Genomic DNA, 288,358 nt, shown 5'->3' with positions numbered 1-288,358 from the left:
GCTGGCTACAAGACGGACCCACTGCTGGCCAAGGCCAAGCCCAACAGAGATGGTGGTAGCACCTCTCTGATAACATATTTAAGAAAGGGGAAAAAAAATGCTGCACAATAGCAGCTGGGGGAGATGAGTGAGAATATGTGAGAGAAACAACCCTGCAGGCACCAAGGTCAATGAAGAAGGAGGGGGTGGAGGTGCTCCAGGCACCAGAACAGAGATTCCCCTGCAGCCTGTGGTGAAGACCATGGTGAGGCAGGCTGTCCCCCTGCAGCCCATGAAGGCTAATGGTGAAGCAAATATGCACCTGCAGCCCAGGAAGAACCCCATGCCGGAGCAGGTGGATGTGCCCGAAAGAGGCTGTGACCCCATAAGAAGCCCACACTTGAGCAGGCTCCTGGCAGGACCTGTGGCCCCATGGAGAGAGAAGCCCACACTGGAGCAGGTTTGCTGGCAGGACTTGTGACCCCGTGGGGGACCCACACTCGAGCAGTCTGTTCCTGAAGGACTGCTCCCCATAGAAAGGACCCACGCTGGAGCAGTTCATGAAGAACTGTAGCCCATAGGAAGGACTCACGTTGGAGAAGTTCGTGGAGGACTGTCTCCTGTGGGAGGGACCCCACGCTGGAGCAGGGGAAGAGTGTGAGGAGTCCTCCCCCTGAGGAGGAAGGAATGGCAGAGACAACGTATGATGCACTGACCACAATGCCCATTCTCCGTCCCCCTGCGCCGCTCTGGGGGAGAAAGTAGAGAGATCGAGAGTGAAGCTGAGCCCTGGAAGAAGGGAGAGGTGGGGCGAAGGTGTTTTAAGATTTAATTTTTATTTCTCATTACCCTACTCTGATTTGATTTGCAATAAATTAAATTAATTTTCCCCACATGGAGTCTGTTTTGCCATTGACAGTAACTGGTGAGTGATCTCTCCTTTCTTTATCTCGACCCATGAGCCTTTTGTTATATTTTCTCTCCCCTGTCCAGCTGAGGAGGGAGAATGATATAACAGCTTTGGTGGGTACCTGGTGTCCAGCCAGGGTTAACCACAACAGGGAATATAGGCAGTAACTTTTTCACTGCATCCAATGTTACTATGGCTCTAACAAAGAAGAAATAGTTGCAGACAAAACAAAAAATATGTAAATAATTTAAATAATTATTAAATTTTGCATTTTCTGTTTGCAAATGAAAATCAGTTCATCTACTGTTGTTTGCTCTGAGATATTTGCTCATACAGCCTTCTATATGGAGAACCTTTTATTGTGCAGGATGTTGGTCAGGTACAGACTTGATTTTTTCTGTTTTCAGAATTATTTTTTACCTCCTGAATATTCAAAAGCTATGACCCACATTCTGGATATCTTATCACAAGGGTAACACTTCTAGCAGTACACGTAATACTACCATGTTGGGCTGCTCTAGGAGTTGAACCTGCTGTGAAACTGAGGCAGGATACCACTGACACAGTGAAAACTCTGACTGACAGTGACACTAAGGCTTCTACTTAATTGAGGTCAGCTCACACACTTGATACTATTAGATAAAGCCATTCCAATTTAATGAGGAATATGAGCTGAATTAATCAAAGGGATAAGAGCAAGTTAATTTTCTTTTATTTTGTTTCAAACAGTAATGATAATTGCTGAATTTTTTTATGGACAAATAGGGACAAAAAGAGGTACCTGTATATGTGGATAATAACATTTCTTTTGTGTGAATGTGTTCTAAAAAATTATTTCCATAGAAATAATTGAGGAGTCATAACGATAATTTTAGATCAATTTTCCACTAATTTTACTTGCTTGAATAGATTTATGTTAAGAGTATATCTGAGGAAAAAAGATTATCCTTTTTCACAAGCAATAAAAATGCCTTTCACTCTTTTTAGGTGACTGAGAAATAGAGGTTAGGAAAAGGAAAACTGATGTATGACATTTATGTGTAGTAGCATGTTTGTGGCATAATTGACAATCCTGAAAATGTCTTCTTAGCAACAGAAATGAGATAAACAAATTCCTGGCCACAGAATTGTTGCAGTGCTGCCTGTTATTTTAAGCTTGACATGAGTCCAATGTATTTCTTAGAGATTCAGTTTTGGATCCTGCGATAAGATGCATTTCACCTTTCTTTTTACGTTCTTTGGGAAAGAATTAAAAACTTATAATTGGGATTTGTGAAGATTCAAACACCAGAATAAAAAAAAGTCAAAGGCAACTAGGAATTAAAAGTGTGGTGATTTTAAGTTGGTCTCATGACCTTCCAAGGAATGATCCTTGTATTTTCAGTCTTTCATGTTGGCAATATTTTTCTCTGCCAGAATAATTCATAATAAATAGTATAATCAAAGCTCAGATATTTCCCTCAGAAGCAACACAAGGTGTGTTATTCCCCTTCATAAAATGCCAGAAAATTGTAACACATTACTGAAAAGAGTTACTAGTAGTTCTGTTACCTAAACTGATATTACAGAAAATTATTTTTACATTAAACAAATTAAGTAAAATCAGATGCCCACTAAGGCATTAATAATGATATAAAGTGTTGTTTAATTTGGACTTTTTCCAGCTCTGCATAATGAGAAGAGGTTTGTTGCTAGTTGATTAACAGGATGGACAATTAGTCTGCTCTTTAGTGTAATTAATCCTTCGTATCCATCTGCCCCAAATCACAGAAGATCCTTGAGATCTGTTTCATTTCAGCAGATTCTTGCCTTCCACAAAACCTTTAGAGGCATGTTCTGAAGATTAAATCTTGCTTTTTACTCACTCTCTGCTGTCCTCCTTGTGTGTTTGGGGAAGTAGGAGCACAAGGTGTGGGAGTAACTGAGAGTCTCTTAAGGCAGGAGAATGCTCTGACTTCTTAGCTTAGTTGCCACTTTGGAGGCTATATCTCACCATGTATCTGCTGAATATCCTTTCCTGAGTAACTAAAGAGTCGCTGTCCTCGTCCAAAGCTAATGTTACAGTCACAGTTGCTTCTGACTCTGTCACCTAGTTGATTGCCAGGTGAAAGCTGCTCATGGCAGTGGTTCCTCAGGACATTATCCAAATTCTCTGCCCAGCAGCAGAAAATAAAGCATTTGAGATAGTGTGACCAGAGAATTGGTCTCCCATGTGAGGTATCACAACTCCTGGAAGCTCACTGGTTACAATGCATATACTGTGAGTGTGATATTCCTATCGGTGGCTGCAGACACTGGCCCTAAGGACTTTTTTGCAAAGGAGATGCACTGCTGGATCCCTGCTAAGACTATTCTTGCCATACAGGCTTGCAGGTGCAGCCAGACCACAGATGGGGCCATGTATCCCATCTGCCCTACGGAGTTTATGAACTCCAGAAAAAGGGAGAAAATTTTTGTCTTGAACTTCACAATCCGTAGACTGTTTTGAATTTGTTGAATTCACACGGGGAATATTTACTCCTCAGATAACACTGCCCTGGAGCCTATCATCATGGATAAAACTGAATTACGCCTCTAAGATCAAAGGACGCATCATCTGCTGACACCACCACAACAGCAACTGTAAGGGAGGTTGGGGAAGCCTGCCTTATGGGTCCTAAATTATAATTGGCACATTTTAAAATGCACATGCACTGTCTGGCTACTAATTTCTTTTCCCTATATAAGCTAGAATAATTGATGAGTAGTTGTTTAGGAAGTTTCATCTACGAATTGTTTAAGAAAACCTCCAGGCTCTCACAAATGCGAAACTTCTTTAAGTCATCATAAATTTAAATAAATAAATGATTTAGATTCCCTGTCCTAGTGTGTGAGAAGTTCTACAGACAATTTGACAAAATTAATTATTTAAATTCTCATAACAGGTAGATAACTTTGAGATAACTTTGTATGCTACATTTTCTATATTCAGCTCAAAAAGAAACACTAGGAAACAGGCCTACAAGGTACAAGCTCCTGATAAGATCCTTTTCTATACTAGAAGTTCAACCATATAATCTTATTTTAAAACAGATCTTTATAGCGCATAAATAAACAATAAATACATACCATTGTTTTTCAGTCAAATTGTAACCAGTTTTCAGTGCTTCTAATACTATAAAATCTCTCTATAAATTTTGTGTGCACAGGATATATTAAGTTAATTTAAATAGGGTGCAGAAGCAGCTGGTGTTGAAAGGCAAAGCAGGAGACAAATAAACTTGAAAGCTGTGCTAAAGCTCTGCTAAAATTGTGATTTTTTTTAAGAACAAATAGATTTGACTGCACTCTATGAAACATTTTGCTCTTGCAAAATGTTGCTGTGATCGAAATGAAATTGTTATTAATAGAAACACCTCTGTGCCACAAAATATCATTTAAAAAATAGAAAATACCCCAAAAGATCAAAAATGAACAATGGAAATACAGACATATGAAATATTCTCAGAATAGGATGTTTCACTTTTCATTGCAAAATTACTTTTTATTTCTATTTTCTTTTAGCTATTACACATCATAATAAAGATAATAATAAGAAAAGATAAATTTGGCACATCAGACAATCCTTAAAGACCAGAAGACAAATTAAATACAGGACAATACAGTATGGAAAATAGAAACTAGGAAAAGTGTTCTTGAGTAAATACAAAATAATATAACCAGTACTACAAAGGTTAAGAGCACAATAACTCACAATTAATAACACACGTAAAAGGACAATGTTAGGAAGAGTTTTGAAACAGGTTTAAAAATGCAGTAATTAAAAGTTCTTTGGTGTTTTGTTTTAGTCTTCATAAAAATCATTGCAATCAGATGCTTAACACAGACTGTCAACAAAGTGGTAGAAATATAAGGCACAGTAGGAAATCAGTAGGGCAAATAAAACATTAACAGGCTAGATGCAGTAAGATATAGTTATGATTAAATTTATTCTTGAAGCTTTATGGGACCAAAAAAAAAATGTTACTGTCATTGGTGAATTCCACAGAGGCCTTTCCTGAGTCTGATATTATTCAATATCTTTATTAATAGAGTAAATTACACCTAAAATTTGCCTTGTGATTCAGGGACTGGAATCCGAAAAAAACAATAAAATGATAAATGAGTCTAAAACACAGAAAAGGAAATTCAATGGAGATGTTTACAAAGGGTCTACACTGAGGAAGAAACAATCAAACATCCTTATAAAAAAGGATATTTGAAAAATGGAATGCACTAATGGGGAAATATTGCTAGGCACTAGCAAAATGTAAATGGGAATTTTAGCAAAATTTGTCGATGCAATGGTGCTTTTGTAAATTTAAGTAAACAAAACACAAATGTTATTTTGTAATAGAGGAGTGAAAGTGTAGTAAGTCTGTCATCTACCACATATAATTATCTTTCTCTTTTCAGATCAAGCGAGGCCTCAGTTACAATATTATTTCCAGCATTGGGCTCTTCACCTGAAGCAAAAATATAGAAAAATTTAAAAAAAAAGAGCAGTTTAAGAATTTAGAAAACATGATATCTTAGGAAAAAAAAAAAAATTGACAGATGTATTTTCTTAGTCGAGAAAGAAACACTTACACTGAGATAATACTTGAAACCGTAACATATTATTATACAAAAGGTAGTAGTCAATCATTATCCATGGTTACCACAGTAGGACAAGAAAAGTAATCAACATAATTTTCAGGAAGAAAGATTTAGGCTGCATATTAAGAAAGCTAGAATGTATATGAAGAAAGCTCTCACTTTCACCATAGCTAAGTGCTGGACTAACAGAGGACTGACAAATCTTGATAAGGGGAACTTTAAAAGCAGGACAGATAAAATGTGGCCAAAAATAGTGTAGAAATAATTGAACCTACCTCAGATAAGAGGAGTGGCATATCTGACATCATAGGATCCTTCCATTCTAATATTTCTATGATAGTAAAGATAAGATATATTATTATTACTATATTACGTCTAATCTTGAGCACCAGAATGGAGCTTTATGATTTTATCAAGCAACGAATTTTGAATAATGTTCTTGGTGGATAAATGGATGCAGGAAGAAATTTTATTTATTTATTTAATTTCAGGAAGAAGAAAAGAAATCACAGAATTATTGATTAGGGAGCAATATATTTTCTGGCATTTTAATGCAGACAATAGGAAGCTGTACAAGACATTACTGTATTTGTAAAGCAGAAGGAAGCACAAATAATTCTCAGAAAAAATGACAAATACATATGGATACTTCTGAACAACCCACTAATCTTCTTCCCTTGAATATTACCTTAAAGCGTTAAAGAAAGGAAAGTTTATCTTTTTTATTCCTCTCTGTTTATTTTCTGTCCCATATCTCCCATCTGCTGAGACTGACTTGTAGGAATTTGCAATATAGAGCATTTTGTAAAAATATGGACTCCACAAGTGCAGCAGAGAAGCACAAGCAGGGATTTTGCTTCCCTTACTCTTCCACATCAAGGCTTTCTGGTACTGTTCCAGCTACCTGTCCTCCCTCATACATAATGTCATTTTTGATACTGTGTAGGAGGAGCTGAAAAAAGATAGGTGCTGTTGAGAGTTGAGGTACCCTTAATGTTTCATTCACTGTTACTGCCAGTGGAGTTTAAGGAATTAGTTTTCCAGTGATAAATCTAATTTTTTCCTGGCCCTGTATCGTTGGTGTGGTGGAAAAATATACTCTGAGTACTCACATTTCACTTCTCCACTTCCTGTAACCCTTCCCAATATTCTGACAACGAAACGTGTTGGCTACTACACGCTGTGGTTGCACTTGAACTGGCAGCTGGGTGGAATTCCTCCTTGTAAGGTATCCATCTCTTCATCACTGGACTCAGACTTCCAGTGAGATGTGTGATGTATTAAGAACTGACACATGAGAGTTTCTCAACCATTTGTACTTGTAAACCTCCAGGACATGTGTAAATGAACTTTATTATTCAGACTAGTGATGCTGATGCATTAGTATCATATATGAAATGTGCAATAAGAATTTGAAAAACTTAAGTAGAACAACCCTTCAGCTCCTTCAGCATGTATAATGATAATAACTGTAAAATGGAGACAGCATTCATCTGTCTCATGATTAGAACAGAGGAATGGTGATGTGATTTTTTTAATTTTGTTTGTCACTTAGTCATTTATTTGAAGTGTGACTTGGACACTTTGCTTAATTTGTTCTCAGGTTCCTTTCTACTCCTACTTACCAGAAACTTATTTTATTGTAAAGATGGGTTTCATTTACTAAACACTAACCAGTAGGAAACTTCTGAGTCTAGATTTTTGGTTTATCTAAGTTTATTCTAAAAGGAAGGGCATTTACAAAACTCTAGTTCCAAATTCTGAATATACCCAAAGTTAGGGACCTTTGGGTCTATGGATTTGATTTAGGCCAATTTATAATTTTATCTATTATCTATCTAGAAATATCATCTGTAACATACTAAACACAATACAACTTGACTTCCTCTTGATGTTAAAGTATCTCTTCTCCTTTTTCTGTTATTTCTGTATCTGCAGTTGCTCTGGAGGTGAAGCTCTTGACTGTATCACACAAAGGCTCAAAATACACTTACCAAATATCTTGAGATCTAGGAACAACAGAAATTATGCATGCATATTGTCTTCAGGAGTACCAGGTGAAGGGCCAGTGAGCTGCATGCAGATACAAATATCTCATTTATCTTTGGATTTGTTCACATCTGAATCCAGTAAACACAACCGATAAAAGGCAGTGGGACCAGACAGGTAGTACTGTGAAAAATAATGTAGCGAGGTGGGTGTCAGTCTCTTCTTCCAGGTAACAAGTGATAGGATGAGAGGAAATGGCCTCAAGTTGCACCAGGGGAGGTTTAGATTCAATATTAGGAAAAATTTCTTCACCAAAAGGGTTGTCAAGCATTGGAACAGGCTGCCCGGGGAAGTGGTTGAGTCACTATCCCTGGAGGTATTAAAAAGATGTGTAGATGTGGTGTTTAAGACATGGTTTAGTGGTGGATTTGGCGATGCTAGGTTAATGGCCGGAACTGACCTTAAAGGTCTTTTCCAACCAAAACGATTCTATGATTCTATGATTCTATTCTAAGTTCAAAATCAGTATTGCTATTTTCTTCACATGTTGTGAAGCTCATTGTCATAAGCCCAATGCCAGATGAACATAACTATATTGCTTCTAAACTGGAGCTGCCCTGTATGAGGTCAGTAGTAAGAACTGCCAAACACTGGGCTGCAGTAAGATAGCTAAAAATCTGCATCTAATATCAAAAGGGCTTTAATTTAAGTATATATATCTATTTTAGTAACTCTTGCTGAATATGTCTTGCATCAAGTGACAGGATATTGAATCAGCACTCCACATAAAATGAGATATGACACATCATAAAAAAAATATTTCAACATAAAGAAAAAATCATATGGGTAAGATGGGGTTTTCAAAAGCACGAAGTGTAGGTCTCCAATTGCCCTGAAATCACTATTAAAACATTCAATGACTTCTACAGGAACAGACTGAGTACAGTGCTGTTCACATTTTTAATTCCCACTCATAAGTATTTTTTATATATTCGAGAATAAAGAAACATAATATGATAATGACTATTCAGTTACTCCAGGATTTTCTTAGATTTCATTTACAAAGTATATGAGTACATGCGACTACAAAATATTTGCTGCATCCAATCTATTTGACTGCTGCTTGATAGCAGTGTAATTGAAATGATGGCCAAGTAGATAATTAAACTCTTTCAAATTCCTGAGGTGCTTTTTAATAAATTTCTGTTCTAGTTGAAAAATGCATTTTTAATAAAATATTTCTAGCTTTAAACTTGCTTTAAAATCCTTTAGGAGTAAATATTGCTGAACTACACAGTGATTTTCTAGGGCAGACAGGCAGACAGGTATGTTTACATATCCCTCCCTGACAAAACTATAATTTTTCAAGGGCAAAAAACGTTTAAAGCAACAATTATAAGAAAGGTGCAAAAAAAAAATAATCAAACTCTACAAATGAGGCCATGTAAATCTGTATATTTTCAGCTTCATTGCCTGCAGCATAGACAACTGTCTAAAAGATGTTTATTGACATAGCTGGCAGGCCAGTGTTAATAACAATAATAACTTCTATAGTACTATTGTTCAAAATGTGTTAGTTAGTTAATTACATGGTATGGGTGTGAGTGTAGATACAGTCCCTGAGATTTTAGCTTTCGTTATACTGAATGGCAATCTGAGATTTAACAGAGCGAAATAGGACAAAAGGTAGTTTGGATATGATGTGAGGTGACAGGGAAGTACCACAAGAAGAATGTTTTTCAGGAAGGAAATGGAGTGATGCAAGTGATGATGCCTTCTGCCTCCATGGAAACAGAGCTGATGTATTGCATGCTCTTTCCAAGATACCTGTGTAATAGACTTACATTATATCAAGTTAATTAATCCCATGTGAGAATAATTTATCTTATCATATGAGAGGCAGAAATGAATTAGCAGGAGGACAAACTGTTGTACCTCCGGCTTATGCCTGTGGAATATGGGTCACGAAACCAATCACATCCCAGGCAGAGAAAATTGCGATCATAAATAATAATCCATTCAATGCTCCTCACACAGGAAATATGAAAGTCTCAAAGAATGTCAATAAGCTAATTGAGTTTAAACAAAAACAGGGTGAAATTTCAACAGAAAACTGCAGACAGAATTAGACAGGATCTAATTATAAGGTTTTAATGGGAATTTGAATCTGATTAACTACAGTGTAACAAATATTAAGCACAAAGTATCAACTATAATTGTCTTTTGAAACATTTTTTAGTGATTGCAAAGTTAGAGAGCAAACAAGGAGAAATTTAACAAAAAGAATAGAAGAATGACAAAAGTCAAAACAGAACAAGCAAATTATTCCCTTGGACTAGACTGACACTGCACCTATGCTATTCTCCTGACCCTACAGAACACATAGGATATTCCTTTTTTCACAGAATCACAGAATCACAGAATGTTAGGGATTGGAAGGGACCTCGAAAGATCATCTAGTCCAATCCCCCTGCCGGGGCAGGATTGCCTAGACCATATCACACAGGAACGCGTCCAGGCGGGTTTTGAATGTCTCCAGAGAAGGAGACTCCACAACCTCTCTGGGCAGCCTGTTCCAGTGTTCGGTCACCCTCATCGTAAAGAAGATTTTCCCTCATATTTAATGGAACCTCCTGTGTTCCAGCTTGCACCCATTGCCCCTTGTCCTGTCAAGGGATGTCACTGAGAAGAGCCTGGCTCCATCCTCGTGACACTTGCCCTTTACATATTTATAAACATTAATGAGGTCACCCCTCAGTCTCCTCTTCTCCAAGCTAAAGAGACCCAGCTCCCTCAGCCTCTCCTCATAAGGGAGATGTTCCACTCCCTTAATCATCTTTGTGGCTCTGCGCTGGACTCTCTCTAGCAGTTCCCTGTCCTTCTTGAACTGAGGGGCCCACAACTGGACACAATACTCCAGATGCGGCCTCACCAGGGCAGAGTAGAGGGGGAGGAGAACCTCTCTCGACCTGCTAACCACACCCCTTCTAATACACCCCAGGATGCCATTGGCCTTCTTGGCCACAAGGGCACACTGCTGGCTCATGGTCATCCTGCTGTCCACTAGGACCCCCAGGTCCCTTTCCCCTACGCTGGTCTCCAACAGCTCTGCCCCCAACTTGTACTGGTACATGGGGTTGTTCTTGCCCAGATGCAGGACTCTACACTTGCCCTTGTTATATTTCATTAAGTTTCTCCCCGCCCAACTCTCCAGCCTGTCCAGGTCCCTCTGAACGGCTGCGCAGCCTTCCGGCGCATCAGCCACTCCTCCCAGTTTTGTGTCATCAGCGAACTTGCTGACAGCGCACTCTAATCCCTCATCCAAGTCATTAATGAATATATTGAATAGAACTGGTCCCAGTACCGACCCTTGCGGGACTCTGATAGACACAGGCCTCCAACTGGACTCTGTCCCATTGACCACCACTCTCTGGCTTCTTTCCTTCAGCCAGTTCACAATCCACCTCACTACCCGATCATCCAGACCACACTTCCTCAGTTTAGCTGCGAGGATGCTGTGGGAGACCGTGTCAAACGCTTTACTGAAATCAAGATAGACCACATCCACAGCTTTACCATCATCTATCCACCGGGTAACATCCTCATAAACGGCTATCAAGTTGGTTGAGCATGACTTCCCCTTGGTGAAGCCATGTTGACTGCCCCTAATGATCCCCCTATCCTTGATGTGCCTAGAGACAGCACCAAGAACAAGTTGTTCCATCACCTTTCCGGGGATGGAGGGGAGGCTGACCGGTCTATAGTTACTCGGGTCCTCCTTCTTGCCCTTTTTGAAGACTGGAGTGACATTCGCTTTCCTCCAGTCCTCAGGCACCTCTCCCGTTGCCCACGACTTAGCAACGATGATGGAGAGTGGCCTAGCAATGACTTCCGCCAGCTCCCTCAGCACCCGCGGGTGCATCCCATCAGGGCCCATGGATTTATGGACGTCCAGGTTGCTTAATTGGTCCCTGACCCAGCCTTCATCAACCAAGACAGATTCCTCCTCTATCCTGACTTCTTCTGGGGCCTCAGGGGTCCGGGGCTCCTCAGGACAGCCTCCAACAGTATAGACAGAGGCAAAGAAGGCATTCAGTAACTCCGCCTTCTTTTTATCCTCTGTCTCCAGGACCCCCACCTCATTCATCAGTGGGCCTACATTGCCTCTAGTGTTGGCTTTACCTGCAATGTATTTGAAGAAGCCCTTTCTGTTGTCCTTGACCTCTCTTGCAAGGTTTAATTCCAAGGAGGCCTTAGCTTTCCTAGTTGCCTCCCTACATCCTCTGACAACAGACTTATATTCCTCCCAAGTGGCCAGCCCCTCCTTCCACGATCTGTACACCCTCTTCTTCCACTTGAGTTTGCCGAGCAGTTCCCTGTTCAACCATGCAGGTCTCCTGCTACCTTTCCTTGACTTCCTACCTGTTGGGATGCTCTGATCTTGAGCTCGGAAGAAGCAGTCCTTGAATGCTAACCAACTATCTTGGGCCCCCTTACCTTCTAGTACCCTGACCCATGGGATTTCCCCTAGCAATTGCTTGAAAAGGCCAAAGTTGGCCCTCCTGAAGTCCAGGGTTGTGATTCTGCTAGCTATTCTGTTCCTGCCACATGAGATCCTGAACTCTACCATCTCATGGTCACTACAACCAAGGCTGCCCTCAACCTTCTCCTCTTCAACCAGACCCTCCTTGTTAGTAAGGATAAGATCCAGCAGCGCTCCTCTCCTAGTTGGCTCATCCACCATTTGCATCAGAAAGTTATCATCAATGCACTGGAGGAACCTCCTGGACTGAGGATGGCTGGCTGAGTAGGCCTCCCAGCAAATATCAGGGTAGTTGAAATCCCCTACGACAACCAGGCCCTGTAATTGAGAGACTGCTCTCAGCTGCCTGTAGAAGGCCTCATCACCCTCCTCATCCTGATCCAGTGGCCTGTAATAGACACCCACAACAGTATCACCCCTGCCAGCCTGCCCCTTAATTCGCACCCACAAACTCTCAACTCGCTCCTGATCCGCCCCTGGACAGAACTCAATACATTCTAGCTGCTCACTCACATAAAGAGCAACTCCACCACCTCTCCTTAGCGGCCTGTCTTTCCTGAACAGGACATAGCCATCCATGACCACATTCCAGTCATGCGAGGCATCCCACCAAGTCTCTGTAATTGGCACTAGATCATAGCCCCCCGACCGAACACGGATTTCTAACTCCTCCTGTTTATTCCCCATGCTGCGTGCATTGGTGTACAGGCATTTCAGGGAGCGAGCTGAGCACACCGATTTCACCCCAGGGGGATGGGAGGCCTCCTGGTCTACCTCAACACTAGAGCGTTGCCCCAGTGGTGCAAGCTCAGCTACTACCCCATCCCCCTCCGAATCTAGTTTAAAGCTCTCCGAATGAGCCCTGCTAATTTTTTCTCAGATCTAATTTTGGTCTGCAGAGGATGCCTTTCTGCAAAGGCCAAAAGCACACAGAAAATGTGGACTGCACAAGTCAATGAAAAATTGCACAGGCAAAGCGTTAGGACCAGCTCAACTTGCAGTTTGGTCAATACCCTGCAACGTAATCAGCTTCTACTGAGCTGATCTAGAGCTGCATCATCTGTAGGAGTCTCTTACAGGAGGTCTGCAAAGAATCTGCTGATGCTGCAATCTAATATCAAAGGATTTTGGGGTCTCTCCTGTAGTTCTGCGTCATGATACAGGAATACAGCTTTTCCCAACACAACAATTGACGTGCCTTTTTTACCCCAGTCCTACTTCTGCACATAAAAAGATCCGTTAGAAGAATATTTTTAATACCTCTGTATTTTTCCATAGAGTTTTTTTTCCAAATATGGTGGCACACTGAACAAATGTTTGGCGTTTCCACTCGTATAAATCCACTACATCTATATCAAAAATATGGATTTTTTTTTACACTTAAATACAATATATAGAAATTTTAAAAAATAAAATAAATATAGACTCACACTGGAGAGGTTTAATTGATCTTAATCCTGTCAATATAAAATTTGCCCTGTAATAATACCAATTTACCTTGTTATTCTCATAGATTTTTTTAATTTATCAAAATGCATATCCATAAAGTATTGAAAATGAGAAGACCAAGGGCATCTATGTTCAACTGGAACCACGTCAAATTATTTGACATTCAGTGTCTATTTTGACATCAATATTGAACAAAGTGTTTCAAGATTGTTCTCTCTTGTTACTATGCTGCAGTTATAAGGCAAGAAAGCTTTGACCCCAGGTATTATTTCTACAAAATTAGGCAACATTTGTTAAAAGAAAATCTGTTATTATTAGAAGTAGTAATGGTTGTATCTTCCCCATGTTTCAGATTGACTTATAATCACATTCTTTTATCTGAGAGATTACTTTTAAAGTCTTGTTCAAAAATTCTGTAGATTTGTTCACCATTGTATAGTTGTTTCATTGATAGATGAGGTAACTCCTGTTATCAGTTTGGTAAGCAGTTTGAGAAAAAAGCTGTTGAATAAAGATACTATTGATATACTTATTTTGAAAAGTCATGTAATACAGCTTCATAAAGTCATATAAATTTGACGTGAATAGCTATTAGGTCATCTGGTTTAGTTCAGCCACAAATAACTCAAATGAGTTTTGCATTATTTCTATTGGTTCCCCTGGGAAATTTTTCTGCAGACATAAATTTCAATTATAGAAATTGTATCCTGATAGTCAAACTAAATTTTCCTTCACTCAATTTCATCTCACTCCCCCCTCTTATGTTCTGGGGTCTAAACAAGGTACTTAATGTCCTTTTGCAAAACAATAAACCCTTAATTATCTTTTCATTTTTTATTCCAGAAAGACAAAGGTAAGACTAGAGCCCTTCTTAGTAAGGATGAAAAATGAATAGAGAAGGGGAGATAACCAACGCACCAACGACCTCAGCAATTGTTTTGAAAAGAAGCAATAAAACATTGTGAAACATTAAGCAAAGAGTGGACGTAGGCAACTTTAAAAACGAAGGATTACAGTTAAGTTTTGTTGAGTCAGTGACAGCAATCTGAAAGGCAAAAATACTTCTACCTAATTATCCTTCATCTACATGTCACTGATTACTGGACTTTGAGCTGTATTTCCAGAAGCCAGCTATGAAGAATTTAGGATATAAGAAACAAGAATTTATCCCAATTTTTTGTATTCTCCAATCATTGTTTAACAAGACTACTTGTGTCTAAAGTAATTTTCCATGCATCTTCTAATAAATTATCTTGATTTGCTAGGGAATCATCTGGTTCTCTCTTTCTCTCTTTTATCTGTCTAGTTCATCAGCCCTTACTTTTTACCAGTTTAAAATTGTGAACTTCTCTCTATCATGGTAAACAGTGCAGCTCTGATTTCATCAAAAAGTTAGAGGTATATGTAAGGGCTTCAGGGCTTTGTCAGTCAGGCACAGCATTACGACTGCTATTCAGAGCCCTAAGTGCTTTTCCGGGTGAGATGGTTTATAAATAGAGTGTAATTATTATTTAAAAATATTGTAGGAGGGTCTACAACATATCATGCTTCTGTAAAATGCCTCAGATTTCCCTGTTTTTTTCAGCCTCCATAGAGCATTACAAGCATTAATTTTTATTCCTGTCCCCACTACCTAGATCTCCTCAGGCTTTTCTCCTTGCAAGATTGCACTCATATTGAATATCTAAGTTTTGTCTTGTTTCTCTTTAAGTGTATTACACTGCATTTTTCCAGGATGAGAGAAGTATCTTAATTCAATTAAGCAGTTCCCCTGCTCATATTTTTCAAATATGAAATTATTATAGTAAATAAATCTGACTCCAAACTGATTCTTTAGTCTTTCTTCTTAACATTACACATTCTAACTTACACATTACCACTTATTCCCTACTTTTGGTTATGGTGCTGTGGCTCATGTTCAATGCAAGGCTAAAGCAGCTCAATCCAGTTGGCTGCAAGTCCTTTTTAACTTCAGTCCATCTAATACCAACTGCTACTACAGTTTCCTAAATATCTCACTATTTCCTTAATGCTCATCATATCTTAAATTAGTATTTATACCAGCCACCCAAAAGGAAGCATCAAGAGCTTGCAGACAAAACCCATCTCAGGATGCACCTGCTCCTAATGATGTTATTTTATATCAAATAAAGGAATCTGATAAGACTGGATCCAGATCCTGGCGTATTTCATTTGATTCACATGATTATTTGCACAATGTTTCTTTTTAAAAATCAGTTATGGCTAATTATAATTTAGGAAGCAGAGGCAGTTGCTTTTAGGTTTAAAGAAATAAAGCACTTGGCTGTTAAATTTCAGTGGCTGCTCACTGTGAACTTTGTGTTGATCTGTCAATATATTATTCCAGGGGCTTTTCCTGAAGTCGTAGCAAAGGGATTTTATGTAACAGTGTAACAGTGCAACAAAAAACTAAACAACGTTGATCGAGTTGGCGTTGTGAAAGAGCTTGAGTTCAGATAGTTCAGCTTCAGTGAAGCCAAATATTTGCTGTGATGTTACACTGAAACAAAGCACAGAAACTTCGTGATGTAAATGTCACTAAGTAGTTACAAGGAATGTCAGTCACTTTTCTGAAGCCGGAATCAAAATGCTCAGTGGTTCCACAGACAAAGGACTTGGGATTTGTGTTCTGCCAAATCTTCTCTGGAGCACAGAGGCCAAAACAGGTTTGTGCTGGGAAACACACCAGCAAGAAACCTGTGTTTAAAGATCCAGATTCTTCGGAATTGTGGTTGGCCAGGACAGATTCTCCAAGTCACTATAGCTGAGGGAGAGAAATTCAGTGTAATTTGTCATGGTTCATCTGCTTCATTCAAAATCTTTACACCTTCAAAATGGGAAAAATAATTGTCCTAGCATCTTGTGTAACATTGTGGCACAGTATTTATCAAGTTCTACTGCAACTCAGGTGACTTAAGTTCCCATTTTAAAATGTGACCACCTAAGAATCCTTGTGTGCTTGAGTTTAAGCCTTGATCTACACCTGTATTATAAGCTATGTCCAGTTTGCTCATCTACAAATAGATTTTGTGTTATCTGAGCTGGGAAGCCAAAGACGGTCAGAAGGTCAGAAAATGAAGAAACCCACATCACTCTCTTGGGTACTTTTGGTAAGAGAACGTAGGATGCTGTATGGCTTTCTAAACACAGCATCATGAAAGTAACATTTTTCTATAATTTACAGATTCTCCCTAGTTAGTTGCACATGAAGCCAAACAAGGTCTCAAGATCAGAATTCCAAAGTGCACACAAGAAACAGAAAGCATCTGACATATGAATTCTACTTGCATATTTATTTGACCTTGTAAATGACTCTGGCCATTTAAATGGCTTAAACTTCAAGGCAATAGTAATATGCCTTGACTGATTATAGCTGTGGATATGTAAAGGGTTAACTTAGAAATGCAGTAAATTGTATCAATCCTTCATTGTGATGTTAAATAATACAGCAGACAAGAATCAATGCATATCAATATATTATAATGCATTTTTATAGTGAAATCATTTATTTTTCTTCTAACAGGGACAATTTCATTTTGGCAAGACAGCCAAGAATCTTCAGAAGAATATATGCAGAGGATAACCAGTCGAGGCAATGACACTTTATTATTCTCCCCCTTCATCTAACTTAGTGTATCTAAATGCAAGATATGTCTGTTACCATTTAGCATTGCTCAAAGCCCTGGAAATTTTGTGTAGTGATTTTGAACAGAGATACCCTCTAGTGGTTACATTTTCAATACAAAATGGATATCATTTGCTCCTCAGAATGGAGCATTTACTTAAGAACTAAAGAGATGAAAAGAGCATTCTCTCTTTTTCTTTGCCTCTGTATCAGCAAAGGGAAATAACCTTGGGTTTCTCTGATCTCTGACAAGTTAATTGCATTCCTTCCTTTATCACTTCAAGTACAGCACTGGGAGGCTTCATAGTCTTTTGGCCTTGTTCTGGACAGATATGACAAAATTTAGTCTCCTGAAATAGATGTACAATCACCTTTTGGCCTATTTTCAGTGAAAATATTTCTGTCTTCATTTCCTTCAATGTCGATACAGAGTGGATTGGATATAAATTATTGCAGAAATGTTTTCTACAGTTGGAGCAAAGGGCTCACATCCAGGGCTGGATATGACCAGCTGGAAGGTGACTTCATTTATTGTTGATTCAGAGTAAGAATCTCATACACTTAATCTGTGAGTAGTCCCAGAAGTCAAAATATAGGGAGTTTAGGTATAGCAAAGATTTCCAAAGAAACATAATCCCGGAATACATTGGCCCTGATTCTTATTTACATAAAAGCCCCTTTACACATTCTGGCAGCATAAAGGAACCCTAAAGTGTACTTAAATAAAATTTATGCCCACTCTAAGATTTTTTATGCTGCCAGAACAGTGTAAACGAAAATCAGCTCCATTACATCAGAGGTGGTGGTTTTTTTTTCTTTCAACTGTTGCACTGTATACATGAAAAAACATTTCTTTGTATCCTTGTAACTCCTACACTATCCTGTCCAAAGACGTTAATGAATGCCAACACAAATCTAGAGTTTAAAAGGAAAATAATTTTTGGAGTTAGAATAGGGAAGAAAAGTTAGGATTATTCTGTTTTAAATGTAATAAAAGATAGATGTATTTTATGAAATGCAATCAATTAAAAAATGCCTTGCTTGGTTTGCCTTTTAGTATTCTGAGGAGCTGTGATGGCGCATGCTAAACACCAGAGAGATTGGTTTTGGAGTGGGTTGCAAAAGGGATCACCTGAAAGATGGTTGTCAGAAAACCAAACCTGTCACCATTCTTAACAGTAGAGCAGTTGTAGCTGTTTCACAATGAAAAATTAAAAACCGAATGAGTCATGTTAAGTATCGTGTAGGATGGGTGTTCATTTCTCTTGAAGAAAATGTGTTATGGAGGCAAATTTTTAAGGACTCTTTTAGATTTGCTCTGATAGCACACGCTTGAAAATACGTTGAAGGGAGATGTCCAGTGAATTGCTTTCAAACTGTAGTACCTCTGGCCTTTAGAGTTAATTGAAGACAAATGATGACATTTCTGTTTGATTACAGCCCAGTTCCTGGGCAAGTAGCACATAGCCCAAGTTGAAGTATTTGTATTGTCTCCCTGAGAGTCCTTTCTCTAGACCTCTTACCTGCAGTTCTGGCCTTGGCCTTGCCCTGTTTTAAATTTGTTTTTCCTTACTTTTATGCCAAGATTCCAAAGGATTTCAGTCTTTCCCTCTGCAGTAAAACCCTCTTGTTTTCATTCCCAGTGGAACCTGAAGCCGTACAAAACAGAAGACAGCTTGTATCTTTAAGGGGAAACATTTTTTTTTCCTGAATTAATTTGTCATTAAATGCAGTAGGTTCGAAGTCCGCATTGTCTTGAAATTTCCCTGCTCTTTTTTGAAACCTACAGGAACTGTCTTCAGTGTTCCTTGGCAGTGTGCTCATACTTTGGGTTTACTTCAGTCCACTTCCCAAGCATTGGCAGTAAAGCGGTGGGTCCTGTTGGTAACCTTGATTTGTACCTCTGTTGGAAAGTGCTTAAAATCCTGACTCTACCCTGTCTCCTTTTTTTACCCACTCTTCCTGTCCTAACTTTTGCTTTTCCCCGATTGCTTGTTACTCCTAAAATGCTGTGGAGGCACTACATAGCTAACAGACTGCTCTGGCAAGGACTCTTTTGGGACAATTAAATGCCCATGAACATCAGCCAAGTTTGGACAAAACCGGAAAGTTTTGTCCAGCCACTGAAGTGGACAACATAGTTCCCTGGATTCAGGTATAATGAAAATGAGTACCTGGGCTTTTAACGTGTTGGTGGCTTGTGTTCATCTATTTGATCATCTAAGGATGCAGTAAAACTTAGATTCTTTATCCCATTATCCTACTTGAATTTTCTTCTGACATTTTTATTAGAGGTCTCACAGCACTGTGAAAAATAGGTGCTGCCGATTATCGTGAAAAATAGGTGCTGCCGATTATCATGAAAAGAATGTGGAAGCCTTGCCTCAATACAAATGATTTTTATCTTCACAGACAGACTCACAGAGAAAAATGCTGAAATGTCTTGGAGGAAAGCCACGTGGCAGTGTGAGTTAGAAGAAAATTATTAATAGTCAGACCAAGAGCAAAATATTCAGACATAGTTAAAAAAAGAAGTAGTTTTATGCATACATGTAAATCAGAAATATCTAAAATGTAGAAACATCTCCCTCTATCATACAAGATGCTTAGTTTAATATGAGTCTATTTTTTTTTCTGTCTCCTTTGATCATTTGTACAAAAGATTTCTTTACTCTGCTTGACCTCTAAATATTTATTTAGTTTGCTTGAACTTTATTCAATTTTAATCACCAACTTGATTCAAACCCACAATAACTTAAAAGCCATTTAACATGTGATACAGTTGTTGCAAATGAGTGAATAGTTCTCAGATGTTGGCTGAAAGTTCACAAGCCGTATCCACCATTGCAATTCTCCCTTTATCTGACAGAACTGATAAAGATCTAGGATTGAGTGGCTGAGGAGCCTGGGTTCCCATGCTGTTTAATGTGGTTTGCAAAGTTTCTGAAACATAGTGAAATGTTTTAGATAAGCTGGTACTGCTCTTACTATACCTTTTTCTAGAAGAAAAGTGTTCTGATAGACTTCCTTAAACTTTATTTTAGTTGTTTTGGAAATCATTCAGCAAAACATGACTAGTTTATTAAATATTACATAAGTAGGCTCTGTGTACCTAAGAATTTTGACTGATGGGTAGAAATGGGATTTTTACTATTAATCAGACCAAAAAATGTCCCTAGGATTCCTGACTCTTTTTTTGTTTTCAGTGAACTTTGGAATGCTTTTCTGAATTAAATTATTCTCACTTTTGCATGGGCAAAACTGAGGCACATATAAGATAATTCATTGCACTCTCAGTCCCTTGAGATCTTTTAAGATCTGCTCATTGGCACACTGTTGTGCTAAGCACATCTCAGAGTAGAAGTGAAAGACACAGCCACAGAGACAACGAATAGATTCAGCCAGACTAAGGAGAATGAAGAAACAGTGAGACTGTTGATTAACGTGGTGGGTGCTTTTTCATGATGGCGGCAGCTTGAGCTTTAAAGTTTCTTGTAGGTATCATGGTGCAAAATAGTTTCAAGTGTGCTATAAGTGGGAGCATGCTGAAGTCATTTTGTGAATCTTTATGCAGAATACTTTCTAAATATGAAGAAAAGATGAAAGCACCTAAATGACATGTGAAGAGGGGACACTGAAGGTGGACCCGATGTCATCCAGGTGGATAGTCACAAACCCACAGATGGCCAGGTCTGCAGATTCTCTCCTTGCTTCAAACTAATCAGGCCACATTGCAGAACTCTCCCTTGACATTCACACAAGAAAACAGAAATAGCCAACAGACCTACCAGAACAATGTTTAGATGATTAAGGATTTCTTCTGTTTCAGTGACATAACAGATGCCACAGCTAATACAGCATGAGCTATGGAAGTCTGGAAGAAGAGTGAAAATCAGAGTACTGAAGACTGTGAACCTAAAGCAGCCTGCCTTATTCTTCAGGGTTACTTATCGTCAGTAATTTTCTAGGAAGATATTAAAAAATAGAGCTTAAAGACAGACATATTGTACTGTATCCACTGCATAAGTACAGGACTGTAAGCACTATATAAAGCAAACAAACAAACAAAGCCCACCAAAACCAAAATCTTCTTCAAAGGCACTAAGGTAATTAATTGGTATAACAGCTTTACTGTTAGAAGGAAACATACCTTCTTAGCACCATAAGTGAACTCAGCCCAAATCATACCACAGTTTTGGTAGGTTACCTTGTTTGCAGTGTGTTTGTTCTGATACTAAAACTGAATTGTTATCACTTTATGGCAAGATAATATTCCTTGAAAGCATACATAGGTTACAGTAGAGCAAAATTTTTTCCTTGCCGTTAGAGGACAATGAAGACAATGTCAAAATACTTGAGAACACAAGACTTTACAAGTAAAGGTAAAATAATAAGGATCTTATCTGAACTAAACAGCAGTGGATAGAGAGACTAGATAGCAGTTTAGACCCTAAGTCCCTCACTGTTTTGTCATCTCTATCTGGCTAGATCTCTGCAAACCAGACTTGCATTCATATGTAGCAGTTGCAGAAGGGAGGGCCTGGGAATTCATACAGACAGGAGATGAATGAGGGGGGACTTCTGAGTGCAGGATCAAAAATTGCTAATCTGGTTCACTATGCCAAACTGCTGAAACTCTGATGGATTCAGAGCCCTTTCAGCATGGTTTTGGAGACCTGAATGCTTATTACCTCCTACTACAAACACACCATTTTACTGGGGCAAAGATCTTTTGTGATATTAAGCAGAACCAGAAATCAGATCCTTTATGACAATGTTTATATATTTCCTACAAGGCTTGTTTCCCCTTGTAAAATGCACATCTCATTTTCCCTGATGAATGACATCACAGACTTTCATAAACATCTTTCTTTTACTATAGTCCAGGTGTAGTCATTCACCTGAGTCAATATATCTAACACAATTAATTGAAATAAACCTATAAATCTTGAACAGCTGAAGCTTTTGGGGAAAAAAATACTTTATGGACACAGTTCTATTGTCACCCCCCGCACAGTCACATTTTCACCTGCACACATAAACACACAGACACTCATCATATACGACTCTGTAGCCATTCTCAATAGCATTCATTCCACTTTAAACCACCTGTCAAAACATCCATTTAATTAGGTTAAGCTGTCTGGTTTTGTGAAAAGGTTTTACTGTACTCTGTTGTCCTTGCTATAAAATTAATAGTTGACCAACTTCTGAGGGGACAGGTTTTTGCACTTGTGAAACTCAAATTAAAGCCACCTTTGCCAAACAGGGTAAAAATAAAAAAAAGATCTTGGTGTCTGAAACTTTGAAAGAACACTTCATTTATTATAATCTTTTTCTAGTGCCAAAGTACAAATTCTGTAAAGAAATGGAACTGCAGCTGAAAAGAAGCCAACACTGTAACATGTAGCACATGTCACCCTTGCAGCTGGTGGAGCAGTTGCAAGATGGTGAAACCATCAAAGGACTTGCGCTTTACTCCGCACAATCTGTTTGTTGTCCAAGTCACTGAGGAAGGAGATTCTCTTCACTTTATTGTGATCACTCTTACACTGGGGTAAGTCTCATTCCTTTGGCTCTGAAGGTAACTTTGTGCTGGCCTTGTGAAACAGAAGCTCCCTGACTACCAGCTTAGCTGGGAGTTGAAAATACTCTGGTGATACTGATCTGTCAGAATAATTTTTTTTGTCAAGTGACAGCACTCAAACAAAGAGGATGTCTGAGAAAAATGGAGTGTTGTCAGGCTGTAGTTACATCCAGGTAGCTCCTAAGGAACACAGGATCTTGCCTGCAGAAGTATGATTATTTCAGTGGGAACAAAAATCTCCAGATTCCTATATCATTGATTTTACCTTGATCTTTCTGATTTCCTTCAGGCTTGTGAAGTTCTTAAATATAATAGGAGAAAAGCTTCCATTTATTATAGTAGTTAATACTGATGTCACTTGCTAATACTCTTATTACAGTACTATGCCAAAGGTCTATTTAGTATGCGGGCCAGGTTCTATAGACTTATTAAAAAATTAACACGATCCTTGAGGCTCTAACAATGTAATTAAGACACAGTTATGAAAAAGATGGTCAAGTAAAGCTTACCTGACAATGCATATGCAAGCTTTTAAATTTTATTTTAGTTTTGTACTAGCTGGTTGCATATATGCATTAACTGGTAAGATTTTTGGTAATTTTTTTATTTTTATAGTAACTGTATGGTAAGAAATTTATTTTATCTGTATGATAGCAGACTTCAAAATAAAAAGAAGAAGATATTATAACAATAATTCATCTTCTAATAGCTACTCATGGGTTTCTTTTAACTGTTGTTTTTGTTTGACTGCTCACAGCAGAGTGGGCCACTTGGGATAAAACAAATTAACTAGGTTTTATCAACAACAAATTTCAAACATACAGTGCTCTCAAATACTCAAGTATGCACATAGAAAGACTATCCTAAGGTGTACCTATCCTACAGCTACAATAATGTATAAGTCAGGTCAGGCTCCAAATCTGCCTGAAAAGCTTAGTATATGAAAGCTTGAAAGTGTAACTTCTACTTAAACTCAAATATTGTCCATCTTTTGTGCAGCTGTGAAATAAGCTATTTCCAATCAAACTTCTCCTGATTCTCTGGATGCACATTCACTGAGACCCTTAATTTTTTATTCTTCAGTGCAAGCCAGTCTCAATCAGCAGTTTGCAATCTACCTTCTAAAGTCAACAGAAACTAGTTTTGAATAAGCCAATAAGCCACACACATTTTATTCTTTCTTTTTAAAAAATAATATGCAACATTTTTTATTTCTGTTAGCTTTTCCTCCAAGCTTCCTTCTCTTTATTATTTCGCTGTTATTGCTGTTTTCTGTAAATTTGTATGAGATAAGTGAAGTATGTCTTTATTTTCCGGGCTCATATTACACTTCCACATGTGGCTTTCTTAAAGCATTTCTGGCTCTACGATGCTACTCTAGCTGAGCACAAGCTGTGGTTTATCAAGAATGCTCTCTGGAATGTACAATCAGTGATAACTCTGCAGTTTCTATATACCTACCAGTTATTTTTCCAATAAGCAGAAAATGGCATGCAAATAATTTATTTTTTATTTTATGCAATATTCTACTTAATTGATATCAATTTTCTGGACTCAAGTGGAGCTTTACTGCACCAAGTTGATCTCATTGCTTTTAAGCCTTTACTTGTTTGTTTTATTTGTTGCAGAATGGCTGAACTCTTTCTGCTTTGCAGAGTATCGTTTATAGACTGCTATGCTAGGACTTCTCACTTGCTGTTTTTTTTTTTTATTTCTAGGATGTTAATTTTATTCAGTTTGATACAATATCTAATACGGACTTGCAGAAAAAAAGTTCACACTCCCCGCCATGCTCCTAACTGTATACTACTGCGGTTTACCTTTGTGTCAGGTCTGATGATCATGCAGCTACAGGGCAAGTTGGTTAGTGAGCTGATTTAATAGAAAGATAAGTACCAAAAATGTTCTGGTACTTCTGAGGAGCAACATACCATCAATGGCTTTGGTTCCTCTAAGTATTTCTAAAATTTCATAACAATCTGTAGAGTTTTTGTGTGGAAGAGATTTTCTGCAGATTTTCCTGCAGCATCATTTCCTGACAGCTCAATGAAAGCGCCAGCTGTGGCTCTCCTTGACCTGACCTGCCAGCACGATGTACACTGAACATACTGGCCACAGTGGAGATGTCCTTCACTTGGCCACTTGTTCTGCCTTGTTCTTTAGTATTCATGTGTGCAGCACCCAAGATTTCATTCCAAGACCCTCAAATTGCTAGCCTGGATTCTCCAGGTAGAAAGCTTTTGGATTCCCATTCTCAGGTCATATATCTCTTTTTTTACTGTTGGAAATCGGAAAACTAGGGCTGAACTTCTATTTTCCTGCTACGCTTTTGCTGCACTCTGGTTTCCAATTAACCAACATATTTCTAACATTGTCTTACGTGAGAGGTTTAATAAGTTCATCTTGCTTTTAGATAAACATTGGATTTTGGTTAGATTCCCCTCAAAAACTGAGAAATCTGCTGGAAAGAATAAACAAGACATGGATTTGTTAGGATGATTTTCTAGTATACTCTTCTCAGCAGCTCAACTCATCACACAGAGTGAGTGACTGAGAACCCATGTCCTAGGGGCATTTTCTGTTCTGGATTCTGATAGGGACAATGCACTACTTACTTAACAGTGCATGAATATAAGATAGGAATTAGATTTAATACAGCTGAATTTACGAGAGCAAGCAATCTAGCCTGTACTTAATCTACAGACTGAAACTCAGTTTCCTTGCATCCCCTCTTCACTTGCCCAGTCAGCCCAGTGGTTCATAACTTCTTTTATTTTGTAAAAATTTTGTGCTGGGTGGTGTGATGACTCAATATCTTATTCTCACTATTTTCTATATCCTGGCAGCTGTTGCACTATTGCAGCTAAAATTTTAATTTCGTACTGGCTCATGGTGTGATTGTTAATGCTTGTTCTTCATCAAAAGTGTAATGGATGTGAACAGTAATTGCATAGAGTTAAAAGGGGTTAATTGGGCATGCAGGCTTCTCTGCAGGTTGTCCTCTTTGCTGTAAAATTCAGTAACACTGCAAGAAAGCATCTTAACAACATCTCTATATAACACACAAAGCACATTCGCATCATTCTGACAGAGTACTATGCTAAGCCATTATTGCCATGCAGAATTTTTTATAAATATTTACAAAGTACTTAATTAATTTTGTTAGTGGACCTTTTTACCAGAGTGAAAGACAAAGAGAAAGGAAAAGTTTGCTTTCAGAGCATATGTCATTTATTTTATAATTCAGTGAATGAAATAAAAAAAACCCCTCTATGTGTCTGCGTGCTCATATAACAAAAAGATGGGAGAGGCAGAGAGAGTTTCTATGAATTTGTTTGATTATCTGTAGATTTTTTTCTCAATCACATTTCATTCACCTCATTTTCACTTTATAGCTTTTCAGGAAAACAATGATCAGTGTCTGAAATTCACAAAGCACTGAATAAGCACTAGGCACAATCCTATATATATTTATATATATACCTGTAGCTGCTGCTAACTGAAATGTTTGTGTGGGTATTCAGACTATAAAGGCTCCATGTCTTGATAAGTCTCAAGTACTGTGACTGATGGCAAAGAGGCAGATGCCAACAATCCTCCTTCCAGTGTGAAAAGCATTGTGCTACAAAAGCATCTGACATTAATGGAGCTTTTGTGGCACCCCTGTGAGTGAACTACTCTAAAATGAGAGTGTAAGACTCAGATTCTGACCGATATATACTAAAATAAAGTTCCATCTTCTGTGTCTCTCAGAAAAAAAAGGATATATTATCTAATGATGCTTACGGGTTGGAGTGAATTTAAGGCATAATAATACTTCCACTTTTTAGTTGTACAGGAAGTATGACTATTTTATTAAGCTTATAAATAACAGTATATATGGTTCTTTGGGGAAGGGACTGATTTCTATATGCATATGGGTAAGCAGCTGAGCCCTGTTTGTTTATTCACACATTCATTTTGCCACCTGACAGCTAACCAGATGAAAAAGGTACAGATAATATTCACAATATCTGTATATACAATATGACTTTGAGCAACCTGGTCTAGTGGAAAGGTGTCCTTGTCCATGGCAGGGGGGGGTGGAATTAGATGATCTTTAAGGTCCCTTCCAACCCAAACCATTCTATGACTCAAGCCGATGGATGTACACAGGAGACAGCACTGCACCCTCTGTATGTGTTAAAAAGGCTTGTAATATAGTTACAAAAGCTCTGTCTTTGCTAATGAATTCTGTACTAGTGTAACGTATCTACCCACTGCAAACTTCTACTGTTGATGCTCTTCAGAGGGATAAAACAAGGTGATGATCCTGTTTTAATCACATTTTCCACCATGTGTTCTCATAAAAGTGTCCATCTCTGTTTTGATAAAAAACATCTGCAGAAGGATTTTGAAGCAGAATATTCACATTGAAAAGTTTTGTTGATGCAAATTTCTTTAATATAGACAAAACCTTAGTAACTTAGTATATTTAGTTCCATCCAAGGTAAAGTCAGTCAACGTTCTTTTCGTAAAGTAATTTAAAATATTTTGAAACAAAAAAAAGCTGGGCACATTAACATTACCCACTCATATCTTGTATATATTTTTTGCTTGAGTAAATCATGAAATAAACAATAATTCATTTGAGGAATCCCTTCTTGCTTCACTGTATGTTAGATTTTATGTTAGCAGGATTTGGTACATGCATCAGCAGGGAGATACAACTCATAATAGCAGCCAGTGCCATTTTACCTGCTTCCTTCAAGCCAGTACTTTCTGAATATTTTACAAATGATGATTAAAACTCACAGCCTCTTTGGGTTCATAATAAAGTATTACCTACCTATCATGCAGATGAATAGAATCATTTTTTACAGAAGAGTGCAGAGACTGGTCTCTCAAGCCTCGCTGTAAATAAGGCATCCCAAAATAGCTCCAAAGAAATGTTTCAACAGTCCTATCAGGTATAGCTCCTATTGTATCAGAGATGCAAGCCAATGGTTAATAAAGTAGTTCATAAATCTGCAGTCTCTTACCTGGCTGAAGAAATGATGCAGCTCCTTAAAAGTACATAGAATGTGGTTGTACTGAATGAAAGTAAAGGGACACAGTCAATCTGATATCTAACCGATTACTAAATATGAACTAAAAGTGGTTTTACAGACATTTACAAGAACCTCGCTACTTCCTAGAACTTGCAGGAGGATTATTTGTAGGTTAATCAGATATTTCCGGCTAATTTCTGGCAGGTCATAATCCCATTTTTTTTTCTGCTCTGACTACTTTGAGGTTCAAAGATCCTAGATATAGAAACTTTCCTTCCCTACAGAGAACAGCCATTCCATCTGGACTTACACAAGTTTAAAAGAGTAAAAGGATTCCTTGTGTCTTCCTCTCAAGCTGCATGCACACACAAAGAACTGGTGCTATCTGGCTGCAGGTAATTATTGTGCTTGGAGGAAGAGGGGAAGTAAAAAAAAAAAAGGATGTTTAGAAGTATTTTCAGTTCTGTTCACTTACCAGAAGAAATCTGCAGGGCTGGTCCCCTGACAATGCAAACAGGGAACTCTTCCTTAGTAGTGTTGTGAATATATAGACACATTGCACCTATCTGAATGTGGAAGCTGAGCTTCTGCTGTGGGTGAAAAACTTCCAAGTAATTTATACTTTTTTGGGTGGTATTGTGAGGAAAGTAAAAGACTCTTTCCTTGAAGTAAAGTTACAGTTTTAAATAAAATAATTACTTAGCACTGTTTTTTAATGATCAGGTGGTAGTGACAGAGAAAATGTCAATTCTCACTGAGGTGAGTAGGGGTGAAGAAGAGCAGCTACTGTTCCCTTAAAGTCTCCACTTCATCCATATCTGATTTTTTTTTTAATTATGAATTCCCAGGGGATTTACATAGTCCACTCTGAGCTGTATATGTAGTGATGTTGACTTGGGCTGTTTACACAGTTAGGTACACAGTGAAACTTGTCCTAAGTCCTACCCTGGAGAACTAGAAGATGTGCTGCTTTGCAGAGATGTTGTTTAAGTAAAGGTCAACTAAAATCCTACTAGAAACCTTGGGGATCCTTTAAAGTAGTTCCTTAAGAGAGTGAGCTGTTTACTGGACATGGGATTCTTTGTGAAACTTTCACTGCTTTCCATAAAAGTCAAGGATTCAGTGAGGTGAACTTTCATGTGCAGCAAAGCAGATTTCCCTAAATGATTATTCTATCCTCAGAGGTGCCTTGAGCCAGTAACTACTTAATGGTACAGGATGGGGGGGGATTGGTGGGGGGAGCTATTAGGCTCAAGCACAAGCTTATTTTCAGATTTAAAAAAGCAGAGGGTCTGAATAAAAGTAAAACTAAAGCTCTCATCACCAGCACAAAAGCAGGAGTATAAGAGAATAAAGGGACAATTCTTGGAGTTATTCTATGTGCAATATGCAGACATAATTGCGCATCAGCAGCAGAATGCTGCCACTGATGCATAAAGGTCTGCCTCATGCAGACTTCTAGACTTCTGGCTGCGGAGTGTCTCAGGTGGCAATACGTCTGTGCACATCCTCCTGTAATGTAGAACTCCTAATAATACATCCTAATGGAGCATCCTAATAGTATTTCTCACCTGGACTTATAAGTGAGCATCTTTCTTTGTATTTATGTGAGCCTTATTTCCAGGCTCGAGTAGAGTTGCAAAGCTCTTCAGAGCCAGGGATAACAGCTCAATGTGACATTTAAGCAAACTCTGTACCATGCTTTCTTGTACCCTGAGTGGCCAGAGACTAGCCTTTATGCCATTTGTACATTCTGAGTCACTTTTGTCTGCCTTTGCAACCAGTGTCCATAAAATGAAAGATTAATGAGATCATCTACAGCCATCCCTCACGCAAATAGCATTCATCCCCTCATCACTCTGCCTCTACAGAAATGACATTTAGCCTGCTTCACACAATGCTGTCTGATATTACAGGTTGTGCAGGGTCACTTCCTCCAGCCTCTCTATCCTAAAACTCATGCGCCTGGACAAAACTAAGCTTTCCTGGTAACCTATTAAAACACACTCTTCAACAAGCCACAACAGATCAACAAAATAATTACTCTAAGCAGACTAGGTTTCCAAAATTATTTCCTGACTTTTTAACTCCTTCTTTTCTTATTTTTTCTGAAGAATGATACAAAATATAATTTCTACATTGGGCATAATAGGAGGTTTTACAGAAGAAAGAAAGAGAGTGAGAGAGATAAGGCGGGGGGGAGAGGAAAAAAGAAGGAAGGAAGGGAGGAAGGAAAGGAGGGAGAAAAGGAGGGACTGAAGGAAAATTATGGACAGAGACAATGAGAAAAAGAGAGAAAGAGGAAGGAAGGGAGGGAATGGGTATTGTCTAACTTGCATCTGCATACAAAGTGCATTCTGTAAAGTACAGGAAAAAGTTTCCTATGTACCCAGCAAACTCATGTATTAAGTGATTTACGTTAAAGAAGAAGTTTCACCCACATATATATTCTCATAGACTGGTTATGAAGGAAAATACGAGTCTGTAATTCATAACTCATATAGCTCCTTTTTCCTTAATTAACTATTTAACAAAACCATCTGGTAACCTGCCATATGCAATCAGCTCATTCTTCAGAGTTTCATTGCAAATTCCTTGTCATTATGATATCCAAAATACCCTTGTTATAGGGGGAAAGGAAATTAATCCATGTCCCATTGTTTCTTGCTGCATAAAACTAAATCCTGTGCTTCTTCCTCCTTCCTCTGGGAATTTCTGTAGTGCAAGACAGAGCATGCATTAAAGCAGAGATGTTTTAATGGATCTTTAGCTTTCTTACTGGAGGCTTCAGCAAAGGGAATATTTTGCTGTGGTCACTGGTGAGCACAAAATGTATTAAGGGATATGACACAGATGTTTTTACATCCAAGTTATTCTGTACCTCTACAAAATCCAATGACGAGAAGCTTAAACTGAGAAACTAAAAAGCGACTAACTTAAGGGATCTGGCATTTAGAGCTTTTGCCTTGGTTAAGGACAGCAGGAAGCTCAGGTCCTAGCCTTAATTCAGACCATAAAAGTGACTTAGGGTCCCCTATGGTTACCAGGTGCTCTTCTACAGTAACTGTCCTCTGTTTTTCGCACGTGCTCTCTCTCTCTTTCTCTCCATTCTTTGAAAACAGAGCAAATAAAAATGGCTTTTCTAAATGAATAATTTGCAATATTCCAAAACAGTTACCTTCATACAACAGTAAAGTCATATCTCATCCACCACTACCCATATGACCCTCATCATCAGTACCATCATACTGAGTCATTGTCATCATTGGACTGAGGTAGGGAAATACCATATTTACTATACCAGACATGGGACTAACCAGTGTAACTTGCCTAAAAGTATTTAAGAAGGAATAGGAATCAAAAGCATCTTGAATCAATTTCTGGAGATACAATTATCAGGGATGTTCTTGATAAAAGATAACCCCAGCTAAAAGAAAACAGAGGATGAAAATAATCCTCTTTGTTTATTTGTTCATTTGTTTCTAGATAGAATTTTTAGCTATTTTGTACACTGAATGCAGGGATTGAACACTGCATCTCTTGGCAAGTCTGTAGAGCTCTATTTTCTTTCTTCTGCACTTACGTTCCTTTGCCCTATTTGAAGGAAGCAGTCTGACATACTGCATCAAATAAAAATCCCTAGATAGCCATTCTAGGCAAAATAGACAAATAAGAGAAGCGAGGAGGGGAGACCATAACAAACAGAAAAACAACCTAAATCTAAGAGTATTTGGATTTGAAACCTTATTTATCTCTCTGCATATGCATGTGACAGAGAATAAAGCAAACGTAAAGAAGGGACAGTAGTGAGAAAATAATCTGCAAATTTGCAAGTCAGAAGACTGGATAGAAAGTAATGACAAAACTTTGGGTGGGGCACTTCTCTTTCATCTCAGCTCCTGTTATAAAACCCAGTGAAAAGGTTTTTGGAAATTGTTAAGCCAGCTGCTGAAATGGTTTGGAGAAGATGGATACTGTTGTTATTGCTGCTCACTCTCACTCTCCCATACTGTCTTGCTCACTCTCTGAGTCTGTATTTGGAACGCAAGGAAAACATTCTCAGCTAGCACGAGATTATATTTTTTACTAGTATTTGATGTTTCCATGGCCTGTGATCACAGTGGAATTTTCTCCATAAAGTGATATCATCTCCACATGACTAAACCAGAGCTGAAAATCAGGCTCAGGAAGAAAACAAGCTAAACATACCTGACTACAGCCTTGTATCAGGAATGGAGGTGACCTTAGGCTGCCAAGCAAGGGGAGCAGGTGGAAGGGGAAAAGTCTCCCAACTGGAGTACAAATGACTTGGTTTATATTATTTTAAATAGTTTGTGTGACCTCTAGTGGCCTTTGCTGCCTTCTGTGTCCCTGCGCCTTCGATTTGTGGAAGTCACCTGGACCTGAAGATGCAGCAGCATATTTACATGGACGTTAGACACTGCTAGGTTTCTGTTGCGGAAGCACAAGTCAGACAGGGGTTAGGGATAGATATGCCCACACATTTTCCTTAAATAAACACAGGGGAAAAAATATTTTTAATTGAAATAAGCATAGCAACTTCCCCCCAGACAACATCCCCTAAGACAGAATCACATAATGGTTAAGGCTGGCCTAGTCCAACACTCTGGTCAAAGCAAGGTCACCTAGGGCAGGTTGCTCAGGTGTGTGTCCAGTTGGGTTTTGAATATCTCAAAGGATGGAGACCCCACAGTCTCTCTGGACAATCTGTTAACCGTTCAGTCACTCTCATAGGAAAAAACCTCTCTTTTAAAAATGTTAAAATGTTTCTTTTTTAATTTAAATTTGTGTTGATTGTTTCTTGTTCTCTCACTGAATCCCACTGACAAGACCTAATGCATATATTTTTTTAAGAATGTGAAGAACATAAGATATGCACTGTAGAGACAGATTAAAAGAAAAGATTTAAAAACTCCACACACGCACACATATTTTTCCTCCTTTCTCTCTCTCACTCCAGCAATTTCCAGGGCCTCTGAGCTGTAGCACACTCCACACAGTCCTTGCTCTGTGTTTGACTTGGCTGTGTATTTTCTTCCTACTGCTCTCAGGAGCCTCCTCATCTCTACTCCTGCTGCATGCTCCCGGCTTGCCCCTTCTCTCAGTCCCTGCTGACCCCTCTCAGACTCTGTAGCATTGCTCACTTCCACAGGCACTCCTACTCTTAAAAAGGCATAATCTCCACCTCCAAAAGGGATCCAGAATTTTGCAGTAAGGAGAAGTCAAACAGGTGATCTTCTTCCCTGCTGTTCAGTCACATTTTTTAATGGAATATAATATAAATAATGTACTGGGGAGAAGAACAAATAAACCAGATAGATACCTTCCATCACTTCTGTGTTTGTTGACTGTTAGGTACAGTGGGTAAACATTACTGCCTGCTTTCCAGTATGCTGGTGTGCTTAGATTAAGCTGGGATTTTTTCCAAAACTCCCAGTGAAAAAGATTTATTATTCCAAATCAGAACAGTTTCTTTTACAGGGTTAGTATTGCATTATGCTGCGAGCAGCAGACGGTGGGAGTACTTATACAGTAAGGTATACACAGACAGATGATGTAATGAAGGTATATCCTTCATTGCTTGTCCTTAAATAATTTTATGTTATCATTTAGGTGTTAATAGATTTAGCTTTGTAGCTCTTTTACATTGCATGTCACAGTCTTGTCTCTATTTTGCAGACAAGGAAACCAGTCAAAGACAATAATAAAGATCATTATACATTATCACATCAATACATTATCATACACACTATTGCTAGATTTTATACTACAGTAACAGTTTGAGTGACTTGGCTAAACCAACACAGGAAATATGTCAGAGAAACAGGATGATATTCCAGCTTTTTTTTTTCAGCTTTTTATGTTGTTTTTAACCATAGGGTCTGCCTCTGCTAATGAAAAAATGAAAGATTTAATCCCCCAATGTACCTCACTATGTCACCAACCTTGATTGACTTTAAATAATGAGGATGATGATGAGAGTAGGATCACACTAAAACATCATCAGAAAAGCTTAGGTGAATTTGGTTTTCTCATATGTGTGAGTAGGAGCGTTTCCTGTACCCAATAGCATATCGGAAAGTAGGAAATCTTTTGCAATCACAGAAAAGTTGCATTAGAACAAAAAAAAAAAAGAAAAAGCAACCCAACATTCATCCTAATAATCAAAATATATTTCAAGTCACCAGCTGTTGAGCTAGCCTGGACATTTTTCAGCCTCAAGGGATATTAGTTTTGACCCTTTTGGCCTTTTGATTTAATAATTTGCAGTGCGATTGAATTCTAATATTCAGGTGTCTGTGAAGAGATGGCTGGTGCTGAGCTGATACTTCAGGCTCAGCAGATGGGATATATTGTGTCTGGGAAGAAGATGATATTCTTGTTAGTTGATGTTTGCACTGTGTTGCAATTAAATAAACAGTAAATATGCACACCTAGTTTTTTTGTTTTCTGGGTTTGCTTTTAAAGAATGAGCTGATTCCTCACCTGTTTGTGAGAGATAAGCTATAATGTACTGCTAACATACAATTTTTATCTCTGCTCAGCAATAAAGATGGTTTATAAATTATATCTCTGCCATAAGGTAAGCAAAGATAATAGACCTGATTTGTACGCAGCATATGGGCCCTTGTATCCAATTTATTTCCTTTTTTATTTCTTGGATTTGCATAAGACCTCTGTTCTATTTGTTCGGGGTTTAATCCAAAAATGAATCTTAAAGACATCTCTTCAAATTGTGCATTACCCCTGTTATTAACAAAGTCTAATTCAGACATCTGCTAAACTGTGCCCCAATACCACTTATGATGTGGAACTTTAGCATCTGCATTTAATAGAAATGTGTTATTAATGAAAATACGTGGTTTAAAAACAGCTTCTGAAATGTATTCACTTATCTAGAGGAGGAGCATTTTTTGTTGCTATATAAGCATTAAGCATATATTTTGGATCATGCTGTGTTTTTTTAAATGGCATTCTTTAAGACAGAAGAATAAAGTTAAATTAGTATAGTTCAAAGAAAGCTACAAAATAGCTTAGTGAGTCTACTTTCTGCCTAATTGCTGTGAGACTTGCTAACATCCAAACCCTTCACCAAGCTGTTTCTAACCCGGGAAGAACCAAAAGTCTGTCTCAGGAAGGAGCCTGACCAATATGTTTTCGGAAGTTAGAACACAATCTCCTGTGAGACAGCTGTACTTCAAAGAATTAGAATCATAGAATTAGAATCACAGAATCATAGATGGTTAACAGTTGGACTCAATGATCTTAAAGGTCGCTTCCAACCAAAATGATTCTTTAAAGAATTAGCCCTTCCTTAGTTTCTATATCAAAGAACTTTGGCACATGGCACATTGTAAACGGATACAATTCTCTGTTGGATTTCATTTGAGTCTTAGTCCTAACATGACTAGCAAAAACTCAGAAATATCTCTTATGTGCTACTGCATCCATAACTACCATAACAGTTTAAGATGCTGCAGTCATGGTCCACATGGATATTATGTCTCTAATGGAGGTTAAAACTGAGTGGTGGTAATCACTCAGATAATGTGTCCACTTGAATCCTACCTCAGACTAAAAGACAATGAGTTAAACTATTTTCAAGATTATTCTGATTAAAGTAGCTTTGCATTTGAAAGGATTCATACAAAAATTCCAACAACAGAGAAGAGCAGCTCAGTTCTAGAAAGAATAACTGCATTTTATTCTCTTTATGAAATCTTAGTTCTACTGAAGTCCATTAGGACTTAAGAAAAGATTTCTTTGTGTGAAGTTCTTGTTGACTTCCAAGGGGTGAGGATTTCTCTTCAGCTTTTTACAGTGTCACAACTTACATTATCTTTCCTTTTCTTCCGTGTAAAATAAGCCAACTTCCTGCTTTCACACTTCCGGTTTGGAACTGCTCCAGAAATTGAAGGCTGAATAAAGACTGTGGCTTTTGCCACAAATAAGGCAACACATCCCCAAAACTGCTTTTTCCCCCTTCAGATCACTAGATATGAATAACAACCCCCTTACCATGCCTGTAGAAAAACCTGTTATGATACTTTACCCAAGTGGCAGATTTTGCCCTTCTATTTTTAGGTGCCAGTTAACTAAATGAAATAAGAGCCAGAGTTGGGTTATGAAGGAAAAAAAAATACTCAGAATCCTTTACATTTTGATCCTACTTCCAGAAAGCAGTGACTGAACAAGAGAGCATCACCTTACATGTCCATTTTTAATGAGTGTTATGAAGAAGCCATGTTCTGTTAACTCATTAGAAGATTTAAAAAGAGACAGCTGAAGGTGCACAAGGTGCTCACATCCTATATGTTCTGTGTCTCCACAGGCAATGGTGCCACTTTGGTATACATTTCCTGTAGGTAGCTCACAGTAGAGAGCAATGAAGCTTTGCTAAAGGTGTAGTTGGCAATATTCTCTGAAATGGGGAAAACATGGTGATGAATATTGGCCAACTTTGACTGTCAAGCACAAACTATAACAAGGCAATCTGATTTCTGTCTATGATGTTGTAACAGTCGATACAGATGAAAAAAGAGTAGGTCATACAGTTTGCTTGCTGTGAAGCTTTGTCTCACATGGCATTTTCATCAACAAATTAGGGAAAAATAATAGGACCACTGTAGGGGTGATGCAAAACTGGTTCCACACCCAGAGTTATCAACACCTCACAGAGCGCAAAGCGGGATGAAGTGGCAGAACAGGAACTTACATGAACCTAGTAATGTTTCATATTAATATTCATGACACGCAGACAAGAAGATAGTTTAGATGAGTCAGAACATGTGAGTTCAGAAGCTTCTTACAAAACATGGAACTTTTTTGAACTGAACATCAAATTGAGTTTTTAGAATAAACGCATGAAATGAATATTAATAAATAGCCAACCCATACAATATTAACCTATGAGTTCTACAGTGACTCAGAAATGAGATTTCTGAAGTGTAGTAAGAAATCTAATCATTTAGAAATGTGCTTCAAGAAATCTAATCAATTCAAATTGTGCTTCGCAGAAATTAATACAAATTGTTTATAAACATGCTGTTACGGAGTGACACAGCTAAGGACCAACACATTTGACTTCCATGCTGGAAGACAAAGAATAAAAATAAATAGAACTAATAGTGAATATAATATACAAGAGAAGGTCAGTATAATTTCTGAAAATGAAATTTTGCGTCTGTCACGGTTTAAAGCTGGACTGGCTATTAACCAGGTGGCAGATGCTCTCTGTTAACCCTCTCCCCCCCCTAAGGGAAAGGGAAAGGGAAAAGGGAGAGAGACTTATGGGTTGGAAAGTTAACACAGTTTTAATAAACTATAATAATGAAAAAGAGTATAATAACAATAATAATAGAAATAATCAAATATATACAAATATATACAAAACCAAGACTGAGAGCTTGGAAATCCTCCTCAGGCAGAGTTGCTCCCCCCAGCATGGGCAGAGGGGAAAATGCAGTAGCTCCCCTGCCATCACACCTGCAGGCTTTTAACTGGAGAATTGGCAAAGCTGGTACCAATCAGTGGGAGACAGGAGGGCCCCTCCCTCCTGGGCCCCACCTCCAGGAGGCAGTGGGTTAGTGATAAATAGGAAAGTGAGAATGACATGTGTGGGATGGAATACCTCGTTGGTCAGTCTTGGGTCACCTGCCCTGTCTGCTCCTCCCTGCAGGTGCAACCCCCCTTCAGCTCTTCACTCGTAAGCAGTGAGGAATTTAGCAGTGACCTTGGTTTCTCTAAGACTAATTGGCCTGGTTTGGGCCAAACCAGGACATTCCCCCCCTTATTCCATACCATTCACGTCATACTCAGATCACCACTACCTTTTCATTTTCTAATATATATATACATATCACTAGTTTATGATTCTTCTCTATACAAAAAGTTCATTAAGTTCATTTGGTTCAGGATTGTGGGTTTCCATCTGGCTAGCAGCCTCTCAGCAGTCTCTCTGGCTAGCAGTCTCTCTTTCGTCATGGTTTGTGCCCACGGGTTGCAGGTTAAAGATGTCAGACTCGAGGAGGTTACTGGACGCCACTTGATGAAGCTAGCTCCGGTCTCATCACCACTGTCTTAACCTGAAAGACACTTATGCAGCAACAACATACAGTTCAGAATTAAGTAGTCTCACCCAGAATCAGATCACCTTCAGGGACACATCGGACTTCACCATCTTGCAACATCACCCACCAAGTACATCCAGGTCCCTGAGCAAAAGCAATCCCACGAATGGGTTTACCTTTGCCTGTTGCAGGAAGAATCCAGACAGTTTTTCCCAACAGATTCCTTTCATGCACCACAGGGACTTTATCTCCTTCTACTGTATGTAGAAGGTCTGACTGAGCAGGGCCAGCTCGATTGATAGATCCCCTGGTGTTAACTAACCAGGTAGCTTGTGCCAGATGTTTATCCCAGTTTTTAAAGGTTCCACCCCGCATTGCTTTCAGGGTAGTTTTTAACAGCCTATTATACCGTACAATTTTCCCAGAGGCTGGTGCATGATAGGGGATGTGATATACCCATTCGATGCCATGCTCTTTGGCCCAGTTGTCTATGAGACTCTTTTTGAAATGAGTCCCATTGTCCGACTCAATTCTCTCTGGCGTGCCGTGTCGCCACAAGATTTGCTTTTCAAGGCCCAGAATAGTGTTCCGGGCAGTGGCATGGGGCACAGAGTATGTTTCCAGCCATCCGGTGGTCGCCTCCACCATGGTAAGCACATAGCGTTTACCCTGGCGGGTTTGAGGGAGTGTGATATAGTCAATTTGCCAGGCCTCCCCATATTTATATTTCAACCACCGCCCCCCATACCACAAAGGTTTTAACTGTTTGGCTTGCTTAATTGCGGCGCATGTTTCACAATCATGGATAACCTGTGCAATAGAGTCCATGGTTAAGTCCACCCCTCGGTCACGAGCCCATCTGTATGTTGCATCTCTCCCTTGATGACCTGAAGTGTCATGAGCCCACCAAGCTAAAAATAGTTCACCTTTATGTTCCCAGTCCAAATCTATTTGGAACACTTTAGCAGCTTGATCCACTTGTTGGTTGTTTCGATGTTCCTCAGTTGCCCGACTTTTAGGTACGTGAGCATCTACATGACGTACCTTCACGACTAGTTTCTCTAGCCGAGCAGCAACATCTTGCCACAATTCAGCAGCCCAAATAGGTTTACCTTTGCGCTGCCAGTTGCTTCGCTTCCACTGCTTTAACCACCCCCACAAGGCATTTGCTACCATCCATGAGTCAGTATAAAGATACAGCCTTGGCCACTTTTCTCGCTCAGCAATGTCTAAAGCCAGCTGGATGGCTTTTACCTCTGCAAATTGACTTGATTCACCTTGTCCTTCTGTGGCTTCTGTGACTCGTCGTATGGGACTCCATACAGCAGCTTTCCACTTCCGATGCTTTCCTACAAGACGGCAGGATCCATCGGTGAACAGGGCATACTGCTTCTCATCCTCTGGTAATTCATTATATGGTGGGGCTTCTTCAGCACGTGTCACCTCCTTTTCTGGTGGCATTCCGAAGTCTTTGCCTTCTGGCCAGTCCATGATCACTTCTAAGATTCCTGGGCGATTAGGGTTTCCTATTCGAGCCCTCTGTGTAATTAATGCAATCCATTTACTCCATGTAGCATCAGTTGCATGATGGGTAGTGGGAACCTTACCCTTGAACATCCAGCCTAGTACTGGTAATCGAGGTGCCAGGAGAAGTTGTGCTTCAGTACCAATTACCTCTGAAGCAGCTCTAACTCCTTCATATGCTGCCAGTATCTCTTTTTCAGTTGGAGTGTAATTGGCCTCGGAGCCCTTGTATCCTCGACTCCAAAATCCTAGGGGTCGACCTCGAGTCTCCCCTGGTACTTTCTGCCAGAGGCTCCAGGTAGGACCATTGTCCCCAGATGAGGTGTAGAGCACATTTTTAACATCTTGTCCCGTACGGACTGGTCCAAGGGCTACTGCATGCACAATCTCTTGTTTAATCTGTTCAAAAGCCTGTCGTTGTTCAGGGCCCCACTGAAAATCATTCTTCTTCCTGGTCACTTGATAAAGAGGCCGTACAATCTGGCTGTAATCTGGAATATGCATTCTCCAGAAACCCACAACGCCTAAGAAGGCTTGTGTTTCCTTTTTGTTAGTTGGTGGGGACATAGCTGTTATTTTGTTGATCACCTCTATCGGGATCTGGCGACGCCCATCTTGCCATTTAATCCCTAAAAACTGGATCTCCCGGGCAGGTCCCTTGACCTTGCCTCTTTTTATGGCAAAACCAGCTTTCAGAAGAATTTGGATGATTTTCTCCCCTTTGTCAAAAACTTCTGCTGCTGTATCACCCCACACAATGATGTCATCAATGTATTGCAAATGTTCTGGAGCTCCACCCTTTTCTAGTGCAGTCTGGATCAGTCCATGGCAAATAGTAGGACTGTGTTTCCACCCCTGGGGCAGTCGATTCCAGGTATACTGGATACCTCTCCAGGTAAAAGCAAACTGTGGCCTGCACTTTGGTGCCAAGGGAATAGAGAAAAATGCATTAGCTATGTCTATGGTGGCATACCACTTGGCTGCCTTTGACTTCAGTTCGTATTGAAGTTCTAGCATGTCAGGCACAGCAGTACTCAGCGGTGGTGTAACTTCATTTAGGCCACGATAGTCCACAGTTAATCTCCATTCTCCATCAGACTTTCGCACTGGCCACATAGGACTATTAAAGGGTGAGCGAGTCTTGCCAATCACTCCTTGGTTTTCCAATTGTCTAACCAGTTTATGAATGGGGATCAGGGAGTCTCAATTGGTACGATATTGTCGTCGGTGCACCGTGGTAGTAGCAATTGGCACCTGTTGTTCTTCCACCTTCAGCAACCCCACAACAGAAGGATCTTCTGAGAGGCCAGGCAAGGTAAACAGCTGTTTAATGTCCTCAGTCTCTACAGCTGCTATACCAAAGGCCCATCTATACCCTTTTGGGTCCTTAAAATACCCTCTCTTGAGGTAGTCTATGCCAAGGATGCACGGAGCATCTGGGCCAGTCACAATGGGGTGCTTTTTCCATTCATTTTTAGTTAGGCTCACTTCGGCCTCCAATACAGATAACACTTGAGATCCTCCTGTTACTCCTGAAATACTGATAGAATCTGCCCCTTTATGATCCGATGGCATTAGGGTGCACTGTGCACCAGTGTCTACCAAGGCTCGATACCTTTGTGGTTTTCATGTGCCAGGCCATCGAATCCACACAGTCCAATAAACTCGGTTGTCCCTCTCCTCCACCTGGCTGGAGGCAGGGCCCCCCTAATTAAGAAATGGATTCGTGCTGCTCACAGGGACTGGACCTTCATTTCTCCTATTCACACTTGGGAAAAAGGGATATGAGGCCTATCTACCCTGACTGGGGTCCTGCTCACTGGTAACTGGAGCAGCCATCCTCCTAGAAAAATTCTCTCTGGTATTTCTTTTAGCTTGCAACTCACGTACTCGTGCCTGTAGGGTACTGGTAGGTTGACCATGCCATCTGCTCATGTCCTCCCCATAACCACGCAGGGCAAACCACAGGATACCTCGTGATGTGTTCCGTTTCCTTTGAGCTGGTCCTGTAGGAGAGCGTTTTCTCCTAACAGCTGCAACGCGCACCTGTGTAGGTAGAGAGTCAAGTTTATTCTCGATCCTGGACAGTTTGTCTGACAGTTGTTTAAATGAGTCCTTGTTTTCCTTAGTCAGTTTTTCCACAGCAGAGATGCGTGCCTGCAGTGGGGAAGAAATACTATCTTCATACTGTCGCATACAGTTAGCCATTTCGCCCACAGTAGAACGTGCCATATCATCTTCTCCCCATACTAATATTGACAATGTATGGGTATATGTCGGTGGAGCATTCTTCACAACCTTCCGGAACATGGATCGGTTGCATTCCACTTCATCAGGATCTACAGGATCTACAACTTCCCGTGGGTGTCTATAAATGATCTCTTGCACAGCCAGTTCTCTAAGGTAGTTAATACCTTTTTCTATAGTGGTCCATTTGCTTAGGTGACTCATAACATCATCTTTATAGGGATACCTGCTCTTTACAGCTGAGCAGAGTCGCCTCCAGAGACTGATAGTGTTTGACTTTCTTGCGAGCGCCTTATCAATACCACCATCTCTGGACAGGGATCCCAACTGTCTGGCTTCTCTGCCATCTAATTGCATGCTATCTGCCCCATTATCCCAGCATCGGAGCAACCAGGTAATAATAGGCTCACCGCCATAACGGCTGAAGTCTTTCCTTATATTTCTCAGGTCCTTCAGGGATAAGGAGTGGTAGGTTATCTCTACGTCCGAGTCCTCTTGTGATAGTTCTGCTTTAGAAGGACCTTTATTCTGTGATGGGTCTGCTTTAAAAGGACGATCGAGGAAACCCCCATCTGTGTCAGGCCCTAACTCTGCCTGAGAAGGGCCCTCACCTGGGTCATATGATAGCTCTGCCTTAGAAGGCTCCGAGTCATCATCCTTCTCTTCATGAGCTGATTTCTTTTGGTATTTCTTCCTGGTTACAGGAGCAATTGGTACAGATTTGGTAGATGCTGGGGTCTGAGTAGATGCAGTGATTGTCTTGGGAGTGCTGAGAGTCTGAGTAGCTGCAGTGGCCATCTTGGGGGGTGTAGCAGCTGTGGTGCAGGCTGCCGAGGCTTCAGTGGATTTAGTGGCTGTAGCGGCAGTACACACTGTAGGATCTGAGGTGGCTGCATAACACCTACAACTGTCCCTGCACCGATATTTAATCTTATCCCACATCAGAAACATATTCAGGACAACCGAAAATAAAAACATGCCACCTAGACAGCACCATCCGAATTTCACAAAATCTAGAGGAATCAGCTTGGCAGAAAAGGAGAAGGTACTATTTCCCGAAGTAAAACTGGAAGTGTAATCATTAACAGAATCAGCTAAAGGACGCCTGGAGCGTGCAGATGAAGTCGCTGCTACTGATTCGCAATTAAAGCTACCCATCATTGTGTCATAGAGATAAGAGATCGGAATATTAACTACCCAGTTTATCACAGCATAAATCAGTATCAAACCCCATACCAAAACAATACATTTTGACCAGCGCCCACTGCTAAACTGCATGTAAACATTCATAAGAAGCAAGCAATAACACAGTGCCCACGGCAGGTAAGGCATCATTGCAATACTCAACTGTGAAAGAAACTCCATAAAAAGATGAGATAACACAGCATTCAAAAATGACATCACCATCTTCACTATCTGTTTTAATTTCCAACCCCTCGTAAATCTCAAAGGAAGAAATCTGATATTCTCTCAGCTGAGCTCTCCGGGTCTCCTCCCACCAGAGCCAGGATTCAACTTATCAGAGCAACCTGTTGGAGCTTCTCTCGAGCCCCACGTTGGGCTCCAATAAAATCTGTCACGGTTTAAAGCTGGACTGGCTATTAACCAGGTGGCAGATGCTCTCTGTTAACCCTCTCCCCCCCCTAAGGGAAAGGGAAAGGGAGAGAGACTTATGGGTTGGAAAGTTAAAACAGTTTTAATAAACTATAATAATGAAAAAGAGTATAATAACAATAATAATAGAAATAATCAAATATATACAAATATATACAAAACCAAGACTGAGAGCTTGGAAATCCTCCTCAGGCAGAGTTGCTCCCCCCAGCACGGGCAGAGGGGAAAATGCAATAGCTCCCCCTGCCATCACACCTGCAGGCTTTTAACTGGAGAATTGGCAAAGCTGGTACCAATCAGTGGGAGACAGGAGGGCCCCTCCCTCCTGGGCCCCACCTCCAGGAGGCAGTGGGTTAGTGATAAATAGGAAAGTGAGAATGACGTGTGTGGGATGGAATACCTCGTTGGTCAATCTTGGGTCCCCTCCCCTCCCCTCCCCTCCCCCCCGCCCCACAGCTGTGACCCCCCGTTAGCAGTGACCTTGGTTTCTCTAAGACTAATTGGCCTGGTTTGTGCCAAACCAGGACAGCGTCTTACAAAGCTACCAGAGGTTTTTCGAGGACCACTTAACACATGGATAAAGCATGAGGAGAGGATGTTATCACAAGCTGAACAGGAGTCAACAGTGTAATGCTGTGTTGTGAAAAGGAAAATGTCAAACTTGAGCAACAGCTGCAAGAGTGATATAACTCTGATTTCCTTAGTACTGGTAGCATCTCAATATTATATGTAGTTTTGTTGTGATGCACATGAAAAACCAAGCAAACTGCTTGGACAGAGTCATCAGGAAAGAAAAGAAGTGAAAAAAAAAGGGTCTTAGAAGCACGAATGACAAGAAATGACTGAAGGATCTGACTTTGCTTAGTCAAGAAAGACATGGCAGAGATTAGAAAAACTAGTAGTTCTTAAAATCAGAAAGATCATGTACAAGCAAATAATAAATGTTATTTCATTCTCCGTGTCCAGGGCTAGTAGGATAAGTAATAATGGATTTAAATTTCAGCAAGGGTTTAGACAAAGTCTTGGGAAACTTTAACTAAACTCCAGATGCAATTCCCTGGGACACAGTATTTATCACTAAATATAAAGCATTGAACAGACACCTATCTGGAATGTCATGAGATAGAAGAGAGGGAAGGATTAGAGGTCTTAGAACATCCTTCACAGACTAACTTTCTATGATATCTATTTTCTATTATATCTACACGTTTCAAGTTCTGTTTCAGGAATTTTAATCTAAGCACCTAATCTCAATTGTACAATAGTTCAGTTATGACTTTAATTATAACATATCCAACAAAATAGCTTTGTTTGTTTTCTCATCGGAAAGCACGTATCCAATGCTTGTCAGGAATTGCTACAGTATTCTTCAAAGACTAGTTTGAGCAACATTTATCCCAGGCCATTATCATTCCAAAGTGCTGATTAATGTCATGCCTGGTCTCAGCTAAGAGCTAGTAATGAATGGCAGGCATTTTTTCCATCTATAACCTTGAATTAAGTATGTTTTTCAGTTTACAGGTTGGTTTCAAATTTAAGGCTTTTTATGTGGAGACATTTTACATTGGAATGTACAGATTTAGTAGTCAAATGGGGAAGAGAGCACTTTACTACCAAAAGAGTTCAAGAGATGTTAATAGGCAATTAGAGAACAGGTGACTTTGCATTTCCAAAGAAAAAAAAAAAACAGCCTATTAGAAAGCATGTCAAAATTATCTCTAGATCATTACAGGTGAAAAGACTTTGTGAAGAGAAAATTATTTGGGAAGGGAAGCCCTAGAGGATCCTGAGAAAAAATTACTGGCCTGAAACATTCCTAGGAAAAGATTTGCACTGACAAAAACAAAACAAACAAGCAAAGCTCAATGTGGCTTAGAAAGAATATTTGATTGTCCAGAGGGAAGCCCTCAGAAAATAGTTATGCAATAAGATAGAGAGTCATCTTGAATGAGAGAGTCTCCAGCTGAATACTGACAATAGACAGAATAATATGACATTAGTATAATTCAATAAAATGCTGTCTTTTTGTTACCTGTCCTTTACAAGCATCTATAACATTATTGTATATTTAAAGGTTTAAATACTTCTTATTTGCCTTTTACCATAATCTGTTTCAGATTTTGGCCATTAAAATACATATGGTTTACAGCAAGGTGTTCTACATCAACAGATGTGGTGATCCTTAAAATTGGGTTCTTATCAAGTTCAAAGCCTCCCTAAATATTGATGCAAGAAATTCAAAAGGTAAAAAAAATCTATTTTTCCATGTAAGCACATGGACAAGAGACTATATCATGAGATTAAGTGAGAAAGAAATATTTTTCAGTAGTAACTGTGTGGCACTGTATTGAGCAGGACAACTGAAGCCTAAAGGTTCCAAAGGAATTGTTCAAGAGTGCTGTAGCCAAGGTAGTTTGTGTTCCTACTGCCCAGCTACTTGAATCTCAGTCTATTAAACAAGTAAGAATAAGTGTTTTGAAGTTTCTATCAAGGAGAGGGGCTCACTTTACTGAAAAGGTAAGAGAAAAAGAGTGAGGTTCAACCAGTAGGTTTCTGCTGGAGATTAAAAGACAAGATAGCACAGGGAATTTGTAGAATAAAAGATCCTCTGCCTGACAAAGGACTGCTTTGCCCAAGAGAAGAGTCACAGCCAGAGCTGTAACTGCAAACAGAGAAACAACTGGTTGCTTTTGACAGCAGTTAAGCAAGACATAATGTGTCTGTTCAGAACACACACAAAGTGTAAAATATAGGACTGTGAGGGGAAAAAAGCTGGAATATTCAGAAGCTTTTATAGTCCTGGAATACGCCGTGAAGGATGGGGAGTGTTATTAAAACAATACACTTGGAGAAATCAGCTGGGGAAAAGCAGAAATTTATCCTTGAGTGGGAAAGTGTAGGGAGCCTCTCACTGGTGGGAGTTTGCTCACTTGCAGGCACACTGCCTGAAATTAAGGCTCTTCTTCCATAAATGTAGAATGGCTAAAACCAGAGAAGTTGTGGATGATAGCACAGATAGAGCTGCCACTGCCAGCAAGCCAGAGGTAGCTAAGGACTAGGATCCACTCACTGACACAAATACTGGAAAGTCAGAGGATTTATGGGGTGAGGATCAACCCTGCTGAATGAACCATTGGCACCACAAGATTTTATGTGTCAGAAAAGAAACTCTGTGTAGAAGACCTTGTCTTAATGTGCCTTTGCAGACATAAAATAAAAAATAAATGCCTCATGGAAAACTGCATCTATACAGAGAAGTACTTCAAAGATGAGGGGCCTTGTCTGATGGAGACCTGTAGACTGTTAGATACATGCTATACTTTTACAGCTAGCACATTGCTGTTCTCATTTAGGGTCAAGAATGTTCCTGAGGTGCTCAAGAAATTATTCCTCTTCATACTAGCAGGCAGTAAGTAAGGACTGCTGCAGCTTCTGTGACCAGACCTCAAAAGCTGAGAATAATATTTGCTTTCAGAAAAGTCCCACTAAGTTTCTCTCTCAGATGATTGAACAGCCATTTTGAATGGTCTTCATCGTGATTATGAGTGCACTTATGGATCAGGCTACATGGAGAAAAATACCCTGCCTCTAATCCTAGCAAGAAATTTTGCTACCTAATATCTTAAAGTAAGTGCTTTGTCCTTTCAAATAACAACTGAAACGACTACTTTCATGGTCTTTTAAAGAATTATAAAATGATGACATTTGTCTGCTATTAATCCAGAAATAAATTGTCTAATACACATTTTCATCAAAGTGCTTAAGACTAAATTGAAAATACATGCAACTAAAAAAATTGCGATGGCAGCATACTATTACCTCATTTACTCTCTGGCTACTACAAGGTACTTCAGGAATCTGCGTGGTTCATCAGTTTATATACCCATACAGAAAGAAAAAAGATAAATCTTCAGATCTCAATGGATATTTTTTGTAAAGCAGCGCTAGATTGAAAGAGGAACTTCTTATATTCACAGTATTATGTAGTGATTTAAAATCCACATTATATTTGATGCAACGAAATATGACCTAAGGCCAAAGGACCTGGAAGAAGTGGTACAGCCAGAACAGGTGCAAGAATTGCTTTAAAGTGGAGGACTTAGTGTTACCCTTAATTCTTGAAAACTACTTTAAGATGCAAAATTCTTGGGAGAGAAGACTTTAAGGTAATGAACAGGTTAATGAAGCTACTTACAATGTCAGGAAATGACACAGTCAGGCTATACCATAAACTGTATACATTAATAGTTTGAAAGCCTGTTACAGATGTAAAGAGGTTATAAACATGGTTTGTAGAAAAGAGAAGGGATTCCAAACCCCTCTTCTGTCTGATATACTCACCAACAAAGAAAGGAAACTCATTCAAGAACGTAAGTCTGCCCTGGGAGTTTGCTCTTTCTACAAAGGCAGAGCCACATTTTGCAAAATCAATAGAAAAACATTTTTGATAAAATAGCAGGCCTTGATGAAGATCCTGTCAGACAAAGTTGCAGCCAGGAATATGAGGTCAGGGAGGTTTGAGTATTGTAATTAAGGACTGAGGCAAAATTAAGTAGCCCTTGAGACATGGTAAGAACATTTTGAAATGCATTTTCTATATGACTTTACACAGAATCACAGAATCACAGAATCACAGAATGTTAGGAATTGGAAGGGACCTCGAAAGATCATCTAGTCCAATCCCCCTGCCGGAGCAGGATTACCTAGATCATACCACACAGGAACGCGTCCAGGCGGGTTTTGAATGTCTCCAGAGAAGGAGACTCCACAACCTCTCTGGGCAGCCTGTTCCAGTGTTCGGTTACCCTCATCGTAAAGAAGTTTTTTCTCATATTTATGTGGAACCTCCTGTGTTCCAGCTTGCACCCATTGCCCCTTGTCCTGTCAATGGATGTCACTGAGAAGAGCCTGGCTCCATCCTCATGACACTTGCCTTTACAAGGGCTGAGCACAGTGACAATATTTCATTTATTTATTTTTTTCAGGGTAAATAATTTACTAGAAACTTTGAACTGATTCATCCATCTCAAGCAAACTTCCATTGGGTTTGATTGGTTTATGTTGTCAGATTCCGCTCAAGCTGTTCAAATCTGCATTTACCATAGATAGTTTGGGAGATCAAGATAGTGCCTCCTGGACTATTCCATGCAGAATTTACTTTTCAAAAACCAACCAAACAAGAGATGCCAGGACTCCATTATTTTGCCCATTATTATCTTGGTGGCAATCACTTATAGAAGCAGCTGCAAGGAATACACAGAATAGGTTGGAATTGTCTTTCAAAAACTGGATCCTGTTTATTAGAAGAACATCTGATGCATTCACAGTTAATCACTTGGGCCTTCAGCTTGAGGACGGGATACCTTCCTAGTCCCTAAGTGAAAGCCACAATGGACTAGATAACTGAAAGCCAAAAATCAATGACTAAGAAAATTCTTTGGACCGTGGAACCATGGTGAGGAGTATGAATCTTGGAGGCATGACATAGGAACTTATTCTTGTTTCTCATTTTTTATAGGACTTTATGCAACAATGTTCTTAGCAAAAATAAATGTGGAATTCACCTTACATAACTGTAGGAATGAATAAAGATGTGAAAGTAGGACACTGAGGTAAGGTCAGAATCAAAATTTGTTGTTAGGGGATTGACTTTTTTTAAAAAACACTTTCTTAGATATTTCTGTGGATTGATGTAAACTATGAAATTTTCAGCATCCTATCTTCATTTAAGATGCATCAAAATATTGAAATTCAGCTATGTCCTTTGAGGCCAGAATTTATTTTTTCTCCACATTTCTAGGCTTTTCTTCAGTTGAATGATTTCTGATTAACAAGGAAATCAATATTGTATCCTCTTCTGGAAATTATTTGGTTTTATAAGTCTCTTGATTTTATCACCAGTGGCATTACTGACAGTTTTGGTGTTTTGCCATCTTTTTAAATTAGAATCAAGCAGAAGTATGTAATTGACATAATATTTTCTTTTTCTAAATTTAAAATTATCTGTGCAAAAATGTTTGAAAATCTGTCTGATTGCCAAATATTCCATAGCAAAAGCAAAATAAGGATCAGGCAAAATGTACATTTTTAAAATTTTCATTATTTTTTTACTTAATTTAAATATTTGATGGCTTCATTCATAGCCTTTGTAATCCATAGACTTGGTAACATTTCATTGAATCAGCTCATTCCATCCCAGATCAAGACACTCCAAGTCTCCTAATGCAGTACAGCAGATATAAACTGCAATTTTGTTCCTTAGGAGATATGTGAAATTTTAAAAATTTAACATAATGATTTGTTTGTGTTTCTCTACTAGTGCTGTTATTAGTTTGAAGTTTAAATAATTAAAAAACACAAATGTAAGCATATTCTGAAGTACAGAAAATGGCCTTGCATTCAATGCAGTATTACAGAATATACTATAATAAAGAGGCTTTCAGCAAAGCCTCAAATCAAGTCTTCTGTTGAGAGGCCACTCAAAGCAAGCGTTAATTAAAACCTACATTTAAATCTTACCATTTTGGGCACAACTGTTTTGCTTAACTTATGCAAAGTATAGTCTATAATGTTTCTTTGCAAAGGCATCCTTTTAAATGCAAAGAGGCTTTCATAAATACTGTCCATCTCTTAATGTTTTACCAGAAGAACAAGGTGATACCCTGGGTGAATTACATCGTCTGATACTGTTTCCTCCTTTTATTCTTCTTATCCTTTCCGGTTTTCAAATCTTCAGACTTTGTCCTTAAGCGAGGCTCATGCAATCACCCTGTTTTTTCTAATATGTGGCACTGCTGTTAACACAACTGTAAATGCAACTTGTTTGATTTTCTTGCTCTTTTATCATAGCAATACCCTGTTGTTCCCTATCCAGCTTGGTCTAGTACAATTCCTTAGATTATTTTCTTGCAGCATCATTTCATCATTTTTGGATAGCTTTATTTAGAAAACAAATGTGTGTCCTGCATCTGCCTGTCAGATTGTCAATTACACCTGTTTGGGTTGTTTTGTTGCTCTTCTTTTTTTTTTTTTTTAATCTGTTGGTTGTTTTTAAGCAAGTAGGAGAATAAAAGGTCTCAGAGACAGCCAGATGCTCAAAAATGTGTGAAAATTGGAGACTGGGTAGATTGCAAAGACTCTGTAAATACTGGTTCTCAGGGAAAGCTAGATAGAGCTCAACCAGCTGGGCAATCCACAGCCCTGCACTGGCTTATCATTACATCACTGCATCACTACTCTCTGTCACCTACAGCATCTCTTGGCTGCTACCCAGCTAGTTCCATATTTAAATGGTGGACAGGTAATGTGGAAGGAGCTGAAAGTGCTGTGCAGGCACAACAGAGATATTGTACTAGAGGTGGGCCCTAAACCAAAAGAAGGGACACAGTAGAAATGGGCATGAAAACAGAGGGGAGAGAAGAATGGAGAAGGATATGGGACACATGAAATAAATTCACAGCAGGTCAGCTTCATTACTTGCTCATGCAATAATTTTATTGTGGAGGGAGAACCCTGGCTGGGAACTTGCATTTTTCAGCAGCTTGCAGTACATTTTGGGGAAGAATTATGTGTAATGTTCACTTAAAGATTCTACAGAGTTAGAGTTAATTAAAAGAAGCAACAAAGAACAAAGAGGAAGAGGAAAGAACAGAAGTATGAAGAGAAACAGATACAGACTTGTAATACTTCTCTATACTTGGACTACCACATCTTCCACATAAGAACTGTATGAACACTAAGCAGAAGGGAAATTACAGAAGTATCAAAAGGAAAAGGTTGCTAATAAACAGACTTTTACTTTGAGAAAAGCAAAACAGTTAAGATAGCTAACATTCAGATGCAGTAACATGGCTGAGAAATATTTAAGACTAAGCAAAGCTTTAGAAAATAAACTGTAAAAAATCCTCGCCAGACAAATTAACAAAATGATATAATGCTGTTTACAGTCACATTTGGATGGATGGGAAGGGTGCAGAGGTGTGACTAGAACACATTCTTCCACTAGTTAAAAACAGAATTCTCACAGCTTAAGATACCTATTTTTGTATCATATCTGGTCTGGAAAAACAAGTCACATTCAAGAATAAAAGAGAAAAGGCATATGGAGGACGTCCAGCTGAGCAATGATCAGAGACAAAATAGCATGTTCAGGAGTTTGTCCTTGCTATACTAAAAATCTGTTTTGAAAACAACTTCAAATTGTTTCATTTGATCATTGGGGGAAGGAAAGCAACACTGGTAGGCTTTTCTATCAAATTGTATTGGCATTTTTTTTCCTTTATTTTTTTTTAAAATTCAACATACAGAATTTTAGAGCTGAAGTACAAATACAACAGTTATGTTAGCTGTTTGAAAATTCAGCAGAAAACAGTTATTATGGAGGTTTATTCATTTCAGCACTATCTATTCAGTGATGTTTTATTTAACAGAAGGAAGTCCGAACAATAAGTAGCAACGATGAAATAATAATATAGAAAAAGCTTTATTTTGAGACTATGGGTTTTCCTCCTTTAAGAGAGGAAGGTTTTTCATTGTTCTAAAGGCTAGTTGTTTTTAACCACCTGACAGCTCTTAATTAGACTAAAACAAAGCCCATTATCCCACTATAAATTTATAAATACATCAAGCAGCCACACTTGACACTGTAAGAGAGACAAGGTATAATTAGATGTCTTTCTTTTGAAAGAGATAAGGGAAAGACTGCCTTTCAAACAAGAAGAAAAGAAGAAACCTTGTCATTGAGGATGTCCTTGATTTATGTAATGGGAATCAGGCTGTATCATTTTAGGAAACCTACTAAGGATTCTATTTAAGTAATAAAAATATGGAAGGTGCCCTATACAACAGAGATGCACTAAAGCATTCCATTTAAATATGATATAACTTTCTTTAATATCTGTTTAGTATTGTACTTGACTGCCAGCTGGATTTCAGATCCTTGTGACTTTGCCTGAGTGAGGAATTGGCATATAAATTACAATCACATGAAACTATGCTTCTTAGAAAAGTATTGAGTGATCTGGAATATCTAGCCTCTTAAGAATAAGCAATGATCCACTAAATTTTTCACTTAGAGGGCAATATCTCAACACAAGACTTAATTAATCAAGGACTAAGTGTTGGTAAAGTTAAAGATTCAGAATCTGTTTAGAAAAAAAAAAGCCAGAGTGTGAGAATAAAACTTTAGGAAAGTCTTACGAGAAATGAAATCTCATTAGAGAAGCCAACTGTCCTGGTTTGGCCTAAACCAGGCCGATTTTCCTTTCAGTGATTTTTACTTTCAGCTAAGTCTCCTCTAAGTAACTGCACTTTCTGAAACTAACTGCATGTTTTTGCAGACAGTGTCTGCTTCCAGGACTGATAACGCTCAAAGTTTGTAGTTATCACTGAGGCACCAGTAGGGATGTTATGCAGAAAGGCTCTTGCTGTACTTATTCTTGAGAGAAACCAAGGTCACTGCTGAATTCCTCACTGCTTACAAGTGAAGAGCCGAAGGGGGGTCGCAGCTGCAGGGGGGAGTGGACAGGGCAGGTGACCCAAAATTGACCAACGAGGGTATTCCATCCCATACACGTCATTCTCAGTATAAAGCAGGGGGATCACGAGGGTCTCGCTCTCTTTCTGCTATGGCCGGTGTCCAAGGAGGACTCCGTCTGTTTTCCTGCTGCCCCCGATCCCGATCCGTGCATCCCTGAATCCAGCTCTCGACCGTCGCTAGGCCCAGCCTGGGCCTTCCCGGAGCCTGCCCTGCAGTGCCGGTGGTGACGTGGCTGACTTCAGGGGAGCTCAGTCTTGGTTTTGTATATATATTTGTATATATTTGATTATTTCTATTATTGTTATTATACTCTTTTTCATTATTATAGTTTATTAAAACTGTTTTAACTTTCCAACCCATAAGTCTCTCTCCCTTTTCCCTTTCCCTTTCCCTCTGGGGGGAGGGGGGGGGATAACAGAGAGCATCTGCCGCAGGTTTAATAGCTGGCCCAGCTTTAAACCGTGACACCAACCATCACACTGAGAAGGATAGTGTCTTCTAAAGTGGAACTGACAGCTTGTAAAGATTTCTCAGAAACAGATTTTCCTTACGTTAAGGTTGCTGAATCACTGCAGAAACTATTACCTACTTTGGGATGGGTTTCCACAGTACATTCTCTTCCAGAAGGCTTTATTTAAATCATAAAACTTAAATTGTAGAGAGGTAGTAGTAGAAAACTAAAAAAAACAGGTTTTTTAAACCACATTCTTAATTATAGCTTTAAACACTTTAGGCCATTTTATAGGTACTCCTACAACTAAGACAATACTTTTAATTCTTAAATAGGTTCTCTCCTATAGTATTCCAAATACTAGTCTCTAAACTAGCTTAGAGAGGATGTACAGGGACTCTATTACAGCATTTTTAACACACGTACTATCTCGCCTAGCCTGTAATACAGCATTTCCATTGCTAGCAATAGACCACTGGATTTGTACTGAGTTTACGAGGCCTCAGGACTATGGCTTGTCAGGCTTACTTTGTCTGACCTTGTCTCAATCTGCCTGAAACTTTGCTTTGACCTGGTTTAGCTGTTACTGTATTTTTCTCTCACAACCAGATGACCCTGCTTAATTGGTTTTAATATGGCTTGTCTTCTTATGGTATAACATAGTTTTATATATAGTTGCAATAAGTAGTTGTTCTGTATAGAATGAGATATTTATTACTTTAATATAATGAAGGAGTGTAGAGAAATACAGGCCCAGTATGACAGCAGAGGCCTTGAGAAGAGGAAGCACAGGATGCAGTATAGAGGAATACAGGCATAAGATGATAGGAGATGGGGCACAGGCTGGCACTGGAGAGCCTGTGGCTATAAACAACTCATCAAAGATTAGTTAAAGAAATACAGACCTGGACAAAACTGGTTTTAGGGTTTATCACAAGTGCACCCTATGTAGTAAATTTGGATGTAATGTGGACTTGCAGACCAATGAAGAAAAAGCAAGGTATAAAAGAGCATTAGCAAACAAAAAAAAATTACACCAGCAGATCCTAAAGTGAAGAAGAAACCAACAATGTCAACATCATAGTCTTCCCAGTGAAGGAATTGCGGTGCTAGTGGTTCACCATATGCTACCCTAACAGATGGATCCCAGCGGGTAGCGGAAGCGTAAACACAACACCAGAAAGAGGGTTAGCAGCTAACAAATGTATGATATAATTCTAAATATTATCATAGGCTGAAGGCTTTGCTTCCATTCAGTGAGACCTGGACAGGCTAGAGAGGTGGGTGGAGAGGAACCTCATGAAGTTCAACAAAGGCAAGTGTAGAGTCCTGCACCTAGGGAGGAATAACCCCATGCACCAGTACAGGTTGGGGATTGACCTGATGGAAAGCAGCTCTGCGAAGGACCTGGGAGTTCTGGCGGACAACCAATTCACCATGAGCCAACAGTGTGCCTTTGTGGCCAAGAAGGCCAATGGTATCTTGGGGTGCATTAGGAAGAGTGTGGCCAGCTGGTCAAGGGAGGTTATCCTTCCCCTCTATCCTGCCCTAGTGAGGCCACACCTGGAGTACTGTGTCCAGTTCTGGGCCCCCCAGTTCAAGAAAGACAAGGAACTACTGGAGAGAGTCCAGTGGAGAGCTAGAGAGATGATCAGAGGACTGGAGCATCTCTCTTATGAGAAGAGGCTGAGAGAGCTGGGTCCATTTAGTCTGGAGAAGAGAAGACCGAGGGGGGATCATACCAATACTTACAAATACCTTAGGGTCAGGTGTTAAGGGGTTGGGGCCAGAGTCTTCTCAGTGGTGCCCAGCAACAGTACAAGGGGCAACGGACACAAACTGAAACATGGGAAGTTCCATCTGAATATGAGGAAAAACTTCTTTACTTTGAGGATGACAGAGCACTGGAACAGGCTGCCCAGGGATGTTGTGGAGTCTCCTTCTCTGAAGATATTTAAAATCTGCCTTGACACAACCCTGTGCAACATCCTTCAGGTGAACCTGCTTTGGCAGGGGGTTGGGCTAGTTGATCTCTAGAGGTCTCTTCCAACCCTAACCATTCTGTGTTTCTGTGATCATTGAGGGTTTTTTGTTGTTGGTTTGGTTTGGGTTTTTTGGTGTGCTGGTATCCTTTTCTTTATGTTCCTTAGTTTCTTCCTTTTCTGTTATAGTTAGATGTTGCCTAAATCTCTAATTTGACTGTTAAGATTTCAGTTATACTAATAATGAACTCCTAGCTTTAGATATAAACATTGTCTCCTTTTTACCCCCAATGTTTTTAAGCAGAAGTGTGGATATTGTGACAATATAATTCCATTATAGTCTGTATATCTTGATTGAAATCCTGTGGAGTCCATATATTAGATTAAAGAAATCTCTTTGCTAAAATGGTAAAACAGGTTCTTATCTCCTACTAAGACGCCTCTAGGTGAATCTACTGTTTTTCAGCATAGGTCATCTAGCTGCATATGGTGAAATAATAAAACTGCCTGGCTTTTACATCGCGCTTATCCCAAGTAGGTCAGTAAAGGATATATATTTTATCCCACTATAAGTAAGAATCAGCAGGCATGCAGACTCAGGATCATTAGCATTTTGGTGTCAGAATTTCTATTTTCTATGCACTAGATGACACTGAAGGTTAGAACTGTGGATCTACAGAAGAAATCATAACTGACCTAAGTGACCTTCTACATAAATTATTCTAATCTGACAGTGGATTTAGCATGTTTTTGGCTAAAGATATGCTTCAGGACTGAGGATTCAGTCCAAAACTTGTTGAAGCTGTTAGAATAATTCCCTCTGAAGAAGTCCATAATGTGATCTACAGACCATCCCAGCCCTTTTAAACTCCCATGCAATCCCCATTTTACTAATAATTTTTTAACAAAGAGATGCATTCAAGCACTCTTAAAGGATGTGAATCTCCTATTAAAAATATGATTATAAATCATTATATAATATTTAAAAGCTAGAGCCTTTACTATTAACTCTGAATTCATCGTAATTTCCAAAAGGTTTGGCATTTGTTAGTCTAATTCATGGTCCTAACTTTTTTTAATATCTTTTTTTTACATGTAGCTAGTGAATAGAAACTGGAGAATACGGAGCTAAACTCACAAACCAGGTTTAAGTTCCCTCTATGCCATTCATGTTGCCCAAAAGGCTCATAAAAACACTACAGGTCGTTCAGCAGGGATTCATTTGCTGATATATGTGCATCAGATTGAATGCTGGGGACACATGTGGTAGGTAGCATGACACCAAGGTGAGGTGACAGACATGTGATTGTCCATCATGCTGTTGCAATCCTCCCCCTTCAGAGCACCTGCTGAGGGCTCTGCATTAGCTGTGCAGGTGGAGCCGCCTGGCAAACTGCTCTTGGGTCACCATCAGAGGACTGAAAGGATCTGTCCTATTTTGCCTCTTCCCTCTTGCCCAGCTACCCTGAGAAAAACCTACACATGGAAAAATATGTTGTATACTCCACATGATCTGCTCCAACCAGAGTAGTCAAGCAGGAAAAACAAAAGGAAAAAACCTGCGAGCAAATCCAAGAGATCATTATCAAAGACCTGTCGGGGCTGAAAGCAGTTAATAGAATAAGGGACTGGTATTTAGCGTGACTAAAAGATCTTTCTGAAGTGGATTTTTTCGGAAACACAATTTTAAAATAATTATGAGAAATATCCTGTGAATAAAATTGTGATGACCGTAATGTTCATGAGAAAATACAAAAGTGTTTTACAGCAAGCATTAAATTCTAACATAAGAAAATTCATGTTATTTCAGGCATATAATACTCTCAACAGAGTAATGCTGTTAGCATTTTACTCATAACTTTTCTATACGCTAAGGTTATTTCACTCTCAATTCATCAGCTGTCAAAAGCTAAATCCAGATGAGTACATGTCACCTTTTAGAATCAATGCAGCGAAGGCATTCATCTGACAGTGCATTTGTCTACAATTTCAAATTAAGATCAGCCTTTGAAACACAGATAAATCTTGTCTCCTGATCACACTCTGTTTGCTGGATTATTGGGACTTGCAGAAATTTATCTCTAAACAATTTATCTTCTATAACAAGGCAGAGGAACATTTGCCATGAAATCTTATTTTGTTTTGTTTTGTTTTAACTGACAAACATGCAGCTATCCAAAGCCGCTGCAACTCAGCATACACTAGTACCCTTGGGAAAAAATGCAAAAAGAAATTGGAGTGATCAAATTAAAAAAATAAATAGTTGGCAAATGTGTGTAACAATATTTTTTCTCAACCCAGGCAAAAACTTATCAATGATCTATTAACTCAAGCACTTAAAATAAGCAGCAATCTAAATAAATTTCACATATAGAGAACACATATGCACACATTGCTCCAGTAAGGAACTTTTGTATCTTTATATTTACCAAAATTATATCTATCTGCCCCAGATCTGAAGAGAATTTGTATGTTTTGGCCCACATTTATTTAAAATACATTTTGTACTGGCACAGTTTCTGTCTTTCAAATCACTATTTCTTTCTCCCCTCTACCCCGGCCCCAAATATTACATTAGCTTTGAAGTTCAGAGTAGTCTGTTACAGAAACTTCAGAAACTAGAAAGAACTTCATTAGTTGTATTATTTCATTTACTAGCAGGGATGATCTCTGGCTGGAAAACAATGAACTTCACTAACAAAGTCTAGGATAATATGCAGTCTTTATGCTTTTGTATTTCTGAGTATGACACACACATATATGCAGTAATATGTATGCAATATTATGGTTTAAAAAGAAACCCTGAAAACCCATAATCAAATATGTTTTAAATTCCAAAGGCAGGTATTTAAAAAAGGGGAATATCAGGTTCACAACTCGGCATGAAATACACTGCCGTGCTTTGTTTCCACCTTGAGCAATGAGTAAGGCAGGAGTCCTATCAAAAACAGAGTATGTAAACTAACAACTAAAAATTACAGTAAAATACAGAGTTTCTGAATCTTCAGAACTATAGCATAAGCATGGACAGGAGTAATTTTAACTAGAGATAACATATTTGGCAGAAGGAGAGTAGCTGGGGGTACTAGAAAGCATGGAGCCTGGTTAGCACAAGGAAACAGTGTACACTCAGTGAGGGAACCAGTTCTTAGATCATTCCATGATCTTGCCCTTCTTCTTCAAAGTGAGTGGAGACCCCATCTCTCATCATTTCTTCCTCACCTTGAGAGAAATAATACTTATATTACAATTTATGACCTCAGGAAGGGATTTAGGTTTGTAGAACTAAAAGGAAATTATTTTATTTTTACACCAGAGTTGTCTCAGAAAGGGACAGTATAGGTGATTGGAGCCATGTATGGAGCACAGAGGACTTGGTTTGTAGGCTACCACATGTCTATGCACTCAGTCAGTGCCCCAAGCCCCACAGCTCCTGCTCCCAGTCCTTGAATTTGACATATGATTATTTATGTCTTTTAATTATGGAATCAGGATACCTAAGCTGTGTATGAACAACAGAAGCAAACTGGGCTTTTCATATTTCAAGTCAGCAGCCAGATGCTAATGGAATGCCAGAGAGCAAAGGAAAAGGTGCTGCTGCAGCTCTGTTGGTGCAGCAGAGAAGGCTGTTGCTGCATGCAAATTTCCTTGCACGTTTGCTGCAAATAGAGATCCTCTAAAAGGGAACACTGAAGAATAAGAATATTTCATAGCAAATTTCTAAGTCTTCCTGTAATAGCACACTAGGTGTGTGGCTCATCTCAGCAAGATCTTTTTGGAACAGTTAGATAAATGAATTGAGGAGGATGGGTGGCAATAAACACTGCCCACTCGGGCTGCTACATGCAAATGCATCCCCTCATGTATAGGAGAGTCCCTCATTTGGGCCATCCCACAAAAATCCCATATAACAAAGGGTTCTTCATGAAGCAGAAGGTGAAGAGTGAGTTAAAAGACAGTTTACATGAGAATCACAGAATCAGAGAATGAAAAACTGTCAAATACAGGGAAAGAAATACAGGCTGCAGAGAAGAAAATGACGTAGAAAAAGTCAACTGTAGTGCTAATGATGTAGAAACATCTGCATTTTTCCCTTCTTATTCATACTAGGTTTTAATTACATACTGTCTTTTCCCACATTCTCCTCTGTCTACAGTTTATTTAGCAACCACACAGAACAATCCTGCTATAAACTGACTCCTCAGATGTGCTTCGTCCATTGTATTTCAGAAGGTGTGTAGTATCCACTTTCAGAACCTATATTAATCTTCTCTGTAATATTCACGTTTTAGTGCACAGGCTGCCAAAGCACATACATTATTGAAAAGATGCTCTCACCAATACTGACAATACAGTTCCTCAAAAAAAATTCATACTATTCTACATCCATCTAGATCCTCTACTTCTCTTTCAGAAGCTTAAGTGGAACTGAAATGATGCCTAAATCCAGAGCAAAATATCAGTATGGGGCTCAACCTAGACCAATCCATATTTATACATATACACAGCACATATCTATATATATGCTTTTGTGTATGTTTGAGTATCTAAATATATATATATATAAAAGACGTATAAATACAGTGTGCTTGTGTGTATGTTCATGTGTATGTATCTTAAGTGTGTGTAAAAGTGGTGAGAGACAAATAGTGCAGTAGACAGATACAGAGCAAATTACTACTACAGCAGCCCAAAAATGGAGACAATCAGGAAACAGCTTTGTTTTCCTTGTTTTCATCTTAAATGTGAACACTTACATATGTGACATTATCATGTGAGGCAGCAGGCAGCAATCTGTCCTCAAAGCCAATCATACTGGAGAAGGTTGATGTGGCATAGAAGAAATGATGCAAATGCAAAGGAAATTGTGAGATTGGTGCCTCTGGATTTTTCATAGTCTGAGTATAAACTGAACTGATATCGCAGTAGAAGATCATTACCTCATGACAAATGGTTGACCATACCACCAGCATTTCTGTAGCTTAGCTTTGCTGGATAATCTTCATCACAGTTTGCAGGTATAATGGTTCTGTAGAAACTTTTTCCTTGTATTGTGACAAATAAGCAATAGTACTAGCTACTTAGTTTCAAATGCTAAGAAAACAATTAAATGGACAAGGAATAACAGAGAAAAGTAATAGACATCTAAACTGAAAGTAGGAATGTCTGATCTGACCACTGACGCAATGATCACATCTGCTGTGGTTTGGAATTTTGTCTGTAAGCATCTTACTAATATTTGCATTGATAAAAGGAGAGTCATCAAAAATGTGACCTTCCAAAGTTGCCTTGTTACAAACTCCTTTTTGAACATAGTTATGGACCTGGAACTCCAGAACTTACAGGAAATGGTAATTAAAGGCCCACAAAGCAAAATAAAACTAAGATCCTTCCCTGCTTTTATAGGCATGGGTTGTACCTTTTCTTACAGACCTCCAAAAGGATGCACCTCAGTGAAGGTATCTATCTTAGTAGGGTCCTGTACAAACCAAAGCTCCTATATAATGCTGCAGAGCACCTGTAATTTGCTGCATCCCTCATAAAATGGTCCAGCTCTGCACCTGCCAGCTTCTGTAGTCAGCAAAGAGAAATGCCATGACTCCAGTTATTTTCCCTCTGCTCTGGACACCTTGCTTTTTGAGGAAGATCTCTGTGAAGTAGCTGTCTTCCTCCTTGATCACTACAGAAGTGAGTCTGATGTACCTGAGTAAGGAAGAAGAAACATTTGTCCCCTTCTCTTTGTGCAGCTACTAGTACTAATCTGTAAAACTGAACCTATAAACACAAAGTTCCTATAATTTGCTCTACTTTTAATTTGCTCCATTTTCCACTTGTTCATAATGTTAAATTATAAAAAGGAAAGCCAAAACCAAAGCATAGAGGACTATAGTTAACTCTAAATTTCTCATGAAGGCAAGTATTACACGTAAAGCAGCCTATCCCTCAAACTTTTCGTAGATGACAAAGTAAATCCATGCATGGACAGACTTCTAAATGAACATCATGACCAATTAGATCTGAGAAGACCATGAACCTGATGCTGCTCCCTGTAATCAGGCCAAAAAAATAAAATGTTGACTTCAAAACTAACCTACAGTGCAGATGTAAGTGAAAAGCTGCCTAAACTCATTTCTTGTGAATGGGAAATAGAATACAGGCTTGCTAGGGACATTTAATATGAAAAGCTTCAATACTTTTATGAGATTTTTTTTAATTGCTTGAACTACTCAACTGAATATTATTAGAATAACTATAATAATTTGGAATATCTTCCCTTTCCCAGTTTTCCATTTGTTTATTTTTCTAAGTCATACATGTTTGGTAAGTCATAAGTGCTTTTTGTCAGCTAGGGGTAGTGTCTAGTACTGGTGAGAAAGGTTTTCTTGAAAATGACAAGAGTTAATGTGCATGCATTGCTTATGTAGTCCTCACTTACAGAGACATGCTAATGCCCTGCTTGAATAAATGAAATTGTTCACATTAGCATATACTGCAGTACTTGACTTCACACCAACTCTCAAATTTTCTTAACATGTTTTTTTAATGAGGGAAAATTCTTAACATTCGCATTGTAACTCAGATAGATAGCAATGAATTGTGTATTGGTTCCTGAACTGTGAATGCACAAAACAGTTTGTGAAGGTATATGAGGTCAGGCTTACAACACTGTCATTTAAATCATTTGACTTTCAAGTCAACCCAAAATTTAACATTCAAGTCAGTGTGTTAGAAATTTGGAAGGACTTATCACCTAAATAGAAATACAAAGCTATTCTAGTTTAAGAGTCATCTTCTTTTTCTTTCTTCTTTCTTTTTACCACAGCTAAAGCTTTGAGAAAGTACTGTTCACTTTCAGTAAATACTCATTCTGTCACATATTCTTGATTCCATTAATTGAAAGGGATTGCAGTCATTTCTGAGGATTTGAATGTTTTGGAATATTGTGCAAGTGTTAGAAGTGGATCTTATCTGAAGAGTCTGAAAACTGTAAAGGAAATTTAAAATTATGTCACAAGTGTGTGCATAGACCATACGCATGCATCCTTTTTAATGTCCATAAAATGTCAGTGAAGAGGTGTATCTCTATATTCTGTTCATCATTATTACTATATTTCATCGTCACAGAACAAAATCTGCCTTTTCTTCATCACAAGCAGACAGTTTCAAAGTATGTAAATTACAGCATTCTATCTGTAGACACATTGTTCCAATCCTCATCACAGAGAATTTTATTTATCTGTGTGATCAGCTGCTCAAAGCCTATAGGAGTGGAAATACTGATTTCACTCAAGAAATACACCATTTTAACAGAATCTTTCTGGCAACTGTGCTTTTCAAGAATGGTTGTGTTCAGCTTAGCACTCTGACTAGTATTCATCATGAAGACATCTCACTTTTGCACAGAGCATGTTAAAGTTGTAAACACACACATGTATTTAAGTTGGATTGTCCATAATAGTTTATACACTGTCTTAATTCTTTAAGGCATTCTGTGCTTAGAAAAAGAGGAGAGTGTAATCCGCATGACTTTTGTTCTTCTGTCACTTTCATATATGAATCCTCTCTATACAGAGGAAGGTAAATAATAGACCCAGTGTACAGGGTCAAGATTCTTCTTATTCTATATAAGATGCCCCCACCTAAGTGTAACTGTACTATAAACTCTTAATATTCATACATGCATTCTTGCAGTCACATATGTTAGCCATAGTATGAAATTGTAGGTAGAAAATGTGTGTGTTTACATGTAAAAGAATGTTCTTGCTATGCTCAGCAGCCTGTTTGTGGCTTTAAATGTTCATATCTCATGTGGCTTTACATCAGGCAATGTTGCTCAGTACATATTTCTCTCTCCCCTCATTTTCTGTAAAGTGTATTTCAGTGCTCCCCTAGCTTTTCAAAAGAGATACATAGGCCTACTGCCTTACTCAGTTGATGCATTTCATTTGGGGGTACATAGTGTGACATACTATACAATGTGTCATACTGGATGTTTTTAATAATCCTTCTGATATACATATTATTCCTATAAATATTCTGATTTATAGTTGAAAGCAGTGGGGCCAGAATTTCACCATAAGAGTGTACTGATTTGGTTTAGGAATGCAAATTACTGTTAAAAAATTCACCAAGTCTCTACCTGTGTAATAGAAGTATTTTAGCGCTTTTTAGTTTAAGCCTTCACTGACAGTGGCACTTCAAGTAGGATTAAAATATTTGTTTCATACTTTAATGACTGAATGTAGTTTCTCCACGTGGCACCATAACTCTTCTTAGATAGAAGTCTCTGTAAAGTGAAATATTGAAAAGCGTTGACTGAACAGTTAAGAAAAATACTCCTCCATGCGCTTGCTTTGGGGGTTCCTTGTAGCTAAACCCTCTTTACACAACCCCAGGAATTTATACACACACGCACATGTGTGTGAACAGCTTCAGATAACTGAATTTAGAACTATAAAAAGTAAATATAATGGTTGATCTCTACTAAGATAAATCATTTTGGGCTATTAAAAGATTATTTGATGAAGTAGTTACTGTTTGTCAACTTTTTTTTTGAGAGAAAACAAAATCATTGAGTGAAAATTATGATGCCATTATTTTTGCCAGAAATACATAAATGATCCCAAGGATTTATCATTTACTTTACCACTATTGTCCACCCTCCTGTGGTAAGGCAAGGATGTTCAGTTACCAGGGTCTAATCTGGCTCAGAAGAAACGTCAAGTTCAGGGAAGCATATGAGGTGGGGGGGACTAGATGTGGATGTATTGCACAGCAGCTCCTGGTAGTTTTGGTTGATACTCAGTGTTAAGACAGAGAATAAGACAGTTTATAGAGGAATTGTGACACTCAGCAATAGTAAATTTCTACGCTTTGAAACAACACAGCTTGTAATATTCAATATTTCAGGTTCTGTCAAAGCCAAAAATTAGTTCTTGTACATGTAACTAGAAGAGGGATAATTTTAATTTCTAAGTAGCTAAAGCATCTCTTTATGTATACTGTATATATTACCATATATGTTAGGTATAAGATATACAAAAAATTTATTAAGGCCTATGTCTGAATGTTGTGCATTGTGAAAATTCAAGAACAATTTTGAAGGGAGAATTGGAAAAAAAATCACATTTCATTTCAAGGAAACAGATTAAATAGATAATAATAGGTAAAAGGCAGGTTTAAGATTGTCAATGATGAAGGTCAAATGTATTTATCAAATGACTATGCATATAATGTGTCACAGCTTCCACATATATATATTTGTTATTAACATGTGTATTTGTTTAAATGTACCTGTTAATTGCAAAGACTGGAATACAATCTGTTCTTGTTTTACAGTGCTTTCCTATATGCATATCACAATGTGATAATCTTATAAAGAAAAAATTAAATCTGATAAATTGAAGTAACAAATGGTTTAACTCTTTGAAAGACAGAAGATTAAAATATTTGTCTTTTAGAATCTGAAGAGAGGGTGGACGTACAGTACAACATTTGAAAATATTTCCAGGAATCAAAGTACAGAAGTTTGATATTTTTGTTTTTCTGTTTTCCCTTTCAGATATTCACATCCTTATTTTAATTAACTGGCTCATATAAATACAGTAGGAATGTTGTATTTTTTTAAATAACTCTTTACTGAATATGTCAACAAGATAATATATAGTGTATAGTGAGGTTTTGAAGTTAACAATGCGTGCAACATGGCAGATTGCAGAAAACAGGTAATGCAGACTTCAAACCACCTATTTTTCCATGTTAAAGACAGAAAGTATAGCAAACAGAACAGAATCAAGTGTGCATGTCTCAGTTAAAATCAATTTTATGAAAGATCACCTTCAGATATTTGGGACCAAGTGATGATAACAATTTGTTTAGTAGCTTATCTGTTTCTGAGAGGATCAGAATTCAGCTCTCACGAGGCACATTTCCACAGAGCCCCAGTATAAAAGCTTGCCAAATCTCTTTTGTACTAGTTTTCCAGATGGACTACTAGCCAGTGTCCTTTTAAAGAGCAAGACATTCTATGCTGTACAAAAGTTTAATGCCAAATGCTTCAATATTGCCTGTAGTATCATCTGGGATACAAAGTGCCCTGTTCAGCAGAGCTCAGGCAAGGAGTGATCATCAGCTTCCTAGGATTATCTCCATGTTTAGAAGAGAGCATCAGGCAGGATTTGATGAGGCTCAGAGCCAGTAACTTTTGGTTTTGGCACTCATTTCTGTTTTGTTTTTCCACTGAGCTGGAAAGATAAATCATGAGTAAAACCATCATTCTCATGCTCTGAAGAAAAATCTTTAATATCTCCATGTTATAATTTAAGGTGAAGAATTACTATAAATGGAGAATTCAATGAGAATTAACCACTTCACTGTCAAAAGCTGAGATTGAACTTTCACTTCAGTATCGTTAATAAAGTGCCTTATGGAGACCCTTAAAACCATAGCAACAATACAATATGCATAAAGTTCTTTTGCTTACAAAATTAAAACAGGTACATTTTTAAGGGGGAGAAATTTTATCTCATGAAATGAGAAAATGGTTGAGAGAAAAATATTTGAAATACTCTAGTAGCAAATAACATAAGCTATTTCATTTTTCTGTTTGACGTGACATTCATCATAGTCCTTTATTGGCTTACAGGGAAAACTGCTAATATTTCTTCAGTCCAAAGTAACCCAATCACTAAACATTCTTATGATGAAATTCAACACTAATGTCTCCAGTAAGAACCTGTTAACACAAAGTCCATGCATTCATGAGGTGTTTGTTTCTGCCAGCAAGCTACACACAAGGAACACGCTTGTTATAGTGACAGTCTGTGAAAATGAGGACTTGTTTGCAAATAAATAAGTCTTCAGAAGGAACCCAAGCACTGGACACAGCAGTGTTGTGATACTGCTTTAACATAATTTCATTTAAAACTCTTACTTTATTCCACTCACCAATATTTTCTGTACATTTATGTCAGCTATTAGCAGTATACAATGGAAGATGGGCGAGATTTTGTCTGTAAACCACTCATTTGCCCCCAGGTCCAACTAACCTGTTCAGATCAGGACCTGGAAGTGAACATTTTGGCTGAGTTGCATATGCACACATCTGGGACTTCTGCTCTACAGCTTTTAGTTAGTATCTGTGGTCAGATATTTGCACTAAGGGAGGATGACCCCATTTTTGTGAAGCCCAAGGAAAAAGCTGCTAATCTTAAACTTTACATCGCCAAAAGATCATTGTCCATTTTTAATGCTGACTTTTACCTAGTGAAAATTGCCTGTTATGTACTTATCCAGATGTGACCTGAAATGAAGCCTCAGCTGTTTGTGTGACTGACATTTTGAAGCATCCCAAACTCTCTTGTAGGTTGAAATATGTTAACTCTTTCACAGCTGGATGGCAATTAGAACTGGGAGAAACATTCTTCAAGTGAAACATAGGACCTTTTGGTTGACTACAATTGTGAATTTGTTTAGATAATACTCCCAGCTCTACCCACAAATTTTTATATAAGTGGCTTGCTACTTTTTTTCAGAAGTGTATTTATAGAAAAGAAACTTTGTCAGTATCTCATATCAATATATATAACCTTCTTTATACTGAACAGAAGCATAAACAATGCTATCTTTAATATCATTTTGATCTTTGATCTAGGTAAAAGAGTAATCATCCACAGATATATATATACATTTCATCATCCAAGATCAAAATGCACACTTTGTGAATGCCTTCTGTTTTCACTCTATTAGGACAGCAACCACATTTGTTTTCTTCAGTTTGGGCTTCTGGATCATTCACCTGCAGTAAGGCTAAACTCCCTGAATAAGTCACTTGCTACAAATAAGACGCCTAGTTCATCTTGAAACTATGGTATCCTAAGGCCTAGAACAGAAGACGTTCATCAAGGAGGACAAAGATTCCTCCAGCATCAGTCATTGAAGTATGAAATTCTAGTAAGCATGTACTTTCAAAGGATGCCTTTTGAAATCAAACGCGCAGCTAGCTATTTCAGTGAAATTAAATACTACATCCATACCCAATGGGAATCTCTGGCTCTACTTAATTTAAACAAACTCCAGCATGCAATGGAAGAGTGCAGAAGCACAACTATTTGCTGCTTGTCTTGTGGGCTTTGGCAGCTGAAACATATTAAACGAACAAAGCAAAAGTACTAACCTTCTCATCATGCTCTTCACCAAATAGGTCACAGAAAAAAACACTTTGCATAGACATTTCTACCTAGAATTAAACCATTTGAAATCATACGGCAGCCTTTTATTCAGAAAAATTTCAGTGACTTTACTATTACAGTAGCCACACAGGTTGCCTAAAATACCTGTTATAGCTGGAGAAAATAGCAAATATACAGAATATAGAGTGGAATTTCAAAACATGATTATAGAAGGTGTTGGGGTGAGTACAGTACTACACAATGATTGTACTTTGCCATCAATCATAACTGGATTCATTTTGCCGTTGCAGAAAATGAGTGTTATCATGCGATTTGAATTTGGAAAACTGAACACTCATAGACTGCTGGGTTTCAAGAATGGGTTGAGTGAAATGAGCAAAAGAAAGGATTAAAACCCCCTCTCCCAACATAAGCAGTCTCATAAAGGGAAAAGTCCAAGCATTCCACAGTGAAAGTGCTTCAGCCTTTACTTCCAATCCACTTCTAACAACTTCTCCTTGTCCCTAGTTGGTCACTGTAAAAAGTTTTCTCTTTGGTTCCCTACTCCCTTAGGGAAGTTTTGTCTCTCTTTTTTTTTCTCTTTGTTGTGAATTTCAGCTTGTCCCCAAGCTGAGGAGAAAGTGAGCCGCATTAACAAACAAACAAACTGAAAGAAAGGAAGAATTAGATTCCACCACTGAGCTGGCAAGAAATCTAGAATTCTTGGCAGTCACAGAGTCAATGGAGTGGCTGGAACATTATATAATTTTGAGAGCAGCAGCATGGTTTTAATACAAGCATGATGTTTCACATAGTGCATGTAAAGCTCAAGGACTCAGAAGGTAGTCCAGCTAAAGGATTTGAGGGAATAAAAAAACAAATTCTAAGCCTACCTACTGCTTATAAAGCACAGATCATTGTGGAAAAGTTCCAAAAGCTTAAGATAAAAGAAGGGTAATTCAGAGGGACAGTGTGTACTTGTGTTCTCAAAATTCCTCAGCTAATCAAATGCTTAATGTCCTTCTCTGTATACTTGAACAGGAAAAAAAAAAAAGAAAAAAAAACCAAACAGGATTTATACACTATTTTCCCTGCTGAACATATTTCAGTTCATAATATATCTGGAGGCCTTTCCAATAATAAATAAATTTTTTAAATACCCTTCTTACTTGTTTTCTCTGTTTGTCTTTTTTTTTTCCTGCTTCTCCACACTGAACATAACTCAGACCCCTAAATCAAATAGGACTTGAACTATAAAAGTCAGTAGCAACCTTTCCATGGGCATCATATTTTGCATCATGTTTTCACCAATTTACACTTTTAGATTCCAAATTCTACATGAATACTGCAGAGCTGGGAGCACTCAGAATTTCCCTCATTCAGGCTTTACCTGAACATGCTGTGTCAACAAATGCTGCTCTATTAAAGAGAGGTGCAACTTAATGACAGCTATCCGTTACATACTGATAACCTTCGTCTCCCACTGAGAAGGGTCAGAGAATGCCTAAAGCTTCTTCATCATAATGAAAAGCAGAAACAGTTTCTATCATAAAAGTATATAGTATTGGGGGGCATTTTTAGAGTAACTTTTGCAAATAGGAATCAAGGTCACTTTGACTTTGACACTTAGCTCTGTCTACCTTTCCTATTTCAAATATATTGGGAGAAAACAAATCAAATAAGAAAGTAACCTTTTTGGCAGCACTCAGAACTCCAGCTTTCAGTTGGAGGTAGGAAATGCAGAACTGACAAAGGGGAACAAAAGTATTTCCAATTGTTCAAGTCAGAAGGGTTGTACCCGTTTTATCTGAATTGCTTTTGTCCGTTCCTAGTGACTCTGTTTTAATATGCACTTATTTTCCTGTACTACAAGACAGCTAGAAACTTAACATCCCTCAGACAGCTTCGACAGCAAAGTGGTTAATGTTTGAAGAATGAGTCATTCTTTCCTTTGCCATGACATTGGGTTCTTATTGTACAACCCTGTACAGTACTTAGCAATATTTTTTAAAGATTTAAAAAGCAAAGAGTTACAAAACCATTTGCAATTAAGTTGAAATAGAAAAGATAGCACTTTTTTTAAATCCCATTATATAGTACACCGTATAAATTACAGAGTATTCAAATGCATAAATGCATCTGGGTAACATTTATCAAATGTAATTTTTTCATTCTTGTTGGGGGGTTACTTTTTCCAGAGTTTTTTCTCTTTGTCCTAGACACCCCCATCTCCCCTCACTATCACGTATGACAGTGCTCCAGGTCTGAGACATTGCTGTTGCAGTATCGCATGTTGTTGGGGATGTGGCAGTCTGTGTAGTTAATGCCCCCGTTTGGGGTATAAATGGGCTGCAGTCTGAAATCTCCTTTAAGGAGCTGATCATTATTTAAGGAGACAATCTGGAAGCTGGTTTCCGTCATCTCCAGGATGGAGTTGTCCTTCTTGGTCCCTGCCTCGCAGTAGTCATCTTTCCGACGGCCCCGGTTATATTTCCACTTCTGGGAGGTGTAACGCCCTTTTTTGTGCATGTGCCAGCAAAAAATGCTGAGCAGGACCACGAGGACAAATATCACTGCACCCCCAATCAACCCTGCAAGCAGAAATGGAGAGCCCAGGTTCTGAGAAGTCGTCTGCTCATGGCTGGAGGGGATGTTGCTGCCATTGCTCAAAAAGGAAGCCTCGGTTGTGGCTTCTGAACAGACAGTGTCTTCTCCAGTTCGGTAATTGTTATAAGTATCCAGTGGAACCAAACAAATCCGATAGGTGGATTTGGGTTCCAGATTTACCAAGCTTAAGTGTTGCTTCTCACCACTAACTATTTGTTCCTGAACAATTCCTCCTACCAGACTATGGCCCATTTTAACCCATGTGAGTTTATATGCCATCACGGTAAAAAGAGACATCCAGTTAACTTGGATGCAAGTGTCATTCACAAAATGGATGGAGAGTTGAATCCGATCGGATATAGGAGGTGTCACCCTTTCTCTGTCCTCCCTGTCAGGCACAGTGGGGAGTGTGGCTATGGAGGGAGTGAGAGGATTATATTTGCTACTTGAGGGAGTAACTGATGAGGTGGGAACTGATGTAGTTGGCATGGCTGTTGCTGGGACTGGGGTGATGGTAAGTGGCAGGCCAGGGGTGGTGGTGGGGCATGACAACATATTCATACTGAGCTCCCTGACCGCCATACCTCGGACCTGTTCTGGTCCCTGGCACATAAAACCCCGTACGTTGATTGAAGCAGGAATAAATTTGAGCCATTCAGTGACCCACCTAATACTGCAGTCACACAACCAAGGATTATTCCTTACAGTGAGTTGTCTCAGGTTGTGGAGATTATCAAACACCCCCTTTACCAACATCCGAAGTTGATTGTTGGAAATATCAAGACGTTCCAGCTTGTGGAGGTTTGAAAAGGCTGTAAGTGGTATATGAGTTATCTGGTTGTCCTGCAAGTAGAGCCTTAGAAGATGTGTACCCGGAAGATCAGGAGGAGGGTAGGTCAGTGAATTCCGCACTATTGAGAACTCCTTGAGCTTGGAGAGGTGGCTGAAGGTGCCTTCAGCTATGCCTTTATTAGTAAGGAGATTGCCATCCACAATCAGACGCTCCAGACTTGTAAGATTCTGGAAGGCCAGGTCTGAAATGACAGCAATTCGGTTTTCGTCTACTCGAAGTTCTTGTAAGTCCACTGGAAGGCCTACTGGTACACTGCTCAAGTGATTCTTGGACAAGAACAGAAGCTTGAGGCTGATGGCTTCCCGGAATGCCCCATCCTCAACGCCAACAGTGGAAATGGAGTTGTCATCCAGATGCAGCTCCTCCAGCTTCAAAAGTTGAGCAAGGGCAGCCCGAGAAATAGTCTGAATGTTGTTTTCCTGCAGGTGGAGAACCCTGACATTCTTGGGCAGGTTCATGGGGAATTCATCTAATTGGTTGCCATACAGGTAGACCGTGTGCACAGACTGGACATTGTGCAACTCTGCAGGAAATCCAGCATTATTAATTTGGTTATTATGGAGGTAGAGCACGGTTACACCCTCCGGTATACCAAGAGGCACTGAGGTCAAGCTTCGCTCATTACAGTAGACAAAGTTTCGGTCACAGCGGCACACTTTTGGGCAGGCCAAAGTTTTGGAGACCTGCATGTACAGCCCCAGGGAAAAGACAAGCCATGATTTCATGAGAACAACCCAATCTGTGGGCCACATTCTAGTCCATGAACCCATTTCTAATTTAAAGAAATAAAGTACCAAAGTGTTAAAGAACTGATAACAATAATAAAGAACAGGTAGCAAAATCTCAGGTCATTAAAATTGGCTTCTATTTACATCCAGTGTTCAGGCCAGAGTTAAAGTCCTGGAGGCTAAGTATAAAACAATCTTTTTTATAATTGGCCTACCTCCTACTTTTGATAAGAAAGCCACAGTCTTATTAGCCAGGGTTACAAAGTTTGTTGCCTTCCTCCATGTGTGCTGAAAGAAACAATAGCCGTGTCCTTGCAGGTGAGCAACAGGTTAATTTAAAGCTACCAAAAGTCGTCTGTGTATGAGTTGCTTGGAGGGATAGTATTTCCTTTCACTGAAGTCTGTCGGTGTTACCCTCAGCTTACTGAAGTCAGCAAAGTCCTCATATCAGCTATCATCTGCTGCATCTGGCCTGCCTGTGAAAGAGAAGAGAAAAGAAAAAGCTGAATAGTGTGAAATGTTTAATAGGGAAGATCAAGCCCATTGGAAGACTACTCTAAGGCCATGCTCTTTATGGCTTTCTGGAAAAAAAAGGCATTAATATTAAACTTTGCTTAATATTACTGTTAAATAGTCTTGAAATAGATTTGATGCAAAGTCATTGCAGTGATGGAAAGACTTTCAGTGACTTCAGTGAAGGCTAGATCTGTCACTTGTGTTTGCATATTGTATCTCCAGTCTTTGTTCTCTCACAGTCTGTTTCAAATCCTAAAACTAAAACATTTTACAAATTTAAAACTAAACCATTTAACTGGAAATTTTTACTGAGGTATTTTTTTTCTTTTGCAGAACCACTGACTTCAATGAATGATATTTGCTGATGCCTGACAGACTAGGCTCTGGGCTGTATTATTTAATCACACTCTATGTTTTTTTTCATTTCCTACTGGACTCTGGAATGTTCTGCTTCTATTTCTGCAATGCCATTATATATATTCTCCAGCTTAATGCACACCGCCAGATTATTGCACCTCACTACTGTGAATTAGCTACTTATGAGGAGAGTCTTTTAAATAAGTATGGTAATCCACAAATACAGGATACCCTGCTGTAAGGCACATATTTGCTAAAACTATCATCTTGATAACGTTTCTGATGTGAACTGTGATGTCAACAGACTTCAGAATTAGCTCTCTGCTAAATGGAACAGTCTCACATCTGCTAAGTTATTTTTAGGATATCAGCTTAAACTACAGTGGTTTTGCAGGAGAGCACTTTCTTTGAAACCATAAAGGTTAGATACTTCTTTTAATTCTACTACACAGTTGTCTGTGAATGGCTACATAAACAAATCTGTTCGCTTTAGTGTAGACAAGTCCTTTAATGTATATTTTCAGGTTTTAAGTGTACTTTTTAACTTTAGCCTTCCTAGCTACTATGTTTTATTCAGATCTACCACAATGAACAATTCAACTCTATAAAGCATGCAATGACAGATACTGTATTGTATGATATTATCTAGTTTTATGTTGTTTTCAATGACTAAAAAAAAATGCTGCATTTTACATACTTGAACCTAATGAAGGCTATAAACCTTGACAAGTACCAGGCATGTGTAGATCTCAGTGTCTTGAATTGCAGTTACATAACCACAGTATTTTGACTCAGATCAAAACTCATCGGCTGGGGTTTCAGGAAAACAGAATTTCAGTGAACAGAAATCATGTTTTAAAATCTTTTTTCATTTAGTTAAGCAGTTTAAGCACCATCCAGGTAATTCAGAAAGAAATGTAATTCAACAGTATGTGAAAGCTTGTTCTTCTGCTACAGCTGTGCAGTTTATAACACGTCCCAGATGCTGCTTTTGGGAACCCCATGGACTGACAGTGTAGAAAGCCTTTCTAGGAGTCAAACTGTTACAACCCTGAAACTTTGCACTTGTAGATTACTATATTTATTTGGAGCATCATCAGGTATCAGTCTCAAGACAAGAACAGCTGGAGATCAAAAGTGAGATCCTGAAAAGTCCTGTGGCTTATCATTATGAATTCAAATGGTAAATGTATCTATACTGTAATGCAGCCGATACTGTGTGTTGTCCTTTTCTAGAAACAATAAGATTAGCTCCCCCACTGTTCAAGGTTTTCTCTCTCACAGGCATATTTCAGTTAAGAGTGGCTTCTTTTCAATTATGTAAGATGACGTGATACTGTAGAGAAACTCTAACAGGATTACATTCTAACATGAGCCTAAGTGTGACAGTTTATCCGCCTTTAATATGGCCTGGCTCCCATCTAGATCATACTGCTCTGATCTGTCATGACACTGTCTTTTTAAAATAAGAAAGGATGTGCAGAGCCTCCTGTAAGATGCTTGGGACCACACAGAATAATAGCGGTTCTCTCACTCCCTTTCCATCATCACAAAGAGACAGTCTATACCTCCTAACAGGGCCAATACCCTGCACTGAGCTCTCTTTTGATTGTAAGTCAGATTGCCGATTAGGTTTTATTTGACTCCCGGGTATGACAGAAAGCCCAGTTGAGGATGTGCAGCCACAGGCAGCTGCAGCTCCTGATTTGCTGGGAATCTCCTAAGGAGGCAATGTCATATTAAAACTGATTTACGCATTTACCTTATTCTAGGACTCTGCCCAGAGTGCCTCTCACCTAGGTAAATGTGACTTCTGAATAAAAGATTTCAGTAATGATTCTAGCAAATTGGGTCAAATACACAGCCCTTCTCATTAGATATTACAAGTAAAGGAGCTTTGACTGGAAAGTCACTTAAGCATGTCAGCATTTTGGAAGTTAGCACTCTGGAGTTTATCTGTCTCCTTTTTATTGTTGCATGGATTTTGCCCGTAGAAATCTGTTAAAATTTTCCTATTGTTTTCTTCCCTTATGATGGGAGTCCTTTTATTAATTCCAGTATCCTAATCTCCAGCTATCAGTCCTTAACAAACCAGTACTATAAAACTCAGTACAGAAAATATGCATTGGAAACTACCATTGATTGTATTAAGCAAGAGGATCGAGCACAAGGACAAATCTAGATATTTATGGTTTCAGGGTTGACTGTGGTGTGACAGAGGGAAGGAATGAGGAAACAACGATACAACTGAATGTGTTTAAATAAATTATTTGGGAAAAGCTTTACCTCAGTAGTCTTTTACAACTGTTTAATAATAACTGATAGTAGTGGTCTTAGTTGCAGTATTTTTCAGCAAATCTCAGGGACCCTAATGGAAAACTGAGTTGTGTCCCTGTGTTAGAAATCTCTAGCCCAAAGACATTAAAAAGATTGAAGAGCTGAATAACCTGTTTGATTTAAAAAAGAAACTGTGTGAAGGAAAAACATCCTCAGCAAATTCCAGAAGGCTGGAAAAGTTGAAACAGTCTGTTCTTAGCAAATTGCCAAAACCGAAGGCAGGTAGACTAAATGAGCTTTCTCCCCATCCCTGACATGCTGGCTTCCTAAAGCAAGCTCTCTGTTTTCAATATCCTTACAAGAAGTGAACTGAGTCTCTCTGCGAATGAACTTATCATTTGCAGAAGTAGAATTTTGGAAGTGGAGGAACTAAGGGCACTCAATGGGCACTCAATATCCTTAGTTTTCATGATTGTAAATCTTGAGAATCGACTCATAAACTATAGATGTCAGTGACTTTGCTTATTGTGAAGCCAGAAAGTTCTAAAAACCAATCTAGGAAGAGAGGATGAGGGTAAGGGAATCTGTCATGGTTAACAAAATTAAAGAAATCAACAAGCAAATACCTTAATAATAACACATCTGCCCATCATCACCTTGTTAAGTTTTGTTTCTATTTCCTTACCCTGTACACTTGATTTCTATTATTTCTCACTATATCCTCCTTGGAGCACAAGCCATGTCTTCCAAGTGTCTAGGACATTTCCTGTCTTACTGCAGCCAGGATATTAAATCCCATTAGGATTTAGGGAATGATATAATAAAGTTGAGAAAAGCACATTGAAATAGATGAGAACATAAGCACACGTTTTAGGTGGCCATATCTGAAAATTTGGCTTAGTGGCCTGAGTTCCTGATATCAATGGAATCATTCCCTTTCATATCTTAACAGGAGTTTCTGATCAACATTTTTATCTCATTGTCTTTTTTCAAACCTGTCTTATTTAAATTCCCTTTTGGCACGACTAATGTTAGCTGGAGAAGAACAATTCTGTCTTTGTGTACTGGATAAATATTTCAAGTTTGCTTTTGTTCAACACTGTAACTGAACAGCTCCTTTCAGATATTTTGATTAAAGTTATTTAAAAGCTGAAATATCTGGCTGCAGGTTGGGAAAGTGAAGGTTTTGTTAGTCCCCCCTTCACTGGTCAGAAGCATCCACACAACTTCAAGCTTTAGCCACCTTGCTGTGCATAACCATGAAATAATTTAGTTTCAATAAACAAACATGTTTCAATAATTAATATATTCCTGAAAATGCTTCTCAATCATAAATTTGTGGTATCTAGGGAAAACCCCAACAACCCACTAGCAGCCTTCTTATGGAATGCCTCCCTACCTCACTGACCAGTATTGCCTCAGTGGCTGTGACTATGGTGTCTAAAGAAGCTGCAAAGCTGCCCTCAGGGTCATCCTCGCACCTTTCATGATGCAGTTTTCCAAACATGCAGTCCAAGGTGTAGCAGTCAAGATCCCTGTAGCTGCCTGAGAACATGCTGACATTCAGGGTAGATGATAACAGAGAATCAAGGGAGGAGATAGCATACGGAGCACAGCCTGCATAACAATACTTACATCCCTATGTTATAAGCACAGGAGTTTTGTTGTGCTCCTGAAGCCAGGCTGTCTGTCTTCATTAGTCTTCCCATATTTTATATTAAGGCTATTAATTTTTTAGAACAAATAAAAATGCTTGGCTATTCTTTCCTTCAAGGAATCCTGAAAGTAATCAAAAATAGGTCTTAGGGATCCAAGTTTTTTTCTCTGATATTCTAATCACTCAGCACCACTTTTCCTAGCAGTTCATTCATTTATCTGAACGTGAGTGCCATGCAACATTAATCGAAAGGCAAGCAAAACCAAAACTAAATGGTCATATCTACTCTTTTCACTACTACCAGTCAGTGACTCTCATTTAGCACAAAACCATTCGGAATAAATTTTCTTGGCTTTACTGCAGACCAAGGTCATAATCAAGTCATAAGCCTACTCTACATAATTATAATATACAGTAAGTACAAGGCTATTACGTCTGGGATGAATGACAACCAGAAAACAAATCTAATTCCATTCTTCCTAAACCTAGTACAGAGTTCCTAGTGCTTAAGAAAAATGCCCCTGTATTTCTATCATCTGGTAACAAAAATAATTATGGAATAATACTTGACAAATCCCTTTTTTCCACATAAATAGAGTTCACATCTACACATGAATGAATATCCTGCTTTTTTTTTAACTGATTAGGAGACTAAGGTGATGGTTTACTGTATATGTTTCTCTGTGAGTTACTTGGGTTTGAACTTTGTGTTGAAAATTTAATATAAGACTATAATCTCTGCATCAAAGGCACAGAGAAAATGACCCAAAGGAACTAAAATGCTTTTACAGGAAACCCTTTTGCGTGCTTGCTGCTGCAACTGCTTCATAGTTATGGGTGTGTCTTACGTAAAAAGAAGAGATAAGGAGGAAGAAAAAGAGGTGAAGAGGAAAAGGAGAAACCATCTTTGGCACCCTCTTCCAAAGTGAATATTGATGTCAGGATAATGATCAGTAGCTAGTACTGGAAGGAAACCTTAAAGTGTCTCTGTACACTGTTACAGACACTATGAAGTCTACATGGACAGATTTTGGCAGAGAAAGACATTATTGCATTTGCAATACTGTTAGCAAAATGATTCAGCAAATGTACACAAATGAGCTCTTCCCTCATGTATTCTTTTCTGCTCTGATCAGGATATTTCTGGTTTTGCCTCTCCATTTGCACTTATAATTATTCTCAAAAGCTTAAATCAGGCAGCCTGCTGAAGGCAAGTGAAATCGATTTGGATCTGCCTTGGTGGAGGCAGGAGAAAGTTTAGAGTGGTACATCTTGCAACAATGGGTGTAAAGACGTCATTCACCATCCTCCTCCCTCTTGCTCTTCTCTAATCTTCCGCTCCTCCAAGATCTCTTTCCAGCTACATTCCTGCAAATTATTAAGCAGACACATTTCCTAGAAGGATGCAAGCTTCATGAAAACCACTTTTAAAAGACACGGTATTATAATCAACAAAAGCTTTGTCTTTGGAAATTTGAGTTGTGTACAGGTTCTTGTCAATCAACAGGAATCTGGCAGAGTCCAATTCCTGAGCGCCAGGAGGGGGAGCTAAGACAGCAGGAAACTTTCTCTCCCCTGAATAAACAAATAAATTAATAAATGTGGGACTCGTTTTCTTCCCACCTTGTCCATCCCTACACACATGCACACATTTCTCCTTCCTCACAGATGTCTGGGATTGCCAGTGATTGCTGGCTTGTTTGACAGCGCCTCTGTTACATGCCTGACAAATTCTTGGAGCAGTATAGCACTTTGTTTCTGGGAAAATTAACATTTCTATATTCTAATAATGAGCATTATTCACAGTTTGAATTTTATGTGCTTCATGGCTCAAGACTGTTTTTTACTTCTGGGTTACTACAGAGTGCAATTATTGCGTATGTATGAGGAGGCATGCAAGGAGGGGGGAAGAGAGTTAGCAATGGAAAAAAAGAAAGATAGGTTTGTGAAGGATACAGCTCAGTTACAGCAGATTTTTCTCCTTTTACGGATTAGTAGGAACCAGTGGCAAGTCAAAAGAGATAACTACAGGACATAGTCACTAGAGTGACCACTGTACTCCAGGAAGCAAGGCTGAAATAGCTACAAGAGCAATGGCATTAATGCTTCAGGTGGAGCCATGAATTCAAGGCTGCCATTCATCCAGTCAGGCACTGTGCTGTGCCACACATCCTACTCAGCTTCTCAGACTTGTCTGTAAGTGGTCGTTGAAGTGCCAAAGTTCAGCTGTGGAGAACAGAGCCTGCCCAGACTAACATATCTTCATTCCTGCGTTTACTTTAACAGTTATTTATTTATGACAGAAGGAAGTTATTCTCAAAACTTGGTGTTGCATAACTTCATCAAGATCTGTGATAATTAATAAACCTCTAGCCCAGAAACATCTGTGTTTCCAGTCTGTGACAAAAAAATTCATCCCTGCTCGTGCATACAGATGCCCTATAGGTCAAAACAATTTTTGTCATAGTCAACGTATGTCAGGGAATATGATTATTTTTAGTAACAAAAAACAGAAATGAAAGACTCTAGAACATCTAATGGAAAACATCAAATAAATAGTGTATATCCTGCTGCAGTCTGCCTTAGTGGACACTCCTGTGCTATGCATCCAAATTTATCTTTTGGTTTGTCATACCACCCAGTCCAACCTGAATGCCTGTCTGCACAGATTAATCTTGCATAGACTTTTGCTTCTGATCATTTCAGCTTCTGGTAGAACAAGGAGGAGAGTTCTAGAAATGGAAAACTGCCACTAAGGATTTCCTGCCTGTGGAGTCCTGAATTCTAATGTAGGAATTGTCAAAAGCAGCTATTATTTCAGCTAATTGTAGCTGTCAGAGTAAAATGTAATGAGGACACACATGGCAAATTAAAAAGCAAAATCTTCAATTTCCTGTGTACAAGCAGGTAGGACTCCCTCATAGAACACAAGGGAGGAGGAAATATGCAGAACTACAGTTTTTTTAATGTGAGCTTCTGAGTTGTGTAGAACTTCAAGGCAGCCCAAAGTCATTGATAGTCCAAGCATCTATTTATAAGGAAATATCCCTGCTTTCATTATAAAATTGCTGATTATTGAAAATTTACTCCAGATGGTGACCATCATGATATTTTCACTCCAGTGGGCAAAGAGGAACAGATGATCACCTTGAGGACTCATATTAAATGGAGTGTTGCACCTACTAGCAAAGGGCTATTGGTGTCTTTATTAACCTTCCCCCAAGGCCTAGTGTAATTTTTCACCAGTCTAATGCTGCACTGTTCAAAACTTAACAAATTTTCAAAAAGTGAGAACGATCTATTTAGTATGGTGGTGAACTAATTCCCTAGTCTTTCATCCCCAAAGAACTGATTTCATCTTAGGTGAAATAGTTTTGATGGATCTCATCTAGGACTCCATAAACTCAGCAATGTATTATGTGATATTGTAAAGCTAGATTGAGAAAGTTGGAAATGGCAGATGAAAAGAATCTTACATGAGGAGCTATCTGGAACATTTCAAGAAAACGCATTTTCATTAAATATATGATTACACTGAAGCCAAACAATTTCATGGAGATTTGTCAGTTTTGATTATGTTTTCAATAGGAAATATACCTGAGGTCCAATGCTTTCTGATCATTTATGACTAGAACAGAAAGAGAAAAAAAGGATAGAGGAAGAGTAGAAACTTGACCTTTTTACCCAAAAAGGTAAGTTTTGACACAATTTCATTTCATGAAAGCATTCATAAAATCATGTTTAGATTCCACATTTTAAAACCATGAAAGTTGTTGTGGAATTATATGCCTCTGGACAGCTGCACTTAACACGGTAAAAGGAAAAGAAACATATTCTTTGTTTGCTTTCTTGACCCTTTTCCAGAGGGCTTACAGCTTTCTGTGACCAAAACTAGACATGTCTGAGAAAAACTTACAACACTAAACTAATTTAAAATAATTCCCCTTTCAGAACACAAATGTTCTGTACTGTGTTTAGCATCACGCATTTTGTACTAAGAAAAAATGAAGGCAACCTCCTGTTTCTTTGCAAGAAAATTGGTCCCTACCTATAAATTATTCTACACTGTGAAGCAAACAGTTTGCTTTTATCCAGAGATATGTGGGCAGCCTGGCAAAACGTCTGTGGATAATTTGAAAAAGTTGCTTTTAGTGACCTAAGTGACTAAACATTGCTTCTGTGGAGACAACATCTTGACACATTTTAAATGTGTTGCATGGTGCTACATCATTGATGAGATTCTGCATGGTGTCACATATTACCTTGTGGGGTATCATTCATTTAGGGTCTTAGGCAAATGAGTGTGGGCTGCCGTGTTCTTATCTTCCCTTTGTAGCATATGGCCCAGGGAGAAAATATGGCACTAGCTGCCCCTTAACCTCTTAGGCACCTTGATATAAATAAAGCTGAAAGTATACGTTCGTCTTTCCAGCAAAGCCAGATGGAGATCTCTCCTTCCCCTTTTATTATTACTTAGCAGGCTGCTCCTTCACAGTGCTAAGAACTACTCCATAAACACTGCTAAGGAGCTATCAAGAAAGATTAATATAAAGTTGTTTGCACCCTAACAGCTTCAGAGAACCTGTCATGGATGGTGTAGTCACTTATGGGACCACTGAACAAAAGATGTTGCCCAGCTAGAGAACAAATCTGGCTTGTATGACACAGCCTCTGTAACAGGCAAACAGAAGGTTATCAAACAAATTTTTTAAATCATTGCCATCAGATATTCGGTTAACAGAATAGGGGAAAGATATTAAAATTATGGATGAAGAATGTACAGCTAAGCCTCTGAAATCCCTGTTCAGCTAAATAGCCAAGTTATTTATCAACTGTACAGTATCTCATCATCAATAGTGCCTGACGAGGGTCTGGGGATACGGATTTGTTATCTTTTCCCAGAGATCCAATTATACTTTTCTGTATGCACAGGTGGAGAAAGTGAAATATTCTCACTACTCCAGGAAATTACACTAGAGCACTTCGTGTAGGAAACACCTTGTGCTCCCATGTATCATCAGAATCAAAAATTTTATTTTACAGCAAAATAAAACACTGAAGGTATAGCAGTAACTATTCTATCGCAGTACAAAAACATCCAACATGTGATGGCATTCTTTCAAAATCCACTGTTTAGCTGGACACCAGTAAAAACAGTGACTTCTCTTATAGTACAGAGAGGAAATCACCACCAGAGGCAGTAAGGGAGAGTAGTTTACCCAGCATATGGACCATTTATGGATTTTTTTCTTTTTTTCAGATCATTTTGTTTGGGTTCGCCATTTATTTTTTTGCTCATTTTCATTCAGGATCCCAGTAACTCTGTATGGTAAAATAACTGTTTTCAGTGAGAGGGTCCTGTTGTCCCTTTTCAGTATTGATGGCCAAGCACACATCCTAAGAATGTACACATCTGAGGAATAAAAGGATTGAGAAAAATATGATAGGTGGTGGGATTAAAGAATTTGCTTGGTGCAATGGGGATGTCAATCCCCAAGTCCTGATTCTGATGGAGAGCAAACTTTTTCAGTACTTTGCTCTGGTTTGGTTCTCCTTTGGTAAGAGGATACAACACTACCTTTCCCCAGCAGTCATTCAGACTTCCAATTTAACTTCAAAGTTCTTTGAGAAAGGGAGGCTGCATGGGACTACACCGAACTTAACACAGGGCAGTTTCAGTTTTAGGTACAAGTAGGACTAAGAACAAGCTAGAAATAGTAAATAGACATTTCTAACTCAGTTATTCTCAGCCATGGAATTAAAACCAAGATCATGAGAGGTCTTCAGGGATCACAAAGTAATAAATAAATGCAGTGTCAGCCAGTAAGAGCACTGCTTCTGCAGGATGAAGGAGCACAGATTATGTGTTTAAACACTGGCTGCAACAGTTTACATCAACCAAGGAACTACTAGCCGCCTTTAATTTCTGGCAGCAGCTAAGTTCCCTGGGGAGGAAAAGACAGAGCAGCAGAAGAAATTGTGTTTACATTTGCAGTGATGCTTAAAGTAACTTCTCAGTCTTCTTCCTGCTCTACTCTTTCCTTGAAGGAGCAGAGATGCTGCCAACACAGGGGGTGCACAAAGACAAAGCAGAGCCAAATGAACATCATATTTCCAGAAGCTGGAAATGTGCTGCTTCAGCCAATTTTTCTTCTGCCCCATGCTGATGGCTGCAGGATAGAATATTCTGTGTGAATAGTTTCACATGCTATACAGCATCGCAAGTTTTCTGACCATGAACAGAGGAAAGAGGATACAGGAATGGCAATAAGCCTAATTTTCTCCACAATATACTATGTGTGTTTATGGAGAAGCAGCTCACAGCAAAATAAATCCCTGGTACTCTGTCCTAAAGCTTTTGTCATCATATTTTCTCAATAACTGCTCTAAAACTTTTTCTTAAAACACTCTCCTAAGCTTATTTCACTTAGGAAGTTCAAAGCCTTCATGTTGAATGAATCCTGATAAAGACAGACAAGCGCACAGAAAGCAATTCAGCTTTGTTTTTCCACTTCTCCCCATTGCCTTTTAGGTCTATGTGTGGTTGCATCAGTGAGATCGAAATTGCCAGCAGGCCCACGAATGACACCTACCAGCAGCAGAGCCAAAACCATAGTCCTCTACCATTAACGCTTCATAGTGGGTGATCTTTAGCCCTGTGCAGACAGCCAACAAGAGACTTGTGCACCACTTAAACTCTCCTAATAGCTTTTAAGTGGGTCCTAAGAGGTGCACAAGCCTGGAGTTGGCCTTCAGCCCAAAAGAAAATTCCATCTGACATGTGCCAAAGCATTTCAGGCAACAGACTCCTTATCAATATGTGTCCTTGTGCTACTTTTCAGCACAGTCGTTATTGCAAGGAGTCACAGCAGTATTCTTATCAGCATTTTGTGCTTATACAACACTAGGCAACTCGAATGAGTTCACAAAGGCAGAGAGGCAGCGCACAATAAAACTTGAGAGAGGGCCAGAGGGAGAAATATTAAAAAAAAAGAAGTGAGATAGAGATTTAAGCTATTCTACAGGCAGCAAAATATGCCTACTCAAAAATACAATTACTGTTTTCTTCTGTTTGCAGAGCACTCTATATATTCAGGTCACTGCATGAATCAAATAAGAAGACACTCTTTTATGTTTTCTGCATAGACCTCTGAGTACTTTAAATAGACCTCATATGAAGATCTGTTAAGGGATTTGGGGGTTTGCTGATGGCTTTTTTGCTTGGACTAAAGACTGAGGTAGGTCCCTAATACAAGTATCTTTGTAAGCCTGGGAAATCTTGGATCTTGACCTATATCTACACCAAAATTTTACATACTGGAGGCACAGGTTCTTTGCTTACTTACATTTTTGATAATAAGATATATAATTACTGTAGCCCATTGATGTAGGGTATAAAGCCAGTGTTAACTTTACATCCAATCCATGGTATTTTCAGCAATTTTACTTCTGCTACTCTGTTCTGACCTCTACACAATCCTTTTGTGTAGGGGCTATAAGACAAGGGAACTGAAAAACAAAACAGCTTTGTCACCCAAGGAAATATTCCTATTGCATAAATGCATAACAGCAGGCATAGGCTTGCACCTTCCTGTTTCATTTCATATTGAATACATACATGCAGGTGTGGAAGGATACCTATGGAGCAGATGGAAAAAAAATGCAAAATCCTCTGCTTTATGGATAGATGAATGGCAGCAGAGCTTATAAACAGCCTGGAAAAGGGATTCTGAGAATTCGAGTAGCTATAGATGTTGATTTGATTACACAAAGAAAAATTTCTTATAGCACAAATCCCTCTTTACTCCACCTCTGTCTTTGAGCTACTGTGTCTGTGTTGCGGTACTCAGGACATACAGCCTAGACAACAGACGCGGCACTGAGGATTAGAATAAACATGAAAGGGGGCGCACACACACACACCCACACACCCCGCCCCCACTTCAGTTTGGATTTGGCAGGAATTTATCAGACGTTTCACTACAGATCTATCTAGACCTCTCTGACCCATTATAATAAATAGCTGACCTTAATTCAAAAAGTGGTGTGAAATAATAAAGGACAAAAATTGAAATGGTTTCAGCTATTCCAGAGGATAACAGACTTACTGACACCTAAAAGCTTGAATGAGCTCAGGCCACAGCAGTGGAGTTTGTTTACTGTATAATATTATTTTAGAAAACCTTTCTTTGCTAGTTCTAGAAAAATGAACTGCATTTCCCAATACCATACATCCTGAGAGATACTGCCACATGTTCTATCCAAACACAGGCTTAAACGAACCCACCCTGGCAGCAATTATCTTCAAGGCTTTAGAGCTTCTTGGGAGATATTGCCCTCCTCTGCTCCAGTGAAGCAGAAAACCATCTTGTATTCAAGAGAAAAAAAAAAAAAAATCTGTTTCCACATTCACTGAAAATATTTTAAGCATTAACCCTGCTCCCCCTCCCCAACCTTACTCAAATCTTCTGTGTAGAGCTTACATGAAGGAGGAAGGCTTGCCAAAGCAATAGTGTTCATTATTATTACTAATAACCAACTACTTTCGAAGCACAGATAGGACTGACTAAGCATTGAATGCTTAAACACATTCACTGTGGCTGTTCTGGTCACTTTCTGAGTTCACTTCCCACAAAACGTTGAGCTACACTATAACAAAAGAAAATTTAAGGTGATTTGCATAGGTACTTTTGCAAATTAACTGTAAATTCACAGGCACCAGTCTTCACTTTGGAAGCTCCTGACTCCTGCTGCCTGACAACAAGCACTGAATTAGGAAAATTCCTATATGAAAATCGTATTTTTAATACCAAGAGCCACTGACATTAGTAAGATATTTCTTTAAACAGATAATACAAAGTACTCCTTTACACAGCAGATAGAGAAGTGAAATTTTGCTACCACAGGTGCCTGGGGAGCAGACAGTTTTGGCAGGTTCAAAAAAGGATTCCACAATTTCATGGTCTTTAAACAGGTTCCCTTAAATAGAAGAGGAAGGGATACGCCCTCTAATATGCCTAGTTCCACTGTTTCAGGCACTGCTGGGGGCATGTAGGGGGAAAAGGGATGGCAAAAAGCAACTCCAACAATTTCTCGTCTTTGTCGGGGACACAACTCTGAGCTAGATGGACTGCTGATCTGTCTCAGTTGGGAATTTCTTCTGGTTTAGTAAGTCACATTTTAAGGTCAGAACTAGGGACTGAGCACAACAGTGGAAATGTAGCATGCATGGACCTGTCCATTACACTTGCAGAGTATTTGAATCAGAAATTAAATACGGTGCCATCCTGTAACATATCTGATAACTTAAAAGTCATTGACACAGCTCAAATTTTGCATTTTGAAACTGTGGATAGCTGCTAAAAACCATAAATATAATATTAAACCTAAACTGACGAAATAATGTAATCTCAAGCAGTTGTTATTTACTCCTGAACATTCCAGATACAATAAAAAGGGAAAGGGAGACTTGACTGCTCTATTCTACTTCTGAGATCATGAGGTTTTAAAGTGAGAAAAAAATAAAATGGTAAAATGATTATGCAAAAATGTGCTTCCAGGGCTACAGTAAGTTCTAGTTCCCTAAATAGCTATGTCCTGCTTTAGCTTCAGAGGACTGGAAACTTCATAGAGTGAAGTAGTGACTACAGAAGGAACTGAAACATATCATCATGTTTTGGACTCTTTTCTGCAATGACCTCTGAACCTTTCCTGTAGAGAAAAACCCAAGCCACAATGTCTATATATAGAACTGCACAGCCTTGAAGCTCAGACTGTTTTGAATCTAGGGTTTCAGTTTGAACACATCTGTAATTTGCATTTCTCTAAGCTTTGCAGAAACATCATTAAATTATTTTTTCAATTTCATTTGTATTCCTTGTATGATATAGATGGGATCTTTCTTCTCAGACTCCTGCCCAAATTTCGGTGAAAGAGGTTATTAGACCAGCTGCTATATAAAGTCTGTGAACTTGCTAGGTTATGTCTTTTCCTTTTTGACTGCTGGGACGATTGTCAAACAGAGTCCTTTGTAAGAAGGACTTGCTCACTAGCTCACTTCACCTCCTTTGAGGTAAGATATTTTGAAAGAGACTCATCTTTCACTAACCTATAGAATCCATAACTTTGGTTGTGCTTCAATGTAAAGCAAGTTTAGCAAAACTGTTAACTCTTTCTAAATTTGACACTTTTCACAAATAAAATTTCAGAATAAATATAGTGATTAAAAAGAATCAAAAGCAGAGGATATCCACACCTATGCTGCTTCTGATCCTGCACTCAGTTTCATTCCATCACCACCAGTAATACCTCAGCACTCATCCTGATCAATCCCTCCCCCTTTTTGGTGGATGAAGACTTCAGAAACTTCCACTCCTCTGCCATTGTTAACCTAAGTAATAACAATCATATTTTCTAATCAGTCACTATTTTTCTGCTGTTTATTTGAATGTTCTAAAGTAAATAAAGTAAGTTCCAGAGATGGTCTCTTGACAGCTATGGTATGTCAGTAAATACCTGATAACAGCAAACAAGGCTTGCTTATTTTCTCCTCTAAAAAATGCAGCTACAAATTTGTGATCACAAATGAGAAATTCCTTTCCATGCTGCATTTGCAGTCTCTGAGAGAGTCAGCTCAGCTTTTGCAGCTACTGTAGGACATAGTGAACATGATCTTACAGTGTTAACACTGCCATGAAGGTTCAAGCACTGCCTCATTGCTAAAAGATAATTATATCCCGCAATCTACTGGGCACAGTCATACTTGTCATTGTACACATCATTATTCACTTTCTGATTGTCCTTTCTAATCCATACTAAGTCAGTATTGTCCAGCCATCAGTCATTAGAATGGATGACGAGTATGGTGAAAAATGAGGTAGCAGCTTAAGGCTATTCCTTAGGAGAAGTAGTCTGAAATGGTGTCAAGAGGAGGCAGTTGTATGTATGAAGATATTCATATTTCTCTTTCCTGACTCTAGCACCAAACCTTTGATTAATTATTGAGCCAGGAGCAGTCAGGCATACCTCTGAAAGGGGTGCTTGGAGAGACTAGTGTCACTCCACTAATAGAAAAAACTTACTGTTCCGGCTCTCTTCTTTGTGGACGCTGCTTTTCCTCTGACAAGCTCTTAGGGTGAAAACCACCTTACTGTCAGAAGCAGTACATGAAGATAGGATTGAAAATGAGACCATCCTCCTAATGTATGGCAAGTAGAATACCCCTGCACCCAGAGAAGCTCTAAATGGTGGTGTTTAACTGCTGAAACAATTTACTTTTCTAAGAAATGCTGTGGTGGCCTGGACAGCCATTAACATACACATTTGCAAGCACTATTGACATCCCTATAATCACAAAGTCTTGCATCTCAGGCAAATAAAGCTCAAGTTCTTCTGGACCCACAGGTTCCAGGAGAAGGAGACATAAAAGAAATGCCAAGTATCTTAAGATTCAGAATAAAATCAGTACTGGTAAGCCTGAAAGTCAGAACCTAAAATCAGACATAAAACCAGTGGATGTGTTTCTTAAACTCAACGTGAGCAATAAGTAAATACGACTGATAAATTCAATTATCCCATCTGGCTTCACACTTGAATATTTATGACAACTCTATCTCTCCTGAGCATAATAGAAGGTAAAATGAAGCCAAGCACCTAAAACCAGCATTTTCCATCAAGCTGTGTGGGTAGTCTGTCCCATAGGCTCATACAAAAGTGATGAAAATTAACAAGATAAAGTGTACTCTGCTGGCTTGTGCTCAACAGGCAACGAAACAGGGTTTGTGGCAATACCACAGGCTTCATTGAGCCAGTGTCATGGAAGAAACAAAGGAAATTTTCCTATTCTGATACTCTTTTTTTCAACTTGTCAGGTTTTAGATTTCCATCCTCAAAATAAGGAGTCAAAAGGCCAAGCCTCATACGTTCATGTGCTGGCTTTGTGAAAGTATTTTTTGGTAACAGAAGATACAGTTAATTGTTTCACCCCAGTGTTCATTTACATGTGTCAGTTTGGGGTTTGAGAGTTCTGCCCTGGAACAGCAACATTGACGGTGTTTCTGACCAGATGGCTGCCGGCAGGAGATGGAAGAATTCCCTGGTTCATTTGTGTGTTATGGGAATGCAGGACTGGGACTGACCTCCTGGGTCACAAAGTCCAGACCCCTGCTATCACAGGCAGCCCTGTCACTGAAAGGTAATATGCTAGCTAGGAGTTGATGTATGGTTTATTCTTCCTGCTATGGATCCTTTCATGGCCCTTCCAGTTTTCTCCTGGGAGATAAGGCTTTACGCTTCACCTGCTTTTGTTCCCAGGGCTAGCTAACAATCCCTCGCAAAATCACGGCATGACAAGCATTATTAGCCTCTTCCTGGAACTCAAAAGTGATTTTTATTTTTCAGTTTAGATTGATAAACTGAGACACTGTGGCTGTGTGGTTTGGGTTCAGCTGTGGACTGCATACAGTGTTGTGGTAGAATGCAAGAACTACAGAAAACCTTTAGTCTTCTCAGAGGTAACTGCTCTGGCTGGCACAGCCAATATCAAAGCAGCTGAGACTTTTCCAAGAAATTCAGGATAAGACCCAGTATATGAGATATAAGGGAGTAAGGCTGAGGACTTTAGGATCTTATATACGTGTACTACATCGGGAGGTTATTCCGAGCTTCCTTCAGGAGGCCTTCTTGCACCCTTGGAGCAACCTAGAATAAGGACAACTCAAAGTGTGTCTTAAGTCTCCCTTGGCCTTTGGGATTGGTGTTGAAACTCTAAAAAAGGCAACGCTAGATCTTCCTCAGAGTTAAATAAAGTTGCTTAAGGGTTGCAAAGTGAGATGGGAGCACAAGTAAAATTAAAAGTTACAATTTCCTGTCTCCTAGTCTGCATTCAGTCAATGAAACTGCATGTTCTCTCTGCTTAGACATGCAGGTTTGAAGTGGCCCTTAATGGCCTGAGGTTTGACTGCTCCAGCTTTGTTATTTTGGTTTGTTTTTTTTTTCCCTTCAGCCTTTACTACCAACCTCACACAGAGTCATTCAGTGCAAGCATAGGGAAGAAGACTGGTGTCACAGTGGGGAACTCAATTTAATGAAAACACTTGCAGAAATTCTTTTGTTTATTGAAAGTATGTAAATGGACAGTATGATTTACAAGGAAACAAGTACACAGCTTCCCCTGATGCTGTGGTTAAGACAGCTTGAAAACTATTGTGCTGTGCGACAGAACAGCACAAACACACACTGCCGAAAGCCACAGCAACTACTCAAATTCATCTTTAAGTACCAACTATTAAAGTGACCATGCTGGTTTTACCTTGTCTCTCTGACAGTGGGTGACAAAAGTCCTTTAAATGCTGAGAAGTTGCAAGTCTGCCTTTTCTGAATTGCAGAGGGAATTTGTCTTTGTGGTTTTCAAATGGCACTGCGGAGCCAAAGCCAAAAAGAATAGCTGCATATACTCTGTCAACTATGCACAGTAGAAAGCAACTATAAACCTGGAATATGGACATCCACATGAATTAAAGCGCCTAGATTTTATGGCATCCAGGTTTTCATGTAGTCTGAATGAGACATGGTAGAACTCATGGCAGTTATTTTACTTCATGAGCAAAAAATATACCTCATGTTGGTAATGCCAAGATACTCCATGTAGGCAGATTATCCCAATCTCTTGATTCAACAATATCACGTGGACAACTTTGTGCCAAAATTAAATAATCTTTGTGTCTTCCACCACTTCTTGCACTTCTATTGATATAGGGTTGAATGAGACATCTTAATCTTCAAACTGAGACAAAAAAAATGCAACAGCTAACTGAAAATATCACCTCTTATTCTGTTCCTGGAATGCTCTTGATTCAAATATAATGATTTTCTGAAATATATTAACTATTTGGTATTATACAATAAAATATTCTGCAAATTACAGCAATGAGATGGTTTATTATTGAAAGTGTCATTATTTGCAGTTGGTCACATTAGTCATATGGAGAGCTTCTGGTTTCATGTTCAGTGCTCATGATTCCTATGATTGATTTTCTGGTGGAAATGTTCATAGAAATATATGTAAGACAAACTCAACACAACAGCTTACAATTCACTTTTCAAAGCCTTCTCAAAGCTCACGCAAATGTGCCCAAACACCAAGAAAAAAAGGGATGCAAATGCATCTCTCCAGTTTTCAGGAATTTCTGCTTCCAGGGCCAAATTCTCTGTTGATGAAAACAAGCCATTTTATTGTGCTTGTCCATCAGAGAACATACTGTACAATATTTTGACATTTCAAGCCAAAGTCTGACTAAGGGATTATACGGACATTTTAAGAAACAAGTAAAAAGGAGCTACATAATTCTTAGCACCTTACAAAGTTTTTTTCAGGTTTGGCTCTAAACGTACCTAAGATTTGTGGAGAAATATTTAGTTTTTAAAACTGATGCGACAATCTGGTAATGAAATTTGAGAATGTGAATGTTATTCCTCTCTTAAAAACCAACCAAACAAAAAAACCCCATTCTGACCTTCTTTCCAATGTTGTATGCTAATATGTTGTAACAACATCTAGTCCTGTGTGCTTTCTCAACAACACTAGTATTGGTATTGTTAGTAGAGTACAAAACAGACTTTACTGTGAATGATAGTTATTTTATTGCTTAATTTTAAATATTCAAGTTCTATAATACTTTGCTTCTCATATTTATTTTTAGGGGGAGATAGGTTTATTTGCACTAGGCTGCAAGACTGTGCTTTATTTCAAGAGAAGACAGAAATTATTAAAATTTGTAAAAGAAGGTGGTCTGTAATGAAAGTACAATTTTGAGAAACTAGTACAAAATCATAGTCACGGATTCCTTTCCCATGTATGAAGCTTCATAGCTCTGATTCTATTCTACTGCCTTTGAAGTCAATGGAAAATTTCCCATTAGTTTCATTTGTCCCTTTGTTTTATTTTCAGAAGTATTTTTTAAAGTTACCCATTTCCAAGTTCCCATGATTTAACCTTGGGTGTGATCTTGAAAGAATTTTTATGCACACGAGTAGACAGAGTTACTGAAGTCAATGAGCCTGGAGGGCTGGACCCAACATCACCACTTACAGTGCTATGTTCTGTTAACTGTATGGAAAGGCAATCACATCACTTGATTTCTCCATCCCACTTTATAATTCAAGAAATACATCTCTGCAGCTTATGCAATAGTTATATTGCTAACAATGGCAGCTCACTAGAAAAACACAGTTAATACTTTGTGGAATGACAAGGACATAAAATTGCAAGAGAGTACTTTCAGTACATTAGGAAAAAAAAGCAAAAAGGCTATTTTCTCCAAGTTTCTTGAGACTGTTCTGAATGACATTAAGTGTAATAGGCTTGAGAGCAATATTTTGAATAAAGTATCTGAAACTTTGTTTTACATAGTCAGTTGATTCAGGCATGCAATTATTGCTGCATCAAGGGATTTTTTAAAGACCTGAATAACAAACAAGATAATGGGCTCCATCAGTTTCATAGGATATTTAAGTGTCTAATTCACTTTCCAAAATGAAAATTTATCCCAAAGTTTCATCTGGTGATGCAATGCTCCATCACGCACTGTGTAAAATCTAGCTGCCATGGTTTGATTTAATTTGAAGTAAAGATAAAAACACCACTGCATGTTACAGCAGCTTTGCTAATGATTGTCAGCCAAAACTTTAACTTATTCCAGGTACTGTTCTTTTACACTTTTGTCCTCACATCTTTCTACAAAATCAACGTCATTTTGTTCTTGTCAGTTAAATTTTCTAAAGTGCTCTTTCTTCTTATTCTCCCCCTCTGTCTTAATGAAGATATCATTGGTACCAGTGAAATGCCAAGGAAGAACCCAACTGGAACCATGTACTGGATATTCTTTCCTCTATTCTGTAAAAATAAACTCAGTTCTCATACACAGACACAGACACACACATGTCTGCATTTCCACCATTTCTTTCCCTTTCTCACTTCTGGGCGTTTGTTCTACATTCTCCCTCACCTCCCCACTCCACAGCGTGAAGCACAGTCCACTCCAGGAGGTTTCTGTGGATTTCAGCAAGGGTGGACTGGCTTCTGACTGCTGTTCTCTCCCTCCTGTGACTTACATGAATTAAATGGTATCCAGATTTTTGAAAGGACTGTATTTGGTTGGAAACCAAATACTTCTTTGAGTGTTAATTGTTCAAAACAGAATTTCTAAGGACTTTTTTCCTCCCTCTTAAATATCAAAGTAATGGAGTCTCCAGCAGAGACTTTTTGTTTCCCTTAGTGTGCTGATACTTTTCCAAATGGCATCAATGAAAAGGGCACAGAAAATAAATCCATTTTTCTTGCAAGAGGTCTTCTGTGATAAATAAATGGATTTAAGGATGTCCAGGCTCTGCCCATAGGAGATAATAAGAACATTTAGCACTTACAGTAAATGTACTTTTCTGCTAAATGACTTTTTATCTCTCAAGTATAGTAGAAACAATAACTAATGAAACTACAGTCCAATAGAAAAACAGCAAATGGGTAATTAAGAAAACAATGAACTTCAGAAAACCTATAAAAACCCAGACATGCAGCTAGGCCAGTTCATTAAGTTCAGTCTAACTTGATTTCAGTTGTAACTATAATAATATCCAGCAGACACCTCCCTGCTGAGAGCCAAACATGCAAAGAATCCCTTGACCTACTGATTTTAATAAAACACTTGTTTCACATGCTTCTTTCTAATTAAATGTGTGGGTTTGGGGATGCTAGGTACCAAAGAAGGAGTACTGGATACCCAGGAAGCAGGCACTACATAACTGAATATATTTGCTTATAATAACTTGAACAAAGAAATTATCAACATTACTATTAAACATTGGTAAGTCATAATTTATTGGAAAAAGATTGCAGAAGAGGAGTTAAGGAATCAGGAATGAAAAAGTGGTCAAGAACTCAAAAAGTATAGAAAGAGCACATCGTGAAACATCTCCCATGGTTAAAAGTAAAATAACTACAAGTAGACTTCCCCACACAACCATGATTCGGACCATTGCAAAAATATGTAAAACAGAGAAAACTAATTGTACATCAATAAGGCCTCCAACCAGAAAAGACAAATTCTGGCTATAAACACCATAAACTTGTGATAAAAGTCCTGGATTACCTAGTACATTACTACCTCCAGGGGCTCAAAGAGATTAAATAAATTTCTTGATTGCACCATATTTGTTTCAGGGCTTTGTTGGTATTCTATGGGAGAGGAAAATATATTTGCCTTGATGAATAATTTATGGTTTGGGACATTTTCCTCCATTGGCTGCTGGACAACACTTGCAAAGGAGAGAGGGAGTGGATGCACCTTGCCCTGTTTTCCCTGGCACTGTTCTCCTGTGTTCCTAGCAGCAGCACAATCTGTCAAATGCATACTTGGTATGACTGAAAAACATGCTTTGAGTTAAATCAGTTGTCAAGCTTAGGTTTAAAAGCAAATGTTTTCTCACTCCAAATTGTTTCTGGACAGAGGGCATTATTTGTTGTCCTACCTAGTGGGGGTAGTGTTCCACTTTCTACGCTCACAGAGGAGTTCCCTTTAATAAATTCACAAGTAAGATGTTGCTCTTACTTGTGAATCATGTGTTATTCCTACTGCCAGAATTGTTTTGACTTTTCATCTTACACTGGGCTTTAAATTGTATTTTCTGGCTTGTAGCATATGATAGTAGACAAAGCAAATTACGTGAACTAAATATTCAATGTTTGCAAGGCTCCTTCCAATATTTTTCTACCAGTACTAAGGATACTACTGCAGAATCAGTATTCTCCTCACATCTCTACTGAACATACCAGGCATACAATGCTGCCACAAAGGATTTGCAAATCCCAGGTTCTCAGATGATCTACGCTTAGATGATCTCTGCTCAATGATGATGCCTGCTCTGTTGCTTTAAGGTAGCTCTGGTACTTGCAGAATCTAGAGGCACTTCAGATGATTGCTCTAAACCCTTCCGGATGGTAGCAGCCTCTGCACAGCCATTTGCCATCTGAGAGCAATTGTAAGCAGATGCCAGGTGGTTGTCTCTGGTAAAAGGTTGTCTCTGGCCCATCTGACCCCCAGGGTAACCCATTTTTTGTGGTCAAGCTAGTGATGGAATTGTCAGCTGGGAATAAGCAGTACTACTTATTCTTCTACTTTGTTCTGCCAGAGCAAAGCTGGGTTGCAAGCCAAGTTCTGAATTGTTCTATAGGGTAGGCAACATATGCATCAAAAATTGTTGAAGTATTTAGTGTTTTGCATATGAAGAACTGCTCAAAGGAGGCTAGGTGTCTAGAAATTAATCTTGATGACCATGCAGACTGTTTCCCCATTGACAATGAAGAGGGAGATTTCTTTTTCTCCACTCTTTTTTCCCATAAGAACAGGTGATGGGACTAGTGATGAGGGTACTTGGGCTCTGGTTCATGTGAGTCCCCTAGGAGGCATGATGCACTACTGACAGCTTCTTCCTAGCCCATGAAGATTGCTGAGTGAGATTTACTCTCACCTCTTGGCTGCTGAGACTCTTTAGCTGTTCCATCGTTAGAGCCGTGCAGGAGCTCCCACCTCACTCGCTTCACTGACAGTGTCAGCAGAACAGGATGAGGCCACACATCAGATGGGGGGGGTTTATGGGGAGAGTTCAAGTACACCCCCCAGTCCCCGTGACGGGGTGTTCAGCACACCTGCCTCCTCTTGGACTAATGGGAGGAAAGGATGTAATATGTGAAGACTCTGGCCTTCATCCCCACCCCAACTACTGTGGCCAGTGTCAAAAATGAAGGATGTTCTTAGAACATTACCAGCAGCTTCTGATAGATTGGAAAATGCGTAGTCTGTACTTTGTCTGAGAATAGTGATTATAGACTTATAAGCAAGAGAACAGAAATTATGATGTTTAACACTTTGCATTACAAGCAAATCAGAAATTGAATTGTTTGGGACAAAGCCATGGGGCTATCTCTTGACTAATATCAGATGTCTGCTGTAAATAAGACAGATGTGGAAGTTTCTGAAAGAGCTCACAGTAATCCTTTGTAAAGGAACTGCTAGGTAGCCTAAGTATAGAATTTGCAATTAGCTCACACCGTAATTATTGAGTCAAAACCCAGATGCAAATAATAGACATGAAAAATAAAATTCTCTAATTCTGTTTAACAAAAAGGTAGAGGCAACTACATTCCAAAAACAACAGTTTGAATACTTAAATAATGTTCCCCATTTTCAGTCATGTAATCATAACAATGTTAACATCTGAGTGTTCTCTAAATGCCAAATTATTATTCCTAGCATTTAGAGACTGTGATTATACAAAGAAAAAAATATTTTAATCTCAGGAAGGACTGTCAAAAATTAATGAAACTTAGAGGTATGGCAGTCAAGCCCTGAGTGACATCAGAAAGTTTTTCAGACTAAGTGCTGTTAGCAGTGCATGCATCACAGTGACACTTGATTTACATGCCTTTTTACATTTAAAAGCACGTTGTAAACATGAACAAGCCACCAAAATATTCTGTAGGGTAGATAAATACTGTAGGGAAACTAGTTGAAGAAGAAAACTGAAGAACTCTATTTTGGAGATTCTGAGCAACCATGGGTAGCTTGACTTCTAAAAGGATTTTAGATGCTTAGTACTAGACTGGTATTTATTTTTCAGTAGTGCCTATTTTCTGGTGGAAAATCCTTAATCATTGACATTGAAAAGTTTTTTACTGTATTGCTATCATTAGATTTTTAATTATACATTGAATTTAAAAACTACTCAGACATGGCTGGTATTTTCATTGTTCATACAAACCAGCCTCTTCCTACTGCTGACCCGGGACCAGATGACTCTGAGTGTTGATTCCAACCAGTCGCACACTTTTCGCACAGGGAACATATAATCACCTACTGCACCTCCTCTTGGCCAGGTTCCCATAGCCCACCCTGGCTCTCTGGAGCCAGGAAGGAAGAAAAGGTGGATCTGGATGTACACAGATGTGGATTCTGTCTTCTTTCCAGGCATATATTCTGGCAACAAGATGCCATAGCCACATTCACATAGCCAGATCCAGGTCTCACAGTTACCAGTGACAGATAAACTAATTTTAACTAACTAATAAGTCTTGAAAAAAAAAATTATTAAGGCTGAAGTGAGATGCCTTGGAAAATCTCAAGAGTTCCATTTGTTGTAAATATTAAAGAAGAAAACATGTCTTAAAATTATAAAATTCAACATAGTTCTAATTTTCACAGGTTTTTTTTGGAGAGACAAATAGAAAATAATCAGGATTTAGACCTAGGACATTGCAGATTTGCTCGAAAGCTGTAGGGGTCAAATGCAATTAGCTTTAGCTTCCACATCAAAGTCAGACAGATCTATAATAGTTTCTGCATGACCTGCTCCTAGTTTCAGCCTATAAAAGTTTTGATTGAAAATACTGTCCTGAAAAGAACACAGATTGTAGACATGGTATTAGATTAATGTAATTATGAGGAATTATCTGGTTGTAAAACTTGAAAAGAGAATACAAGATCCCTCAAACTTTGTCATATTATTTCAAATCAATCTCAGATGGACCCAACAGTTGCTGCCAGTTGATGGCAGTTCTGTATGAAGAAAGTCAGTAGCTTCCAGCACAGTTATCACTGGGCAGGTGTGCACAGCAAAAATCACAGTTCCCATTTGCAATAACTGGCCCCCTGTGAGGCCAAAAAAACAAATAGGCATGGAGATGAAACCATCCACTTATTCACTAAAAGGTCCCTTTGGGCTAAGTTGAGGGATAGAGTGAGACAATATGCATGTGTGAAAGGAGGATAAAAGCGTGGCTTATGCTTCCATAGTGCTTATGCTGTATTTCTTCTATGAATAATTGGAGACTTTCATTGTTCAAGGCTTTCAGTCTGATAAACCAGCACTACAAAATCATTGAAAATGGCGAAAATAAATTTTTTCTACTCACTAAAATAACAAGATGGGTAAATACAGAACAATGTATAGGCGTCAGTATATTTTCTACTCTGTATTAAAATGATAACCTATTTAAAAGTCTTTATTCTTATTCTTCTTGATATGGTATCAAAGAAAAATAATCACACTCATATCACCCTACACCAAAAAAATGAAGGGAATGATTTCTCTATGCTGCACACAGATTTATATATGATCTCCATTAACATTAATGGCAGCCTTCAGCTAAATCCCTAGGCCCTGCAGCAGACATCTACCCTTTATAATTTAGGGAAGAACTGAAAAGATGGTGAAGTAAGACTTAACAAACATGAAAAAAAAAAAATAAGGGGAAATCAAATAGTAACTGAAACTGCAAAAGGAAGGAATGGGGTTTTTGGATTCTGATAGGGTCCTGAAAAGGTAAAAATAGAGCTGGTGTGAAAAGGAGCGACAGAAGTCCAAACAGCTTATAAGCTCAGTAGCCTATCATCACCTCCAGAAATAGTGGCATACGCCTCCATGATGCTGCAGAATGGAAGATATGGCGTTATTTTCCAGGGATGAATCAAAGTGATACTTTCCGTCTGTATACCATGCTCTGCTAGTGGGTAATTGGCTTCTTGGAAAGAAATTTATCTGTTCTTGTTTCAGCAAAGGAAACATGGAAGAAGATATATATATGAACAACTCTGTGCTTTTCCAAGCAAACAAAAATCAAAATAATATTTTAAACCAGATGAGCTCTTGTTATAGCTGGCTGTATATTAAATACAATTTTGCAGCATAAAAGTTCATTCTTTCAGTTTTCCTCTCTCTTCACACTGCATGTGCACTGAAAGAAAATGAGATACATTCAGGGGTGAATATGTCAGTCTTGGCATCTAAACTACTGTATCTTGTAACAACTTCTGTTCTCTTATCCCACATCTTGTAAATTAAAGCCCATATCAAGTCAGACCTCCTACATGAGAGAAGAATTTGATGTAAACAGAAAGCAAGATTTAATGAAATTATGCCAAGAATACTTTGGGGCCAAATGGTATAGAATAGAATTTCTGCCAGTGGATTGGGTGACAGGAGCAGAAAAAATAATAAACTTTTTTACTGTGTTATTACCTTTGAATTTAACTATAGACAAACAAATGTCAGAATGTATCATTTCCATGCTATGGGGGGACTGCAAAAATATATGTATTAAATGAAATAGCCATTTGAAAGGCAGAAAAGGTTAACTTAAAGCAGTCTGACCCAACATGGCTGGGGATCTCCAGTATATGGTGTGAGAAAGTATTTTTTACACCTGGAAGAGCTGTGCTGCAGAGCAGGGTACTTATGCAGGGCAAAGACGAGATGAATGAAAGGATGAAAGGTTTCATTTACCATGTGCTGTAGAAAAAGCACAGCTTCTTAAGGAGTTGAACAGAAAAAATTAAATTCAAGTATTGATTTAACATGTAAGAGACTGTTCTCTAAGTTGTGACTAGCGTTGTAATTGTAGGTTAAGAAACTCAGATTTGGTTAACATTTGTGTGATAGATTATCTGTATTACCTCTTTCCAACAAATGTGCAAGACCCTTCTACAGTCATTCAAGTCACTAACTACCGCTTGTTCTTCACTTGCCTTTCAGCTGTAGTGAAGGTCAGAAATGTATCCATAACTTGTAAATTGACACTACAAACAGTTTGGCCCTCTTGCAAACCAAGAAGCCTCGGCTTACTCTGTGTCCAGCCTAGCTGTCTTCTTACTTTGCATTCAGTCATATCTATACTTAGATGCATTTCTTCATGAATCAAGAATCAGCAGAGTAAAATGGCTGCAAAAAATTACAAAGACTGGGTTCTACAGTAACAGATGTAACCTAAAAGTTGCATAGAATTAAATAGAGAAGAACTGTGATTTAGGATCGATATAGGGAAAGGAGTTACAGTAACAAAAATAAAAGAAAACTCTACTGGAAGAGATAAAGAGTGCTTTTGCCTCTTCCCCACTAAACTCTGTTATTACTGAAATTAATACATTGATGTAGACAGACTTTATCAGGAAATTCTAAGGGATGACATTTTAAATATCTGTGATCTAATTTCTCTTTTGCTTATAAATGAAAAGTAAAGAACTATCATCATTAATGCCATCCTTTTGAAAAAGTGATGAGAGTTCTTAAGAAAATCTGGTCTGTGTTCTGAAATTTATCTGCAAGAAATACAGTGCGTGTGTGTATGTGTGCACATATGTATATTTCCTGTGAAGTTTTTTCCCTTCCTTGTAAATCCAATACAGGTTTACCCAGAGAAATGGTATCGAAGGGGTTAAAGATATAATATTAATGCTATACCACACTGATGCCAGCAATTTATGATGGGATGGTGGGTTCCAGTGCCAGAAGCTATGGCACAGGAGAAAATGTTATTTTAACAGCATGATTCTCTATGAAAGCCTGTCATCTTCTGTTCTTGAACCTTTGCTAATGCCCAGATAGAAAAGGAATGTTTTTCAGCTGTTATGTGGTGGCTATTAATATAGTTACTGCTATACAATAAATACGCTGCTACTGCTTGCCATCATTTTAAATTGGCAAAGACATAGGAGTCTCTTGGGACACCATTGTTTCCAAGGGGCCACATCCTTCATTCCTTATTCAGAGGAAACTCTTAATAACTTAGCTCAGGTGAAATTTTCTTTTTAAGAATGTTAAGCCCTTGAGATCATCTGGGTACAAATACCATGCTGTGTCAGACCACATTCACTGTGACTGACAGGGCATAATGCAACACACAAGTTTGAATTTTTCTGCATTGCTGCTCTAATACTCCTTTGATATTTTTCTAACATGCCTGACAATACCACAGCCAGATCCAGCACATGCTCAGCAGCAGGAAGTCAGAGATGAAAATCTGAACATTATGACTGATTTACCATTATGTCTTACTAATAGCCCTCACAACTCACAGGGGATGAATGTTTAACTCTTCCCAGAATTTCCTTTCTTTCTGCTACCACTTTCCTAAATCACTCACCTGTATTCCAAAGATTTCCTTACTGCTTTTTCAAAACAAAATGAAAGGCAAAGAGAAACTTTCTGTCTAGTAAAGAGGAGATTTTTTATGTATGGCGTTTGACCAGTTGCACGTGGTTTTCTTTTGCCTAACAGGTTCTTGCAACATCATGGCCAAGGACTACAAAGATAATTCTTCAAGGCCCAATGGACAGTTTTACACAGTTGTTCATAGTTAACGCACGTGTCCTTCTAGGCAAATTACCAACAATACCTGTTCTTGAAAAGGTAATTCTTTCTACCCCATTCATCATGAAAGAAATCTAAGTCACCAAGATGAGCAGATGCACCTTGATCATCCCAGTCCCCTGAGTCCATTAGGTCACCTGAGCCAGTCTGGCACTTTGAGGCATCAGGTCGCTCACAGCATCAGCTCAGTGAGCTGAGACAGCAAGAAAATTCTGTGGAATCAGCAGAATTTATACAAAAAACACCTACAGAGAAAAATTTACATCTCTGTATTTGAATTTCCTATATGTCTGTAAAAAATAAAATACTTCTTTAATGTTAAATCAAAGTAAATGTTAATTCCTTTTATACCAAAATTAAAATGTAATACGCGTGTATACATTACTGCTCATATTTGAAGTAGTGCTACAGTAGCTGTAAAACTAGTTGTTGTTCATACCTACTCACATATAATTCCTGGTCACAAAGTTTACCACGTACCTTTCATGTACTTTGTTGCCTTCACTCACCCTGGTCTATTTTTCTGCCAAAAATACATGAAGTAAAACTTGAAATTCACTGCAAAATGCAGAAGTGTAGCATTATTTCCCTTATACATAAAATACACAGAGAAAAGAGGAGAAAAAAGAAAAAAAGAAACAAATCCAAAACTGTCTCACTGAGTGCATCACTGCTGGAAATGAAAATTGAAGAGACTTTAGACAATGTTGAACAAGATCTCAGCATAGGAAGCAACTAATCACAGAAACAGGTGATCTACTGGTCTGAGCACGGAACTGCAATTTGTATGAGCACATGCTCTAGAACTAGAGGAGGCATCCTGGGTCAGTGAATTCAATTCCCTGCTATCATAAGTAATCATATCATATAATCCCATTCATCTCATTTGAGCTCCATCTTAAAACCCTTTTTATGAATTTGCAGAATGAATGCATTCATAGCTAGTTTATATTCATTTGTTCTTGTGTAACCTTGTCCTTCAGCAAAAATAGCTCATCATCCTCCTGCCCCCCATTTATTTATAGAAAGCAATCATACTTTTTCTCAGCTATTATTTTGCTAGGCTAAGTCCAGCTCTTTCAGCCCCCTCATGTAAAATAGGTTCTTCATTCCTCGAATTATCAAAGAACCTGGTCTGTGTATCTGCTCCAGTTCAAATGTCTTTTTTTTGAATACTCTCTACAATGTTCCAAATCGTTTTAACCATTCCTACTATTAACCATCAAGTTTTCATTACCTACTAGAAATACTTCATGTTGTAGATGTTTTCCTTCTCTCATTCTCTCATTCTCTCTCCCCTTCTTTCTTTTCTTTCCTATCTCTCTCTTTCTCTCTCTGTCATGGCCAAGTCACACAAGTGTTTTTTGACTGACTCATACAGCCAAGTCTCCCTTCCCATGTGTTGTTTGCCTAGCCTGCAAGTTACACTTTTTGTTAATTAACAAAATACATGTATCAATACCTAATATCTTTGCTTGTTTTGCTTGATTTCATCATAAATCTGTTATTTCTGTGTCTTAGAACTGTCAAAGACTTCTCACGTATTATTGCAGTACTCTAATGAGAATTTATCTAAAATGTGTTTCATTGATTGATTTTATTCATAATATAAACTAAATTCCTAAATGAAAATGGTAACAATTGTCAGCGCCAAAGATAATGCTAGAGGAATTCTGATAATAATATCTCTGAAGACAAATTACTCCTTTTTTTAGCTTTCGTCCCTTTAGTTGTTTTACACCTAGAAAAATAATTCTTTCTAAATCTTGTAAGTCTCTAAGTCTCTTCCTCAGTTTAAATAATTTCACCATATCAGATGCTCCCTTAAAGGCCAGATAGAAAATGTGCACTATCATTTTCTTCTAGAAAAACAGTTATCTTGTTAAATACAGCTATCAGGCTAGTCTACCTTGACTCCTCCCTCTATCTTGGGCTAATGCAATTGCATTCCATTCCATTTTTCACAGATATTTTTGTTCTTAAATATTTGTCTCAAAATGTGTTTTAAATCTTTGATTATGACAAAGGCAAAGAACCACTAGCCACCATAACAAAGATGTTCACTTCCTTCTTTTCTTCGTCCTTTTCATTTGTTCCTTGTGTCATATACTCCAATTATGAAGGATGCTTCAGGAATTACTGTTTCAAATCTTCCAGATTTCCAGGGTGAAATTTATGTGTCCTTAACTCCTGCTGCGTTCTCAGATGAAGGAACATCACTTTTTAAATATGTGTTTCTATTAGCCTTTCTGCCTTTGCATTTTTCAGTGTCATCTTCACTGAAAACTCCGTAACAGAGCTCTAATCCTGATACTGGGACTAATTTAACTTACTTGGAAGGAGTTATAAAAACCTCTCTCTACATCTGTTTCGCTACAATAGGGATAACAAAATACATGTCGCTCAAAGCAGGGTTAGAAGGTTCAATTTGCTTATATTTACGTGATGCTTTGGAAATAAAAAGCACTGTCTATGGCATCATCGTATCAACAGTAAATGACACTGTGATCTCATAACCTAAGCATCCAAACGCTAACCCTCTTGGGTCTCTCGCAAGTTCTACTGGATGAAAAACTCTCATATATTTAGGTATTTTCTAGGAGTGCATCTAGATTAAATCATTATAGTCTATCATTTTCCTTTTGTGCTATGATAATAAGTTATACTATTACCATTGTTACAGACTAATCCTACTGTGGCAAAAATTGCTATAGTTTTATTGCAATAGCTTCATAATTCATGAAAGCAAATGAGAAACAGAAAATGCTACATAGGCTGAAAATTCTAGTAAGAAATGTATGCAGCATAGATTATGTGCAGGTGCATATATATATGCATAAAAAATCTTCATGAAATGTAGCTCAATAATGTAGACTAGTAGCTCAGATAAATGCACTTTAATCAGTACTAAACCTAGTAAGTAGAAGCTGAAAAGGCTACATGGTGTTAGACAGAATGAGAGGATTAGTGCTAAAAATATACGAAAAGGAATATAGTATGGTTTAAACAATATGGTAAGTGGTAAGATCCTGACTAGAAAAAAATTTTGTATTGAAAATATATGCTATACATCACAGAAGGGAGAAGAAAGGCAAGCCAGACCAGTCAAAAGCAGTGGCCATCACAAGATGCTTCATAAAGTCCTAAAGACTAAAACACTAAAGAGATCCTAAACTCTAATTGTTCACCTATTTTTAAACAACTTTCTAAGCTTCTACCTAGCTCCTGAATGATTATCAGCTGTCTTATTCACTCCCTTACAAGGGCACATATCCTCATATCCATAAAATACTTTTATTTTGTAACTAAGAATGTCCTGTTATCCATATAAATAGCTAATACTTGTCCTGACCATAACTTTTTGACTTTATAGATATCCTGTGCAATGAGTTCAGCAGGATAGCTCCTAACTATAGAGAAGACAATCACTTTAGCAAGTATTTGTCTATTTTTATAATATTCTTTATCTGATAGACAATATTCTTTATTCTATAATATCCTTTACCTGTTATAATGAAAAAGACACTTTGGAATATTCTATGTTTCCCTACCTACATAACAGCTTTTGTATTACAATATCAGCTCCTTTTCAGCATCTCCCCCTCTTCTGAGCTAAATGTTTCTACTTTGTGTAGCGTCTCCTTACAATAGTAACAATTTTTGTGGTGAAAAATGCATATTTCCTTTGAAAAAAAAAAACACAACACAGAAAACCAAAACAAAACACAGGAAACTCTCTTTTGCTGTTGACTTCAATTTTGAAGAAATTGAGATGTCTAGATTTTTATGGGACATTTCATATAAAGACCACCTTTCAATGCATCATCTTTAAGTGTTCTGCAGACAATAGATGATCCACCAACACAGCTTTGAACAAACTTTCTGGGATAGGTCACTATTTTTAACCAGATAGGACCAAAGGTTAAATGACTTGACCAAGTAAGCTCAGTGAGTCAGCAGCAGAGTTAGAAGGAGTAAGACCAAGGAGTGAAATCTCGACTTTTTGAAGCCAACATAAATGTCCCAACATTTTCTGCAGAGACAGAATTTCACTTCAGTTTCTGTAATATGCCTCTCCCTTCTCTAATCACTAAAGCACAATTGCACTAAGTGGCTCTTTAGTTACTAAACTTTTAAAGGCCGTTTTGTTGGTGGCGCTGATGATAGTTTTTGATGACTAATTTACTTGATTTCACATGATTTCACAAAAGTGCTCATCATGCATTTCTTTCAATAAGCTTACGCAAGTAGCATAATTTAAAATTTACCAACACCATAATCCCTTTAAATAGTTCCAGCATAACATTAACTTATTCCAGGGAATAAAAATGACAGGATAATACCAAAATTGAATTGACGAAACTGTAAATAAAATTTCTGTAGAAAGACAGATATCATTTCAGGTTATTTGCACCAAAGAACATGATGATAATTACACTATTTATGTGCTTGATCTAGAAATGCTTTAACAATTTTGTTTATTTGTAAGGGACTCATACTAATAACAATGATAATATTTTCTGTCCTAAATCTTTGGAAAGTGTGAAATAAAGTAAATGAAATAAAACAGTTGTATTTTTATTCAGTCTGAAGAAACTTGAATTGTTCAGCAGAATTAAATCTTCCCTCTTTTGATAGCAACAAAGCTGTTCAGTATTTGCTTAAAGTAACTTTTTTTCATTCTTTCTTGTTTATTACTACTATACTTGATAAGCTTATCACAAAATTTTGCAAGCACCAAATCTCTTTGCATGTTTTTGCAGCAACACTTAAAAATTAGTGGAATCTTACCTTGGACATCTTCAATACTTTCTTGATAATCCTAATAATTTTCTGATTATAGTAACTCTCCAGAATTTTGCTCAAAATGCCTGAGAAATATTTGAAATGGAAGGAGTGATTCTTTGATTTAATACTTATGTTTTTAACCAATACAGACTGGCATATTTTCCAATGCAGTTTTACCAGTGACATTCAATCTGGACAGCTACAGTTCTCACATTACTGAGATAATGTTATTGCTATTAATAATCTCAAAGAACCTCTGAGTTTGAAGGTATTGCATAGAGCTGCAGATGGCTGCATAAAGGTCATTATTTTTATAGCTATAATATTAAAAATACTGGAACTCCATACACATGGCTTTGTTCTGCTGTATGTTTACCTTCAAAAAGCCAGAAATGAATGTGACAGGAAGAATACTTTCAGGAAAATTCTGTGATTCTGTGATTCTGTGAAACATAACACTATGTAAACAACACTCTAGCGCAAGCTAAGCTTATGGCAATATAAATATTGGTGTTATTAATGCACCTAAAGTACCCCAAGTATAAAATATACCTCCCTATCTTGTGTGCAACATAGCAGTTTATGTCAGCAAGGTATTACTTCTGTATTTTAAAATGATTTATTGCATTGAAGTCCATCAGGAAGGAAGAGGAGCTTGAGGAGGTGCAGAATGTGAGTAAGAGAGGACCTAGGAAAGAAAGGAGAACCGGACTCCCACAGAGTTCAATAACACAAATGACCACAGTATCTTTCCAGAGGTTTCTACAGCACACAATTTTAACTGTTGGCTGCAACGTATGTACTTCTCTTATGTGAATGTGGTTTCCTGAAGTGAATGGAAATTTGGACATTTGTAAGGGTTTAGCAAATTTGCCCTATGCATATAAGATCTGGAATATATACATAACAGATTGTATGAATAGGCACCTGGACAAAAACTCTTGACAGTGTTCAGCAGACTCCTGCTGTTATTTCAGTGCCACGTGTTCCCATTATCTTCTTTATTACTCACCCACAGCTCCAATTGAAGACAATGATGTTGCAGTCAGTGCATTCTTTGTCAAAGAAGAAGATATGGATCCTATGGTAAGATTCAGCCCTGGTTATTCCTTTCTGCTATTCCAAATGACCAAACTCGATTAATCAATTTATCTTAAGTGACAAGAAAGTTTCCTGATGCCAACTGTACCAGCCCCAGCACTGCAGGCATATTTTCAACACTAATACATGGGTGCTTTTCAAAGCTAATTTTATCTGTGCCTAGAAATGAGGCTTCCATAATTTCTTGGAGACTGTGGAATAGGTTTTGCTCTTAGAAAAATATCCTGATGTTCTGCTTAGTCCAAACAATGGCTAAAAGTAAAGATGGCATTCCAGCTGCTGAGACAGTATCATAATTTTCAGTTTCCAAGAGAATACTCAGCATCTCTCAATGATTTTTACCTGATTATCTAGAGACAAACACTTTATGAAAGGCAATTTATTAGGGTCTGTGAAGAATTCAAGCCTGAATGTTAGAAGTAGTCTATATGTCAAAATATACATACAAATTCTGGCACCTTGCTTTACAGACTTTCTTTAGATTTTGCTGACAGACGCTAACATGCAGTACTGAGTCTGAATTACACACAGAAATCGTATGTATTGTCTTAGATTCCAGGTGTCTGCATAATACTTTTTTTTGTCTGGCTTTGGTGTGCATGCTTGTCTCACTACCCATGTTCCATCAGTGCACTGAGCAGGAAGAAAAGGAATAGAAAAGGAATATATCCCTTTCCAGGTGGCTTGTAGGACTTTATAGTAGAGTTAAAACTAGCAATCAGATCACAAGTTAAGCATTTATATATGGCCTTTTTGTTGGATGGATGCTCTTTTGCATGAGAGAGGAAATATAAAGAGCTCAAAAGCGTGTTAAAAAATTTAGCGACTACCCAATGATGTGCTTGAATGAAGTCCTAATTAGCCATAAGGGTAATTGGAAAGGGTAGCCAGAAGTAACCCCACTCCTTTGATGTCAGTGGGAATTATTTCTATTGATTTTACTGAGGGCCAAAACATCACCTAGGTCTTTGGCTCCAGGAACTTTAATCACTTATATTAAATGGAGGCTCACACGGTTACTCTTAGCTATTTTGGTGCTATTAGATATGCAAGTGCTGACTGTATTCAAATTAATCAATTACATATAACAATGGGCTGGTATTAAATTTCTGGTGTATATGCTAATCAAAATATTACTTGGGAAAACAAATAAGTAATTCTGCATCCTGTTTCACCAAACATATCCTGTTTCACCAAATCAGAATATTCTATTCAAAATCTATTTAAATATTCTAAAATTATCAGCCAATTCTGAGCATAATGTCAAAGAGAAAGTTCATTACTTTGTGTTAAATTTAAGAGGAATGGCTTCATCATTAATACCTGATATTCTCTTTAATTTTTTGCTACTCTGGATAGCTAATCTAGAGATCAGATCATCTAGTTGACCATTAATTCCTTGGTTCAAATCCTAAACTAACATAACTCGTCTAATGATGAGATAATTAAAGCCAAGAAAATTACATCAGTACAGACCAACTAAGCAGCAGACCTGCATTTCCAAATTACAGAGTATATATTCTAGCATCATCGGATATGCTAAATATCAAATCAGCAACTGGATGACATACTTTCAGCCCACTGGAATCACATCTACTACAATATTACAATATTTTCTCTCCAGGAAACACTTCAGAAGGAAAAGTTCAGATATATATGAGAAATTGCTTAGGTGAGCTTCACATTGTGGAAATTATTCCAATAAACATTCTTTATTTGGGAAACTAATTTGGGAATTTTTAGTACAGAGACAAGTTGCACAATTCAAGCAAACTAAGATGTGAAGACACACCGAAAAGCTTTCTTTTGAAATAAATTTTAATTTCTTCCATGTCTCTAGAAATAAAATGCTTTTGACAGACTATATTTTGCCATTGTTTCATTTAATAATTCATATCAACATTTACCAAGGGAGATTGGTCTTTGCTTTAATTCTCATTGTATGCTAGCCAACCTGATGCGTATTCTTATGACTTTTATTACTTATTGCTGTTATTTTGGGGACTTTGCAGGTGATACTGCTACAATTAAACAAAAAACATCAGCATGAGAAAATCTGATGTTCAGAAAGGGCTTTTATTTCAAACTGTCTCAGATTTATATTTTAGGTCATACTGTATTTTGAAATGAAATCTTTCTCACTCAGAAATCTAACAATGTAATAGGTGATGCTTCTTGTTCCTTCAAATGGAGAGAGCTGCAAGACATTTCTGTCTTTAAATATATGTGGAGACCCTGCGAGACAGTTCTTATGTTCAAAACCTATTGAGTTGGACTGGAATTGAAAGTATGCAGAATTTTGCAGAACATGGCCTCAGCTGTGGAAAGGGGACTGCTTCCCAAATTTATTTTTGGTCAAGCTGGAAATAGAAGGAGCCTATGTCATATATAGAATAAAATGGAGACCTGCATTTCACAGCAATAATACCTTACTCACTTTGGGACAGGGCGGGGGAGATACGGGAGAAATCAAAGCAGCTTCTATTGTTTTGGCATGGAAAGACTGTAAAAACGAGTACAGCTGCATCATTCTTAAGCTTTGGGGTGGAAAAAAAAAAGTCTTAGATATTGCTAAATTCAAGTAATGTGGAGTCAGTTCTCCTCAGGAGCAATACTCTATATGCACTGAAATAACCGTGAGAAAATATTCCTGACTTACATTGCTACAATGGAGTACAAACCCCTTAGAAATCAACCATAGCTGCCTACAGCTCTTTGTAACAAGTGATCTATACATAAACTGTAATAGTAACAGTCACTTTGTTACAGTATTCTTCAGATTTTTGCTGTGCTTTCCGACCAGCCTTACAACGTCCTTCCCCTATTTACTCCAAATTCTATTTGTATGTGGAAATAATAATTAATAATAAGGAGAATCTTCCTAATGGAAATTGCCCAAAAAGCAAGCAATACACTGGACTGATGAATTCAACTTGTATAATCACCCGGGAGAAAGGAACCAGAGTGAAGGAAGGGGAGATTTGCTTCTTGTCAAATCGGCTCTAATCTCATTGCCACACAGTCTAAAATGACAGTTTTGTACCTATATTTATTAGAGAACCTGTAGACTCCTTCCTAAAGTAGCTCTCTCAGATAAGAGATGTTAAAATAGATAGAATCATAGGACCATGAAAGTACAACCCTTTAATCTTGGAGGGAAGACCTAGGTTTCAATATATCTAGAGTTTTAAGCATTGGAGGTTAAGATAGCAGTTAGAAAGAGAGAGAGAACACAAAGGTGAGAGAGAGATGCTGTATATTACATTTCCAAAAGAACGATCCATTGGGAGTCACTTTTGCAACACTGTTATTTGCAGTTGGAATATGCAGCACAATTGATGTCATTGTGCTAATTACTTACCTAGATTGTTCATATGTGTAAAGTCAATGGAGTTATGATCCATGCACTCATAAATAATCACAGGCGCAAACCACTGCTCTGAATTTCATGTTCAGAAGGGAATTTAAAGCTTTGCAATGCTGACTGACCAGGTCTCATGTTTGCATATTAATAATTCTCTGCATGAAATAAAGTAATTTGATATTATCAAACACTGCAGAATTCTTTTGTAACAACACCTTTCACTAAAGTTTTACAGATTGGTGTTAGGCTACTACAGCGACGAGCAGAATATAAAATCAAATAGAACAGAACAGAATGTAGCTTATTATCATTCAGAGTGTTTTATATCTGGTTGCAAAACACTATACTAGTTTCTACAAAGGAAACAATGACTAACAAAATGGATGCATTTATTCTTAGACGTTAACTGCCCCGGGGTACTACTGAAATTTGTACTGGAAAAAGGCCACTAAATCACGTATTTAAAAACACCACCGGTTACCAGCTAGCAAAGCTTTGCACACTTTGCTGCCTGTTTCTGTTTGGAGACAACAGTGTAAAGTCTCACTGTAGATTCAGGAGGTAAACATTCACCTGCAAAGCAGCAGGACTCAATTATCTCCAGTAACATTAAAGCAATTTCCTCATACTGTTCTTACCCTTCTTAGACAACACCATCATCAGAATATGCACAACTATAGGCTTAATTGAAATAAAAAAAATGGCAAATTGATAGAGAACATCTGTCATTATTCTCCCCACTCCTCCAGTAGAGAGTTCCCGTAGCAAGAGAAACTATTTATTTCACTAAAACCGATTAGCTTGAAATTTAATGCAAGTGCCAAAAGTCTACAGTTGCATTGATAAAACCATTATGTCTGTAGTCCTCTGGCAAAAGGAGATGAAGGTCAGGCTGGTAAATTGTTTAGAGCCATTCTACATGCCCACAATGGTCACACGCATGTGAAAATCAAGCTTTATTTGATACAGCAATGGTGGAATGCATGAAAAATGTCACAGAAAATAAGTCAGTCACAACAGGTACAGCAATTGCTATGAGACGGAGATAGGAAACGTAACTGAAGTATAAATAGATGCCTCGATAAATTACATAACCATGTCCACATATGAATCTGAAACTCCAAACTATGCAGCAAGTAACTAGAGCAGTGCTGTAAACCTGACCTTAGACAATTGTATGCGCAAGCATTTCCTTAAATCATCAGTTAAATCAAGAAAAAAAATATTTACTTTGTGTGAGAGATTTGAAGAGCAGGGTCCTCTATTGATTCAGAGCCAACTGGGGCACAAACAGCACAGTGTCATCTCCCAGACTACAACCCTTTTCCCTTATTGCTAAAGAAGGAAGGCTGGCCTACAGTCATGGCTCTAACAAGGAACTCAATAGAGAAGTTTTCTGTTTTATGTTGTGGACATTCAGCTGCTGGAAACTGGTCCAGCCCCAATTTACACGAGCGCTACACAACTAATATCAAGCAGCTTTCTGAATTCGCTTGTGCGTCAGCGCTCCTTTGATCAAATGCTGTTATTAACTCTTCCTTCTATCTTTCATCTGCATTGTCTCTTTTTATGACAGGAAAAATATTGCAGAGTTTGTTTCTGACTACATGCTTTTTACAAGGACTTGTACAATGTGACTTAGGCTCAGTTCTGCTTTGTAAGAACAAAGAAAGAAGAGGACGTGGAGGTGAAAGAGCAGTTCATTCTCCTTACCCCATAAATCTTTTCACTTCTGACAGGGACTGGAAAAAATGAGGCTCAGTTAATAGTGGTGGGTTTACCTGAGTCCACCTTTCGTTTCATATAGTTCACTGCAGACTATGTCTGGATTTCAAACAGAAACAGAAAGATTTTGTATTCAGCAGGAGAAACCCTGCGTCATTCTGTCCCCTCTTGAGCTTTAAAAATATTGCACTTTTTTGTTATTTGTCTTAGACTGTTAGGAAAGATGGGTTGGAAGCTGTAATATTGTTCCTGTTCTCAGGAACAAAATGGTGGCTAGTAAGAAATAATTCAGGGTATTTTAATTTTCACTTGTACTCTATTTCTTTGAAATGTCTAATAAAAGACTTGCAAATCTGACAAAAAACGAGTTTTCTCCAACTCCTTAAAAACAATTACTTAAAAAACATGTTTGGCTGAATTTTAGTGCTCATGAAAAGGGAAGACAGATACCACTGAGTGAAGCATTGCACACAAGTTCCCCAGAGCAGTTCTGCCAATGCTGTTCAGTCCCACACCTGTCCTGGAACTATTCACAGAGCTAATCTATGCGGTAGTTATTCCCATGTGGGCAACTATCCATGAGAGGCTTGACTGAAACCAGCCAAATTCATCTGACTTGTGTTTTATTACTCACAGGAAGCCTGATCTGAAAGAATGAAGGGCTAACACATTAACTCATACAGTGCCATCTTTCCACTGAGTTTTTTATTCTCTTTCACAGTTACAGTAACTGGATACTAGTCAGATCCTTTACTAGACTTTCTGCAAGATTACAAGTAAGCATATAAGTAGAGTTACATATTGTCCCAAATATTATTACCACCAGAACACTTGTGGAGAACGCTGGAATCATAAAAAAAAATTGCATACCCTCTCTAACAAAGCAAGGGCATATACCTTTAGTATAACCTTCCCCATAAATTATTTCCTTCCGTCATATTAAGCACCCAGACTTGGTAGTGCTGCTGATTGTGAGCATTTATCATGACTGGGGAAAGAGAAATGCCAGCCCTCCCGTATGCACACACATTCAGGGTGCTTCTGTGACCGTTGCTGGTTCAATCCTCAGTGTACACCACTTCTTGTCCCCTTGCTGTTTTTAGAATTGAGTGTTGAATTCTGCCTTGCCTTCAGCTGCAAGGGGAAAGAGCATACTGCAAGCTCAGACCTTAATGTAGAGTTTGATTAATGTTTGACCTAGCCGGTGATTTAATCAACAGGACAGCACGAATGCACTAATGACGCAGGAGCAACATCACAATTCTGTATGTTGCAGTGCACAATGATCATTTTCTTCAGCATGTTTCCTATAAGCAAGAATAATAAAGACCCACTTCAGTGCCATTTGCTCCCACTATATTGTCCCCAGTGTTCCCCTAATTCAGTCTTTTTTGTTATATAATGGATTTCTAAGCTTTCAGATGAGAGATCTAATGGCAAGACAAAACTAAACAATACAAAAGTTGACAGGATCTATATTATATTTTTAAAATAAAAAATAATATTTATTATTCCCCTTTGATTTATCTATTCAAAGTGAACTTTCTGTGTATGCCTGAGAGGAAACTTTGAGACTAGTTACTCACTAATTGCTTTATCCATCCCATCTTTACTCTGTATCCGTTTTTTCTTATGGTTAACATGCACAGTTTCTAAGGTGACAAAAATGAGAACATGGAATAATATTAAGAGGGAATACACCAAAGCTCCCCAAACCAGACTCACCAAACCAGTAAGGGTTCTGCTCTAGAGCTAACATGGTCTGAGGTAGCATTAACTCTGCCTGATGATTCTCGTGTATTATTCCCACCACAGAAAGGGGTGGGAATCTATGAGGAGACTTCACAGATCCTTTTCTCCCCTCCCAGCTCCTCCTGCATTGTGCATTGCCCTACCTCTCCCTCTCATGGCAGTGAACAGTTGTCTTCTCAGATGAATAACAGCTTAGGTGGTTAAAACTATAATCGTTAGGAAACTCTGATTTCCTGCTGCACTGAAAGTTGATTGTTTATCTCTGCACTTCATTCAGTCTGGAAAATTTTGATCACTCGCTTTCATCCTGTTTTTCCCTCAGTTTTTTTCTAGTCACTTTCCCTTTCCTGCTTTTACCCCCTCTGCACAATACTGCAATACTTAACCAGCAAAAACAATATGGGAAATATTTAAATGATAATAAAAGCTTCCACCAGCATTATTGCTCATTTTAGTTTTGATAGTATCTTCAGGATACTTTGTGTCCTCAATGCATCTGACGTGACAGACATAATAGAATGAACTCCAGCTTAAGAGAGATCCTTCTTAGCTGAAGAGCTAACTAAAAATTCTGATTCAGCCTGTGCTGCTGTATGTATTTTAAAAATATAGAGTGAGAGAGAGAAACAGCAGAGAAGTATGCTGCTACCAGAATATAAATATATGTCAATAAAAGTACCCCAGATGGTGGAAGGGAGTATAAATTTCGTAGCAAGGCTACAGGTCTTTGCATTTTTCTGCTTCTAATAAGTAAGATATACTCTTTTAGCATAGTATTGAAGGAGTTAAAAAGAATGTCTTTCTGCCAAACATGGTTATCATTCAACACAAACACCCCTTCCCAGGATCACCAAATATTTCTTCACAAGACCTAAATAGCTTGTGAACTGATACTGATGTTATCTGAAATTTAAAGGTGTTTATTCTCCTAGTTCTTAGAGGATCATCTTTCTGCAGCTGGTTGGCTAGACTGTAGGATGTCTTCTCTCGGTCAGCACATGTGTAACCAGACAACCATTCAGCAGCTTGTAAAATATGATTGCATACGAGATATTGATGGCCTAAGGGAAGTTCTGAATATCAGAAGTTCATTATTAGAATACCTATGCATTTCATCCAATAGAGTTTCCATCAATGTCACAGAGATGAGTGGTGATGAATTTCAGAGTCATCTCTGCTCATACAGACTGATTTATGCACTTCCAAATTTGGACAAATGAAGGGCGAAGAATTAAAGCCAAACCCTTCTACCTAGAGGGCTCCTTATCCTCAGGGGGTTTCTGAAATTTATAATCACCCCTCACGGAGCTCAGGATCAAGCTCTGCAGTTGATAACTCATGACCTATTTATGCTCATGTCATCCATCTGCTTTCAGTCATTCTGTCCTCTTATCTGTAAATCTACAGTCACACCATGTCGGATGTGTGGATCTGCTGATAAGAAATTTTTGCAGGAAAGAGAATCTGGGCAGATCAACAGTTCTGTTGCCAGAGCTGCTGGCAGCAACTCTAACATCTCATTTATTCCAGATTTATAAAGATCCACTGTGCTGATCTAAGGATAGAGCTGACTGTTTGACTTTTGTGATAATAGACTATCTAGTTGAAACCTGTATTTGATACTAAATATTAAGTTAAATAGATAGTGATAAGATTATCCAGTGTGGGACAGAAAACAACCATCTTGTTAGCACTGAGATTTCCATAGCTCACAGGCTATGGGTTTGGGTTTCCTTTGGTTTTGCTTTTGGGTTTCTTTGGTTTGGTTTGTTTTTTTTTTCATTTTTCTTTAATTTTAAATCACTGCATTTTACTGGAATTATATGTAACTAAAAACTAAGGCACTAGTGTGAAGACAGGGACTTAGCACCCTGCAGCCAGCACTCAAAAAAACCCCCAGAAATCCAATTGCATGGTTCTTTTAAAAACTGTATTAAACAGAGTACTACTTGTGAAACAGCTCTCTGTTAACTATGAGTGAAAAGCACTAGAGGAGTGAAGCAAGCAAACTAGAAAAACTCATATACAGATTCTATTTCAAAATTCTACAGGATCACTGATTACCCTGCTCTCTAGTTAAATAATAATAATAAAAAAGGAACATGCTAACTAGGCTTCAGAAGGAAATAGATTTTGCTAAATGATCTTTTGCAACTCTTATTTGTCTCAGAAATCTCTTTTTTTTTTACACTTTCTTTGTGTGTGTGTGTCCCTGCATGTGTGTAGATACATTTATCATTCTCAATACACAATACCACATTAATAAAAAAGAGATTTTGATAGGACACAACATGGATAAAGCAATTAGAGTAACGTTATGTCAGATGCTCTGCCACAGAGGCTTAGGCATCTCTGGGCAATGATAAGGCACTTGTCTCTGTCTGTGGCGTTCAAAGTGCATATTAAAAAAAAAAAAAAAAAAAGAGACGTCCATTGTGCTTCTTTCTTGCCTAAGTATTTTCGAAGTTATAATGGTGGACACTTCTCTCTGAGTAAAGACTGTTACTCTGTTGCACAGCTGCTAAAGAAAAGGTTTCTGAAATTAATTTTGTCAAAGAGTGAAAGTAATTTCTCAAATAAAAAAAAGACTTTTACTGGCAAAAAGCATTTTACAATTTACTGCTGAACTACTGCAACAAGAAGCTCTTCACTGAGCAGCATGGCACAGGGCCAGAACAAGGTATTTCAAAAATCACTGTTGGGCATATACCAATTTGATGCACAGGATTTTGCAATAGAGTTGGGAATGACTCTGTGTGTGTGTGTATATGTTCATGTTCTGTTAAATTTTAGCAGCCTCTAACTGTATACTCATCTTCAGTATGAGGAAATTTGTTGTTAGACTCCTAAATTTTTAAAGAAGGAGAAAACTATCAGGCTGGATAGCATTTTTTACTTTTTTATTTACTTTTTTTTTGTTGGAAATTAATTTTCTACGGGCAGTTCAAAGGACAGAATGTATCAGATGAATCTTTGAAAACATTTAAATCAAGAATGAAAATTTTATTAGTGTACTAGAGAGATAACTGTGAACTGTTGGTTAGCTTTGTATATCTTTTCCACCTCCAGATACTCTTGTTCAATTAATAGTGTGGGGGCTTACAGTAATGGATCAGTACAATATGATGCAATATGCATTTCGAGCATTAACATATTAAATTGGACTCCCCCAAACACCTGATACAGGTTTATACTGGTTCAGGTATCAAAGTGGTATTTTTTTTTAGATAATTATAATAAATTATAAAATAAACAGCAAGTTTTCAACTGATATGGCTCAAGAAATATTGTTTAGTCTAGGAGCATTTGCGACTAACTCCAAAGCTAAGTGGTTGAAGATAAGAATAAGGTTAAGCCTAGATCAGTCAATGAGGTGTCCTGTGAAACCAGATGAACAAGATTGTCAATGGGGTACATCTAGCTGGATGCAAATCTCAATTACACAAGAGGCATCACCTAGGAAAAACTTCCTAGATCACAAATTAAATTATAAGGTAATACAAAGTAACTACTAACAAATATTCCTTCATGTAGAGACACCTCATGTGGTTTCAGACAGCATTCCAGGCATGCAACAGGATTACTAAAACCACCTCACTTACCAAAATCATAATTCATTAAATGACATGCACACCCGATGCCTAGTCTACAGATGATAGTTTTTATAGAAGTATACCTATGTAGACTGTGTCTGTGACAAACATATGCTGCTACAATCCTAATACGGATGCAATTCTAGTCATTTAAATGACTTGTACCTGCATAGCTTGTTTTCCCATACACACATGAAGAAGCTACTAATGAAAGCATATATACATTAGTATAACCAGACACACACTATTGGGGTTGTATCGTCTTCAATTACAGCTAAATGCCATCACTTTGGGGTATTCAAATTATTACTCACATGAGTAATCTCTAATCATGAGAAGAGAGTCTGTGAAATTAACTTGCCACTAAAAGAGAGAAGGATTGAGTCTGGAATCAAATAAATTAATTTAAAAAGCAGTCTTTCAGATGTGAAGTTCTATTTCATAAGCACAGGTAAGTTTGTCACAGACTTTTTCCATTGACCTTGGGAGCAATACCTCTTGGTAGCACCTAGTTTTTTTACCCAGTTTAGAAATTTCCAGCACACTGGAAGAAAAATACGAATTTTTCTTCTTGTTTAATTTGATTTTTAATTCACCAACAAAACTAATTTTGAATGAAAATTAATTATATATGCTTTGAAGGGTGTGAGGGAGACCTCTGTGATTACAAAGTCAGTTACTTATATATGTAACACATACATACACAAATTATATATATATGAATGTGTATATACACATAAAGCCTGCATTTCTTCTTCAGAACTGTGTATTAAATCTCTTGTTCTGTAAGATGTTGGTGTAAAATAATATTTATTTTTTGCTGCATTCATTTACAATGACATTGTGAATGTCACACCCATTTTAAAACAGTTCTAATATTGCATTTCTTTTTCTCTGTAGGAAAAGCATGCAGGAAAACTCAAGAGATAGATAGAAATATTTGTAACTCTAAACCTACAAGCCTGTGGCTGATGATCCTGTGACTACAGCTTGACCGTGGTTTGATCCTCTGCAACCTGCGTGAAGATTGAGGACTGTGTATGAGCGTCACCAAAGGTTCCCAGCAGTGCTAGGACACACTGTGGGAGCGCTGCGTCCTTTCCCCACACGGGCAACCCTTTTCCACATGATGTCTCTTGGCTAACTCTTATGGAACGGCTCAGCAAGGTATGAGCTACTCGTGTGGCTACGTGGTGCAGGACTGGAAGTACCACTGAGAAAAGCTTTTCTCTTTAGTCTAATTTTCCCTGTTGGTTTTGATGAAGGAGTGACAAAAGCTGCCAGCAGGCACTGGGACTGACAGAGCCGCACACCAATTTCAGTTCTCAGATGGTGCTGACGAAGATTTTCATTCAGACCTCTGACCTTTCCTGCTCTTAATGGGTCATGTAGTGCTTCCGTACAGTTTACACTATTTACTGTGAGAGAAGTGTCTAGCATCAGCCTTCCCAGACCTTGCTGAACACAGAAGTGCATGCCAGTGAACGGCTAATGAATTAGCGAGATGGAATTCCAAAATCTTTTGCCTGTAATTCTCCCTCAAGATCCCTGACATGAAAAATTTGTGTGAGTTTTGTCTGAATAAACATTGTGGAATAGTTTCAGATGAATTCAATCACAGCTAGTGTGTTTTCAGGAAGGAACTGATTTGATGACTATATGATTTTGCATTTTTAAGATAATTAGATTACCCATGACAACTTGGCCGCATTAAAGAACTTTGAACAAAGAGCAGAACTTCTGCCCCTTCATCCAAACATTTTCACTGTGATATATTCACAAATAAATGATGATAAAAGAAACTAAATGCCCTCTTCGGTATGCTGTGGCTCAAGATATGTCCCCACCTGGGCTGGGATTTGTAAAACCAGACTGCAGACCATTACAGTAATCTACAGATTATTGTCCAAATTACCTTTCAAAATGATTCTTTTTCTTCAAAATTTTTTTACTAGTCTTTAATTCGTAACTGTCACAGAAAATTACAATGATAATTTGCCTTGTGAATAGTTAGCTGGTGATTAAGTGTTATGAAAGTGGCCTATTGACTTGAAGGCCAAGCCAGAATATTATCTGTGACCTTTAATACTCTGCTTTGTAACAGGCGATCCTACAAAATAGTGATGAAGGCTTGTTGGAAGCAAGTCACCTCTCAGCTGGGACCAAAGTAAAATTATCACATTGCAGGACCAAGTCTAGCAATGATCTGATCCTGTATATCAAAAGCCTATTGAGTTTGGTCTGCAAGGACTGAAGGATCAGTTTCAATGACAGCGTACCTTTGAATGATCAACAATTCTCTGTGTCGTATGCTTTTATAAATATATCCTCGCATTAAACTAGGCTAAAAAATGGTTTCTTTCACAACAAATTAATAAATGAAGCAGTTATAGCTTAAAGTAAAATATACAGGAGATTGTTTCCAGGTAGAGCTGATAGATAGCACAAGATTTCTTTTTAGAAGGGATATTTTACAGACCTCTTTATGCATCATTAAGTTTTTGGAAATGCTGAACAGAGCATGACGGATTTGTTTTAAAATGTTGCTAGTATTTAATTTTGATTCAGTTCAAAGGACCATGTCAAAAGAAGGAACTGAAGAGTGAAAAAAACCCCACTGTTGGCTGGGTGAAGGTATAAGAAGGTCCCAAAACCTTTGACCAGTGGCTGAAAATATCAGATTAAATTGCACTATTCCTGGGACATATTGTTTGATGTGACTAGAATATAATTTGCTAAACAGAGAATAGTTTTTATCTCAAACGCTTCTTTCCTGAGTATCACCTATGGATTAAGGTTTGGGTTTGTTTTAAATAAATGAATAAAACATGCTTGTCAAGAAACATATTTTAATGATGATTTTTTTGTGGTTGTTTTCTTTAAAAGAAGTCAATTACTTGAAAGGTGTAGGTTACGTATAGCTGTAGGGGAACTAAAGCTCGTATCTTCAGTGTATGTTGGATTAGCCTTCTTTACAATAATAACTATATATTATTCTTTTCTATTGTTTTTTACAAAAGACAAATAAAATACAAATATTTGTTTTACCAAAAGGAAAGCAAAAGCAATTTTTATACCTCTGGGGCAAGTTCCAGCTCTTTTGGTTTCTTGAGGAAATAAATAAAAAGCATTGACAGAAAGACTCCTAAAAAGGCTGCCCAAGGGGGAGGGAAGGAAACACCTAAAAACATCATATTACCAAGCGCTGAGGTAATCAACTACAATCTGGGAAATGTCAAACAATGGCATTCACCGACCCAAAGATATTGCTAATCAAGTCCTCAACTGCCATTTACAATCACTAACTAAAACATGGAATATCGCTGTGGATATAAACAAGAGACAAATTAGTATTGGGAAGCTGGGTTTAATAATCCCCTAAAAGAGACCATCTGTTTATAAAGACCCCTTTTTCCTTGATCTCTGTCTCTGACTTGTATTCCTAATATAGACACAGCTGGATATTTATTTTTTTTTACATTTTTTAAACACCCTGCTACTATAAAGTCTACTTATAGTATATCTGGTCTGAGTGTTTGTCTCAAGTTTCAGTTATTATGTAAGCACTCAGGGGCAATAAAATTTCACATAGTCAGCCTGCTTTAGAGTAAGTACTAATCCATCAGAAGAACATAAATGCAATTCCTTTATTATTTATGTTCAATACCACTGGATATTTTTTATTTTTCTGATTTTTGCAAATGTTCATCATTTTATCACTGGAATAGCTTGAATAGACTTAGCAGTCTTTTCAAGTACTTGATACATGTTTGGAACTGGAGTTTAGTTTTCTTGTTTTCCTGTTTAAAACACTAGGAAATCACGTTGTCTGTAATGGATACGACATTGATAACCTGACAAGCCAGGCGATTTGCAGGTATAAAAGACCAAAACAATTTATAGCCTGTGCTTTCAGTTCACTACGGTGAAGAAAAAGGGAAAAAAACACCACTTACTACACACGTCTCACAGATAGAGGTCACTAATGGACTGGATTTGAATTCGTCTAGTAAAAGCCTGAAAGTTTCATGAAAGTAATCTAGTGAAAAATTAACTCATTTTGAGATTAAAGAGGCAGCAGAAAAGATTAAGAAGTAAAGCTCTCACCTTCCTGGAAACAATATTAAGTGTGCCTTCTTTCTAGTCCTTCAAATAGAAAGCACAGAACAGGAAAATCCTGATAGAGACGCTTGTTTGAACTCCTTTTTGTTTTCTTGACTTGGTAAAACTATGTCTCTCCTTCTTTTCTGCGGGAAGGGTAGGGAAGTCAGCCCTAATAACATCCTACATTTTAGATACTGCTATTTTAAGCAGTTAAAGGCAAGCATATTCTTGATGCTCGAAGGAAACCATAGCCTATGTAATGCAGATTCCAACTGGGAGGGTGTAGGGTTGCGCAAAGGAGATACGTCTGCATCCTAAATCAAACTATCCAGCAGGCCAGGATATAAATGTGACTTGTAACAGTGGCTCAAATTAGATCCAGACTCTCAAAGCCAAACACAGATAACATCACCTTATATAAAATAAAGGGTGTATGCGTATGCAAGGAGTGACTCTTTTAAGAACACTGGGTGCATTCCAGCACCACTTCTTGCTACAGCCTTGGACTTTGGAAGACTGTTCTAGTCACAGGTAGTTTTACAGACACTGTATTTACACAGTGCTGTGACTTGCTTTACTTATGGTACTCCAGGCCTGCACTCTCTTACTGTTAACTGTCTTGCTACCATTATCAGGATAGAGAGCAACAGTTTAAATAGCAAACCTCCTACAAATAGTAATGATGTTTGAAATCTCTCCTCTCACATAATTTCAGGAACAAGATCAACACTAACACTAAAACAAAGTTTTAACAACACTTTTGTCACTCAGAAATGGTGACTTTTAAATAACTTCTGTTTTATCTTTGTGATTATGCAAAGATTATGTCTCAGTGATAACATTGCATCCACTGACTCTTTAAAGGAATAAAGCAAAGAAAGGTGGATAGGCATATAGGTACGGTACTTTTTAAGTGTTTTGAAAATATGCCATGATGGATTTTTCTCCTTCCAAAAATACATATATCTGAAACCAATTCATTAATTTCTTTTGCAAGTACAAATATATAAAGGTGCTCTTGGAGATAGACCATGTCAGTGAATGAAGCAAGGAATTAAGTCCATGGAAATTTGTGGGAGTTTTTTGTCTGGTTGGTTGGGTTTTTTAAACCCAAGTAGTGATCAGTCTTGGCCTCTAAACTGGTTTAATTTCCCTGTAAACACTATAAAGTTAGATGCAGTAAATAAACCTCTCTTTAACACACACCCTGTCTTTCTGTGCGCCCATGTGCGTGATGTATGTGTCTGTGTGTGCACATCTGTGTGTGCAAGAGGTCTGACTGGCTTTAGAATCTTTTCCTGCTCCTCATGCAAGGAACCTCTCCCTTTCTATTTAGCGGAGCTAAATAGATAGGTTGCAAAAAGCACCATCTGAAGAAATCTAATCAGTACCTTCCACTCACAGTACAGGAATTTACACGGATTTGTGCCTTGGATTTATTAGCTTATTGTAAGCCTTAAAACAGATTTCCTCCATTAAAATTAATTAAAAGTTCCTGTTGACTGATTCCCACTCCGAAAAGAAGGTTGAGAGTCTTACTATCTTACTTTGCTGCTGATTTCTTTATCTGTTACGGGGTTTTATCTCATGCTCCACAGAGATCTTTTCAGCTGTTTGACTTTTTTTTGGCGGTCTGATTTTTTTTGTTCACACCCTCCCTCCCCCGCAGTATTTGTTATTATTTTGCCAGAGATCACCATCTAACTCAGCAGGTCTGTGAGGGGCACCTGTGTATTCCGAAGTCCTGATCCAATTCTCTTAACCTCGCCCCCACCCACTCATCACTAGCCCGCTCTCCGGAGGCTGTTGATGGGGATCTGATGGATACTCCTGCCGGGCACAGGTCTCTGCTCTCCCCGTCCTTCAGGTCTCTTAAAGCTTGCCAGCGCCGAGCTAAGCCGGCTGCCTCTTCCGAGCAAGGATCACCTTTAAAGGTCCCGTTTCCCAAATAGTGATAATGGTGGTTGCTAATACAGGCGCTGTGCTGGTTCCCTTGCAGCAAGGGCAGCTCTCGGCTCCCCCTTCGCCGTCCGGCGCGGTGCGGGGGCCACGGGGTGGGGGCCGGCTTCGACACCCGCCCGCTCGGCACTGAGATGCGACCGGGGATCCGGGACCCCACTGCAGCTGCCACCTCCGAGTCCCGCTCCTAACCCACACGCTGGCGTAAAATCACCCGGGGACCCTCCTAACGCTTGCCGCCGGCCATTCGTAATTCCTGTGTGTGCCCGGTGCCGCACACTGGCAGACACGGAGCTCTAACGAGGCGGAGGCGATATTTCTGACACACAACCTGACCCCGGCTCCCTAACTTTACCTTCTCGGAGAAGGCAAAGGGCACCGGGGCTTTAAACCGCCGGGGGCTACACTTACCAGGAAGGGAAATAGAAATGAAATCCCAACTGTACCTGGCGGTGTCTGGGAATCCCTCGCCGGCACCGATCATAATCTCCCTCCGCGCCTCTGGCCCCCCACACCAAAACTTTTCCGCCGCCGCTCCTCGGTGGCGGCCGCCGCCCGCCGCGCCGCGCAGCACGGCCGCCCAGCGCCGCTCCCGGCCGGCCCCGCGGGCCCGCTCCCTGCCGGCTGCCGCCGCCGCTCCGGAGCGACCCCCGCGCCTCCCGCTCCTTCCTCCGCCCTTACGAGGCAGCGGCATCGTCCTCCCTCCTTCTCCGCCACCTCCTCCTCCGACGCGCAGCCCGCGGCTCTGGCATCTCCAACGCACTTTCTCTCCTCGATTCGCTCGCTCTTCCCCCCGCCGCTCCTCCTTCTCCGGTAAAAAAAATAAGCGAGAAGGGACTGCGGGTACCCCTGGTCTTGGGGTTTCTTTCTTTCTTTTTTTTCTCTCTTTCTGTCCTCTGGAAATGAGGAAAGGATCACATGAGGAGCAGGCACGGAGACTCAGGACCCTTGGAAGTCGGAGAAGGCATCGGATACGTATGTAAGTATATGTCTGAGTGTGTGTGTCTGGCTCTCTCCAAGTCCTGCGCCTGCTTTCAGCCGGGATTGCAGGTTGATCTTAGCAGTAATGATGCCTCAGATCTGACTATTTCCTGATACTGCAAGTCGTGCCTTTTTTTCCTCCCTGCCTGACACCCCAGGGAGATGTTTACAGTAATGAATTCAGTTGATAGCCATCTCTCTCTCTCTCTCCTGGAGTCCCTCCCACATTTCTAGTTTAAAGAATGCTTGGAAGGCAGGGCTGCAACCTAAAGCTTTCCAAGAGGCAAAGTCAGGCTAGGTTTTATCTTTTTCTTTCTTTCTTCCTTTTTTTCTTTCCTCCAGCTTTTAACCCGTTGCTTGCTGAGGGCATTTTAGCGAGCTCCCTCCCTTTGGACTCGCCCCCCCGCCTCCGCCTCGCAGCTAGGGGAACCAAGCGGGCGGCGCTGCCCGGAGGGGTGTGGGCTGCGCAGCCCCCAGACCCCCGCCCCGCCTCGCCGCGGAGACCGCCGGGCCGGGGCTGCGGGAAGGGGAGGTGCGGGTATCGCCGCCCCTCGCGGAGCGGCTGCGTCGGCTCCGCTGCTCTGGAGACTCTCGGGGTATATCGGAAGGGAAGCTGGGGAGTGAGATGAAAAACTCCCCGAGCCGCGGTCCTAACTGGGAGATGCCCTCGCTGGCAATAATTACAGCCGTGCTGTCCACCAACATGGCGATATTTCATGTGCAGCCACCGACAGGCCCGCCTCCGCCACCCCCTTCTTTCCCTCTCCTTCTCCCCTGCGAACTTTTAGGTAGGCAATAACAGTATGCAATAAATATAATACAGAATAAAAGAAAGTCCAACCCTCAGGGAAGAGGCGGACCTCCTTTAGTATTCCGTCTGATTTCCATCATCAGTCAGACTTTAAAACCTCTGGAGAAACCGCCTTTTGCCCTATAGCGCTAAACACACCCCCCCCCCCCCCCCCCCCCGCAATGTCTCCTGTGCACAGTCAGTGCGTGTGCGTGTTCATGTGTGTGTGTACATGCATTCCGAGCTGTCTGCGCCTGTTTCGGGGTAACCCTTCCCCCGCCGCCCATTTCCCTAGTAAGCTACTGCCTTGTCCTGACAAGTCCACTTAAAGGCAAGACTATTTAATACCGAGAAGCACTTGAGCGATAGGATACAGCCGTCAAGGTAGGACGTGGGGTGTGCAAAGAGAATTTGCCTCAAACTCCTCCATTAGTAAAGAAAATGCACAATACTGCTTTTGCTGCGACTTACTGTAAGAGACGGGCTGGGGAGGGGTGGAGGAGAGAAGAGGGGAGTTGATCAATGCCATGTGTCGAGGAAACAGAAAAGGCAACTGAAACGCCTCGGGGTTTGCTTCCCCCTCACCCCTGGCTGCTCACTAGCTTGCATTTTCTGCTCAGCCGTACCTCAAAAGCTGAATCACTTGCCATTGTCTCGGCACCTCCTTCGCCCTTTCCTGGGGCGGGGGGGTAAATTATTCACGACTTCAAAGGCCGTACCGAGGAGCCCGTCGCGGAGCCCCGGCGAGGCTCAGCCCAGCTGCGGTGTTCTCGGAGCGGCTTCTGCCCCCCGCACCCGCCCTGCCCTCCACCCCGTGCCCTCCAAGGGGTCCTTAGGAGAGCCCCCGCGTACTGATAGCCCCGAACCGAGCCGCGCTGCCTGCCCGCTCGGAGGAGAGGTTGTGCTCTCACCTACGCGGATGTGCGGAGCGATGGGGGGAGGGGGGTCGCAGAAGGGGGAGCGCAGGTAGGCCGGAATTTCTCAGGGGACTCGGCGAAAGGGAAGGAGTTGAGGACAAGATTCCTCTCCCCTCCGAGCACCGCTGCTTCGGGGCCGGGGTCTGCTCTAGACCCCCGGGATGGAGGGGAGGGAGCCCGGGACCCTTCGCAGGGCTCAGCCGGCCGGGAAGGAGCAGGTCTGGAACGGGTCAGACCCGCGGGGAGAGCCGGTATCCCCGGCTCAGAGACGGGGCTGCTCTGAAGGCGAGTCTCTGCCTGCAGCTCCCAGCTGGTCCCGAGGGATGAAAGGATCAGGAGCCCCGCGGGGTCCAAAGGCGAACGAACAACCTTTTTCAGAGGCTGTTCTGGGTCCTTTTTGACTTTTTAAGACCTATCTTTTTATTTTCTTTCATTCTTTCTTTTAAGGCTCTGCATACTTTTCAGAGCGCTTGCTTGCGTATGACTTAGATCTCTTTCCCGAAGCTGATGGACAACCGGTACATTTCTCGTGGGAAAAAAAAAAAAAACAACAAAACCCTTCTAAGTCTTTCTCATTCTCTGTCCACCCGTCCCTTCTTTCTCCACGTCCCCGATAATAGCAACCTGTCGACAACACACACGGCAAAACAGACTTCTGTCGATCACAGGCATTTCTGCCTGGTATGCCCTCAGTCACGGAAGAAAGTAGAAATGCTAAAAACTTCTGCAGGGCTGCAGGCTGCTGCCCTTGCCCCACAGGCTCAGAGAGGTTAGGCGGAATTATGCCTGTCCCCCTCCCTGGCCTCTCAACCAGGCCACACTTCAAATCGGAGAAGATACTCAGGACACAGTTTGGTCAAATCAAGATCATGTCAATCCAGAGAATGACTTAACCAGCCGTTACCTGCTCCTGCGAGGTGGGTCCTCCTCGATAGGTCACCCAAAGCCCACCGGATCCGGCAGGTTGAAAGGGGAGAAAATGGCAGAACAGCTGGGCTCCGGCATGGTATTATTTTAAGGATCACCACCCAGGTCTCTGTTTTCCATAGCTGCCAATGGTCACCATCACCCAAGGTTTCTCTCAAGGAAAAGAGGAAGGAAATTTTCTTTCCAAGCTGCTGTCCAGCCGGTCATTTGACCCTGACACCCACCGATGACACCGAAGAACAGCCTGCTAAAGCGGTTAAACGCCTCGTAATTTCCTTTCTTTTCTTTCCCCCGGCGGCGCCGGCGCAACGCCACGGAGCGATCTTATCGCCGTGTGATCATTATTCACCGGTGACAACCAGAGATGCAGAGCTCCTAAGTGGGGGTGACAGATTTCAAGCGCGGGGCTGCAGCGTACTCAGCCTCAGACATATTCTTCCTCAAACTTTGCCTAGCAAGCAAGTCACCGGCTTAACCCTTTGCAGCTCTTTCTCTTGCCAGGGCACCGAGACCTCAGCCCATGGGGGAGCGCTTATTTGAGAGGAACGGCAGCGCACACGGCTGCTTGGCTGGGGTCTTTTAATTACGTGTCATTTTCTGTTCTTGGCTATTTTCAGTTGAAACAAATCAGAACCGCCAGCTCTGGGGAGCAGTTGGAGAGCGGAATACTTCTCCTGTAGTTAGGGGATGGAAAAATCCTCTCGGCAAAGCAGATCTCCTGGGAACTCACCTGTGGTCCCTACTTTGTCACCGAGTCTGGTATGCAAACTGTCATTCGCATGGCATGAATCCCTCTCACTCATAAATAGAGCTTCTGCACTTTCCTCAGCGTCGTGTAGCTGAAAGTACAGATCCGAAAGCGCTATTTCATTCAGACCTCCGGATTCAACTCGTTTACAGGTTATAACAGCAGAGAAAGGAGCAAGCGAGAAAGAAACATATTTCCATGAAAAAAAAGCCGTTTTCACACATGCACTTTGTAGTCAAAGGAAATATTTACCGCCAGCAAACTCCAGCATGTCAGAACATGTTTTCTCCGAAGCAGAAGAGAGTCTTAAAAATGAGAGAAAAAGCCTGTACAATTCAAAGATGAAATGAAGTGCATGAAAGCTTTCCAAACTCAGTACCACCAGCTCGGAGCCTGATGTCAAGACAACGCTGTAGCACTGTAACACGAAGACGTAGAAAGGGAAACAAGGAAATCAGCAAACTCCACTGGTTTTCTAATAGTCATTTATATATATTTTCAGTAAATTATGATGTTTCTGTCACCCTTCTCTGCCCCCCAGCCCCCACCCAGAAAAAAAAAAGAGGGGACCTCTAACAGCAGCTTAACGATGCTGAGAGGCTAGGCATGGGATGGACTGCTGGGAGCTCCTTCCAGAGCCCCACTGGTCACGCAGTAAGAAGGACATGGAGGCAGGTCGGTGCGTGTGAGGGAGAATCTGAGTGCTCTCTTCATTAAATGTATAAGATAAGGCTGACCAAGGAAGGAGAAGAATCTTACAATAAGCAAATTGGCAGAAAAAATAAAAAACATATTCTCCTCCCACTCATGTTTCTTAAGTTTCGAATTTAAGCACAACAGGCAAATAAACCTCCTTTGAGGAACACCCCCGAGCCGCTCTCCAAAAAAAAAGCGGAGCCTTCAGACATTGCATATATCCTTGTCCTGTTATAACAGCGGGTGAGGTAAGTGGAGAGCGTGATTAGAGCTGACCGGCGGAGGTCTGGCAGGCAGGAGGGCAGCTGCCGCAGGTGCGCAGCGGGAGCAGGGCGGGCGCGGAGCGGGGCCCCTGCACGTCCCGCGGCGCGGCCAAGGTGGCAGCAGAGCACAGCGCTAGGATGCTCGGCGGCCGGCGCCGGGGCCGGAGCCGCAGCGCGGCGAAACGTCCCCCGTTTTCTCCCTCCAAGAGACGGTTTAAACTGGTAACACCTTCCCCCGCCCCTTTTAATCTTGGTTATAGTCTAATTACTTGGACTTTAAACAATTCCCCCCAACCCCCATGGGTGAAGCATGTATTTACTTATTATCAAACTGCTTTGCGTGGTTGGAAGGCTGTAAACTGAAAGGAGAATGTAGAAATGTATTCTCTTGCCTGTGACCATGCAAGATGGCTAGTCTGGAGTGACGGTCCACTGGTCCATAATACAGCCTCACTTATTTTAAAGCGAATGTGAAATGGGGTAACATGAAGAAAGATTATAAAAATAAAAGTGTCTTTTAAAAATGAAAGTGTCTTTTTTGTAAAAGTCTTTTTGTTTTTTTTCAGCTGTGTTGTTAGAATGACTTCTACAGCTTGGAAGAGAGAGGGTAAAAGGAGCTGAAAGTAGTTCTGTAATGAGAGGTTGGTCTAAAACATACTGCGTAATCTCAGTTGTTGTCAATAATGTCAAATTTTGCACCAGGCCTTAAATTCATGCAGCTGTCAGAAGATAAATATCACAAAGTGAATTCTTAATCAACTTTTGGCAAAATCAGTTTCTTTTTTTTTTTTTTTTAAGTATTTTGAGGAAGGGGAGGGAAAGTAAGGCAAGGCAAGGCAAGGCAAATCAAGGCAAGTTTAGAATAGCAGACCAATGAGTTATTAAGATATTGTTATATCAAATTCTAGACAAGATGAAAGTGTGAATGTGTTCCTTTCCACTTTAATGAAACAACTGAAGCACTTTAACTAGAACTACATTAGACTGTGAAAAACCCACAAGCAACCTGTATTTTCTCTGAGCTCTCACTTCTATGGTGAGCTTAAACTGAAAAGACCATACTGGTTCTGAAAAAAACTTTGGCAGAGTTTGTGATATGACTCAAATGGTAAATTTCTACCATTTTGGAGTATAGTGATTGTATTTAGTTTCCAAATAAAATTAATAATAAAACTTAAGTATGCCTTTAGACTGTCATTGTTTGTCATGTTTCTCATCAGCTCTTTCCTCCCTCCCGCTTTTCCTTCAGCCCACTGTTACTTTCTTTTTTTTTTTACTTGTATATGTTGTTAGGTATCACCTTGTAATAGTATGCATAATGCCTTGGGTTGCTGTACTTCATAGCCCTGGCCTAGTACAGGCTCTCCCTTCTTTCCTCCAAGGGATTTCTGCATTTAGCTTTTGACAGTATCATGATAAACTATTTCTATGGATTGCCTTTGACCATTCTTCACTGTCTTGTCCCAGGAGATGCAGGAATCTGGGAGTCTTATAGATCTTTTTTTTTTTTTTACATTTAATACTGATGTTCCAAGGTTTTCTGTTTGCAGCCTCTTTTCAAGTCGATTTCCAATAAAAACAGGAAATAATCTGTTCAATATCTGTTTAAAATCTTAGTTGTGTTTTTTTTCCCTTCTGAATACTTTAGAGATTCATGTCAAATTTTGTTCAAAATAGATCCACTCAGATGCCATCTGATAGACACGTTGGAAAGAGACAGATAAATAGGTAAGGCAGGAAGCCATGTTATTATATTTGAAACAATGAAAAGTATATTTTTCTGACCACAGTTTGTGACCAAAGTAAACTATGACAAATTGCATCGCATCTTGTGCCACCTCATTTTAAGCAAAAAGTCTGTAGGGAAGACAAAATTCTATGTATACGTTACTGGGTGCTCATCTTAATGTTCATGCTGAAAACAGTTGCACAAATATAGACTAATCCAGCCAACAATTAATTGCATCTGATGAAATTCAGGTAATTGAAATGGCTAAATCATAACAGACATAAGAATCTGGCAGTCATTAAACATTGTTATGCATTGGTTCTTCGTTTTTTCATATATGCAAAATGCAAGGGAAAATAGAACGAAGAGAAAAGCAAGTGGCTGAAATCAACACACATAAGAAAAAAACATGTTCATTTATGATTGACCCATCTACTTACCTTGGTGGGAGTGGAAGGCATAAGTAGAACATTGTGAATAGCATACAAATGGCCCATGTAAATTGTTTCTTTAACAGTTTTTAAGTAAAGTCATTATGGTCCTTCTCATTGTCACAGCCAGCCTGTAAAATAAAGGAAATTTTTCCATCTCTGGTGATGTCACTGAACCTTTACCTTTCTGGAAAAAAAATCCACACACTTACATCAGACGTATTCTAGCTGCACTATATAGAACTGAAACACCACCTCAGTGAAAGTCACACAGCATTTATTAGTTGCCCCTTATGCATTCATTACTCTTCTTTTATTCTAAGTGGAGAAGGCTAGAAGGCAGACTATCAATCTACTCTAGAAAAAGCATCACTTTCTGATTGCAAGGCCATCTGCCCTATCTCCCAAGGGACCTCAAGAGCTCACTCATTCTAATTTTCTACTGATTAAAAACCCAGATTCATTTGTACTTTCTTATCCACAGGTTCAGCAAGCTAAAATCGTCCTTTCAGTTTTGTCTCTGTCAAGTCCATTTCGGTAACTTTTTTTATTTTCAAGGGGATGGTTACAATTATGGAAGAGTCCCTCTAAATGATCTAAGAGGATCCAATTTCTTTCAGCTTTAGAATTACGAGGATTTATAAAAGTTGGACAGGAGAAAACTATTTTAAAACAATTAGCCTGGTCAAAGTCTCTCAATGTTATTTAAAGATATAACATGAAAAAATCGCTGTATAATATATGTATAATGTATAATATAGACCCCAGGGCTCATAGCATAGTTCTTATAGCTTTATAGTTGCTCAATTTCCATGCAGTTCTTTAGGCAAGACTAGCAAACTTTGTTCTACAATGTTTTAAAAAACCTTGAACTCTGTCTGACAACTGTTGTTAAACCCTCTTTCAATTTCAGTATAAGCTAATTATGTGTAATAGGACACAAAGGAGAATGGAGATTTTCTATTGAAATGTATTGATTTTTCCTTTTTCTGGATTAATCTCTTGATTATAATAAAGTAGTAATGACATTTTGTGAAGCCTTTTATAATCCTTCCTGTTTGTTTATTTATTTTAGAACATACTGTTTTAAAAGGAATAGGTGAAAAGGAAAATTGGTTTCAATTACCTAAAGAAGAAGGTGTAAAGACATTACCCTGACCATCAAGGTCAAGAATCAGAGGCCACATGGTTACACCTTCAAACTCAAAAATGAATGAACAGAAGTCTTAGCATGTTGCTGTGCCAGAAGGTCCTCTTTCCAGGCACTATTACTAGAGGGCAGAAAAGCATGTCACCGTGGTACAGACTGATCACCTGAAAGCAAAAAAAAAAAAAAAATCCAGGCAAGATGACTAGGCAGATGGTATCTGTTTTGAATCCTGATAAATTTGCAGTAAGCTTTCAGGTCCTTGAGAGGATTTTGAGACAGTGAAAATATCTTGTGAAACCATTTGTCTTGCTCTTCAGCAGTGCAAAGCACCCACGTCACAGATGTGTGACTGAGGGGAATAGGAAGGTTGTCACATCAGTCAACAGCTCTTCATTAGTTTCGAAACAGGGCACCAGCTTCATTTTGTTCAGTCCTAAACTTTTTCTAGTAAAAGAGAGCTTATGCTGCTTCAATAATCTCGTTATGAACAGGAAGGCATTGCCTTTTAGACTTAGGGGAAATGTTAGAAGGAACAAGGATCTCTGATTTGATCTACTGAACCAGTGGAAGGTTCAGTATCCATCCAAGTAACCATGGCCTGCTGGCAGAGAAATGGAAGGGTTGTGCTTTAATGAGGGATGTGTGCTGTGTGAAGGCAGAAATACACTGCTGAAAGGTATGGGGCTACTTACTACATTGATGCTATGAAGAATATTTAGTCACTAGTACCAACAGATTTTTTCTTAATTTCATTCCCATACTGTAGCAGAACTGGGAAAGGTACTAGATTTATTTCACTAATGGGATACTGAAGGAACTTGTCTAGTGAGAAAACCCACCTGCAGTATTGCACCAGGACTGCAAATTTAGAGTGAGTTTAATTCATCTAGGGGTAGTTGTTAGGAAATTCCACTCCTCTTGGGTTTCCGTTTTGCAGTCTTTGCAATTCTCAAGACCGTGAACAGTCCCTGGGGAATGACTTATATCAGCTTTGTATGTACTATATTCGTTCAGCCTGTGAGAGACTTCTGATCATTTTGTATAAAGAAAACAGCTATATGCAAAGGCAACAGCACATGGGAAGGTTTTTCTGGATCATCTGTGATTATTCTTATTATTAATTATTATTATTATGCTGAATTAATAATTAAGAAATTACAGTCTGCTTCTTTGCTTTTGACTCAAACAGAGCCTTCTCCAATTCATGATGAGTTTTCTCTTCAGTTACTTCTGCTTACTTGGTGGTGATAAATTTCATTTGACATCAACCATGGGCTTATTTAGTTAAACACACCACACATACAATGTCTTAGGTGGAGTAGTTATGAAGAAGAGACAGGAATATACCCCCAAGACAAATCGAACTTTTTACTTGCGTCAGAAAATTATCTTCCTTTCTATGTCTCAGGCAAGAAGAACGCTAAGAAGTTAAGCTATTCTTTTGATAGGGTTAGAGAAGGCAGTGATATCCTCCCTGAAGAGAATGAAGCAGCTTGAGTGAGTAATAGTTTATTGGTGACTTTTAGTGAGTCCAAACAAAATGAGTTAGGGAGAGGACAGTTTTCAGGAATTGACTCATTCATTTTATTTTTGAAGCACATGCATGGTTGTCAGCATTTGTTCAGCAGAAGGATAGAATTCTGCAAGCTCAGAGACAAGCTGGATTTTTACTACAGGAACATCTTTGGAGTTTGTTTTGTGCATTTGCTCAACACAATTTGCCTTAACCACTATAAAACAAAGTAGGGTAATTACATACTTCCATTGTCATTGTTCTTGGATTTCTCATTGGCTATTGAATATTGTTATGGCCAGTCTTGGCATCCTCACGATTACTGGCTTATTGCTGGACTTACTGTCAGGGAGCAGCAAGAGCAAGGCTGCTCCATGAGGGAGGACCAGCTGGGAGCCAAAGGTGACCCCAGGCAGAGGCAGTGCCCTCAGCCAGTCCTGCAGCAGGGAGGTAGGGTGGGCAGAGCAGAGTGCCGGGAAGAGGGTCCATTGACAGTCCCAGAGAGGGCAGGGTGGAGAATCAGGCTCAGCATCCACCCAGGATCCAAGACAGGACTGGAGAGAAAGCTATCACATATGTCAAAGATCCATCCAGAAGACAGGACTGGAGACCTGCACACCTCCAGCAGTGCTCAGGACAGGTCTGGGTGCCAGCCCCAAGCTGACATGGAGCCCCTGCACTGAGGTGGAGGATGTGTGTGGAGTCCCAGGGAGGATGGACTCAGTCCGGACCTATGAGTGCCCCCAGGACTCTGACACTTACGATATTAACCACCCGCAACTGCATACTTTATTTACTAAAAACACATAATGCTTCATTAGACCAATATATAACATCAGCTCTCTGAAGGGTGGTTTTATAAGCTCACAAACAAGCTTCAGCTCTTCTCTCAGACTGTGATGGTTTTACCAATCCATACTGTATAGTCAAATGCAGCAAATATTTGAAAGATGTGATAATTCATCTACATGTGAGAAAGCTTTTAAGCTCATTGAAGATAGTTTCCATGCTTCGCTTTTCTTAGCCTTTTTCATTGCTGTACGTGAGATTGGACAGTGTCACAGGGGAGATGCAGTATTACCATTTTGAACAGTTGTATTATGATTTTCCTTATGATTGATGATAATTTGACAGAGCTAATTTCTAGACTAAGGTGATTGCTTGAGACACTCAGACTTCTGCAGTTGCTTAAATTAAGGTGATTTAAGCAATTATTGCTCAAAGCTCTTTGCTGTGCTCCTGCAGGCACTTTTTGCCCAGCAGGTATTACTGAGATGTATTCTTGAACCTCTGCAGTTGACAGTAAAAGATGTACTAGCACTGACCAGGGTCAATTTCCAGCTTCCTTTTTTATGCTAGGCTGTAAACTGGTAGCTATCAGGAGTTGAGGCCAGTCTAAGAAAGTTCTTCCTCTTGAGGGAAAATGAGGAAAGAGATGGGTGAACAGTTGGGGAAGGTAGCAACTTTAACCAGCCCTGATTGATCGCCCGCTGCAAAAGAGTGAATAGTCACAGCTCTAATTCAAATGAGAAAAAAAAGTGTCTAGCTTTCAAGAACACAAATTCTCAAACTGTAAAAAGAGCCAAAAAAACAACAAACCCATCAACTAACCAATACAAAGTAAGTGAATAAGATAATTACTGGAAAAAAGAAATTACTAATCAATGTTGGTTTAGATTTCCACATAATATTGTAGATTGACATCATGATTTCCACTAGAAATGCAGGGTTTGAATCTTTTGATTTGCAATTGTGTGACTGCGAAAGGATTTGCCTTAGTAGTTCTTTTGCTTTTTTTTCCTTATTTTTTTTTCCTTTCCATATTCTAAACTGTCTAGAAATGTTGAATCATGTTTGTGCCATGTGATATCTGAGCTAAGGAGTGTGTTGCAGTACCTGTGTACTCTTCGTTGCCAATGTTCTTAGGGTCTGGTCTACTGTCACTTACCTTGTGTTCTCATAGAATTGATCTGACTTAGCTAGGCTTATTCTAGATTGGCAGGGGATAATATTAAGTAATTTATCTTCTCTTAGGATATCTGTCCTTGGAGACATGAGAGTAGATCCTTTGGGAATATCTCTTCTGTATTTGTACTAGAAGAGAGGGCATGAAATTTCTTCCTATGGATTTGGTTACTCTTACAAATCTATAGTTCTATACTTCTGAGAGACAAACGGACAAAAAGAGTCTTCTGCTTTTGCAGGGCAAACTCTATTCTGAGTCAGATCACACTGACTGCACAAATTTTGATGCCATGAATCAAAGAATTGGTATAGCTATGCCAACACCCTGCTACTTCTGGCCATGCCATTGTTTGACACTTCGGAGAAATGTGCAAAAAATCTATAAACCACCTGGCCAATTGTTCAAGTTACATATCTTGATTAAAAAAGTTGTGGGTGAAGAAGCAGAAGTCAGGGAAACTGATTATCTTTTTCTAGCTGACTGCTCAGATAGACACCTTGTATTTAACAGTACATGAAGAAGCTCCCTTTTGTTTCTCACAATTTTTCTAAATGTTCATATTTTATGAAGCATGTGCATACTAATCCACGGACATACATGGCTGGACTATTAAGACTCATTAAATGCATTGATTTGTCTTTCTTCTTTCTGTTTTTTATCAGTTATTAATGACACACAATGACTTGTCTCACAATTTTTTCATCTGTTTTCATCTATATTCCTCATATTTTATCTCGAACAAAGAGTAGTCTTGTGTCATGAAGGCTCATCAAAGTCATAATTACATTTCATTCATCTGCATTGAACTGTCTGTCGTCTGTTAGCATTTTGAATGCTCTATATGTCTTTCTTCACTTGTCTGCATTCTTCCTCATTGTTTATTCCTCCTCGACCACCCATTACTGATTGCTAACTGCTTTCTGCTTTTAATTTTTTTAATTACCAGCTGTTTTTGTAACCTTCTAGCAGTTTCAACCCAGAAATATTGGTAATGCTTTTTTTCCACATTTAGCAAGTGCTTATACTCTTAACACTAATGTTTTTCTACAAGACCAATGTGCCAAAGCAAGGCAGGATAAATCTCAGGATTGGGGATCTGTTATATCCCACATCTGTCTACAAACTTTTTCCTAGTCTATCTTTTATGCTCTGGATGCTGTCCTTGACATAGCCTAAAACTCACAAGCACTCCAAATTCCTTGTTATAAGTAATTTCTTTTGTGATGTAGAATTGTCAGCTGATAATGACTAGATTGGTGGCCAGGAGGGGGTAAGGACTGTTACTGATGGTTTTCATTCCTTCTTGGTTTTATTATGCATCATGTTTTATTTTTATTTCATTAAAATATTTCCTTAGGATTTTCTTCTCATGTAACTGCTGACGCTTGTCTTTAAGATCTTTTTCCTCCTAGTTACCTGTTTCATCATCCATTATATCTTATTTTAAAAAAAAGTGCATGTTATCAGCAAAGCTGTCTTTTCACATATATGCAATACCTGGCAAAGTTAGGTCCCAAAAGATGATTTGCAGCTTAGATGAACTCAAATTTCAAAGACCTGCTTTGAAAGAAATAAATGTAAAAAACATTAATTATGCTTTGTACATATACTGTATTCCTTATCTGTAAAATGGGATGAATGAGCATCATTTCCTTCACAGGAAATCCTTCTCATGAGTGGTGGTTATCAGACAGAAAGTTGCTGTAGAAGGGTAAAATAGTATACACTTTATGGTTCGCATTCTTAACTGATGTGCATTGGTATAACTTAAATGGAGGCAGTGAAACTATGGTGGTTTATATAAAAGGAAAACATGAATGTGCATGGGTTTGTTTATTTGTTTTTGCTTTCAACAGAGATTCGGACAGATCTAACTGTGGTACTATTACATCACGCAGGCTGATTTCAGAGGCCTAGGAACTTCATATAGTTGGGTTCATGTGAACAAAGCACTGTTTAGTGCTTAGTAATTCTTTAGACTAGAAATAGTAACAGGCCACAAGAAATCTGCTGAGGCTCAGTTTACTTTCATATCTCTCTGTAATTTATTTTTCTACTTTCACTAAAGCAGAAATTTCTGATAGTGTGTACAAGCTGTTAAATAGCATTAAAAAGAGCAAAAGCCATCACAAAAGTGAAAAATACTTCACCAGCCTTCTTAACTTTTCATATACTGCTTAAAATTCAATTAATTTTGTAAATAGCAGAAATACTTTATATCTTTATACACTCTGTACTATGAAATTAAGCAAAACAATCTTTAACAGGTGTTACATTTTTAAAGTAGCAATGTAATCATCTAAGGGGTATATGTAGCATTGCTAGAGTACGCCTAATTTGATTTAAAAGTGTTTGTATTAAGCTAGTAAGTTTTAACTGAGAAAGAACATATAGCTTAGAAAAATAACCAAACTCTTGGTAATTGTCTTCAATGCTAATTATACATTTGAGTTTGTCCATCTTGAATTTTCAGCCATTGGTCCATACTACTGATTATACATCATTTTCTTCATGCAACTACTTATAAATGATGATCAACTGACTATGAACCTTCTCTTCACAAGCAAAATGGATTCAGCTCCTTAACTTTGACTTATTTATTGCTTCAAAGAATGTAACTCTTCTCATTATGCCTGTTTTTCTCTTCTTGTACTCCTTTTCTCTCCTTCTTTCCCCTACCCTTTGATTTCTTAACTACCCCTTATCTTACCCCAGAAGCTCAAGCCCTAAATCACTAAATGCAATGTAACAAGCACAAGTGACTGTGCTGTTATAACTTACAAAAGAAAATGAAAAAGGGTCAGGGAAAATGCCCGAGTTAATGTCTGCTTCTGTATTTTATACAGCCATTTTTTGCCCCTGCAGGACAGATAGCAAATGCTAGCAACTTTCAACTCTGCCCCAACTTGCCTACAGGCAAAGACAATGTGAAGTGGAAGACGAAATGGCCATGCCCCATAGGTATGCGTATCTTCTAGAAATTACATGTTCTTGCTTTTTTTTTTTTCTTTTCCTCCTCACAAAATACATCTTCCCTTAAAATTTTCTCCTCCTGTGTTATCACTGGTGCTTTGTTGTATCTAAACACAGCATATGGTATACCAGGGGCAACCACAGTCTTCATTCTCAGTTCTGCTTAACAATGGCAGGTGAAAATGAAAACTCCATTCCAGTTTATATAGCTGACAGCATCATTTAGAGCTACTGTCCATTCGACTGGTTATTGCTACAGCCTCTCCACCTAACAGTAAGTGCTCAAATTCAGTCTTTTTTGGCTCTCCTACTCGTGTCACACTACTGCCAGGGAAGTTTATGAGAGGAACCAGCCTGAGACAGCGGTAAGCTTAAGCGATATTCAGACAGAGGCAGAGTCTTACTATATTCAGGACCATGTGGCAAAATTCCTGATCAAGAAGAGGGTCTCCCACTCTATGGAGTTGCCATTGAGAGTCTTCATGAACCAAATTGAGGAGAAAGAACTTTTGACTAGAACGGGTCCAGCAGTGTTTTAGGCCATATATCCCAAGTCCTTCCCCATCTTTTGATAACAATAAGTCTATTCTGTGACTGAAACTTAATAGATACCTTCTGGTCATGCACCAGAGCTCAAAAGCATTTTGGAAAAAGGATGGATGGGACCTGTTCTACATTTTGGGAATGCAGTGGTCATATTTTTGTCATGTGTTGAGGGGGGATTATGACAACCTTCTAAAATGAAGCAACCCTTACTGCCTTCATCCAAATAGTTCATCTGGCTTATATTGTATTTTCTGCATGATTCTGACCTCTCTCTACTCATCATCTCCTCCCTCCAGGGCGAAAGAGTGACAAGATGGCTGGTGGCACCACACTTGATTTGAAAGCTGTTAACAAAATTAATTCCCTAAAGAAAAAGATGCAGGCAACAGTCTATAATTTACACTATTTGTGCAACCTTCAGTGGAAGTATGAAAGGAAGGCTGGAAGGAATATCAAAGATATGAAAACTAAAAAGCATGAGGTAGAGATGGAGGAAAGTTTGGGAGCAGTGAATATCTGAAAGCTGTTTCATATTTATTTTGATTCAGTGTATTGTTAATCAGCAGCCTGCCATATTTTTTTTTGTTTCATTTGGATGTACTTCTCAAACCATGAAACAGGATAAACCAATCACTTTTCAGTGTTAAATGCAAATTAAGGTTGTTTGCTTTATTACCTTCTGTAATACAATGTTTTGTGAAAATAATTTTTCATTTGTTCTTTCTAGCATAAGCAGGGATCTTCATCCATACATATGCATAGTGTAAAAATGCATGTATACACAAATAAGTATATTTGTATAGCCAGGGATCTGCCTATACTGGAACAATCCTTAAGCCAAATTCAACATTTATACAACTTGTCTCTCCATATTATCCTAGTGTGATTGGATTAAGCAAGTCTGCAGCTTTCTAATAAAAGATCAGACACTCTTTCTTTCTACCCTGTACAGCCTGTACATCTGGGAGATGATTTTGGAAGTGCTAAGAAGAGGAAAGATCGTTTCCTGGCATGTGTCCTACTTAAGCTGAATGTGGCAGCAGGCTCTTTTCCATTGCTTACCTGGTGTTGGTGCTCTGCGAAGGGATCCCCTCACCGCAGGACTGTCTCCTGCTCAGGTTAGTGGAAATTGTCAAATCATATATCAGCCCTTTACCAATCCCAAATTCAGCTGGACAGTGGTGAAAGAACAATGCCCTTTTTGAGCCAGTGTGAATCACAGAGCATCTACTCTGGATGTCTTGCTCAGTGGCAAATCACTGAATGCTGGGCGGGGAAGGAGTCTCTTGGTGTTGTCAGGATGGAAAATCCCCCTCTCCTGTCTTCTCGGAAGACAATGATTAGCCGAAGGTAAACACTCATGGACTCCAGTCTTTCAAAAGAACCCATACAAGTCACAAACAATCATGGCTAGCAGTAAATGCTTTGCTATGTTGAAACCTCAAAAACTTCAGGTTTTCTTGCAGGCTCTGAACTCTCAAGTCATAAAAATGACATCAGTCTGATTACCTGCTTGCTTTTCCCCTGTGTCTTGTTTCTAACTTAAGAGCAGTAGTTCTTTTCACAGTAATTGATGATATCATTCCTTGAAAGCTGGAAAAGACTTATAAATGATGTTGCAAAGGTTTAATATCTTCTCAGGGATGGCCAAACCTGTGCTGTTTCCTTCACCCTCCCATTCTGGATTTCTGTAAAGTAGGCAGGAGTTGTTCTCACTAATTTAATCCTCAGTTTCAGTTATACCTGTTACAAAGTAGATGGCAGATGTTCTGTATCCTTCAGATCTCAGAAAAGGGTTTACATTGATAGCAACTGTATCAGTTTTTAGAACTGATAAAAACATGCATATGAGTGCAGCATGCCAATATTTTTGGCACTGGTAAGTGAGAAGTTGAATTATGAACAAGTTGCTGCTGTGATCTCAGCAGATTCAGTGATTAATTGTGTACCTACTGGAAGTTTGTGCACATTTCTAGAGGTTTGTAGCGATATTCAGGTTTAGCATTGTTTTTCATAGGTATGCTTGACTTGCAGCTGAAGAGTCAACAGAATTTTAAAAACTGTAAAATATATATGGGCAAATAGAGGAATATCATTATGTGACTGGATATGTATTTACACAATGTAGAATATTGGTTCCAGAGAAAGTTTTCTGGCCTGTTGGGTGAATAAAATGCATTTCTTAAAGCAGTCCAATAATACTTTCTTAGTATTATGGGGGAAATGGGCTAATTACTACAAAGGATGTTTAAACGAGTTTCCTGTGTATATTTACCTGGGAGACTCACGCTGCTTGATAGGAATTTTCAGCAATTATTATCTAACCTCCTAAATAATGTCCCTTTAATTCTAATGGAAAAGAAATAGGCTGGAAAGTCATAAGCAAGGCTTTACTTCAATTTAATTTGCTTACTTAACTAAAGATTTTAAGATAGCTCACACTTAAAAAATCAAAATACAACAAACCTAGAGAGAGATATATTTAATGGAAATTCAGTAAGCCAGAGATCTGAGATCAGAGATCACAAAGATTTGTGACATATTTTTCTGATGGACAGAGATATGCATGACCAATATGTACAACTTGGCTGGCACAAACGCCTTTGACGTAGTCATTCCAAAATGTGCTGTGACTGGCATAGCCTTGGTGGGAAGTTAGCATGAACCAGAAGAGGAAAAGTAGTTTATTCAGAATTATATGTAATAACTGTAGTAGTACTTTGCACAAGTACTAGTGAGGTATATGGGCATTCAGGACAAAATCCTTAATGAGGCAACTTGACACCCAGGACATCTCTTCCAGAGGCTTCCTTTCCACTGTTACTACAGTACTGCTTTACTGTAGTTCAACACATTGCTCGAAGCACAGTCAGCTCATTGTCAGATGAAGTTGCTCAGGGCTTTATCATATCAGACCTTGAAAACATCCGAGAATGGAGACTGTACAACCTCTCTGGGCAACATATTTCATCTTGACTGCTCTCCTGGGGAGAAAGTTTTTCCATATATCATGTGAACCACTCTTCTTTCAGTTTATGCTTCTTGTCTCTCATCCTCCCATCACACATCACTGTGAAGAAGCTGGTTGTGTCTTCTCAAGACCCTCCATGTAGATGTTAGATCCCCTCGAGGCCACCTTCTTCTCCAGGCTGAACAAGCCTTGATCTCTCAACCTCTCTTCACAGGGCAAGCTATCCAGCCCCCAATCATGTTTGCGCCTTCTGCGGAACTCACTTCTCTTTATCAATGTCTTTACTGTATGGAGCAGGCCCAAACTGAACAAAGTAGTCTTGTAGTGGTCTAATGAGTGGTGTATAAATGGGAGTAAACACTTCCCTTGATTTCCTGAATGTGCTCTACTCCTGTTCCTACAGTTCAGGATGCAGTTGGCCCTTGCTGTTGCAGGTGCACACTGCTGGCTTATGCTCAGCTTGCTGTCCACTATGATCCCCAGGACCTTTTCATCAGAACTGCCTGCAAACAGTCCATTCCCAGCCTGTAACACTGCAAGAGGCTCTGCTTCCCATGTGCAGGACTTTACATTTGTCTATCTTTGTTGAATTTGATAAGGCTTCTATTGGCCCCATTCCTTCAGCAGGTCTGGGTCCCTCCACCCTCGACTGTATTGACTGTTCTCCCCCTTCTTGGTGTCACCTGCAAACTTGAAGAAAGAGCACTTTGTCACCTCCTTCATGTTATTGTTAGAGATGCTAAAGAGGACAGATATGTATGCAACATTTGTGTTTCGAGGATTCAGGTAGTTCATTGGGTCTTTCTGGTTCTGAGACTCACAAAGTCTCCCTCCTAACTGTTCTTAAGTCTGGCCAGCTGAAGTCATTTGAACTAAGGGTAAATTGGTGGGCTGTATTATAACATCAGTAAATGTCTTTATTTCACTGAAAATGTTATTTGAATGAAGACTGAAAGATTGTGTCATTCATAATATTGGTCAGGCTTTCAACAAAGGGATTTCAAGAAAATCTCTGGTTCAGCAAATGCATAAAAACAAGTCTCTTGATTTTCATAGCTGTACAGTGTGGTGCTGGCAGGGTGAGCTTGGTGTATAATTATAATTTTTAAGAATGAATTCTATTAAAATTGAAATAAAGGATCTTTGTGAGGAAATATGAGCTCTAAAATGTGTTTGTTACATTCTACAGATTGTCATTATTTTTGAAGCCCTAAAATAAATAAATGTTTCCAGAAGCAAACACAGGCTATTCAGATGCCAGACTCTTTTGTTTTCATAAGTGTCCCTTGAATGCATAGAATCCAGCATTTAGCACTTTTCATCTAATTAATTTGCTATCAGGAAGGACGTCACAGAGCAATACAATTCCCCTTTCTCATAAGTACCAGAATCTGGTTTTAAAACTGTGGAGGCAGAGCAGTAATAATAACAGGTTTCTCAGCTTAAATACTATTTCCCTTCCCCCTCCACATCATACCTTAAAGAAACCCTCCCCCAAGCTCAGGGAAAAAAAAAAAAAAACAAACCAAAAAAAAACCCCAAATACCCACAAAACCCCTTAGCAAAATATAACACTTAGGATTTTTTTTCCCTTAGTAAAGTAAATCACATTGTTCATTTATTCTGCTTTGAGAAACCTTGTTCTCAGTACATTTTTAAGTTAATGGAGATAATATTCTGGGGAAGATGAACCAAGGGGTTTGCATATTTTCTATAACTAGACTTCCAGGAGACCAATTCATTTTAACTGGAATGGTGGAGGGACAGTTCTGTTATTCACCTTTTCAAAGTGCAGAACAGGCCTTGTTTTTACTGAGTAGGCTCATCAAATTTACATCACCATTTAATTAAATGTTTGTAGCAATAATTGACCTCAGGAGTAAGTCAACTGGTAATAAATAGATTCTACTGTTTCTAAATAGTATTTTACTGACTCTGAGATGCTATTCATAGCCTGGTAGCTTTGCCACAAACCTCATCAGCAAGTTCCTTAAATGCATATTCCATTGTAAAATTGACAGTGGATCAGAATGAAGTTTAACAATAGAGATTTCAGCACGTGGTCCAAAACAGAAAATAACATGCATTTCTCTGAAATTTTTCTTTTCAGAGACCGATGAAAACTGAGATAGGAAAAAAACACAGACAAACAACCCAAACCCTGATTTATTTAGTGGTTTCATGTTTTTCTTTTTTTTTTTGACCTGCTTAAATAATTGCTTAAAGAATTCTGCACATACCTCAATTTGAGTTCAATAATGTTTCAAATAAAAAGGCAGGAGCTTTTTATTAGTTTTGATGAAATACAGTGATAACCTGGAGAAACCAAAATGGACATACATTTAATGTCCTCCCTCCTCCAAACTATCAATTTATTGCTCTGCTTTTGTTTAAAACCTATGAGCTAAGTTCAGAGGTGATGTGTAAAATGTGTAATTTAGGGTAGTTTATGCTCAGTTAGACACCTTAAGACCTACTTACAGTCACTTACTAGAGTATAAGTCAATGAAATGGAGTGTAAATTGATGTGATTTACATGTGGAGGAGCTGGAAGAGTGAGAATGTATTACATATAGGAGGGAATAGTCTTCTTATGAGCACTTTCTAATATTCAGCTGGTCTTCTTGCTGCACCTCTGTACCCCTGAGTAAACATGTTTGCATTTGCCTGCTTAAGCTCCTGTGCATTCAGTGAGACTTTCTGGGCCAAAGTTGCTGGTGATATGTAAGAAGTGTGATAGAAGATGTGTGCTGAGAAGTATGAGGTTTATAAGTAAAGTCTCTGGTTCACATTCTTCTTTGTAGTTAGCTGCAAACCCAGAAGTTTTGTAGTTACTTGTAACGACTGAAGATTTTCTCATCTAAGGTGCTTGCTCTGCCTTCTATTGGGAAGATTTTTTACATCCAATGCATGCTGCATGTTGTGCCCTAGTGCCTTGTTTGACAAGCTGGCAAGTAAGAGGTAAGCTCCGTCATGTTTTCTGTGGGATAAGAACATGCACCTGGCAGCTACCACGTAGCTGTAATTTCGCACTCTTACCCTGTGGTAAGTTGCTCTTTTGCCAAGTGAGCTATGTAAAGCCTTGTCAGCTCCCAGAATTTTACCACTTGAAACATGTCTATGGAAGCACTACCAGTACAGAGGCAATTCCCGTAGGATAAAGAACTGTAAATCTATTAATCTGAATTTCTACTGCCTTAAAAAACTCTGCTGATAACACAACAATTTAATAGTTGAAAAAAAAATCCTGACCAAAATACTTACCCTAAAATCATGGTTATACAGAAGCAAGACTCAAATTTAAAATTAATCTGAAGCATGATGAACATATGTGGGGAGAAAAGAGAAGGAAGAGGAGTTAAGGAGATATCAACTATCCTAGTTAAGACTCTGGGAAGACTTTGGCCTGGACTCATCTGGAAAGTTTTGCAGCATATGTCAGATAAAGTGTGAAAAACAAAACAGAAAAATTTATCCACCTTTTGCTATGCTGGCAAAATCAGACACATTTGTTCTGGTCAAAAAATGTTTCAGCAAGTGTAGTTCATTTTGCTCAAAGACCTAGCATTGGCTTTTCTTTCTTTTTTTTTTTTAATGCTACATTTTTATAGAAAGCCTTTACCAATCTATTGTCATGATGTAGTTATCTATTTTTGTATAAAAGATGATAAAGACATTCATATAGGTATGAGCTATATGTAGATTTTTTGCTAAGTATATTAGTGTGATATACAAGTTCAGTTAAACTTTATATACAAGAGGAGTTAAGCCTTCATATGAACTCTCATTTTCCTGTGCAATGTGTTTTTTAAAATTTTTAAAATTTTTCCCACAGCTAAACTGCAAACAGGTAGCTAAACCACAATAAGAAAACCTGCTCTAGGATTAAATTGGTATTTCAGTTTTCATTCAAATCTTGATTTATACTAGGAAGATTTTCCAGTGCAGCCAAAAGCTTTTTCTGCTTAGGACTGAATCCAACTAATGCTCTCTGAAACTGTAGTCAAGACAAGGCAAGTTGCTTTTTATTACGTATTAGAATGATTCTATGTCCCAATATTAACTCAACTCACTTTCTATATAACTGGCTTTGTATGGATTAGAATTTTTGAAGGTGCTAATTAGTTCCTACTAGCAAATAAAATAAAATCTTTCCATTTTTAAACTTTTTTTTTCATTCTTTTCTGAATGAAATCTTAGAATCACCCTTGAATTTAGGCATACACTTTTCCCAGATAGTAACTTTGGTTCTAAAATTATGTACATTAGGGTCACCCACCTCATCTGTTAAGTCCTTCTTTCAATAACAAAAACATGAAGCCATCAAAGAATTTTACCTTATTGGTGGTCACAGTTACAGTCCATTCTCAGCTCATTGTTAAACAGTACTAAACAAACAAATATTTCATCCTACTTGTTTCTATTTCAAAATAGTAAACATTATATTTTAAAACAAATGTTTTAAAAGAAAAAATAAAATTCAGAGAAAATACAGCACTCATTCTGAGATGAGAAATAAAAAGGAGAATTTTGGAGATCTCGTAACTTAACTGACAATAGAGATTTATGATGTTGCTCTTTGTTAAAAAAGAAAGATGAAAGTACGAGGAACTAAATTTAGGAGCAAGAAGAAATATGCCTGCTAGCTTACATAGAATATCCCCAAAGAGGATAATGAATATGAGGTGTCACGGTTTAAAGCTGGGCCGGCTACTAAACCAGTGGCAGACGCTCTCTGTTAACCCTCCCCCCCGCCCGAAGGGGAAGGGAAAGGGAAAGGGAAAAGGGAGAGAGACTTATGGGTTGGAAAGTTAAAACAGTTTTAATAAACTATAATAATGAAAAAGAGTATAATAGTAATAATAGAAATAATCAAATATATACAAATATATATACAAAACCAAGATCGAGCTCCCCCGATGTCGGCCACGTCACCACCGGCACTGCAGGGCAGGCTCCGGGAAGGCCCAGGCTGGGCCTAGCGACGGTCGAGAGCTGGATTCAGGGATGCACGGATCAGCATCGGGGGCAGCAGGAAAACGGACAGAGTCCTCGTCGGACACTGGCCAAAGGCTCAAGCCACAGAAGCAGCCCGAAGCAGCAGAAACACCCAAACACAGCAGAAGAAGCAAGGGAAGGGCGCAGCAGGAAGGGGCAAGAGAAAAAGCGAGACCCTCGTGATCCCCCTGCTTTACACTGAGAATGATGTGTATGGGATGGAATACCTTCGTTGGTCAATTTTGGGTCACCTGCCCTGTCCGCTCCTCCCTGCAGGTGCAACCCCCCTTCGGCTCTTCACTCGTAAGCAGTGAGGAATTTAGCAGTGACCTTGGTTTCTCTAAGAATAAGTACAGCAAGAGCCTTTCTGCATAACATCCCTACTGGTGCCTCAGTGATAACTACAAGCTTCGAGTGTTATCAGTCCTGGAAGCAGACACTGTCTGCAAAACATGCAGTTAGTTTCAGAAAGTGCAGTTACTTAGAAGAGACGTAGCTGAAAGTAAAAATCACTGAAAGGAAAATTGGCCTGGTTTAGGCTAAACCAGGACATGAGGTCACTTGGAGAAACTGCTGATGTTCATGTGAGTAAATCTTTATTTTAAGGGAAACTGACTCAGCAAAACAAAAAGTTATAGCAAATATCAGTGAAACAATTTTCTGTGAACCAGCAAAGCATGAGAAAGAGTTTGTATATGTAAACGCAGCTGAGGAACCAGCACGCTGTCCCCACAGGAGCTTTTTCACCAGATGTGATCGGCAGGACCATTTGGAACACGGTGAGACTGGGGCCACCTGCAGGGTAGCCCTGGCTGACCTGGGAGCTCATTGTAGCATAGTCACATGAGTGGAAGTGTTGATTTACCAGCATCACTTTGACATTTGAAAAGTCTGACGATGGCTGTGGTCTCATGCACAGATGTTTTGGAATTAACAGAAGGGAATATAATTATCTAGGTTATTTATGTGTCTCCGATTAGTGTACTATTTTGGTGTCAACTATAAAGCTAAGAAAACGGCACTGGCCCAAGGAGATACTTCTCTTGCAATGGTTCTGCTGAGTGTACAAGAAGCTTTTATATTCCCTTGTCTTTCTGCTTTTTTTCTTTTTATAGGATACTTGGGGACATCACATTGTGCCCCTGAGATTCACAATTAACATGGCAAAGGACAGAAAATAAATCAGGATGATGGATTTTTTTAATGCAGTCACGGGAGATATAAATCCACCCTGGCACAGAACAATATAGGAGTTCAGGAAGTGGGTTCAGAATGTGAACTCTTGTAAGATGAAGCCCAAAAAATACTTCATAAAGAATTTATTACCTAGATTCAGTCATTCTTCTTTTTCTTTCTCCTGTTTCATTGAATCAATTTTCTTGGGAAATTTTGGGTTGAAATTATATCTAAATTGTACGTTGTTTTTTTTTTCATTTCTCTTTGACAGACTTTGGGCAGTTAAATTTGAGGATACCAGAATTCATCAAACAAAATTAAAAGCTATTTTCCAGCACCTTTCTCCCCACACTTTTAGTAAGCATCTTCAACAATTTTTTCACCAAATTCATCACTATTGGTATCAGGCATGGGAAGAAATGTAAACCTTTATAACTGACTTTAAGCAGTTACCAATGCTATGTAATTTAAAGACAACAAGGTTTTGAGTGTATTAATTCATTTTCTGCTTTGTAGAAGCTTTAATAGCCTTTGCATGAGTAAATGAGGCATTTTCTTCAAACGCTACCCTTATATCTAAGCAGTTCCTATATATGTGTAAAACGTTCAACATTAGCCAAATTCATCTGCTTGTTTAAGCCAATATTCCTTTTTACAAAGGGAATGCATATCTATTTATAGCTGTTTATTGTGTAGTTGCTTATTGACTATGATCGTGACTTACTTGGGAACAGTTTTTAAAAGCTATATTGTTGTCTTAAAAAGCAGATGGGTTGCTAGTGGGATTTTCAAAGGTACCTCACCTTTCTAAGGTAGTTCTGCACATTTAAGAGTTGAAATATTTTATAAAATCTGGTCCCTGAGGTTTATACATTGACATAATCCCAACCTTTTATCTGTGCTCTTCTGTTTTGAAGGGCAGACTGATGTGCAAAGTTTTTGTTCATGGGATGCATATTTTTGGGGTGAAGAAAAATACACCTTCAATAGTTCACAAAGCCACGCTAAAGTCAAGGACCCACATTTGGCTATGACTGAATGATTGTATCTTCACTGAAGTAGAAAGAGGTGCTCCAGATTGTCAGAAGTGTGAAATGAGAACAGGATCTTTCCCTAACATGCATCACTGTGAATTTTAACACTATACATATGTCTAAAATCCTAAGAAATTCATATCTATATTTGGCTTTGGAAGCATATGACATTTGGGTGAGCAGTTTCCTCAACCAAGAAGAATTAAAAATAGCAGATAAAGGTATCTAATGCAGAGCAAAATCGGATACAAATGGCATATGAATCAGTGAACAACTCAGGCTACAACCTCTTTGATTGATTCATGAATAATTTATGTCCTCTTGATCTTTGCATTGCACACAGTTATTCCTGATTTTATGATACTACCTGCACTGAAAACAGCACATTCCCTAATCACTGACACGTCTCTCTTGGGTCAGGTTTTTTTCTACAGTGTTCGTCAAAAAAATTCACATCTGATATTACAGAATGAGAAAAAGCAATCCACAATATTAGTATTACACCTCACCACCTGTATTTCAGCTTCAGCTGTAAAGGTAGCTATTGGTGTGATTAAGAGAGAAGTGTGTTGAAGTAGTGACTTAGGAAGTGCCAAGACCAGAGTCACAGCAAGCCAGGAAGAGAAGTCTTTCTAAAGTCTAGTCTAATCAATTGGGAGTGATCAACTGTCCCCCACAAAGGGAGGGCTCATGAACATTTCTTGGAGTAGAAATACCCATTGAGATCTTTAATGGAAAGCAAGAAGAGTCTGTGTTTCAAAGGAAGTGAAATAGTCGATGGGTCTGTCATATCCTGAGTTTCTTTCTCTCCATCTTTTTCCCTTTCTAAGATTTTGATGATTATATTTTGGGCTTGGGCCCATGCCACTTATGATCTTACTGAAATTTCCTTTTTGTATCTGATATCTCAAGCTGGATAGGATCCTGAGCAACTCAATCTTTCAAAGCTGAATCTGACTTAGATATTTGCCCTGCTTTGAGTGGGTATTGGACTAATGGTCTCTGGATGTCCTTTCTATCCCAAATTAGTGCGTGATTCTAGAGGTGGTATTTTGGTTTTCTTTGGTCCAGGTTGTGGGTCTTAAGACTGAAGTTTGGACCTCTCTGTATCTACAAGAAAAAAATCGTAGCCTTAAGAATAACTTGCTGTAACTTGCAGACTCAGGAATAACTGAGTCAGTCAGTAAAAAGAGTAGGTGATACCAATCTTCAAAATATAAAAATATTTCACCTTTAAAACTCACATCCTTATCCTTTGGATTCCCTTTAAGGACGATTAGTGGGCTAGCCAAGTAAATCAGATCTCAAGCCATGGTTCAGAGCCTCAAAAATCACAAAGTACAGCCTGCTTGTTGATGTAGCCTGGTACCCCAGAGGGCAGGCTCTGCTCCGACAGCATTGCATGGAAACCGTTCATTCAGTATGCTCTCACTGTTTTCAGAGTGTATACTGGACATCCTGGTTAAGAGGTGACAAGTGACTTCTCTCTTTCCCTCCTTGACTGTTTAGATAGACCTAAATAGGGTAAAGTGAGTGACAGTGGTGACATCTTTCATTGTTTGTCTGCTTTGGATAATCATTAGTTCAGAGTTTGGCTTGACTTGGATTTGAACTCTAGTTATCGCCTCTTGGTATGTTATGAGCTGCCTCAAAAAGATGACAGGATAAGCGTAAAACTCTCCTACCAAGGAAAGAAGCAGAAGACAGCTAGCACAAGGCATATGATGTGGCAGGAACAGCTGCACTAAAAGCTGTCTCTGTTTGAGATGGAGCTAATGAGAACTAACTCAGAGAGGGAAGGAAGTAAAACTAAAGAGATACTACACTGTTGCAGCAATGATTTTTTCAGTTATGTTTTAAAGACCAAACTGCATTAGTCATTTCACCAGTATTTGCATGGTGAAATGCATGAGAAATAATGCCTGAGTTCCAGGAAGAAGTTAGAAATACATTTATAAAAGTATTCACTAGACTTATTCCACAAAAACCTTATAAGCGAATGTTGAAGACTTGACACATTTTTATAAAACTCCTGAAAGGTTCATCTCTGTGCTCAGTGTATTTCTGATCACGTTATTTTTGCCTTCTGAGTACATTATCTCTATAATCTGGTTAAATAAACTGTGACTATGAATCCAAATTTTTATTTTGCTAATGCATCTTTGAGCAATGTTTAATGTAACTACACATGGTAATTATGAGCAAAGCAACATCGGTTTCTGGGTTTAGGGACAATCAAAAAGGGGATCAGTTGTAAGACACATAAACTACAGATAGACAGAAATAGTGATTCTAGTCACTGTTCCCTTCACAGACAATGGCTTTCCTCTCAAGTCAAGTTCTTGTGACAGTGAGTAAGTACTGAAAGAATGAAATCAACTTGGAATTTCAGTGTAGCAAAAGCTGTATCTCGAACTTTGCTCTGAACTTCTGATCCCATAGAGATAATGCTCTTCTTAGTGCTGCTGAACTCCTAAGCTATAAGTAACATCCAGAGAATCATCTCTGCACTGTCTTCCTCTCAAGAGAAAGCTTTCTATTTTGTGCCTATGAATAAACAGATAAGATCTGAATATTACTTTTAAACAAAGCTTAGGAATCAGTCACTCTGTTTATCTGCGTATCTCTGGCTATATCCTGAAGGGCAGAAGAGAAGAAAATTGCTTAAGTACCTTTAAGGATATTGCTATTAGACACTCATGTTACTCCTTTTGGTACAATGACATAGATAAAGAGAGATAGACAACAAATATCAACTTATCAGGGACCTCAGCAGAGAGAGATACTTACATACAACACATTTATATAAAAAATTTCACCTCCTTGCTTCAGTTTCTCTGTCTATTAAATAGCTCTGGTTACTCTTACCTGTCAGAAAGGGTCTTTTAGGGATCACCTTCATGAACTGTGCTAGCATTCATTCAACATCAGCTCAGCTATTTAGTAACTAATAACACTGTAATTTCACAATTGTTATTGCAAAAATGTGGTGAATTATGGCTCACAAAAATACAGTACAGTTTTTACAGTTATTTAAAAGTATGACTTCTGAAAGTTATGTTTTTTCACTGCTATTCAATCTCTGCAGGGGCATGGATTTCTTAGGAAAATCCCTGTTGCTCAGAGGGAGGATCATGCGATCTCATGCTGTAAATATCCTCTCTCCTCTAAGCCAAAAAATTTTGACCCGCTTACAATTCAGATCGGTTTATACTCAGGACAGTTGTTTCACTGGACAGCTGGTTGTGTGCAGTTGTCTCCAGTCAGGTTTCTCTTTAATTTGCCTTAAAGTTCTCTCTCTTGGGATAACTCATTAATGGACTAGCGGACAAAACTCATTAGATTTCACAACCAGTGGCCATAATTCTTAACTAAATATGGTCAGAAATAAGGACTAACTTGCCTGAAATAAATTGTAGCACAAAACTGGTGGGACAGCAGGATCAGGTTCCAGGCACTTTTTGGTATAATTCTATATTATCTTGCAAGGGCAAGATCAGAGCTTTCATGTCTTCTGAAGAGAAATTATTTTAGTAAATATAATCTTAATACAACTTTTAGGAAATGGATGTTCACTCATCTCACTCTTCTTAATTTTGCTCTTTTTTTCTTGAATTTTGTTGCAAGGCTTGAAAAAAACATGTATCCAGATATTTTAAGTCGAGACTGGGGGAGCAGAACTCCTGCAAAGTGTTAAATAGTTGTGCCACTGGCAGAGGAAGTCTAATGCTTTGGTGCACTGAGTCCATGAAACAGAAACAAGAAGTTCCATTGGTGACTGATGAGAATTCATGACTGATTTTTAGCCTGAATATCAAGGCTATAAGTACAGTCTTAGGTCCTTAGCAACTCAGTAAATTAAGGCACCCCAGCTTCCTCTTTATAGATTTTTTTTGCATAGCCTTTCTAAGGATTTGTGGGCATGTAATCTTCTGGGTGCTGCATATCATTGTGTAAGCAATGTAAAATAAATTGACAAAGCATGAACCACTGCACCATAGTGTTTAAGTCACTCTTGCTTCTTGTTTCCAACATCCAGATTTACAGCCTTCCTTGACAAAGTTATCAAGGTACTTTTCTCCTTATAAAATAAAATTCTACATAGCAGCTTTCCTTTCAGGGTGAGGTTTCTAAGTAGCATCACCTTGCTTTTTACATAACTAGGACTCTGGGAGTGGCTTTCTTCTGTGCTCTTTGATACTGGCATACTGGCTTCACTGGGCTGCCTTCTAATTTATAGTGATTTTGGTGAGAAGAGATTCAGGTCTGTTGTGCTGGAGATTTGCGTGAGTGACTTTGTTCCACATGCAACACAGTGGTTTAACTTTTGATGGGAAAGTAGAACTCACAGTATCTGACCTATTTATCACTTTTTTGTTCCATTTGTTGAGATAAAAGTGCCATATAGATGAATCGCAGACAGCAGAGTATGTGTGTTTGGTTACTGTGTCACTTTTGGTAAATCAAATAGAAAAATCTTTTGTAATCAGCTAGCTTTTAACTTAATAACACTTTTGATAAATTGCTTGTATACAGTAGGTTATCAAACTCAAACATTAAAGACTTCAGTTTGACACTGCAGGAATGAATCACACAGACACAAAAGGCCAAATTTATAATTCGTTATCTGGAGTAAAGAAAAAAAAATCATATCAGTTTCAAGACCTGCAGTAATGACTGAATAAAGAATTTTAGAACTGGCCTAAGGAAGCTAAAGATATGATTGAAGTGTAACTGTTCTTTACGACAACATTTCCAATTCCTTTACCGGTGAGTTTTAGCACTCTGTGGATCATTTTTCTGTACTGTGTTGTGTGATACCATTAGCAAAGTCCTCCTTATTTTCTCTTTTTCCTCTTCTTTTCCTAATTTATTCCAATGTCTTGTACCTTTTCAGCTTTCCCCCTCCACCCCCCGCTCTGCTGGAGCTGCCACACTTCAAAATATGTGAGTGACAACAGGTTTGACAACCTTTGTGGTGGTGAAGGATCTGGCAGGAGCAAGCCTCCCTAGCATGCTCATCAGGTTAGTAGGGAGAGTGTCATGGATGGCAATGTCTTATGCCCTTGTCAGCCAAAAGTGTAAAGTGATTGCAGCCAAACCTTTCCTCACAACAAAAGGAGGAAAGACTGAAGAAACCTTCACTAGATAGCGAGTTGAAAGATACTCAATACTTTCCAATTCATAAAACAAGGCTCCCTTCAAAGTACTTTGCAAATGTGCCTGCTTCTCATTTCTGTCACTTGCACACTATAAACAGGCCTTACAGTGGCTGTAAAAATAATTTATTTGAATTTTATAGTCTTTTATGCTGCTGGAACACTGTGCTGAGGCTTCAGCGTAAATACAAATTAAAAGCCAGATTGTGCCATTAAGGCCTTCATTGGCCTAATTTAGAAATTCCCCTCTCAAAAAGGAGATCACAGAGGCAAAACAATTTTACAGAGTAACCCTGACTTTGCAAGGGGAATATCTATTTCAGTCTACCCAGGACTTAAGCACGCTCTCTCTTCAGCAGGTGTGTGTGTGTTGGTGCACGCATGCACACGTGTGTGTACACCTACCTCCTTTCTGTACATTTAGATGGCCAGTTACTACAGAGACCCTCTCCAAGGAGATGATATTAAAGCAGGTATATCTGGCCCATTTGTTGGAAAAAGGTGGGGCGATGCTGGCTGTAATGTGGTGGCAGGCATGTGGAAGCAGCTATCCATCTCAAGGTCAACACATCAGCAGCAGGCATCTACCAGTGAATTCAGTTTGTGCTAATATGTTGAAACAAAAATACAATTTATCCCATTTCAGTTTGCATTAAAATATGCTCTGTTCTCCTTGCTGCAAAGGTAATAAACATAATGACCATTGGCAGAATAGCAAGATAGGGAATAGGGAGCATTTACCGTGTTTGTCGTCCCTATGATATCACATCACCAAACATGACTAAACATCCTGAGGTTGAGAGAAGAAGATAGTACATCTCCACTCCCATTGCACACCCTCATAATAGCCAGGTAACACATGATTTTCACAAGCTCCTTTTGTTACAGGTAAAAATAATTTTAGCCTATTTAAATCTGGTAGGTGAAAGACTCAAAATTAAGTGACGTTTTCTAGATCAGAAAGAGATTCTGTATTTGCAATGAAGTGCCAGATCCCTGACTTCTGTCTTGTGCTCCCGCTGATAAATCATGTCTCATAGAGCTGAGCAGTGGTGATGAGTGTGCTGTGGAATTTGCTTTGCAAAACAAATATTTAACTTTCTACAGATCATTGAAGACCTGATAAAACTCTTAGGTGTCACCTAACCGATTTAATTTTCTTTTTAATCGAAGAATCTTTTTATTCTTTTCATCTAAATATATGATTCAAATAAAACTGGATAAACTGTGACAACTGGAAAGGCCATTTACAGTTATCTTCAAATATCATTCATGCAAATAGCCTTCACAAAGTCACAGTGTTCAGAGCAAGGCTTTGAAGGAAAAATTCCCATTAAAAACATCAGTTATTTCAAAAATAGGAATCACATTTGCGATTAGTCAAGAGGGCCAATGCCTCCTTCTTGCTTTCGGATGTGGAGAGGCAAATGGCCAGGAAGGGGGGGTGGTGTGTGCAGCATTGACAGCCTGGGCGCTGCTCCCCTGCACACAGGCTTGTGGTACAAATTCCACTGTGGGGAAGGGCAGACCAGGAGCCAAGCAAGCACTCCAGCCTGCAAGATAGTGAGATACATAGTTCATTCCCAGCAAAGACATGGGAATGCCGGCACAAGCTAATAATTCATCCAGCTCAAATCTCCAAAATGGGAGATTGAAGAGCACAAAAGGCATTCAGCATGTGACAGGAGAGGGTTGGCAGTTTTTGTTATTGTTTATTGTTTACAGAACCTTCTTCTAAGAATTGAAGGCTTTCCTATGTTTAGGTAGAAAAGCAAAGACAGCACAGATGCTGAAAAATAAATCCAACTACAACATTGGTAGGAAAAGCCAGTCTGAAAATGCCAGAGTGATGGAGGGATTCTGTGCAGGGCATTTTACACAGTTGTTTTTCAGCTGTTTTCAATAAATTAACTAAATATATTACCTACATAGTTTGTTGTTCACACTCATTTAGATCACTCTGTCTATAGTAAGGTTCCAATTTGACAAAATAATCTTTTTTTTTTTAGTTTAAGATCTTATAGATATAAACTTGAAATATTTAATGTCAAACTGTATTCCTCCTTCATTCCTTCCTAGAAAGCAAAGGAGGCCTTTTACAAGTGTCAAAATATTTAATTTGTCATGTTCTGATATTAAAAAAATGCTTTAAAAAAAAGTAATCAAAGCTTAGAGAGTATTAGGAAAGGGACTAAGTATGAAAAGGAAAACATCATTATGTTACTGTATATGTTGGTGAAGTGCCCATAGATTCAACATTGAATTAATTTCTGATCTTCTTATCCTAAAATGAGATACAGTAAAACAGGACAAGGTGCCTCGAAAGGAGAGAAGGCTGATTAAAGAAACAAATTGCTTCTATATTAAGAACATACAAATAGATTAGGATTAAACAAGACAGAAAAGACACAAATAAGGGGGAAATTACAGAGATCTAAAGCAGCATTATTTGCCTGGGGAAGGCATGTTTATGTGCAATGACTATTCACTGCTGCTCTGAATACAGGAAGCAATGGAAATTAAATTTTCATATAGTAGGTTCAAACCAAACAAAATGTTTTGTTTTTTTTTTTTTCCTACAGAAAAAAAGTATTAATCTGTGCAACTTGTTGCTACAGTGTGCTGCTGATGCCAAAAATTTACATAAATTTAAAAACTCATTAAGTAGACTCAGAGAAGAACAATCTGTCAAAGGCTAATAAAAATAAGCTACAACCTGCTACTCAAGAAAATCTTGAACTTTGAATCAGAGGAAGCTGCTAGATTATACTAAGAAAGAACCTCTTTAATAAAATTTGCCATGTTTCTACACTGTTCTGTAGATGACTCTACACTTCTGGCATCTTCCTTGGTCAGCACTGAAGACAAGAAACAGAACTTTTGTTCTACCAAGCTAAGTCACTCTTTTTCTGGAGAACAAAAAATCTGAACAAACATCCAAAATTTAGCAAAACTAAATATGTTGATTGTCAGAGAAATGTTTGCAGGTTGCTGTAACTTAAGGTAAAAAAGAAATAGTAAAAAAAGGCAAAGTATCTATTTACAAGACAGAACGCCTTATTTTCCTCCTGTACCTATTCATATCTATTTGCAATCATTTCAGGTAAGAACATGCTGCTTGTAAGGATACTTAAACATATAATTACATTAAAGATATAGCTAGTGAAGTAGTAAAACAGGCAGAATCAGATAATATGAAAGTAAAGCTTATTTTATGTTGGACTAAGTTTAAAATGAAATTTTATAATTATTTTTAGACCAGCTCTATTGAAAAGATTAAAGAATCCCTTCTTATTGTTTTTGTGATGTTTTGACGTTTGTGATGTTGTCACGGTTTAAAGCTGGGCCAGCTATTAAACCTGTGGCAGATGCCCTCTGTTATCCCCCCCACTCCCCCCAGAGGGAAAGGGAAAAGGGAGAGAGACTTCCGGGTTGGAAAGTTAAAACAGTTTTAATAAACTATAATAATGAAAAAGAGTATAATAATAATAATAGAAATAATCAAATATATACAAATATATATACAAAACCAAGATTGAGCTCCCCTGAAGTCAGCCACGTCACCACCGGCACTGCAGGGCAGGCTCCGGGAAGGCCCAGGCTGGGCCTAGCGACGGTCGAGAGCTGGATTCAGGGATGCACGGATCGGGATCAGGGGCAGCAGGAAAACAGACGGAGTCCTCCTTGGACACCGGCCATAGCAGAAAGAGAGCGAGACCCTCGTGATCCCCCCCCTTTATACCGAGAATGACGTGTATGGGATGGAATACCCTCGTTGGTCAATTTTGGGTCACCTGCCCTGTCCGCTCCCCGCTGCAGCTGCAACCCCCCTTCGGCTCTTCACTTGTAAGCAGTGAGGAATTCATCAGTGACCTTGGTTTCTCTAAGAATAAGTACAGCAAGAGCCTTACTGCACAACATCCCTACCGGTGCCTCAGTGATAACTACAAACTTCGGGCGTTATCAGTCCTGGAGGCAGACACTGTCTGCAAACATGCAGTTAGTTTCAGAAAGTGCAGTTACTTAGAGGAGACTTAGCTGAAAGCAAAAATCACTGAAAGGAAAATCGGCCTGGTTTAGGCCAAACCAGGAGAGATGTTTGTGATGTTTTTTGATGTTTATTATTTTTGTGATGTTTTGGCAATCCCAAGCACAAATACAGGCTGGGTGGAGAATGGATTGAGAGCAGCCCTGAGGAGAAGGACTTGGGGGTGATGGTTGAGCTCAACATGAGCTGGCAGTGTGTGCTTGCAGCCCAGAAGGCCAACTGCATCCTGGGCTGCATCAAAAGCAGCGTGGCCAGCAGGTTGAGGGAGGTGATTCTCCCCCTCTACTCTGCTCTCGTGGGACCCCATCTGGAGTACTGCGTTCAGCTCTGGGGCCCCCAACATAAGAAGGACATGGAGCTGTTAGAGCGAGTCCAGAGGAGGGCCACGAAGATGATGAGAGGGCTGGAGCACCTCTCCTATGAAGACAGGCTGAGAGAGTTGGGGCTGTTCAGCCTGGAGAACAGAAGGCTCCGGGGAGACCTTATAGCAGCCTTCCAGTATCTGAAGGGGGCCTACAGGAAAGCGGGAGAGGGGCTTTTTACAAGGGCGAGTAGTGACAGGACGAGGGGGAATGGTTTTAAACTGAAAGAGGGTAAATTTAGATTAGATATTAGGAAGAAATCCTTGACTGTGAGGGTGGTGAGACACTGGAACAGGTTGCCCCAAGAAGTTGTGGCTGTCCCTTCCCTGTCCGTGTTTAAGGCCAGGTTGGATGAGGCTTTGAGCAACCTGTTCTAGAGGAAAGGTGTCCCTGCCTGTGGCAGGGGGGTTGGAACTAGCTGATCTTTAAGGATCTTCCAACCCAAACCATTCTATGATTCTATGATTCTACCTTGGGATTATTTTGTTATCATGCTTGCCTCAGTCAGTTTGTCTAACTTTCACTATCTAGTCATCCAAAAGAGCAATTTAAAAGATGTATATTTTAACAATACTAAGTAAGAGAATTTTTATTATTCTCTTCTCTGCAAGGAAATGATCTCTTCTGCGCTTGCTTTGCAGCTAATCACTCCTTCGAATTCTTAGTAAGCATAAATCTGCCTTTTCTGGCAGTTAATACAGAACTACCCTGATTTATAAAAATAGGGCACACCTAATCCTAATAGCACATGCCAAAAGAAATTGAATAAGAAAACAAAAAGAACAAATTTTCAAAACGTGAGGAACAAAAATTACTTAATTGCCCTCGAATATGGTGTTATAAATGTTCAAATTTGGTTTCACATCATTACATCTGGAAAGTTTTAGCTACTATTTATCAGTTTTATAATATTATTAACACTTTTAATTCAAGGAATCCTGATGTTGCACTAACTGAAGCTGAACTAACTGTACCTGGAAAAAGTAGACAAGCTTTTACACAGAAACTGTTCTTTCAGCCTTGAAAGGAAGCCTTTTTCTTTTCTGTCTTGGAAAGCTGGGTTATTTTTTTCAGTTATCACTAATTTCAATGACAAATATTTAATCTTCCTACAAAATTTGGATTTCTCCTACCCTTGAGCAATCAAGTCACTGACAATGAAGTAAAGAGATCCTGAAGGACCAGCAGACTGAAAGGTGACTAAGAACAGGTTGGAGCCATGATTATTTGTTTAGGAATAGATATCCTTCTGTTACCAGTATGGAGAGGCAGTGATGATCTAGCACAGTCAGAACTGGATCTGCTTGCTCTGAACAGCTGGGAGAGCAAAGGTGAAGCATGTGCTATTTAGTGTAATTCCATGTGTTAGAAAAATCCAGAGCATCATGGGAGTGATTCATTGCCTTGGTTCATCAGACTGGTCCTCCTGTGGTGCAGATTATGTCCGAGTCTGTCTGAGTTTGCTCAGTGTTTGAGATAAGGAAAGACTTTGAATCTTTTTAAAATCCCTTAAGAAATCAGACACCTGAACTGCAAACAGATGACATAAGCAGCAGTGGTCAATAATTTAGAAGTTTATCTCTCCTTTGTACAATTCAGTGGGTGTTTAAACATTGATTTTCTTGAAATTAGGATGAGGCTTCTGGGTTCTAAATTAATTTTTAACTAATGTACAGCAAGAAATGCTTCATTAAATTGCTGCTACTGTATTATTTGTCACAACCCCAACACCACTTCTGGCTGTTGCAGAGGCCTCAGTTCAGCAGCCCCTTATCCTCCAAGCTCCTTGAAATCAATAGCACTGTCTTCAGTCCCCCATAAAATAAAAAAAAGATGTCAGCTTAAACCTCACATAGGGCTGAAAGGTATGGAAGCTCATGTGATAATTATTTGCATTTAAGAACAAAATAATTGTTGAGAAATACTCTTTTAAAACTGAAGTGTTATAGTTTGTTGTTTACGTAGGGTTTTGTGTAAGGAAGTTCCTTTGCTTCATGGGTTCTCTGTGAACTCCCAGGTGTGTAGGAAATCCTGACCTGCAGCCTGAGGTCAAAGTCTGAACAACCCCTTCCTGAAGTTTTCAACTTTGCATAGAGCTGCTGGACTAGAGCGTATTAATGTGATGTTCCATTTGCCCTCATTTTCCTTCCATTAAGGGAAATGTGGACATTCTGTAAATTTGTCAGTCTTTTATGCTTGGTGTTACTGGACTAGGTCAGGCAGTCTAAGTTTTGTGAAGTATGATTCTTGCAGGCACAATTAGAACTTGACAATCTTTTGTTTGTTCTTGTCACTTGCAGGCTTGTTTTAAATATAATGCAACAGCAACAAATGCAACAGGTGATTTTTATTACACCACGCTCATTTAGCATTGCTGTGTCAGTTTAAGTTAGATTTTTAAGAGGAAACCACCAAGCTACCCATTTATGGTTCCAGTATGGTAAATTACAAAAATATTATTAAGTAGAAAACTCTACAAAAATAATACTATCCTCTCTATTTTTTTTTATTAATTCTAGAATTTCTCTGCTCTGTATGAATGGACAGAGAAATAATAGCCAATATATGTCCAAAACATATAGATGAGTTTGTATATAGCTGCTACACATTTCATTTAAAAATAAAGTCGCTTATGCACATTCTCTTACATTTTCTTATAGCTGTAAATGGACAGAGGGTACTTTGCACATGAAAGCAAACATAATTGCACATCAACATGTAGGCCACAAGGTCTTTTTGACTCTTTGAGGTCAATGAAAAGAATGTTGGTGATTTCAGTGGGGTTTTCAGTTAGATTCTGGGTATATGTACCTATGTCACCGGAGATGTATATTCCAACTGAAATAGTAGACAAAAGCATTTACAGCAAAATGAATCATCCTTAAGGCATGACTGTTTTGCTTTCACCTACTAAACAAAACTTGCTTGGTTTTGTTCAGGAAGATTTTACACAGCCTCACTCTCATTGCAGTAAAATAAGAATAAAATTATTTAAGCCCTTTTTTTGCCTCCTTGCATAATTTTACAAAAGAGTTTGGTGGTCATGAATGTTTTCAATTAAGTAAAAATATGTTTAATTTGTATAAATCAATAATTTGAGATAATCATGTTTAGAAGTTCAAATGAACAGAATGAACAGAGGAAAATACTTCTAATCTTGATATTGTTTTAGGTTGAACACATTTCATTGTTGACATTTGATTTTGTTACCAGTTGAAGTTCAAATTACAACTGTGGAGGCATATTTGTTTCAGGTTTAAATTTCTTTTTGTTTTAATGTAACTGTCAAGTCATGAAAAAAAGTCAGATCATACAAATGACAGTTTTAAATAGAAAAATATTTTATAAGGCAGTTAAATTTCATTTGTTGTAGCTTCAAAGAAAAAAGGGTTATTTCAAATTTGCAAAGTCACTAGCAACCAATTTTGTATCTGATTTTCTTCGTCTGTAAAGGCAAGCTGAAGCAAGCAATTTCCTGCTGATGTTCACAGTAAACATATCCCCATGTTTCACAAACCATCAGAGATATTAGGTTCTAAAAGACAATTTGAAATACCTGATGAAGAAAGAGCTTTTTTTCTAGTTGTCTGTTTCATCTGATAACCTTTCTAAGTACTTGGACAACAAGCAGGCTTAAGTGCAAATTTTGTGTCTATTCAGAATGAATCTCTTGAAAGAATTAAGAAATAGATCAGGACAAAGAAATCCTGAGGGAATCAGATTCTGTTGAAATGTATGATTCTGTCAAAACTTCATTTCTGATATTGGGTACAATTCGCAAAGTTTTCTTTTTGAGGGGGGGAGGAAATAATCACCACAGTGTTAAAAAATCTCATTTTACCATTTTCATAGCAATGAAGTTTTGCTTTTGATTTTACCACTTGCATTTAACTTTCTATTTCTGTTGTGTTTTATCTCACTCTAAATTACAACACTTTAGAAGTTTACTCAGCTGCAGTAATTTTTCCTCCCTTGTGTCACCCCTGCTAAAACTTACCTTCCTGGATGGTTTGGAGTCTGGGTGGTTTGTTATACATTGGAAATCCTTCACGAAACAGAACTTCTAGCTCCTGCACAGCTTTAAGAGCTACCTCCAGTATAAACAAATTTCCTAAAAACTCTTTACTGTCCTATGCAGATTTCATGTAAAAGAGTGATAATTCTGCAAGAGCCTACTTGCAAAGTGTCCAATGCTTGGTGCAACTGAAGTAGAGGTGAGCAGACCAATTGAGGACGTCATAGATACACATCTTAGGCAATTCAGGAGAGACTTGGCTGTCCAAAATGAAAAGGGTACACTTCCACAGTGATGACCTGGGCCTGGGGGTTATTTTTAAAGTAAAACATGAAGTCTTCCTACCTCAGTGTAAGGAAAGGAACAAATGGAGGTTCTCCCTCCAGGAGGATGCTCAGGGCTGGACATCAGGAACACCAAGTGCTCATGTGCCACTGGGACCCACACCTGTGGAGGAGTGGGTGACATTTCTGATGTGCTCCTGACCACAGAGCGTACCTGTTGGCTCATTCTCATCTAGTGATTGCTGAGCTGGGGGACACTGAATGTCTCCAGCCCAACCTGGATGCCTTTTGGTGTGCTGCTGTGAGGGGTCTGTCTCTCTGAATGCACTCTGCAGGGAGCCTGTGCACTCAGCGTGGAAGTTTCTATGCCCAATATTTTTTAGTCAGCTAAGTCCTTTGTAGGCTCTGGCCTTTTGTAAAAATAAAGCTGCATCTGAATCTGAGGATATTTAGGTCAGGGCTATCAAAAATGAAGTTGTTTAACAAAGATCATCTCTTGTTCAGATATCACAGTGCACTATTTTGCAGTGAAGCTATTTGCTGAATTTTAATTACTTGACAAAGCTGAAGAAGAAACTTTTGCTGGCTTGATTTTCAAAGTTGTGTGTATTTGTAGTTTCAGATAGATTCAGTGCTTATATACTGTTGTTTATGTTAAGTATTCTCCATTGTTATTACATTTCTATTGTTCACATAGTCACTTTGATTTTTTGTTTTGTTTTGTTTTTTTTTTCCACAGAGGTACATACTTTCTTCCCTTAAGGAAAGAATATATATTTAATGGACACATACAGCTCACTGTTCTGACTGTTGCTGTGTATTTCTGACAACATGTTCAGGCTTTTTTGAAAGTTTTGATGTAACTGGCTGCCAGCATCAGAAAGACTATTTCAGGACTAGTGCTTGAAATGTATTTACTTTTTCCAGGCCAGTTGAATAATGAAAACATGTTTAATTATTTCCAGCCTCTCAAATGGTGTACAGTGTAATTAGCTATGATGTGTATTTCCTGGCTAGTTAGAGAAAACTGTAGCACCAAGCTAATTGGACACAACAGTCCCTCTGAAGAGCAGTAAAACAAGTTTATCACTTCCTGTGATTGTCACAAAAGTAGTATGAATAGAGTATGTAAAACAAAATTAGGAAAACTGTGATGATCTTCACAGCAAGATTAATTCCTAACTGTCAGTTTATTTTAGAAACAAGTGTGTCTTTGCCTTATTTCATTCAAACCTCCTTCCTTTCAAGTATAGCTGCCCACCAGCATGCTAGACCTCGCCTCCACAACTCCCCATGCTGCCTTCTGCTCAAGCAGGAAAATCTTCCCCTATAGCTACTTGTCCAAAACTCTCAGGATTTTATGACACATCTCACTAACATTTGCTATTTGTCCTAAAATCTTAGCTTCTGGATTCATACTAAATGTTATGAATTTCAGCGTTTTTGGGAGAGGAAAAGCATCTATAGACTAAGTCTGAGAATGGATTCTGTCATGTACTAAAAGGCAAAAAAGAAACTAGGCAAAGAACAAAAAAAATATGTAAAGTACATCAATGATATCATAGTGATCACCTGAGGGATTTAAAGGTAGTTTCATCATATTGGTGAAGTCAGCCTCCAGCTCCTGAGTTTTGACCGACTGATATTAGAAAAAACTATTATCCTAAGTCCCATTGCATCAGTGTCTGAGAAAGTCTGGCTAGCCTTACTTGGATTCTTTCAATCCTTTGGTAATCTCATATTAAAAAAAAAAAAAAAAAAAAAAAAGATAAGGAAGAAAGAGAGAGAGGGAGAGAAAACTCTCCCCGCCAAACACAAGTATTTCTATCTTGTTACTTTTTCTTCATTGTTCTCTCCCCATTTTTGTTATTTCAGGTTTTAAATGTTCATGGTCCTCATTTTAAATAGAAAGGTAATTTTGCCTGAATCCACGTAATGAAGCATTATATTTACATTTCTTTCAAAGTACAGTCTAAATCTTTCTCTCAGGTTCTGTGAAATATTCCAGGGTTTGACTTCTGAGACACAGTACACAGCAGAGTCAGGGGAAACTCAGCTGGGTTTAATGCCAGAGCAAAGTTGTTTTTAACTCTGGAAGTGAGAAAGTGGCAGAAATTTTCTTGTTATTCACAGAATGGCTACAAGAGGCAAGTGGGTTGCTTAGAATCATAGAATTGTTTTGGTTGGAAAGGACATTTAAAATCATCAAGTCCAACCGTTAACCTAACACTACCAAATCCACCACTAAACTATATCCCTAAGCACCACATCTACTCATCTGTTAAATACTACCAGGGATGGTGACTCCACCACTTCCATGGGCAGCCTGTTCCAATGCTTGACAACCCTTTCAGTGAAGAAATTTTTCCTGATACCCAATCTAAACCTCCCCTGGCACAACTTGAGGCCATTTCCTCTCGTCCTATCACTTGTTACCTAGTAAAAGAGACTGACACTTGCCTCACTGCAACCTTCTTTCAGGTAGCTGTAGAGAGCGATAAGGTCTTCCCTCAGCCTCCTTTTCTCCAAGCTAAATAACCCCAGTTCCTTCAGCTGCTCCTCATAAGACTTGTTCTCCAGACCCTTCACCAGCTTCTTTATCTATGTCAAAATCCTCAAAGTACTTAAAGATGGCAAATTTAATGTTGCCTTTCTCTACTTCAGTACCAACCAAGAGACTAGTTGTGACCCTCATGGGAGGTGGCAGGCTCTTCTGCCACTGCTCCTCTCCCCAGGGCCAGGAGGCTCGGGACAGTCGCATCCCTCTTACAGCTCTGCAGCCAGGGATTTGGTGTCATGCTGCTGCCTTTTACAAAGAGAAGAATGCGACACTACATTAGGATCCCTTCTTTAAAAGGCATTATCATTGTATTTGTTTCTTTGATTATGAACATAGGTTATGGTCAGTACTTTCTCTTGGGATCTGGGATATATATGGAGTGTTAGGAGTGGAAATCACATCAAAACTAGAGCACAGCTGAAATGTTCTTTTAAATCTTAGCACCTAGGACAATATTAGTGATCTTTGCAGTACAATCATGGGGAACTGTCTCTACGTTCTATGCTTTCTTCCAGGCAGTCCCATGCAGTCACACCTGTGTCAATGATGGTGCTGGGAAGAATTAGCAGTGGCCTGATCTATGGTGGGATCTGTTTATGTCTAAGAAAGTGCAGCTCTACAGGCCATAACTACAGTTAAACTGTAACCTGAGACTGCTCAGTTATGAAATGAGACTGTAAGCTCCCAAATCCTAAGCAACAATACCATTACCATTGATGTTATCACCAGTTAAACTGTACCCTCTGGGAATTAATTGTCCAAAAAATCCACGTACAGAAAAAGCCACTGTGAGTACAATTGTTCACTGTACATGGAAAGAGATTAAAAGCATTACAAAACAGATATTTTTCCCACACATCCCACTGAATCTGCACTTTTATAGTTTAAATACAAAATGTTATGACATTTTTGAACTTTTAGTTAAAATGGCTCACAGCTAACAAAAGGAGACACTTATTACTGCTAGCTTTGATACACAGCTGTTCAAATAAATTAGGCATTAGGGAGATGACCTGCAGGACTGTTTGCACTTGGGCTTTTCTTTCTTAAAGGACTAAGTCTGTGTTTTCCTTTTAATTTCTCTAAGAAGAGCTGTAGACCTTGTGTCCTCAGCACAGAGAAGATGGAAAGCACAAAAACTTAAACATAAGAGGAAACGGACACAGAACTGAGTTTTTTTGTGGGTTTTTTTTTGTGTTTGTGTTTTTTTTCCCCCCCAAATCCTCCCCCGCCCACTGCAGTAAGAGGCAGCAACAATATCTTACAGTGACAGGGTCCTGAGGATACTAATAGGCTTTAATGGTCCTGACCTGCCTCACCTGGGGCATCCACCCCTGCAATGGTCCCAGGAGCCCCATTTAAGCTCAGGTTTGGGAGCTTAGTCTTCCTTAGCTGACCTGTCTCTAGCTGTCAGTCCTGCATGCTGAATGGATGCCTTGTGTGGGTATGTTGCATTGTCTCCAGCCCCTTCTCTGACCCCAGTGTTTTTTGTCACTGACTGGGCTTTCTGCTTGCTATGCTGGTGGCTCTGTTGGACCCTGTTGCCAGCACTGTGTCTGCTTGCTGTGTTTGGTTTCTGTCTCCATCAGCTCCCTGCTGCTGAGGGGGCAGCTGGCCCTTGTTCCCTGATGTGCAGTACATATACGCTGTTTGATTCCCATGTGGTGCTCTGGAAGATAGTGACAACCTTGATGTCTTTGCTGTTGTGTTCTGGGAGAAATTTCCCTTCAGACCCTTGTTTAGTGCATCGCTTTTGTCTTGAGCATGAAAGGAAGAATGATTTTTCTTAAGTAATCAATGATTACATGATAACTTAAAATGCAGTGTCCTAATTTTCAGAGACAGTGAGCACGAGCTGTTTCTACTGGTGCCAGATGCAGATATGGTGTTTGGCACTTTTACAACTCAACCCTCTACATATTAAGGTCCTGGCTCAAGCTGTAGATAAGTTTTAATAACTCCAGTTTTTCTGTTTGCTCTACAGAATGTTTTGTGCCTTTTGGAGGTAGCTAAAGCACAGAGTAATTTGGTTGTGCTCTTAGCCTGTTCCTATAATGGGGGGCAAGAAATGGATAATTAAGGGGTATGTATATTGGATATATGCTAGCCAGAGTAGGAACATTTTTACTGGAGGTGCAGAACGGACTGCCTTTGATCCTATTTGTGCCTTCACAGCAGTGAAAAGGGGGCGGAGTGAATACGTACATCTCAGAACAGTCTAACTTTGCCGGTATATGTTCTGTTGTGTCTGAATCTCTAACAATGAAAGAGAATTTGAAGCAGTCACTGGTATGTAGCATCCTAATGCATATAAAGCTAGGGGATGGATTTAAGTCCTTTGCATTTTTCCGCAGTAGCATTGAAAGGAGACAAGTTTATGCACTTGATGCACATGGTTGAAGTGAAATATGCTGTACTAGTCCCACAAAGCCAAGGCAAGCATTTGAGGTTTACTTATTAACCCAAATTTAAAAAAAATAACATATAGTTTTCATTTTGCAAAACCTGTTGTACGTGTGGAAGAAGGAATAGCTCAGGTTTTTGATAGTTCACAGTGAAACATTTGTTTACATTGGACCTGAGGAAATGGTCTTTTTCTCTGGGTTGCCAGCTGACACTCAGTCCTTGCTAGCAACACTTACAAGGAACCATCTTTTGTGCATTGTCCTCATCCTCAGTCCAGGTTTTGACTAAGACCGTGAAACAAATAAAGGAGGGGGAGAACAACTCAAAACAGAATTTCTGTCTGTACGAAGCCTCAGTTACATTTCCCTTCTTAAGTACAGTGAAAGAATCATGTGTGAAGGACCATTAGTATGAACACATACACGTGACATATATGCAATGCTTTTCTGTGAAGGATAAACAAATGCAAAGTACCCTTTATGGCTTACTTTTTTTTTTGTTGTAAAACTTACTTGTATGCTATGTTGGGAAGGGTTCCAGTGACTCTGCAACCACCCTGGGCCACAGAGGAATGCCAGTATATGAAATACTTATTAAAAAAAGAATAGCTTATACCACCTTCCTGGCTAAGCTTAGATACCTTTTTTGCCTGTTGGTTACAGGTAAGGAAAAGGGGACTTTGAGCTACCTCATTGACAGACTCTTTCATGTCTTCATTAGGTTTTATGGACATATGGCATAAACAGGGGCAGATCAGAACTTCTTGATTTTTAGCAAGTTATGGTTGGTGCACACACATGGCTGAAGACAAGACTAGTTAATGTCAACTTCAATTCTTAGTCACCTTTCACCTCTCCATTTACATTGTGCATCACTCTCTCTTTTACTCATCTGTGCTTAGTTCTTATTCTTCCCTCTTTGTTTCTGAAACAAAAAACATTTTAAAAAGATGAACTGAACTGATATTAACACTTATAATGCAATGCTATTGTGCAAAGTAGGATAAATTTCTAATAAAACCTGTTGGGTAAATACACAATCAGAAGAAAAAGCAGTGTGAACAGTTATGTAAAGAGGACGTGTAAGAGTTGAGCAGTTTCCAGAAAATTTACACTTCTGGTATGTTCTTGTCTGAGTTTCAGGAAGTATTTAGGAGAACAAAGACTTGATTTGGTAAGTTAAAAATGTTCATATAATGGAATTGTCTGGAGATATTTGTCACATACTGTTGTCACAGAAGTCATGTTCATTAACAGAGGCTTTTCAAGTGTTAGTATGTATTGATTAATGACAGGATTAGAAGGATTACCAGCTACTGTGACATGCTTACTGACAGATACTTTTCTGCCCTCTGCAAAGGTACAAATTAAACTAAAATGCTGAAAGTGAAGATTCTTAGAGCGATTAAATTCATTATTGCTGTGCCTCTTCTTTGCATTGGAATTGCCTTGAGTTTTAAAACCTTGGACATACAGATTTCTTGTGCAATGTCCTGGGGAGGTAGACACCAAGGGCAGACTTCTCAACAGTCAAGACTCTGACTTGGGGAGGGGACATGGGAGAAGAAAGATTAGGCATGTTAGCTAGTCAATAAGAAAAACAGAAAGAAAGCTTTTGTTTGATTCTGCCCCTTTCCCTTTCTCCTTCTAGGGCTGAAGTCACAGACTTTTCTGTGTTTATTCAGTCTTTTCCTTTGAAATGATGCTGGGGTGTGGGACAGTGATGACCTTCCTTATATTTAATGACCATTAAGTTAAGCTAGTCTGGCTGAAACTCTGAAATGGTAGACTCAAATTCAAGTCCTTGCCAATCTACGGACACTCAGATCAGCATTGTCCAACCTCCTAAGAGAATAAACTATTTAGGAGAATGGTAGATTGTCTCTTTCTTGCTGCTTTCAAATCAAGCAAGAGTTTTTCTGAAATCATACTTCAGTTGACATAGAGCATTTGTCTGTCTGTCAATGACAACTAACTAAAATTCCTTAGATTATAGCATGCAAGCAATCTAATACTCACCTCTGGCCTTAAAATCTGTTGTCAAGAGCCTGTGACTTGTAGGTCAACTGCTAATGCTTACTAGTGTTCAATAGACTATGATTTCATCTTCAATGTTTTTTCTCTCACTGTATACATTGTATTGCTACATGCTTTAAATTATTTTCCTAGTTGTGGAATTTTTAATTTCACAGAACTGATAGAGCTATTCTTGAGATTTACTATTAGGCTTGGAGTCCTTTTCACATATTGATAACTTGTCTGGCATAATTGTGGTGGAAGAAGATTGGTTTTTTGACCTTTTCTTTCTTTTCAGTCTTGTTTGTGGATCAGACTTTTTTCTTGCATTACAATAACATCTACAAGCTAGTAAATAGCAAGCATACTTCCTTGAGTTTACTGGCTGTTAATTATTGCCCTATCAGATAATTTATTGGTTTTATGTTTACATATTATATGCATGCTTTTTTTTGGCCACTTCATTATAAAGCACATTTATACAGATGCTGGATGGCCACCTAGTTTTATTTTTCTGTATATACAGAAATAACAGAAAGATGTGTGTAGGGCATTACAGATGATAATGGTCAGATCGTGTGACATCAGTTGCAGGGATTGTATTAAAAAGTTAAGGGACATGCTTTTTCTAGCAATGGTATTAGTATACTGAGTAGAAATGAACTTCAGCTTCACTGGTAGTAAAGAGTATTTGACTGTTCTTGGGAAGAACCACAAGAATTGCAGAGACATCCATAACTATCAGCAGTACATCAGGTGCAGGCTTGAGATCTGGAGATAGGGCTGCAGCAAGCAGTGCATTGGAGATTCTGGGAGTGTTATGTACTACCGTACACCTCACATTGTTTGTTCAGACTTCCAGTTTTCTACTAAGTACAGTTATGAAGACCCCAGACAAAAAAAAAAACCACCAAAAAAACCCAAAACAAACAGATTAGAAGAAGGTAGCAGCACTTAAAGCCTCTGTGGCTTCTTTCTTTTCTCCCACCCATTATATTCTACAGCCAGAATGTAGCATGCTATTTCTCTAGCCACAAAGTATGTTGTTTTTTGTTTTTGTTTTTTTTTTTTAAAAAAAAAGCCTGTGTAGAATTTCTGTGATCCTCTCTATGTATTTATAACTTGAAGATTTCACTTTCATATAAAATCGCAAACTAGCTGTCCACCCACTCTGCCGGGGAGTGATGTGTGTCAAGCGAAGCATCTCCAAGCCCTAGAAGAAAATGCTGTCTTTGTAAGCTTCTCTGCAAGACATCCTCCTGATAGGATAGCTCCCTTTCACCCCCTCACTTAGTCTGCAGCAGTTTTCCCACCCAGTCTGCTCCTTTTCATGTTTTATTTTCTTAAGGCTTTCCCATCTTCAGTCCTTAACCTATGCACACTTTTTCCAGATGTGTGGCAAACATTGCCTTTTCAGAACACAGTTTTGAAAACAAAAACATTCCAGGGACTAATTTATCTCAGAACATTGATGTCTTTGTGTGAGCAGATACCAGATGAGTTCAGAAGCTTGGGGAGGCCTCTCCTTCCAGCCTTCCTGGTAATATGAGTCAAAACTCTGTGTACTCAGCATGAAGAGGAAACCTGCTTCCTCTAGCACTGGATGGGGCAGAAAAATATCTGCAGCTGAGCTGATATTAGTCCTTATGATGTTTTAGTTGTTGATTTTGAGATTTTTGTAATTTTATGATTTGGTAGAGGCATTCTGTAATGATTACAAGGTGTGCAGTGCTTTGAATCTCTCTTAGCAAAGTGCTTGAAGCTAATTTCAGTGTCAGATTGCAAATTTGAAGTCAGAATTGTGTCCTGTGATTTGGCTTCTTTTTTGTGAAGGGGTGACCTGACCCCTATGTGAAAGTGAAGTAGTATCTATTGAGGCTGCAGGAGATCATGGCTCAGGTTTATGGAGGTACAAGACTTTTTAATAAGCTGCTATTTTATCTACTAATGGAGGAGACTGGGAAAAATTAAGGCACTGAGATGAATGTATGGGCTAGATCTAGGCAGTAGCATGAAGTTTGTCTCTGAGAACATGAGTACCTAAACACCAGTAAGATGAGACCAGAAGTTCAGGGGTGCCTCAAGATAAAGCTCCTAACAAAAGCTCTTGTGTGTTGGGAATTTCTTCTGAAACACTAAGCATTCTGGAGAAAGTGTAGTCTTCAAATTGACTTATTCTTAAATTATTTACTGTTTCACTGTATGTGGAGATGCTTCTTAAAGGCATTTTAGTTAGCTTTTGCTTTGAGATTGTTGACTCTCCTTGAAAGCTAGTCAAAGCCTCTGTTTTCTTCAAACAACTAATATATTTTCAGATTATTTCTTAGAGCTTTATGGAAAGAGTCTGAAATGGCTCTTGGCTGTGTTAACTAGTAATTATGCATTCCAGGAAATATCTCGTGGTTCAAACCAAGCCCAGTGCAGCTGCAGTGGAGAGATGTTCATAATCTTAAACATCTTGGAAAGATACATGCTGTAGTAATGGATTGTGACAGCTAAAACCAAGGTCCTTTCCAGTCTCTGGGATTACTCAGTAAGATAGAGACTTAGCAGTACTTGAATAATGTCAAGAATTATTTGTGAGCAATTTAGTTCACAACTGACACAGACACTTATTGAATATAGTCTTTCTATGTGTGATCCATCCTAGTAGGGGCATAATTTGAAAGCAAATGTACAGAACACTTCCTTTCAAGCAGGCTTTTCTAAATGCAGATGAAAAGTGTCAGTTTGCAAGAAATGTTTTACTAATAACAGAACAAACATATTAGATAGCACAAGTATCTGCACCATTTTTGATCCAAAACTTATATTATGACAAAATGGAGTTGACTTTCCCTGCCCATTCATTCCTTGGTCATAGCTCTGATAATGACAGCAAAGTGGAGCTTTGTGTAGATAGATGGATAGGGCGAAATCTAGGCAAAATACAGTATTTTCCCACTGCATGTTTCCTTGCAAGTGCCCAATCATTCACGAGACAATAATTATCTTTAGTGTCAGTCAGCTTGGATCAGGAAAGAAGCATTAATTGTGCTCATTGTATCTTCCTATGTCATACACAAAGTAGTACAGTACTTGTTGATTTTCATTTAATATTTAATGTTCATTTAAATTAATATTTAATTTAATATGGCCTGTGAAATAGGATTAAACTTTCTTTGATTATACACTTGCGTTTCTTTTGTTGCATCTTCTTTGGATCTTCAGATTTTGAACCTGAGACCTACCTTTTACCTTCAGAGGTTTATGTGTGACTGTTAGTACTGTTCATGCATTAAATGTAGGAGATGCTTCAACAGTTTGACAGAAAGTGTGAGTGACATTTGATTAGACAGACAGATAGATTAGGTTAAACTACTCAAGTTTGTCTTGTCAATTGTAAACATTGTTTCATTCCCTCTCTGCAGATGAGGAACAGATTTATGTACTGTATGCCACCAGATCAATATGCATTAAAGATAGTTAGTTAAAGAAAAAATGTAATGAAGATTTTGTGTAATTGGCTCACTAAGGACTACAAATGAAACTATGGCAGAATGTGGTTTCAGTGGTGTAAATTATCATCTGTTTTACTGATTATTAAGCATAAATGGAAGGATAATCTAATGTCATTATGGGATCACTTGTAGGATTTAAACTTCCTTTTCTAGAAGACTGATTTTTCTGGCATCTATTTCAGAAGTGTTCAGTAGTGCTTATTCTTTAAAAAAAAACTCGCTACTGTAGGTCCTTCAGAAAGACGCTTCACTTAAGGATGCTATCATTCCTAGTTATGTTTGTCATGTGTCCTGTGTAATTAAACCTAATTTTTTTCCTCACTTAATTGGGCTAATCACTGTCTTTCAAAGGACTAAAGCTTAATTTCTTGGTTTAATATTCTTAAAACTGTGTTTCTTGTGAGGTTCGCATTTTTACCAGTGTTTTCAAAGCCTGAAAGAAATCCATTGTGAATTCCTGTGATCCCTCAAGGCCAGCAGGAAACCAAGTATTCACCTTTCTTTTAGCTACTTTTAGAGAGATGTGGTTAATCAGGGATAAGAAGGATCAGTTTTTGGAGGAATTATTAGGAAAGTGCTAGAATATCAAGAATACCAACCTGTGGGTTGATAAAAACACAGGTACTAGATTTCCCCTAGATTTCCTCTTCTGATGAGTTTGCACCTGAGAAGTGGATGGGATGCTGATTTGCCAAAACGGTATGTTAGACTCATAATTTTTATAGTTCAGTAGTTTGTAGCCATTTGGGATCCTCCTTTCTGGCTGCATTCCTCTGAGCTGAAAAGGGGAGGAGGGATGTGGTCATGATTCAGAGTGAGCAGGTAGGACCTCCTGAGCATTGTTTCTAACAGTTTTTGTTGAACAGAATGTCCTTACATATCACCTTTCTGTATGATAACCGCAAAAACTGACCCTGACCTTGCAGCATTAAAAACATAAAACCAACAAAGGTTATGGTGGACTCTTTGGGATCCTAGACTATCAGACTGTTACTACAGCTTGGCATGGATGCTTACTATGTCTTTGCTTGCTGTAATTTCATTCATTATAAGCAAGGTTGGACTTGTTTGGTAACAGAATATGATATCTCCAGAGATATCAACAGGCTAGTCTGTTTTGTGGGAAAGAAGTCAACAGAACTGCCTTCTGACTGGTTTTCACCCTGCCTGGCAGGTTTATTGCAGAGCGTCCTCTGCTTTAGAGACACCAGATCTTGCCATCTCAACCAGTCTGGTGTATGAATGTCTGGAAGCTGGTGTCACCATGCTGATTCAGCCAACTGGGAATGAAGGAGTGTCTCTGTGGCTGTACAAACCTGGAATCCAGCTCTCACAGCTGCTGAGACTAGATCAGCTTGAAGGACAGGATTAGGAAAGTGGAGTCTGTGCATGTGCAAAAAGCACCCTGTCAAAGCCAATTGGATCATTTTTACTTTTCACAGAATGTTAGGGATTGGAAGGGACCTCGAAAGATCATCTAGTCCAATCCCCCTGCCGGAGCAGGACCACCTAGACCATCTCACACAGGAACGCGTCCAGGTGGGTTTTGAATGTCTCCAGAGAAGGAGACTCCACAACCTCTCTGGGCAGCCTGTTCCAGTGTTCAGTTACCCTCACCATAAAGAAGTTTTTTCTCATATTTATGTGGAACCTCCTGTGTTCCAGCTTGCACCCATTGCCCCTTGTCCTGTCAAGGGATGTCACTGAGAAGAGCCTGGCTCCATCCTCGTGACACTTGCCCTTTACATATTTATAAACATTAATGAGGTCCCCCCTCAGTCTCCTCTTCTCTAAGCTAAAGAGACCCAGCTCCCTCAGCCTCTCCTCATAAGGGAGATGTTCCACTCCCTTAATCACCTTCGTGGCTCTGCGCTGGACTCCCTCTAGCAGTTCCCTGTCCTTCTTGAACTGAGGGGCCCAGAACTGGACACAATATTCCAGATGCAGCCTCACGAGGGCAGAGTAGAGGGGGAGGAGAACCTCTCTCGACCTGCTGACCACACCCCTTCTAATACACCCCAGGATGCCATTGGCCTTCTTGGCCACAAGGGCACACTGCTGGCTCATGGTCATCCTGTTGTCCACTAGGACCCCCAGGTCCCTTTCCCCTACACTGGTCTCCAACAGGTCCGTCCCCAACTTGTACTGGTACATGGGGTTGTTCTTGCCCAGATGCAGGACTCTACACTTGCCCTTGTTATATTTCATTAAATTTCTCCCCGCCCAACTCTCCAGCCTGTCCAGGTCCCTCTGAACGGCTGCGCAGCCTTCCGGTGTGTCAGCCACTCCTCCCAGTTTTGTGTCATCAGCGAACTTGCTGACAGTGCACTCTATTCCCTCATCCAAGTCATTAATGAATATATTGAATAGAACTGGTCCCAGTACCGACCCTTGAGGGACTCCGCTAGACACAGGCCTCCAACTGGACTCTGTCCCATTGACCACCACTCTCTGGCTTCTTTCCTTCAGCCAGTTCACAATCCACCTCACTACCCGATCATCAGACCACACTTCCTCAGTTTAGCTGCGAGGATGCTGTGGGAGACCGTGTCAAACGCTTTACTGAAATCGAGATAGACCACATCCACAGCTTTATCATCATCTATCCACCAGGTTACATCCTCATAAAAGGCTGTCAAGTTGGTTGAGCATGACTTCCCCTTGGTGAAGCCATGCTGAGTGCCCCTAATGATCCCCCTATCCTTGATGTGCCTAGAGACAGCACCAAGGACAAGTTGTTCCATCACCTTTCCGGGGATGGAGGTGAGGCTGACCGGTCTATAGTTACCCGGGTCCTCCTTCTTGCCCTTTTTGAAGACTGGAGTGACATTTGCTTTCCTCCAGTCCTCAGGCACCTCTCCCGTTGCCCCCAACTTAGCAAAGATGATGGAGAGTGGCCTAGCAATGACTTCCGCCAGCTCCCTCGGCACCTGCGGGTGCATCCCATCAGGGCCCATGGATTTATGGATGTCCAGGTTGCTTAATTGGTCCCTGACCCAGCCCTCATCTACCAAGACAGATTCCTCCTCTATCCTAACTTCTTCTGGGGCCTCAGGGGTCCGGGGCTCCTCAGGACAGCCTCCAGCAGTATAGACAGAGGCAAAGAAGGCATTCAGTAACTCCGCCTTCTTTTTATCCTCTGTCTCCAGGGCCCCCACCTCATTCATCAGTGGGCCTACATTGCCTCTAGTGTTGGCTTTACCTGCAATGTATTTGAAGAAGCCCTTTCTGTTGTCCTTGACCTCTCTTGCAAGGTTTAATTCCAAGGAGGCCTTAGCTTTCCTAGTTGCCTCCCTACATCCTCTGACAACAGACTTCTATTCCTCCCAAGTGGCCAGCCCCTCCTTCCATGATCTGTACACTCTCTTCTTCCACTTGAGTTTGCCCAGCAGTTCCCTGTTTAACCATGCAGGTTTCTGATGTTGCAAACCTAGAAGTGTTAGGGAATGTTACATTGCTATAAAAATATTCTTTCCTACACCTACTGTTAAGCACAGTGTCCTATAAGGCTTGAAATATTTTATCTAACTCGTATGCCAATTTAATTTTAAGTTGACTTCTTGGATAAGAAATTAAAGATGATGTGTTTTCTTTAGCTGTACTAATGAATATATTTTCACACTAAGGATGATGATTGATTTTAAACCTTGTCTGCTCCTTTAACCTGTGATAGCATGTAACATTAATCCCAAACTTCTTTAGTACTTGATTTTACAATTGAAAAATAAAAATATTTGTCTTGTAGGAGAATGTTGTTGGTGAGTTAATAAATATTTCAGATGCTGAGCCAAAACTCCTTCTATAAGCATCTGAAAAGAAATGTTTATGGTTTTTTTTTTTTAAGATTTTTTGGCATTTTTTTGGCAAGAACAGAAGTGATAATAGAATTGAGAGCACCATAGCCAGATTGCTCCTGGGGGAGGGGTGATTTGGTTTCTGTGTTGTTGCTGCTGTTGTGAATCTGCTGACACCTCTGAAATCTCATGTGGTTGTTTTGAGTTTGAGGGCTGCAATTAAGATTAAAATCTAGTTAAGCATCACAGCATAGTCCTAAAGGCTGTCTCTGGGCCAGAACAGGCCCAAGGGATGTTTCATCCAAATTGTGCTTTTATGCCAGGGGAGGTAGAGAATAACTGGCTGGGCAATAAACAATTTTGTAACAACTAATACTATTTATTACTCCTGAAAGTGGCTTGGCATGAAGACAAGTGGATGTCTTTGTCACCATAGTACTTACACTGACCAAGGAGTAGACACTTTGAGTGTCTAATATGATAGCCATCTCCCGTGGTGACCAAAACTGGGTCCTGATGAAGAAACTGGGACCCAGATTAGTATTGTCTTTGTTGAGTCCTGTTGAACAAGCCATGTGTCTCATTGTTCCTTAACGCTTTCTTATTATCTCCTTTGTCAATAAATCAAGTAATTCTTACTTGTCAGTCTTGGGAGAAGTGATGAATTTAATTTTGGGACTTGTCAGAAAAACAGCAATTTCCAGTTTTCCACTAGAAAATACTGTTTTTCACTGAGTTGAGCTTTCTCTGAAAATGTCTGAAACATTTTTTAAACTGTTTTTACTGGCAATACTCTTAAGTGGAGACAATCAGCTGATAAATATAGGATCTGAAAACCTTTGGGCATGGGCAAGATCTGCAGGAAAAGTAGGTAGTACAGATCATAAACTGAGTGAAATCCATGCATGCTGTTGCTAAAAAGCAAATATCAAATTGGGCATATGAACAAAGCTGTATTTTAGAAGGCACAAGGGTGAACTGTAAGGATTAGGCTTTCAGACATGAGTACTTTCAAGCTCATTGCTTGAGTGATTGCTAGCCCAATTGAAGAGAGCTAAGAAAACAGGTTAGGAGATAGCTGTTTCATTTCAGTTTTGTAGGTTGTGTTTTACATCACAGAAGATGAAGAGAAATATGCCAACAGTTTTTAAAGACAGACATTGCTGAGAAGGGAGGGTGTAAGCTGTTATTTGTTTACATGGTGGGTGGAGCAAAAAGTAATGGGCTTAAACTGCACATAGAAATTCCTCCTGAGGTCTCTTTTTAGCCCCTTTTGTCTATGATGATATAGTACTATAAATATTCTAAGCTACATTAAATGCAGCTGCAAATGGAGTCTTCTTTCAGATAAACGTGAGAAATCAAGGAAGTTGATTAAAAAAACCCCACCCCGATATAGCACAGCACCACTAAAACATCAACATGAAAATCTCCTGAGGAATTGAAACTGTGTGGTCTGGGAGCTGTGAAAGGCAGTGTTTTGAGTAGGGATGTGAGTATATTTGTGGGAGAAGCCAGGGGACTTGAATAGATTCAGAGGAGCAATAAATCAGGACTGTCCAGAGATGAACTCACAGGAAGAGGGTGAAACCTTTTGAGTTGAGATCCATCTCAGAGAATTGGAGAAGTGATGAAGCTACTGTTGATTTGCTTTATGTTCTCATAGGAAAAACTCCCTCCATTTAAGAAGAGAAATCAACAATAAAAGCCTAGTTCTTTTGATATGATCCTTCTTACTTTATGAGATATAAAAAATGTGTAAGATATAGTTTATATATATTTACTCTGGTCAATAAGGAGTATAACTTGATTATTAAAATATTCAGAAATTATTTTAGTCCTGACTTGAAACTGGAAGAAATTTCCTGATGAAAAGCACTTCTGGGAGTTTGTTTTATTTGTTGTGGTTTTTATTGACATACCATAATTAACTAGTTATGGTACAGAACTAATGAGTGTACTCAGTATTTTGTTATATCAAGTGAAGGTGTGGGAATAATATCTGGATCAAAGGCTTTTTAGAGACCCTTACTACACATAAATATCATGGGCTTGTAGCAGTTTATATGAATTTTGGGTCACTAAGACACTTGGAGGAAAAAGATTCTTATTTCAAATGAGACAAAAACTGATAACTGCATATAATAACTAAAAATCTGGCAAACATGCTTAATTCTTCTGTTCAAGGATAGGTCTGATCCACATTGCAGTTAACGTTTCAAATGTCCCTAAAGATTAAATTCAGAATTTTTATTTTTGCAAAGTGCCAGTGATAAGACTGATCCTAAATTAAATTTCTCTTTGCTCTTCTGTCCTCTATTTCCACTTTAGGATTATATATAAATGATAGCATAGATAATGTAGTTTACTGTATAAATTATATTAGATGTGTTACTTCTGTGTTTGAGAATAACATTTATATATGTGCTCATAAACATGAGTAATCAAATCTCATGCTTCAGGGCATTGCTTGATCGCTTTTTATCACAAAAAAAGCCATTGTAGCATAGCTTCCTGGAAAGTATTGTACAACTGACTTCTGATTTCAGCTCTCTAAGTGCTTCATTCAGTAGAATAAAGGATTAGAAAGCCTGTTTATAAACAAATTAACTTTATTCAATATAAAAGACTGATATTATCAGCAGATAAATGCCGGGTCACTGGCAGTCTTGGATACAGACAGCCAGGGCTATCAAAGTTGTTTGCGTTGTTCTTAAGGAGATAAGGGAATCTATGAAATTAAAGTTAGGGAGAAGTCTGATGGTGTTATTTCCAGTTGAAGCTAGTATTAATGTTTAGTTCATTTCACAAGAGAAATAAACACACTAACAAAAAAGAGTATTTCCAACCAAAAAACCCCACCATTAAATCCTTAAGTAATATATAAATAATATTGACAGAAAGGTGTTTCTGACTTGGAATTCCTAATTAAGAGCAGAATGATGACCTACAAGATATAGACTGAGGAGCTGTGTGTGAGAAAATCGCAAATGGCTGTTATCACTCTGTAGAATATACCATTTGTCAGTAAGAGCATGTCACCCATGTTTAGAATTATAGCATCCCTTTTATGATGACTATGAAATGATTTTGGTTATGACACTGATACCAGACGGTTCGGTTCAGCAACGGTTTAGCAAGAGTAGGCCTCAGAGTAGGCTTTTAGAGCCTTTACATAGAATCAGCTTTCCTGTCAGTAATTTTCCTTTCAGCTAGAATAATAGAGAATAACAGTATGTTCTGAAGCAAACTGCATGTTTGGTAGATAGTCTGCTTATGGGACTGATAACAATGTTATAGTCGTCAATGATTCATGTTTGCGCTTAGTCTTAGAGAATCCAAGGTCTCTGTTTAGTTCTTTTCTAATTATAAAGAAGGACCAAAGACAAACAAGACTGTGAAGAACAACTTTGTGATGTCTAAATTAAATTGATTCACAAACTCTGGTGCCAGAGGAGAGAGAAGTCCAGTAAGAACCAGAATGATATCTTCTCCTTGAGGCTACTTGTACTTGTAAACAAGAAGACCTCGACCATGCTTGCACAGAAGCACAATTAAGGGGGATTGCGACCACCAGAGACCCCCAGAGACCACCTAAGACCCCTTCCCCAATTTAGTACGCATGCACAAAGACAATTACATAATGTATTAGCATATGCATAAGTTTATTGGAATAGGTGGGCTTTTCCTGGAATTATATGAATATTCATTTTCTGTAATGTATATAATGAGCAAGATTTTGTTCCTAGGTGTGCATGCTAGGAGGAGAGATTCCCCCATGCACCCAGCGCTGCAATAAACCAATGTCAGCTTTCTAAACTGTCATTTGGTTTAGAGAGTTTTCTTGGTTACTATTTTCCGGTAACAGCACTAACTTAACATTTTATGTAGTATTAATTTCTTTTTGTATAAAATTAGCACTAAACTAGCAAGCCTGCAAAAGATCCTATAATAGTGAATTATTAAGACTTTTTATAATCATTTACTTCACATTGCATTTTTTTCATAGCACACATTAGGGAAGATCATGACCTATCTCTTTGCCAGAGTTGTCAGAATTTCTATAAATTTTTTTGGAATATAAGAATTGTCTTAGTGGAACTATCAATCGTAGATCTATGTTTCCTGCTATGGATAATGGTGGAAATCAGAAGTTTAATGCATTCCCTCCTACTCTCACAATCCACTTAATTCCAATACTTCAATATAGTAAGACATTTCCTTCTGACTCCTTTTCATGCTTTGGAACACACTTATTGACAAGCCTTGTAGTTTTGCACCTGTAGGTATCTGTAAAAGCTGATTTTTTTTTTTTTTGTATTAGTAAGTATATAAACCCTCCCAAGAATGCACCCCAGTAATGTTTTGTGACAGTGAATTCTACAGTTTCATTATGTATTATACTCATGGTAATGTCTGTGGTTGAGGCTTATTTATAGTTTTACTGGTTTAAGTTTGCTCACAAATGGCTTTGAGAAGCAAATGTTTTGTGATACAGCACCAATGAGGAAAAGAATATTGCAGACAAATGCAGCACCAGCCTCAACTCCTTGTCTCAGTTAGGTATCAATACATTCTGCTTCTTAAAGATATCAAGACTGAAAAGAGATTTCTCTTAAGGCTTGGACAACGACTGAAAGATCCTGTTATAGGACTGAGTGCTGAAGAATGGTTTTGAAACCTAGAGGAAGACAAATCAATCTTCATAAATATTGGATGGAGAAATGAATATCTCATAATCATGTGGGAAGTTTTATAATTTATATTTTCTCCAAATATTGTTAGTTGTATCTCATTTAAAAAGTCTTGCCCAGGTTCTTGTCCAGAGCAGCCTTGTTGGCCTCATATCGCTCTGACACTGCATCTGAGCTTGTTTGGCAAGGGAATTCTTCCTGCTGGTTAATTCTTACCAATTGGTAGGACTTTTTCATCAGATGTCACTCCTGATGTTCATAGACAAATTTTCCTGTAGACCAAGCTTATTCCTTGCTGATGACCAAGTGAGCTGGGACTTCTTCCTTGAGTACGTGGTTGTATTTAATTGTATAAGTTTAGATTTTACATTTTGATGTGTCCTGGAGGAATAGCTTGACTGGGCTCCTCTTTCAGTGCTCAGAAAATTCCCCCTTAATTTTTGTGGACTTGCCAAATTAGCCAGTCTCACCTGGTGCAGCTAAATGGAGTCCCCCTCTCTCCACTCTCAGTGAGAGCATTGTTGTTGACCAGACACATGCGGGTAGGTAAGAGTCACTTGCCACTCTTAAAACACTCAATCACAGAATGCTTAAGGGTTGGAAGGGACTTCTGGAGATCATCTAGTCCAACCCCCTGCCAAAGCAGGTTCACCTAGAGCATGTTGCACAGGGTCGCATCCAGGCAGGTTTTGAATATCTCCAGAGAAGGAGACTCCACAAGCTCCCTGGGCAGCCTGTTCCAGTGCTCTGTCACCCTCAAAGTAAAGAAGTTCCTCCTCATATTCAGATGGAACTTCCCATGTTTCAGCTTGTGCCCATTGCCCCTTGTCCTGTCACTGGGCACCACTGAGAAGAGTCTGGCCCCCTCTTCTTGACATCCACCCCTAAGGTATTTGTAAGTATTGATAAGATCCCCTCTCAGTCTTCTCTTCTCCAAGCTGAACAGACCCAGCTCTCTCAGCCTCTTCTCATAAGAGAGATGCTCCAATCCTCTGATCATCTTTGTAGCCCTTCGCTGGACTCTCTCCAGTAATTCCTTATCTTTCTTGAACTGGGGGACGCAGAGCTAGACACAGTACTCCAGATGTAGCCTCACAAGGACCGTGTAGAGGGGCAGGATAACCTCCCTTGACCTGCTGGCCACACTCTTCCTAATGGAGCCCAAGATACCATTGGCCTTCCTGGCCACAAGGGCACATTTCTGGCTCATGATGAACTTGTTATCCACCAGAACACCCAGGTCCAAATCATACAAGCAATGTTTGTTTTGTTTATGTCCTGGGTGCATAGTAGGGGGAACTGGGAGTGCCTGGCTCATGTTTTACCGGCAATCAGAAAATCTTCCCTATATCAGAAACAGGGTAATTTCAGTGAGTTGAGGTCTGATTGCAAAACTAGATTATTCACTGGCTCTATCTTTTCTGGCCTTGTTATATGGCTTCAAATCAAGTGCTAGCAAGGAGCTATACTACTCTCCATCTACTGTATGACAAAACTAGATAATTCAGGCCCTGAATTGTGAAGCTGTGGTTGTCTTATCTTGATAACTCTGTTCAGTGGAAGCTCCATTCGTTACTCTAATATTGCCATCCTTTCCATATTTTCCTTCCCCAAAATCTCCTAAATGTAAGAGCATCATTTCTTTCAGTCTCTTTGAAAGACTGATTTATTATCTGCTGCTCTTGTTGAGATTTTTAATTCAACTGCTATAAGAAATTCACTCCTATGGCTAATATTGTGAAGTATTAGAATAGATTCATAGATGTTTAAAGCTATCGTTACCTGTTAGTCATGGAAATGTGATCATAGTAACATATTTAATTAAAACTTACCTTGAAAAATGGTTAGCTCACTGCCAAAAAAAAAAGTAATAAATGCACATTATTTCTATTTTCAGTGTGTATCTTCAACTTTCACTCAGTAACTCTCTTGCTTTTCTCAGATTAGTCATTTAGTAATGTTTTCTTAAGGTCCTTAAACACTGTAATAAGACACCTCCTTTTTGTTAAGCAAAAGAGACAGACCTCTCTATACATTTTCTCACTACACGTTTTTAGCCTCTTCTGAGTTTTTTTCTCAAAGTCCTGTATAAATTGTAGATTTTGGTTTAGTTTGATATAAATCTTACCAATTCCTTACCAGGGGGAGAATCTTCAATCTTACTTGCCACTCCTCTACTCACATTTTCTAGGATTTCATTACATCTTCCTGTGGCGTTATGACGATCTGAGAAGTGTGTCCACATCCTAGTGTGTCCTACTTGTCTAGACAGCTGGGTGGAAAGGAGAAGAATCATGCCATAAGGAATTTAGTCATGCAGAGTGCTTGAGCAGATTGGGACCCAGAATTTGACTGTGCTTGTGAATGTTGCTGTAATATAAATAACGCTTAGTAAGTCTTACCTGGCTTGCAAATCTGCAATCTTGCAAAAAAAGTAACATGTTTTTATCTGGTAATTTTCCACTTAATGAACCCTTTCTGTATTTCTTAAAGATCTTTTTAATAGGTGAAAAAAAAAAATCATAATTTCTCAATCTTTATTTCTCTAAATAGACATTTTGCCTTTGTTTCCAATCCCAATCAAGTACTATGTATCGAAGTTATGACTCACTTTTCTTAGGTGTTTTTTGCCCTAGTCTTTTTTTGACATGAGGGAGAAATTAAAAAAAAAAAAGTCTGCTCATTACTATTAAGCAATTGAAAAGCACGAACTATATTCAGAAATTTCCATGAAGCTAAAAGTATTTCAGGAGATGTGTAAAGTGTCTAAAATTCAGGTGTCTGTCTATTTCCTTCAAAGACATTAAAAGAAACTGACTAACCAGTAGGTGTAGCTTAGTCACAAAATCCTACATATAGTAATCATAACTTTAGACTATTCTTACACTGTCTATTTTCATTAGTGCTATCAACTTCCCTGCACAGCAGGATTTAGAGGCAAACTATATCTTGTAGAGAATTTTCAAAATAAATATTAGTTTTACTAAAGTGTCAAAGTTGAAGAGTTTATACTACCATTATGATCCTTAAAAGTATAACACAAAATAATCAAAGATGGTGTTTTTTTGCAGATGGAACTTCTATCTCAGTTAAAATTAAGCATCTTATTTGACTTTCCTCCCTTCCTCTGAACAAATTCTGTGAGATTTGACATCAAAGTAGTATAGGTGAAAATTTTATTTCGTGGTGACATTGATGAAAAATTTTACTTTGGCTTTCTAGCACAGTAACGCTTCCAAAACTAATATGCTTTATTAGAATATTTCAGTTTAGTTTAGTTTTTATACAATTAGCAACCCTTTTTCTGTGATCGTATGTGGTGTATACAAAGATGTTCAGGCCAAAACAACGGGTTGTGTGTTCCAGAACATATCTGAAAGATGTCACAGAAGGACTCTGAGTTTTATGGACTCCCAAGCATAGGTAGCTCCATAGAGGTATATGACATAATGTATTTCTGACAAGCAATAGAGGATTTTATATGTAATTCAAGAATACTGTTATTTTAAATCAATATTTAAACTCCTAGCTACAAAATTCAAAATGAGTGAAACATTGGTATGATCTTACAAGTTTGAATCATGAGAGTGAAGTTAATTTTACAGATTGGATAACTGAAGCACAAAAGTATCAGGTATGTGATTCTAGAAAGGGTTGAGTCTACTGAACTCTCCTTAAATTAGGTTTGAATTAGGCCTTGTCATGATCTTGGTTGATGTGCTCAATATTGTTATAAGTTGTTCAAACTTATGGAAAAAAAGGTTTGTGCCACATATAGCAACAGAATTTTTCTTGAGGAAGAAACAAAACAACTGTCATTTTCTTTCCAGATGGGCTTTCCTGAACTTAATTTTATTTTGTTGTGTGTATAAGACATCAAAACAATCAAATGGGCCTTGGCTCTCAAAATATGAAATAGAATCAATGTCATAAAAGATTTTGGCTGTCCTGTTCACAGCCCTAGTTAGCATATATGCTTGGTTGAATTTAAGTACCAAAAAGTCTAGGAAGCACAAGTAAATCCCCATAGCTGTGCCAATTGTGAAACAGCCCTAGTTCAACAACTCTTAGAAAACTGTAATTGCAACAGATGTAACCAATGTTGACTCAAACTATTTTGAAGTTATCTAAAGCTCTGACTTTAAAAAGGAGTCAAAGTCTTTCTGAAAACAGGTGGTAACAATACATATCTTTTGTTTTCTAGATGAGATCTTAGTGCCTTCTGTTTCTTTATTGGAAATACTGCTTGATCCTCACTAAAATTATTCTTCTTTTAACGTATCAACACATGACTTGCAGTCAGTCTCTAATTCACTCTGGTTTTCTTGAGGTCCTTATCTGCTATGATTTCAATTCTAAGAACTTTCAGTTAGTGTAAACAGTCTTGATCCAGTCCTGAAGTAAGAATTACTGCCTGACCTTGCATTTCATTCTGTTGAAACACCTCAAATTAAGTTTTATTGCAATTCCAAAGGTCATCCAGTCATTTTGTGTGTCATTCTGATCCTTATTTAGCAAAAATATTTTCCTGCTACTGAATATCAGGAGTATACACGTAAGTGACAACTTCTATGAGTAAACTTTTTAATAGCTTAAGTTGGTGAGTGGTGATCTTTCTTTCATACATGTAATCCTGTTGGTGGCTTCATTATAAACCTCATCACAGAATCACAGAATCAAACAGGTTGGAAGAGACCTCTGGGATCATCGAGTCCAACCATTGCCCTGGCACCACCATGTCAACTAGACCATGGCACTAAGTACCATGTCCAGTCTTTTCTTAAACACATCCAGAGATGGTGACTCCACCACCTCCCTGGGCAGTCCATTCCAATGTCTAATAACCCTTTCTGAGAAGAAATTCTTCCTAATGTCTAACCTGAACCTCCCCTGGTGAAGCTTGAGGCTGTGTCCTCTTGTCCTATCGCTAGTTGCCCGGGAGAAGAGGCCAACTCCCACTTCACTACAACCTCCCTTCAGGTAGTTGTAGACTGCAATAAGGTCACCTCTGAGCCTCCTCTTCTCCAGGCAAAAGCCTTCTCCAGGCAAATAGCCTTCATCCATAAAGTAGCCCTAAGGTATTTAATGTTTTTCTCATCAACTTTAATCCTAATTGGTGAAGAGAACACCAAAACATATGTTGTGATAAATAATGTGATTATAATAAAGGGAATAGGTCAGTGATAAAGGCTTGATCTACTAGTGACCTAGATACAGAAAAACATCATACAGTTGCCAAATGGAGGAACCTTCTTATAGGAACAAAATAATTAAATTATATTTTCAGAATGAAGGGATCTTCTATGGGAAATAACAAGGTTTAAGTCTGTGTAGAATGGAAAATACTTATATTACAGTACAATTTCCTATAGCCTTCAGGTCATCTGTGTGATATCACCTCTAAATGCCTGGAGAGAAATCAAAAGAAGTTTTTAGAAAAACCTGACAAGAACGGTAAAAAGGTGACCTCGAAGCTTCATCTCCTCAAAGATGGTCTGGATAATAAATATGAGGGGGGGATATTTACTCTCCACCTTCCCAATGGAGAGCTTTTTGCCAAAGCTGGTGGAATAGATCAGAAATCAGTGATTTGTTAAGATCCATCTAGAAGATGGAAAATGGAAGTTCCAGACTCCTGCATACTGGCATGGACTGAAACAGGATCTACAGTGAGGTCAGTCCTATTTAATCTTGTACTAATGCTAATATATGAAGAAAAAACTTATTATAGGACTGATTTTAAATATATATATTTGAGTATTGCATAGTATAGCAGAAACAAAAGAAATTACCATCCAAATATAGTATTGCTTTTTAGTTAAGAAATATAACAAAGTATATTTAAGAAAAGTATTAAGCATGTACATGTACAACAGTATCTTGGCAGCTAAAAGGAAGCTCTTTGTGCTCGTGGGAAATCAGATGGAAAGTGATTGAACCATGAGGTCTCATCCCCATAAAACAGGGGGAATAGACTGATAATTTCAAGAATGTGGAAAAGGAAGCTGGAAAGTGACACCTAGCCAGAGACTGTAAAGGAAATCCTTGTAACCAATCAGTTGAACATGTGCTTAAGACCAAAAAGGCAAAGCAAATCTGTGGATGTTCAAAGTCTTACAGAGGAAAAAAAAAATGATAAATTTTTGGTTAAGGAAAGAAAAACATGCAACTTGCTAATCACCGTAGTATACAGCGAGTTAAGGCTCAGATTTTTCCTTTTTATTTAGATCTCTATGACTACTCTGTTAAAAATAAAAGATTCAATTTACATTTCATAAATAACCTCTCACTGACTAGTCAAGTGCTTGATATATATCAAAATAATTCACTTACCTGAAGTCTAATATGAACTTTGTACCTCAATATCAGATTGCTCTATAGAAAATTTTATACTGTGTGCTGACTGGGACTCTTTCAGCACGTACATTGTGTAGTCATTTACACTTGTGAAAAGCAGCACACTAAAATGTTGGTTCGTTTTACCACATCACAATCATCATTTGTATGGATGACTACTTAGGATTCAAGGCAAGTAAGAACTGGGACACGCACAAGCCTTTTTGTCCTCTTCATCTGAATAATTTTATTCCCTCAAGGCTACAGAAATGTTGAAGAAGTTAAGTGTTCACTCAGAACAGAAGTTCTGTAGGCTGCGTGGGGGCAGAAACTACCAAGGAATGTTTCATATCAAATTTACACCCAACAGAGTGGGGATGAGTAATTGTTAGGTGAGAAGTTGCTGTAACTTTGTGTTAGCAGTTCTGAGTTCAGCTACAAGATATTATCTAAGACTCAATGGAGAGCTGACTACGTGACTCGGAAAATTAGTAATGGCTTATACAATCATTTCTAGGTCAACAGTTTGTATATATTGAACTTTATTGTTGCAAGTCATCAGTAGCTGATGACTCTTCTGTGGTCTCTGAATTAATTGTTCTTTTGTATTTGTTTTAGTGGATGGATCACTTAAAATAACTGCCATGGCAGGCCTTATTTGGCATAGCTGCTCATTACTACAGTAGAAACTAAGATCTGAATGGGCATGGAGGATATAACTGCTCCATCAGCACTAGAAGTAGCTGTTTCAAAGCAGAAATGAGATGTGTGCAGTATGATATGGAAAAGGTAGAACAGAGACGTTTAAAAACGCCTGAGACAACTGAACTGTCTAGTCTGATACTCCCTTTGAGAAACTTAAATTCACCAAGTTTTTCCTGAAATCAGAATCACCCTTGTATGATGCCACCTTCTCTCAGCTGGCTACTGGAAGAGTGAAGACTCTTTATTTTGAGCACATTATTAAAATGCTTGAAGCTGGATGACACAAATCCAGGTCTGTCTGAATCTGAAGAATCATGTTGCTTCCTTTAGGTGCTTCTCTCCAAATTTCTTCCAGTGTTTTTTCACTTTCTAAGAATTGTGTGCTTTATTTCTAACTGGAATTTGCCTGACTTCAGCTTGCAGTCATTAGTTACGATTGTCTTTTCTAAAGATACTTTTGTAGTGTTAGGTACCTCCAATTATATTACAACATGCAGAACAGTGTGAAGATATTGTTGAAGAAGTTGTTTGGTGTTTTTTTTTACTATTAGTGTTCAAGAAATTGTTTTTGAAGTATCTCAACTATGTTAATGTATTTCTGTGATAACAGGTGCTTGGATGATCTTAGAAACCAAAGCTGGGTTTTGTGCACATGTAGGGGCATGTGTGTTGTCAATTGTGTGTGTGTGTGTGTATTTTAATACTGATTAGAACGTTCAGTGTTTATTGAAGTCTTGGAAACTTAAATAATTTTCTTTAAGGAACAGATATCACATAGGTAATAATATTTACCTGAATCAGTGGTGCTAGAAGTAATGGGAAAGTCTCATTTTCACTCTTTGGGGTACTTCTGACAATGGCTTATCTGATACAGACACATAGCCTAGGGAAAATGCCCAAAGACCATCACTTAGCTTGGTAAAATTCCCCGAGCAATCTAAATAGGTCTAGTTTTAAATACCATTGGCACTAGATAGTGCCAGCGCAAGATCAGTGTATCACCTGACTCTCATTCCATACTTTACCATGAATGTTCAATGGGTTCGTGAGCATCTGGTACATGAATGAATTTGATTCATCATTCCATCAACATTGACACTAGTTACCTTTTGGTGCTAGTTACATGAATTGGGAGGACAGAATTTTGCTCACTTTTGACACATAGTGCACCATGGCCTTTGGACAGTTATATGTTAGAATTACATCTGAATGCAGGAAACTAAGCAAAAACACAGAGTTTGCAATTCCTCTGTCTCAGCACATGTTTAAAGTTAAGTACAAATGTAAATGCTTTCCTAAATAAGTATGTGTTTGCTAATTTGAGTTGTAATGAAGATGACAAATTTTAATGAATGGTGTGATTTTTTTCCTCCCCCCAAATGTATTATTCAAAACCTTTATTTTCCTTTGTTCAACAAGCTGTACTGGAATCAAAGAAACTAAAACATCTTCCTGCTAAATAAGATTTTTATATGCAGAATATTTAAAGGGTTTTTTTCACCTGTCTATTTTTAAAAGTCTCGGTGGATAGAGATTTGGTAACTTTTCTTCATAAACTATTGCATATTCTAGTAGAAGTGACTTTCACATGCTTTTTTCCTCGCAGTTGTGTCCCATTAATAGTTTTCTAGACCTTAAAGTGGTAAGTAGGGTAGACTGTAAATTCTTATATATAAGCTTAACAGTTATAATAGTTCTTGCAGGATCTAGACCTTTAGCCTAATAGTCTATGGGTGTATGGAAGTTGTGTAGAATGTCATCTTTCAATTTTCTTCTGTCATCCCTTAGCCAACCTATATGTACGAATGTTCCCTGTGAAAGATTCTTGTTAGTACAATATTTAATAGATCACACTTTAAGAGGTGTTTATTACTACTGTTGTCACATTTTAAATGATGTTAAGCAAGCATAATTTCTTCCTTGTAATTCTGCCTCATCAGATGTCTTTTATTAGACCAGTTACTAGAATTGGAAGCATCTGACAACTTTTGGTGTAAATAAACTTATTTGGCTCTAATCTTAGACCATTAATTCAACAACAGTTTCCCTCCTGACTAAAACTCTAGGGCCACACTGCACATGAGAACTCCCTGTGTCACTGTGGATGCTGTGAATGCCACATACCTGGAAACACATCTATTATCCTCTGCCATAAAAGGTAGCACATAGGGTGTAATAGAAGCATCTCTCCAGGAAAAAAAAGTGTGAATATTTCAAGCGTGGAAGGTATCTTTCTTTTCCCTGAATGTTTTGTACACTCATGCTAAGATGTGTATACAGCAGTCAAAATCCTCAGATCTAGTTTACACTCAGTTTGAAAACAACTAGTAAATGACCAGACAGGAATGTCTACCCTGCTGTCACAAGAATGTGTTGCTCACATGTCTTCATTTAGAGCGCTCTTTTTTGCCTAGAGGCAACAAGGTAGTTTTTACACTGGTATTAGTATGCAGTGAGATTTAAATAGTCCACTTCACCCTTTTCTATGTACCATTTAGCTTCTCTGTGAACAGTGCTGAGATCCTTGGTAGAGTGGGGAGATCCTCGAATTTACTGCACTTCTGAAATGATGCAGTTAGTGCAGTAACTGACACTGCTGAAATGTATGCATGAGGTGCCACATATTTGTGTTCTTTTGCACTTTTATGAAGGTAGCAAAACAATTTCAACCTGAAAAAAAAACCAAAATAAACCCTGCCCACACCTTTCTGACTTGCAAAGCTAAATTGTACTGGTCATTTTGACTTGGCATTTTTGAGGCTTAGTGTGCTTCAGTTCATAGCACTGGCACACTTCTCATGGAATCTCCCATTTCATATTAGCAATGCAGGTGTGACCTCTTCCTATTCCAGAGGAAAGAAGGATTATTTTTTTCCCAGCTTTTAGTCTTCAAGAGTCCAAACTTTTATGTCCTTTTACTGAAAAATTTGATATTTAGTGGAGTCTTACAATTTTTCTATGAGAACTTCATAAAAAGTAATTTTGAGTTAAAGAAAATGGAAGGAGGAACCTGTACTTCAGAAAAGACAGGCTCTTCAGATGAGAGGCAGATCTTACCAAGGGCAGGTTCCATTTGGCTTGTTTCCTAGGGATGAGATGAAACAAGCCATGTTGCTTCAGGCAGATGAAAGCTGGGAAGGAGATGGGGGTTGGTTCTGACCCCGGTTCCTGCTTGTCAAAAATGTGTGATTTGTTCTCTATTTAAATATATTATATAGAGCAGAGGGGGGTGGGTGAAAAATGGAGGAAGAATGCCAAAAAAAATCAACCATTTTCTGGCAGGTTAGCCATCACGTCTCATCATGAGAATGACTGTTATGGTATGATACCAACCTTGCAATGTGGAGTGCAAATATGCCTTTTGCTGAGAGTGCCCAATTTGTTTTAAAGAGCCTATGCTCAACGACACTCTCTAGGAAACAGTTTAATACTGCAATCTTAAGGTAAAAAAAAAGATTATTTTAACAGGAATTTCATTCTTCAACATTAACAAACCTTTAAAACTATCTTACAGAGAAGGTTATTAAAAGTAAAATGTGATGTGTATATCTCATTTGTGTCTCCTTTCTAATTTAATTTTAAAAAGCAGAGTGCTCAGACCGACAGCAGGATGGACAGCACTTCCTGAGCCTCAGGAAGACACGAATCTAGGTGAAGGACCTTCTAAGGGGCTACGTAAACAGAAGCAACCAACTAGGAGGGTTGCAGCCAGCTCCAAAAAGGAGAAAAGAAAAGTAATAGTTATAGGTGACTCCCTGCTAAGGGGAACGGAGGGCCCCATATGCAGGCCAGACCCAACTCACAAGGAAGTCTGCTGTCTCCCTGGGGCTCGGGTAAGGGATGTTGCCAGGAGGCTTCCTAAACTGGTGAGGCCCTCTGACTACTACCCACTATTAGTATTCCAGGTGGGTAGGGATGAGATTGAAGGGAGAAGTCCCAGGGCAATCAAAAGGGACTTGAGGGCCCTGGGGCGTTTGGTAAAGGGGTTAAGTGCACAGGTTATATTCTCCTCAATTGTTAGGTGAAAATAGGGAAAGGACTATGAAAATACAACAGATTAATATGCGGCTAAGAGACTGGTGCTGGAGGTGGGATTTTGGGTTCTTTGACCACGAGGTGGCTTTCATGGCACTGGGCCTGATTATGGTGGATGGGGAACAGCTGAGTCAGAATGGGAAAAGTGTTATGGCCCAGAAGTTGGCAGGGCTGATCAAGAGGTCTTTAAACTAGGTTCGATGGGGGAGGGGGATAAGACCAGGGCAATCACAAATGAACCTAGGGGTGACAGGCCTGTGTTGGGGGCAAGACCGCTAGCCCAGCTGAAGTGCATTTACACCAATGCACACAGTATGGGCAACAAACAGGAAGAGCTAGAAACCACTGTACAGCAGGAAGGTTATGATGTGGTTGCCATCACAGAAACGTGGTGGGATGACTCTCATGACTGGAGTGCTGCTATGGATGCCTATAAGCTCTGTAAGAGGGATAGGCGAAGCAGGAGAGGCAGTGGGGTAGCGCTGTATATTAGGGAGTGCTTGGACTGTGTCGAAATTGAGGAAAATGTTGAGGATGACAAGGTTGAATGTCTATGGGTAAAGATCAGGGGGAAGGTCGGCAGGGCGAACATTACGGTGGGAGTCTGTTATAGACCACCCAACCAGTATGAGCAGGTGGACGAGGCGTTTTACAAGCGGCTGTCAGAAGCCACCCGATGGCCAGCCCTTGTACTCGTGGGCGACTTCAACTTGCCGGATGTCTGCTGGAAATACAACATGGCAGAGAGGAAGCAATCTAGGAGATTCCTCGAATGTGTGGAGGACAACTTCCTCATGCAAGTGGTAAATGAGCCCACTAGAGGAGGGGTCCTGCTTGACCTGTTGTTTGTGAACAGAGAAGGACTAGTGGGAGATGTGAGGGTTGGTGGCCGTCTTGGGAATAGTGACCATGAAATGTTAGAGTTTTTGATAATGGGGGAAGTAAGGAGGGGCAAGAGTAGAACTTCTGCCTTAAATTTCCAGCGGGCAGACTTTAGCCTGTTTAAGAGGTTGGCGGACCGAGTCCCTTGGGAGTCAGTCCTGAAGGGCAAAGGAGTCCAGGAAGGCTGGACGTACTTTAAAAAGGAATTGCTAAATATTCAGGAGCAGGCTGTCCCAATGTGTAGGAAGACAAGCCGTTGGGGAAAAAGACCAGCCTGGTTAAACAGAGAACTTCGTCTAGAACTTAAGGAAAAAAAGAGAGCCTACTTGCTCTGGAAGAAGGGTCAGGTAACTTGGGAGGTCTATAGGGATGTTGCCAGGTCGTGTAGGGAGAAGATGAGAAGGGCCAAATCTCAATTAGAGCTTGATTTGGCTGCTACAGTCAAAGATAACAAAAAAAGTTTCTACAAAGACATCAACAGCAAAAGGAGGGTCAAGGAGAGCCTCCAGCACTTGCTGAATGAGGAGGGTAGTGTAGTGTCAGGGGATGAGGAAAAGGCAGAGGTGCTCAATGCCTTCTTTGCCTCGGTCTTTAATGTCAAGACCGGTTGTCCTCAGGAGACTCAGCCCCCAGAGCCTGAAGTTAGGGACAGGAGGCTGTGTGAAGCCCCCGTAATCCAGGAGGAGACGGTTAGTGACCTGCTGTGCCAGTTGGACACCCACAAGGCTATGGGCCCGGATGGGATTCACCCCAGAGTAATGAAGGAACTGGCAAATGAACTTGCCAAACCACTCTCGATTATCTACTGGCAGTCCTGGTTAACTGGAGAAGTTCCAGCTGACTGGAAATTAGCAAATGTAACGCCCATTACAAGAAGGGTCAGAAGGATGATCCAGGGAACTATAGGCCTGTCAGCCTGACCTCGGTGCCAGGCAAGGTGATGGAACAGATCATCCTGAGTGCCATTACATGGCACATGCAGGACAATGGGGGCATTGGGGCCAGCCGACATGGATTCATGAAAGACAGGTCCTGCTTGACCAACCTGATCTCCTTCTATGACCAAGTGACCCGCTTAGTAGATGAGGGCAGGGCTGTGGATGTAGTCTATCTAGACTTCAATAAGGCATTCGACACTGTCTCCCACAGCACCCTCCTAGACAAACTGGCTGCCCGGGGCTTGGATGGGTGTACTCTTCGATGGGTTAAAAAGTGACTGGATGGCCGAGCCCAGAGAGTGGTGGTGAATGGGGCAAAGTCCAACTGGCGGCCAGTCACTAGCGGTGTTCCCCAGGGCTCAGTTCTGGGGCCGGTGCTGTTCAATATCTTTATAGATGATCTAGACGTAGGGATTGAGTGCACCCTCAGCAAATTTGCAGATGACACCAAGCTGGGTGGGAGTGTCGATCTGCTGGAGGGTAGGAAGGCCCTACAGAGGGATCTGGACAGGTTAGATAGATGGGCTGAGACCAACGGCATGAGGTTCAACAAGAACAAGTGCCGGGTCTTACACTTCAGCCACAACAACCCCATGCAGCGCTACAGGCTGGGGGAAGAGTGGTTAGAAAGTGGCCTGGCAGAAAGAGACCTGGGGGTGCTAATCGACAGCTGGCTAAACATGAGCCAGCAGTGTGCCCAGGTGGCCAAGAAGGCCAATGGCATCCTGGTCTCTATTAAGAATAGTGTAGCCAGCCGGTCTAGGGAAGTGATCGTCCCTCTGTACTCAGCACTGGTGAGGCCGCACCTTGAATACTGTGTGCAGTTGTGGGCCCCGCACTTCAAGAAAGATGTTGAGGTGTTGGAGCAAGTCCAGAGGAGGGTGACCAAGCTGGTGAAGGGTCTGGAGGCTCTGACCTATGAGGAACATCTGAGGGAGCTGGGGTTGTTTAGCCTGGAGAAGAGGAGGCTCCGAGGTGACCTTATTGCAGTCTACACCTACCTGAAGGGAGGTTGTAGTGAAGTGGGAGTTGGCCTCTTCTCCTGGGCAAGAGGTGGAGGAGGTGCCCAGGGAGGTGGTGGAGTCACCATCTCTGGATGTCTTTAAGAAAAGACTGGACATGGCACTTAGTGCCATGGTCTAGTTGACAGGGTGGTGTAGGGGCAGCGGTTGGACTCGATGATCCCTGAGGTCTCTTCCAACCTGGTTGATTCTGTGATTCTGAACTAGCGATAGGACAGGAGGACATAGCCTCAAGCTTTGCCAGGGGAGGTTCAGGTTGGACATTAGGAAGAATTTCTTCTCAGAAAGGGTCATTAGACATTGGAACAGGCTGCCTAGGGAGGTGGTGGAGTCACCATCTCTGGATGTGTTTGAGAAAAGACTGGACATGGCACTTAGTGCCATGGTCTAGTTGACATGGTGGTGTCAGGGCAATGGTTGGACTTGATCATCCCAGAGGTGTCTTCCAAACTGATTGATTCTGTGATTCTGTGATTCTTTCTGAGAGAGTTCTGACAGATCACAAACTTCAGGGTCAGATCCCAAGCGTATCAGATTGCCACTTTTCTCTATTCATATTCAGTAGTCCTTATTAAATGAAATGCATCAATCTTGGCCGGTATCTGAACTACGACTCTTACGAGTAACTGGGGAAGAAGATTATTTGCTCTGAGTATAGTTCCCTCCTGGGAGAAATCCAGGTTAGTGTTTAATAATCCTTATGTACCTAGAGTTCAGTTTTGCAGTCTGCTTGAACAAAACTGCTGAAGTCACTAGCATTAACCCTGTAACTTAAGAAATAACATAGTCGTTATATTTAACATTTATATCTTGAAAACCCATACAAATTGTCAAGCTAACAGAATGAAAAAACCTTTTATCCTCAGAGAAATTTTTTTCTCCCCAAAAATCTCAGGGTTGCCTGTCATCTTTGTCTCTTGTCAATTTATGGTCGGTGTCTTATCTTCTGCATACATTAAGCAATCCAGGTGAAGTCATTAGGAAGTAGAGATATTAGAAATGTTTGGCTAGAGCCAGAGTTTGTAGTTGTATTGCTGCCTGTTAGACATGTGAATAACTTTGCCCAAACTTGAGTACTGTTAGAAAATGTCGGTAGTTGAGAATATCTATCTTTAGTTCCAACTTGTTCTCCTGTAAAATCTCCTACAAGTTCTTAATGTACCTTGCTTTGTTTATATATCTATCTGCAACTTGAAGATAAAGATCAGGAATTTGGTGGAAAGACATAATAGTTAAATATTGGCAGTCAGAAAAGGAAATATCAAACACGGCTAGAACAGAATATCTACATACCCAGCAACAATAAATACATCTTTGTTGTGAGTCACTGAAATGGCGTAATATGTCTCACAAAACTCAGTCTCATCAATATGATTGTATCTTCATCAGGTACATTATGTCGTTTTAGAGGTACCAATTGCATTTGAGAAATTAAGCAGCTTATTCTATGCAGAGCCTCTCTAGCTATGCTAAGCCTTGAAAAGGTTGCAAACATTTTGCAATTGGTATGACTGCTGCTTTTATCATAATTTATGAAAAATAGTGAGTATCACAAGTCAATAGCTTTAGCAGAAGCTCTATTTGCTCTCTGAAAGCCATATCAGAAAAATAGGTGACTGATTTTCAGAAAGAGTAGTTCTACTGGACATTTCCAAATTTCTGCAAGAGAACTAGTGTATTCAGTTAATCTCATGATACTGAAAATCAGTTCAAACTTCAGATCTGAAGCTCAGACTGAATCTAAGCTTCCAGACACTTGGGAAAGTAACAAACCAGATGTGTTCATGTATCAGTTGAAAATCTTCCCATTTAATAAAAGGACTTAAACACAATATCGTAGTAAAATGAACAGGTACTATGGATCTACATAGGTGTGTGGAGTTGAGCATTAGTTTGGTAAAGATAATATAACAATAGTGATGCATTAAACTGTATACATATAAAAAAATCAAAACTCCTAGGAAGAAAAAATACCTCTCAGAAAATTTTTGATTCTCTAAATTTTTGGCTAATCTCATGTTTCAATCAAAATATTGTTTTAATTTCTAGGGATATCTCAAATATCTGGATTTGAGATCAGATTGTGGAGCATTGGTGTTACATGAATCATCCATATTTTATGGAATCCACGTTCTCTAGAAATTTAGGAAGTGCCCAGGTAGGATTAATCTTTTAAAAAATTAATACTCCGGATTTTTCAGATCAATACAAACATGGCAGTTTATTTTTCCCAGTTTTAAGTCTATTTTATATGTGCTATATGCACTGGTTAATAACATGCTGTTGTCTCTGGCATCTGTCTAGGGGACAAGAGACATCACAGCTTGTGTACTAGAGCCATGAGGAGACATCTTATATGATGATATGAGGAGTTCCAGGTTGTGTGGTAAAAACATACAGCAGTTAGTCAGAAATCATGCTACCTACTTTCTAATTATGGCTCCTCCACCTACTAGCTGCATATCATGGAACAACTTATTTAAATCCAGAATTAAGGCACTCATAAAGATCTATGTTGATACACAAGGCTGGGTGAACATACATACTAGAAGCTGCTACACCCCTGGTATGATTGATATTCTACCACTGTAAAACAGCACAGAAGAGCAGTGGTTCTTAAGGGTAGGCACATGCCTTGGTAAGGCACTGTTGAGCAGATAAGCATTGCCTGAGCAAGGACCAGAGGGGAGGCTAGAGAGATCAGGTCCAGTCCAGAACTGGGTCAGCCAGAGCAGTTGGATCTCTGGAGTAGCAAAGGAGGTGGACAGGGTAGGAGGAAGGAGAAATGAGATGGAAGTGTTCACCCTGGAGGATGAGGTGGTGGGGGGAACTGGACGCAGTGTTTTCCACATTTATTTTCCCCACTAGAGAAAGTCTTCAAAAAGCTTAGGGATGGCTGTGCTGTAATCTGTGTGTGTATATACTTGAAAAGAATATAGGGAAATAGATCAGTTATCTCACATAGGATGAAAGTGATCTGCTGCATTGCTTGCATCCTTTACCTTTTGTGTAAGTACAGTGCGCTGCACCTAGACAGGCTTCTTTAGCCTATCTGAAGAAAAGTGGTTCTACACTTCTGTAGACACTATGGAAAATGCTGTCAGTGATGTGATCAAGGTCTTTTTCCCCCCTCTGTTAAAAGAAGAAAGTAATACTTATCTGATTATTTTCATGTGAAGGTCAATCATAGGATCAAAGATATAAAAGGATGATATCTAGAATTTGTTTTTGTCAAACTGCTAAAAACTTAACCTAGAATACTGATGTGCGTAGTTGTGATGGTATCCATTTTTTACTATTGACTAAATACATTACAATACAGTTGCATCAATAAACGCATAAAGCGGTCCTAGTAAATTAATGAAAAAGAAAGTGCACATACCATTTTCTTCTTATGTGACATATATCATCTGTAGTAAAACAAGTTTAAATGGTTGAACTGATCTGGATTATTTCACGATTGGAAGACTAATAAAATTCTTGGCTAGAATGACATGTCCAGGGGGATATGTGCCACTCTGTATGTATGAAATCTGTACTTATGTAGAGTATCAAAATAATAAACTTTTGAGGTAGCTCAATAAGGTTACAAATTTATTAACTCTCAGTATAGTCTTTCCTTAGCTAAGAATGTATTACTTTGAATGAATAGTAAATTGACTTTTCTTATATAGATCTGTCATCGTGGGTGTGCAAGGTTAAGTCAATGTACTTGAGTTTTGTTTTCTAAGTGAACCCAATGATTCCTTTTTCATTTACTGAAAGCTAATACACAGAGGTAGACCTTGAACTATGATAATCAACAAACTAAGCATAATAAACCAAGACCTCATTATTAATTTAGACAGCAAAGCAAAGTCCAAGAACCAAGAGCTTTCATCGCATGTTTCAGATGAAAGGCTTGGAATATTTTATGTTATCAGAGACTGGGACACAGCCCTTTGTAGACGCCTGATACTTTGCCCACAGGGGTAACACCTGAGCCAGCTACATCCTACTTCTATGGTTCAAATCTTTGCTAGTCACAGAATAGCAAAAGAATAAGAAATACTAAATTTGGAGTGAGAATAGGGAGTCAGCTGCAGATTACAATATTGTAAAGAACTGTCTCATTTATCAGAAGAACAAAGAAGTCTCAGCATCCACCTCTCAACATCACCAGCTGTGTCAGAGCAGAGAGTCTTTGCCATCAAAGTCTTTGCAAAACACTGCTTACAGTGAAAGCGTGCATGGGGAAACTAAGGGAAGGAAAAGGAGTCTACTGCACTGGTATAGTCACCTCCAGTAAATCTGCTCCTAGTTGTACTTTTTCCTCATGTACCTCAATTACACTCTGGTCCAGGCAAGGGAAAAATGGATTATAAAATATGAAGAGCAGATGTCTCCTAGTGACTAAATATTTTTCTCTTGTTTTTTCACACAGAGGAAGATTTCCCAAAAGTTGTAACCCCTGCTGTATTTGGGGCTGCATGCTACTGCCTTTTCTGATCTAGAAGAAAACTGAAGTTGGTGCAGAAATAACTGAAATGAAGTTTTAGGAATGAGACAGAATACAGTTGAGCTTTGGAGGACTCTGAGAAGTGTATTTAGCACTTTCAGACAAAACTGAACATGACAACCAATTACATTGCTGAGAACGGAGAGAAGCTAACACATTTTTATGCTACGTTTTTTTTATGTAGAATAGTAGGTTTTTGAGAGAGTGGAAAATACTAGAGGCATTTTGTAGAACCATAAACAAGTATTTTAATGTTACTTTGCTTCCATTATGTTTTCTTGGATCTCTTATTTTGGACCCAAACTAGGCTAGGCAGTGTAAAAATTTCTCAAAGGGATTGAGTGAAATTGGTGTCACTGTTCCTTTCCAACTTCTCAGCTGCCCTTTCAGCTGATCATCATGCTAACCAACCCTATATGGTACATAGGTTTTTGTGGCAGAACAAAACTGCTTTTGTAACATTGTTGCTGCTGTACAGCTGGGCACTAGTGCTCAAAATACCCTTGGGGCTGCTTTCGCAGCCCTGCATGTCTGTGTGACCTAGTGCTGGCTCAGGGTGTCACTTTGCATGGCAGATGCTTCCCTGCATTCCATCTGCTCCTTAAATCAAGGTTGAAGATATCTGTATTAACACTACTGAGCAAAAATAGTTCTCTGTCCTAAAGTACATAAAACACTGGAGAAAGGGCGCACAAAAAATGTGAAATGAGTAGTGTATGCAAGTAAAAAAATGGTTAACAATATCTAAAACAATGGCAAAATTTCTGGTAACCAAAATCAAGACTTGAAGATTGTTTTGCATGTTTCCAGTGAAGGTTAATTAAAGTGGCATGTGTATACCCTGAGAAGTAGATTTCTGATGAATGCGGTAGCTGTCCACTGCAGCTTCTTGAGTGAGATATTATAATGCGGGCATCATAATCTCTTAAAATGTTTAACGATGCATGAGAGATGATGTGGTTGTGAATTATGATAAAGAGTTAAAAAGTCAAGAAATGTTAAGGATACTTTAATTATTAACTAGATGAAAATTTCTGCTTTCTTGTATATAAAGATACTGGCAGATATCTAATGGCTTGCTGATGCCACATTGGTGATATTAATTTTTTTGGTTGAAAGGTGAAAATTCTCCAAAATCTAAAAGCAATGGAAGCTGCAACAAAGAATGAGAGTACAAGGTATTGTACAGAAGACACTAAAAAGAAAAACAGTAGTTTCCTGTTTTTTACTTTATAAACAGCTGATTTAATTAATGGTATTTTTTTATTTCACTAAATTTTGAAATGCTAGTTCAGTTGGAATCCTACTGTATTAGAGGAAGAGTAGCCATGCACGCAAGGCACCTATGGGTTTGTCTACATGAAGCCTTTCAGAAAAACTTTACAGTGCAAAGTGAATCTACATAAGTACCTTATGCTTGCATTCAGAAATCAAAAGATCTCTGTAGGAGTAAATAACACACTGATCCTGAATGATAAGAAATGCAAGGACTATTACACATTTTAACTTATGCACACTGATTTAGGCATTAGTGAGCTTGCATTAACTTTCCTAACCATTCCAGTGCCAACAAACTATAAAACTGTTAAAGAGCTTACTTTTTGGGTCTTAGATAATGACCTAAACAAATTCTACAAAGTTAGCAAATGACTTAAAGTGCTATAATGTAGATTGCAGTCTTCTTCTATGGCATTAAAACTCACAAAACCAACTTCACCTTCCCATGTCAGTTTTTCTCAGTAGGCCTAATTAGTCTATTCCCGTAGAAGGAAAACCCATCACCATTCCACTATGTCCTTGAGTTAAGGTTAGGACTGGGGACTATAGGAAGAAGAATAAAGCAATTGAGATCTATAGTTGTTATATCATAGATTTTTATAAACCTTTTCCTAACTCTTTTGGACAATCTAGTGAATGCAATAGATTCTTTTGGTTTCAGAATGGAGTATGTTGGGTGTACATAATGCCAAATATGTCTAAGGAATGAACATCTTTGGTTTCCTCTCTTCCCGGGTGTTTTTTCACTTGGAATTGTTTGTTCATTCTCTAGAAGATCACTTATGCCCTCTTTCTGAAGTGCTTTGTTATTTGTTGCTCAAAGTGGTGTTCCTGTTGAGGAAAAACAATGCAAAAAAGCAAGTTTCTTAATACCATTGCTTCCTGAATTCCAAATCCCACATTAGGAAAATGACTGTGTTCTTTTGTGCAATAACAGGGCATACAAGGCTTTTCTAAACCACAGCTATGGAAAGGATTTCATGCTTTTTGAACAATTATATGCTAATCCTAATTCTAATCCTGTAATGCTTCTGTATAGCCAAACAGCTAACCTACTTGAGACATGGCGAACCAAGCAGGATCATCGTATCTCAGGAAAAGGTTTATAGACTAAGGAAAATAAAAATTTATTATAATCAAAATTACTTTCTATCTGTTCTTGTATCTGCCTTATGTATTTTTCTGCCTGTTTTTCAATACTTTTTGGGTACCACTAAAATGGATGATTTAAAAAAAAAAAGTCGAGTTAATTGTACTCATGTTTTAGGATCTAAGAAAACTGTCTGCAGAGATAAGTAGTTATAGGTAGTTTTCATTCATGCACAATGGTCTTGGATTATTTTTTTCCCTCAAACTTCTGACGCATCTGAACAATTTTAGTCAAATCACTACACAACAGATCAAAAAGATGAGTGATCTTATTTATTATGGCAGATCTTACTTCCTGTGTTGATTGTTTCTCCTTGCAATGCTAAAAGTCTTCTACTTGATCTTCATAAAGGAAAAGCTCAGCATGCCTGAGTTAAGATTTTCTGTGTTTTAAACTATGTTCTATACTCATAAACGTTGGAGTTAAACTGATGGTGAGAGAGCTAAAGAAATATCTTACGCCATGCCTAAACTATATTTTAACTAATATCTCAGTGTAAAATCCACTGGTCTCAAGGTTCTTCCATGACCTGGGTTCAGGCTGAAGTAGTGAGCATACCAAAGCAAAACATACTTGTTTTTCTGTGATATGAAGAGGTCTTTCAAACTTTCTTACGTTGATAATATGAGAGATTTGCATAGATGCCAAAATCAGGACAATAAGTCAATCTTAATTGTTCTGAAGAAGACTTTGATGGCAGCCACAAAGGTGAGTGGCACCAGTGTGTGTCTGTACTGGTCAGCGTGGATAAGTGGACCTGGGCTATGTGAGCACATGAAGCTTCAATTTGCTTTTGGTACAGGTCATCTCAGGGCTAATGTAGATGAAGCATTATATGCCTGAAGAGGATATTACTCAATTTAGGCACTCTGTATTCAGAACTATGATCCTGAAGCACCCAGTCCTGATAACTGCAAATGCTCTACATGTTAAAATTAAATTTTGAGCAAAGCTGTTCAATTCCCTGAGTGCAAAGTATCTGCCTCATCTCCACTGATATCAAGATGCTAATATGCCTCATAAATTTTCTGTGGTGTCAGCAAGTATCAATCTGATAAACATGTATTTTAAACTACCTCTTGTGCCCCACTTATGACTGAGCACAATAGCCAGGATCATTCAAATAAAAATAGAAAAATCATAGTTTTATATTACTCTAAGTATTTTTTTTTCCTGTAGACCAGTAGTTATTGCTGATACCCAGGAAATGGCGATAATTTGATAATTAATTTTTTTGCTTTCCTTCGTATGTTGGGATTTAAACTAGAATCAAAGAATTCCTCAATCAGTGGCCTATGCTGACCAAAAGAAGGTGTACTCTTCCCTCGTCTTGATGCATTAGGACCAGGTAGGAAGGAATACCAAATTCATAGATTAGAGAGGCAGAGACTGAGTGTACTGGATTGACCTTGGCTGGTTGCCAGGTGCCCACCAAGCCACTCTATCACTCCCCTTCCATCAACTACACGGGGCAAAAAATACGATGAAAAGCTCATGGGTCAAGATATAAGGACAGGGCAATCACTTACCAATTACTGTCACTGGCAAAACAGACTGAACATGGGGAGTCTGTTTATTGCCAATCAAAATCAGAGTAGGGTAATGAGAAACAAGAACAAATCTATAAACACCTTCCTTCTTCCTGGGCTCAACTTCACTCCTGACTTCTCTTCCTCCTTCCCCCAAGCGGCGCAGGGGGATGAGGAATGGGGGTTGTGGTCAGTTCACCACATGTTCTCTCTGCTGCTCCTTCCTCCTCACTCTCTTCCCCTGCTCCAGCATGGGGTCCCACCCACAGGAGACAGTCCTTCTTGAACTTCTCCAATGTGGGTCCTTTCCACAAGGTGCAGTCCTTCAGGAACGGATGGCTCCTGTGCAGGTCCCCCACGGGGTCACAGGTCCTGCCAGGAGCCTGCTCCAGCATGGTATTTCCCACAGGGTCACAGCTTCCTTCAGGGTACGACCACCTGCTCCAGCATGGGGTCCACCATGGGCTGCAGGTGGATATCTGCTCCACTGTGGATTTCCATGGGCTGCAGAGGGACAACGTGTGTCCCCATGGTCATCATGGTCTTCAGGGGAATCTACTCCGGTGCCTGGAGCACCTCCTCCCCCTCCTTCTTCACTGACCTTGGTGTCTGCAGAGTTGTTTCTCTCATATAGTCTCACTCCTCTCCCCAAGCTACTTTGCACAGTATTTTTTTACCCCTTCTTAAACATGTCATAGAGGCACTAGCACTGTTGCTGATAGGCTCAGCTTTGGCCAGTGGTGGGTTCCTCTTGGAGCTGGCTGGCATTGGCTCTGCTGGACATGGAGGCAGCTTCTGACATCTCATGGAAGCTACTCCTGAAGCCCTCTGCTACCAAAACCTTGACACATAAACCTAAGACAAAGAGCAAGAATTAAAATGGGTAAAAAAAGGCCCTAAATGTCAGGTCAGTAAGGAGGCAAGGAAGTGCCAGTTGAATTACTTCACATCTTAAGGCACAAACATTTAAAAATCTGATTACTTTGTTATTTAAATGATGCATCATGATTCTGCAAGTGAAATATGTGGCTTTGGGGTACATATCTTATTTCAGAAAATAATTAGACTAAATACAATTGAACAGCAGCTTAATATTATTTTTTTACTCTAAAAAAACCACCAAGCAGTATTATTACTATAACGAGTCATAGATTTACTGGCTGGATAAAGAACACATCACAGCAAGACTGACCAGGATGTTAGAAACCAGCCAGGAAAAGGGAGGAGTCACTAGGATGAATTTTAGCTGGAATACCCTGTACTTTTGTAAATAACCAGAACTCCTGATCTAGTGATTTAGGTAGAAGGTCACAGAAGCACCCAAGCATTAAAGATACCACTTGTAAGATTCCTAAGAGAAAAGTTTCAGAATCTGTGTAGGAGGCTTACATTATGGAAAAGATGTTTTCCCCATGTATATCATTTGATAGCTGAGCTCATCAGAGTTGAAGATCGTAAATAAACTGAAGTGAAAGATTTTGGCCAAAGCACTGACTTTTTTTTTTTTTTTGTAGAAAATGCAATCAGTGACTCTGAAACATGCTGTGAACTTAAGTCAGCTTCACAACATTATGTATTTAGGGGAATCTGGAAAATTTAAAATATTTAATTTTAACACTTTATATTGAAATATTTTGCTTTCTAGACTTAAATAGAAATAAAAAAAAAATCCTATAGCTTTATCATGTAAACTCATAAGTTATTTGGACTGTTACAAACAGTCCAAACTGAAGTAATGTTTTGGTTTCACCACTGAACGAAGCTGTTTTTTCACTTCATAGAGCTGCCCCCAGAGCAAAAGCAATTATTGCAACTATTCCAACTGTACCTGTAAGAGTTGAAAACAGTCCTGTGAACTCTGGTTGTGATCAAAGCATGATTGAATGAGATGTTAGGGGAGGGGGCTAGAATTCTTTGTGTGTCACTTAGATATAGATAGTTGCTGTTTCAGGTTTATTTATGAGGGCAGTCCTTTATTATCTAGTGCTTGGTCTGCACTTGCATGTTTCATGGACTTAAAGGAGACAAGCCAGGAGAGGAGCAATCTTTAAGTCTGTCATGGTTTAGGGCAGGCCAGCTATTAAACCGGTGGCAGATGCTCTGTATTAACCCTTCTCCACCCCCCTCAAGAAGGGGAAGGGAAAGAGAAAAGGGAGAGAGATTTATGGGTTGGAAAGTTAAACAGTTTTAATAAACTATAATAATGAAAAAGTATAATAATAATAATGTAAATAATTAAATATATACAAATATATACAAAACCAAGATCGAGCTCCCCCGATGTCGGTCACGTCACCACCAGCACTGCAGGACAGGCTCTGGGAAGGCCCAGGCTGGGCCCAGCGATGGACGGGAACTGGATTTAGGGATGCGCGGATCAGGATCAGGGGCAGCAGGAAAACAGACAGAGTCCTCTTCAGACACCAGCCATAGCAGAAAGAGAGCGAGACCCTCGTGATCCCCCCACTTTATACTGAGAATGACGTGTATGGGATGGAATACCTCGTTGATCAATTTTGGGTCACCTGTCCTGTCTGCTTCTCCCTGGAGGTGCGACCCTCCTGCAGCTCTTTACTCGTAGTCAGTGAGGAATTTAGCAGTGACCTCGGTTTCTCTAAGAATAAGTACAGCAAGAGCCTTTCTGCATAACATCCCTACCGGTGCCTCAGTGATAACTACAAACTTTGAGCGTTATCAGTCCTGGAAGCAGACACTGTCTGCAAAACATGCAGGTAGTTTCAGAGAGTGCAGTTACTGAGAAGAAACTTAGCTGAAAGTAAAAATCACTGAAAGGAAAATTGGTCGGTTTTAGGCCAAACCAGGACAAAGTCTCAAGGCTATAGAAGCTGCAAAACTCAGATTAGCTGTTAGCTCTGAGCTGGAGCTATGCCTTTGCTAACAGAAAAGCAGCAGCACAAGTCACTTGAGGTAAAGGTTTATTAGTCCTTCCCTGTCTTCACTGGTTTTACATGGGAAAGATAATGGTCTCTAACTTTAGAGCTTTGTAAGATAAGAGTAACTGATATTTTGTATGCTGATACCTGTATAACTTTTGATACATGCTACAAATTACTGTTTGAGCAGCAGCTAAAGACCAGTCATCTATTAACCTGCTGCTAGTTACAAAGGCTCTGGATTTATTCCTGACAAGATTTTGCTGTGTTTGGCAGGGCGGGGGGAAAGTGGGAGACTACCATTCTTTTCTAGTTCTGAAGAGCCACAGGGACACAAAAGAAATCTTACAGCTATGCTAAAAAAAGCTGAAACTTGCCTGTAATACAGACTTCAAGTATATTTTGCTAGGGGTTATGAGCAATTGTAATCGCTAATTAACTTAACTATGCAGATAAAAAGCTGTTTTGTCAACACAGGGAGTTTCACTGAGGAGTGGGGAAAACTTAGGGTGGGTCATAATGTGCAGATCTCAAAAAAGTTTTTGCTGGTGTGGAATAAAGTTCTACTTGTCTATACTGGCAAAATGCTTGTAGTATAGACATCAGATAAATCACCCACAAAAGAAAATTATAAGCGCAAATGTTTGTGTGCACGCACTAAAGTGCAGAGCTGTGAATGTTGCATTGAAAGTTAGTGTTTATATTTTTTGGCTGAGTAACAAAGTGAAATAGGTTATGGGGAGGGGAGGAAAGAATCATTGACTTAGCTTTTACTTAGAGGTAATTCATACTATTATAATATTATTTGCTTTCTTTATAATATTTATCATATTTTTAATGGAAAGTGAAATTCATTTTCCTGACTCTGAAATTACAATGTACCATCTCTTTGCAAACTGACAGGTAACTGCAAGAATTATGTAAGCTTTACAGTTGTTAATGCTTAAGTTTTACACTGCGTAATAGTTTCAAAGAAATAAAATAATTAAGCTGAGTTTCAAGAGATAGGATAGGGTTAGACTAGAATTATATGTAATTTTGCTTCCATGTCATTTTTTCTCACTGTATTTACAGAGTTTCAAAATAAACGTGATAGGCAAGTAACCAAAAGGGGAGGATGTAAATAATACTTCCATGCTAGCTGTTAGGTTGTGAGAGAGTAGGCTGGTGTAGTTTATGGGCTGAGTGAGAGAAGAAGTAATTTGCATCACTTTATTCTCCTTTAAACTTATTTACACATCAGATCTGAACTTGGATCAAGGATTAATTTGTCAGATAAAATCTGTTCTGCAGCCTTCTATCCCAACACTATCATTCATATTTTTGTTTTTGTTGTTTCTTTTCTGATTTGAGCCTTTGTAGGCTTAGTATAAACTCACTTGCTTGCCTCTTATTCAAGTTCTTAATATGGCCTAGATATATATAGAAGAAATGTGAGGACATGATGTTATTTACTGGAAAGAGCAACGCTGATCTTATATGCTACATCACTGCCTGGGAAGAAAAAGATCAGTTAAAGTAATAAATACTCTACAGTATGACATCTCAGTAACCCTAAATTATACACAGCAAGGGTTATGGGTGAACCTGTAATAGAACATTGCATGGGGGGGATAGCTAGGTATTAATTTAATATCATCATATAATACTGCAGGATACTGAAGGAAGAAACATTACCCTTTCCACCTATGCAAATATTTCGCTATTCTTTTGTAACTATTCTGATTATAGAGATATTTACATAGTTGCACATTCTATCTTTCTGTGTCTGGGAATACATTAGTGATGAGTGATCTGTTTGAAAAAGATCAAATGTTTTTCTAGACACTATCTTAGTTGATCATAAATGCTTTTGGATTTGGTTTCATCTGAGATGTGCTGTTCTCATTGGCTTATAGGAAATATTTATTAAAGGAACCTATTTCCTCTCTGTGGTGTGTGTTTGAAGTTCTATGAATTGAGATATTAGGGATGGGCAAATTGATCTGGAGGGAGTGGAAGAAGCAGTTGTTGAAGAAGCAAATAATTGCATTTTCTCTTTGCATGTTTAGATACTTAATTACATACATGGAGGAATGACAAGGTTTCATTTCTCATACAGTTTGTTAGCTTCTGTTAGGACATGAGGTCCAATTGGTACCTTTTATGAAGCTATGGATAGGTAATAATTAAAACAAGCAGTTAAGAACAGATGGACTCTGATACAAAGTCTTGTAAAATAAATTTCAGTTTCTACACTGAATCCAGTGAACCTTGGATTAGGCTTCAAGGTACTGAAGGTTTGGGAAATGTCATATACACTGTTTCAAAAAATCTTAATCAAGCTGTAATTCACCTTCTTGGTTACCAAGTTCTATTTCAGTCTTGGAAACGTGTGCTGATATACCGTCAACTGTACAGCCTCTAGTCATGGTTGCATGAAACATACACAAGGGGTTGCCCTATGCTGCCCTCAATGTTTTATTGTTATGGACTGCCCATACCACTGTATTATGGACTGTATCAAGCCTCAAAGGAACTGAGGAAGTCACTTTATTAACTTTATTTTAAAGATAATAAATACATCTCTTGTCAATTTGTTTATAGGACTTAACCCACCTTAAAACAGAAAGATGTTAATGCTTTTAAAATCCAATTAAAAATGACTAATGCCAAGTCTTTGATCAGCTTCAGACTTTTGACTTATATATTCAAGCCTATTTCTATTTCATATCAACCGTATGTATTTGAAATAACATACCTGTTCATTGTTTTTTTCCCTCTATGGTAATTTCTGAAAAATGGTACTATATGTATTGCTTGGACTGAATCTGTGTAAAAAATATGGTGAAAAAAGAGCAAACAAGCATGCTTATCCCTTCAGAATAGTGAAGATGATCACTATTGGCCTGTCATTTCTCTTTTCAGTACATACTACTTCATCAGAGTCCAGGGTAAGAGACTGTGGGAAACTTCAGCCTCAGCCATGTTTGGTTCTGATGCCTGGCCTGTGCCACCCACTGTCCACTGGATGATCTCCTACCTCCCCAGAGCCCCTTCTCTGGCTCACAGGCAAGAGGCTGCCCTGGGAAGCCTCCAGCTCTGATCTCACAGGCTCCCACCACATCCCTGGAATGAGCTGATACTCTTCTGACAGTACATCCCTGCTACTCCTCTATAATAACTTTACCAGAAGTGAAACAGAATGGAAAGGTACTTGAGGTTTCTGAGCAAAACAGTGCTGCTCATTTTAACAGAGTTCTATAAATATTTTATTAAATCTGGGTTAGAATCATAGAATCATTGAATGGTTTGGGTTGGAAGGGACCTTAAAGATCATCTAGTTCCAAATCCCCTGCCATGGGAAGGGACACCTTTCCACTAGACCAGGTTGCTCAAAGCCTCATCCAATCTCGACTTAAACACTGCCTAGGAGGGGGCAGCCACAACATCTCTGGGCAACTTGTTCCAGTGTCTCACCACCCTCACAGTCAAGAATTTCTTCCTAATCACAGAATGTTAGGGATTGGAAGGGACCTCGAAAGATCATCTAGTCCAATCCCCCTGCCGGAGCAGGATTGCCTAGACCATATCACACAGGAACGCGTCCAGGCGGGTTTTGAATGTCTCCAGAGAAGGAGACTCCACAACCTCTCTGGGCAGCCTGTTCCAGTGTTCACTCACCCTCACCGTAAAGAAGTTTTTCCTCAAATTTAAGTGGAACCTCCTGTGTTCCAGCTTGCACCCATTGCCCCTTGTCCTGTCAAGGGATGTCACTGAGAAGAGCCTGGCTCCATCCTCTTGACACTTGCCCTTTACATATTTATAAACATTAATGAGGTCACCCCTCAGTCTCCTCTTCTCTAAGCTAAAGAGACCCAGCTCCCTCAGCCTCTCCTCATAAGGGAGATGTTCCACCCCCTTAATCATCTTCGTAGCTCTGCGCTGGACTCTCTCTAGCAGTTCCCTGTCCTTCTTGAACTGAGGGGCCCACAACTGGACACAATATTCCAGATGCGGCCTCACCAGGGCAGAGTAGAGGGGGAGGAGAACCTCTCTTGACCTGCTAACCACACCCCTTCTAATACACCCCAGGATGCCATTGGCCTTCTTGGCCACAAGGGCACACTGCTGGCTCATGGTCATCCTGCTGTCCACTAGGACCCCCAGGTCCCTTTCCCCTACGCTGCTCTCCAACAGCTCTGCCCCCAACTTGTACTGGTACATGGGGTTGTTCTTGCCCAGATGCAGGACTCTACACTTGCCCTTGTTATATTTCATTAAATTTCTCCCCGCCCAACTCTCCAGCCTGTCCAGGTCTCTCTGAATGGCTGCGCAGCCTTCCGGTGCGTCAGCCACTCCTCCCAGTTTTGTGTCATCAGCGAACTTGCTGACAGTGCACTCTATTCCCTCATCCAAGTCATTAATGAATATATTGAATAGAACTGGTCCCAGTACCGACCCTTGCGGGACTCCGCTAGACACAGGCCTCCAACTGGACTCTGTCCCATTGACCACCACTCTCTGGCTTCATTCCTTCAGCCAGTTCACAATCCACCTCACTACCCGATCATCCAGACCACACTTCCTCAGTTTAGCTGCGAGGATGCTGTGGGAGACCGTGTCAAACGCTTTACTGAAATCGAGATAGACCACATCCACAGCTTTACCATCATCTCTCCACCGGGTTACGTCCTCATAAAAGGCTATCAAGTTGGTTAAGCATGACTTCCCCTTGGTGAAGCCATGCTGAGTGCCCCTAATGATCCCCCTATCCTTGATGTGCCTAGAGACAGCACCAAGGACAAGTTGTTCCATCACCTTTCCGGGGATGGAGGTGAATAATATCTAATCTAAATCTACCCTCTTTCAGTTTAAAACTTCTTTTCTAAAGACAAAGTCTTATCTTTGTTGTTATTCACTCACACAGTTTGTTCAGCTTATTTAACTAGGAAAAAATTATTAGAAGACAAACAAAGAATTCATTCAGTTCAGAAGACTTACCCATGCCTTATTGAACTGTGAACTTACTGAGCTATACTGAAACATACAGTACTATAAATGCCCTCATTGTAAGTTTGACATAAATATAATCTATAAATACTGGCTCCTGAATAATATACTTTCTTAAAAAGGTTCAAAGACTTACTGTATTTTAAACTGTGGTAATACCAATGTTGCTTGAGTTACAAACATCTGTTCAGAACATTTCTTTAGTCAGCACTGCTTCTTTTACAAGCAAAAATCTGAGGAAAACCTTAAGCTATAGCCATTACATCAGTTAAAGACTTTTCACACCTCCGTAAGGTACAAGTTTATACAAGCTTTCACAGATCAATAAACTAAATGAAAGCCTGCCACCATTTTGTGCACAGAAGCATTTCCAAAATTTGCTCACTGACAGGTAAAAAGAAAATAAATGTCTCTGGCTAAGAATGGGTCTTTTAATTGTGTGTGTAAATAAAGTATTTTTTCAATCTCTTCTTGGCTAGATTCCATCTCACTAAGAAAGTAATATTGTGGGTAATGCTATCAGAAAGCTGGTAATAGAAGTCATGAAAAGTTCTGGTATCAGCAGAGAAAAGTTCTTTTCAAAACATCCCTGGAGAAAAGTCTTATGAAGCCTATGGAATTTAAACCTTCGCAGTCAATATGTAAGGTTAGCCACTGTCTTACTTTGATTTCTCTGGCAGAACTACAGGATAATTTTGGAGGATCCTGAAACAGCACTTCTGCAAAACCAGAGATACATATGAGATGTGGCATGAGCTTATTTGCAATAGGAATCAAAGGAATAAAAGGGATCTTATTCACGTTAAGTAACATTCACATTCCTGGTATAGTAGTGTGCTTTTCTCAGAAATGACAGGTGGATTGAGAGCATTGATATATATTAGAAAGCATTAAAAGAGACTTGTGTATATCTACTATATTTACATTGATAATACCTTCTTTGATGTCATTCTCACGAGCTACCACCATAATATCTAAACACATATTATGGATGCTTTTTGCTTCCTCATATGACTTGAACATGTTTCCTGTATAAGTTTTGCTTCCTTTGGGTAATAGAATTCAATAAAGTTTTTTCAATTTATGTCTAAATTACTTCAGAGGAAAGATCTCAGGAGGGATGTGTTTTACCCTTCTTAGTGTTTTCAGGAGGTTTGGCTAGGTCAACTAAAGTTTAAATGAGAAACTAAACTACTTTATATATCTAAGGCATTTGCGATTAATTTCTTATTATTTTTTTTTCCTAATGTGATGCTCTTGTCTATAATTTTGAAATTATTATTTTTATTATTATGAAGCTAACAAGGGCCATCATTCATCTTGCTGGGGATAGTTGCCATCTTTTGGTATCATAGAAGAACTTTCTACATTTATGTTCTGACATTATATACAGTGAAGCCAAGTTTAGCCAAACTGTGTGCTTAACCGAATTGCCCTTTCAAAGCAAAAAGGATTGACTGAACACTGCTATTCACCTGGAATGCCCTGAGACTCATTTCACCATAGAGTTTGTGCAATAACAGCAGGCCTGTGCCAGTCCTCAAAAAGAAAGCTAATTCCTTTTTTTATGCCTGTGCAGTTCTGTTATTGTAGAGGTTAAAATTCAAAGGTGAAGGCATGATAAAATTTAGATTTGTCTTGACTAGGGTGTTGGTATAATGTTCTCTGTGAACCAAAAGTAAGCTTGCTTAGGTTGAATAAGAGTTTTTATTGTTACATGCCAATAGATGACTATCTGGGAAAGACAGTGCTAAGGGTCAATGAACAGTGTTACTGTTCAGAGTACATGATGTGCTGCAGATTTAGACAAGTGCCACCCTGTTACTTCACAACTATGTCAGATCAAGACAGGTGCCATGGTCATTCTAAGACCCCAAATATATATGACACCTATTCCCCAAATAGTCTTTCATTACTTCCTTTGAAGATTCACTGCAAAGCATATGTGATATAAGGTTATTTGTAATTACTGCTTACTTTCTTTGTGCTTTTTTTCATCTTCAAGTTGCTTTATTAGATCTTAGATTTCAAAAAAGGAGATACATGCTATTCTAAAATTCTTATAACTAAGAACAAGATATTTGTTTCCTGCAGTTTTGTAACTTTTCTTATTTGTGCCTTCTAAAATATTTGTCTGGTGTTCAGCTGAACATTTGTTTTATTCATTTATGAAGGGCGGGATTTTTGTTAACACTCTGATACTTACTTTACAAAACTAACGACCTTATGTGGTTCTTCTAACATCTTCAGTGGTTAAGTGGAGGAGAACCCTGACTTCTCAGCAGTATAATAAATCCTCTAGTTTATACAACACATTTTGCGTACTGAGTGCTTATGAAAAAGTTCATAGATAGGGTCAAATTCAAGGATACAATTCCAGGAATGGACACCAAGTTTCTTTGTAGTATTTCTTCATAACTTAGCTCTCTGTAAGTATTGCAGACAGAAAATGAGGTATGAGTTGAGCAGTGTTCTTTATTGCTGCCATTTCTCCCCATTTTTATGTTGCTTTTGGTATATATATTACTGCAAGAGACTATGCAAGAAGATATATCCATTAAGGCAGCATTTTTAAGGGACTTGATGAAAATACATATGAGTTTTGTTTGCAATTGTAGATATTTGGATCAGTAACACAATGAGAATGTATTTTTGGAATTGATTCATGCAGATTAGTCAAATGATAGTTCATACCCACATCTTTATTTGAAAAGAGACATTAAAACCCACTATAAGGAGTTTTGTTTTTTTTTTTAAATTATTTAAGGATCTGATTGCATCAAGATTAAAATTCTTATCTCTATATTCAGCATGTTAGCAGGCTGCCCTGCTTTGAGCCAGAAGTTCATGCTATGGTAGCTGAATTGATATGGTTTGTGTCATACTTGACACATCGCCATTTCTTTACATAGGTACGGCCTGAGAGTTTTAGTAAAAGGACAGATGAAAACAGTGAGAACTAAATTTCAGTTCCTTCTGTGCATAGAAGGTAGAAGTCACAATGAAAGACTTACTCTAGGCCCACACACCTATCTCCTTCATGCAGACTTCTATCACTGTTCCAAAACCTTTTTTCAATAAAACTAAAAAAAAAAATAAATCTGCTGTTTTTACGAGTCATAATGTTCCCTCTGACTGTTTTCGGATAACCAATTTTGGCAATGTGCCTTCAGGAATCTTTGTATGCATATCTTAATATCTTCTAGGAGTGGAAATGAAAATTTCTACAGAGGCAAAAAGGATAATCCTTGAATATATTTTCTGAAAGATGCACCTCCAGAAAATCTCTATCCACCTTGCTGAAGAAACATTAACCTTCACATAAACACAGGTTATTAAACTAAAATGAACATTATTTTTGTGTCAATAATGCTGATAATGGAAATCAGTTTTAACCAGGGCAGCTATTAAGTTAACTGCACAAGTGGAATTTATTTTGTTCTTTTATAAATTCAAAGCTATTTGTTTAAGGACTACTTGTTTAATTTTATGCTTACCTATTATCAGTTTAGTTTTCAAATGCCATCTTTATTCAGAACTAGAAATACCAAACATACTATCATAATTGATCATTCTCTACATTGACTCAGAATACAAAGTGATTGATTTCAGACATGAACTAAAGGAGGTCACTGTTCACAACAGTTGCGGGGGGAGATGGAAACAAAAAAAAACCCAACACAACCCTTGAACTTCTTTTTCCTATGGGGTTTGGTAATCAAATTGTAAAGTTTTCTTCAAAGTATACCTTTCCAGGTTTTGGGATGTTTTTTCAGTAAGATCTGGAGTCCTCTTCAGAATACTTGCTGATTCAAGTTTAGATCAATTTTCATACAGTTTTTTCACTTGTGAATGACTTCTTTCTTTTATGCAAACATCTCTGTATTTTCAAGCATTATTTAATTGGAATGTTTCATAGGTTGTATTCATCTCCTACCAAAAAAGAGACCTCTTCAGCTGAAAGTTTTTTTCAGTGCAATAAAAGTTATTTTATTCACCAGAAAGTGTTCGTTTTCTGCATTTGTGCCTATCAACCAAAGTATTTATTTTTCTCCCTAGCTAACCTTATTTTCATATTGGAGCAAATCTCCCATTTCAAGTCCTGATGGTGAAATATTTTTCCTAGAAGCAAAACAATTACTCCTTTAATACTAGAAGAACCTTCCCTAGAAGAGTAACAATAAGATACTACAAAGCAGTTCTAAGGTTTCTAAAATTTTTTTCCTCTCATTTTTTTCCTGTCCTTTTTTCCTACCCATCTCAGAAAGACTCTTCATGTGACATTTGTACTGTAACTTAGTAGCTGAAGAAAAACTGTAAAAACATTTTCAAAACTCTCCAAATATTTTTTTAAAATGTATTTTTATAGAATAGATCCTTGTATAGAATACCTGATAGTTATTTGTGGATTGATGAATGTATTGCAATAATTAATTTGCTACTAGTAAGAAATTCACATATCCTAAATATCTGCGGATATATTGTTTACTCTTTACTATAACATTACAGCAGTAGTGCATGATATTATGTACTCCCTTGTTGTAAGTCTATGTAATGTAAGTATATAAGTATATATTTGCTTAGTTAAAAAGAAAAGGCCAGTGGAGTGTTCTTTATGATCTTGCTGTTACTCGCAATTCATCACATAGAGACAGAACGAAAAACATAACTGAAAAATTTGTAGGTTGTTAATTCAATTAATCAAAACAAGATATTTCCTGGTTTTTCCTCCTCACTGAAACTCAAGTTCAAAAAATGGCCACTGCTTCTTTGTGGGTGAGATATTCCTAAAAAGAAGAGCTACAATTGGCTGCAGATCCAGAATAATGTTATCTTTTTTTTTTGTACTCCTTGCTGTAATAAGTGCATGTAAAGCTTTCACTGTTTAAATGATGCTGTAGCTATTTCTTCATTAGCAATTGGTGAATATAAGATATTCATTAACATAAAATTTTTCTTTTTCAGGTACTCATCCTTGAGTGCTGCCAATTGAATTCTTGTTGTATAGAGCTGTAATCGACACTGATCCGTCACTGGCGTGACTTTCCTCTTCATAATATGCTAAAGCATATGGTTGATGTTCCAGGTGGATTACGAACTCCCAGAAAGCTATTTTGCCACTATTTACAATAATTAATGAAACCACATATGTAGACCTATCTTTATTGAACTCCAAGTGATTGTGCAGTGCAACTTCTGAAATATATGGCATACATTGTGAAGACCGACATGATTTAAAATAAAATTATTCATATATATGTAGTATTTGCTTATCTTTCACCTTTTGGAGTCTTCTATAATCTTTTCTTTTTGAAATGATACCCTGAGAGATATTCCTAGGATAAAAATATTAAAAAAAATATGAAAGTCAGTGCATTTAGTTGTAGGCAAATCTCATTATAATAAAGACTTCTCCTGACAAAATCATTGCTTTTAATCAAGATTCTCTCAGGCTTGAATATGATTCTGCTTGTCCCAGAAAAGAAACGCCTTTAAGTTTGTTTTATTTCAGACTGGTCTCTTTTAAGAGCATTCTGAGGCCAGCTAAGGTCTCAATCCATTCATTGGAAGGACACTGGATTTTTCATTATATCAGATGTGCAGCAGAGCTGTCTGAATCATAGGTGTTTTGTGATGAACATCTCAATAGTTTCCACTGGGGCTTCTGAGCATTGGAAAGAATTCAAAATTTGTGTTAGATTAAACAAAAAAATGATGCCTCACTTATTTTTATGAAGTATTTTGAATTTGAAATGATTACACTTTTAAAGTGTATAAACAAGGGTAGAGGGGGAAAAAGCAAGAGGACTGATTTAAATGAAGCAGAAACATAAGGTCCTTCTTTGATGGCTTGAATGAGTGCTTTCTTGGCTAAGAGCCATTTTGACAAAGATCAAAATTAAAACTAAGCAGAGTAGGTAGCATTGTAACCTCCATTCTAGCGAAAGAGTGTTTTTGAAAGGTATGTATCTACCTGATTTTCTGATGAGTTGTAATGGCTTGAGTTGAAGGTAAACACAATAACATGTAGTCAAGAGGGCCATGTGATTTTACTTCTAACCGGGAAAGAGGTCCAAAATATCTTTCAAATCCTAGAACAGTTTGAGAAGTTAGTATGAGCTTTGGATATATACACACACATATGCATATATTTGTATGTACAAACACAGTACCATTTTTTTCAGTTATTGGATCTAAAGTTTTAGTGTAATAAGTATGCACAGAATATCATTGACATTTGCTGCTGAGTCAAATATTCAGAGCATGACACATGGCATTAGTGTTATGATGATGTGTAATACGAGGTACCCCAGAAATTCATGACTGACTTGGGAGGTTCCTACTAGGGACAATGTTATTACAAAGAGATTTGTTATAAATGCTGATAATATAAGTGAAAATTAAGTAATTAAATAGCATACCTAGTGAAATAATGCTATGGTAAAATTTAGAAGAAATTTTCTGTCTTATACAGAACTGGTGTGATGGAAAATTTCTCTGGGGACTGGAAGCTTGAGTATAAGTCATGCATAAACTAGAGCACCTTATGGGTAGCAAAAGGGAATTTCTGGGACTTAGGATACAGTGTAATAATAACGGCAAATTACAACATTTCCTGACCTGAGTCAGCTGCACCACATAATGTACGAGAGAGAAGTTCTCCCTATTTCCTGCTCACATATCTTATCTGTTTTCTTAGTGAGAGAAATACACAATGACAAGGAGGGGAATAATTATGTCTTTAAGGGACTTGCAATCTAGTTTAGTATTGAGGAATATTTGCTGATAGATAAAAGCAATGAATCTTTCCTCTCACATTTTGATCGGGTAGTGAGGTGGATTGTGAACTGGCTGAAGGAAAGAAGCCAGAGAGTGGTGGTCAATGGGACAGAGTCCAGTTGGAGGTCTGTGTCTAGCGGAGTCCCGCAAGGGTCGGTACTGGGACCAGTTCTATTCAATATATTCATTAATGACTTGGATGAGGGATTAGAGTGCGCTGTCAGCAAGTTCGCTGATGACACAAAGCTGGGAGGAGCGGCTGATGCGCCGGAAGGCTGCGCAGCCATTCAGAGAGACCTGGACAGGCTGGAGAGTTGGGCGGGGAGAAATTTAATGAAATATAACAAGAGCAAGTGTAGAGTCCTGCAATCTGGGCAAGAACAACCCCATGTACCAGTACAAGTTGGGGACAGAGCTGTTGGAGAGCAGCGTAGGGGAAAGGGACCTGGGGGTCCTAGTGGACAGCAGGATGACCATGAGCCAGCAGTGTGCCCTTGCGGCCAAGAAGGCCAATGGCATCCTGGGGTGTATTAGAAGGGGTGTGGTTAGCAGGTCGAGAGAGGTTCTCCTCCCCCTCTACTCTGCCCTGGTGAGGCCACATCTGGAGTATTGTGTCCAGTTCTGGGCCCCTCAGTTCAAGAAGGACAGGGAACTGCTAGAGAGAGTCCAGCGCAGAGCCACAAAGACGATTAAGGGAGTGGAACATCTCCCTTATGAGGAGAGGCTGAGGGAGCTGGGTCTCTTTAGCTTAGAGAAGAGGAGACTGAGGGGTGACCTCATTAATGTTTATAAATATGTAAAGGGCAAGTGTCAAGAGGATGGAGCCAGGCTCTTCTCAGTGACATCCCTTGACAGGACAAGGGGCAATGGGTGCAAGCTGGAACACAGGAGGTTCCACTTAAATATGAGGAAAAACTTCTTTACGGTAAGGGTGACAGAACACTGGAACAGGCTGCCCAGAGAGGTTGTGGAGTCTCCTTCTCTGGAGACATTCAAAACCCGCCTGGACGCGTTCCTGTGTGATATGGTCTAGGCAATCCTGCTCCGTCAGGGGGATTGGACTAGATGATCTTTCGAGGTCCCTTCCAATCCCTAACATTCTGTGATTCTGTGATTCTGTGATCAGTAAGTTAACCAAACACCTTTCTTCACATGGTTCATTGTATCTGTTGCATCATTGTATTTACTTAGCTAGTGGGTAAATCTTCACACCTGATTTTAGGTTGGCGAGTGAGATACTGCCTAAGGATTAACTCACCACTTGGCCACTTGGCCAGGTAGAGAATTTAGGAGCTATGCCTTTTATCTAGGCACCTTGGTTGAAGTGTTGGTGGATCAGATAGGCACAGGGAATAGTTATGGCTATATAACTAACGGCAAAAGACCTTGCAGGAGCATTTTGGTGGCATGATTTATTGATTTTTTTCCCCTTAAGTATATTATAGCAGCCTTCCAGTACCTGAAGGGGGCCTACAGGAAAGTGGGAGAGGGAATTTTTACAAGGGCTTGTGGTGATAGGATGAGGGGGAACGGTTTTAAACTGAAAGAGGGTAGATTTAGATTAGATATTAGGAAGAAATTCTTTACTGTGAGGGTAGTGAGACACTGGAACATATTGCCCAGAGATGTTATGTATGCCCCCTCCCTGGCAGTGTTCAAGGCCAGGTTGGATGGGGCTTTGAGCAACCTGGTCTAGTGGAAAGGTGTCCCTTCCCATGGCAGGGGGTTTAGAATGAGATGATCTTTAAGGTCCCTTCCAATCCAAACCATTCTATGATTCTATGATTTCTGGGAACTGTAATTTCTATATTAAGACAGTAATCTATTACATACATTATAGTGAAGCAGGCAATACATGGAAATTGAAAATTATATATGTACACATATTTAAGTGTATTAAGAGTGGTAAAATATTTTTGACATTTGATCATTTGAGGAAAAATTTACAGATGATGTAATTTTCCTCAGGAAAAACAAAATTCAGGCAGGCCATGAGTTGTTACTGTCAGGAAACTGTTAAGACATTAAAATATTTTTAAGTCAGTATTTCAACCCTCTATATTTTATTGTATGCTAAATGCAGTTTGGTTGTTCTTTAAGCCTTGGTCTAGGTGAGATGATAACACTTCAGGTTAAAGATAGGCAGGAGTCAAAATGAAGACAGAAATTGCAGGAAGTGGCTTTATGTATTACTCATGGGGAATGGATGACATCATCATTGCTCGTCAGTGAAGGTATTTTTGCCAGTTACTTAAAATATTAATATCTCCTGAATAAGATGGTTCCTATGTGATAGGAATCCACAGCTACCCTTCGTAGAGTGTCAATATCTGAAGAGGTGCCAGGCTAATGCAGAATGCCAAGTGCCATCTTTCAAAGTAACTTCAAATATAAGATTCCTTCTTACAGTAGGCTAGAAAAGCAGTCATTAAAGACTGTATCTAGAAGAAGGGACTTTTATTAAGAAATTTAAATTTATTTTTTTTATTAAGAAATCTCATGGGAGCTGTTTATTTTCTTCCCCTCCAAGCCACCCAGCTGTTCCTTCCATTTGTGGTCTAGGGCTAATTACATAATGTCCCTAATTTATACTCACTGGTAAATCAGATCAGAGCATTACCTGGAGGGCAAGCTCTAATTAGAGGAATTTCAGAACAAATTGTCTAAAGAGCTTGTTTAGTGTGATTAAATGCAAGTGATGGGCCTCCCTCTCTCTTTCTCCCCTCCCCTTTTTAAAAACATGAATATTGATCTTACACAAAAACCTTGCAGATTAAAAAAAAAAAGAATCCCAGCAATGACAGTTTTAATTAAAGGGATATAAAACAAATGGCAGCACTACCCAAGAGAGCAAACTGAATTCCCTATTTGTGGATATATGCAGATGAATGCTGTATTCTCTCACTACTGTTTTAATATCTTAGAAATAACAAAGTGAACTGTAAGTAAGTATCTTACATCATGGATGAATGGAAAAGAGATACATGTGAATCCCTTGTACATATTGTGTCTGTTGCATGTTGTCTAGGAACAGAGAAAAACAAATAAAAGTATGCAGTCATTTGTCCTATATAGCCTTGGAAAATACATGGTTTCATCTTCATAATGGCACATATTTGTTGAGACGTTATCAAAATCCTTGCTGAGCAGTAGAAAGGACTAAGTAGAAATGACCCTCTGTACTTTGGCTAGGGAAGGATGAAAAGCTCCTCAGTTTTTATCACCAAGAGTTAAATAACTAGGAAATGGGAGGATCCTCATCTCATGAAAACCATCTTGAACAGTCTGGAAGTTCATAAGGAGAACAGTGGGCAACAAAGAAAAGTGCAAAGTTGAATAAAAGAAGAGATGTGACTCTTCTGTTTTGCTGGTGGCGCAGATTCTGGTTGGAGACTTTGGAATTAGATTTATCCACCAAAATGCACCAACAGAGGAAAAGAAGTGAAATGAGATTTAGAAAATGAATAATGACATTTTAGTACTCTATCTTGTATTGTGCTTATGGAAATGTAAATGATCTGTTTTACAAGAGCATGAAGAGGGTGATGTATTGCGATGCTCTGCCTTATTCCTGATCCCTTTGAATTCCTACTGTACCATGTGAATTTGAGGTTGTCTGACATTCTATAATTAAATTTCTTGTCCTGGGCTGACCTTTAATACATTGACTCCATTATCCCACAGCAGCTAATGTAGTGTAGTGTCAGTCTTCTTCCTGAAGTGACATCCCATTTGTGTGAAAGGACATCATGTAAACTTTTTTCCCTGAAGAAGACACCCTGAATTCCTTTGTTTACCACCTTCTTATATAAAAATAACAAGAATTTTGAACCAGTACTACAAAGGTTGTTTTAATATGTACCCACTTCTTGGGCACATTAAGGTAATGTAGTAATTACCAGCTGAAATAGTAGCTCCCATTCCCTGCCTCTTGATTACTGACAAAAAGAAACAAATCACGTGAGCAGCATATGAAGCCTGCTGAATGGGTTTTAAGATACTTTGATTTGCTCTCAGACTGATCTTTACAGCATTTAGGAACAAGTAACTTTCTAGTCTCCCTAGCTCTGATGAGAAAATATTCACCAGCTGAAAGTGGTATATAGATTCTTAAGGGAAAATCCCCCATTACAGAGCAGCAAATGCTGCTAGAAGTAAGTGACTGCTAAGATTTCTGTATTAAAAACAGTAGTTCATAATACAGGCAAAGTGAAATAAAGGAAAACAAAATCCTCATGGGCTACAAGTTAGTATACAGTGCCAATCTCCCAGAAGGCTTAAAAAAATTCTCAGAAGGAAAAAAATACTTTAAACTTTTTTTTTCTTTTTTAGAAGAAAAACACTGTTTGTGACTTTCCTTTTATAAGATAGGTTAATTTCTCCAGGTCTTCGGCTGTAGTGTTGGTAGACACATCATGACTATTATTTTAACTGGTGAAGTTTGTTCCGAGAACTCCTGTGAATATATATAGGCATTAAGAAGTGCCCCAAAAACTTCTGTCTTGAACTGTGAAAGAGCTGAAATTTAATAATGTACGATCTGCTGTTATCTTTGATAATAAGTATCCTTGAAACCCTGTATCCATATCCCAGCTCTGTTTAGCTGATTTGACTACAAATACACAGTTTCTTCCAGTTTTAGGATGCATGGGCCAGTCTCCTACATGGAGGAACCATATATAGAAACTGTCTTAGGTGTGTAGTGTACAGCAAGAAACAGTTACTTATTATACCTTCTTTTTTTCATCCTTCCTTCATAGTGTGCTCCCTTTATGATTGGCCAGCTCTGCAGTTTCTAAACATGGTTTGTGCTAGTGTCTGAGAGGCTATGATCTACCTTGATACAGGGAACTATGATTATATCATAGGGGGAACTTGGAGGGAGTAGAAGATAAGCTGAAGAAATCTCTCCTCCTCAAATTTTATACTTTCTTTTAATTGTTTTTGGAGTTCAGCGAAGGAGTAGCCAGTAAGTGATGAAACTCAGCTTGCTATCAGAGCATCATGTTGCTACTAGTGAGCCTTTTCTGTCATGTCTGAAACATCTGCTTAGAAAAATAATTTGTAATTTGGAGTGCTATGAAAATAAAATCATTTTAGTTGTTGAAAGAATCATTCAACTTGCTTCAGTTATGTGGCTGATGGAAGTAATGTGAAGAAAGGTGGTGATTAAATGTCACATTGCAGGATACTGGTGTGGGAGTGGGGACAGAGTTGGAAACAGCCCCTGGGAAAAGATTTGTTTCCTTATGTCCATCTTTCAGAAGCAGTGGTGGCGCTTCCAACAGGTCTGTGTCAGAGAGAGGTGGGACAGTGCTGGAGCTGGTCCCCAGAGGCAATGTTGCCCGGGTGACTTGGAGGCACAATCTGATCCCTTGCAGCACAACCCATGGCTGAAGGGTGGGGGAAAATTTCCTATTTTAGGAAATAGCTATTTTAGAAAATAGTCATTTCCTATATAGTAGAGATATACCTACTTTTGTACACATCACATAAAAGTTTCTATCAGCAATATACCACTAGTATGTCTTCTGCAAGTGGCTTGGAGTCTGCCTTCAGGATTAGGCTTGTGAGGCACAGTCAGAGAGAGGTCCTATGTGTTTTGATTCAGGTATATGCATTCTACACTTGCACTTGTTCACCTATGAAAGTCCAGAAGAATGGAGGTTTGTGGCTCATCCGGGTTCAAAAGTCACATGAACAACTAACAGAGAGGAAGCAGAGGGTTTGGTGGAGAGTGGCCACTGATATTTTAGACTGAACATGACAAGCTGCCAAGAACATCTAATGTGAACAGCCTATCCCTACTTTCTGTGAGTAATCACATAGTTATCTATATGAACACATAAGTGTATTCCCCTTGGCTTGAGGATAACAAGTAAGAGCTAAAGATTGTACCCTGTGATCAGCTTTAAATTTAGAGGTAATAAAATATTTCTTTGGTGTGATCAAGAGAGCTTGGACGCTCTCTGAAGACTGCAGAGATTTGTATTTCATACTCTTGGTGTGATCTTGAACAAATCCTTTAATCTACCTATACCTGAATTTTTCTTCCCCAAAGATGTTAATAGTGCCTTTCTCTTCAACATTTATTTCTTTTATCTGTGTAAGTTTCTGGTAAAGGAACTGTCTGTTTATTGGTACTTGTCCAGAACCTAATGCACTGAGGCACAAATCTTGGTTCGTGCTCTAGGCACTACTGTAATATAGGTGATAATAATATTGATACACTTTTGAGGAGTGTAACATAAAGGGTATCAAAAAGACTGCTTGGAGTGAAGTAGATGATAGAATTATAGTGAATGGAGATTTAAGAGTCTGACACCATGGAGGAAAGTTTTACAAGCATTTTAAAATGATATTTTAAAGAAATGATTTCAAGATATAAATAGCAGTTATGCTGCACGCTTTTATTTCCATTGTGTGGCAATTAGCTATTATTAGATATTTCTGTCTTTGAAAAACATCTTTCTAAAACAGATATATAAAGGGCGTTGCTGTTCAATGGAATAATGCTACACATAAATTTCTAAAATACATTTAATATCCCTAATTCATAATCATATGTAGTAATTATTTGTGGTGTTCGTAGTTGGAAAACATGCCAACAATTGTCAAATAAACGACATTTTGAAAGCAGAGGTCTCACACACTGGTCAAAATCAGGTCAAACCTCTTTTTTGACTGCTTCATCCATTAGCCAATTCAATGTACACAGTCAATAGCTAAAGCTTGGCTTCACACACTAGAGATTCTGAGCAAGGGAGAGTGGCAGGAAGAAATTTTTAACTTTGTAACTGATTCTCATTCTTTCTGCTAACTTTTCTATTAGGACAAGTGAAGTTTAAATTGCTTGATTGAAAATTTATTTTACTTGCTCAACCTTGAAGTTAAAACTGTGCTCTTCCTTGACTCTGTATGCCTACAAAATGGAGACAGTTGATAGCCTGAAAAATAGACTAACTTTTCACTGGCATCCTATCAATATTTTGTCATCTGAAAATATCAGGGAAATTAGAATTATGTGGGTTATTTTCTCCTCGGAAGAAGATGTTATAGAAAACTAAAACTTTAATTCTGACAGAAAGTGGTAGTATTTGTTTGGTTGTGGCTTTTGGTGTTTTTTTTTCTTTTAAAATGAAAAATGATTTATTTTCAAAGGGAAAATATTACCCATCTTTTTGATTGACCAAAGTTTTCAAAAGAAGCTGAGGAGTTTGCTTGTAGAACCAGATTGCTGGATGGATACCCCAATATTTGAAGGACCCCTAATCATCAAGTTTGTTGAAAATATTTGTCACTAAATTGTATACTGTATTGAATAAAGATTTAAGATTCTACTACTCCATGGTATGCATAATATACAACCCATATTTTAACTTTTCCATACAGTTTAGGTGAATGTTCTAATGAATGACTGTATCTGAATGAGTTGACTTTTCACTGCTGATGGTGGTTCAAAGTGCCAAACATTGTTACATGTAATATATCATCCCCTTTCTTTCAGCTTCTCTATGAATCCCCTAAGGGCTTTTTAATGAGTATAGGAAAGAAGGTGTCTTATACAGTGTCAAACCTGGCAAATTGGAGGCCAGATAGCAACAATTCATAAGTTAAATTCCTGGCAGTATTCTGAGAAGAAATCTTCAGGGAGCGTCAGTTTTCCAAATAGCAATTTCAGAATATGTCTGTAATATGCCTGTTGGAAAAAATAAATTTAATTATCTTAAAAGTAACTGTTTACATTCAGCTGTCAGACAATAAACAGAGCTAATGACCTTTCTGTTTTAGTAAGCAAAACTATAGTTATGGTGCAGACTCAGCTTTTTTCTTATGCATATAATAATAAAGAATCTTTACAAGTTACTAGGTTCTAACAATTTTTTTTTGGTGATTTTCCAGTCTGCTCTCAGAGCGGTGGTGTAATGAAAATCCTAGTCAAACTGCTGTCATAGGAATGCAGAACCACAGAATAGTTTAGCCTGGTAGGGACCTCTGGAGGTCTCTAGTCCAAACCCTGCTGAGGGAGTAGGGTTAACTTCAAAGTCAGATCAGACTGTTCTGGGTCTTATTGAGTTTTGAATATATTTGGGGTTAGAGAGTCTACAACATTTCTGGGCAATCTTTTCCACTGCATATTCATGCTTATTGTGATTATGTTTTTCATTGTACCTGATCAGAATTTCCCTTGTTTCTACAAATGACATACAGCCAAAAAAATCTGTCTCAGCCTTCCCTACAATCCCCCTATACGTAGTTGAAGACTGCAATTAGATCCCCCTTAATCGAGCAAGCTTCACTTCCTCACACTCTCCTCATGGATCATGCAATCCATATCCCTGTTGGGCTTACTCCAGTTGGTCAATATGTGTTATATGTTGAGGAACCCAAAACTGAGCAAAGAAAACATGACCCCAGAAGTGCCTCAGAGAGCGGAATACAACCTTTGGTCTTCTAGTAATGCACCACCTTATATAGGGCATCTTTGAGCATTCTTACTTGTCTTTTCCTCTGTGTGGCCCTAGATACACCCCCGGTCAGTCAAGGCTTAACCAGAAGCCTCGGAGCAACACCTTCTCTGCTTCATCTTTTGCCAGGTGCCTCTGCAGGTTCTCCAAGTGACCTTTTGTAAATAAAAGGAAGCTACAGTACTCCAGCCTCCACCGTCTCTGTCCCTGTCTGCCCCTTGTTCAAGTATAGCCTCTGGCTCTCCCTCCTGGGAGCTCCTTCATCTGTCATGTCTGTGTCTCTACCAGAGCTTGTCTCCCAAAGGTGAGGCCACAGTTTTGAGCCCTGGACTTGGAGAGGAGCTCAGTCACCCCCTGGAGTCCGAGACCTCAGGAGCTCTGTTGGGGCTCGGGCTGCTGCAGCGCAAGTGCTGATCATTGTAGCCTGTGCCTGGGATTGTTCTCCCTGGCACATCTCGATCGATCTCCTTGGGCAGTCAACTCTTCATCCAGGCCCCTGGACTCAATGGATGCCCTCAGCCTATCCTCTATTGTTTTCCATGGGGTTGTGGAGGTAAAGGCAGATGAAATCTATCCTTAATTTTGAGATTCCCCAGCACCCTAAGACTTAATAGAAGCAGTAATAAAATAGGAGGAAAAAAAAAGAACTTCATCTAGTTGAAAGGAAGAGTTTTTATATGTCTGAGTGAATTCTGGCTCTCTTTGAAGGAATAATAAACCTCCCACTGACTTCAGTGAAGTAGGACTTATCCCTGTTATTTGTGGAGAATCCCTTCTCTGGTGAGCATTTGGGATCCAAAATAGCCTGTAGTCTCTGACTTACAAAGTAGAAATTTATCTTCATTCAAAGTTTTATGAAATTACTATAAGAAAAACAAATAAAACTTTTTTTTTCCCCCTTGAGGAAATGTGCCTTTAATAACTGGATGGCAAATATATTAACGCAAATCTTATTCTACTAAATATAAATGGTAAACTTATTAGGTTGGCTATTGAACATAACTTTAATACAATTGATTATTAAAGACATTTTAATTTCACTATCATTGAGTATTTATAGTTCTTACACACTCCTGTTAATTGTTCTGGAATATAATTAATCAATTTAAATTAAGTTGCTCCGTGATCAATAGTGATGATACTGTGCCACACAAGGGTTGGGAAAATTTCATGAAATAGGGAACACAAAATTATTGTGAATATATTTGAGAGAGACAAGGAGAAGAGAAATATTTTACAAAGCACAGGAGTGACCACTTGAGGTCTTTTCTTAATCCCTTTCTCTAATGGAAAACAAGGGATTTGTGGGAATACAATTTTTTAAAACTAAAAGACAAAACGGCATGAATCATGCTGTACCTGTTGACTTCCTTACCATGGGAAAACCTGTAGAAATGTGGATCAGTAAGGTTCAGATAAGGGTTAGATTCACATTAGTAAGAATGTAAAAGAAGGTAAGAATAACATCTGAAGTTTTTCTAGCTCAAAAGATGGCTACAAAGGCTATTTATTAATTACTTTGGTGATAAGCCAAACACACTCATGATAAGAAGAAAAGAAACCACTATTGTGATGGATTTCATAAACCGTTAGTCATGGTCTGCTTTACCTTTCTTTTAAGGATCACCCCTACTTGAACAAAAGGTGATGCACTGATCTTGTCAGGTAACAGCAAATTTTGTGAGACTTTTTCTGTTGCTAACCTAAACAAACACAGATTATGATCTCTGTAGACTCTCCCCTATCAGAAGAAAGGCAACAGGTTAGCTTCTGAGTTTATATCGTGGCATACATATATCTGCTACTTGTTCTTCCTTCAGTCGTATCATTCATCTGTGGAAATTTCAGCCAGTTTAAAAGCCCAGATTTCCTTTCTATGGAAAACAGTGTGGGAACAGAGGTGATCTCAGAGCTGATCTCATCCCAGGATCAGGCTGGGACATGACCTGGAACGGATCCAGACTCTGGAGCTCAGAAGCACTCCTGGGTCCTCTAGACAAACACAACCTTATCTAAAGCTATATGTAGCAGCTGATGCTCCGTTTTGAAAGGTGTTCTTCTGAGATTAAAATTACAGACCTGTGGTCTTAAGGTTTTTGGCTGAGGCTCAAAATGCCTTGATCCCTTTTACACCTTTTTTTAAAAATTATTTTGGCTTGCTAGGACCTGCTCTTGCAAACCTTTGTGTTTATGCATGACCAGGTTACAGCTAACCTTTAGAGAATTGACCACCTCTTCTATACCAATATCTGCACTAAATTTCAATGTATTAATAATTTACATTTATACTCTATAGACTGTTGTAGTAAAACCCCAGAAAATGGTTTTCTTGTAGAAAAGAAAAACATACAAAGCAAAAGCCCCACAGGTTATAGTGACAAGACAATTTTTTATATCTGACATAAATATTATATAACACTAAAAGCAGAAAGTTGCATTATTGAAATAAATGGTAGCATATAAAGTATTCTCAATTTGGTAGAAACCGGACCTACAAAATCACTGAGTATCCATCCACTTTCCTCCTTTCCTCTTGGTGCATTGCAGCTCGTGAAACAAGCCAGTGTTTAAGCGACAGCTGCCTCATAACAAGATGCTATTTTCTAGGAGACTTTGGTACATTTAATCCTGTTTCAGGAAGCAAAATTTGAGTGAACCTGTATCTGTGACGTTCTAGTTTTGGAACTTGGAAAGTGTGTGCGTGTGTGTGTGTGTGTTCACCAATACTCTCACAACTTTAGGAGATTTTAATGCCTGATATTGATACAGGCACTGTGTTAGAAAGCCTATTCTGAAACCAATGGATGGATGGATGGCTTGAGGGATGTTAATTAATAGAAATGAATGCATTAATAAGGAAGGAGGATTTCATTCTGCAAGATCCTTGTTCAGACTGGGCAGTCCAAGGAATTTAGATCTGATAAGAGAGATTTCATTTTTATTTCTATTGTGATACTTTAAGCTTTCTAGATATTTCACTGAGTTGTTTTTACGCCTGCTTTTGGTAACCCTCTTCCATGAAAGTTTCTTAAGTGCCAACAATGAGAACAAAGAAAACAGTATAAAGTGGTACTAGTTTCTTAAGGTTAATGGTATGCTTAAGAGTAACTTTAATTAGGTGGATCTGTAAAAAACATATTGATTTTTTAAAATAAAAGTTATTGGAACAGTTTTAACTTTCATTATCATCATCAAAAAAAAGTTGTTCCATCATCAAAACACGTTTGAGCTTCAAGCTTGGCTGAACTTGAAAGATTCAGAGCAAAATTCTTCCAGATTTCATCTGAATCCTTCTCTGGCATATAAAACTTGGATGAGGTCTTGATATTTCTGGAGCATATTGAGAAAATAAATCCAACCTTCAGATTTGTTAGAAAACTCTCTTGTGTTCTTTTTCAAGTATTTTCTTTCTTAAACTTTCACTGACTTTATATGACCTCGAACAATATAAATCACTTCGAAAATTTTTATGCTTAATTTTGCCTAAATATAAGTGATGTACTACATTATCAGGGATGCTATGGGTTTAATTAATAAAATTAATTAATTTTATTTTTTAATTTAATTTTTAAGACATAGCAGCAAATGAGTGTTACAACTTTACAACTGTAACAATTTCGTAGTGAGAAATAAAAGTAGAACTGTATCTCTTCAGATATTCTTTCCTATTTCAAAATCAGTTCACATGAATCAAGCTTATGCCCCCTTTATTTTCTCATAGTATTTGCTCATTCTTTGAAGCATTTTGTGTGAATAAGTTTAGCTGGCTGGATTGTTTGTGAAACCTGCATTTAACATCTATACAAAATAAGCATTCACTACTGGCAGTGTTAACACAGACAGCCAATCAGAGATTGTTAGCAATTTTGTGCAAATTAATTGACCAATCACATCCAACAGCAAATATAACGTGAGACAGAGTTTGATGCGTTTGAATAGTCCTTTTGTTCGCTACACTTAGGCTCCCACAGAAAGCTGCTATTCAGGGTAAGTGAGAGTACTGACTGAGGGCTAATCCGCATTTTCTACAGACAAGAGGTTTTCATGACCAAGGTATAAAAATTAAGGAATAATAATTAATTGGATAATTTAAAATACATATCTAATAAAAATATTAGTAGTGCTCAGAAGTCTCACATGAGTAGAAAAATTAGATCATTGCAGAATGATTCACTGTGAATTATTCACACAGCCGTAGAAATGATTCAGACTGACAGATTGATGGGTAGAACATGCCCATAAAAACAGGATATTCTCTACTCTTTGTTATCCTTTATGTGTTACACATTCTATGGCTTTGACTGAGATTCTACAAGTACATGCAAAGCAATGAACGCTAGCCAGCAGAATGATTTCTAATTTTCCTGCAAGCACAAAATTAAAGGATATGACCCAACAGGAACAACTGGCTGAAGAAAGAAATGGAAATTACGTTCCCAGTTAACAGTGGAATTATCAACTGAAAAGTATATTATATACTCTTTGGCTTCAGTTTTATGAGAGATATATGTAAAAGTTCAGAGTCAGCTGATTTTTTTTTCTGGTCAGGTAAAACACTACTTAGTAATAAACAAATAAACAGTCATAGGAAATGGATCATCTTTCTTTATTGCAATCCAGAGCAAACTTCCAAAGGTTAAATTAGTGTGATGAAATATGCCGTGAAACTTCAGTGACAGAGGCATAATATTTTTCTGAAATAACATGTTATGGAACTGACGTCTCCCTGCTTTTTCATGTAAGAATAATAATATTTCTGTAGTTTCAGATACATTTTTTCTGTTGAAGTTACAGTAATACTGATCTCAGTCAAGTTTAACTGATGAATTTATGAATAGTTTCTTTTAATTTTTAGCATGAAGAACTTTCCTTTATCTAAACATAGCTTCTGTACTGGCAGTTTAACAACTTAGTGACTGTAAACATGTCCAATAAATGGAGCATAGTCTTCAAAAAGACAGAAAATATCTGTCGTTCTTGTTTGAGTATGTAGCTGCTCCTTTTAAAATGCCACAGCCTGTACCCTTCGATTAAGTAATGCTTATCAAGTGGATTACTGTAAATGGAAATTTTACAGTGCTCGTATTTGGGTAGGAAAAGCTAGATTTGTAAATACATGTGCACTGTGTTTCAGCTGCACAATGCAATGAAGGTTTTAAGCAAACAGGCAACATAAAATATGTGACCTTTTGGGTTTTTACATTTACTCTTCTGAAGCCATCCCAGTAAGATTTGATACTGGACATGGAATCAGAAGATATTTTGCCTTTATTTTTTTTTATGCTATGGTGTGCTAGGTACCTTCTAGGAAAAAAAAAAAAAAGAAAAAAGTCTAGTCTCATTCCTCAAAGAACTGTCACGGTATGTTCTTCACCCTGCTTAGCCTTTGGGGTGGATTATTAACTCAGATAATTTCACTTGCATAGAGCTCCTAAAGGGTGTTACTTCTTTTATAGACAGGAATGAAGAAACGAGTCTATCTTAAAAATTTTGTGGTCTCTTATCACTAATCTAAGAATCCTTGGGCCATGGAATACAGTAGTTTTGGTAGATAATCATATGCATGGACCTCAAACTCTACTTTTCTTTAATATATGTGGCAGCATCACTTCATTTACAATTTAAGTGCAGAGCTCCAACAGTGATTTACGAATCTTGTTTAATTCCTAAAGAGTCTTGAGATGCATAGATATCTTTGTTCATAAAGTTAGCATCCCTGTACAGCCTGATCTAGTAAGTATTTACACGTAAGGAAAGTTAATTCAGAAATCACTGTCCATAAATAAGAGTGGGAGATGGCCAAGATCTTTTTGATAATACACTCATGATGGGAGAAGTTATGTGGAAAGTACTAAACTTGGGTTCTCTTCTCACACTTAAAAATCTCAAAACCCTATCTTGCACTTCAGTCACTACGTTTTCTCTCAGAGTGGTTTTCAAGAGAGTTTTCTGAATACACTTTCCACTTCTCTTGTCCAAGCTAGTTCATTGCATGGCAAGGAATACAGGAGTCATAGGGCCAGAAGAAAAAAAGAACAGAAAAGAATAGGAAAAGAATAGGGAAGGGAAGGGAAGGGAAGGGAAGGGAAGGGAAGGGAAGGGAAGGGAAGGGAAGGGAAGGGAAGGGAAGGGAAGGGAAGGGAAGGGAAGGGAAGGGAAGGGAAGGGAAGGGAAAGGAAGGGAAGGGAAGGGAGAAAAGAAGGAAAAAACTGATCTTGACTCTATATTAGAATAAAAGCCAATTGCTTCTGTATTTTTCAGTACAGTAACATCCATAAATGTCACTGGGCATCAGAATGAGAATCCAGAGTTACCTTTTCCACATTCGCTCTCAGGAATCTCATTTGCAGTTCCTGGAAAATTCAGTGGTGACTGAGATAAAAACTTTGAAGTCTTTTGGAAAATTAAAACTTAGTCCTGAGAAAAAAAGGAATTCACTTTCCTTTCAGTGCCTAGGAGAGCTGCACACACACTGAATAATGTAACAGGTGGCGTGGGTGGGTGTGCATGTGCAGGCAGAACATCCCAGTGCCACTGCTGGTTCATAACGAAAATTCATTCCCAGACATGTCTTTTCCACACAAGCATTTTAACACATTCCTCCTAACCTGAACATGTTGAGCACAAAGGAACTTCATGTATAACTCTGTTTATCCTTGACCTTTCCTGTTGGGTTCAGGGAGGTACACGTCTTCTACTTTCTCTTGGAAAATTCTAATTGAAAGAGAATGGAGAGATTTAAATGTGTGAAATTTTAATAGAGTTTCCCACTGTAGCAATTGTACGTCATGTCATCTTGGATAAATTTTGACTGAATTAGCTTTTACAGAATGCCCACCAGACCTGCTTTCACAGGCTGTTTAGCCATCTGCACTATTAAAACAGCTCCATTAAGTGTGTCTGGGGTCTAATTTTTCGCAACTGATTACAGATTGTCCATAATGCACAGCCTGAAATAGAATCGCAGGAATTAATTTTTAAAAATTAAACTTGCAAATTCATTATACCAGAAAAAAAGGGATATATCTAGTTATAATAATTTTAACCTGGAAAGGATGAAGATTAGGTGGGTGACAGACACTGATAATAAAGATCAGATACTAATAAAGTAAAATGATTTGACTCATGGGTGTTCAGGAAAGTTTTAGTGTGTATATATTGCAACTCTGACAGAAGCTCTTGTATTTCTCTGGAAGTCTGGTTGGAAAATCCCACTGTATGTGAGTCACTGCCCTCTCACTGAAGTTAAATGATACATACTCATAGACTAAACAAAAATTACCAAAAAAGCTGCTTTGTAAATGTCACGGTTTAAAGCTGGGCCAGCTATTAACCAGGTGGCAGATGCTCTCTGTTAACCCTCTCCCCCCCACCTAAGGGAAAGGGAAAGGGAAAAGGGAGAGAGACTTATGGGTTGGAAAGTTAAAACAGTTTTAATAAACTATAATAATGAAAAAGAATATAATAACAATAATAATAGAAATAACCAAATATATACAAATATGTACAAAACCAAGATCAAGAGCTTGGAAATCCTCCTCAGGCAGAATTGCTCCCCCCAGTACAGGCAGAGGGGAAAAGGCAGTAGCTCCCCCCAGCACGGGCAGAGGGCAAAATGCAAAAGCTCCCCTGCCATCACACCTGCAGGCTTTTAACTGGAGATTTGGCAAAGCTGGTACCAATCAGTGGGAGACAGGAGGGCCCCTCCCTCCTGGGCCCCACCTCCAGGAGGCAGTGGGTTAGTGATAAACAGGAAAGTGAGAATGACATGTATGGGATGGAATACCTTGCTGGTCAATCCTGGGTCACCTGCCCCGTCCACTCCTCCCTGCAGGTACAACCCCCTTCGGCTCTTTACTCGTAAGCAGTGACCTTGGGTTCTCTAAGGCTATTTGGCCTGGTTTGAGCCAAACCAGGACATTCCACCCCTTATTCCATACCATTCATGTCATACTCAGATCACCAGTACCTTTTCATTTTCAAATATATATATACATATCACTAGTCTATGATTCATCTTTATGCGAAAAGTCCATCAAGTTCATTTGGTTCAGGATTGTGGGTTTCCATCTGGCTAGCAGTCTCTCAGCAGTCTCTCTGGCTAGCAGTCTCTCTTTCGTCATGGTTCGTGCCCACGGGTTGCAGGTTAAAGATGTCAGACTCGAGGAGGTTACTGGACGCCACTTGATGAAGCTAGTTCCGGTCTCATCAACACTGTCTTAACCTGAAAGACACTTATGCAACAACAACATACAGTTCAGGCTTAAGTAGTCTCACCCATAATCAGATCACCTTCAGGGACACATCGGACTTCACCATCTTGCAACATCACCCACCAAGTACATCCAGGTCCCTGAGCAAAAGCAATCCCACGAATGGGTTTACCTTTGCCCATTACAGGAAGAATCCAGACAGTTTTTCCCAATAGATTCCTTTCATGCACCACAGGGACTTTATCTCCTTCTACTGTATGTAGAAGGTCTGACTGAGCAGGGCCAGCTCGATTGATAGATCCCCTGGTGTTAACTAACCAGGTAGCTTGTGCCAGATGTTTATCCCAGTTTTTAAAGGTTCCACCCCCCATTGCTTTCAGGGTAGTTTTTAACAGCCCATTATACCGTTCAATTTTCCCAGAGGCTGGTGCATGATAGGGGATGTGATATACCCATTCAATGCCATGCTCTTTGGCCCAGTTGTCTATGAGACTGTTTTTGAAATGAGTCCCATTGTCCGACTCAATTCTCTCTGGCGTGCCGTGTCGCCACAAGATTTGCTTTTCGAGGCCCAGAATAGTGTTCCGGGCAGTGGCATGGGGCACAGAGTATGTTTCCAACCATCCGGTGGTCGCCTCCACCATGGTAAGCACATAGCGTTTACCCTGGCGGGTTTGAGGGAGTGTGATATAGTCAATTTGCCAGGCCTCCCCATATTTATATTTCAACCACCGTCCCCCATACCACAAAGGTTTTAACCGTTTGGCTTGCTTAATTGCGGCGCATGTTTCACAATCATGGATAACCTGTGCAATAGAGTCCATGGTTAAGTCCACCCCTCGGTCACGAGCCCATCTGTATGTTGCATCTCTCCCTTGATGACCTGAAGTGTCATGAGCCCACCGAGCTAAAAATAGTTCACCTTTGTGTTCCCAGTCCAAATCTATTTGGAACACTTTAGCAGCTTGATCCGCTTGTTGGTTGTTTCGATGTTCCTCAGTTGCCCGACTTTTAGGTACGTGAGCATCTACATGACGTGCCTTCACGACTAGTTTCTCTAGCCGAGCAGCAATATCTTGCCACAATTTAGCAGCCCAAATAGGTTTCCCTTTGCGCTGCCAGTTGCTTTGCTTCCACTGCTTTAACCACCCCCACAAGGCATTTGCCACCATCCATGAGTCAGTATAAAGATACAGCCTTGGCCACTTTTCTCGTTTAGCAATGTCTAAAGCCAGCTGGATGGCTTTTACTTCTGCAAATTGACTTGATTCACCTTGTCCTTCTGTGGCTTCTGTGACTCGTCGTATAGGACTCCATACAGCAGCTTTCCACTTCCGATGCTTTCCTACAAGACGGCAGGATCCATCGGTGAACAGGGCATACTGCTTCTCATCCTCTGGTAGTTCATTATATGGTGGGGCTTCTTCAGCACGTGTCACCTCCTTTTCTGGTGGCATTCCGAAGTCTTTGCCTTCTGGCCAGTCCATGATTACTTCTAAGATTCCTGGGCGATTAGGGTTTCCTATTCGAGCCCTCTGCGTAATTAATGCAATCCATTTACTCCACGTTGCATCAGTTGCATGATGGGTAGTGGGAACCTTACCCTTGAACATCCAGCCTAGTACTGGTAATCGAGGTGCTAGGAGAAGTTGTGCTTCAGTACCAATTACCTCTGAAGCAGCTCTAACTCCTTCATATGCTGCCAGTATCTCTTTTTCAGTTGGAGTGTAATTGGCCTCGGAGCCCTTGTATCCTCGACTCCAAAATCCTAGGGGTCGACCTCGAGTCTCCCCTGGCACTTTCTGCCAGAGGCTCCAAGTAGGACCATTGTCCCCAGCTGAGGTGTAGAGCACATTTTTAACATCTTGTCCCATACGGACTGGTCCAAGGGCTACTGCATGCACAATCTCTTGTTTAATCTGTTCAAAAGCCTGTCGTTGTTCAGGGCCCCACTGAAAATCATTCTTCTTTCTGGTCACTTGATAAAGAGGGCGTACAATCTGGCTGTAATCTGGAATATGCATTCTCCAGAAACCCACAACGCCTAAGAAGGCTTGTGTTTCCTTTTGTTAGTTGGTGCGGACATTGCTGTTATTTTGTTGATCACCTCTATCGGGATCTGGCGACGCCCATCTTGCCATTTAATCCCTAAAAACTGGATCTCCCGGGCAGGTCCCTTGACCTTGCCCCTTTTTATGGCAAAACCAGCTTTCAGAAGAATTTGGATTATTTTCTCCCCTTTGTCAAAAACTTCTGCTGATGTATCACCCCACACAATGATGTCATCAATGTATTGCAAATGTTCTGGAGCTCCACCCTTTTCTAGTGCAGTCTGGATCAGTCCATGGCAAATAGTAGGACTGTGTTTCCACCCCTGGGGCAGTCGATTCCAGGTGTACTGGATACCTCTCCAGGTAAAAGCAAACTGTGGCCTGCACTTTGGTGCCAAAGGAATAGAGAAAAAGGCATTAGCAATGTCTATGGTGGCGTACCACTTGGCTGCCTTTGACTCCAGTTCGTATTGAAGTTCTAGCATGTCTGGCACAGCAGCACTCAGCGGTGGCGTAACTTCATTTAGGCCACGATAGTCCACAGTTAATCTCCATTCTCCATCAGACTTTCGCACTGGCCATATAGGACTATTAAAGGGTGAGCGAGTCTTGGTAATCACTCCTTGATTTTCTAATTGTCTAATCAGTTTATGAATGGGGATCAGGGAGTCTCGATTGGTGCGATATTGTCGTCGGTGCACCGTGGTAATAGCAATTGGCACCTGTTGTTCTTCAACCTTCAGCAACCCCACAACAGAAGGATCTTCTGAGAGGCCAGGCAAGGTAGACAGCTGTTTAATGTCCTCAGTCTCTACAGCTGCTATACCAAAGGCCCATCTGTACCCTTTTGGGTCCTTAAAATACCCTCTCTTGAGGTAGTCTATGCCAAGGATGCACGGAGCATCTGGGCCAGTCACAATGGGGTGCTTTTTCCATTCATTTTTAGTTAGGCTCACTTCGGCCTCCAATACAGATAACACTTGAGATCCTCCTGTTACTCCTGAAATGCTGATAGATTCTGCCCCTTTATGATCCGATGGCATTAGGGTGCACTGTGCACCAGTGTCTACCAGGGCTCGATACCTTTGTGGTTTTAATGTGCCAGGCCATCGAATCCACACAGTCCAATAAATCCGGTTGTCCCTCTCCTCCACCTGGCTGGAGGCAGGGCCCCCCTAATTAAGAAATGGATTCATGCTGCTCACAGGGACTGGACCTTCATTTCTCCTATTCACACTTGGGAAAAAGTGATTTGAGGCCCATCTCCCCTGACTGGGGTCCTGCTCACTGGTAACTGGAGCAGCCATCCTCCTAGAAAAATTCTCTCTGGTATTTCTTTTAGCTTGCAACTCACGTACTCGTGCCTGTAGGGTACTGGTAGGTTGTCCATGCCATCTGCTCATGTCCTCCCCATAACCACGCAGGGCAAACCACAGGATACCTCGTGATGTGTTCTGTTTCCTTTGAGCTGGTCCTGTAGGAGAACGTTTTCTCTTAACGGCTGCAACGCGCGCCTGTGTAGGTAGAGAGTCAAGTTTATTCTCTATCATGGACAGTTTGTCTGACAGTTGTTTAAATGAGTCCTTGTTCTCCTTAGTCAGTTTTTCCACAGCCGAGATGCGTGCCTGCAGTGGGGAAGAAATACTATCTTCATACTGTCGCATACAGTTAGCCATTTCGCCCACACTAGATCGTGCCATAGCATCTTCTCCCCATACTAATATTGACAATGTATGGGTATATGTCGGTGGAGCATTCTTCACAACCTTCCGGAACATGGATCGGTTGCATTCCACTTCATCAGGATCTACAGGATCTACAATGTCCCGTGGGTGTCTATAAATGATCTCTTGCACAGCCAGTTCTCTAAGGTAGTTAATACCTTTTTCTATAGTGGTCCATTTGCTTAGGTGGCTCATAACATCATCTTTATAGGGATACCTGCTCTTTACAGCTGACAAGAGTCGCCTCCAGAGACTGACAGTGTTTGACTTTCTTGCGAGCGCTTTATCAATACCACCATCTCTGGACAGGGATCCCAACTGTCTGGCTTCTCTGCCATCCAATTGCATGCTGTCTGCCCCATTATCCCAGCATCGGAGCAACCAGGTAATAATAGGTTCACTGTCATAACGGCTGAAGTCTTTCCTTATATTTCTCAGGTCCTTCAGGGATAAGGAGTGGTAGGTTATCTCTACGTCCGAGTCCTCTTGTGATAGTTCTGCTTTAGAAGGGCCTTTCTTCTGTGATGGGTCTGCTTTAAAAGGACAATCAAGGGAACCCCCATCTGTGTCGGGCCCTAACTCTGCCTGAGAAGGGCCCTCACCTGGGTCATATGATGGCTCTGTCTTAGAAGGCTCTGAGTCATCATCCTTCTCTTCACGAGCTGATTTCTTTTGGTATTTCTTCCTGGTTACAGGAGCAATTGGTACAGATTCGATAGATGCTGGGGTCTGAGTAGATGCAGTGGCTGTCGTGGGAGTGCTGAGAGTCTGAGTAGCTGCAGTGGCCATCTTGGGGGGTGTAGCAGCTGTGGTACAGGCTGCCAAGGTTTCAGTGGGTTGAGTGGCTGTAGCAGCAGTACACACTGTAGGATCTGAGGTGGCTGCATAACACCTACAACTGTCCCTGCACCGATATTTAATCTTATCCCACATCAGAAACACATTCAGGACAACCAAAAATAAAAACATGCCACCTAGACAGCACCATTCTAATTTCGCAAAATCTAGTGGAATCAGCTTGGCAGAAAAGGAGAAGGTACTATTTCCCAAAGTAAAACTGGAAGTGTAATCATTAACAGAATCAGCTAAAGGACGCCTGGAGCGTGCAGATGAAGTTGCTGCTACTGATTCGCGATTAAAGCTGCCCATCATTGTGTCATAGAGATAAGAGATCGGAATATTAACTGCCCAGTTTATCACAGCATAAATCAGTATCAAACCCCATACCAAAACAATACATTTCGACCAGCGCCCACTGCTAAACTGCATGTAAACATTCATAAGAAGCAAGCAATAACACAGTGCCCACGGCAGGTAAGGCATCATTGCAATACTCAATTGTGAAAGAAACTCCATAAAAAGATGAGATAACACAGCATTCAAAAATGACATCACCATCTTCACTATCTGTTTTAACTTTCCAACCCCTCGTAAATCTCAAAGGAAGAAATCTGATATTCTCTCAGCTGAGCTCTCTGGGTCTCCTCCCACCAGAGCCAGGATTCAACTTATCAGAGCAACCTGTTGGAGCTTCTCTCGAGCCCCACGTTGGGCGCCAATAAATCTGTCACGGTTTAAAGCTGGGCCAGCTATTAACCAGGTGGCAGATGCTCTCTGTTAACCCTCTCCCCCCCACCTAAGGGAAAGGGAAAGGGAAAAGGGAGAGAGACTTATGGGTTGGAAAGTTAAAACAGTTTTAATAAACTATAATAATGAAAAAGAATATAATAACAATAATAATAGAAATAACCAAATATATACAAATATGTACAAAACCAAGATCAAGAGCTTGGAAATCCTCCTCAGGCAGAATTGCTCCCCCCAGTACAGGCAGAGGGGAAAAGGCAGTAGCTCCCCCCAGCACGGGCAGAGGGCAAAATGCAAAAGCTCCCCTGCCATCACACCTGCAGGCTTTTAACTGGAGATTTGGCAAAGCTGGTACCAATCAGTGGGAGACAGGAGGGCCCCTCCCTCCTGGGCCCCACCTCCAGGAGGCAGTGGGTTAGTGATAAACAGGAAAGTGAGAATGACATGTATGGGATGGAATACCTTGCTGGTCAATCCTGGGTCACCTGCCCCGTCCACTCCTCCCTGCAGGTACAACCCCCTTCGGCTCTTTACTCGTAAGCAGTGACCTTGGGTTCTCTAAGGCTATTTGGCCTGGTTTGAGCCAAACCAGGACAGTAAACCAAATAGCTGTTCTTCTAGATAGAGAGAGAAAGGTTTACTGTTTTTCTATATGCCCCTTAACAATGGTCTTGTTATAAAATATTCTTCCTCATTTTGTCGCTGAAAAAGGACAAAAAGCAAGGGAGAGTCTAGAAGGTACTGCCTGGAAATGGGATGTATATGTTCAAATCTTGCTCTGTGACTACCACCCTCTCTTTGTTCAGGCAAGTCATGTATATCCTTCCCTGCACTTCAGTTTCCTCCTCAGTTATCCTTACCTATCTCATGGAAGGTATGGTTCCTGTATTCAGACAGTGAGTGATAGTCACACAGAGCTAACTCAAGGTCAGCTTTGAAGCAGCTGGAAGTCAGTAAAGTCAATGGGTTTCTAGAATGCGTGTCTATTCTACCATTGATGATGTCTTTCCTGTTTAGGGGTCTCTTCTGAGAAAAAAAAAAGCCACTGTGGGGATTCTGCTTAGAATCTGGATTCCTAAAATAAGATTTTTTAGCCTGGTTCCATATCTATTTAGGAGTAAGCAAGATATGGATGGAGAGGGTAAAGAAGTAAAAAGTCAGGAATAATTCAGGCATTTTTAAATATCAGAGCTGTGTAAAACCACAAAGGGTGTTGTAAGTCTTGGCTTGAACTGTTATTCCCATAATTTCCAGTCTCATTTTGGCAAAACTGAAACCTGAAACCCTATGAACATCCTTTAGTTTAAACTCCTAGTCCTGTCAGCCTTGAGGCTTCTTTTGCAATGCAACATCATGAGGGTACACTAAGCCACAGCAGCTGGGAGCCCTAGCCACTGCAAAACAAAATGGGCATATGTTGTCATGGTTTGACAACAGGTTTTTAGAACTATAATGCTCCACTAGAATTCAAACTTCCAATAGAATGCCTATAAATTATGATTTTGGATGCAGAAAATGTTTCTTTTGAAAATTACTGATTCCATTTCTAGCATGCTGAAGGAAATGGCATTTTCTGATGACAGCCCTAGTATCTACACTGTGGAGCTGTATTATGTATGCAGTCGTCTTCTGCACTTTTCCCCCCTCTGTGTCCATCTTTGTACCTGAAAATGTCTCAAAAGCTGAATATCTAAACTTTTTTTTTTCATCAGAAAAGATAGGGAAAACAGAATCACAGAATGGTTAAGGGTCAGAAGGGACCTCTGGAGATCATCTAGTCCAACCCCTTGCCAAAGCAGGTTCACCTAGAACATGTTGAAAAGGGTTGCGTCCAGGCGGGTTTTGAATATCTCCAGACAAGGAGACTCCACAACCTCCCTGGGCAGCCTGTTCCAGTGCTCCGTCACCCTCAAAGTAAAGAAGTTCCTCCTCATATTCAGATGGAACTTCCCATGTTTCAGCTTGTGCCCATTGCCCCTTGTCCTGTCACTGGGCACCACTGAGAAGAGTCTGGCCCCCTCCTCTTCACACCCACCCCTAAGGTATTTGTAAGTGTTGATAAGCGCTCTATTCTGGTTTTTAAGATAAAAGGTCCAATACTAAATTTGTTCTTGAAGGATTAAAGAGAAAGCAGATCCCTTTCAACACTGAAACAGCACCCTTGTTTTCCTCTGAAGAATCCATCTGGATTTCTCAGGCTATCAGTATTCCTTGGAGCATTCATTCGTTGGATGTCTTAGAGCTGGGAAGTTTGACTGTCACATCAGGGCTGAGTCTCAACTCTTGGTTCAGAACTGCAAACTACCTTTTCTTTTGTGACTGCTGACCTAAGAGCAGCAATGAACAACTGGGAGATAGGTAAGTATGCCCTCACCTAACCCTCAAATGGCTGTCACCCTTCTATAGCAGATGAATAGTGCACTGATCAGCATGTGCCGTCTTAACCTTGTGCATACAAAGACATTGTGGTGGCATATTTCCTCTCTCTCTTGCACTTTGCACACCACATCTATCAAGGAGAAATATGGGCTAGGCAGCTCAAAAGGCAAAAGAAGCTGTTTCAGCAACAGGGGGATGACTCAACAGCGAAATGGCAAAGAGAATTCAGCGTTTGCTCTCTGGAAGGATGCAGACAGATAACTACTCATTCAGAAGCACTAGGTGTGGCAGTTCTTAAATCTCTCTCTCTCTGATCCTGCATCCAGTCTGAACAGCAGCTCTAACAATGTTACCAAATAAGGCAATGCACTTAAAAAGTCCAAATGAACTTCTGCATCACCTAGCTGCCTTTCCTTCAATAAGGTCTAAATACCAGGGAGGGAGCTTACTCAATACCAAACTTGAAATAATTGGACTGTAACTTGTTTGCAATGACTTAAATGGACAGAGAAAGAATCCAGTTCAGGCTAGTGCGAGGCAGAGTATTTTTGCAAAAATACCCATCAGCTCTGATTTATTCACATCATATTATTTTCCACAAGGCAAAAAGGTCATACATATTCCAAACCAGACCAGGAGCAGGAGTACAAGGGAAAGGGGATTCTGGAGTTTGGGATAAGGCCAGAGTGTGAGCAATGCTCAGGATAACTGGTCTCTCTAGATTCTCTAATATCAGTTCTTTCTGAGCCTCTCAGGAGATGCTTTGCTTGTGCTAGGACCAATATTTAGACTGTCAGTAGAGGAAAGCTAAAAAGAAGCAAAGGAAACTAAGCAAGTGGATGCCACAACACACTGATTCATACTTTAAATTCCATGGTGACCCTGGTAAATCCAGCAGCAACAGCAGGGATTTTCCGTGGGTTCTCTGAAGAGAAGGGACATAAAGTCCTCTTTTGCAGTTATTGCCTGGACATGCCTTGGAGCTGGGCCTTTCCCAGGGCTGCTGAAAGCATTCTAATCCTGCCTTCCACCTGCTCCAGCACATCACATTTTGCAGCTAGGCAAGACTCTATCTTTAGCCCCTCAGCAGTGGGACATTTTAGGCAGAAGAGGATTAAGCAGGACAGCACAGATTTAAGTGCAGCCTGCAATTAGCCACAAATGTATTTATCTACATAAGGTGTCAGTACTGGCAAGAACATAAAACGTGATTGTTTCTTTGCACTATTTTTGATTAATTGGTTTCTGTTAAAGTATGAAGGAAGAGTTTTTCTAGATAAATAATAGTGATATTCATTGCAATAAAACATTCTTAGACCATGCCCGTATAATTTGACATTTGTTTGAACAAGGGGAACTGAGCGTTATAAAGAAACATGAGGGAAAAGATGACTTGAATGAATAAAATGTGCCACGCCAAACATTACTACTACAATGTCAAAGTGATATATCTGACAAATCTAGCTGGCTAAATCAAAGTGTGAGCATGGGGAACTTTTAATACTGATTTGGGTGTCGCTTATGTTTCAGATTTTCCAGTATTAAAACATTTGTCCCTAAAATCTCAGTGTTTTCCTTCATTAGATGTTGTACAATTTCTTCATTGTGGAGACATAGCAATGACAGGAACACAATTTTTTTCCATTTTGTTTTTTCTATAAAGACTTGAAGGGCTGTTGGGACTTAGAAATTATTTACATGAATCCTCAAGAGCAGATGGTTTAAATTGGAAAGACTCTTATTGCTGTGACTGGGTGCACTGCTCATGAAAGTATCTTTGCTTTAGTGAGGATGAGGTTCCTCGTATAAGATTCTCTCCTCTTTGGAAATGTTCTTCTTTTGGAACTGAGATGTGTCCTCGCTCTGAACTTGGGTTTGGCAGAGTATTTCCCTGTACCTGGGATCTCTGCCAGAAAAGCACGAAGACATGGGGTGAGACAAGGGAAAGAATGGGCTAGCCTGAGGGAGAGGTTAGCAGCCTGTGGCCAAGGGTTGCAGAAACTCAAAGTATAAAACCTTCACTGAAGCTTAATTTCAGAAAAAAAAAAAACGATTTAGGGCACAATTCTTCCAGCCCTTAAGAGTGTTCAGATGGAGATGTGCTGGGCTGAACTCCTAATTTCTGCACATAGCAGATCTCCACTGATGGTAACTGGAGTCTTACATATTTATAGTGGTAGAAATTATATTCTAATTTGGACTTGTTACTTCCTCTTTCTTCTTCAGACTTGCAGGGTGAAAATTAATTCTTGTTTGAGGTTACATTTTTACTGCATTTTCTTCAATCAAGTTTGAGATTTTTTTTTCTTTCTTTTTTTTTTTTTTTTTTTATTTTTAAAGTTTACAGAAATTCGATGCATCTGGTGTGGAACTACCAGGTAAAAGAAAAAATGTTTTATGTTCTGAAAAAAAATTCACCTTTCTGTGTGAATCCACAATGCAAAACCAGGCTGATTTTAAACAAGTACTTTGTAATGAGGAGGCAGCTTTTCCTAGTCTGAAGAGCAATAAGGTTGAAGTAATATATGCACATACATTTAAAAATCATAATTTGTTAATATGAAGTACGGTGCTAACTGTGTTTCTTTAGGCAGCTATGACAAAGTCAATTATCTTTAATGAGCACAAAAGAGCTAGAAATGAGGAAAACACTCAGAAGTATTGTATAATTCTTTTCCCCTCAGATAACTAACCCTTTGAGCAATAAGACTTCAACTTCTGTTTAACTTGCATTTGACTCCTTTATGTTGCTAAATAATAAATGCTTTTATTTGCTGTTTCCATTCCCAATAGAAAATTGTCCATTTATGAAGAAAAAATTGTTCTTGTTGCAGGGGTAGATGAGTTAAATTGCGAAGCCTGAGTTACCCAGGAAGACGGACCTGATTGGCTAAAATTCCCTTCTGCTTGTAAATCTATAAACTTTAAGATAGTTGGTTCACTGTCCCAGACCCTGTCAAAGTAATCTTGACTTTTAAGAATAAGTGCTCAGAGCTGCACTCACTTGGAATTCAATGTGCAGCTACTGCCGTTGTGGATGGACCTAAGCTTTGGAATTACATATGCATTTGTCCCCCAGCTACACATAAACGGTCATGGCACTTGTGAGAATGGTTTTAACTGAAATAAACCTTGTCTTTGGAGCAACAAAGATTGTGTACAGATACTGCATCATCTCTGCTTAGAAAAGCAGTGAGAGCGGGAAAATAGGGCGTGACACCAACTGTTTGGCTACATGTAAATGTTATTGTCCGGCCCTTATGAGTCATGATGTGCATGATTCAGATTTAACAAAAATTTTAATTGTTGCTTGAAGCAGTGGGTTTTGTCTAGTGAGACCTTCAGGGCAAGTAATATGGGGTAATCCAGGGTAAATTCTGTGTAGAGCTGCCCTATCTCCTTGCATTGTTCAATGCTGTCCACACCCCATGCTGGAACCCTTGTCAGAATGGTCTGATTTATTGGTTGTTTCAATTACTGGTGTGACAGAGCAGCTCCTCCTCCTCTGAGAATGCAAGTGTTGTCCTTCTATAACAGGCAGTCATTATTTCAGGAAGTACAGGGACTCTGGAGATCTGGAATATATTTAGCAAGACATAGTTTATCAATTTGTGTAAAGTTTCCTCACGTTGTGTGTACTGCTATATTGATTCACTCTCTTAAATTAAAGACTAGATATCCATGTGAATGTTGTTGGCATAGTAATAATTTTCTTAATTTATGATGACCTTGGTCAAGTCACAGTTATAGTGGATGCTTCAGATAGTATTAACATTCTTCATAGCCCTATAAACATGCAAACTCCTTTTTCTAATGATAAGACTCCCACCTCGTTCCTCATCAGACTTTGTATGAGTATCACATTTGAGTTAAAGCAGAAGACCTATGCTAATGGATATTAACTTCATCATTATCTGTCTGCTGTACCTCTAAGTATATGGAGAAGGAGAGAGAAAGTCAGCCTTTATTAAAGAGAATGGGGACGACTCTTCCTAGTGCTCTACCTTTCTTGTTCTAACATATCTTGTCAACTTTATAATCGCGTGCAATTCATGTATATGATTTGAAAAGCAAGACCCAAATTCTCCTTTCAGATCTGTTCATCTATCAATCCGTCCCTTTAAAGTGATGTTACTAATTTGATTATCAAACAACAAAGCAACAAAATGCATATTTTATTCTTTGATCATATTTGTAAAATCTTCAATAAGGAAGCTGTTGATGGTCTACGTAACTAGGAAACTGAAGCTGGCTACCCACCAAAATCTTTCTCAGAATAAAGTTTTCAAAAACTTGTGAAAAATTAATTATGAGAATGGCAGCTGTTACCTACAAATAGACAGTAAAATGGTTTTCCAAAATGATAGTGTCCCATTAAAGCAGTAAAGAGCTGTGTGCAGACAGTTTTGGATGAAGAATTTGGTCATAATTCTTGAAACCTCAGAAGGAAGCAGAATAATTTGTACATTAGCCTCTAGCCTTCTGGGAGCAAATGTGGAAAGGGTTAGGTTAGAACTTCAAAGCATGTTCTTTGTTGTGCAGTGTTGAAAATTTTGTATACTGAAGGAAGAACATTTTAAAAAGACAGTGAAATAGAAAGAGTTTTTTTTTGTTTTGTTTTAATATAGGATCTTTTTCATATCCATTCAGTTTGAAATTGCTCACAGAAATGTTAAGGTCACTGAACAAAGAATATAAGCAAGTGTATTAAATATTATCACTAGACAGGTCAAAACAAATAGATGATGACTTCTGAGTTTGTGGCTTGTATAAAACCACATCATATTCTGAGACCTAAATGAAAGAGAAATATATCTGCAATTATGCATTATTATATATATATTATATATATATTATCATATATATATTATATATGTATATATGGTGTATCTATCTGCATACATATACCTGAAATGAAAACATAAAACTTAAGAATAAACATAGGGGAAAAATTCTCAGTGTCTGAAAATTGACATTGATGTTAATGGAGTTGTATTTTGACATATCAGTGGAGAACCTAGTCTGTATAAATCGTTAAGGCAAACTTTCAGGAATATTGCTGCATTCAAGAAGACAATCACATATTCAATTTACATCAAGGTTAATGTAAAAATGTTACTGCACTGGAGCCTATCAGAATGTATATTCAGAGTCCAAATTTACAGTTGCGAAACAACATATAAGCCAAAGTTAATCTTTGTTGTTTTCCTAAATTGCTGAATTTGGAATTTAAATATTTTGTCAGCAAAACCTGATTCAGAGAACAGCAATCTAGAATAAATAGCAGGATGTTGTCATATGGTGATGTTCTCACTGAGTACTGGAGCACAAAGCAGAAATCCCTCAGGTTTACATCCACTTATCATAATCAACATAGACATGACATCGGGATGCTAAAAAGAAATAAAATCTCTGATACTGTCCATGCTAAGATTCCAACAGGTTCAGAACTTATTCTGAAAACATATAATAAAACCTCCTTTTAGGATTAACAGGAGTTTGCCTTTAAAAAAAGAAAATCTGTATATATATCCTCTATATGTCTATCTGCACCCTATTTACAACTTCCTCTAAACAGCAAGATATATGGCTTTCTTATAGAGTGTCAAAAATATATGTGATAGAAAAATGTCTTTGCTTTAAGTGCATTTTGAATTACATTGGAAAGCACAAGCAATACATCACAGAAAATATTTTATTCAAAGCTCATATAGAGTGCAATGGAGACATAAACAATCATATTACAATTCTCACTATGCTCTGGGACCACATATTTCTAAATATTTGTACTTTAAACTGAAGTATTCCAGAGTGGGAACATTGATAGAACAAACACAAAAAATAATTAAGATTTTAATCCATAAAATAAAACAAATCCATAAATCCCAGATATTTGAAACACATTTTCAATTAGTCATCAGTATTCCCCACAAGAAATGATCTGACAGAAGAAGAATGACGAGCCTGATTTTTGATTTCAGGTTCTTTAACTGACTAAAGTGACACCTGTGTAGCTCAGAATGGGAGTGACGTGTAATTTCAGTCACTTTGAGTGCAAATTCCATATGTTTCCACTACAGTTAATTTAGAGAGATGGACACTCTAAACTTGTAATTCAGGTTCAAGGTGAATTGTCTATTTTATTATACTGACTACAAGAGGAACGTAGGCTTAATACATTCCTAATTTAATTTCCCTTTTAGGCAGTCAAAACAAGGTTTCATAAATCTCAGCAAAATGCTACCATTTTCAAGAATGAAGGGATACATGCTGTCTTGTACTTTATATTTCAGTGATATGGCAGAAGCTCAAATGAACTCTGAGCTGCGGTCTTTTCCAGCTTGTATGAAAGGTCTTTTGATACTGAATTACCTTGTTTTTAGCTGAAGTTATTTGTCATTCACATCTTCACTTGTACTTTCTAATGATCTTAGGAAGTTTACTTTTTTATTAGCAAAACCTTTGCCACTCTCCTTCAAGTCTTTAAATGAGTAGCAATAGCTTACATACATTAAAAACATGTACAGTTATCCACCATAAAAGAAAAATGATCATTTTAACATATTAAAACAAACAAATAAGTACTTGTTTGACAAAACCACCCCAAAACCTTGCTGGAAGCCAACACATGATATGACAAGTGGTTTATTTTTCATACGAGTCTCTTTTTTGCTATTGTATATTCAAGTTACGGTACTTGGTATTAAATTGCACACAGTCTAAAACACACAGTTCCGTGGCTATAATGATCTGTCCCTGCTTTGCCCAGACTGAAGTAAACATCATACATGTGGTACTCATTTCACATAATTTTCAGTTTCTGATCGGTGGTTACTGTCACTTGTTCAAGATAACAAACACAAAATTATGGGAGAGCAATGTGGTGCAAAGTAGCCTGGAAGTTATCCACAGAGCACGTCTTTTATATCTCAAGTTGTAATCCAGCTCACAAGAATGCCTTTCATGTATGAAGAAAGAGGTTATTATTCTATCAGTATACAATCTGTTAATAACAAACATCAGGGAAGAGCAATTCATTTGCCCTGACAGCTTTGTTGAATAGGTTTAGAAACTGTTCTGAATAGTGAAATACATTAAGAAAAATATGTTATTTATGGCAGAAGACAGGAAAGGGAGTTTTCCTCCTGGAATTTAGGAAACTTCAGCCAGCCAAAACATAACAAAATTTCCAAAGTATGTTTGCAAGATTAATGAAAGACAGGCTTTCTTATTTGCACCTCAGATTTCAAGGTGAAGGCCATGTCACTCGGTGACACACTTTTCAAGGAACAATATTGAAAAGCTGTAAGATTTACTCATACAAAAACATTGGCAGATCTGAGTTCCTATGAAAAGCCGGTCATTTTATTGATCTGACCTTTCATTTAGTTTTATTTCAATATTGATAACCTGAATAATTAATTTTATTCAGCCTGCACTTCTGCACACTCTGGTCCTGTCTGGCCTTTCTCAAGAAACATTACGGAATAGGAGAGGGAGGCAACTTGCTCATGTCTACATGGGCCTGGAAGCATAGTCTGCTGATGTAATGGACCTCCAGACTTACTGTATGTGATTCCTGTATTTGATATTATACTTGTATTCGATATTATATTTGTATTTGATATTATATTTATATTTTTAATATATATATTTTATATATATGCACACACTCCTATACTGAAGGATATTTTTGTTACTGAATATCCTTCTCTCTGGTAATGACCATGGTATTGCTAACAATTACACTTAGACCTAATAAAACAAGAAATAAAAATGAAAAGAAAAAGGAGGTTAAGAACAATTATGCTGATTATTATTTTGTGGTACCTTAAGAAATAGTTGCACAGAGATGGAGATCTATTTGAACAATTCAGAAATTCAGATTTTCTAATTGTGTGCATTTTATACAGTGAGATTTGCTATATATGGTAAATTTGCAACAGATTCTTGTTAGTTGTAACAAAAAAGTTCTGAAAGAGTTCAGCAAAGGATACTGTGTGACCCTTCAGTCAGTAAAAGGAGGTTCTCCTTGTTTTAAGCTCTTACGTACTTCATAAATAATAGAGGTGGAAACAGAGCTGGACAACCTCTTTCTTTCCTTTCCTTCCCCATTGAGTGCCAAATCTGAGAATAAAATCCAGATGTCCTCCCAGTCTAATGCCTTCATTACTTTCCTGTCAGGGAAGCTGCTACCATGTGTGTGGGTTGTGCAGTTACAGGTGGGTATGGGAGGTGCTGCTTGGCAAGGCAGGACCTGGGACAGCCACACAAGGCCACTGGGACAGCTGCTCAGAGAGTACGTCTATCAAAGATGATGAGCATGATACAAACTTTATCAAGTTGGTTAAGCACTTCAAACAATAGCACAAAAATCCCATTTTTGAAACTGACTTTCTTTGGTTTCCTGTTACATTCCTGTCCCGGTCTCCTGTAATCTTTTGGAATGAACCTTTGCTTTTGTACTAAGAATATGTACCTCCCACCTGCAATTTTACAAGTGTGAAATCATAACATCTGCAACCAACCTTTAGTGAAAAGGGGCCTACAATTTTTTCGCTACTATGTTGTAAAATACATTTATAGCTCCTGCCTTTGTTATTTGTGTTTTAAACTCACATGACGTATTTTCAAAGAAATAAAGTGAGAGATTAAAAAAAAAAAATCCCATATGTAACAGTTTAGTTTTGCATTTATGATACAAAACTTACTGTCCTTAATAGAAAAGATAATTCAGCAATCCCATTAAAGTATTATTGATCTGTTATGGTCATTACACAGTGAAAAGATTGACTATGAACTATTTTCATTATAATTATTTATTCACATCTCCTGGTGCTTTAATGAACTTGTCAGCTGATGAAAAGGTGCTGAACTTGCAGGCTGAAGTCCACTATTTGTGTAAAAAAGACAGGTAAAAGCAGAAAACCAACATTTTCATTTGTTAAGAGAAAACATTTCCTGCAAGGATCCAACATTTCCTTTCTGAGGGACTAACAAAGGAAATACACATGGGGTAATTCACTGAAAAAAATCCAACAAACTGTATCATAGGTTTTTGTGAAGAGCACAGACACCAGACAACATAATGAAGTTAATTACTATTGGGTCTGGAATTCTGACTCATCAATCAAACCATGAACTTCCCCACTCTGTATTGCATTAGTATGCACCAGCCTTCTCAGATAAGAGCTGGAAATCCTTGGTAAAGAAAGCATTATCTGAGAAGTAATGGACAAACAGATATGTACTAAATCACAAAGACTGAACTAGTTGGGAAAATCCAGTTTGCATCTGTTGCCATCTGATAGATGGGGGCAGAAGTGGATGAAAGATTTAAAGATGGATATTTTTCTATCCCAATGGTATTTTTTGTTATCAGTCTTGTATCTTCAGGATTAACAGTTCATTCATACTAGAGACATGGATGCCTTATGGTCCAAATTTCTATAAAATCTCCCACACAAGCTGAAGTGAAATCCACATGTGCATTCAAAAATTTTCATTACCAGCTAGTGACTAAAAGACACAGTTATCCAAATCAGTGCAGTAAAGATCAAGGATGTGAAGGTCTGAGGACCAAAAAACTTTGCCCACAAATGTATTTTTAAGTTCAAGTGATTTCTTATGAAAATAGAAGTGCTTATTCCAGGGCTCAGGTAATCAGGAAGAAGCAATTAGATTCTCCAAATACAAGAAAACATCCACCACCACAAGTCCACACACAAATATACTTTTATTCTCACTTCAGCTTAAATTATTTTTAGGTGGCCTTTCTTCACAAGTATGATCTTTCTGTAAGAGTGAGGATGTACTGAATCCTCTGATTCAAATGAAGGAAGAGAAGATTCAGAAAAGACAAACAGTTTTGCCAGTTCACACTGAAGCAGGTGGGTGGAGTTCAGTGAGATACCTCATTAACACAAAATCAAATGTACTTCAAGAGGATGTCTCTTTTTTTACCCATCTTACCGAGATTATAATTCAAGTTTTCTTTTGGACATGATTGCAGTCATCACTTACTGCAGCATTTTTTTCTGCTGCTTACTGCCATTTTCACACTGTGGAGATTTTTCACATAATACACTCCTGCTTTGAGCCTCAGGCTTTATATTAAAAACCAACATTTCTCTTTAAATTCTGTATAATAAACTGGAAGTACTGGGTGTGACATTTTCTCAACAAAGAAGACTGTAGAAGTTGGAAAATCCATTTGGAAAGTCACTGGACAAAGAGAGTTTGCATTAGAAAGACTAGTATTAGTTATGTTTAATTCAAGAGAGAGGCATAGAACATCCAAAGTGGGAGAGTCATTCAGACAACTGCCAGGCTTTTCCTATGTTATGGCTATTCATGATGTATTTATGTTCTGCATGAGCTCCAGAGAGACAAGTCATTCTTCATACTACTATTGCAAGATAGATAAAAGTTATTATCTATCTGTGGCATAAAGTTGAGGAACCCAAGACTGAGAAATTAAGATTTGCTCCAAGCCTTACAGTGACTCAAGCGAAAAATTGGATTAAGAAACAGTTCTCAAACACTACTATGCTTCATCACATTTTCTGTCCGGAAATTTGTCTTTGTTTATGGTCAGAAAAAAAAAATCATTGCAGAAAGAAATATTCAGAAGAGATGCTTTTCCCAGATAGCTATGGACAGTCGGGAAAGGCAGGCAGCTGTACGCACACTCATGGACAGATACACAGCCCCACACCCACAACATTAAACTGTTTTGGATGTACTAATAGCGTCTTGCCTTTTCTCTAATGACTTTCATCTGAGAAGATCCTAAAAAACCTTATAAAGTGTCAAATGTATGGAGCTCTGGTGAAAACCAACCAACTTCCTATTTACCTGTTTACTGGTGGGGAAGGGAGGAAGTTATGCCAAAGGCAGAAGTATAACAATCCTTGTGTTTAAAAATTGAATGGGTTTGTTCCAGAGTCCCTACGAGCTTTGAAAGGGAACACTAGATTTTCTTTTCTCTCAACATTTCATGAGGAAGATGTTCCTTTTAACCTTAGTAAGACTGGAGAGATCAATGTGGAGAAAATTAACTTGAACCTATCTCATAAGATATCAGGAAATACCAGCAGGTAAGATATATTATGTTGTTTTTTTTCCTTCCAGTAAGTTCTCGAGGTCTTATTAAGTGTTTCTCTTGTCCCGTGCTGAGACCTGGGCTGTCTCTATGAGCTGAGGAAAACTTACTGGTGACATCAGTTGTCCCTTAATGGATGTTCATAGGCATTAGATTTTGTTTCCAAACAAAATGAAGATAGAGAAAGAACTGAAAACACTCACATGGATGTCTGAACGAGTCTCTATGACTTCCAAAAAAGTTATAGAGAGAGAAAGGAAAAAAAAAAGTTACTAATCATATAATCCAAATAGCAAAATAGCTGTAACAGATATTGTCATTCTGATGGGTAATACATGAAAAATGCCTGGCATGGGCTGAAATGTCTTCCACGAAATACATTTGAAAACTACAGAAATAAACATTTTTGGTTTACATTTTGGAACTTTTTCTTCAGAAATAATGTTAGACTACAATTATATTAGTCAAAATAATATTTGTTCATCAGTATCATCTACAAAATTAGTTACAGCTATTTGAAAGGTTTTGCTTCAGTGATGGGCTTATTATTATTTATACAGTGCCAGCAGTTAATTAAACACAGAATCATTTTGGTTGGAAAGGATCTTCAAAATCATCAAGCCCAACAGTTAACCTAACACTGCCAAGTCCACCACTAAACCATGTCCCCAAGCACCACATCTACATGTCTTTTAAATACCTCCAGGGATGGTGACTCAACCACTTCCCTGGGCAGCCTGTTCCAATGTTTGATAAACCTTTCAGTGAAGAAATTTTTCCTAATATCCAATCTAAACACTCCCTGGCATAACTTGAGGCCATTTCCTCCCATCTTATCACTTGTTATTTGGGAAAAGAGACTGACACCCACCTTGCTACCACCTCCTTTTAGGTAGTTGTAGAGAGTGATAGATAAGGTCTCTCCTCAGCCTCCTTTTCTCCAGACTAAACAACCCCAGTTCCCTCAGCCGCTCCTCATAAGACTTGTGCTCTAGACCCTTCACCACCTTCATTACCCTTCTTTGGACGCATTCCAGCACCTCAATGTCTTTCTTGTAGTGAGGGGCCCAAAACTGAACACAGTATTTGAGGTGCGGCCTCACCAGTGCCGAATACGGGGGGACGATCACTTCCTTAGTCTTGCTGGCCACACTATTTGTGATATAAGCCAGGATGCTGTTGGCCTTCTTGGCCACTTGGGCACACTGCTGGCTCATATTCATCCAGATATCGATCAACACCCCCAGGTTCATCTTTTTGGAATGAGGAGGTAGTAAAGAGTATTTCTCTAAGTGAAAATATGATACGTTGCCTAAAATAGGTTTCTGTTTTTCAAGAACTTTTGTTAGAGCTCCTAGTGAGCCAGTCCTTTTTAAACAATAAAACATCTTTAAAAGCCCTTGATACTTGCTGGTTTGCTTTTATTTCACAGTTACAGTATAACATACAATATTTCTGGATTTCTGTCCATTGCAGCTATTGTCTGTAGATGATTGTTAGACTGGCTTGACACTTTTGTACTACAAACAAATGACCCAGTCAAGAGGACCAAGTCTGGATCACTCAAACAGTTCCAAGTCAAATCAGGATTACATTTTAAAGTGAAAAAGATACGTGTTTTTAACTAGACTTGTAAGTATTAGAAAATATTGTGATGAAGACAGTTCTCATAAGACCCTGTCACCAGTGAACTCAATGAAGAAAAATCCACCAACGAAATTAAACATGTCTGGATTTTAATATAACCTTCTTGAGATGCATATGGCTATGAAATAGTAGATGACGTGTCAGGGCTAGGTTTTCCTTTCTACATTTTTTTTAGGTTACTGTCTGTAGGGATTTGTGAGCCAGACTTGATTCAGCCATGTTGCAAGCACGTATGCACTGTATGCTCTAATAGAGACATTATCTTTGTTCTTATTTCAATTTATACCTCTCCCGTATAATAAAATAAATCATTCAAACTGAAATGTATCTCTGGGTTTCAGGTTTTTTTAGTTGTCTAGTTGTCTTTGGTTTTGTTTTTCTTGTGATTATGACACTATGAGATTTTAGAAGAACAAACAGATGCAAGATATCTCACAAGAGAGTTGTTATCACATTGTATTTCCAGCCCAGTTCCCAATCCAGATAGCTGAGTAATGAATACATATTCAACAAAAAACTAAACTTCCAAATATGTCAAGGTTCAGCAGAAAATGCTAGTGCATTTCATACATACTGTTTTGATATCTTTAAGATGTTATGATGCTAAATCCCCTCAGAGGTGTCTTAAGATAGGGTTTTCCAAAGAGCCTCAGAGTATAGGGAGGTTGGACATTAGGAAGAATTTCTTTTCAGAAAGGGTTATTAGACATTGGAACGGGCTGCCCAGGGAGGTGGTGGAGTCACCACCTCTGGATGTGTTTAAGAAAAGACTGGACATGGCACTTAGTGCCATAGTCTAGTTGACATGGTGGTGTCAGGGCAATGGTTGGACTCTTCTCCCAGGGAACTAGTGATAGGACAAGAGGACATAGCCTCAAGCTTCACCAGGGGAGGTTGCCTGTTTTCTTTAGTTTCTCCTAGCTATATTTGGATTAGATTCAGAAGACCTTATTTTTCCCTTTAGAAGTCCCATGACCATAAATATTATGTCAAAGGGTTTTCTTTTGTTTTTTTTTTAATCTTACAATTACTAGCTACAAATTCAAAACATCTTAAAATGAAATCTCTTTTGAATTCCTGATTTGTGGGAAGTGTTTGAACTGTTTGTAAGATAAACACTAAAACATATCAGCTGTTAATGCACTAACATTAAAGTTACTACTTTGATACTACTAACATTAAAGTTAATAAATATTTCATATTTATTTATATTTCTGATAATTATGCCCCCTGATGCTAATTATTATTATTGTTGTTGTTGTTATTATTATTATTATTATTATTATTAACAATAGAGTTTAAATGTGTCTGAAGAAAGTCTAGGCTTATTCTATAACAGATTATATAAATGTGAAAGTGGAAACAAATTTTAACTTTTACCAAGCCCCATAAAACCATGTAAAATAGAGTTTAAAGTCTTTACATATTTTGTGACCTTCACATATTTCTGTGGCAGAGTAGAGGCTCCTTGCTTGATTCTAACATCACACCACTAATGCATCAGCCAAATATTATCAAGATGATTACACCTTTTATATATTTTTATCATTGCTTCCAGAAACAGCAACAGCCTCCTTTAGGCCCTATACAATAGAAAAGTATGCATAATACCTACCCCAAGCAATCTGCTACATATAATAGTTAACTCTGTCTAATGTAGGTGTGGGTTTATGGTTTTTTCTTCTGGTTTGGGCAATATTTTTTGTCTCCACAGTTAATAAACTCCTAAGGATAGAAAAAAATGACATTTCATTTTCTTGGCTTTGGCTACAACATTGTTGTGTCTACATATGCATGCTCTCATCTACGGCTGCTCACTCCCACCCTTCCACCCACCCATGTACACACAAAGCTAATCACAGTATTTTTAAAACAAAATAATTCCTTACTGCCTAACCACAATGGTAGCAACCCTGCCAGCTCACTTGGTTCACCATGAATAAAATACATGGAATACCCCACTAGTGAATCTTTTGGTTAAAATGAACATTATTTAAAACTACAGTATTTAAGCTGTGTTGTCTTCATTGTGATTGTGTGACAGTGTTAACAGAATTTGTGTTCACAGTCAAGGTCATGAAGCACTGCAGACCAAATGTGCTAATCTGCTCTGGAATGTTGCCTCATCCCATCTCAAAAGTCTGTATTGGTGTTGATGACATAATAAAGAGAACTTCTGCTTTCAGACTCACTGAAGGTATTTTAAATACTTATCATGCTAGGGATCTCATTTATCATCAGTGCATTCAGATATTAATTCTATAAATGTACATTTCTATATATCACCTAGACAGTGGGGATTTTAATCTCTAACCTTTTCCACTCAGGGAATCAAAGAAATCAGACAATCAGCTTTTTATTTATTTGTTTGTTTGTTTGTTTGTTTGTTTTTCTTTCCTTCCTGCAGAGCTAGATCTTTTGCTTTAAAACTGTGAATCCGAGTATATGAGCTAAAGCCAAATCCCACAGGTGGAGTGCTTTTAAGACTTGGAACAGGTTAAGATGTATATTTTCTTATTTATGAAAGAGGTAAAGAATGGCAGATAAAGGAAAGTTATTATAAAGAGAAACTGCACTTCTGTAATAATGTAAGTGTGCAGTTGCAAACTGAGAGCTCTTTGCAGAGATAATGTGATATTGGTCTTTCCCACAAAAAAAGCAAAAGATAACACTTTAACAATGTTTAGAGAAACTGAAATGCTTTGCACTAAACAGAGCCAACCCATCCTTTGGTGCACACTCCTTAATGGAACATGCCTCTAATTACTTTCTCCCATAACCTGCATTCATTAATGAAGTTTAGGTATGATCTTTAACAGTTTTCATTACTAGTATTGGCAGAGGTATAGCTATAAGACAGGGGCACACACAAGCACATTTTCACATTCACACTGTGTTAAAAGGTGATTGTAAAGGTGTTGCCAGCTCAAGGAATCAAAAAGAGAATCCAGTTTTAATTCCACCTGCTTAGGCCCACCCATTCTGCAGTTTTGGATTTTGTGATCCTATACTGCCTCAGTCACTGCCGAGGATTCATGGTGCACTGTAATGAGCAATTATTTTTTCTTTACATTTAAATTCTTACTGATATAACTGAATTACTGCACCACTCCAGGTACGGTCTCACCAGAGCGGAGCAGAGGAGGAGAATTGCCTCCCTTGACCTGCTAGCCACACTTCATTTGGTTCAGCCTAGGATGTGATTGGATTTCTGGGCTGCAAACACACATTGCCGACTCATGTCCAGCTTTTCATCCACCAGTAGCCCCAAGTCTTCTCCTCAGGGCTGCTCTCAATCCACTCATCACCCAGCCTATATCCATGTTTGGGATTCTTCCGACCCAGGTGGAGGACCTTGCATGTGGCCTTGTTGAACTTCGTAAGGTTTGCACAGGCCCACGTCTTCAGCCTATCAAGGTCCCTCCCTTCCTTTTAGAGTATCAGCCACATCACTCAGCTTGAAGTCATCCGCAAACTTGCTGATGGTGCACTCAATCCCACTGTCCATGTCCCTGACAAAGTTGTTAAATATGCACCCCTGAGGGAGACCAGTCATCACTGATCTCCACCCAGACATCAAGATATTGACTGCAGCTCTTTGAGTGCTACCATCCAGCCAATTCCTTATCCACCTTCCTTATCCACCGAGTAGTCCACCTGTCAAATCCATGTCTTTCCATTTTAAAGGCAAGGATGTTGTGCAGGACAGTATCAAATGCTTTGCACAAGTCCAGGTAGATGACGTCAGTTACTCTTCCCTTATCCACTAATGCCGTAACCTTGTCGTAGAAAGCCATCAAATTTGTTCAGGCATGATTTGCCCTTAGTGAAGACATGTTGGCAGTCACCAATCACCTCTCTGTTTTCCATGTGCCTTAGCATAGTTTCCAGGAGGATCTGCTCCATGACCTTGTCAGGCACAGAGGTGAGACTGACCAGTGCACAGTTCCCTGGATCTTCCTTTTTTCCCTTTTTGAAAATGGGGGTTATGTTTCCCCTTTTCCAGTCACTGAGAACTTCATCAATCTGACATGACTTTTCTAATATAATGGCTAGTAGCTTAGCAACTTCATCTGCCAGTTCTCTTAGGACACTCGGATGTGTCTTATTAGGTTCCAGGGACTTGTGTACCTTCAAGTTCTTTAGACAGTCTTAAATCTGATCTTCTCCTATGGTGGGTGGTACTTCATTCTCCAAGTCCCTGCCTTTGGATTCTGTACTTCATTTTTTTTATAGTCCTATGTGGTATGAAAAGGAACTATTAAAATCACAGAATGGGTTCAAATTTTTAGGTATGGGAATGGAAATAAAGATCTTCTTAGATAGTTATTTTTTAATTTTTGGAAGAGTTTTTGATTTCTTTTTTTTCCTTCCTTCATTCTTAATTAATTTATTTCATTTTGTGTTTGGGAGTTCTTGGGAAGCTGACAATTTGTCAGTGTGGTTATTTTTTTTTCCACACAGTAATGCTTCTTCTAGATTAAAATAGCATGTAGAATCAAAATTATACAACAGAAAATGAACAGTGACATGTTTGATATTTTACTATTACTGTTTAACAATTAATATTTAATATTTTGCTACCTACAGATTTGACCAAAGACGATAGTAGCATGCATATAAGAGAGTAGAAAGCAACCCATTTTAGGTGTTTAAAAAACCCATATTCTGGGTTAAAAGTAAATAGCTTTGATTCATAGAATGAATTTTAAAGGAACCTTTCTCAAAAATTGTTTGTGGCAAATATACGTTTATCAAAGTTTGCCAGTAATAAGAAACCAGATGCAAAAAAGGAGGTGGAAAAAGAAGCAAAACCTTTTTTTACTGTGTTATTTAAGTTGATGTGAACTTCTAATAGCTTACTTTCTCTGACAAAACTGATTAGCTCAGAGTAAGACACTAAAAAACATATAAAGATGGATCCTGGGGGGAATCCACCCCCACACCATTGTGGGGAGAGAAGAGAGAGTGTCCATCAAAAGATCTCCCTTGCTGTCTGGGTAGCATATGAGTAAACACAACAGCAGTCACAAAGCTCATGGGAAAGAAAACAAAAAGTGTTTGAAAATGTGGCACTTGTCAGTGTGAGATCTATCCATTCCACTAGAGGTATGGGGTACAGAGGTTATGAAGTGAGAAGCTCAGAGCCCCGCACTGTGCTAGGAGAAATTGTGACTATAGGAAAAAGACAAATTCAAAGCAATTACTGTATTCCTTCACTTCCTAGGAGTCGTCTTATCTCTAACCTAAAGAAAAAAAAAAAGAAAAAAAAAAGAAAAAAAAAAGAAAAAAAAGAAAAAAAAAGAAAAAAAAAGCTACAGGAAAGATTTTGGGCCAGCTATGCAATTGTGTTACAATGCTAGCCCTTTGAATTTGTAAAGTATTTTTGTTATGGTGTCATAGTCTTTATCCATTATGAAGCCCAGCAATTGTCACTATTTACTATTCTGGTTTTAAAACAGGCATTCATTTCAAATTTTCTATAAAATTCTTAGTAAGGAATCCACTGTTTTCTGAACGAAGACTTAGTTGTTTGGAAAAATCCCATACGTAATAAACAAAAGAAAATGCAGATGAAGATTTAAGGTTTATAATACTGATCAAATTCTTCAGTCATTTTTTGAACAGAATATATAGACAGAATTCGCAAATGTAGGTTTTTTACAAAAGGGTTTCCTACTGTCCTTAAAAATACAGTGACTTTCTAACAAGATTTTAATATGGGATTTCACCAATTTGCTGAGGAGGCTAAGCCTTATGCTGCAAAGATAAAATCTCTGACAGCAATAATCCTTCATGCTTAAAATCTAATGGCTGAAATCAGAGCTTTAGCATAGTTAAGGTCTCAAACAGTATGTCTAAAGGCTGGAATTTCCTGGCTTTAACTAATGAAGCTTCTTATTCATGGCAAAGGAATTGTGTCCACCTGTGAACTTGACCCCAGGTATGGAAAGAAGGCCTTTTCAGTTTAGTTTTATTTTATCAATTCTCCCTGTAAAGTACTCCTATATTAGCATCACTGTAGCTGTCTGTCAATGTAGCTGTATGCCATTTGGTTGTATAGTAAATGACAAGTATTTTTCAGCTTTTGAATAAGCTTTCCAGCACCCAGACATTTTGTCTGAAGATATATCTGTAATGATCACACGGTGTAAAACACTAATGCATCTTCTGGCATTCATTGTTAAGTGTACAATTATCTGATTTACCTTTAAGAGTTTATTTTTGAAATTATGCATATTGCATAACAACTGAATAAGACTTTGATTTTCAATTCAATTGAGAAAAATTTTACAAATAGTATTTCTGATTTTTCAAGTTTTACTTTTTGGATAACTTTCTACCTAATTTGTCTGAAGTTAAATACACAAAACCAAGGAAATGGTTGTTTTATTTTTAGCAGTTTCCCTTGACATAGTGAACAACCTGGTATATTTCTTTGCAAAGTTTAAGAAAATGACTTTATGTTCTGTCTCTCCAAACCACAACAATAAACTATCAGAACAATAAATTACTGACTTCAGTTCTGTTCTTGAAGGGATATTGTCTCCAACCTTAAAAATTAAATAAGGCAAAAGAAAATGAAAAAGTTACAGAAGGGTAATTAATACTAATTGCACCTTTGCTGTCAGCCTCAACTGACAGCAGCAAGATTCTTTGCCTAAAATGGCTAAGAACAATCTAAAATGAAATCCTAATCTAATAGAGGACCTTTGCCAATACATCAGCAAATACGTTTTTTGAGAATAACAATGACCATTCATCAAATAAGAGCACACAATGAACATCAGTGTATTTGTACACCTGTGCACATGCATAAAGCCCTGAAAAAAAACAATCAATCCTTCCATACATAGCTAAACTTGCAAAAGCCCTGATTTTGATATGGATATGCCAACATTGTCCTTGCTTTGATACATCCTACTCCTGTCAGAGAGCTCAACTCTGGTGAAAATGTGTACCTGTGTAATGGATGGTTACATAGACAAAACATGTCTAGCATGGGCAAAACTATAATGAGGATGCTTACAGAGCAGTGGTTCCATCACTAAATTAATTAAAATATATTTTCCTTCCAATTCACCTATCCAGCATCTCTCACACCACTTCTGCTTAAAATACAGTACTCTAAGGATGAAACAGTTAAGAGTTGACTACATTTAAGGGTTTTGCAGACATTCAACTTTATGCTTCAAACACCTTCATGATAATGCCTATGCTATGACACACACGGTTACACCCACATTATCACATTGCATAAGAATGTTACAGGATGTTTTTAAAAATTATTTCTCAATCTCGTATTGAATAGACGTTTACATAATAGAATTGTAGAGTTTTATGCAAATGTCTTCTACCCACCCACACAAAAATTTGAATTAAAATGGGTAGAGATCCAGACAGGATATTTACAAAATATCAGACTTAGGAGATATATACAGATCAAACACTTCTCTTAAACTAGACATCCAACAGAGACAACAAGAAGTGATAAAAAAATTCTTATAAACTTCCAAAACACAATCCTGCAGTTATCAAAAGTGACATTACCTGTACTTAATATATTCAAAAAAGTTCAAGATTTGCAAATAGGACTAATATCTGACTAAAAGTGGAACCCCAGAGGCAAAATGAAATAATCAGTGTAAGAAAAAAATAATAGCTGTACATGAAAATGTTAAAAACCTCCTAGATAATATGCATGACATGTTCTAGTAGGAGATCAGAGTTCAATGTTCTCACTGTTTTCTCCAGACAGTACTAATTTGTTTCCAATTAGTAGAAAATGTACTGTAACTGACTTAACATACTAAAGTGGTCACAGGAATACTGTCTCTGCTTCTGATCTTGCCACAGAAATCTGTTCTCTCTTGTGCTACTTTGTTCTGAAAAATTACACCCAGTCAGTTGTCTGCTTGCCACGTACTCAGTCTTTTTTTTTTTTTAATAGGATACCATTTGTGAGAACACAGATTAATTTAGACATCCCCTCAACCACATTAGATGCCACTACAGAAGAGAGGATTTGTAGCTGTTCTGGTGGAAATAATAATGGAGTAATTGAAACCGATTATAATACTGTACTTAAGCCACTTGCAACAGTCTGCAAGGATCTTGCATGGGAATTATATACTAAGCAAAGATTAATGAACTTCTGTTCTCAATGTGGTGGGGTTTTTGTTTGTGTTTTTTTTTTTTCTTTCCAGACAGTTGTTAATGCTCTAATCTTTAATAGAAAAATGGTTTTTGCACTGTTGTAAGAGTAGGTAATTGTTTCCTTATGAGTCTAATATTTCTGATGCCTTTGCAGTGGCATGAGTCACACTTGACACTGCAGGAAAATAAGCTGCAGAAGGTGAGAAGTGCACATTTCCTAAAGGACAATTGTAGACCTTTGCATTGAAGTGACACTATTGCTTGTCTTTCCAAATAAAAGTTGGGAAATTCTTCTATTTCTTTCTCTTCCTTTCTTACTAAGCTGTAGTTAAAAGTTCAGGAAGTTGAAGAAATGTTAACATCTCAAAAGAAAAACCAATTAAAGGAACAAAAATTAAAAGAAAAATAGCAAATTTATACTCAGAAGAGCCCCCTATTGGTGCAACACCCCAACCCTTCAGCTGCACAAAACATCTCTTCAGTAAGGCAAGGATGCACCGAACTCGAGTGGCACATGGAGAAATTCACTTCTAAGCCAAGAATCTGGTCCAGCTGAGCAGGAGATTCGTTAACACTTCTCCAACAAAATTTGTGAAATCAAATAGATAACGTAAGTGCCAAATGTCGGATATTGGAAAATGAAGGGCTGCACATAGAATAATTAGAAAGCTGAGAGATATGAGTGTTCTGAGGAAAGATGCAAAGACTAAATGTCTTACTAATTCATGCTAAACAGCTGCTAACATTATTTTTCATTATTTGACAAAGTGGTACAGTGATAAGACAGACAGTGATCTGAGAATGAGATATCCTATGATTCACCTTTGCCATTTACCAACTGTGGCTGATGTTATAGGCAGGTCGTGTCAATCTCTCTAGCTCAGTTTCTTCAAATGTAAATTAGGATTAAATATTATCTCTCTCTCTTTTTTTTTTTTTAAATTTTTAAACAAAATACACATCTCTATCAAATATGAAACGTTAAGTCATCCTGACAATTTCTTTTTTTTTTTTTCCTCTCTTACCATCTGGGATTCTGTGGAAGGAAAGAATATATTGCAAACTTAGATGAAGATATCAGTGAATTTAGAAATTTATTACCTTAGTGTCTGTAATATCATGTTTTAATTTTTGAATTAAAAAAAATTCCTTAATCATTGTCACTGGGAGATGAGATTAGATTTTGCATTTTCATAGACACAGTTTTTGTAACTTCTTGCACAGCTGTTACTCCAATGTCACCCCACATTTTCAATTAACGATCTCATCAAATGGACAAGGAACTTCTAGCCTCTATTAAGCCTTGGTCTGAGCTTCTTGGGAAAGTCACGTGACATTCTTGTACTCCAATTTTCTTAAATTTAGAACAAGCTTGTTAAGGGTAATCATCCTATATTAATGACTCAGATCTCTACCTCCTAAATAACAGCTGCATCCAAAGTTTTGTTTTTCATAAATCATCACTTCTCATTGAAAATCCATTTAGTCACAACCTTTCTGATCACTTTGAGTTAGCGCATTATGATCAGAGAATAATATATACTTTTCCTATATACACATAAATAATGTTATTTTTCAACTTGATGTGCTTACAGTTATAGGTCAAATGAATAAAAATAATTTAGCAGCCAGCATTAGTTTACATTATTTACAGTTGTTTAGAGGACTGACAAAATATAATATCTGAAAATCAAAGCCTTCATATCAGATTGTGCGCTCATTTGGTTTGTTTTTGCTCCTTCATTTTCCTGCTCTTGCTGCTGCCAGGCACAGCAGGAAATCCAGCTGAAGTCAAAAGACTAAGCAAATAAACAAAGCAGCTCCTTTAGAGTACTTCCGACAGGGCCAAGTCCTGAGTTACAGGGCAAGATAGCTAAAATAAGGAAGGTGAAAAATTTAGACAGCATAAAAGTACTTTATATCTGTCCCAACATAAAGGGCATTTCATTTAGTTTTTAATTAATTCAGTACTTTTTAAAAAATGAAGACAGAGTGATGGAGGGGGACTGTTAGTTTAAGACTAAGGGTCTAGTTCTGGTTTGGGGTGCATACGTGTGGTTCCTATTTGACTCAGGAGAGGCCTGAGGCCACAGTTAGGCCCTGAGTGATTTGTGACAGATGGTGAATAACAAATAAACTCTCTAAGCGGAGATCAAGAGTTTTGGGTAAGCATCTCAGATTCTTGCCTCGGAAGATGCAAGGACTTTGTTATAACTTGTATTTCAGCAGTCTTTGCCTGTCATTAAGCCTTACATAAGCACAGAAAGCACAAGGATGGGAGAAATATATTAAACAAATGTAGGCACAAATGCTCAAAGTTTGTTGCTTCTGACTGTTGATCATTGTCACCTTCTTTAACAAGGCATGTAATCTAGCCTGACATATGAACATGGTGGAAAAAAGAGACATCTGACAGTTTATGCATTATACCAGCGACCAACCCATGGACAACACAAAATCTTTTGCTGAGAAAGCTCTTCATCATGCCATCACCTTAGTATGACATTATCAATCTATTCATAGAATCATAGAATGGTTTGAGTTGGAAGGGACATTAAAGATCATCTAGCAGGGACACCTTCCGCTAGACCAGTCTGCTCAAAGCCCCATCCAACCTGGCCTTGAACACTTCCAAGGAGGGGGCATCCACAACTTCTCTGGGCAACCTGTTCCAGTGTCTCACTACCCTCACAGTAAAGAATGTCTTCCTAATATCTAATCTAAATCTACCTTCTTTCTGTTTAAAGCTGTTACCCCTTGTCCTATCACTACATGCACTTGTAAAAAGTCACAGAGTCACAGAGTCACAGAATCACAGAATGTTAAGGGTTGGAAGGGACCTCTGGAGATCCTCTAGTCCAACCCCCTGCCACAGCAGGTTCACCTAAAGCATGTTGCACAGGGTCGCGTCCAGGCGGGTTTTGAATATCTCCAGAGAAGGAGACTCCACAGCCTCCCTGGGCAGCCTGTTCCAATGCTCTGTCACCCTCAAAGTAAAGAAGTTCCTCCTCATATTCAGATGGAACTTCCCGTGCTTCGGTTTGTGCCCATTGCCCCTTGTCCTGTCACTGGGCACCACTGAGAAGAGTCTGGCCCCCTCCTCTTGACACCCACCCCTAAGGCATTTGTAAGTATTGATGAGATCCCCCCTCAGTCTTCTCTTCTCCAGACTAAACAGACCCAGCTCCCTCATCCTCTCCTCGTAAGAGAGATGCTCCAATCATTTGATCATCTTTGTAGCCCTCTGCTGGACTCTCTCCAGTAGTTCCTTGTCTTTCTTGAACTGAGGGGCCCAGAACTGGACACAGTACTCCAGGTGTGGCCTCACTAGGGCAGCATAGAGGGGCAGGATAACCTCCCTTGACCTGTTGGCCACACTCTTCCTAATGCACCCCAGGATACCGTTGGCCTTCCTGGCCACAAGGGCACATTGCTGGCTCATGGTGAACTAGTCCACCAGAACTCCCAGGTCTTTCTCCACAGAGCTGCTTTCCTAGCCTGTACTGGTGCATGGGGTTATTCCTCCCTAGGTGCAGGACCCTACACTGCCTTTGTTAAACTTCATGAGGTTCCTCTCTGCCCAGCCTTCTAGCCTGTCCAGGTCTCACTGAAAATGGAGTCCCTCTCCAGCTTTCTTTTAGACCCTCTTCAGGTACTGGAAGGTTGCTATAAGGTCTCCTCGGAGCCTTCTCTTCTCCAGGCTGAACAGCCCCAACTCTCTCAGCCTGACTTCATAGGAGAGGTCCTCCAGCCTGCTGATCATCTTTGTGTCCCTCCTCTGGACTTGCTCCAACAACTCCATGTCCTTATGTTGGAGGACCCAGAGCTGGACTCAGTACTCCAGGTGGGGTCTCACGAGAGCGGAGTAGAGGGTAGAATCACCTCCCTTGACCTGCTGGCCATGCTGCTTTTGATGCAGCCCAGGATACAGTTGGCCTTCTGGGCTGCAGGTGGACATTTCTGGGTCATATTGAGCTTCTCATCAACCACCACCCCCAAGTCTTTCTCCTCAGGGCTGCTCTCAGTCCATTCTCCCTATTGTTGTACAGTGGCAAGATGCTTTAATGTGACTCTGTGAAAGGAGTTTACTATAAAATAAATGTGTTTTGGAAATGAGAACCTCTATAATAGGTGCAGTATCTAGATTTGGGCCTGGTTTTAGGCAAAGGCTGCTAATGGATGGTGCATAGGCTTATTTTAGAGAAAAATATATTTGTTATAGACATTGACTGGAAACGGGTATATAGATCTGTGAAGACATGCTCTTTACTGCAAGTTTTATGCAAATGTGAACTGACATTCTAGCTAATGTTCTATTGGACTGTGTCATTTGACTAAAATATCACTCATTCAGTAAAATAATAGTTTGGCAGTCTGAAATTTGACGTTCTCATGTTAACTCCAAGAAAAGTAGTCCTAAATTGATGTTACCAGTTTCATACTGTACCCACGGTATTAGCTTTGACACTGACTACATGCAGGTGAATTATAATGCATAATATTGATCTGGAGGATTTTTTTTCCCCCTTCAGCTGTGTCTTAGCTTCTAGCCTTGATCTTAAAAAGTTAAGATGGATGTTCTGTATTATTATCTGGCAGAAAGGGTGAAAAATCAATTTTATCTCTTGGTGCTTCATTCCCTCGTCTTCCAGTGCTCAAGCAGTGGGGTTGTAACAACTGTCAGTATAAAATCATTTATTAGTTGATGTTATGACAATTTCTGGCAGATGAATATATTACTATATGTATATTGATGCTCCTAAAATCAACTTTCTGATTAAAGATATGAAAAGAGTGCGGCAACCAATCAACATTTTTTAATGGAGTAATAATTTCATAAAGCACTGCATTGCAGGAGGAGAGTAGTAAGATCTAGCAAAGAAAAACCTATATGCGAGCCATACATTTTCCAAGACTGATGGTGATAGATGATAGTTGCTGATTATACTTTATGGATTTTAAAGGTGACCTGAAGAGATAAAAAAGGACAGTTTCAAAAATGTTGTCTTTCTCTTTCCAAAAGGTAATGAAATCAAACAAAGGAAGAATTCGCATCTTTACTAACCCTATGCTAAGTTCCCCAAAAATCTTTGGTTCATCTTTAGCTTGAATTCTAGATGTAAGTAATTTTCTATTAAAATGTATTGATGAGTTCTTTAAACTTTATCGGAGGACTTCCTTATCTCACGGGATGCCTTGGGACTGGGAAGTAAAAATCTGTCTTCCCTCCCTGCTTTCAGGACAATATTCAGCCATAGCTGAGGATTCGTGCCACTATTCCCTGGTCTTTCCTAACCTTTTAAACCTCATTAATCCTTTCCTGCCATGTCCTCTATAATTCAGTTTGTTAAATGCAGGCCTCATTCAGCCCTTCATTAGACCAGTAAATCTTTTTATGTTTGATTATTTTACACAGATATAATGTAGATTAGAATCTAAGTGAAATCTTTGCTACTGAAAGCAACATTGAACTCTTAGATTTTCCTCTTCATGTCGATGGTTCTCTGCTCATACATAACAATTTCTTGTACAATATTTGCTACATGATAAAAATGTAACAGAACAAGTTATCAAGCTACACGAGCAGTATTTATGCAATGAATTATTCCTTTAAAAAGATATCATGCAGGCTGCTGACCTAACAAAAAGCTGAGACCTGGTAAAGATTATAAAATACATATGTTATTCTGATCTCCCTTAAAACAATATGGTAAGGGGTAGTTCTGTTGAAATGTGCAGAATTTCATACCTACTTAAACTCAATGAATGGCAGTGTAAATGGCTGCTTATAATGAAATCATCAGAGGATTAGTGTTTTACATATTTTATAAGGTGGTATTAAAATGCTCTTAAGACACCACCTATCTTTCTTAACCTTCAAACAGCATCCAATCTACTTCTGACAGTTTCAATATTCCTATTAAAAATGGAGCCAAAAATCATGAGATTAGATTAAACATTATGGGATGTAAAATAAATGCTATACATTTACATTTATGCTTCTTTCTTTCCCCCTTTCTTTCTTTTTTATGAGAATTCAAGGTTATTAAAGGAAAGAATTAAAAGAGAGGTTTTTTTTCAAACAGCTGATATATTTGGGAAAAATGATAGCAAAGGCAGTAATAGTAGCAATAAATAATTAAAACAGCCAACACTAACATATAATGACCTGACACCACGAGCTGAAAATTATGAAGAGTTAAATGTCAGAATACATTGCTGTGTTTTTGTTTTTCTTTATGTTGTTTGTTTTTTACAATTCAGCTTGTATTTACAGAGGTTTGACTTCCATTTTCTGCTTATAATCAATATATATTTAAGTTCTTTAAAAGTATTTAGATGGTGTATGTTTATAGACGTATGACCATGCATTATTAAATATAACATTCAAAAGCAAAACTTCAGATGTTTATACATCTGCATAAAATGTTATTAAACAGGCCCATTGTTTTATCTTCTAGAGATTTTAATAAAATCCCAGAATTTTAAAGACTGCATGTTTTCTATTTAAAAAGGAAATATATTACTTCAGTGTTTGTTTCAGTCAAGATGACCTTCATGGAAATTTTTGCAGAAAAGAATAATGAATTATCATTTTTGTTATATTTTACATTAATTAATAGAAACCAAGATCAGAAATATAAATCTCTGATAAATTCTTTGTTATATCAGAATAAGATAATTTTATATTGTTTTGTGTAAATTTTAAAGCAATTTTTCTTGATTTCTATCAAGGTATCCTGATTCACATGAACTCTAACAATAAGTATTTAACTGAGATGAAGTAGGTAAATGAACCCTTTATTTAGTTGCCTACACATCTTTAAGACAACTGGTCATTCATTTCTGTACCCCAAGATTTGAAATGAACCCATTTTTCTTTACGAAATAAAAGCAGAAACTTTAGCAGCATGGAGTAGATTAATGCAGTACACAGAACTAAATATAATAAACCCACTCATTTTAATGATGTTTACATATGTGACAACACATCTATGAAAAGTATTCAGATATGAGCTGTAAATATAAAGACTGGCACTGAAGCCCATTGAAATCCCTATCAAAGGTAATTCTATACCTGGGAAAACAGTAATTTTGTTGTGCAGTAAATTCTGTGTTTCTGGTGAAAACAGCACCGAGTAACAAAATTCTTTACTTCTCTTTTTGTTGTTGCCATGCTGTCTCTTTTTTTTTTTTTTTTAAAGGATAAGAAACACACAAGCACACAGAGACTATGCTTGGAATGGCTGGGTTATTAAGAATCCTCTAGGGTTGTTATAGGCAGATACTATGCTGATGAACCTGCTTTTCTGGTGGTGCTGACATCCTTTCTCTTCTCATCTGGCTGATTTTTTCCATTGCTTCTCATCTATGGACAATGGATAATGAATTTAATTATTGAATTATCTATACCTCCATCTATTTTAAGGAATGAACAGAAAACTAGGGCTCTAATAGAAGACATTACTGTTTTGTCCCAATGAGAACATTTCCCAGTGTTTTACCCACACAGGTAAATAAATCCAGGTATTTAAAAGAGTAATGTTATCCTGAACAGTAATTTGCTTATATCCTCAGCTTTAGCTGGGTATCACTCAGGTCTCCCATAGTAGCAAATGGCACAGTAGAAATAATTCAGTTGCAAAAAGAGCATGCAATTGAGAAATTAATTTGGTTTTCAACCAAATAAACTTGATATTCATAAAACCCAAGAAGAGAGACTAAGTAACTGTAATAATGGGTTTCAATTCATCCCCCATGTCCACACATCTAAATATTAATATACAAAGGAAATGTGGCTGATCTATGCTAGCAACGACCCTTCCAGATTTAGGTCTGTGAAGTTACTTGTCTTCAGTCAAACTGTAAATTATATGTGTCTGATAATTGTTTATCAGGGAGAAAAAAAAATAAATTCTGGAAGACCAAATAGAAATTCAGTGTAAAATTAATTATGTCATATTCATATAATTGTGTGTGTTTAAAAAAGTGGGTGTCTGAAGAGCGTAATTTAACGTAGAACTTATGAGCAGCACCGAACTACTGTCATGAGGTTGAAAGAAACCAGTGTCAGAAGAACAATACATGAAGATAGAGAAATCAGAGCATATCAAAAACTCAGAAAGTGGAACATATCATTTTTTGATACGTTTTTGTGTGGGCTGTGTGCCACACATATTTCTGGAATGGTATTTTTGGATCTGAAAGCATATTTTTTTCCCTTAGGAAAGCAACTCTTGTCTTAAAAGGATTACTTTGCCTGAACTGTTTTCTTTAGAGCTTATATTTTTATTTTATCTTATCAAATTCAGGCCCAGTACATACAGTGATATATATATTATTTAGATCTGACCATTTAAAAACTTTTCCTTGAAATGCAAGGTCTGGATGAACCTGCACTTTAGCAACATTACCCCTTAATCTACATTCCTACTACCTCAAGAGAAAAGCATTGTTTTTTTAAGGATTTCGCAATTCATATATCAATTTACTTCAAATCATGTTCAAGAAAACCAAACGTATACTCATAAAAACTATAGTGAAAACAATCTTATGATATTATTAATTTTAAATAACTATTGTGATCAGAACAGTCTGAGGATTATTCACCTGTTTCACACACAAAGAGCCTATGCTCTGCTTTCAAACACTATGTAGGCAATTAGATAAAAAGGGTTTATTGCAAAGGGCCAAAGTCTAAGAAAGTGCACATTGCCCAGATCTTCTCAGGTTCCATGGAATTGCACCACCTGAAACCCACAGTAATTCTAAACACCTGAAAACACCTGCTTGTACGTTATCTTTTCAGCTTACATCTGAGCAGCTTCATTTCGACGAGAGCCTTGTGATGAGGGAACAAAAATAAACCAAAAGACGATAGTTAAAATTGATAAATTATGAAAATGTCACATGTTGGTTCTGAGTAGAGAAATGTTATTGTCAAGAATACTATTGGGCATGTCCTCATGTGCTCAAAACACTGCTCTTTTCACAGTTGTTTGGAGTGGACAGTACTGCCACTTAATATCCACCTCCTGGGGAAGATCCTGGCATTAGCATTCAAAAACCGAAAGCTTCACTTTTAAACGCAAGAAAAGGACTATACACAATCAAAAGAATCACTCTCCATAGCTATTACACCTTTGTCTAAGGATCTAAATTGAAAAAAACCAGAATGAAGCAATTAGGGAATGAATTTTGTGACAGTTTCCCCACAGACTTTTCTATGTGTCCCTAAATAACTTGTTTAGAATAATTGCTGGTTATTCTGTGTTGCATGTATAAAATAACTTAAATGGAGACATAATTTATTTTAGAAGAAAATAAGGGATTAAAAAGAACAAAAACCCAACAATCTATGCATCCTAGTTTGGTATTTTACCTCAACAAACCTATTGAAAATTACATGGAAAATTGTCTAAAGAATAAACATATTGGGGGTGAGTGTGGATGTGTATGTACATACAATCAAACTGCCCAGTTACTGAGTAGTAGTTCCATGTATTTAAGGTTTACTCGGTTTCTGGCTATGAGAAGCATAGGTACTTATAAAGGTAATTAATACTAAATGACAGAGAAAAACTTTAGCAGAAAAAAGTGTCTAAATTCTTGGTTATCTTTTAACTTCATTAAAAAATTTCAGGATGATTTTAAAATACCACCTACTTCTGGTTCTCCTGCCAACTTTCTAAAGGATTTGGGACAAATCCTTTCTCTGTGTATAGTCATTCTGTGCTTTTGTTGAGGTGTGATAATGGAGTTTGTTGTTGAGCACTGAGGATACCATAAAGCTAGATGCTTTTACACCACAGGGATAAACTTCTCAAAGAGACTCATGCTTCTTTTCCTCTCTTAAGGAGAATGGCAAAGGATTATGCCATCTGCAGAGACGTCATGTAGCTCTGTAGTAGCTCCAGGGATCCCTGCTGTAGATATAGGGAAGTGAAAAACTGTAATAGTACTGTTGAGTTTGTTTTTGGAGTACGAATTGATTAAGAATGTGATCCAACATGGTGGAAATTTACACTGAAATACAATTCTTGCTTTTCATTCCAATTACTTCTCATTTATTCTCTGTTCAGGTTGACTCAGGTGTCTTATGGAAGAAAAATCCCAACATTTTTAAATGAAAATGTTGTTAAAACTTTACTTATAGAAAGTATAAGTACTGTAATGGAATATAAAATAGGTAACTACATGAACTGATTAATAAAACTAATTAAAAACCAAAATATAACATTAATTCTCCACCTTAGGTTAAATCCAGGGTAAATCATGTCTTCTGTCTTCCCTCAGGGTATTGATGCTTCTCGTCAGAACTGTAGGGTACTCATAGAAACTCTTTTTCTCTTTCATTTTGTGATTTTTTGCGGGTGTCCCTTTCAGATTTTCCAGGGAAATTAAGCATATGTCTGAAACTGGGCCTCTGAGGATGATTAATGAAGGGCCTAAAAATCAGCACAGGTGGGCTCCCAACCACATTAAACAACAAAAATTCAATCATCAAAATATAATTTTGAAAATGTCTAACAGTCAATCAAACCATTATGATTCACTGTGTAGTTGGATGGAATTCTACCTGACTGGACAAAAAAATGTTTATTTTCGCCTGTTCTTTCTCTAGAATTTTGTTCTGAAATGCATAATTGCGGAGTCCCTCAAGAGTTGGTACTGGGACCAGTGCTATTCAATATATTCATTAATGACTTGGATGAAGGAATAGAGTGCACCGTCAGCAAGTTCGCTGATGACACAAAACTGGGAGGAGTGGCTGACACACCGGAAGGCTGTGCAGCCATTCAGAGAGACCTAGACAGGCTGGAGAGTTGGGTGAGGAGAAATTTAATGAAATATAACAAGAGCAAGTGTAGAGTCCTGCATCTGGGCAAGAACAACCCCATGTACCAGTACAAGTTGGGGGCAGACCTGTTGGAGAGCAGCGTAGGGGAAAGGGACCTGGGGGTCCTAGTGGACAGCAGGATGACCATGAGCCAGCAATGTGCCCTTGTGGCCAAGAAGGCCAATGGCATCCTGGGGTGTATTAGAAGGGGTGTGGTTAGCAGGTCGAGAGAGGTTCTCCTCCCCCTCTACTCTGCCCTGGTGAGGCCGCATCTGGAATATTGTGTCCAGTTGTGGGCCCCTCAGTTCAAGAAGGACAGGGAACTGCTAGAGGGAGTCCAGCGCAGAGCCACAAAGATGATTAAGGGGGTGGAACATCTCCCTTATGAGGAGAGGCTGAGGGAGCTGGGTCTCTTTAGCTTAGAGAAGAGGAGACTGAGGGGTGACCTCATTAATGTTTATAAATATGTAAAGGGCAAGTGTCATGAGGATGGAGCCAGGCTCTTCTCAGTGACATCCCTTGACAGGACAAGGGGCAATGGGTGCAAGCTGTAACACAGGAGGTTCCACTTAAATATGAGAAAAAACTTACGGTGAGGGTGACCGAACACTGGAACAGGCTGCCCAGAGAGGTTGTGGAGTCTCCTTCTCTGGAGACATTCAAAACCCGCCTGGATGCGTTCCTGTGTGATATGATCTAGGTAATCCTGCTCCAGCAGGGGGATTGGACTAGATGATCTTTCGAGGTCCCTTCCAATCCCTAACATTCTGTGATTCTGTGATTCTGTGATAATCATATCATATTGCATATGGTATAGCATAATCTCCCATATCTAAATCATATCCTGGAGATCTACGCTATAGCACCAGATATATGCAGGAACTCTTTTACCAAAATATCATTTTCCCCAAACAAGTGCTCGGTCACCCGTACCATCCCTGCTTTTTTTTTCACCATCTATTGCATTACTAATGTATGATGCCATCCTAATTCTTTTTTAAACCACTTATTCAACATCTGTATTCCAGTTAAGATTATCATTGCCATCTTCAATTCTATATTGTTACTTTCAAGGGATACTAATGCCAGAGACACCACTTGTGAGTGGCATTAGTTGCATCCTTATACTTTTTCAGAATTAAATGTGTTTAACAAGTCTTCCGTTGTTAAAGAAAGTCACTGGTAATAATAAATGGAATTTTAAAATAATCACTGGTAATAATAAATGGATTTTTTTAAAAAAAGAGTAAAATAAGGAAACAGTAGTATGCCCATTCTGTGGCTGTTTCTTTCTTCTTTTTTCTGACAGGCAGAGCACGAGTTTGAGTTGCAATCCATAACAATGCAGTGTTTTCCCATTCAAGGTGACTGTAAATTCAATTCTTCCTGGCAGCACAAATTATTCACCTCTCAAGTTTTCCTTCTGACACTGAAATCAGTTGCACAAGGAAATGTGTCTAGCAGCCTTGAAATGGAAACAGACAAATTGTAAAGAAGGGTAGCAAGGCATCTAAGAGCTTCTGCCGCATCTTGCTGACAGATGGGAGCTGTAACACCAGTCACCAGTGCTTTCAACTCCAGTGCAGTTAAAGAAAAGGAAGCATTCATCAAGTCATTCATTTCTCATTCCTCAAACAGAAGGCTGTTTACATCATGTCAGCAAATGATTACCCTCTGCTGCTGTTGTTGTGCTACCTATTGGAAAAGGTGAAGAGGTTATATTTTGAAATCCCATGGAGATGTTGATTAAGGAAACAAAGGAAGCTGGTTCTTAACACCCAAACCCCAAAAAAATGGGAAGCAGGCATCATCACACTCACGTCTCTGACATGAGAAATGGATGATTCTTAGAGAGAACAATGAATCCAAAGCACAAACTGCTTACATATATCAAGGGAGAACCAAAGGGTCTAAGCACTTTCCCTTCAAACTGGGTCATGTCTTTAGGTCCTTTTTGTAGTTTCAGGTCCTTGTTCAGCTCTTATCTGAGCTGACCTGGGGCGGCACAGATCCCAGATTTCCTTGGATTCTTCTTAAGGCTTCATTAACTGTGCCTAAGAAAACAAAGCTATGTAACCTATGGGGAAGTCTGCAAATGTGTAACTTTGTAAATGAGTCCATATAGGACCATCACTGGAAAAAATAAGGATACATAAACTGGAAAAGACTGAGAACTACTGTTTTAAGCATTGAATTTGTACCAAGCTTAAGTTAAAATATGCTCAGGGCTGCTAGGTATCATCTAGTCTTTGCAGGGTCTTTGTCAAGAACAAGACTCAGTTTAACTACTCATGAATTTTTGAGACTTGGAGCTAAAGACTTTGGCTCTGAAAGAAGATACATAAAATGATTCTGCTGTTAAAGGCAGAACTTGGCTTATTTGAAAATATCAGGTGTAACTGTGCACAAAATTCTTGTGGTGATTTCCATGCTTTATTTTAGTCTGGGTCACCTCTGAGATATTTTTTCATTTGAATGTGTGCTTTTCACCACTCTAAAAGAACTGGTTTTTCTCCCTCAGAGATTAAGTCTAATACCTGGGTTTCGATAATTGTTTAGAAAACTATTTCATGTGTATGTAAAATAGAAAATAGTACATTCAGTTTAAGCAGGACTGATATGTCTCCTTTGCTTCCTGTTCTAAACTGCTATGTAAACAAGTCAAACCTTCCACCTGCGTGATGGCTTTATTTCACCTTCCTTAAGCTTTTAAGGTCTAGTAGACCTTCAGTGCGTCTTCTGTCTTGGAAGATGAATTCTGTTTTAAAAATCTATAATTACTACTCAAGAAACTCGTGCATTCTTATTGTAGGGTAATTTAAATTTTAGGATTCCAGGACTATTGCTCAGTAAGTGGATATTATATTATGTAGATGATTTTCTTCATTCTCATTCATTTTTATCTCTAATCCACCAGAGACTTCATCCTGTCTCAGAGTGGCAAACCTCTACCAAGTACATTGCATTGGATTTCTTGTAGTTCAGCCATGCACATTTTAACTGAGATTGGTTTCAGCTTTTTTCCCATGCTTTATGAAGTGTGGCTGCCTTTCCTTCTTATCCTGTGCAAGTTGTACACAAGTAGTTGATATACCCTGAGTTCTGCCCCAATATCTATTTCCTCTCTGTGCACTTAAGTTGCTCCTACAAAATAAAGTAGCTCCCAGCACTGAAATTCTCTTATCCTTAGTTGTGTCCTACAGGAGAATTTTGGGTTATGTATTGTTTCAGTTCCCAGACACAGTCCCTAAAGAGGCTAACCTGCACATGAAAGCTCCAATGTAATAAATAAATAAAAATTTATCTCTGTGAATATCAGAGGTGGAATACAGCTTCCCTGAATGTTTATATTTATAAAAATGTCTCAGTTTTACATTCAAAGAAAATGAGCAGCCACAGCTTATCCATGTGGTCAAAACAAAATTTACATTTTGATTTGGAAAAAGATGAAACTACATCTAACATTTTTCTGTTTATTACGACAAAATTGTGTTATAATGAAAAATATAATCACAATTATCAAGTTTTTTGGGGCATCAGTGCCTGTAATTACTCTGTTTGCGTATGACATGAGTTCTCTAGATGTTTCTACAATGTTTTCATTCAGAAGATTGCAACCAGAAAACAGTGTGTATATGAGGAAGGTCTCATCTTGATGAAACAGAGCCAGCTCTAGAAAAAACACAGTGTACAAGACGATAGAGAAATACAGGAAGAGAGTAAGACTTCCATATTGAGCTGATATACCCAAGGTGGAAAATAGAGAACGGAGAGTTAAAAGGACTGGCTGGTATGGCATGTAGTTCTGTTTTGCCTATGTGGCTGAGCAACTTCCCCACATCACAACTGGAGTCACCTCTGGTAATTTTGAAGGCAAGAAAAACAGACAGGGTCCTTATCTAATAATTATACTCTCAAAAAATTATATAATCATACTCAAAACCCAACACTATTAGGAGACACTAATGTCAGAGTCAGAACGGAATACCTTATTTCGAAGGCATAACTTTAAAATGATATAAATTAAGAATATTAGCCAAAAATATTGTGTGTTGATGAATTAACTGCCCGTTATAAACATCTTTTATCCTTCAATTTTGTTATATAATGTATATTTTTGTTATTTGACATAACATATTAAATCGAATACTGTGTAAAAAATCTGAACCTCATAAGAGCTCATCTGAAAAACCCATAGTACTTTGACTGAACATGATTGTAGACATGGAACACAGAGCAAAACAAGCACGTTAAACATGAAACTGTCTGCTTTTACAGCAGTACTCTAACCCCTGTTAGCCACAAAGATTTTGAACAACTGGGAGTTGTGTACAGACAGTTGGCTTGTCATTAATACAATATAATACAACTTTTCTTATTTCTAACCAATGTTTATATGCTATTCATTTGGCAGTTCTTCTAAACTTTGCTCTGTTTCTGATTCTAAACCTCAGGTGCGTGGTAACTTACTGCTAAGACTGTAACTTCTGAATAAGACTCTGCTAGGTTTTATGATCCTATGTTAGGTAATTCACACCAGTGCTGATGATGTTATGAATGGCTAGCATAAAATGAACACATTATTAACTTTAACTAAGTCACAGACATTGATAATAAAAAGAAAATTGTAATTTGCACTGCGTAAGACTAGATAGTTTAAGAAGACCCTATTGAAAACAGGACTGTTTTGAGGGTATTTGAAAATTTTAACTTCTGCCAGGTAAGTATTTAAAGATATACAACTAAGTACATATATATAAATCAACAAGTACAAATACACAAGCTTTACAGGTACAAGTGTATAGGTGGTAGGACTGTTTCACAATCAGAACTTCAGAAGTATCAATGAGGAAACAACTATATGCCACTGTGGGCAGGTTAGTGTATTCTTTTAATAAGAATATAGTAAAACTTCTACATCTGGAACCAGTAAACCACCCGAATTAAGCCTGGGGTTAGGTAGTTTTGGATTTCTGACAACATTTTTCTTTCATCTTTAAGCTGGATTTTCAACCTCCTCAAAGGAGCATGATCAGACCTAGGATCATTGTTGAGTTCTCAAAACCCTTCCAGAAGCCATTTCAAAAGTCAATTATGCTACATGGAAAATCACAAAGAACTGCAGATTATTCCATACCAGCACCTGGAGACTTTCTTCCTTACATCTGAGAAGTTAAGAGGTGGAATTGGTTGGTACACTACTTCAGTACCTACAGAAACAGATTTGGATTCAGCCTTAGGTACAGTACTGATCTGACTTACTTGGAGACTGCAGTCTTTCTCTAAGTCATAATGACAGACCCCTTTCCACATTTGAAAATATTATTTAAGCAAAAAAGCACAATATGCAGTACCAATATAAGTAAGTAACTCTGTCAATATATCCATAGAAGAGCAAAGGGTAAAAAAACATTTTAGTGATGAGGTAAGCTAGAAAAACGTTGTTAATGACAGTTTATTAATACATGGAGAAAGTTCCTGTATCCTCTATCAGGACTGAAATGAATTAGCATTATGGCAAAAGAGGCATAAGAACAAGATAAAGAACAGACCTGCAAGGGATTTCAAGAGATGATCTAGATTATTCATTCTCCCAGGCCATAAATGTTACATCTTTGCCTTTCATAACAAAAAAAATTTATAAAAGGCAATAGCTAGGAGCACTGCAAATCAAAGCAGAGATATATCAGCACGCTACTGGCAAGGAGCAAGACAAAGATAAAAGTGGGAAACTGTGGTGAACAATGTCAGGTGCTGGTTCCGGGCCCTCACTTCAACATAGCCAAAAATGGCAGCATGCCAAAATGACTCAAAATATTAAGCTAAAAATGAAATAGTAAAAAAAAATAGTACTTTGCTATTAAAAATATTAAAACATTACTATTTAAAAGTTAATTTATAACATAAGAACTATATTATTATAATAATAGTAATTATAATTTAATAATTATAATGCAACATGAAGTATTTTTATAGAGCATGTAACATATGACAATTATAAGTATGATTATCATATATTATGTCATTTACCATATATTATTTATATTCTATTTTAAATAATATTAGTATTTTAATTTAAAATGTTTCTGTCAAAATTACTAAAAATATCTCACTGTCTGAAGACACTGAAATCTACAATCTGTTCTGTAAGAAAACCTAATCAGCCAGGAAACTTTACCTGTTGTTTAGTTTGTCTTAATTAATTATTAATGGTTAAGAAGAGTATGACCTCACTTTTTTCTTCCTATGTCCCTGATCTTTTCATTCACACCTAGCTCCCTTGTCTCTCCAAATGACACTGCTATACTTAGGGCAAAATCTTCCTAGTCTACTGCTCCTGCCATTTGGAACAACATTTCTGTAATTCTTTGCTTCATTAAGTCATAAAATAATCTGAAAAGCTCTCTTCTTTTCAAGTCTGTGAATTTTAGCTTCTTTTTCTTTCTATTGACCTTCTAACACCACATTATCCTGTCTATGAGTGCTTCTGTCAAGACATGTGTGTCCTAATACCAAATTTTGGCATAGGCTTAGTGTAACTCTCTAAACCTCCTTGCAGAACAGAGAAAAAAATAATGTATAAAAAGTGTATAAAATGCACTCCTTACAGATATCAGCCCATAAAATTGATTTCATTTATTCATCATGCACAGAAGCATCCTGTAGTATAAATTAAGGTGAATAAGGAACCTGTTGATTTGAAAGATGTTACTTAAATTAAACTGGAATGACGTTGTGTTATGATCAGAATAATTGAATATTTGAGAATATCTTCAGTACGTTTCCAAACTGATTCATTATCAGAATTTATGGCTCGATTTTCAAAGTTATGCAGTCCCACAGACTAGCAGATATCTCAGTTACCTGGGCTCTTAGCTGTTTTAATGGGTAAATAACATACTAGGTTATTCACACAGCAAATGTTGCTTGGTTGTCAAATTCCCTTTGGCATTTATGGAAATGAATAAGGGTTTTGGTTAACTAGGAAAACCTATTTGCCATTTGTTCTCTAAATTCCTTCTCACAGAGAAACTTTAGTTTGGTTTTGTAGCTGGGGCACTAGACTGTGGAACTTCTGAGTATGGTACTGCACTTGGTGCATTTTTCTTTTTAAGTATAAAGCAAAGGAATATGATATTCTTAACAATCTTCCTTTATAACAGTTCCCAGGGTTTGGAGGAAATGGGTCACTGGTGTTGTTAACAGTATTGAACAGTTCACTGATGCGAAGAAATATATTTTTTCTTTCTGACACGACAAAAGTACCCAAATAGAAAAGCTCTTGTTCATTGGCACTTAACCATACTGTCTTCTACCAGTCATGCAACAAATACATTTAATATTTTTTCAAAAGGGATCAACAGCATAATACTACTAGTCGACCCAACATTTAATGCTGTGTTCCATTCCTGGATCTGTCAGTGACTTACTGCTTAGCCCTGTAGAAGTAGTTCATTTAGCCAATGCACAATTTGATATACTGAGGCATTTAGAGTTTTGATAACATAATTTGCTTAAATATTTATGCAACACAGTGTATTTTGGTGTTATAAAATACATAAAAGCATATTGTACTTAATGGTATGGCAAGCAGCAGAATGTTAAGAAAGCTGTTTTGAAAAATACTTTGCCAAATGTTAAAACTTTCACTTTCACCTCTTTTTTTTTTCTTTTTAATAAAACATAGTCATCAAAATCTGAAATAGGAAAATTATATATTTGTATCTGTGAGGGCTGTGTGTTTCAGTGAAATGATCCTTTAGTAGTGTGCTGTGAATTAGTCTTACAGAACATACTAATTCTAATGAAAAACAGATACAAGAAAAGTAAAATTCCTGAACATTCTTACACAATGCCACAATCCTGAAAATTTCCAACTTATGATTTGCATTATATGCCTGATGGATGGCATACAAATTACTCAAATATGTAAAATTATTCATGTGCTTATTTTGTTCAGCATCAGAGTCTCAATCCTTATAACATTGGTAAAATTATATAACTCTCAAACTCTTGTTTGATATTCTGTCTCTTGTATGAAAGCTAGCTATCTCTAACTAGACAGTTTAAAGGATGATATTTGAAAAGTGTTTCTGAAACTGACTTTGTAAAACATTCAGTAATGAGCAATATTTTACCATAGTTATTATTAAAAAAAATGATATCGTTATAAGATTATTGCTTTAAAAATAAAAACCAAATGAATGCTGACTTACATTTGATTTAACAGAAGCATCAAGGTATTATGTAAATGAGAAAAAGTGAAGTAGACCCTGGTTTTCCCAAGGAAAAGAACACACCGTTGGTGCTATGCCAAGTTTACTTCTGTAACACAACAGAAATGACAGTAAGAAAGTAATTAGAACAGAAGGTTTTATTTTCTCTGTAGGATAAAGGGGTAAGGCAAAAGGATAAAGAAGCCAAAGCCAGCTGAGGGCGATTTTAGGAAAGAAAATGTATGACTATTTCTGAGCTTTGATGATGTTCAAGTAATCTGGATCCCAGTGTTCTGATCAGGATTTATTCTAAGCACCTCTGTCTTTTGGTTCACAATGTAAACACTAACTGAGGTGAAGGTTTGGGGTAATTCCTAAACTATACAAAGTATTTAAACTCTTTTCCTGTTGATGCTTAAAGATCTAATGGTAATACCGTATTGATCAATTTGTTTTAGAGATAACTGATGTTCAAATTTCTGAGCATGGAAAATCTTTGAGCACATTAACAAGCAAGGAAACGAACACAATTCAGAAAAATTTTTCAAGTTCCACAATTTTAATCTTTATCAAAAAGAAATCACATTCAAAATATGCCTTATTATAATTTTTTTCAGTAAAATATTTCCCAAATAGAATTTGTTGTTTGGTAAGGTGAATGCATTTTACACATTGCTCTGTTTATAAGTAAATTCGTGTCAATAAAGTCTCTATAAGACAGTCAGCAATTCAGTCACCAGCTTTGTTTTAAGATTAGACTATAGTCCCTAGTGTTGATGTTCAACTCTCAAGAAGTCTATTACAAAAAAATCCTTCCTTACATGCAAGATTAGTTGGGAGAGACTGTTTCAGAATATTTTCTATACCAGATGTTTCTATTTAGTATCATACTCATACAGACCTTTAAATAGACAGGAGCTTTAATGGCCTTCTAGAGCATCTCCAGAGAAATATTTCAAGTAACATATTGTTGCATTGGTTAGAAGTTAATAATCAGGTAATATTAATGATCATATGTAACAGCATCTGTTAACATCAATCACCATAATTTTAAGCACTTGAAAGGCTCATGACGAATTGGAAATCTTTCAGAACAAAGTAGTTCTTGATAATTTTTTAATAAGCAAGATTTAAAAAAAACCCCCACCAAATAAACCATGTAGCATTGTTTATTTTTCATCTAATTAATATATACATCTAAAATATATATATGACTAGTGTGAAGATCACACAGAAAATAGTAATATTTGACTATTGAAGAATACTGAAGATGCAGATGCAAAATCTTTTTATTCAAGAGGCAGAAGAAAGATTTTGTTACATATCATAGTGTCTCTTAAGATACATATCTCAGGGTGATTGCAAAGAGGTCTGGTTATCTGCCATGCATATACTCTTGGCTACAGACTTTGCATCAACAATTAATAGTAAACTGTAGGTGATACTATTTGTTATTCATATTTGAACATTTTATAGACTGCTTTGTTTTGTCTTTGTCAAACACTAGATTAGTGTGAGCAGATTTCATGTAAGAAGGAATAGGATCTGCATGAGAGAACATAGGAAATCTTCAGATGCATAAGAAAGAACTTTGAAGTTAATACTTTTGCCAATGGCCTTCGGGTAGAAAAGCTTAATATAGATTCAGGAGCCCTTCTGCCTGCATGGTAAGATAACTTTCACAAACAGGTCAGTGTATCTGGGCTATTCTGACACAACAAAATCTGCAATGAAGGCATGCCTGCCTTGACCATTGGCTTTGCAGAGAGTGGTGCAAATCTGTGTACATTAACCAGATATTTATGAGGCGTCACAAGGTGCTTTCCAAAGTACACACAGAGCGATGTTGTTAAGTCTACCACAAGCACTCTGTTCTGCTCATAGGTGTTACAGAAGTACTGCCCAAATGCATGGGGCAGGAAGTGCACAGCCAACCAGAGATACATGGAGTTTCAGAGGAAATATCAGATAGAGAGATTATAAATATATGCAGTGGAATTTGGCCAGGACACTGAAATTAACACATTCAGCTCTTCTGAAAAGCATTATGTGATCTTGAAAAAATGTAAGCAGTTGGGATATGTTTCATATCTCATCCAAAAATAGCATACTTCTACCACCACGAAGCTCCCTGAAACCATAACAGAAAATATATAGGCTATTATCTTACAAGATATCAGTGGTACCTAGTAGTAGCATGACTTAAATGATGTTACTCCTAATTTATACATGTGTGAAAGAGAAGAAAATTAGGTCTTGGATTTCCTTGCTTTCCTCCTTGGGAGGGGCAGCAAACTTATGAAATCTTAGCTCATTTGTCAGGCATTTCCAGAGCAGAGTAAAAGTTGTGCCAAATGTTGCAATTCACATGTGGTCTGAGCTGAGAGACCCCAAGACTATCTCATTTACACGGATATAAAGTTTACTGTAACTTGACTCATGATCACACAGGGGAAGACCTGGTTCTCTAGTACCCATATTCTGAACCTGCTTGATACTGCCTGAAGTACTTTCAGGTTGTGTTTGTTCAAACCATGCTCTGTGACATGGATTTTATCATGTCTAATTGGAACTACAATGCCAATGCAAACATGTAACATTACACATTACTTTTTGGAGACATTTAAAAAGACTCTGTAGTTTGGTTTATATTAACTATAAATTAATCTGAAAGCTATAGTATACTATAAAACCAGAACTACATAAACACCTTCTGATAATGCTCTGAATGAGCCAATTTGCCTTTACAGATTAAATGTAAGGGAAGACAAACTGAGTAATCTTTCATTGTTTCAGACAGGGATTCTTTTCACATTTTTAAGGTCTTTGAATGTAAAAGATGTTAATGCTGGGATTATCTAAAGAACTGTGGAAATGAATCCTAACAAAAACTAGTGTTAGCTGGATATTTAAATCTCGAAAGACCATTTTGACATCTCAGCAAAACCCAGTCCATATACATTTCGTTGATGATTTAGGCTGAAAAACTAATTCAGTTTTTTGATTTAATTTAATAGCCATGCCTGAAACTGAAATTGAATTAATATCTTGAATGAAGTTAAAAATATATATTTTTTCACTTTATTATAAAATTAAAAACCTCTTTATATTCTGTCAGGGTATTTGAAGCAAATCAGAGCAAGAGGAATGATGAGCTGAACTTAGACTGTAGTTTCATCATCTGTAAATCCACTGAATAATCCAACAGTACATATTTGATCCAGATCAGACAATTACATTCCTGTCAAATTAGCCAGAGTACAAGTTATGGAGTTTTAATGCTGGCATTATGCCAGCTGTAGAAGGACAGGTGATACATGACTTGGCATAAAACCTACTCATTCAAAATTAATGCATCACAATTTTTGATCATATTTAAACCAACAGAGTAAAATATAGCTGGTTAATATTTTGTATCAACTGGCCAGAACTTTTCCAAATCCAAATTCTAAGTGTTTAAAAACTGAATTTGCTGCCCTGGTGACCAGTACACAAAAGCAGCAACAAAAAAATGACATCTTCAGTGGACAGACCCACCTTCACTATCAGAAAGAGGCACAAGAAGCAGAGCAGTCACAGAGAGTGCATGAGAGCTGAGTTCAGTGCCCTCATCTAGCTCTGAGGTCTCAAACAATATATTCCTCTCCTTTTCATAAAGGTTTACTAATTCTCCTGCTATCTGCTCTTCAGGGTGAAATATTTCTCAGTCTTTTCTTTTGATGCTTTTCTACTTTCTATTAGAAACATAAAACCACAAGGTAGGCTGACAATTAGGGCAAGTATGTGGGACACTGGTGTTTCCGTTCTTGTACCAGGGGATGCTTGAGTATTTAGGAAGAAGCTAAACATCTTTTTTTAGAAGACAGTGACTGACAGGTTCTATTTTTTTTTTTTATAGGCTACTTAGCACATTCTAATAAGATTTGGGAGATATGTGCATGACAGACTCTAGGATATAATTTGATTTACATTAACAGTGGCTCATAGTTTTTCTTTTCAAATCGTGACTGATCTGAATTACGAATTTTCCAGAAGAAAAGCTATGCATCCACTTACTCTTCTCACTTGCTCCTCCTCTCCTCTCCTCTCCTCTCCTCTCCTCTCCTCTCCTCTCCTCTCCTCTCCTCTCCTCTCCTCTCCTCTCCTCTCCTCTCCTCTCCTCTCCTCATCAGTGTTCGCGAGAGGGCACGGAGACACCGCACGCAGACCAATATGATCGTTAAGCAGATCTCTTATTTACGTATCTGAGGGTACATTTATACTATTCTATTGAGGGTACATTTATACTATTCTATTTTTGTACACACTCTGTGTACATGTCATTTCTATTATGATTGGTTAGTATGCTTTGTTCACACACCTCTATATTAGTTCTGATTGGCTTATGCTAAAAAGTTATATCTTGCAGGTGCTGCATTCTTTCTTATTTTTCAGCTTCCCCATATCTTATTTTTCTCATAGCCAAGGTCCTCAACTTCCCCCATATCTTGTTGGTCTCATAGCTAAGGCCCTTGTTCTGTATTATGATTGGCTAGTTCATCACCACCCCATTACCACCCCCTGGACATGCCTGGACATAGCTCGTTCAGTACCTCGTTCCCACCATTGTCCCGTGGGAACCCCACACTCCTCTCCTCTCCTCTCCTCTCCTCTCCTCTCCTCTCCTCTCCTCTCCTCTCCTCTCCTCTCCTCTCCTCTCCTCTCCTCTCCTCTCCTCTCCTCCCTTCTCCTCTCCTCTCCTCTCCTCTCCTCTCCTCTCCTCTCCTCTCCTCTCCTCTCCTCTCCTCTCCTCTCCTCTCCTCTCCTCTCCTCTCTTCTCCTCTCCTCCCCTCCCCTCCCCTCCCCTCCCCTCCCCTCCCCTCCCTTTCCCTACCATCCCCTCCCCATGTACTGAATCCAGCTCTCCTCAGTCTCTGTTCAGTGTTCAAAGCACAAGACTACGCTGTTGTCTATAGAGTCAAATGTGAACTCCTACTGCAGCAATCCACGTGGGATTTTGGTTTGTCCTGGCAGACTATTTGAACAAACAGCAAAATTTGAATCTGTACTTTCCTGTGGGTCATGGGTGTTCATATTGCATGTTTAGTTTGAGGCTGTATCTTGTTAAAAGAGATTGCTTACTTTCAGAGGGACAGTTTTAGCACAAAACAGCAGCAGGATCAGAGGACTACAATTGAGTACCCCCGTGATTCTTTCTGCAGGCCCAGCTGAGAGCCTGGATCAGTGTGTTTCAATTACAGACTACCGGTAAAACCTCCACAGGCAGATAACTTAACAAAAAAAAAAAAAAAAAAAAAAAATTTGCTATCAAATACTGTGAAATTCAGTTTTAAAGAAGAAGATT

At 38.7% G+C, this 288,358-nt stretch overlaps 1 protein-coding gene and 1 long non-coding RNA gene across 3 annotated transcripts; one reads left to right on the top strand and one right to left on the bottom strand.

The window, feature by feature from the left end:
• Nucleotides 1-61,719: 61,719 nt before the first annotated feature.
• On the bottom strand, nucleotides 61,720-123,472 carry FLRT2 (fibronectin leucine rich transmembrane protein 2). 2 transcript variants are annotated; one of them, XM_068398310.1, is made up of 2 exons: nucleotides 123,390-123,472; nucleotides 61,720-72,031 (listed from the first exon to the last, which is right to left on the bottom strand). In XM_068398310.1, the coding sequence occupies exon 2, from the start codon at nucleotides 71,595-71,597 to the stop codon at nucleotides 69,609-69,611; it is 1,989 nt and encodes a 662-aa protein (XP_068254411.1). In that variant the 5' UTR covers nucleotides 71,598-72,031; nucleotides 123,390-123,472; the 3' UTR covers nucleotides 61,720-69,608. The 2 variants fall into 2 exon arrangements, with proteins under 2 accessions (XP_068254411.1, XP_068254412.1); XM_068398311.1 differs by lacking the exon at nucleotides 123,390-123,472 and adding an exon at nucleotides 105,349-105,431.
• A 69-nt stretch (nucleotides 123,473-123,541) lies between these two features.
• Nucleotides 123,542-217,108, top strand: LOC137662822 (uncharacterized). Its single transcript, XR_011048058.1, has 4 exons — nucleotides 123,542-123,922; nucleotides 139,526-139,691; nucleotides 153,650-153,777; nucleotides 216,814-217,108. It is a non-coding gene; the product is annotated as an uncharacterized lncRNA (long non-coding RNA).
• Nucleotides 217,109-288,358: the final 71,250 nt, after the last annotated feature.

Source organism: Nyctibius grandis, chromosome 4 (genome assembly GCF_013368605.1).
Source record: "Nyctibius grandis isolate bNycGra1 chromosome 4, bNycGra1.pri, whole genome shotgun sequence".
Classification (NCBI taxonomy): domain Eukaryota; kingdom Metazoa; phylum Chordata; class Aves; order Nyctibiiformes; family Nyctibiidae; genus Nyctibius; species Nyctibius grandis.
This window is presented reverse-complemented; position numbering and strand designations above follow the sequence as displayed.

Bases quoted from the DNA above. Each gene is read 5' to 3' on its own strand.
- FLRT2 (XM_068398310.1), bottom strand. From the start codon at position 71,597: ATGGGTTCATGGACTAGAATGTGGCCCACAGATTGGGTTGTTCTCATG.